Source organism: Malaclemys terrapin, chromosome 8 (assembly GCF_027887155.1).
Source record: "Malaclemys terrapin pileata isolate rMalTer1 chromosome 8, rMalTer1.hap1, whole genome shotgun sequence".
Classification (NCBI taxonomy): Eukaryota; Metazoa; Chordata; order Testudines; family Emydidae; genus Malaclemys; species Malaclemys terrapin.
The window spans coordinates 44798402-45026486 of record NC_071512.1 but is presented as its reverse complement, the minus strand read 5'-3'; the positions used below and the strand labels follow the sequence as shown (position 1 = coordinate 45026486).

The following is a 228085-nucleotide window of genomic DNA, read 5'->3' as shown; positions in this document are numbered from 1 at the left end:
GGGGCCAGGAACACCTCCAGCCTTGGCCCCAGCCCCTGGATGTGGGACTGTAAAAGGGGCAGCTGCCTCCCAAGCAACCCTTCCTGGCCTGGGGTCACTATAGAGCAGCCTTGCCTCAGTTTACCCTCTGCAGGGCTCCTTACATACACTCCAGGCCTCAGCCCTTAATACATTCCCCTCTGGGTCTAATTGGTTTATATAGAATTCACACCACTACTCAGTGCTGGGGCTTCCCAACCTTCCAGCTGTACCCTAGTTCTTCCCTGCATTTGGCAGGCCCCTACTTGGCTGGAGTCTGACGTCACACACGTTCCTGCAGTCTTCTGCTCTCTGCAGCTTCCTTTTCTGCTGCTGGCTGCTGTATACGTCAAGTTCCTTGTCTTAAGCCCAGTTGGACAGCAGGTAATCAGTCACAGGTGCACTGGACACCACCCCCACACCCTCTTAAAGGGACCAGTCAGCCAGTGATAAGGATTCAGCCACCAGTCCAAAACTGGAACAGATGCTTTGCTGGACTGACCTGCCATCCTTTGCAACACCTCTGCCCATGCCATTGCTGAGCTATAGTTTGGTTCAGACACTCTGTAAGTCAGACTCCTGTGCCAGTTTTCTTCAAAAGTGGTTTACAGCTGGAGATCTGGTTGAGATTTAAAAACCAAGCCCTGTTTGAAGTCTAGGTGAGGCTGGCTAGAAGTGCTTGTTCATATTACAACCTGAGCTGGAGCAAGAGCCCCAGTTAAGATAACAGGATTCTAATAGAAACAGTTTCTATTTGCATGTCTTTGTGCTTTTTGCAATGCTCATGTTTTGGGGCTGAAATATTCTAGATTTGATCTCAGGGCCAGGCTGACTGTAGGAGACTAACCTACATCTCTCCAGCCATATTCAAGTTAAGAAGGGGGGAGTTGGCAGAGGTGAAAGTAAGCCGGTCTGGTACGGCATACCAGCAAGAGCCAGTAACGCCATGCCGGACCGGACCGGCTTCCCCAGACTGGTGATTTAAAGGGCCCGGGGCTCCCTGCAGCGGCTGGAGCCCTGGACCCTTTAAATCGCCCTGTCGCTCCCAGCCACCTCTGCAGCTGGGAGCTCTAGGGGTGATTGAAAGGGCCCGGGTATTTAAAGGCCACGCGTCTTCTGTTTGAAGCCACATCTCTTCCAGTTGAGGCCACGCCCCCTGCTCAGGACTCCAGCGTACTGGTAAGTCCTTTAAGTTACTGTCACCCCGGGAGTTGGAAAAAAGTTTTGCCTGTTTTTAACATGGTGAGAGGGCCTTGGCACCTCCTCTCTCTCTCCCCCCAAGAGAGATGGCGCAGAAACAGCTGGCCCTTTCCATAACAAATTTGTTACACAGCTCTTTCATGTCAAGCCCACGCTTTGCTGGATTTTAGCATATTCTACTGTAAAATGAGAGTTTGGACCATTAGAAAACCTAGCAAGTGCATAGACTGCAGAACACATGCAGAAAGTGACCTGTAAGAGCAGCTGAGCCCTCTTTTTCTGGCTCTACAGAGAAGGCCTGAAAGTGTTTCTGCCTCTCCCATCCCTAAAAAGGGGGGGCGGGGGGAATTCTGCAGAGGTACACTTTTTGTGTATTAGACTGCAAGGAGGAGCAAGCCTGCACAAGCCCTAGAGTTTAAGCTGTCTAACACCTTCCGTTATACCTCTTGTTTTCATTTGTTTATAACATCATCAAACTAACCCCTCAGGCTGAAGTTTCCGCAACTGGTCACTGCCATTGGTAAATTTTTTGAGAAAAAATTATGTCATCCTTTCAGAATTAGGTTTAAAAATCTTCCCATTTCCTCTTAATATATGTATAAGTTTTAAATCCCCTTGAGCATCACCATCCCTTGGTGGAGGAGCATGACAGTTGGGCCAGGGGCTAATCATGCGCTCAGAGGTGCTGTTTCATATCCTCATGAACAGCTGTGATCAAGTTAGAGGCTGCAGAAATTTACCATTTGCACATGCTCAGTAGAACTCGCTAGACACTTGCTCTTAGTTTCCTGGGCATTCTAAGTGCACTGAGCTGGCTCCCAAGCCCCACTGAGCCTCCTGCATCATTACCAATCTGCTGCACAGATAGTGCAGCATTATTTTTCCACCATCAACATATCCTTTGGCTGAGGGAAAGGTGGGCAGGGCTGTAAGCCTGGAGAAGACTGAGTTCTAATCGCAGCTCTTCCAGTGACTGGAATGAGTTGTGTGCACTGCACAGCCCAGCCCTGATTACAGAGCAAGATCTCCTAGTGCTAGCTGAAGTGATAGGGCAGGAACATTCTCCTCCATACCCATTTTGCAAGACTGGAAAATTCAGATCTCAAATATGGCAGATCCCAGAATCCTTCACGTAGCTATATAGCCTCTCAGAATGAATGTGCCAAATCTATGTGCTGGACTGTGAGGTCTACAATGGGACAGACTCCTGCATAGCCAACATCATAAAATGCTGGAGGATGCAATAATGAATGGACACCATATAAATGCAAAGAATAGTTAAACACAGCACTTAGACACTCTAACCACTAGGCCACCCTCCCCTTCCAGAGCCAGGAATAGAAGACAGGAGTTCTGCTTCCCAGCATTCTACTGTTTAGCATACAGCCATGCAGCCCACTGGTCCAGCATGTTGCCTCCCCTTTAGGGGCTCACACACACAACCTGAGACTCCACAGCACTGTCTGAAGAACAGACTTACCAGCAGGACCAGAGGATCATTGCACCACCTGGTGGCAGCAATGCTGTCACGCCCTCCACACAGACATGGGCCTCTCATTTAATTGCAGCCTATAGGTTTCCCTTCGTAGTGTGATATCACTGTGTTTGTCCCCGCTATTCATAATGGCTTTATTTCTGTATGCAGTATAAAAGCATGTGGAATACAAAGTAGTACAGCACTACGCACAGTGACATCATCTGAGCCATTCTTCATAGGCCAGTTCAGCCAAAGGACAGCTAGCCCCACCTATGGAGGGAGGAGCTAAGGGCCCGCAGGGGAAATCCCTGAAGAAACAAAGAACAAAAAAAATCTATTGAATTTTAAACCATCCTAGAGGAGAATTTCAAACAAAACCTACTGACAGGCTCTGGCTCTGTTCAACCTATATCAGTGTTGCTCTGAAGGCTTATGGAATTTATTTCAATAGCACCCTGTGGTTTGATCCCCATTGAGTTCTATTGGAGCTGGCCAAAGGGGAGGGGGTGATCCTCACACACCCAGGTTATCACCCTGCCGCCGCAGAAATGTACTCCTCCAGCAAAGGGGTGCCAAAGGGGAGGGATGGAATGAGCGCCTGGCATCAGAGAACGTCCTAAACCGGGCACCGACACGGCGAATGGTGTGAGGCTCTCAGGCAGGCACACAGGGCTGCATTATCTCTACGGGGCCCTTCAGCCAAGTGTGCAGTCCCTGGGAAGAGTGACAGGTCTTTCCGTTTGCAATAATGGAGCCAGGGTGTTTGCAGCTGGTGCAGTGGGAGCCTGCGGGCTCTCCATTGGTGGTTCGGCCATTGCCTTGGGATCTGCTCTGATGAGGCTGGGCAGGTCTACAGGGGCAGAGCAAGAAGAGTGGATTCATTTGATGTCTCTCTCCCACCCCTGACGGTAGCTCGCAGTCTTGGTACAGACCCCATCTCCCCACCTGGGACACCAGCCCAATAACTGCAGCCTGGGGGGGGCACTCTTTCCTCCTTCAGAAACCGCCCAACTGCAGCCACTTTAACAGATGGGAGCTGGCCCCCACTCTGGAAACTTGCCAGTTTGCTCCCCCCTCTGGGGAAGGAGCTAGCCCCTCCCACGGCTCACAGTGCACGGCTACAGTCTGTTTGTAGCACACTCGCTCCAGGAGAGCTAGCGCAGGTCTGTCTCCTCCAGCTGAGAATCACCCCCAGCTCCAAGTGCAGATAGGCATGCAGCATGTGCAGGTAGAAGGATGAGAGTCCTGCTGCCCCAAAGTGCCAGCTAAGCCCCTCCTCCAGGGTCCGCCAGCCCCACCTAACTGCTAAGCACCACCCTCAGGGTCCACCAGCCCCACCTAGCTGCTAAGCCCCTCCCTCTGAACTGTTCTGTTGAGTCTTGGCACTGAGTCCTACCATCCTAGTGCTGGTTGGGAATTTGTATGCATGACTTTCCAATGGAAAATAGAGTTCTGGGAACTTTTCAGTTTTCCCTTGTGAAAATCTAAGCAAAATATTTCATTTCAGGTCAGTTGGAATCGAATTAGAATATTTCAGTTTTGAACTGACCCAAAATGTTTAGTTCTGTAGCAGTTCAATAAAACAAAAAAACTATATTTACATATCGTGGCACATTGCCTTACGGGAGTGGTAGTTCTGGCCCCTTTCTCTCCCATGGGCTGGGCCCCCGGAGCACTACATCTTCCATAAGGCATGAATTTCACACTGACCAAGCTGCGTGGTGGCTCATGGGAGTCACATGACTGGGTGCATTATGGGAGATGTAATCTGACTAGGGAGCCTAGCCCCCAGTGAGGACAGGTGACCCCCCCACAAGGCAATGTGCCACTGTAAGGAAATATATTTTAATGTTGAAATGACTCAGAATGAAGCATTTTGCTGTGGGGAATGTTCAAAAGTTTTGCTTTGTTCAATAACGCTGAAACGCAATGTTTAGAGCTTGCTGTTCCATGGGAAATTCCAACCTTTTGTCCCATTTCAGAACCAAATCAAAGGTAGAGATGTCAAATTGGAAATTCCCAACTTCGCTCAGCTCCCCTCTGTGAGCCCCTCTCTCCAAGGGCATCTTCCCCATGCTAAGTCCTCCCCAGATTTAGGACAGTGTTGCATGTTGCTGAGTGAGAAACTCAGGCTCTATGCTGGCAGCAGCTGCTGGGTCACTAGCACTGAGTAAGGCAGCAGGTGGAGCTGCCCTCAAAAAGACAGAGAGGTGTTAAGACACGTGCAAGGAACCTGTGAAATGAGCAAGAAGAACTAGAAGAGCCCAGACTGACCAACGGCCAGTCCCTTTCTGCATCTTGCCAAGGATTTCACAGGACTCAAAGAGGGACTAGACCTTTATCTGGCTATCAGGGGTATCCAGACGTATCATCAGCAATGACAAACATGTGGGAAGGGAGACCAAACCTCCTGCCTCAGTAAGCCAGTCTCCAACTGCTAGAGACCAAGATGAGACCCAGTATGGTGGGGAGATTACATCACCTCTGCCTGTTGTGAGGTTCTTACACATTCCTCCGAAGCAACTGGCTCTGGCCACTAATGTTCTGATGAGCACCCAGCTGCTGGGTGGTCCCAGACCTTCCCTGTTTCCACTGGAACCATCCTTGCCTTGTGGAAATCTCCAGAGTTCCTGTTCTTCCCATGTCCCAGGAGAAATGGACTCAGAAAGGACATCCCTCCAAGTACTGCCTTGATCCCTTGTTCCTCCACCCCACTCACCCATCTCCCCATCTTCCTTTGCTTGCCTTGTGATTACCAGGCCCCCAAGGAGGATTTAGAGTCACCTGGCAGCCTGTCCCCGCTAGAGTGGCCTCCTGGCATACTGCCGGCGATGTTTGTCATCAACTCGCTCCAGGTACCAGGTGCCAGGGAACAGGTCGTCTTTAGACCCCTGGGGAGTGTGGTTCACTGCAGAGAGAGAAACAGGATTGAAGCATGGGTGCTGCAGCTGTGGGGCAGGATCCCCTCATGCTGGGGCTGTAAGCAACCTGGCAGCATTGCCATGGGGAGAGGGACAGCTGCTGGAAGTGTGAACCTGAGGTCTGGATCTCCCTGCAGGCTCCCAGCACAGCCCTGGCTGGGATGAGGTGATCTGAAAGCTACAACTGGGAACAGCCGCCAGGTCTCCTGACTTCCAGGCCTGGGCTCCAGCTGCTGGCCCTCGTTGCCTGAAAATGCACTACGGGGGAGCTGGAAGGTGCTCTTGCCTGGCCAGACTGGCTCCAGAAAGCTCCAGCCAGCCAGCTTTCCAGCACAGACACTAGGTGATGGACACAGCACATCTGAGCTCAGTGGGGCTCCCAGCAGGTGAGGGCCCCAAATGATCCTCCAGAGCCTTGGCCAGCACCTCCACTCAGTGGCTGTGGGAGAAGTGGGAGTCCCATGCTCCCCCAGCAGGGAAGAAGGGTAGCTAGGGCAGAAGAGACCTTGTTTCCCTGGACTTAGTTTGTACAGAGTCAAAAGAAGAAGGAGGGCCAGTGGTAAGGGAGCGTTGCCAGGTAGTTAATGAGGGGATGTGTGTGTCCAGCTGTTCACGGTGGTTTAACAAGGGGGCCAATGTCTATTGCTGAATTAGGATGTCAGTAGGAATTTCTCCAGCGTGCCTGGGACACTGAATCAGAGGCCAGGCTGGGCGAAGAGACATCTGCCCTTTTCCTGGTACCCCAAGGGTTTTCAGGCATGTTCCTAGAGGGGTTCCATGTGTATTGTGTGCCAGTGACTTCCAGCTGCCCCAGCTCACTAACGTGCAGTGTTGTTTCCTGGCTGGCCACCATGCAGACTCCACTTGAATTCACCCCCCAAGCAGCAGCAAGGGCTTCCCAGTAATAGTTGCCATGGGCAGGGGTGGTGGGCCCAATCCTGCACCCTCCTCCACTCCCACCCACCCTTTGAGAGGAGCTGGAGGTGCTCAGCGTGATTGAAAATCAGGCCCCTTCCTGAGGTGCCTACACGCGGATTTAGGGACCCAACATTAGGAAGTCCAGCCCCACTGAGGTGTCAGCACCAGAGTGCTGGCTGCAGCTGGCCGCTGGGCCCTCTGACTGTGCTCCCTCACCCAGGTGATGGCTTTCCTCTCTCTTCTTCATGATCTCTGCAAACTCCTCCGGGGGGACACGCTTCCGGGCATCCAGGCGAGTCTGCAGGTCAGAGAGGCTGGAGACCAGCTTATCCAGGGGAGAACCTGGCAAAGAGAGAGTCTGGTGAGAGAGAGAGCCAGTCAGGGCCAGGGAAGCCGAGGGTGCCCAAGGGATCCATAACCAATGAACACTGCCCCATCAAGTCGCAGCTCCTCTGCAGGGAACGGGTGTCCAGGTAATTCCCCCTGCAGGCCAAGGGTGTCCCCACAGGCCCTGTACACCATCTGCCTCCTTCCCCAGGTGGGCAAAGCCATTCAGAAGCCGATAAAGCATCCCTAATCTCTCCTCACCCCATTGTGTGGTGGCCTGAGCTCCGATCCCAGCACCCAGCGCGGGATGGGTGTGGGAGCCCAGCGGGGACAGTGTCCCTAGGGCTTTCTGCAGTCACACTGTGAGTCGGGTCACATTCCAATCTCAGCCAGCCGCTGAGGGGCTCAGAATAAACACACACACCCATGGGCAAACAACCCCCTAACTGCCTCCCCTCACCCCAGGATCGTGCACCTGCCTCTTGAGCAGTGGGTGCTGGCCGCTGTCATAGTCAAGACTGGCTGGATCCTTGGTACTTTGCTGTGGCAGTTCCAGGGTCCCCATTTACTACCGCCCACTGTAAGGTAACCCCCCAAAACCTGTTCAACATGGAACCTCTAAGCAACGACCCTCAGACTCCCTCTGCTAACCCCAGCAGCAGCAGAGTATGGTCTTTGCGGCCAGAACACAGCTCCATGGGGGGTCGTCCAGGCCCACTCTCCACCCTGCACTGTCTGCTCCTGCACTCAGGGTATTTACAACAATGCCCGGGCTGGGGGCTCAGGAGCTCCCCAGGATGAGGGCTGGGCTGGGAACAGAACCCTCATCCCCAGGCCAGAGCAGGAAGGATGACCCTCCACAGCCATCACTGCCACCTAAGGTGTCCGATGGCTGACGAGCGAGGTGAGTGAATAGGAAGGGACTCACCCGGGGCAGTATCCTGCGAGACGCGCATGGAAAACAAGCTTGCAGCCAATCCCGAGCCATAGGAGAAAGCCCCAATCCTGGAGCCAGCCAGCTGCTGAGCAGAGTATCTGTGGCAATTCAAACCAAGCTGTCAGTGGCGAACGTCCATGCTAAAGGCCAGACACCCCAAATCCTGGGAGCTACCCACACGGCCTGGCAAGCTGATGCCCCAGGGGGCAGTGTGTGGGCTGTAGGTGAGCTACTCTGACCTGGGACATGCTGGAAATCAGATTTTATTTTAAATCAGTGGGGGGCAACCAGAAATGGCCCCCGGGCTGAACCTAGGCTGTACCTTCCTAAAATAGAAACGATCCCCCTGCGTGACAGCAGGCAACCCCAGGAAGCGGGCAGAGAAGGGCAGGAGAGTTTTGCCTCCTGCTCCTGTCGCTGGCGTTAAGGTCTGTGGGATCCAGACGAGGAACAGAAGCAGGGTTTGGAGTTGCAAGTGGGCACCACTGCGGGCTTATTTGGTGATGACTAGTGAGGTAAGGGAGCATCACCTGCATCTGAGCAGCCAGGAAATCAGATCTCTAGCTACTGCGGGGAGAAACTGTCTCCAGGCTTTCCATACCAGCAGGCTCCCTGAAGTGGAGCCTAGAAGGATCAAGTTCAGACATGCCTCAAGACAGCAGCTAGGAGAGCATGCACCAGGAGCCAAGATACGCTGGTGATGGGCGTGATAGAAAAACCAGAGGCTAGATGAGCTGCACACAGGGAGCATTAGTATGCATGGCAGTCCCTGCTGAGAGCAGGGAGACCAGGGGACGTTGCTGTGTCTTGGGCAGAACTAGGAGTTGTGGGGGAGAGCGTGCACTAAGGGCCAGGCACAGGCAGGCTCTGCAAAGCACAGTTAGCACCGTCATCCTTAGAGTGCATGAGTGCCCACCTGCAGGAGCAGGGTCTACCCCACCCTGAGAGCGGCTGAGTCTTTTCTTTCCCCTCTGCCTCTGACACACACTGGGTTTGGTTAAACAGCAACACTATGCACGGAACGAAATAAAAAGACTTTTAAAGTTGCAAAGTGAAGCACTGAAAGGGAAAAACCCACAGACAGGTCATGGCAGAGAAACGGTCACTGTGCAACCTGGAATGTGCCCCCTTCTCAGGCCGAGCCCTCCTGCTGGGGAGTAACTGCGGGTCAGGAGAATTGTAAGAACAAATAGTCTATAATGGCAAAGGCTACATCCCCCTCATACACACACAGACCCATTCGCGCACACACAAGCATGTGCCCGCGCACACACATGCACGACTGAGCATACACACACACACACACACACACCCCGCTGCTCCCAAACACACACACATGCAGCCACCTGCTTATGTGCACACGCACACATGCTCATGCGCACACACACACACCACACAAATGTCCACAAATACACTCACGTGCACACACACACACACTTGTGTGCACACACAAGCCCAACCACTCCGACATGCACGCGCACACACTTGCACAGAGCTTTGGTACTCAAGTCGCTGAGTCATTTTTGATCAATAAGCTTTCGTGGGTAAGAACCTCACTTCTTCAGATGCCACAGGACCCTCTGTTGCTTTTTACAGATTCAGACTAACACGGCTCCCCCTCTGATACTTGATTTTTGATCCAGTTTTTTTTTAAAAATGGAACCTCAGGCAGAGACTAGTCCTGGAAAAATCACAGCTCTTCTGTCAGACTCCCCCCATTGTGGCTCAGTAACTGAGAAAGGTCCTTTAGATGAGGAGTAACTGCTGCTCAGCACAAAGGCTGCAGGCTCAGATCCCAACTGGAAGTCAGCTTTGTGCCCACCCCCTGACTTGTTCTCTGCCAAGGCCTGGGCACGCAGGGGTGGGGCAGGGCTTGGCGGAAAGGGGTGCTTGGAGCTGGCACTCACTGTGCGAGGAGGGAGGCGAGGCAGCCATACATGGACGGGGTGTACATGTTGCCATTGCGAGAGGAGAGGAGCAGCGAGGGCTTGGTTTTCTGGCTGAACATTTCCAGGCTAGCTTTCTGAAAGGCCTTCTCCACGTCCTTGTCAGAGTAGGTGTCTTCCAGCTTCACCCCCCTGGGAAGAGGGAGGAGGAGGTTCACTTGTGGGTTAACCAGCCAGGAGGACCAACTGCGCTGGGAAAACGCACCAGCTGCCCAGCACGAATTCCCTCTGGCAATCCGTCTCCCCACAGCGGGCCATATGGATAGCAGCAAGGGTCAATGGCTGGCAGCTCTGCAAATATCTGCTAGGGAAGTGCTGCCGGCCTGAAGTCCTGCAGCCCTGTCTACTTACATTGCACCCTGCTTGAATTTGCACAGTCCCTACTGGGGAATTGCTCGCCTTCCTGGACAGTTACAGCCCCCGGAAGAGAATCTCACCTGCCTGATGGACCATGACTCCCGCTAGGGAAATCTTACACTCCCCGGAGCCCAGCTAGAAAGTCTTGAGCCCCTCGAACAGCTGCTGCTCCCACACCCGCTTTGCGTTTTCATTTTTAACAATCGAGCTGGGTGACATGACGCTCATCATGCCTTTGCTGACAAGGACCTGCTGTGTTCAGCCTCATGCCAGTCACTCAGTAGGGATGCAGAGCAGCAAGGAGCACTCGGTGTTATCTGGGGAGACCTTGCCTGCAGCTGGCATTAGAGAAACCTCACTACCCCGGACACAGAACTGTCATTCACCAAACAGCTAACATCCCCCCATGGAAATCTGAGCCACTGCAAACGCCTGCAGGCCCTCTAGGGACACCTCTGTGCCCCAGGTGGTCATGGCACCCTGGGAAATCTCACCCTGACGTAGTACTAGTACAGCTCCCAGACAGCAAACAATTCCATCAAGGCTGGGAGTGCAGACCTGTCACTTGGGGTGAAATGCAATTGGGATGGTGGCGTTCTCCCAAACCCAGGAAATTCAGAGGGAAGGGTAAAGTCAAACAAATCCAAACACATTATGGTCTGGAAATGCAGCTAGGCACCCAAACAGCCTGAACTCTGCCCCATCTTGGCCTCTCCCCAGACAGTGATCTCTTGGACAGACTGCACTTGAATGTGTTTTTTAACAGTAGAACTAAATCTCTCTGTGTCAGCAAAAACCTTAACTTTGCCCCATGCTGACAATACAAGAACCGTAGGTAACAGATGTGGCAATTACCTACATATCCTAGCCAAGCTTGACTGAATTGCATTGAAGAATTTTAGGAGTTCACTGTATTAAAAATGCAAATGTTCATGTATTCCTGGAGGATTGTCTGGAACATCTCTAGGAGGGAGCCAGGACTAATGCAAACCCTGGCAGTGTTCTGATCTTCAAGGGACTCTTTGAAACAATGGGCCAGACAAGGCTGAACTTTTAGTTGAGTGGATTTCCCAGGAAATACTTGGGGGGAGGGGGGGGCAACTTCTCATCTCTGGCCCCTCTCTTAACTGTGCCCTCAGGAGTAACCCACTGTCTGCAGATAACCTGTTATAGGAGGACAAGATGAGAGGCCCCAGTTGGATAAAAGAGGCACTCACCGGTGGGCTTATTCTCAGCCAAGGTGGTTATGGACTTATAACCACAGAAAAGCCACTTGGAGGGGCCTGAATGACTGTTCGCCTGCTAGAGCCCTTGCTAGAGACAGGGGGTGATCTCTGGTGAGCTTATTAGCTTGAGTGTAGGTTCCTTTATTGTTTGCAATATTTTCTCTGTAACACTTTTATCTTAAGAATAAATGTGCTTGCTTAGAAAAAGCTAGGCGGTAACTCAGCTGTGAACAATTACACTGTTCAGAGCCTCTGAGAAGAAAAACAAAGCAGGTGTGCTTAGGCCGTCTGGCTTGCTTGGGGATTCACAGTGTAGGCGGGGAACGGTGCAGCCAGAAAAGACTCCGGTCAGGAGGGAGAGAAACACGTGTCTCTGCCCCGGAGAGGTGACGGCTGGGGAGCAAGAAGCCTGATAGTTGGTGTCCTGGCTGGACCACAGAAGGGGAATACAGGTGCAATTGCCCTGAACTGTGAGATCACACAAGTATGATTGAGGCTTTTTCATGTTTATTGACTCAGATAAGATTAAACTGATTTTAAAAGGCATGTAGTGTCCTTGTAGCTGTGTCGGTCCCGGGATATTAGAGAGACAAGGTGGGTGAAGTCATATCTTTTATTGGACCAGCTTCCAAAAGATATTATATCCCCCACCTTGTCTCTTTAAAAGCCCTATTGTTGTTTTTTTTCCATTTTTGGCATCCCTTATGTGGGATTGGGGTGGTCTCAGCTGCATATACACATATCCTGCATAAACACACAAACACCCTAGTTCACGCCCCCAAAATCTGACCTCTCTGTTGAGCAGAGCTGGTGCAATGGGCAGTTGTTGAAAGCTATTTAGATTGATGGCCATGTTTTGCCCCCATTTTTCATAACTGAAAGACTGTCACAAAGAATTTGCCCCATTTCAAAATGGCTCCCACCTCCTGTTGTTCTCAATAGGACTGAAACTATAGCAGCACTCAGGGAAGATGGCACTCCTCCAGGATGTGAGGAGGTGGAGGCACTTCAGTCCTACTGAGGACAGTAGGAGATAGCAGCCATTTTGAAAAAGGGCAGTTCATGGACTTCTCTAGTAGGCCTCTAACCTTCAACTAAGGTGACCAGATATCCCAATTTTATAGGGACAGTTCGGATATTTGGGGCTTTGTCTTATATAGTTGCCTATTTCCCATCCCCCATCCTGATTTTTCACACTTGCTACCTGGTCACCCTACCTTCAGCCTCTGCGGAAGGAGAAACCTTCAGTTATGAAGAATGATGGGGAGAAATGATCATGAATCCAATTATTCGCCTTCCTCTGCAGCATGGGTCACGGGTCTCTTGCAGGTTTAAACTAGTGTAAATGGTGGATTCCCTGTAACCTGAAGTCTTTAAACCATGATTTGAGAACTTCAGTAACTCAGCAAGAGGTTAGGGGTCTGTTACATGAGCGGGTGGACAAGGTTCTGTGGCCTGCCATGTGTAGGAGATCAGACTAAAGGATCACCATGGTCCCTCCTGGCCTTAAAGTCTATACGCTGGAGCCTGTGCACAAGATTCCAGGGCGTTTTAACTCCACAGGAAATTTGAAGAGTCGGTGTTCTTCTGTTACTGAGATTATTAGCGGCAAAAAAGTCTGGTATAAAATTAAAAATACCTCCTTTAAGAAATGTGATTCTTAAACTAATAGATTGCCTTGTAAATTCTCTGAAAGTTCATTCTGCTCTGAGAGAGCAGCTGCTCCAGGGATGGGAGGAACTGCTGTATTTTCATACATAACATACATTTGAATCCATGCTTTCAGTGCACAGCTCCGCTCAGGCTTCATTACTGAGTTGCTACCGATGCTTCCCCGGCAAACAAAAATCCTTAGCTCTTCGATAACAATCCTCAACTCTCAGTAGAAAAGCACCTCCCAAAGAATCATTAGCCCTGCTCGCGATCCAGCCAGGATAGCCAATTTGCCACAATGCCTGCAAAACACCTGACATGGCTAGGCTGTTGGAGTGCTGAGACCCCTGCTGCCACACTGGCCAGCACTGTCTCACTGTTTCCTTCCACTCCCCTGACTGTATCTGCCTCTTGTCCTTTGTCTCATACTTAGACTGGAAACTCTTTGGAACAGCTCTTTGTTCCGTGTCCGTGCGGCACCTAGCACAGTGGGGTCCTGGTCCATGACTGGGGATCTCTCAGTGCTGCTGCTACATTCCTGTCCACTGACTCTGGCTCTGTGGTCACACCCATAATGCACTCAGCGCTCCCCAAAAACCTCGACACAGCAAATAGAGAGCCACGTCCCGCCTGACCACAGGCATCCCCTGCTAGAGGGCTTACACCCCTCTGTATGCCTGCAGCTCCCATGCGAGCCTTGCCCCAGCCCCACTGGTACATGGAGATGTACCAGTCTCCGCAGCTTACAGAGGCAAGTGCCCGCAGACCATCATGCCGAAATGCTGCCTGCCATAATGCATCAGCCCCTGCCAGAGGGGTAACACGTACCCTGATGCGCACCACCCTGCCAGGGCACCCTTCGCCTCCCTGTCACCTAGCGCCCTCGCTAAGGAAATCACACACTCACCCCAAACATCCTCCCACAATAACCTCTCCCCTAAGCATCCACAGCGCCTCAAGGAAAAAACAGTCCCCACCAAGACACTCCTAATGTGGCCTAGAGGCTGGAGCATGAGACTGGAACTCAGGGGATCCGGTTCTATTCCTGGCTCTGCTACTGGCCTGCTGGTTAAGTCACTTTCCCTTTTGGAGCCTCAGTTTTCCCATCTGTAAAATTGGGAGAATGCCACTGAACTGCTCTGCAGATGACAGATGCTAACTAAAAGCTGGGTATCGTTATCAACAGACATTGAAAAAGCATCTGTCCCTGCACAGTCCCTATGAGGGATGTGCCACAGATGTGTGGACCCTGCTCCAATTTCCTGCAGCCCCACTAGCAGAATTGCCTCTCCATGGATGTTGGCAGCCCAGGGACTCTCACACCCCTGGCAGAGGCCACTCCTGCTCCGTAGCGCTCACCCACCTGAAGGCCTGCAGCCCTTTGTAGAGGCCGCTCTGCGTGTCAGGGTTGGGAGCTGCTAGGAAGTCGTTGAGCATCATTCGCCCCACAGACTTTTGCACCAGTTTGCAGAAGGGCGTGTGGAAGATCATGAACTGGAAGTCTTCCAGGGTAAAAGGTTTGTCCACCCCCACTGCAGCAGAACGGAGACGGAAGCCACCCATTAGAGACCCATCAACCCCACTCTGCACAGAAAGCCGCAGCACTTGCAGCAGGCACTGGAGGCAAAGACCCATAGACCTACCCCACACAGGGCAATGGGATGGGTGGGTGGGGAAGAGACCCACAGCCTTCCCATGCTGCATAAGGAGACACCGACAACCCCACGGATGCCAGAAATGGGGACAATATGGGGAGATTTATTCACCCTCATACTAAACTAGGGCAGGAGAGTCCCTCACAGCTCTCTGGCACAGAGTCTCACCCTTCCTGCACAGGAGCTACTTTGAAAAGGGACTGGCCCCTGGAGCTGGAAGGGCTCTCTCGATCCAGCAAACCACGAGTACTGCAGACCCGGCTGCCACTGCCTGGGCTCAGTCTGGGGGGCCTGTTCTGGGGCAGCGGGTTGGTTACAATGGCTATTCAGCACGTGCCCACACAGGCAGGCGCTCACGCCTTCGTCCAATGGGGAACGACCTCATGGCTCTGGCATGCTGCCGCCAGCGAGCTCCCCAGGCACAGAGCCCTGGATGAGTCACAGTAGGGAAACATGGGTTTTTAAAGGATTTAAACTCTCTTCAGATGGAGGAAACAGCACCCACCATTTCAACATGTGCTGTCTGTCTTATCACCCAGCCAGGCCTGGCCCCTGACCCCACATTAACCAGCCTCTTTCCAACGGCTCTCCCACCACTTTGTCTATCAGCCAGGTCAGAGGCTAACAAATTACAGGTTCATGGACTTCTGGTGTCTCCACCTCCTATCCCCACCCCTGTGTTCCCACCACTCTTGGCCCCTCCAGTCCATGGCCCCTCTGTCCTCTTACCCAGAAATCCACAGGCCCTACAACATGGGGTGGGGTGGGTGAGACAGACACAACAAGGGGGGCAGAGAGAGAGACTGTGAGCCCCCCAGAAGCAGAGGAGCAGGTACCCCAGCTGACACAGAATAATAGAAATGTCCAGCTGGAAGGGACCATCTAGTCCAACCCCCTGCACTGAGACAGGACCAAGGAAACCTAGACCATCCCTGACAGGTGTTTGTCTAACCTATGGCACTCACAAGATTTCCCGCTTCACTCGTAGGCTCTGTACCTTTCTGCCACTGGCTCTGGATTTTCTTGCGGTAGACAGAATAGCATTGATCCAGGGCCCGGAAATAGCACTGGATAGAGAGTTTCCCATCCACCATGGGATACTCTGAAGCCATGTCTGGTTTGTAGAAATCATATACATGTTCCATGTGGGTTCCCCGAACACCTTGGAGGAGAGAAAACAGACTCACCATTGTGTATCGGAGACAGCAGGGGAACAGAACCTCAAACCCTCACCATACCAGCCCCCCACCTGCAATGAACCTCTTAGCCAAAACCCACCACAGCTCTTTAAAAAAAAAATTCACCCCATAAAATTCACAAAATTCATTGATTTCATGAGCCACTTTTCCACCTCCTCTTCCTGCTCTGACCTCATCCTATATCCTTCATATCTGAGATCTTTTCTATTAAGAGAACCTTCTCTGGATACACTGGAAAGGTAGGTAGATTCTTGTACTACCTCTGTCTGTGTAGTATCTAAGCACCTTCCAGTTGTGCATAACGCAACATGACTAACATCCGGCGTGTGTGGTCCACTTTCTCTCAGCCTCCCTCTAGAGGGGAAATTCTGTGTGACGGAGTGCTTGGAGTGCTTTTATATAAATATGTATGTGCTGCTCTGTGCTTATAACAGAGAAGACAGATCAAAGAAATGTGCTGGGCTCAGGGAAGGGAAGGTGGGGAAGATTGGGATGGTCCTGCATTCCTAGGGGAGTTCATTCCAGCCCAGACCTCAAGAAAGCTCAGTCTCCCAAGCACACACGAGCTTTTCCCTTATAGTAGAGAGGACCATTGTGCCTGAGGCGCAAAGTTGTCGAGTCCTTATCCTGGAGCTATAGTCCCTCTTAGATGACCTGGGCCAAGGCAGAGATTGAGCACCTGGAAGGTAAGGACTGAGGCAGTGAACTCGATATTCTATGGGAAGCTGGCATAGGGGGCAGAGGATGGTTTTGTTGGGCCCATGGCATCCCATGTTGCTGAGGAGATGTGCTGTCCCATTCTATATTAGCTCAAGTTTCCTAAGTGCTGCCAGTTTCATGGCCAGGTATACTACACTGCTGCAGCCCAGCCGAGAGGTGACGAAGGTGTGTACAACTGAGGCCAGGTCGTCGTCTGCCAGGGTGGGGCAGAGTCCCCCAGCCAGCCAGAGATAGCAGAAAGCGTTACTCATGGACACTGCCACACGAGAGCTCAGCGTCAAGAGCTCAGCATCAGCGAGGAATTCAGGAGCCTCCTAAGCTATGGACTGAACTGATCAGCTGACCAGTTGTGCCACCATGGCTGCAAACTCCTCAAAGTGCTTCCTCTGGCCGCCAGCACTGGCCATCCTAGTGATAGTGGTGTGATTGTATGTGGTGAAGGAGAGGTAGAGAGGTGTGTCATCTGCATATCGCTGCACTTGAGTCTATGTCTTCTGACCAGTTCCCCTAGGGGCTGCATGTAGATGCTGACTAGGACCAGGGACTCCACCAGCGATGAGTTCAGAGGCAGCAGTGCAGTTTTCTATCACTGCCCCTTGAGCGTGTCCCTACCAGATGGATTTAAACCATTTTAGTGCACTCCCTGGACCCATCACCTCGCATAGGCAGGACTGCTGTATCTCATGGCTGGCCGCTGCAGCGAGACCCAGGAGGCTGAGACTGGATGTCTGCCCTGTATCCACTGACAGCAGGAGTTCATCCAGCAGTGCCACTGAAGCAGTTTCAGGTCCATATCCTGCCCCGAATCCAGCTTGTGCCAGGTCTGGAATATTAGCTTCAGTTAGATGGGCATGTAGTTGGCCTTTGGCTAGCGACTGCGAGCTTGCTCAGGAGTGTTAGATTGATACTAGACAGTGCCCAGCTAGAACCGATGTGTCCAGGGCAGGTTTCTTCGGTGCTGGTTGGATAGTTGCGTGTTTGAAGGGGGAAGGGAAGATTCCTTCCCTGAATGAGGCTGTTTGCTCAGGACTCTCCTGCACTAGCCAGGAAAAGCCTGGGTGGATTCAAGCTGCTGTAGGGTTTCCAGTCTTCCCTAAGGAGTGAATGTGCTGAACTCCAGGAATGGGCTGCTGGTGGCTGGGTACAGGCAGAGAGGGCCCTGTTTTGAAGCCTTCCTGAACAGACATTAACCTTTCAGCACAGCAGGATGATGGTTCCTTGCAGCCCTTGGTGCTGGGCTCTGGTGCAGGCTGTAGGCCCTCAGGATTGGGAAAGCTGTTTACCACCCTGGACAGCTCCTTAGGGCAGCTACTATGGAGGCAGATAGGACAGTTCAGGGCATGTAATACAGCCTCAGCTTAGGCCTGGAGCAGTTGTGTGTTTCAATATGCTTCAGCCTTCATTTTCTGCCATCCACACTTGAGTTTCTGACCCCCCATCCAGCTCAGAGTCGAGAACAGCTGGGTGATGGAGATGGAGGGGACACAGGGGTGGGGGGACAGCATAGATGACAACTTTCCCCAGAGCTGGTGGGTGCTTGTGCGAGTCGCGCCCCTCCCGCCTCGCCCCGACTCCACCCTTTCCCCGCCCCTGCCCTGCCCCCATTCCAACCCCTTCCCCAAAGTCCCCGCCCCAACTCCACCCCCTCCCTGTCCCTATTGGATCCCTTCCCCAAATCCCTGCCCCGGACCCGCTTCTTCCCTGAGCGCACTGCGTTCCCCCTCCTCTCCCCTCCCTCCCAGCCACGTGAAACAGCTGTTTCTCGGTACAAGCGCTGAGAGCTAGGGGGGAAAAGCGGGCACGCAGCGCACTCAGGGGAGGAGGTGGAGGCAGAGGTGAGCTGGGCGGGGGGGCAGGGAGCTGCCAGATCAACATCAGTCTGAGTTCATATAGCATTGCACTGCCTGCTTCAGGCCTGAGGCTAGGAACCTTCCTGAGCTGTGCACAGGCAGCAGGAGTCTGATATCCATACTCTTAGATTGCTCTGTTTTGTTGTATGATTCATCATGGTTTGGACAGTAACAGGTAAGACAGAGGGCTTTGTAGTGCCTGCTCCATTTGCTAAACGTCAGGGAAAAGGTGTGTTAGATCCATAACACAGTTGAATCCTGGGAATGGGCACAGCTAAAGTAGCCTGTTCCTGGATCAGTCATGTTGGCCAGATTATGGAAAAATCTCAGCTTCTCTGGATCTTTTTATTTATTTATTGTATATCTCTTGTATACTTCCAGTCCTTTGTTGTTAATTAGGTCAAGCCACATGTGTACTGAGCCTGGGACAGTTGTGTCCACAGTCTGTAATTTGTCAAGATCTTCCAAAAAACCCTTTATTTGTTTTTGCAAATTTAGTGCCTCTTAGTAAAATCCTTTGTTGCCTAAACCATGTGCTCTGTTTCCAGCAAAGTCCTTGTGCTTATCGCAAGTTTCACCACACTTACGCTAGCTGGATGGAAATGCACAGACACAGGGCCAGAGTCTCAGCTGGTGAAAGGCGACATAGCTACACTGCCCTCAGTGCAGCCAGGCCGATTCACACTTAACGCATAGTTTGGCTGAGTGCCACCACATATTACTGAAGCAGGGACATCAATCATTCTGTCTTTATTTAGCCAACCACGAGGCTGACGGCGGCTGTGGAAATTCAGCAATTCTTCTCAATGAGTTTTAAGACCATGTTAGATGTGGTGTCATGTCATGGGGCGTGTAGACCCCATGTGGACCTGGCAGCCAAGGAGTTACTGGAGGAACTGCTGGTCATCCTTGATTGGCAGCCTCACAGCAGCTGGGAGAATAACAGAGCTAAGAAGCAGAGGGGTTGGTGGCTGCCAGAGGAGCAAGCAGGCCAGGGACAGAGGGTCCTGCCAGGAAGCTAGTGAGAGGCTGCCCCAGAATGACAATGACCCAGAGACAAAATGGCCAGAGCCACAGGCTGCAGAAACAGACAGACCCAGGGGAGGTAGGAAGAAGCTCAGGGCACAACAGGAGAATTGTGGAGGACTTATTCTGCCTGCCTGGGTTCAGGGCCCTGAGCTGGACCCAGCGGAGTGGGTGGGCCCAGCTTCCCCCACCTACCCCTTAACAGCCAAAGGGGGTTCTCGGCCCCTTGAGGACAAGGCCCAGCTAACCCCCGCCAAGCATAAGTCCATAAACCCCAGTGGGACAGAAATTAATGTCCTTGATCCCGGAACAGGACTACAGAAAGTCAGAGAAGAAGAGCGGACTGACCGTCCCGCTGATCCAAGCAGACTTTGTGCAATGCCCTGTCTGGCCAAAGGGAGGCACTGACGCATTGGGGATCACTCCAAATGTCTCTTTCCATGAGGTTTAAATAGTGCTGAGCAGCCAGACATCAGGCACATAAGATGACTGCACCTGAGACGTTCTTTCCTCTTTTACATTTTATTTTCATGAAGGCCTCCTTTGCACACTTCGCCTCTGCATGGAGGAGACTGCAGCAGCTTGGACTTGGTACTCCACAGTTTTCTTTTCATACACAGACTTAGTGGCCAACATTTTGAAAAACAGGAGCCTAGAATTAGGCTCTTAGGTGCCTACTTATGAATTAACCCAAGTGAGTGGGGTGCTAGGCACACAGCAGCTCCCACTGACTTCAGACCAAAAACACAGCCCTGACTCATTACTGATCATCTCATTAAGAGCCATGAAGTGCCCCGTGTCCCTCCCCCATCCTGAAACATGAATTCCACAGGAGACCAATTGCTACAAGGCTCAGGAAGGATTGATGTCCAGAGACACACAACCTGGGATCATGCGTCTCCAGGGCTAAGCTGCCCCACAGACAGTGGCCTATTGCTAGAATCTGGCCAGCTCTGGCCAAGCACCAAACACTCCTAGGAAAGACAAAGTCATTGTATTAACGGTACCAACCTCTCTCTAGCACCAGAGGGGCCTCTGGTCCAACCAGCATCGCTACAGCTCCTGCCCCTCCTGTGGGACGGGCATTGCCAGTGGCATAGACTGCAATGTCACCACAGACCACCATTGCATAGCGCCCTAGGACGGGACAAGAACATAGACTTGGTTAGGCATAAACATGAACAAAATCACATACAAGTCTAAATCTCTGTTTATCCCTGTGCCAAAAAGTAGAAAAATCCCTTGAGACTTGTGACCTGCAAGGGAAACAAAATTGAGCATGTGCCCTTTTCACCACCACCGCCTTGCTTTGAGGGGTAGATGCTTTGATGGATAAAGGGGGCCTGACACGTTTAAATTTTTTTAAAGGTTTCTTCCTCCTTGTTTGTCCTCCTTGTTAGAAATTCAAAGTGGTCTAGCCAGGAAGCCTGGGATGCTGCCAGACAACTCATGCAGTCAGGACATTACAAGAGTCAAGAAAGTGGCACCCAAGGTGAGATGAAGGGTTTAGTCTGTGTTTGCTTTTGTTAGCATTTACTTCACTTCAGTGAGTCACATGTTGGGGGAAGGAAGCCTTTGCTAAATATGCAACATCCCTGTGAGAAAAAACAATAGACCCTCTGAAATAGCCAAGAGGTCCTACAGCCAAACCAGGGAAGCCCAGAGCCGGCACTTTCCAGCCCTCTTTACATCCTAAAAATCAAGAAAAGGGTACAAGTGCAATTTGGGGGGGGGGGGGGGAAGAAAGCTTTGAAAGTCACCTTTAAAGTCCCAGACAATCTGCCAAGCAGACGTTTACGGGGGCCACGGTGCAGAAAGGGGCATGGCCAAACTGCCATGGTGACATGGTTTCAGATGTTGCCTGCTGCCATACTGTCACAGATGTACATCTATCCCACACAGAGGGGGCAGTGAGTAGGATATGGAGACAGGATTGTGGAGTTCTGGGACTGCAGAGGCCGGGCTGCTTGCCTGGGGCTTGGCCACATTCCTCATTATGGGAGACAACAGGGCTCAACTGTTTCAGTCTGAGGGCTGAACATACTTAAAAAACATCAAGTGGCCCCAACCAGCGCAGAGCGGCCCATCCCCTGCTATTGCACTGCTCGGGATGTGTGCTCTACATTAAAGCAACCAGAATGTGTACTGAACAACCCTGCTTCCATCTGACGCCGATTTAATGGCAACAGAAGCCAGAGCCTAGTGTTCCCTACAGCACAATCCTATTCAACTTATAAATGATCTGGAGAAAGGGGTAAACAGTGAGGTGGCAAAGTTTGCAGATGATACTAAACTACTCAAGATAGTTAAGACCAAAGCAGACTGTGAAGAACTTCAGAAAGATCTCACAAAACTAAGTGATTGGGCAACAAAATGGCAAATGAAATTGAATGTGGATAAATGTAAAGTAATGCACATTGGAAAAATAACCCAAACTATACATACAATATGATGGGGGCTAATTTAGCTACAACTAATCAGGAAAGAGATCTTGGATAGTTCTCTGAAGATGTCCATGCAGTGTGCAGCGGCAGTCAAAAATGCAAACAGGATGTTAGGAATCATTAAAAAGGGGATAGAGAATAAGACGGAGAATATCTTATTGCCCTTATATAAATCCATGGTACACCCCCATCTTGAATACTGCGTACAGATGTGGTCTCCTCATCTCCAAAAAGATATACTGGCATTAGAAAAAGTTCAGAAAAGGGCAACTAAAATGATTAGGGGGTTGGAATGGGTCCCATCTGAGGAGAGATTAAAGAGGCTAGGACTTTTCAGCTTGGAAAAGAGGAGACTAAGGGGGGATATGACTGAGGTATATAAAATCATGAGTGGTGTGAAGAAAGTGAATAAGGAAAAGTTATTTACTTGTTCCCAAAATATAAGAACTAGGGGCCACCAAATGAAATTAATGGGCAGCAGGTTTAAAACAAATAAAAGGAAGTTCTTCTTCACACAGCACACAGTCAACCTGTGGAACTCGTTGCCTGAGGAGGTTGTGAAGGCTAGGAATATAATAGGGTTTAAAAGAGAACTACATAAATTCATGGAGGTTAAGTCCATTAATGGCTATTAGCCAGGATGAGTAAGGGATGGTGTTCCTAGCCTCTGTTTGTCAGAGGGTGGAGAAGGATGGCAGGAGATAGATCACTTGATGATTACCTGTTAGGTTCACTCACTCTGGGGCACCTGGCATTGGCCACTGTCGGTAGACAGGATACTGGGCTGGATGGACCTTTGGTCTGACCCAGTATGGCCATTCTTATGTTCTTACGTTATGTTCACCCTCTGAGGCTGCAGGCTGGGCTGGCATCCCCTCCGCAAGACGGAGTTGGACCTTTGATCTCTGCAGACACTCCCCAAGTCCTTACATAATAGTAGCTGCTCCACACCCAGGGAGCAGAAACCCCTGGCAAGCACCCTGCTGGGGATTCCCTGACCATGAGGACGATTCCCCAGTGAGTGTAACTAGCTCCTGTGTCTCCCTCCTCACAGCTCCTGGTGCAGCCAAGCTCCGAGCCTGCTCTCCCTGTGGCTCCAATGCAGCAATGGAATAGTCAGAGCTGCTTTCCTCCCTCCTGTGATACTGCACGTAGCCAGCGAGGGAGCTGCTGAGCAGCTGCACCAGATAAGGCCCAGCGGCCGCTCAGGTGGCTCCCAGCAGAGCTACTGTAGGGAAAGCCATAGGGAGGCAGACAGAGAGGCCAGGCACAACAGCAAGTCTGATTCGGACACTTCAGTTCCAGCATAGAGGGTCCGGCCCAGAGAGCACACTGCCAATTTGTAACCAAACTAGGGTTGCCAACTTTCCGATTGCAGAAAACAGAATACCCTTGCCCCGCCCCTTCCCTGAGGCCCTGCCCCTGCCCTGCCCCTTCTCTAAGGACCCGCCCCCACTCACTCATTACCCCTCCCTCCATCACTCGCTTTCCTCCACCCTTGTTCACGTGGTCATTTTCACTGGGTTGGGGCAGGGCGTTAGGGTGCGGGAGGGGGTGAGGGCTCTGGCTGGGAGTGTGGGCTCTGGGTGGAGCCAGGGACAAAGGGGTTGGGGTTCAGGAGGGGCTCAGGGCTGGGGAGGAGGTTGGGGTGTGGGAGGGGGTGAGGATCTGGCTGGGGATATGGGCTCTGGGGTGGGGCCAGAAATGAGGGGTTCAGGGTGCGGGAGAAGGCTCCAGGCTGAGGTAGGGGTTGGGGGGTGAGGGCTCTGGCTCAGGGTGCGAGTTTTGCAGTGGGGCCAGGGATGAGCAGTTTGGGGTGCAGGAGGGGGTGTGGGCTATGGGCTATGGCCGGGCAGCGCTTACCTCAGGCGGCTCCCGGAAGCAGCGGCATGTCCAGCCTCTGTGGAGCCGGTGCTTGGGAGGGGGGCAGCGTGCAGAGCCTCCCTCACCGCCCCTGTGCCTAGGGGCCAGACATGCCACCGCTTCCGGGAGCCGCAAGGAGCCTGCTTTAGCCCTGCTGTGCTGCCGACCGGACTTTTAACATTCCGGTCAAAAATCAGATGCCTGGCAACCCTAAACCAAATCCTCATTATCTTCTTAACACTGTCGCCCTCGAGGCCTCAGTTCAGAGCCTGGAAGACCACCAGTTTGGGGTATCAACCACTGTGAAGCTGGGGCAGCCATTATCCCTGAGAACCTACCCTACTGCCGCTGGCCATCTCTCACTGGCAGCCCTGGCTGGGCCCCGGATGGCAGAGCAGTGGCACCTACACCCATGCTAGCTGGATGTCACTCACCATCCCAGGAGCTGGATTCCACCCAGTCAACAGAGTTGAAGAGGGAGGCTGTGCCTCCATAGCAGGCGTTGGTGGTGTCGATGCCTTCGACGTCCGTGTTCCCGGAGTCCTGGAAGAGCTGCATTAGGACTGTCTTGACAGCCTTGGACTTGTCAATGATGGTCTCCGTGCCGACCTCCAGCCGGCCAATGGAGTCCCAGGAGAGACGGCTGCGTTCCACAAGACGCTGCACCACGGTCAGGCATAGGGAGTTAATGTCCTCGTGAGCTGAGCAGAAGCCCATCTGCTTCTGGCCCAGGCCCAGGGTGTACTTCCCGGCTTCCACTCCATCGTACTTCTCCAGCTCCACTTGTTCTACGTACTGCGAAGGGAAGTAAACCTCCAGCGCAAGAATGCCCACGTCCTTCGGCCATGAGTCCGACCAAGACAAGTGCTCCACAGAGGTGGTGGAGAAACTGAAAGACAAGGAGAATGCTGAGTGTCCTCTGACATGTGGTGGGAGGAGATCGCAGACCCCTCAGGGGCACAGCCAGCTGCATGCATGCATGCACAGACCTAGTGCGGGCCACGGAGGCCATACCAGACACCTGAGATTGTGACAGCATATAACACACGCTGCCCCAATACAAACCCCAGAGGAGACAGCAGAACCCTCGCGAGCGGGGATATCTGGCTGCATACCATCACCCAACACAGGCTGGAGAGCCAAGAGAGGGCACAGCAGCCTCCTCATGGGCAGCAATCTGTTAACTACACAGCCCGTCTCAGAGATGTCCCCATTTGCAGATGTCTGCAAAGCAGCAGCAGGGGCCCCTCTCCACACATGCACAGAGCTGCTTTGATTCATGCTCCAGAAGGGAATCTGCACGTTATAGAACTTGTCCCCACGACTGCCAAGGCAGTGTTTGTTTTATTCTAAATCACCCCTTGTTTTCAGATACAGCTAACCAGGGTTCCCAACCCTCCAGGATTGGCCTAGAGTTTCCAGGAATTAAAGATTATGTCATGTGATGAAATCTCCAGGAATACAGGCCACCAAAATTGGCATCCCTATTACTAACAGCTCTGTTTGTTACTCTGCTTCAGAGGTGGCCAACCTGAGCCTGAGAAGGAGCCAGAATTTACCAATGTACATTGCCGAAGAGCCATAGTAATACGTCAGCAGCCCCCCATCAGCTCCTGCACCCACTCCCAGTGCCTCCCACCCACCGGCTGCCAATCAGCACCTCCCCCTCCCTTGCTGCACCTCCAGATCAGCTGTTTTGTGGCGTGCAGGAGGCTCTGGAGGGAGGGGGAGGAGTGAGGGCATGGCAGACTCAGGGGAGGGGGCGGGAAGGGGTGGAGTAGGAGCAGGGCCTGTGGCAGAGCCAGGGGTTGAGCAGTGAGCACCTCCGCCCCCCCGGCACACTGGAAAGTTGGCGCCCGTAACTCCAGCCCTGGAGTTGGTGCCTATGCAAGGAGCCGCATATTAACCTCTGAGGAGCCACATGTGACTCCGGAGCCCCGGGTTGGCCACCCCTGCTCTACTTGGAGAAGAACGAGCCTTTCTGCAGCTCTGAGTAGTCCGTTCCCCCAGCTGGTGAGGGATTGTTCCCCCCGGTCCCCTTGCCAGTCGTGTGTTAAATGGCCAAACTCAGGGGACTCCCTTCTACTCCTGGGGGTGTTATTCCACAGCCTAACGGATCTCCTGATACTCCATTACATTGCCTTTGCCTACATTCCCTACCACTACTCCTAGCTCTCCAGTCCTCTCCTGCTCTGTTGTTTACACCCTAATTAGTTCATGTATAAAAGGGATCAATTCATAGGCCACGGTCAATGGAGAAGCTCCCATTGTCTTCACTGGCTTGGCATCAGGCCCAAAATCCTCTGTACAGTGAGTGCTCCATGTTACTATTCAAATCACGTCACCCCGGAGCCAAGCTGTACACAATCTGCTCTTCGTAGCTTTCCCTCAACTCCAGCCTGTTGCTGCCCTTCTCTAAAATGCTTCCAAAAATTGTCATCCTTCTCTGTCCGGTGCAGAGAGGCGTCCAGCTGGAGCCCGTACTCCAGATGTAGCTGCACCACAGCTGCAGAGGCACTCTCCCCTCTCTGATGTGGGACAGGGTGGCTTTGCATGTGCAGCCTAATCAGATTGCAAACTTGGGTCTAGTTAGCTGCCACCCTCCCCCACAGGTCTTCCACCCTTACTGGGTCCCAGCGCTCTCCCTCCCCCTGCATACCTGCCTTTGGAATTATGTTCCTTCACTCCGTTATTGTCAAACTCCGGGCCCTTTGTATTCCTGCTCTGTCCTCACGCTGCTCACATCCCCTCCTAATGCAGTACCAGCTTTGCAGTGCACTCCCTTCTCCCAGATCACAAAGCCGCCTCGGTGTGGCTCCCAATGGCTGTTGTGTCAGATCCCCATTCCCGGGCAGTGCCAAAGCCTCCCTCACGCTGGAGTGCAGAGTATAGCCGGACAGGTCACTCCCCAGCAGAGAGCTATTCAAACACATTCCTAACTGAGCTGCCAGGATTCCCAGAGCATCCCAGCAGGGGCGAAGGAGAGTGCCCCATGTCCCGACCCTCAGGCCTAGCTCCCCAATCTGCCCCTCACCTGGCCTGCTGTGCGGCAGCTGTGAGGTGGGCTGGCCGAAGGGGCCACTCCTGTCTCTGCAGCGCTCGCTTCACTTGCAAACAGCACCTGGTTTGACTGAAGAGGCGGAACATTTTCCCCAGGCTGATGGGCAAGGAGCAGCAGCGAGGTCTCTTCCCCAGCCCCACCAGCACTTATATAGATTCCCTGCAGCAGGGCCAGGCAAAGTCCCTCCCTGCACTTATCAAGGGAGCTAACTGTGTGTGCTTCACTCATTGCTCAACCAAAGGTCACAACACACCGGCCAACACGACAAAACAGGAGCACCCTTTCCCCACAGCCCCTAGGGCCTCCCTTGCCACTGCCTCCCGCAGGGCCCTGCTCTCCTACTCACCTCCTTCCCCTGTGCTGCATCTCCCTGCAGGCCTCGTCTCATGCCTCGTGGGGCCTGACCTCGCCATAACTCCCTCCTCACCACCCCTGCCCACCCCACACTCGGGGGGGGGGGGGGCTGCTGAAGGTTCCAGTCTGCACCTGTTACCCTTCCCCTCCCCCCAAAAAAAGCCCCTCCAGCACCTGGAAGTGGGTCAGGTACCTCAGGGGGTGGGACACACCAGTGAAAGCTGCACGCTCCATGGTGCCCAACTCGAACTCGTCCAGCTGAATGTTTGCCAGAGGGGCTCTTTCCCCAGCGTGTTCTCTGGCACATTGGGAGGTCCAGGGGCAGCAGCTGGGGAATTGTCAGTGGAGAAAGACAAAGCTAGACACTTTTCCAGAAGGAAAAAACCTGTCCGGTTTCTCCATCCCAGCTCTGAGAACCAGCTTGTCGAGTCTCCCCAGCCTGCAGCTAAGCAGGGGCCTGCTACGCAAGAAGGCAGCGCCTGTGTCTCTTGGTTGTGTCTGAAACACTGTGGGTCTTAGCATGGAAACAGCCTTAGGTCTCCAGACCCCGACAGCTGAGTCACGGTCGCAGCTTGGCTCCCCTTTGTACTGTACATGGCACCCTACCTATGGCCCAGCCCCACAGAAGGATTCAGGCTCCTAATTGCCACCAATTCCAATGGGAGTTAGGAACCTGTGTCCCCAACCGAACTGAACCCGTCCCGTCCAGGGCCCTGCGTGGAGTGTAACTGTGCAGCCACCAAGATTGTCACATCATTCCCGCCTCTTTGGAATTCCTGGTCCACCACACCAGGCTTGTGTTCTGTGCCCTCCCACTCCAGCACCCTCTCGCCCTCCAGCTGCCCAGGATCTCTCTGCCCAGGGACTGGCTAAGGTGGGTGGGAGGCAAGGAGGTGTAAGAGATGAGGAGTTGCTTGATCCAGGGTTTTCCCCTAGACCCCTCGGGCGGGTGGCCAGTCATGGAGGCTGGGCAACCCAAGGGGCTAAGTGCGAAGTAGTAGCTGGGGTGACGTGCAGGTGGGGGCAGCTGGCCCTGTGGAGATCTGGGCCTGCGGAGGGATGAGGGCTGGCCTGGGGTTTAGCCACATTCCTCATTTATTGTCTGTTATGGCAGTACCCTCCAGCCTCCCCCGGCCCCGAGATCAGGGCCCCCCTTAGGACATTTGTTTTATGATCCAGCAAGGGAGCACCACCTGCAGGGGGAGAAGCAGCCAGAGGGAGAGGGCAACAGATGGGCCAGCAGAGCGACCCGTCTGAGCGCTAGCAATCACTGTAAACATGGAGTGACCGCTGCTTATGTCAGGGTGGGTGTGATATTGTTAAACCACCCCGTCTATGCTGGGATGAGGGGAGGGGAGTTGCTTTTAGAATCTCAGCCTGTTTCAATTATCCAGGTTAACATGCTTCCTCCCTTCCCTCCCCTGCACCCTTCCAGATCTCTGCCTGGGCCATTTCCAAGACTTTGGCCCAGGTATGGCCTGATCTAGAGCCCACTGAAGTCCAGGTGAGCCTTTCCATTGCCTTACGGGTGCGGGGGCCTCAGGGCACAGGACTAAGCTCCCCTCTTCACTGCAGCGGGAGCCAGGGCGTAGCTGCACTCCCCCATCATGGTTGTAATTCTAGCTCACACCGTGCATTAATCCATAGCCACACTAGCTGCTCTCCCAGCTCTTGTGCCCAGGTGATGACCCTTCCCATCACGGCAGCTTGTCTTCCTGCTACTTCTAGGCTTGGGAGCTCCTGAGACATTGACCACTCATCTTCACTCCCTGGTTGGGTGGTTGGCAAGGAGGGGGCTGTGGGCACATGCAGCACGGGGCAGTGGTGCCCCACAGGCCAGTCTGTGAGGGAAGCCTGAACACCTCCACGGCAGTGCTGACCGGCTCTGGGAGGGGAGGGTTGTTTTGCTGCCGGGGATTCTGTGGCCAGCAGAGTTCAGGCCAAAGGTCTCCTTTTGTTGTCTCACAGTCCCCGGGGTGGATGTTTACAAGAAGCAGCCTCAGTGCTGGCATTTCCGAACTTCTGAGGGCACGGCTTTGCCACCGGCATGTTTCCTACCTCGGGTTGGTGGCTATAATGCATTCACATGCACATATCACAGCTGAAGAACCACGTTATTAGGTTTGCAAAGTCAAGCATGCAAAAGTTAGGAAATGCCAGTTACAGATACTCGTGCAACCTTAATTCAGCTCCTTTGTGCATATACATTATGACACAGTCTTTAATTACATGACCGCATACTGTCTTCCCCACAGTCAGTGGATGGGCAGTTATTCAGTATTTCTTTATTCTCTCCTCAGGCTTTATTTGTCAAATACCATCCAAACCTTGCTCACACAGAATTATTAATTTCCTTCCCAATGCTCTCCCCACAGCATCTGAGTGCTGCAGAGACAGCACTGGAGCTATCCTCAGAACAGCCCTGTGAAGAGTGGGGGTGATATTACCCCACTGTACAACATTTTGGTTTAAGTGACTTGCCCAGCATCACACAGGAACTCTGTGGCAGATGCAGGGATAGAATCCAATTCTCCAGGGCAGAATTTGAATGCCTACCCATGAGACAACTTGCAACACCCTGCCTTGTGCATGACACCCCTGCCAAATTCTGCAACAAATGAGGCAGGAGTGCTGCAGACAATAGCCCCCTTCACGACACAGCCCTGATTCATCCCCAAAGCAGGTCCATCCTCTGCACTGAACAAGGCAGGGTTCTCTGGAAAAAGATAGTATGTGATCCTGTAATTACAGACTGTATCAATATGCATATGTACAAGAGGTCAAATTAAGGTCACATGGGCAACCTTGATACTGGCATTCTCTGACTTTTGAGTGCTTGGGCTTTGCAACAGTAATAGTTTTTAATGTAGTCGCCTAACTTTAAAAGCCTGAAATTCCAATATGTCAAACTAGATTGACCCCCAGCTTAGGTCATCAGAGGAGTTCGGCCCTTTGGATCCATAGCACAGATTTCTACCACTTGATCGAATGGAGTAATCAGCAGCAGTGGTAGACTGTTATCCTCTCTAGGCATCAGGCAGTATAGGGGGATGACACACACTTTGCCAGGGGTTTCACAAAGTAGTGTAGAGACTCAGAGTTCCCAGGTTCTGGAAGGGAGTGTGCTCTAGCAGTTAGACTCCCCTGCCCCTATTCTTCCCCAGACCTCGCCCTTTGCCCTGCTATCCTCCCGCAATGTTCTCCTGCTCCATCCCTCTGCTCCTGTACTCCCCCTATCTGCCTATGTAGCCCCCAGATGCTGACTCCTCTCTCGGCTCCTATCCAATCCCTTGTCTCCTGCCCCTCTCCCGCCCCACCAGCTCCTGCTTCCCGCTGTTCTCCCCCAGCCTTCCAGCCAGTGCCCCCCAGCCCCCTCTGGTTTTGGCAACCTCCTCTCCCCAGGTCATTCCCCTCATTTCTCATCCCACTGCATTCTAAGTGAGGCTATACCTTCCCCATCCTCACTGCTTGGGCACCAGGAGAGAGTCTCCCTGCTCTCAGTTCTGCCAGCACCACAGCAGCTCACAGCAGCAACTGCAGAGAAAGTCCTGCTCAGCCCATGCAACCCTGCGCTGGAGCGTACTCAGTCACTCTGTGGGGATAGCACCTGCACACCCTGGTCATACGTAGGAGCCATGACGGGCTGAAGCCTGCTCAGTGCAGATGGAACCTTCAGAGACTTCAGCTCCCAAACCCTAACCAATCTCTGCTGAGCATGTGACTGAGATCTTGCTGATGTTCGCAAGTTGGCCACATTTGGGCGGCTTTTCATGGGAACTCCAGATGGCACCTTCCAGACACACAGGCCACACCCTGCCAAGAAAAAATCTCACTACAACATATTCTCACCTCCTCTACCCCTTGAAAATGGCTGAACCTTCCCCAAACTATTCTGCTCGAGGCAGGCACCTGGCACAGGAAATATCACTTTAAAGTTTGGCAAAGTTACAAGCCACTGAAAACCGAGGGTTATAATGGGAAGTGTTGGGCAAACGTAAATCCAGGCACGGGGACCCGTTCTTACATTAACACTTCCTTGGGCCTGACAAATGGGCTGTAGAGCCTTGAACACGTAGGTGATCAGTTTGGATCCAGTCAGGAGGGTTGGTGGCTCTCAGCTCCAGGAGCTCCCACATCACCAATTCACTGCCATGCTTGGCACTCATTGGCAGACCCAGCAGAGTGGCCAAGAACTGCACGGCCCATGGAGACTGAACTACCCCATTCCCAGAGCAGCTGCTCAGACCAGGGACCACGCCTGCTGGCAGGGCAGCATGTGGGGGATGGATGCTTGCTCTGTAGCTAAATCTCAGCTAGCTCCATCAGTACAAACCTCTCTGCATGTCCTTGTTTATGCTCAGGAGTCAGCACCAGTACAGCTACACAGATCGCTGACTTTGGGCTAATCTCCTGCCTAGGCGAGGCCACAGCCGCAGACAGGAATATCAGCATTCCATTCCCCAGACTGCTCATCAGCAAGTGCTAGCAGAGCTGCTGAGAAATAAACTGGCTTCACAGCACACACCACTGCACTCCGGTTTCCTGACACAATTCCAAAACTCTAGGCTCACATTGTTATTGGCAGCACTAGAAACCCATTTTCAAAAGACATGCCCTGCTAGAAGGTGGGAGTATTTGGGATTCCTGAATACCACAGCTATCCAGAGAGCAGATTTTACTGGAACTGAACAAAAGCAAATCAATTCTAGAGATATCTTACAGTTTGCTCCATTAAAAGTGTGGTTCAGGCACACCTCAAGAAAGCAATGGCTCATGGTGCCATTCCTTTTTACAAAACATTTGTGATATTAAAGATGTCCACAGCTATTACATATTGTGTTGTATTGAAAAGTGTGTTAAAATTATATGCTATAACTTTGGGGTTTCCTGGTCATGCTTGCTGGTGAGGGGGCTTTGTAGGGAAGCGAGCCACCTGGGTCTTCAGCAGATATTCTGCAAAGATTTCCAGGAAGGGCATGTTTGTAACCCCGTTGGGCAAAAGGACAGCGGCCTGTGAAAGGGTACTGTGACAGGGTACAGGAAACCACTCCCACCATCCCACCCTCCAGTCCCAGCTGCTAATGTTTCACTTCCCAGCGAACCTGGAGAAATGTTACTTTCACAGGGAGCTGTTTTCCCGAGGTCACAGAAGCAGGCCGGCCCATGACTGTACAAGGGGAAAACACAAGGGCTCACTCTCTCGCCAGTGAGCCAACGAGTCACCATAGAAACCCAGGCAGGGCTCTGACGAAAGGCCACGCTGGCATGGCCTTGGAACCTTAGAAAGGTTCTTGTCTGGTTTGGAGCACTGCCGAGTTCCCTGAGAGGGAGTGCCCACTTTGCTGCTCACCCTCATGCACGGCCCCTGAGCCTTAGAACCACACTTACGCTAGGGTTACCATACGTCCGGATTTTCCCGGACATGTCCGGCTTTTGGGGGCTCAAATCCCCGTCCGGGGGGAAATCCCCAAAAGCCGGGCATGTCCGGGAAAATCGGGAGGGCTGGGTGGTGCTCGGCCGGGGCCGGGGCCGGCGGTGCGGGGCCGGGGGCATGGTGCCGGGCCGGGAACCAGGGGCGCAGTGCCGGGCCGGGCGCGGGGCCGGGCCGGGGTCCGGGCTGGGAGCCGGTCAGCCGGGCCCGCGGGGAGCCGGGTCGGCGGGGAGCCGGTCAGCCGGGCCGGCGGGCCCGCGGGGAGCCCGGGGGTGCGCCGGGCCGCCGGGGGCCGGCAGTGCTGGGCGGGCCGGGGGTGGTCGGCCGGGGGCCGGGGCCGGCACCCCAGGGCCCGAGCCGACCCAGGCTGGAGCCGCCGGGGGGCCAGCCTGGGCCGCGCCTCCTCCCCCCCCCACCCCGCTTACCTGCTTCAGGCTTCCCGCGAATCAAATGTTCGCGGGAAGCAGGGGAGGGGGCGGAGACTTTGGGGAAGGGGCGGGGTTGGGGAGGGGGTATGGGCGGGGCTGGGGGCGGGGCCGGGGGCCGTGGAGTGTCCTCCATTTGGAGGCACAGAATATGGTAACCCTATACTAGGGACAAAGGGTCTCAGGCTTCTCACCTGGTGGGAGGAACCAATTCCAAGCTCCGTGGCTGTGCTGGGATAATGCTGGAGAACGTGGTAGCAAACACTTTGAGTAGCTTTTCCTGGGCAAATGCTGCCTGCGAGGCTTGCAGGAATATGCGCCCCATTTCCAAAGTGCCAGGCACAGCAGCATGCATCAGCTGACATCTGCACATGCCTGGCTTCGCACCGGGGAGGACCAAGGCCAGCACTGTTCCAGGTGTGGTGCAGTAGTCACGCATTGCTTCCTTGTCCAGGCACATGCCTATAATCTAGCTCCTGTTCACTGGCTGCACCCAGCGTTTATGGGCCTGGCTTCTCCGTGGTTGTTGAGCTCTTTCAAGTTAAGCCAGGTGGCGAAATGCAACTCTGGGAGCCTTCCAGCCCCATTTCAATCCAGGTGAGAAACACACTGGGGAAAAGGACATGATGGGAGACACATACACACCTGCATCTGCTCTGAAAGCCCCAGCATTCCTGGGGCTGACTTTTTCACCCTTACAACAACAGCACCAACACAACCATGGCAAAGGAATCTAATGAGGCTGCAAAATAGAGAGAAATTGAACTAGAAAGGGCAGGTGCAGTCCCCGCAAGAGTCCCATGGCCCATACCTCACAGGCTTAGGGTACATCTACACTACAGCGGGGAGTCGATTTAAGATACGCAAATTCAGCTACGTGAATAGCGTAGCTGAATTCGACGTATTGCAGCCGACTTACCCCGTTGTGAGGACGGCGGCAAAATCGACTTCTGCGGCTTTCTGTCGGCGGCGCTTACTACCACCTCCGCTGGTGGAGTTAGAGCGCCGATTCGGGGATCGATTGTCGCGTCCCAACAGGACGCGATAAATCGATCCCCGAGAGGTCAATTTCTACCCGCCGATTCAGGCGGGTAGTATAGACCAGATCTTAGATGCAAGCTCTAAGTGTCTGTGTGTTGATGCTGGTGTGGCCCAGAGGGTTGATCTGCAGGGCAAGGAGGAGCCAGTCTGCGCAGCTCTGAGCCCTGTTTCAATGTAGGTGAGAGGCCACAGAGAAATGTGGGCAAAAGGGCAAGGCCTGAGGGAAAGACTAATTGAAAGCCTTGGAATGAAACTAAGCTGGGGCCTGGAGGGTTCAGGGACTTGGAAGGCGGGCAGGCTGCTGTAGGCACGGCATTATGGAATTGCACCCCAGCTCCAGCATGCAGACCCTGGATCGACCGAAAGCAGGGAGAAAAGGCTGGAGTTAAGGTTTTCCTAGGAACATTGACTGAGTCATGTTGCACATCTGGAGGATTTTCCAGCCCCCTCTATCTTGTTACGTGCAATTTAATATATTTCTGTGTCTGTTACATAGGCACCACATCTGACGTACACCTGCCAGGCAGGCATGCTAATATTGCTACAAAACGCTGCACTTTTGCATCCTTTCCATTGAATGCACTGTTGCCATTGCACAGTTAAAATGCAACAGGACCGGCCTGGAGACCCATATCTGAACCCCATACACGCCATTTGGCTGAGTTCATCTTCACAGGCCACCCCCATCTCCAGCACAATTACAGATCATTGGGAGGGGGAAGGGGTTGCTCACATGTAAAGCGTTATACCATCGTTCCAGTTACACTTCAGTGAATGGGGTTAGGGACACAGGGTTTCCCACGTTGCCCTCATGCCAACCAATAGCAGCAGTGGTTTACTGCAAAGCAGGATTAGCAGCACATTGGTTTTTGCTGTGAGGTTGTCAATGATCTGTTTACAAGCCATGTGCTATTCAGCCACTAGAGCCCTATGCACTGTAGAGTTTCTTGCAGGACATGGTTCTTGATAAACAAAAGGAAACAAAGCAGGAACTCAAGCTGTGTGGAAGCCTGTTTGTTTGCAGCTGTAGTAATTTTTCTCTAACTTCATCCTGTATAAGATGAGGCTTTGTCCACACACACTTCTTTAACTATAGTGTGGACTCAGGCTATGCCACCTTACCTCTGTCAGGTTGTCCCTTCCAACTCTGCCACCTAAGCTCTGTCATAGCTTAGCTATGTTGGCATAGCCCCCCACATTGGCACAGCCTTCACCGCCAGGAGTTTTTCTGATGATGTAGGAACCCTACTGCCCCGAACGATATTAGCTATGTTTATAGAAGCACTCTTCTGCTAACATAGCTGCATCTACACTGGGGCTTTTGCCAGCATACCTGTGTCACTAAAGGATGTGTTTTTTCACCCCCTGACCAACAGAGTTATGCCAGTATCAGTTTTATAGTGTAGACCAAGCCTCAGTTATATCAGTATAGGGGTGCTTTATAGCAGTATTGCTATTCCTGTACAGAAAAGCAAATGAGCAAGCGTGGTATAATTGTGTCCACATTAGGGCTGTTACTAGCGTAGTTCAGGGGAGAGACGGTGTTAGCCAAATGGGCTCGTTTCCCCCTGGAGCTGCCCAATTACCCCAAGGAGGCACGGGAGTCTAGAAGACGGCTTCAAGTTCTTTATTGATCAGTCAGCTGAGCGGGTGTCCCCCTCGACTCATGCCAGAGGGAGGAACACACCTTACAAGCGTAGAGCAAGCCTTTTTATATCCAGTAACAAATGACTTAACGTGCATACATTTTGCTGACCTATGGAATTTTAAATTCCTTTCTAGGGGTAAATAGGATACATCTGTTGGGTCCCCTTGATTGATTGCCTTTCCAGGGTCCAGGGGTAGGGGTAATGGGATACATCTGCTGGGCCTCCTTGCTGTTGGGCCTCTTTGATTGATTGTCTTGCTATACCTTTATATATGGGAAAAACAGCTGGGATAATAGGCAAGTATTTGGCCTTTATTCTAACAAGGTTCTCCCCCCTTAAAAGCATTTTGAGAGCCCTATGGCCTCCAATCCTCAACTTTAACTGGTTGATATAGTGCCATCATGCGTTGGCGTACAATTTGATTAGCCATTCGTCGGACTAATGCAATTACACAGGGAGCCACTCTTGAGCCCCCCCCCCACTTTTGGGAGCTTCCAGCAATTAATGCGGAATCAACGGACCGCCTTCCCCTAATTAAGTCGTCATATACTCATAGACTCATAGACTCATAGACATTAAGGTCAGAAGGGACCATTATGATCATCTGGTCTGACCCCCTGCATGCTGCAGGCCGCAAGACCCTTCCCTGGACTCTACCGTTGAAGTCCCCAATCCTGTGTTTTAGTGACTTCAATCGGCTGAGACCCTCCTGCTAGTGATCCCTGCCCCATGCTGCGGAGGAAGGCGAAAAACCTCCAGAGGCTCAGCCAATCTACCCTGGAGGAAAATTCCTTCCCGACCCCAAATATGGCGATCAGTAATACCCCGAGCATATAGGCAAGAGTCTCTAGCCTGACCCTTGTTGGCCATTATGCTGTTCATGTACCATTGCTTGGTTTTTCTTGGCTACTATGTTTTATCATTAAACCATTCCCTCCATAAACTTATCCAACTTAATCTTAAAACCAGACAGGTCCGTCGCCCCCACCGTTTCCCTCGGAAGGCCGTTCCAATATTTCACCCCTCTGATGGTCAGAAACCTTCGTCTAATTTCAAGCCTAAACTTCCCCCCGGCCAGTTTGTATCCATTCGTTCTCGTGTCCACATTAGTACTAAACTGGAATAATTCCTCTCCCTCCCTTGTATTAACCCCTCTGATATATTTAAAGATAGCAATCATATCCCCCCTCAGCCTTCGCTTTGTCAGACTAAACAACCCAAGCTCCTCTAATCTCTTTTCATACGACAGGTTTTCCATTCCTCTGATCATCTTAGTCGCCCTTCTCTGCACCCGTTCCAGTTTGAGTTCATCTTTTTTAAACATTGGAGACCAGAACTGCACACAGTACTCCAAATGAGGTCTCACCAGCGCCTTATACAACGGAAGCAGGACCTCCCTATCTCTACTAGATATACCTCGCCTAATACATCCCAAGACCGCATTGGCTTTTTTCACCGCCACGTCACATTGCCGACTCATAGTCATCCTGCGGTCCACAAGGACCCCTAGGTCCTTCTCCTCTTCCGTTACTTCTAACCAATGCGTCCCCATCTTGTAACTAAAATTGTTATTATTCGTCCCCAAGTGCATCACCTTACACTTTTTACTATTAAATTTCATCCTATTTCTGATACTCCAATTCACAAGCTCATTCAAGTCTCCCTGCAGAGTATCCCTATCCTCCTCCGAGTTTGCAACTCCTCCCACCTTCGTATCATCCGCAAACTTTATCAGCCCACTCTTGCAATCGGTCCCGAGGTCAGTTATAAATAGATTAAATAAGATGGGTCCCAAAACCGAACCTTGAGGCACTCCACTAGTAACCTCCCTCCAACCCGACAATTCACCCTTTAATACGACCCGCTGCATTCTCCCCTTTAACCAATTCCCTATCCACCTCTGGATTTTCATATCGATCCCCATGTTTTTCATTTTAACCAATAGTTCCTCATGGGGTACTGTATCAAACGCTTTACTGAAATCCAGGTATATTAGGTCCACCGCATTTCCCTTATCTAATAAGTCCGTTACTTTCTCAAAGAAGGAGATCAGATTCGTTTGGCACGATCTGCCCTTCGTAAAACCATGCTGTAATTTATCGCATTTGCCATTAACTTCAAGGTCCTCAACTAGTTTCTCTTTCAGAATCTTCTCCAGCACCTTGCACACTACTGATGTTAAACTAACAGGCCTATAGTTACCCGGGTCACTTTTTTTCCCTTTCTTGAAAATAGGAACCACATTGGCTATTCTCCAGTCTAACGGGACTACCCCCGAGTTTACAGATTCATTAAATATAGTCGCTAATGGGCCTGCTATTTCCCGCGCCAATTCCTTCAATATTCTCGGATGAAGATCGTCCGGTCCACCCGACTTAGTCCCATTAAGGCGTTCTAGTTTTGTTTCTACCTCGGATGCGGTAATCCCCCATCCCGTATGCCCCTCTGTAACGGTGCTAGTATCCCTAATACCTTCATTGGCCTCATTAAACACCGATGCAAAATATTCATTGAGATATTGCGCCATGCCTAGATTATCTTTAATCTCCTCTCCAGCTATAGTCTTCAGCGGTCCCACTTCTTCTTTCTTTGCTTTCTTCCTATTTATATGGCTGTAAAACTTCTTACTATTACTTTTAATTCCCCTCGCTAAGTCCAACTCTTCCCGGCCTTTGGCCTTTCTCACTCTATCTCTACATTCTCTGACTTCACTAAGGTAAGTTTCCTTACTGATCCCTCCCCTCTTCCACTCTTTGTACGCTTTCTGTTTTTTCCTAATCGCCCCTTTCAGCCGGTCGCTCATCCAGCTCGGTCTAAGTCTCTTGCTTAGTAATCTTTTTCCCTTTTTGGGGATACAGGCCTCTGACAGCTCTTGCATCTTTAATTTAAAGTAATCCCAGGCTTCTTCTGCCTTTAGGTCCCTTAATACGTTTGCCCAATCCACTTCCCTTACCAGTCCCCTTAATTTGTTAAAATTGGCCTTTTTAAAATTATAAACCCTAGTCTTTGACTTAATTCTGGTACTCTTTCCATTTAGTTTAAAGCGAATTAGCTCATGATCACTGGAGCCCAAGTTGTCCCCCACTACCACTTCCTCAACAAGGTCCTCACTACTTACCAGAATCAAATCTAAAATGGCCTCCCCCCTCGTCGGCTCAGCTACCACTTGATAAAGGAATTGATCCGCAAGCACATCTAGGAACATCTGAGCCCTATTATTGCTACTAGCGTTTGTTCCCCAATCTATATCCGGGAAGTTAAAGTCCCCCATAATTACACAGTTTCTATTAGTATTTACCTCCCTTAATACATTAAACAATTCCTTATCCATATCCTGGGTCGATCCCGGCGGTCTATAGCACACCCCAAGCACTATCCCCGGAGAGGCTCTAGTAGTACTTTTACCCAGCTTGAGTATCGCCCAGACGGACTCCGTGTTATCTATTCCATCCACTATTATTTCTTTACAGCTTATTTCACTATTGACATACATATACCTTAATTCCTAATTTATTTCCCTGGATTTGGGGTAGTAGAAAGAATAAGGGCCTAATGTACCCAACATAACAAATTCCTGACCAATTTGGAGGCAATCTTCGATAAGCGTATTGCCCACATATCCAGTAATGGCCTTTTAGGGCCCATTGTCCATTCGCAAAGGGGCCATCCCAGGCTTCGGGGTAGTCCTCGGGGCCCGGTTCTTCGTAATACAAAGAGTTACCCATCTCCAGGGGTCCCCCTAATACAATAGATGTACCGTCAGGATTACAATAGTCACATTTCCAAGCCCCAGCCCCTTCCCTCCAAGCGCAATTACAACCAAATTTAGGGCTATTGGTAGTAGACCAAAAATGATTAAAATGGGTTACCCGAGTTCCATTAGAATGTTGCCATGCCCACTGATACCAGCGTACCACATGATCCTTACTGTCGGTATTATCTCGCTGGCAACTTAGAAAGAGGGCATCAAAGAATCCATCTTGTCCAACTGCCTTACAGCCCTCGCCGGTATGCTGTTGGTAGGAACAACTTACCCAGCTATGATTAGTGAGTTTTATGTGGGTTTGGTTTCACCGTCCTTGATATTTAGAACAGTCATACGTATGGCAACTAGAGTGATCATAGCAGTCAGAGATAGAGTCCAATCACATCGGCTTTGGCCCACATACACCCCTTCTGGTTTTGTTCGGTTGAGACAAAGGATCCCCATCTCAGAGGAATAGAGTCACCAAGGGCTACTATCCTCATCCCAAACTTCTGTTCCTTTGTGGACTATACTTAAATTACTGATCCACCATTTAGCTTGCACTGGCTGGGCTACCCAAGGCCATTCATTCCAATCCCCTGGACCTCCACAAACCCAGCAGCTACTAAGATTGAAGGAACTCGCTATTGTTTCTCCCAGTTGTATAAACCTATTCTCCCAACCATAGCCGTGATAGACACCTATGAACAGAAATATCAATAATGAGTTCATTATTGCTTTTTCCTAAACAGTCCTTTTAGCCCATCGAGTCCTTGATACTCCCAGACAGTGTCTTCGCCCGTGCCACCCCGGGCGTCCGGAGCCGGGGCGGGCAGAGGGCCGGTGTCCTCTTCTGCTAGTTCAGTCTCCGAGCTAGGGCTCAGAAATCGCTTTACCCGTGTATGGTGTGTCCATTTGTCGCTCCCGAGAACTTTGACCGCAGTTTGGCTGATGAGCGAGACAGTGTGCGGGCCGTCCCACCATGGTGTAAGGGGGTCGCGTTTCCACTTCTTGACAAGGACCTGGTCACCGATCCAAGGGGAGAGCCTGGAATGGCGCCGCGTCGATGCAGCTGTAACAAAACAGATTGCAACCCGGAAACCTGTTTCCATAAGGAGTCCTTCCCCATTTCCCAGTTTACATCCTCCCGGAACCCCGGGATCAGGATTCGGGGAGGGAACCCAAAGACCAGTTCAAATGGTGAAAGCTTAAGACCCTTACGTGGGGCCCTTCGAATGCAGTTAAGGGCGAGTGGTAACGCATCAAGCCACTTTAAACTAGACTCTGTGCATAGTTTAGTGAGGGTATCCTTGAGAGTTCTATTCACTCTTTCCACCTGACCCAAGCTCTGCGGCCTCCAGGGGGTATGCAACCTCCATTGTATACCGAGTGCCTGGGACACCTGTTGGACCACTTGTGAGGTAAAGTGGCTTCCCTGATCAGATTCAATCGTTTCGGGGAGATGGAATCGGGGAAGTATTTCATGCAACAGGGCCTTAGTAACCGCCCGAGCCTGGCAATGCCGGGTGGGGTAACACTCTACCCATCCCGTAAGCTGATCCACAAATACAAGCAGGTACTTATAGCCCCTGCAAGGGGGCATTTCTGCAAAGTCAACCTGCCATCTCTGAAAAGGGTACATGGCCCAGGGCCGGCCTCCCATTGGGGCGGGAGGGCCACACCCCTTTTGGTTAGTTCGTTGACAGACGGGGCAATTACTAACTATTCTCTGGGCTTCCATGTGCATACCCAGCCCCTTAAGGGATCGGGTGGCCAAATCAACCATTGCTCCTGACCCCAAATGCCCTTCTTTATGCATGTGCTGGAGAATTTCCTGAAGTATCGGCCGGGGGACAAAAATCTCCCCCCCTGGTAATTTCCACCATCCTGGGGGAACCTGCCGGGCCCCCGCAGCCTGTGCGTGGCATGCCTCCTCGGCTGTATATCGGGGAGGGGGGTTCTTAGCTTCTGTATCTTGGACCATGAGGACCCATGAGGCCCCTTCCTGTGCGGCCTCCTTTGCGGCCTGATCGACCAATTGATTATATTTACGTTGCTCGGCCTCCGGGGCCCTTCCTGTTGCAAAACTTCAATACAGTCATGAGTGGGGCTAGTCTCATGGGAAACCTCAGGATCGGGCAGCAAGGTAGCTGGGTTTATGGAGCTAACTGTCCTAAAGGTTAAGTTAGGGGCTAGCAAGGGCCCTACCTCATATCTGGTATGTCGACTGGGATTTAGATGCTTTTCCCCAGCGCCTGTCCCCAGTATTTGAGGCACCCCGTGGGGAACCACAACCTCAGTGTCCCCTCCCAGGGTCAATTTTTCAGCCTCCTGTACGAGGAGAGCGGTCGCTGCAACGGCCCGTAAACAGGCAGGCCACCCTTTGGCGACAGGGTCCAACACCTTTGAGTAGTATCCAATGGGTCGCCAGGTTGGTCCCGACCTTTGGCATAGAACTCCAGCAGCCACCCCTCCCCTCTTGTGAACGTATAGAGTGAACGGCCTCCGAGGGTCGGGGAGGGCTAGAGCGGGAGGCTGAACCAAGGCTTCTTTTAGCTCTCAAAATGCTTTTTCCATCTCTTTGGTCCATGTCCAATGAAGCAGACCCTCTTTAGTTAAGGATTCATACAGTGGTTTGGCTCTTCCCCCGTAGTCAGGGATCCAGAGTCGACAAAATCCAGTTAACCCCAGGAAAGCCCTCAACTCTCGGGGGTTTTGAGGTCGAGGGTTATTGAGTATCACCTGGATTCTTTCTTTACCCAGACTACGACTTCCCTGGCACAAATGATACCCAAGAAAAGTGACCTGTCGCCTAACCAATTGTGCTTTTTCCTTGGAAACCTTATACCCCTGTGCCCCAAGATAATTAAGGAGCTTTACAGTCTGCTCTTTACAAGCTGCCTCTGTTTCAGTACTTAAGAGCAAATCATCGCAATACTGGACTATGTTACATGAGGGGTGTCTAGCCAGGAATGGGGCAAGGTCCCTTCTCAACTGGCTGCCAAAAATCTCGGGTGCACAGGTAAGTCCCTGTGGGACAACGGTCCAAAGATATTGGGCCCTGTAATGGGTGTCCGGATCCTCCCATTCAAAGGCAAACAGTCTCTGCTATTAACTTGTTAATTTGTCTTAGATCCTGGATCAACCAATACTGCCCATTAGGCTTAGGCACCCCCATTATTGGAGTATTGTATGGGGACGTGTCTTCCTTTAACCACCCGCACTGCAAGAACTTTTGAATCAGGGGTTTTAACCCGATCCGAGTGGTTAGATTAAGGGGGTATTGTCGAATTCGGACTGGGCTGCTTCCCTCCTTAAGGGAAATATGCACTGGTGTAGCATTCCTGGCTCGGGCCACGCCTCCTTCCTCCGCCCAGACCTTGGGATTTACCCCCCCATCCCACGGCAGCTGGCTTCCATCACTTTCCTTACATTCCAGGGAGTGATCTCTAGCATTTATGAAAGCCATCTGGTAATTAGAGGCTTGTTGCTTAGGGATTCTGACTTCCATTGTCCCGTTATCGAATGAGATCTCCGCCTGTAATTTAGTGAGGATATCTCGTCCGAGCAGCACTATGGGGCAGGAGGGACTGCAAACAAACTGATGGGAAATTTGACGGTCCCCTATTTTTTACTAGGAGAGGCAAAGTTTTTTTTTTTTTTTTTTTCCCAAAGCTGTAGTTTGTCCCTCTATCCCCTGGACTATGGCACGTCCCCGAGCTCTATCTCGGGGGGCCTTATTAAGGGGGAGCAAACTAAGAGTGGCCCCAGTATCAATAAGGGCTTCAATTGGGCGGCCCTCCACTTTAATTTTTACCGTGGGATCCAGGCTGGCAGCTTGTGCTGTCGGGAGGGGCCGCTGGGTCCCTCGGCTTCTCTATGGGGAAGATCCCTCCCCTGAACGTCCCGTGTTGTTGTAAAGGATGGGAAGGGACGGGGTTTTATCTTTACGTTCCTTTCCCATGGCCTGTCACCGGGGGCATTCATTCTTCCAGTGCCCCTCTTTCCTACAGATAGCGCCCTGATTTCGACCCAGGCGGGGGCCCCGTCCCCTCCCAAGTGGCCCTGGCTTCTCCTTAACCTTGTCCCCCCTTTCTGCATATCCTTCTCTCAGGGCCATGGCCAAAACACGGGCCCCCTTCTTTTGCTCCTCATCATCCCTCCGATCATAAACCTTCATGGCTATTTCTAAAAGTTCCTCTATATTCTTGCCCGAAGCCCCTTCCAATTATATAGCTCACTAGTGGTAAAGGGGACATATATCATAGTGAGATTGCCACCGGGGGCTACAGCCTCCCGCAGTGGACACAAATATTTCTGCTGCAAGGGCATTTCGTGTACCTCACCCCTATGGCCTGGGGAACCAATAAGGGTAAATCTAGTGTCCCCAGGGTTATAATCAGTCGACATCCTCCACTGCGTCTCGGAGTTTTGATTTGTTACGGGGCCAGTCTTGCTCCTGGTGCGGTCAGACACTGAGGAGCTCAGAGGAGTTGAAGGGGACTCTTGTTTGGAAAGGCCCTCGCGATTCGGCTCACCCCTTTCAGCTGAGGCATTATCCTCAGAGATGTGGGGGGGGATTTCAAGTGAGGATGCCAGAACGGGGAGGCCAGGATACAAAGGGGGAGGGGGCATAGGATCAGGGGCAGAGGGAATCACAGCCCGCAGACAAGATTTCTTAACAGGGAAACAGGGTTTCCTAACAGGGGCACGGGCCATTAAGGTTTTAATAGTTTGTGATCTACATTTTTGCAACCATGGGGGATGATTGGCCACAAGGTCCTGCCAAATATCTATATAGGGATATTGGTCCCAATGCCCATCCCAGGTCACAATGCTATGTACTGCTTGTACAACCCCTGGTTTGAAGAAGAACAGGAGTACTTGTGGCACCTTAGAGACTAACAAATTTATTAGAGCATAAGCTTTCGTGGACTACAGCCCACTTCTTCGGATGCATATAGAATGGAACATATAATGAGGAGATATATATACACACATACAGAGAGCATAAACAGGTGGGAGTTGTCTTACCAACTCTGAGAGGCCAATTAATTAAGAAAAAAAAAAAAAAAAAAAAAACTTTTGAAGTGATAATCAAGATAGCCCAGTACAGACAGTTTGATAAGAAGTGTGAGAGTACTTACAAGGGGAGATAGTCAACGTTTGTAATGGCTCAGCCATTCCCAGTCCTTATTCAAACCGGAGTTGATTGTGTCTAGTTTGCATATCAATTCTAGCTCTGCAGTCTCTCTTTGGAGTCTGTTTTTGAAGTTTTTCTGTTGTAATATAGCCACCCACAGGTCTGTCACTGAATGACCAGACAGGTTAAAGTGTTCTCCCACTGGTTTTTGAGTATTTTGATTCCTGATGTCAGATTTGTGTCCATTAATTCTTTTGCGTAGAGACTGTCCGGTTTGGCCAATGTACATGGCAGAGGGGCATTGCTGGCACATGATGGCATATATCACATTGGTAGATGTGCAGGTGAACGAGCCCCTGATGGTATGGCTGATGTGATTAGGTCCTATGATGATGTCACTTGAATAGATATGTGGACAGAGTTGGCATCGGGGTTTGTTACAAGGATAGGTTCCTGGGTTAGTGGTTTTGTTCAGTGATGTGTGGTTGCTGGAGCGTCCCTCCCTCGGGCCATTCCACCCCGAATGTCATCCATTCAAGAGTACAGAATTTTACAAGCTTGTCTTTACATAATACAATTCCATAATTAGCCTGGCGTCTAAACGCCTTCCAGTTATCCAGCATACATCCCAGGGGTGTCCAGGAGAAGGTGCTTTGTCCGGACCCCATTATGCTTTACCCAGAGTTTTCCGAGACAGAGATATCAAGAGGGTTTTTAGGGATCTAGTTTTAACTCAGATATCCGCTGGGTCACGAGGTTCGGCTGACCCCCCTTGCAATCAAGATATCCTGGTCATCGGGTTTCCCCTTGCAGGAGTCTTGGGGCGGCTGAAGTCAGCTTAAGCCTCAGACCTGTCAGCAGCACTCATTCATCTTTCACACAGATCCTTTAATCAGTTACAATCTCGGTTTCCAACACACCATTAAGAGGAGAAACAAGATTACCCTTCCTATAAACAAGAGTAATCCCTGAGGTTGCTCCAAGTCCCAATAATTGTTAAAAATGGCCCACGGACTTGTGGAGTTAGTTACGTTACTCATTGGCCTTTATTTGCTTACCCTTTAACCAAAAACACAACAACAAGACATTTACAAAGCTACAATAATGTTAACATACCTTCCCGTATACAGGCTGCCTAGGGGATTTCCACTGTCCAACCCACACCTCGGGGGCGTTATTCCTCAAACCCAGGAGGTAAACGCACTTACCGCCCGAAGTGGCCGCGTCCGGCAGTCAGACTTCCCCTTCTTCTGAAGCCGTCTTGCTTCCGTGTCCTTCAGAGTTCTCTTTAGAGAGGACACAGCCGCCCCGGCCGATTGTGACGATCCGAGGCCCGAGCAAAGCAACAACTCGAGGTGGCCACTCCTCGGAATCGCCCTCGGCCGTCGGTCAGTGCCCTCTACAGGGAGAGAAGTCCCGGCGGAGTCGCCATTTGTTAGCCAAATGGGCTCGTTTCCCCCTGGACCTGCCCAATTACCCCAAGGAGGCACGGGAGTCTAGAAGACGGCTTCAAGTTCTTTATTGATCAGTCAGCTGAGCGGGTGTCCCCCTCGACTCATGCCAGAGGGAGGAACACACCTTACAAGCGTAGAGCAAGCCTTTTTATATCCAGTAACAAATGACTTAACGTGCATACATTTTGCTGACCTATGGAATTTTAAATTCCTTTCTAGGGGTAAATAGGATACATCTGTTGGGTCCCCTTGATTGATTGCCTTTCCAGGGTCCAGGGGTAGGGGTAATGGGATACATCTGCTGGGCCTCCTTGCTGTTGGGCCTCTTTGATTGATTGTCTTGCTATACCTTTATATATGGGAAAAACAGCTGGGATAATAGGCAAGTATTTGGCCTTTATTCTAACAACGGGGAATCACCCTTCTAACGCCCTTCAACAGACTGATCCCAGCTGTCACAATGAGGGCTGTATCTTTGCAACCCTTTTTTGTTTTTTTAAATAAGACTTCAGAATTTGCGAGCGCCATTAAAATTGCAGACATTGTGATTTTTTTGTAATTCCTCCAATTCTCTCTCCCCCTGCTGCTATTTTGTTGCTATTTTGTTCCCCGCCTGTGTTTCAATGTGACATTGACAATCTCCTCTCAGCAGCAGCTCACACAGGGAATATGTAGGGACGGGGGAATATGTGGGGGTGTGACTGAAAGATCCAGAGCAAAAGCCTCTAAGTAAAGAGGACTGACCCCTGGGAACAAAGCCAGGGTGTACAGAAAACCAATCACCAGCTTGGCCCTGGCCAATCCAGCTCACACCTCAGAGGGGGAGGAGGGTGGTGAAACACTGGAATGCGTTACCTAGGGAGGTGGTGGAGTCTCCTTCCTTGGAGGTTTTTAAGGCCTGGCTTGACAAAGCCCTGGCTGGGATGATTTAGCTGGGAATTGGTCCTGCTTTGAGCAGGGGGTTGGACTAGATGACCTCTTGAGGTCCCTTCCAACGCTGATATTCTATGAGGGTGGATTGAAATGGTTGGAGATGATGAAAACATTTCCAGTGGAATATTGTTCCAGTGGAAATGCTGTTCTGTGTATTTGTCTTGGGAACGCATCAGTTTCATTTAGCTAAAATGAAAAGAGCATTCCGATCGGGGCAAAACTTCCCATTTCGAAGGTTTGGAAACAGAATGGTTTGACTTTTTATTTCAAAAAGACTGCTCATTTTGCAATTGATTTTGTATTATAAAATATTTCTTTGATGTGGAAATCAAATCCAAATATGAAATGAATCTTAAACACCATTTTGGGGAAATTTTATTTCAGAAGAAATTTTGAAATTCTTTGGTTTCGTTCCAGATTTGGAACTAAACATATTTTAAAATCCTTGAATTGCCCATAAAACGGAAATTCCAGTTCCTGCCCTGCTCTATTTCTCTATTTACCCAGAAGAGAAAATTCCAGGTGCAGCAAAGGTTTACTGCTTAAAATCCATTGTTCCCAGAGCTGCAGGGGAAGAACAACCCTGTGGTCTGGCAGTCAGGAGGAACATGGGAGCTTGTATCCCGGAGGCAGACGCATGGGGCGCTGGTCACCCAAGTCAACTCTGCAGTGATGACACAGCCTTCAAACATTTCCTCAAAGAGCCCCACCTGGACCTCTGCAGCAATGATGGGCTCATGCTTACCTTTTCCAAGCTACTCTACGTACCACCCAGCAGGAGTCGCTGGGCCCTATCCCTCTGCAATGCCCAGGCTCTTTGGTCTCAGCCACACGGTGCCTCCCACAGCCCACCCCAGATAAATCTGGTCCTAACAGTTATTAAGCCTGCCATCAGGGCCAGCGCAACCCATTAGGCGACCTAGGTGGTCGCCTAGGGCATTAACATTTGGGGGGCAGCGGCCGGATCTTCGGCCGCCCCGGTCATCAGCAGTATTTTAGCGGCAGGACCTTCCGCCGCCTCTGTCGGGGGCGGCATTTCAGGGGTGGGACCTTCTGCCGCCCAGGGCGGCAAAAAAGCTGGCGGCGCTCCTGCCTGCCATGCGCGTCCAACCGTTGGTGAAAGCCAAGTTCCCCCTCTGCTACCTGACCACTGCACCCCGACACCAGACCCAAAGCAGTCTGCCTCCTAGCTAGTCCTGACATTGGCTGACCCACAACTCCTCCCTGACTCTGATCCACCTCAGATGCCAGAAGGGCTCCCCACCTCCCCCAGCTTCAGAAACCCTCTGAAGCAGGGACTGGCACATTTGCCGGACCAGCTACCAGCTGATTTCAGACCTAGCACCCCCAGCTGCAGAAAGTGTCCCCACCTTCCGGAGCCCAGGGTCCCAACACTCACAGCCGCAGTCACACCCAAGAGGACTCAGAGCTCGCTCTCATGTTGCTGGCAGCATGTGGCTCTCAAACTCTTCAGGGTTCTGCGTGGAGCTCTGCCTTTTATAAGCCCAAGCTGCCCAGCGCCTGCCTCTCGGCAGCTGCTGTGCCCGGGCACCCGCCCATGTGCAGAAGGGAGTCTGCTGTCACCTCGTGGGCACCCTCATGATTTCATGGGATATTACTTCTAGGACAAGCCAGCCTGGGGGCCAGGGGAGGTCAATGGGAGGAGGGTGCAGACACCCAACACTTCTGCAGCATCCTGCCCATGGCGCGTCATGTTCGGGGAACATCTCTGGCACAGTGTCATGCAGAAGGTCAGCCGAGATAGCCCAGTGGTCCCTTCTGGCCTTGGAATCTAGGAATCGGTAAGTTTGGTCTCAAGTTTTGGCTACCTATGAAAATCAGTGGCCACTTTTGGAAACCTGGCTTTTAAGAAAGATCTTGGTGAGTGTCTATTCCACATCCTTCCTCGCAGAACCAAGAGCACAAAAGTTGCTCCCTCCCAGTTCTTCTGGCTGTGGACTGGCTGGGCCTTTATATTCAAAACTGACAAGGGCTGAGCTCTGTGAAAACTCAGCTCTCCCCACCCTTCTCCACAGCAGCTGTGCCCTGCAGGGAGACAATGGCTGGGGGAGCCCAGCCACCATGAGAGGGATGGCAAAGGGCATTGTTTGTGGCTTGCACCATGCTGTGGAAAGAATTACCATCCAAGGACATGCATAGTAAGTCCGTACTGCGGGGCAGGATTAGACTCTATTGGGCGACATTCCTTTAACAGGAAGTGGGAAAGATTCTGCAACCTGCCTCCTGGGCAGTAGGGTTTATGTGGTGTATTCCAGGACACTCTGCTTAGAAGCATGGGGAAGGGAGCAGGAGTTTGAACACGAGCTCTCCACTGCAAGACTGTTGTGGTTCTTTGTCACACCTTGCTCTAGTTGAGGGCCCCCGGAATGTGCAATAACCCAATTCAATGATGTGATCTCCTATTGCCTATAATGACCAGGAATGTTCTCCTGAGTACCCCATTAAGGAGGCACTCCATGAATTTTGCATAGTTCCTTTTCCAGGAAATACCGAGCTGTGTGATAACTCAAATCACTCATTAACTGTAAGGCTTGGAGCAGATCTCCAAATATTTTAATATTAACTCTGTGTCTTGTTACTCTGGTTTGGAGTAATTCCCATTTCTCCTCTAGATGTACTAGCCCATTTTCCTAGATGAACCCTGACCAGTAAATGATTATTGACAAGATCGGGTTCCATGGGGTTCCATCGAGTACCTCAAGCTTCCTCCCCTAATTCAGAGTTTTGCCATGAGGGGGAACTCGCTGACAAGGCCAACTCCTGCCCCCAAGTGGAACGGGTCAGAGTGCTGGAGTGCTCTGCATGAGGCTAAGGGAAGGACTCTTCTGCTCTGAACCATGGTTCCATCTGTGACTGTTGCAGCCTGGGCCAGCAGTATTCCCTACAGCTGCCGCACTCTGCAGGGTATCCTTGTGTATTCACCAGCCCAGGACCACTCCTACCCCATCCCAAATCCACCCTCTGACTGCAGGCAGACACCCTCCTATCCCCGCACTGTGGTCTTCAGGGTCTCATTCCCCTTCAGATCACGGAGCTTTATCCTCTCCCAGGCCTATTCTCTCTCCACTACTCAAACCCCCATCCCCTCCCATGGGTCACACAGCTCAGATCTTCTCTTGCTCTAGAGGAATGTGCAGGAAGCAGCTTGTTCTCGTTGGGGGGACCTCACCACTCTGAGGCCAAGTCTGCACTAAAGAGCCTATGCCACAAGAGCCCTCTGGTGGAGGGGGGATTCAGAGGGCGAGGAATGCGGGCTGCCCAACAAGAGACTGAGACCCAGGCCCCAGAAGCTGTGGAGCAGCCCCACCAGGTACCAGTGGGAAGTAGCCCAGGGAAAAGAGACACTGGTCCTGTTGTGTTGCTGGGAGCCGAGGCAGAGACCCCACATTTCTCTGCCAAGCCTGTGATGGGATCACGTCATGTCTAGGGCCCCGGGCTGGGACTCAGTGGAGCAGGGTGGGCCCAGGTCCTCCTGCTCCCGGCCCTGCACGCAGGGCTGGATGAGTGCTAACCCCTTAGGCCAGAAGGCCTGGGCCACTGACAATTTCTTTGCTCAGCCCTCAGCCAAGAGGCCTGAGCTACTATTTGTTCAGTTGTTCAGCCACAAGCCAGGACGCTCGATAAAATAACCCAGCGCTGCGAAAGGGGGAGCCCCTGACTCTATGACACTGGAACTTTACAGAGATCTGAACCGATCAGGGGACCAACATCTGTCAAAACTGATGAAGGAGCTATAGACCTTAAAGACATCATTCTATCACCCTCAGACAGACAGGCTAGTGGAGCGCTTCAATAAAACCTTAAAAGGGATGCTGCAGAGGTTTGATGCTGAGGACCCGTGGCATTGGGATCGGTTGCTCCCACCCCTCCTTTCTTATCTGCGAGGTGCTGCAAGCCCCTTCGGGGTTCTCACCATTTGAGCTTCTGCACAGTGGAAAACCCTGGGGGTGCTAGATATCCTCTGGGAGATGTGGGAAGAGCAGCCACCCCTTAAGCCCAATGTGGTCCAGTATGTAATCCATCTGTGAGAGGATGTGGAGAGGCTAGGGACATTTGCCCAGGAAAACTTGCTGCAAGACTAACAGAACCAAGAACGAACCTACAACAGAGGGGCCCAGATGAGAGAATTCAGGCCTGGGGATAGGGTCCTGCAGCTTCTTCCGACCTTGGAGTTGAAAGTGATGGCTTGATGGCAAGGCACATTTGAGATAGTGAGGAAGGTAGGGGCAGTCAATTATGAGCTACACCAATCGTAAAATGAAGGAAGACACAAATGTATCACTTCAACCTGCTAAAAGCCTAGTGTGAGCAGGAGGGACTCCTCACATCTCTGCCTGAGTCAGAACTTGGCCCACCACCCCAGGACAGGACCCCTGACCAGTTCCAATGGGAGGAGACCCCCAGCCGGAGAAAGAGCGCCAGTTGCAGCTATTGCCAGAAGTCTACCCCTGGGCGTTCACCGCACTACCGGGGAAAACGCCTAGCCCAGTGGTTCTCAAACTTTTGTACTGGTGACCCCTTTCACACAGCAAATCTCTGGGTGCGACCAGGGCCGGCTTTATGACCCGCGGGTAGGGTGACCAGACAGCAAGTGTGAAAAATCGGGATGAGGGTGTAGCGTAATAGGAACCTATATAAGAAAAAGACCCCAAAATTGGGACTGTCCCTATAAAATCGGGACATCTGGTCACCCTACCCGCGGGGCCCGATTCCAATACCTGGCGGCAGTCCGGAGCTTCAGCAGCACTTCGCGGCAGGGGGTCCGCTCCGGGTCTTCCGCGGCACCGAAGGACCCCCCGCCACCAAAATGCCGCCAAAGACCCCCGGAGCGGAGCCCTCTTAACCGCGGGGCCCGATTCCGGGGAATCGGGTGAATCGGCTTAAAGCTGGCCCTGAGTGCGACCCCCCCCTTATAAATTTGAAGGGCCATAATCCATTTAATGTGGATGTAAGATCTTAACTGCAGTTTCTGCTAAGAACTTTTCATATAGGCCCGGAGTCCACAGCTTGGCCTAGGCCATGGGGGCTGGCTAACAGGGAACAATACATAGCTAAGAGAAAGCTGGGGTAAACAGCTAACATTTGCATCCGAAGAAGTGGGCTGTAGTCCACGAAAGCTTATGCTCTAATAAATTTGTTAGTCTCTAAGGTGCCACAAGTACTCCTGTTCTTCTTTTTGCGGATACAGACTAACAAAGCTAACATTGTGTTTCAAGTCAGTGAGCAAAGTCAGCATAACTCCGAATGTAATTGGGCATCCTTATCGTAAGTTATAGACACATGAAGCGCTGAGAAAGGCCTCACGGTTACTTCCTAATGCAAGGAGGAGATAGTAGTACAATACCTCTCAGATCCCAGACAGAGTTCAGGGAAAGGCCTAATATGATTGACATGAGTTATGACACCCTCCCCTCACAAAGGTATGCCAATTCTAGCCCACAAAAATGCAAGGGTAAACTTATAAACTATTATGTACTAATTACTGCTTTTTTGCTTTAAATCTCCAGAAATGTACCTGTTGGTCAACTGGGAGAGCCGCTACCTCATTCCCCTGGACCCCAAAATTAGGATTTAATCTATACATTTTAATAAATATAGTTTGGGGGTAATTATCTGGGTGTCAGCAATATGTTAATTTAAGCCTTGGGCGGAGCCATTATGTAATCTTTTAGACCATCGGCTTATTGTGTTTATCTTGTCTTGGTGCTAGAACCTATCCAGGGGCTTGGGAAAACTCATTCCTGTTGCTTCTCTCCGCCCAATAAGCACCCCATATAATCTATTATAATTAATTGTTCTGCAGTGTCTCTGAGCCTAATAAGCAAGGTAACACTCCACCAGCGCTGTGCGTAATAAACGCCTGTGCTTAACTCTACACGTGTGAATTTATGTTCCTTCAAAATTAAAAACACTTTTTAATATATTTAACACCATTATAAATGCTGGAGGCAAAGGGGTTTGGGGTGGAGGCTGACAGCTTGCGACCCCCCCCATGTAATAACCTCGTGACCCCCTGAGGGGTCCTGACACCCAGTTTGAGAACCCCTGGCCTACCCCCTGCTGAGGAAGATGTGGGAGGTGGTCCGCCAGGAACTACAGACTATGTTGAAGATGGGGGTCATCAAGGAGTCCCGTAGTGAGTGGTCAATCCGCTTCTGCATTGATTTCTGGAGGGTGAACACTATATCAAAGTTTGACATGTACACTATGCTCCAGGTCAATGAGGGACTAGCCAGACTGGGGGTCGCCAAGTATATATCTACCCTTGACCTAACAAAAAGTTACTAGCAGATTCCCCTAACTGCCAAGACACAAGAAAAGACTCTTCTCCATGGCATTTGGGTTATACCAATTTAAGACCATGCCCTTCGGCCTACACGGGGCTATGGCCACCTTTCAGTGCTTAATGGATAAAGTGTTCCACCTGCATGGGCAGTACACTACCACATACACTGACAATATCATCATTTACAGTCGGGACTGGAATGATCATCTAAGCCACATGATGGTGATATTGCAGGCCGTCCAGGAGGCAGGGCTAATGCCTAACCTGACCAAATGCAAGCTGGCCAGCTGGGAGGTGACACACATAGGCTACCGAGTGGGGGGCGGACATCAAAGACTGCTAGTCAGCGAAGTACAGGCCCTAAAGCAACGTGCCATATGAGCCGCAAAAATGCAGGTGCATCACTTGTAGGCCTTGCCAGGTACTACAGATGCTTTGTGCCCAATTTTGCCACCATTGCAGCACCCCTGACTGATGTAATAAAGGACACCAGCCCAAAACAGATCAGGTGGTCCACAGTCTGTGATAAGGCATTCTGGGTGCTAAAAGAGCATCCTGACCTCATCAAGAGGTTCACTCTACAAATGGAAGCCTCTGATATAGGGCTGGGAGTGGTGCTTTCCCAGGACATCGGCGGAGAAGAGCACCCTGCACTGTACATCAGTCGGAAGCTGTTCCCATGAGAAACATCCTATTCAGTCACTGAGAAGGAGGCCCTGCCAGTAAAATAGGCTGTGGATGCCTTAAGATATTATTTGTGAGGGAACCCCTTTCTCTTAGTGGCAGACAATGCGCCATTACAGTGGTTACATTCTATGAAGGATACCAACCCCAGGATCATGCATTGGTACCTCTGCTTGCCACCTTACAGCTTCCAAACATGTCACAGGGCTGGGAAGAACCATAAAAACATTTTTTTGAGAGCCGGGGGTGGTGGTGGTGCAAGGACCACAAGGCAATGCCCTGCCATCTGATCTGAGGAAGAGGGTCTTTGATGGGGTGTATAAACTCCTCTCTGGATAGCAGAGGGTTAAAGAGCAGCTCTGGGCTCAGGAGGCCCTTCCCCTCCGAACCTTGCTGAGCATGCTCCAGTTGGAGGCAAGGTTTAAAAGGGAGCTGGCCAACTCAGTTTGGGGTGGACAGAACATGGAGAAGAACCTGCTCTGAGAGCTCCGGAGGGGGACGTAGACAGATCCAGACCAGAAGAAGGAGCACCGGTGAGCAGCAGCTCTCACAGGTCAGAGACAGGTAGTCCACTTGCAAGGTAGTGCTTGCAGGGACAAATTGCAACACACTGTGGGGAAGAGGGAGATAGGAAGTGGCCCAGGGAGACACTGCAAGGTGAAAGATGCTGGACAGGCCTCACAGGGTGCAAGGTCTGAACCCGGTGGAGTGGGAGGACCCAGGTTCCCTAGCCCTCCTAGGCGACCCTTAGGCAGGGTGACCGCCAGCAGCGGCAACCACTAAGCGGCAGACAGCAGATTCGTTCACATGGCCCTTTAACGATCTGGTGGCAATCACTTTGGTGTATATTTCACACTTTAGCTTCCTTTCAGAGCTAAAGAGTCAATAGACCCCTCCCAACAGGTGAGACATCTTGTCTGGTGAGCATTTATTAAGCTAAGGCTAAACCACATCATTCCCAGGAAGGAACAGCTCTAATGCTTGATAAGGAAAATTTCCAACTATTGTTAGTTTCTCAATCCAAACTCCCATAATTCATGGATGAGCCTACAACTAAAGAGAGCCCCTGCCTGGTGGCAGACTAGAGTAACTCCACCCCCTTGCCCTTTGGTCTCCTATATGCTAATTAAGAGCCAGAGGAGAGGGAAAACAAAATGTGGGTTTAAAGCAGTTCGGAATAACTTGCTGGTGACCCAAGAACCTGAAACTTCCAGAGGTCAAACGTCCAGATACCTCAGGAATCCTAAATATATAAAATCTGTCACCCCAGCTTAGAAACTGTACATTTGTTTGCTGTGTGACTCAGATCTACATCCCTCTGTGAAAAATCTCTCATGTTCCTCTAATGTAATGTCTCATATCCGATGCTAAGCCTTGAAAGATGTGGAGTGAAAAGTGTTCGATATAATCAAACAACGTATGCACCATGTCCACTAGATTTACAAGACTATAAGGGGGTTTACTTGTTTTCCTTGTAAATGACTTTGGCACCCTAGAAATGATACAAATTGTATTGCATAAATAGGAAGGTTGAAAGATATAATCACCTCACCAGTATACAACTTTTGGATATTAAGAAAATTGCTTAGAAAGGGGGATCCAATTGATAGTCAGGGCTAATAATGAAATGCAATCCATGAAATGAATCAACCCCTCCAACTAATGAAGAAATTTGTTATACACTGATGCCATCTACTGTATATTGCTAGAAACAGCAGAGGAAGTAAGGAAGCTGAAAGACAAGAGCCATTTGGTTAATGGCCAATAGGAATTAAAGGGTTGGCCCTAGCAAGCCCTGAAATCAAGGAATATACAGCTGTGGTCAACTTGTGGAACCCCAGAGCCTGCTGAGCTCCCATGTGGGAAAGACTCGCCCTCTTCCAGGGTCACAGAACTAAGCAGAGCTTGCTGAACCCTGTGTGGAAAGGACTCTCCCCCATTCCAGGGTTACAGGACAAGAAGTGCTGAGATTTCATTTCAGACTGTACTTCTCCTGCTGTTCTTTAATATAAATAAGTGAAGTTACCTGTTTAGTCTACACTCTTTAGTGAGACATCATGTAGCCGTACAGTATTTTAGATTGTAACTAATGCTGTATGCACATTTTCCTTTATAAGTCCAAGCAAATTGGCCCAACAGAGATGTGTGAATTGGGAGTGCTTTGTTCCAGGTGGGCCTTGAGTGGGCCTGACTGGTATATAAGGGCAGTCAGCAGCGAACCAGCTGAGTGGTGAACAGCAGAGGCTAACAGAGGGAGTTTGCCTGGGAGCTGTCCGAGAGGAGGTACGCTAAGTGCTGCATTAGGGGGGCTGTGTTGGTGAGAATCTGAGTGTCTGCTGCTGGGACAGTTGGTCAGTTTGACCGTGTGCTTGCTTGCTTGCTTGTTTGTTTGTTTGAAAAGTGTGAATTGGGGAGAGCTCACTGAGGCTTTCATCTGCAGGGTTTCTCTGAGTAGTTCCTGCAACAGTTGAGGAAGCTCTTAAGAGGACGGTGATATGGAAGGTGAGCAATCAGCTGTTGTAACCTGCACAGGTTGTGCCATGTTTGTCTTTCTTCCACAGGACAGAAGCGACTTTGTCTGTACAAAGTGCAAGCTGGTCTCCATATTGGAAGAGAAGGTTCGAGGGCTGGAGAAACGAGTATCGACTCTGCGTTGCATAAGGGAAAATGAAGATTTCCTGGACAGACGTCAGGAGATGCTTCTACGGCCACAATGTTCTGAAGATTCAGAGCAGGCGCAGCAGGGACAGAAGGATTGTGAAGAGGTTTGGCAGCATGTGACCTCCAGAAGGAGAAAGAGGAGCGTCCATGCACCAGCAATGGAGATACAGGTGAGCAATCGTTTCCATGTTCTCTCTACAGGTACTAATGTGGTGAGTGGACTAGATGACCCATCTGAGGGAAGGGAGCAGAAGGAGACTCCACCGATTGGAAGGCAAAAGATGCACTGTCCTAGGGATGGGGGTTCCACGACCACCACTCCCAAGAGGAGGAGGAGGGTGGTGGTGGTTGGGGACTCTCTCCTCAGGGGGACTGAGTCATCTATCTGCCACCCCGACCGGGAAAATCAAGAGGTCTGCTGCTTGCCAGGAGCTAGGATACACGATGTGACGGAGAGACTGCCGAGACTCATCAAGCCCTCGGATCGCTACCCCTTCCTGCTTCTCCACGTGGGCACCAATGATACTGCCAAGAATGACCTTGAGCGGATCACTGCAGACTACGTGGCTCTGGGAAGAAGGATAAAGGAGTTTGAGGCGCAAGTGGTGTTCTCGTCCATCCTCCCTGTGCAAGGAAAAGGCCTGGGTAGAGACCGTCGAATCGTGGAAGTCAACAAATGGCTACGCAGGTGGTGTCAGAGAGAAGGCTTTGGATTCTTCGACCATGGGGTGGTGTTCCAAGAAGGAGGAGTGCTAGGCAGAGACGGGCTCCACCTAACGAAGAGAGGGAAGAGCATCTTCGCCAGCAGGCTGGCTAACCTAGTGAGGAGGGCTTTAAACTAGGTTCACAGGGGGAAGGAGACCAAAGCCCTGAGGTAAGTGGGGAAATGGGATCCTGGGAGGAAGCACAAGCAGGAGAGTGCAAGAGGGGAGGACTCCTGTCTCATACTGAGAAAGAGGGACGATTGATGAATTATCTTAAGTGCCTATACACAAATGCAAGAAGCCTGGGAAACAAGCAGGGAGAACTGGAAGTCCTGGCACAATCAGGGAACTATGATGCGATTGGAACAACAGAGACTTGGTGGGATAACTCACATGACTGGAGTACTGTCATGGATGGATATAAACTGTTCAGGAAGGACAGGCAGGGCAGAAAAGGTGGGGGAGTTGCGTTGTATGTAAGAGAGGAGTATGACTGCTCAGAGCTCCGCTATGAAACTGCAGAAAAACCTGAGAGTCTCTGGATAAAGTTGAGAAGTGTGAGCAACAAGGGTGATGTCATGGTTGGAGTCTGCTATAGACCACCAGACCAGGGGGATGAGGTGGACGAGGCTTTCTTCTGGCAACTAGCAGAAGTTGCTAGATCGCAGGCCCTGGTTCTCATGGGAGACTTTAATCACCCTGATATCTGCTGGGAGAGCAATACAGCGGTGCACAGACAATCCAGGATGTTTTTGGAAAGTGTAGGGGACAATTTCCTGGTGCAAGTGCTGGAGGAACCAACTAGGGGCAGAGCTTTTCTTGACCTGCTACTCACAAACAGGGAAGAATTAGTAGGGGAAGCAAAAGTGGATGGGAACCTGGGAGACAGTGACCATGAGATGGTCGAGTTCAGTATCCTGACACAAGGAAGAAAGGAGAGCAGCAGAATACGGACCCTGGACTTCAGAAAAGCAGACTTTGACTCCCTCAGGGAACAGATGGACAGGATCCCCTGGGAGAATAACATGAAGGGCAAAGAGGTCCAGGAGAGCTGGCTGTATTTTAAAGAATCCTTATTGCAGGTGCAGGAACAAACCATCCCAATGTGTAGAAAGAATAGAAAATATGGCAGGCGACCAGCTTGGCTAAACAGTGAAATCCTTGCTGATATTAAACGCAAAAAAGAAGCTAACAAGAAGTGGAAGATTGGACAAATGACCAGGGAGCAGTATAAAAATATAGCTCAGGCATGCAGGAGTGAAATCAGGAAGGCCAAATCACACTTGGAGTTGCAGCTAGCAAGAGATGTTAAGAGTAACAAGAAGGGTTTCTTCAGGTATGTTAGCAACATGAAGAAAGTCAAGGAAAGTGTGGGCCCCTTACTGAATGAAGGAGGCAACCTAGTGACCGAGGATGTGGAAAAAGCTAATGTACTCAATGCTTTTTTTGCCTCTGTCTTCACGAACAAGGTCAGCTCCCAAACTGCTGCACTGGGCAGCACAAATTTGGGGAGAAGGTGACCAGCCCTCTGTGGAGAAAGAAGTGGTTCGGGACTATTTAGAAAAACTGGACATGCACAAGTCCATGGGGCCGGATGCGCTGCATCCGAGGGTGCTAAAGGAGTTGGCGGATGAGATTGCAGAGCCATTAGCCATTATTTTTGAAAACTCATGGCAATCGGGGGAGGTCCCGGATGACTGGAAAAAGGCTAATGTAGTGCCCATCTTTAAAAAAGGGAAGGCGGAGGATCCGGGGAACTACAGGCCAGTCAGCCTCACCTCAGTCCCTGGAAAAATCATGGAGCAGGGAATCAAGGAATTCCTCAAGGAATCAATTCTGAAATACTTAGAGGAGAGGAAAGTGATCAGGAACAGTCAGCATGGATTCACCAAGGGGAAGTCGTGCCTGACTAACCTAATTGCCTTCTATGATGAGATAACTGGCTCTGTGGATGAGGGGAAAGCAGTGGATGTGTTATTCCTTGACTTTAGCAAAGCTTTTGATACAGTCTCCCACAGTATTCTTGCCGCCAAGTTAAAGAAGTATGGGCTGGATGAATGGACTGTAAGGTGGATAGAAAGCTGGCTAGATCGTCGGGCTCAACGGGTAGTGATCAATGGCTCCATGTCTAGTTGGCAGCTGGTTTCAAGCGGAGTGCCCCAAGGGTCGGTCCTAGGGCCGGTTTTGTTTAATATCTTTCTTAATGATCTGGAGGATGGTGTGGACTGCAGTCTCAGCAAGTTTGCAGATGATACTAAACTAGGGGGCGTGGTAGATACACTAGAAGGTAGGGATTGGATACAGAGGGACCTAGACAAATTAGAGGATTGGGCCAAAAAAAAACCTGATGAGGTTCAACAAGGACAAGTGCAGAGTCCTGCACTTAGGACGGAAGAATCCCCTGCACTGCTACAGACTAGGGACTAGCAGTTCTGCAGAGAAGGACCTACGGGTCACAGTGGACGAGAAGCTGGATATGAGTCAACAGTGTGCTCTTGTTACCAAGAAGGCTAACGGCATTTTGGGCTGTATAAGTAGGGGCATTGCCAGCAGATCGAAGAACGTGATCGTTCCCCTTTATTCGACATTGGTGAGGCCTCATCTAGAATAGTGTGTCCAGTTTTGGGCCCCACACTACAAGAAGGATGTGGAAAAATTGGAAAGAGTCCAGCGGAGGGCAACAAAAATGATTAGGGGTCTGGAGCACATGACTTATGAGGAGAGGCTGAGGGAACTGGGATTGTTTAGTCTCCAGAAGAGAAGAATGAGGGGGGATTTGATAGGAGCCTTCAACTACCTGAAGGGGGGTTCCAAAGAGGATGGAGCTCGGCTGTTCTCAATGGTGGCAGATGACAGAACAAGGAGCAATGGTCTCAAGTTGCAGTGGGGGAGGTCCAGGTTGGATATTAGGAAACACTATTTCACTAGGAGGCTGGTGAAGCACTGGAATGTGTTACCTAGGGAGATGGTGGAGTCTCCTTCCTTGGAGATTTTTAAGGCCCGGGTTGACAAAGCCCTGGCTGGGATGATTTAGTTGGGAATTGGTCCTGCTTTGAGCAGGGGGTTGGACTAGATGACCTCTTGAGGTCCCTTCCAACCCTGACATTCTATGATTCTATGATCTGAACCAAAACTTTAACCAATTTGTCCCTTTCAGAGCAAACCATTAACATGTTGCACTGTCTCCGAGCTTCAACAACAAAGCTGCTGGTGTCTTTTTTTGTAGCATCTGTGCTTTCCAACACCAGTCTGTCAACAGAGTGACATTAGCAGAGGGGGCAGAAGACAAAAGCCAAGTATGGGTAAAATCAGAACCATGTTTTCAAATTATAGATGAGCACAGTGTACAGGATGGAATCATATTTTGAGGACACAGAGCTGTTGTCCCCGCCTCACTACATAGGGTTATTATGCAAACAGCACATGCCTCACACTTGGGCATTGACACAAGCTCTAGAGTAGGTTTACTGTCCAGGAATGAATACACAGCTCCGCCCTTTGGTAGACACCTGCAGGTAGTGTGATAACCACCAGCAGAAAGAGACTGTTACCACAAGAGCTGCACCCCCGACCATGGGAAAAGATGGGAGCCAACTTATTTACCTTCAAGGAAAAGCAGTCCTTGATTACAGTGGATTACAGTTCTGATTTTGGGGAGGATGATGCCTTGTCTGATACAAGAAGTAAGTCAGTGACTAGCAAATGGAAGGCCTGCTTTGCAAGATGACTGTATTCACTGACAACAGACCCCAGTTTGCCTCAGAAGCAGTCAGGGAAATTGGACTCAAAGGGGTGTTTGACACCACACCTTATCCCTCCCCAACTACCTATGGAGTAATGGTAAGGTGGAATCTTCTGTGAAAATAGCCATGAGACTGTTTGTTACACAAGGCTGTTTCTTTTGGTTCAGTCTTCTGGCTAGCATTGTTGGCACACAGGAATACCCCATCATAGGGTGCCAATACAGTCCAGAGCCAGGCACGGATGGGTCAATGGACCAAAACCCTGCTACTAATGAGGGGAGACCTGTTGTAGCGAGAAGGATGAGGATACTGCTGAGAGGAGATGGCCAATAATCAGAGCATGCAGGTGCTAGAGTCTGACAAGTCAGCCAAGGACCTACCGGCCCTGGAGACAGGCACTCCTGTGAGGATCCAACCATTAGAGACACCAGAAGGAGAAGCCTGAAGGAGCTGTGAGGGATGCAGTGGCACGCAGGTCATACGAGGGGACTACACCAGAAGAAGTCATCTGAAGGAAGGGGAGACATGAGCCAGCAGATACAATACCCAGAGACCATCCCAGAATGGAGACCCAGTACCCTCTGGATGCCAGCCATGCAGGGAGGGAGGAGACTCCACAGAAACAAAGTTTGCTAGACTTGGAGACAGGAGACAGAGACAGGTCACTGCTGGTGTGGTCGCCGGTTGAGGAGCTCACATTCTCTGAAAGACTATGTAACCAACTGAGTCTGTGGCAAAGATGAGACTCCAACTCGGCTCTGTGTTAGGAACCTCTGGCTAAAGGCACATGGGGGGTGGGCATCAGTTATTTGTGTTTAATGTTTATATTAAAATGGTTGTAAAGTAGGGATGATGTATTGCTATCAGTGAAATGGAGTCAGAGGGCCTGTGTTCCCTGGAAGGGCTGTTACTGACAGGACACCAGTGGAACAGGGAAGCAATTCAGCCACATGGATGGAGCAGGGCATGGGTTTAATAAAGTTTCATTTGCTCAACTTAACCTGCATTCAGCGTTCAGCATTCAGCTTCAGCTCTGCGAATTCCCATACGGACTTCCCCTTCCTGCAGAGAGCTTTGAAGGGCTAGGACTGGCTCCCTGGTCTCCTTTTCAGGGACAGCAGCCTGCTCAGGGCACGGCCAATACTTGATGACACAGGACAAACACCAATGAATTGTTTGATGCACTCACAAGCCCAACCAGGAAGCGGGGCTGACAATTCAACACATTCACACCTTTTATTGGGGTGGCTGGAGGGAGAAGAGGCAAGGTAAGGAAGGGCTGGGAATTCATCCACTTGTGCAGCACTACTGCAGCCCTTTGAGAGAGAGCCAGGAGTGGCCCATGGAACAAAGACCCACTATGTGTGATACAACACCACGACATTAGCAGAGATTAAGAACAGTCAGAACAGCAGCTCTGTTTAACACGGGAGTCACTTTAAGGGGACTGGACTTGGACACCTAGCATCTTCTTACAGTTGGAAGAATCAATGCAGCTGAGGTTCTCTGGGGCAGCCTTCAGAAGCCTGTAGGCTGGGGCCCTGTGACAGAAGCTGACCCGTCTATCCATTGTGTGTTTGTACAACGCCTAGTACTAGGGTTACCATCTGTCCGTATTTCCCCAGACATGTCCGACTTTTGTGTCTTTAAATAGCTGTCTGGGAGGAATTGGTAACAAGGTTAAAAGGTCCGGGATTTTTCTCCCTCCCCTCCCTTCCTTCCATGCAGAGTGCGGCGTGGTGATTGGGTGGCTGGGCCTGATTGAGCTGTTCCCATTGGCCTCCAGCAGCCAGAGCCCCTCCCCTGCTCCCCCCCTGCTGCCTGCAGCCCAGTGTAACGACAAAAACAGCCCCACCGGCAGCGTGTTTTGCCTATATGTGGAGCCAGCATCTGACCGGCATGGGCATGGTAAGGGGAGCCTGGGGGGCAGTCAGGGAGCTGGGGGAAGGTTGGATGGGCCTGTCTGGGTGTGGGGGTGTGAATATGGGGTGTGGGGGCGGTGGGTTATATTATTTTGTGGTGCCCGGGCTCCAGCAATATCCAGGGCCGGGGGCCCTGCTCCAGCAATATTTGGAGCTGGGTCTCTCCCACGGCCCTGCCTGGAGCGGGCCCTGGCCTCCACCTGCCACCCCTCCCCGCGTCCTCCCCCCGTGTCCCTGGCTGAAAGAAGGCAGCGTGCCCCTCTCCCCTACCTGCTTGTGCTGCCTGCTCCTGGCAGCAACTGCTGTCTGCTGCCCCAGGGTCCTAGTGCCCCCCATCCACTAATGGCAAGGCAGGCTGCCCTTATCCTGCCCTTCCACCCTAGCCCTGAGCCTCTCCAATGCCCCAAACTCCTCATCCCCAGCCCTCATTCCCCTGCACCCTAATCCTCTACCTCAGCCCTGAGCCCCCTCCTGCATCATGAAACCCTTATCCTCAGCCCTAACCCTCATCCCCCTGCACCCTAATCCTCTGCTCCATCCCTGAGCCCCCTCCTGCATCATGAACCCCTAATCCTCAGACCCAACCCTCATCCCCCTGCACCCTAATCCTCTGCTCCATCCCTGAGCCCCCTCCTGCATCATGAACCCCTCATCCTCAGACCCACAGCCCTCACCCTTGCAGCCCCTCTTATCCCCAAACTCTGTCCCAACCCCCCTCCCCCTTCCCAGACACCTCCTCCTGCCCTCAAACTTCCTCCCAAAGCCTGCACCCCCTCCCTTTGCGCCGCCTCCCACCCCCAAACTCCATCCCAGAGCCTGCACCCCTCACCCCCTCCTTCACACCTACCCCCTGCCCCAGCCCGGAGCCTGCACCCAGCACCCAAACTCTATCCCAGAGCCTGCACCCTGCACCTTTCCTGCACCCTAATCCCCAGCCCATGACCTGCACCCCAGACCTCCTCCCCCCACCCAACCCCCCTCCCAGAGCCTTAGGCAGGTGTGGGGGTGGGTTCTGGGCACCACCAACATTTCTACAAACCTGCCACTCATGGGTCAGGGGACAGGTAGGGTCCTGGGGGGCAATTAGGGTGGGGGGTTCTCAGGAGGGGGCAGTCAGGGGACAAGAAGCAGGGGGGGTTGGGGATTCTGAGGGGGCAGTCAGGGGGTGGGAAGTGGGAGGGAGTGGATGGGGGCGGGGCGGGGGTGGGGCTAGGGCACCCCAGTGTCCTCTTTTTTGATTGTGGAAATATGGTAACCCTACTAGTACAGTGTGATCCTGGCCCATGGTGGGGCTCCAAGGCACTGCCATAGGCGCCAACTTCCCCTCTTTTCCGTGGGTGCTCAACCCACCCTCTGCCCCTGGCCCCGCCCCCACTTTACCCCTTCCACGAGGCCCCGCCCCTTCCCCACCCCCATTCCAATCCCTTCCCCAAAACCTGCAGCCTCTCCACTCATAAAACCAGTCGAGGTGTTACAGAATGTCTCTGATTTCTCAGCAGCTGGTTGCTGCAGAGCATACTGCAGAAGCTCACTGGAGAGTGAACAGTCCAGAGTCCATCTGGATGGCCAAAATATGGGACACATGAGTAATGGAAAAACTGACACCTGAAGAAAAGGAGCCTTCCTTGAAATGTTCCCCCCTTTCTTAGAATACTCTGCAAAGGAATTCTCACTTACCTCCAGGCCACAGAGACTGTGCTACAACATATAGAAACCAAATGGGGGAAATGGCTGTTAGTAAAATAAGCATTAACAGTGAGTTCATCTTTTCAAGTGGGCTGTCCTCAGGATTTGTCTCCACAAATGCTGAACGGCTGCAATTCGCTAGCACAGGAGCTGCAGATGCTGTGTCTTGTCTCAGCATTTGGCCCAGGTACAACTGAACAGGCCGAGACCCTGTAACAGCCTTCATAGAAAAACAATGTGAGTCTAGCATCAGGGCCGGCTCTGAGAGAACAAAACATCTGCCTGGAGGAGAGGTATGTCTCCTTTAGGTTACTGCCTGGGTGGGACCAGAGCTTGCGTTGACTCTGTTCCATTTCCTAGCAGACCACACAGACTAGGCCATGTGTGCGCATATTGTGGGGCTGCAGGAGTGCTGGACAAATGGATGAATTCCCAGCCCTTCCTTACCTTGCCTCTTCTCCCTCCTTTGTCTATCTCTGAGGAGGAAAGGAAGTAGTATGGGAAAAAGGGGATGTGTTGTCTTGGGTCACTAATTCTAAGTCCCAGGAGATTTCTCTGCAGCTCTAAGTTGCAGGGAGCCAGCTAAACTCAAGATTCAGCTTCCAGGGAAGGAAAAGGAAGATGGCTTCCATACTTTGCTTAGAGGCAGAGAATTCCAAGAAAGTCCAAGTTCCAGAGCCCAGAACTGGTTCTGCATCCCAAGGGGGAAGAGAACCGACTGCAGAGAGTCCTGGACACCCAAAGATCTAGCGCAAACAGCAAGTTACTCTTTCTTTAAAGGGGTCTGCTTCATCGACTGCTTGTGGCTGGAATACTAAGGCTTATTGTATTTAAGTTAAAAAAAAAATCTAAATTCTCCATGTGTTGAGCCCCCACAGAATTACTAATGCAGTGGGGAACTTGCCAGGGTTTAGGATTTGAAGAGTCAGACATTGTATTAGTATTAAAAGGCCTCTCAGGAAGCAAAGCGAGGAGGCTGCTTCCGAGTCCACCAAAGAGCCTTCCACCCATGAACCAAGAGGACTAACAAATACAACGAGGGGAACGCAGAGGCACTTTTGAAAACACTAGGGTTACCATATTTCAGCAAGAAAAAAAGAGGACGGGAGGAGCCCCGCCCTAGCCCCGCCCCTGCCCCTCCCACTTCCCGCCCCCCCAGAAACCCCAACCCTCCCCCCGTTCCTTGTCCCCTGACTGCCCCCTCCTGGGACCCCTGCCCCTAACTGCCCCCCAGGACTCCACTCCCTATCTAAGCCTCCCTGCCTCTTGTCCCCTGACTGCCCCAACCCTTATCCACACCCCCACCCCCAGACAGACCCCTGGGACTCCCACGCCCCATCCAACCACTCCCCACCCCCTGACAGCCCCCCCCCCCAGAACTCCCAACCCATCTAAACCCCTCTGCTCCCTGTCCCCTGACTGCTCCGATCCATCTCCCCACCCCTGCCACCTGACAGCCCCCCCCAGAACTCCCAAACACTCCCCCCCTGCTCCTTGTCCCCTGACTGCCCCCTCCTGGGACCCCTGCTCCTAACTGCCCTCCAGAACCCCACCCCCTACCTAAGACTCCCTGTTCCTTGTCCCCTAACTGCCCCCTCCTAAGACCCCCCCCAACTGCCCCCCAGGACCCTACCCCCTACCTGTACCCTGACTGCCCAAAACTTTCTCCACTCCCCCAAAAAAGCCCCCCCCGTTTCTTGACTGCCACCTCCAGAACCTTCCTGCCCCCTGACCTCCTTACCCTGCTGCTCAGAACAGAGTGTTGGGCTCTGTGCAGCCGAGCCGGACACGTGGCTGAGCTCCCCAGCACAACAAAACCCGGTCCCTGGCCCTGCACAACAAAACCCGGTCTGGCCCTGCACAGTGCTGCCGGACTGGGCTGCAAGGGAGCTGCCGGCTCAGAATGCAGGGCGGATCTGGCTCCTCTACAGCTGCTCCTGAGTCCAGCCCGGGACTTCCCAGCAGCCCTCCCAGCCGCTCGCTCTGCTCTGCGGGGGGGGAATCCCGGACATTGTGAGTGCTTTACAAATTCCCCCCGGGCGCTATTTTTAGCACAAAAAGGAGGACATGTCCGGGTAAATCCGGACGAATGGTAACCCTAGAAAACACACCAATGTTCGAAAACAAAATGAAACCTTTGGGTTTGTGTTTGCTGCAAAAGAAGTGTGTGAAATCCTAGTGGAGACCAGCAGAGGGAGCTCTTACCTTTACTGGGGATGAAGGAGTAGTACTCACTCAGACATGAGGTTCTCAGTGAGGAAGCAGGGGAGGCAGCACAGCAGGAAGCAGTCATTGCTATGGGCCAAGTCCCTGCTCTGTTGAACTTATTGGGGCCACTCATACGTGTTCACCAAGGTGAGGGAGGGTCACGCAACCTGGCTTTGTACCATTGGATTCAAGACAGGAAATGGCTCAGAGAAAAGGAAACCATGAAACCCTGGGTGGTTATACTGAAGAAGATGGTCTACAGTGGAAAACTGATTACTTCCAGGAATTTCATAGGTGAAATATGGGGGAAATACAGCACCTGGAGGATTCCTGGAAACCTCTCAGAGAAATGGTTGGTTAGTTGTCTCTTCTAGAAGATAACACTGCTGTTTTGTTTGACTGTTAAACCCTGACCACGACTCCTATCCCCCTTATCACCGCGGGGTGATATTATGTGGTTACTAGGGTTACCATACGTCTGGATTTTCCCAGACATCTGGCTTTTTGGGCCTCAAATCCCCGTCCAGGAGGAAATCCCCAAAAGCTGGACATGTCTGGGAAAATAGGGAGGGAGGGCCCGGCGGTGCGGGGGCCGGGGCCAGCAGTGTTCGGCCAGGGCCAGGGCTAGCGGTGTTCGGCCGGGGCCAGGGCCGGGGCTGGGGCCAGCGGTGTTCAGCCGGACCAGGGCCGGGGCCGGCGGTGTTCGGCTGGGGCCGGGGCCGGCGGTGTTTGGCCGGCGTGGGCCGGGGCCGGCGGTGTTTGGCCGGGGCAGGCCGGGGCTGGCGGTGTTTGGCCGGGGCAGGCCGGGGCCGGCGGTGTTTGGATGAGGCCGGGACGGGGCCGGGGGTGTTCGGCCTGGGGCGGCGGTGTTCAGCTGGGGCCGGGGCTGGCGGTGTTCGGCTGGGGCCGGGGCTGGCGGTTTTCGGCTGGGGCCGGGAGTGCTGGCCGGGGCCAGGATGGGGCCGAGCCGGGCGGGAGATGCCGGGGCCAGAGCCTCTTGGCCTGGGCCAGCCGGCCGCCGAAGGGAGCCGCTCGGCCAGGGGGGCCGGATTGGGCCGCGCCGCACCCAGCCCCAGCTTACCTGTTGCCTGCCTGTTTCAGGCTTCCCGCGAACATTTGATTCACGGGAAGCAGGGGAGGGGGAGGAGCAGGGGGTGGAGCGTTCAGGGGAGGGGGCAGAGTTGGGACGGGGACTTTGGGGAAGGGGCAGAGTTGGGGCAGGGCTGGGGGCGGGGAAGGGGCGGAGTTGGGGTGGGGCCAGGGCCCCATGGAGTGTCCTTTTTTAAAACTAAAATATGGTAACCCTAGTGGTTACCAGTTTCAGCATGTCCTGATAAAGGACACAAATTGCAAGCTGTTTGTTAGATTGAGGTGCCAACCCCACCCGACTGCAAACAGCAGATGAACATTGGAATGATACCCTGGCGTGTCATTTGGTTTGGTAAGAGTGAGATACAGAATTCTTCTGAAGAGTCTGTGTTTGCATAATGGGGCTGATGAGCAAGTACGCAGAGTGCAGTCGGACTCCGCAGCAACCAGAGTAACAGCGTAAAGCAGGGGGTTATACAGAGTTTTACAATAAAAACATAACGCTGATAAAAGCGGGTACGTGCAGAAGTTCTCATAGCCTGTCATCTCACCAGTGATGTACTTGGCTTTAGCGGCTCTGAGAGAGGCCACCTCAGGGTAAAGCCTCCAAGGGAAGGGGTCTGAGGAATCACAACTGCAAAGTCTCCAGGAGAAGGAGGAAACTTTAAGGCAGAAAGCAGGGCCAAGCAAAGAGGAACTTCCTTACAGTTGTGCACAAATGCGGTGGGAGAGAAGGATCTAGAAAGACCACATTAAACTCCCCAGATCTCCTGGCTGTGGAAGCAGCCATCAAGAGTCGTGCTCCAGTACACAAGCCTCAGCACAGGACTGCAAAGGCTCCCACATGAAACAAGCAAGATCCCAGGAGAGGGATGTGTGACCTTCTGATTGACAGCAGTCAACGTATCCCTGTCCTCACCCTTCCCATAACTGCTCAGCAAAAGCCTGACTCTTCCCTCAGCTACCGGTTTCCTCCTGTTAACCTCAAGTGACCTAAGACATCTTCCTTGAATGCACCCCAAGTAGGCCCCAGCGAGAAGGAACTGGTGAGTGGCCTACTTGGGGTGCCCTAAACAGCCCGATGCTGGTACGAGTTTGCCAGGTATCAACGCTGCTGATCAGACCATGTGCTGGGCCTGTGTTTTTCCAGCAGTGAGGTTGCAAGTGCGAGTCAACAACAGAGACAGAAGCTGCATTTTCTCTCTTTCCTTTTCTTTACTCTTCCTTTTTGTGTGTTTGTGTCTTGTTTTGTCTTCTACGAAATGGGATCAGATTGAACAGCAGCACCATGAATGACTGCTCTGTGATAAATGAGAGGGAGGGTAGCTCCCTTTGTGGACACCCAGCCAGCCAGTATAGAATCTCTCTTGGTAGCTGTTCTCTACTTGCTTTACCTGTAAAGGGTTAAAAAGTTTGACTGCATGCATAGGTAAAGGGAAGTGAGTGGGCACCTGACCAAAAAAGCCAATGGGAGAGCTAGAACTTTTTAAAATTGGAAAAAAACTTTCCCTTTTTCTGTCTGTTATTGTTCTCCGGAGACAGAGCAGAGACAGGGCTGAGACTGTGCTGTAAAAAGCTTTTTGTCAGGTAAGGGAATCATCAGATCATACCTAAAACTCCTCATTTGAAACCCCAGCTATGTAAATAAATCAAAAAGTGTCTAGAAAGACGTGATTAGGTTTATCTCTGTTTATTTCTTATTGGCGTGTGGACTCCTCTGTGCTAACCCCAGGTGCTTTTGTTTTGCTTGTAACCTTTAAGCTGGACCTCAAGAAGGTTATTCTTGATGGTTTTTTTTTTTGTAAGTGTGTTTTTTTTTAAATCTAGCAAGAGCCTAAGTTGCAGATGTATTTCTTTCTTTTTGTTTTTAATAAAATTTACCTTTTTTAAGAACAGTATTGGATTTTTGGTGTCCTGAGAGGTTTTCTTTCTCAGCTCTTCCCGGGGGGGGGGGGGGGAGGGGGGGGAATTGTGTGTGTGTGTGTGTGTGTGTGTGTGTGTGTGTGAGAGAGAGAGAGAGAGAGATTGAAAGTACCCCACAGAAAGGAATTCCCAAGTGTGCCTTCCTGGGTTCTCAAAGGGGTTTTGCCCCTGGGTGGTGGCAGCATCTACCAATCCAAGGTCAGAGAAAAGCTGTAACCTTGGGAGTTTAATACAAGCCTGGAGTGGCCAGTATTAATTTTTAGAGTCCTTGCGGGCCCCCACCTTCTGCACCTTTGGCCCAGATAGTCCATCTAAATTAATACAACAGTAGCAATTAATACGAGTAGACTCATCAACATCTGTGATTATACTCAGGATAAGGCGCTACCCAACAGGAGTAAGGCTGGCAAAACTAGGCTTCAAATATCAATATATCCTTCAATTTTCTGGTCTTCATTTCAGTTTACTTGCTCTTGAATGGAAAAGGAACACAAATTTTTTTGAAGAGCACAAGACACACCAGGATAAAACATGATCCCAGAGGTGAACAAAATGGTACTGTAGGAGGCAGATGGCCTGCTGGTGACGGCACAGGCATGGGCATCACTGGACTCACAGAACCCCTATTTTATAAACTGATTGAGGAGTTAATAAAATTGAAAAATTCATAAAATCCAACATCTCAAAACAGTAGTTATGTTGCATAAAGTGCAGAACAGTGCACTGCATCGCTTTCTTCTTGTTCTCCAAACCACTGCAAAGCAACTTGCAATGCACTGAGGCACCAGAATGCAAAGGAACATTGGCTTGCTCCTTATCGACGTCACTTTTGTTATGTGATTGCCCCCATCCCCCGGGAATAACTTCTTCATATAACTGGTTGTTGGTGAGATCAAGCTTTTCCTGCACTATCCTCTCTGCCACAGGCTTCTTCTGAACCAGGGCAAGTTAGTTCGCCACTCACTGCCTCAGTTTCCTCACCTGTAAGGTGGGAATGATCATTCTTGCCTCTCACCTGGGGATGAGATACTTTGATATTCTCGACTGGAAGGAGCTGTCTAAAGTGCAAAGCATTATGGGCCCAGATGTACCTCCTACATCCATGCATGCAATCCCTTCTACACTACACTTTCCCTTGTGAAGATTGCACTGGGCTGGCTGGTGGATGCACATCATCTCCTCACCATCCCCACAGTCTTTTTCATCTGTGTTTGTACAGCGCCTAGCACAATGGGCTCCTGGTCTGTAACTAGGGCTCCTATGCACTATAGTAATGCAAATAAGAACACTACTACAGCTACCTGGGTAAAAGGTATTACAACATCGGAAGGTGTGACCCAAGGACCTCTGGATGCCAATTGGCAGAGAGCATGGGATACACAGACCCTCTGGGTCTCCCAAAAGAATACCATGTAAGGTCTCTAATGAAAGTGTGCATCACACTGATCATCGTAATCATTGCGAGATGGCTGGAAAATGGGAGTTATGATATATACTGAAAACTATGGTCTCGAGGCCTTGTAATTAAAGGCAGGTCACTCAAAGGTAGTGTGCCCAGTGACAAACTTCTCCAGACAGAAGATGGGAGAGGCTTACCTCCCCTGTGCACTATTGTGTCTTACAAGAAGTCTATTAGCATAGTAAGTTATATGCTAATGGGAGCTGGCAGGAAGAGGTAAACAACGGAGGGAGGTACCCTTTTTGCAGGTGAAGCTCAAAGGTCTGGTATATCTGGGTAAATCAAGTCACACCCTGGCATCCTTCTCTCTGCAAAGACAGGCTGCCAGTGAGCTTAATCTTATGAAAGGGAGATCTCAGCCATCCTGGTTGAAAATGCTGGGAAAAGGAGGTGGGGTCCTGCCAGAGACAGGAATGTTTTGAGAGTTAAGTTCAGACTCTAGAAAGCATATTATAATCTTGTTTTATATGTAACCATTTGTTTCCAATATTCTTACCCACTATCACTTGACTCTCAGTTGATGATAAACTGATTCTTGTTTTCACTATATAGATATATATATATAAAAAGAGGCAGTGTGGGTATCCGGAGTTGAATCTAGTAAGCTGGTGTGTGTTGTTCCTTTGTTCGGAGAGAATCAGAGCTCTGTGAGTGTTCAGTGAGTCCGGGGCTAGGCACTGCACAGGGATGCTTGGGGCCTGCATGTACCGATTGTTAACCTGTACAGAGAGCGAAGCCTGCAGAGGCCTGGCAGGCAGTGCTTGTGCTGTCAGAGGCTGGCTTTTTCAGGGAGCTGATCCACAGTAGGCACAGACAAGATGCCCTCATGCCAAGGGCAGGTGGTGATGAGGTGCCTCACAACCCTGGGTGCCCCTGAGAAGTGTCACAGGACACCCCATCCAGGACAGAAGCCCTTTTTTAAGGGGGATCCCGAGTGCAGCTGACACCAGGGTGGTTGGGAATGGATGGGCCTAGTTTCCTGCCAATCCCTGGCTGGGGATCTGTGGGGTTTGGCTACTGGCCCCAGGGCCTGTTGTGCAGTGGTGGTGGTGCCCTTCCTAACACCAATCTGGGATAAGTCTGACGGGAACCTTGGAGATTTCCTCCCCCTTAGGAGGGGGATAAGGGTTTCATCAGGAGAGGGGTGAACACTGAATAATGTGTGGGCTCTTTGTGCCCTGGCTCGAGATGGAGGTGCAGGGGACACCATGCAGAATTGGCCAAGCGAGACCATGTATAAGTTCAGGCAGAGTGGCAGCTCGCAGCTATGGCAACGAGTGAAAACACCGGTGCATAGACACTGGACGTATACTCTTTATTTTGGGGATAAAAAATGCTTATACATTTTGTAGCAATTATTTTCATAATAAACTTTTTTTTAAATGTAAAAATAAGCACATATTTTCCTGTTATTACTGTAGGAAAATGCTGCTGTGTGAATGGTTACTGCTTACGAGATAAAATACCACCTTAACGAGATCTCAGCATTACCAGAAGTATAAAAGAGGCAGAAAGGGACATCGTTCAAACACACCAGATGCAAAGAACATACCTGCCTTGCAATGGCTGCCAAAGATTAAAAGGCACTTGGGGTTATTTAGGGCTAAAAAGCAAAAGCCCTTGGTTTCTTTGGCATGTATTTAAGCAATCCTTGATTATTTCAGTCCCAAGCCCCCAAAAGGCTGAGCTGTATCTCTTTCACAGTACACACCTCAGTGTGGGCGGGGAAGAGAGGCTGTGTGCATCAGAAAGCATTAAACAAAACAATCAACAACTTCAGCCCAGAAAGGTGGCCCATGGAATGATTCCTGCCAAGGCCCTGCCTTCATGTACCTTTGAGTCAAAAATCAAAAGAAAATGCATTGTGCTCCTAACTTTACTAGGATAAAAGTATCACTCGAAATACTGGACCTGGTAAAATGTGCAGTAACTGCTGCTCAGAGAGGAGCAGACTCTCTGTCTTTTGTTGGCAGCAAAATAGTGCTCAAAAATTTCTTTGGAATGTTCATTTGCAGGGATCGCCTGAAGAGGTAGAATTAATGCAACTTCTAGGAATTTACACTTCTATCCTTGAGTTGTCCAGAGCTCTTCAGGGAAGTGTTCTCACAGGGCAGTGCAGAGATCTGGACAAGAGGAGAAGCAGCTCTATTGTCCAGTTAAGGCTTGATGAAAACTGGGTTCTGTAAACCCACTACAAATTTAGAGGAAGCTGCAATATAATTCCTACTTGTCTTGTGGGATCATACGGGTAACAGCATCACAAGTGTGCAGTTTTGGTATCTGCTGAAGCATAAAGCAGAATCAATTAATCCATCTGCTCAGATGTTTCAGATGATGGTTTCTGAACTATTTCGTCTCCAACTTAACCAACTTCCCATTTTAGATGAGGTGCAACTAACTAAAGGCTAGAAAGAAGAAGCTAGCATTCTTGCCTTTTAGTGGACAGCACTGTATTAGGCTGTTCCGATCACCTCCTAAGGGCATAAAAGGGGCAATTATGCCCTATCCCCAGGATTGAGGGTCACATTAAACACAGGTGAATGGTACAAAAGGACAAAAATGCTGCATATACATGATTACAACCTAGCCACATCATGATACAGCACAGAGAGACAACACCCAACCTGCAGGACTCGAGAGCACCAGTGTCAAACACATTTGACTCTTAGCTGTGATACTGTGTAATGGGATCAGGAATTTGTGGTGTGAGGTCAGGAAACTTCCTCATGCTTAAACTGAGGGTTTTCCTAAACTACTGCTTCTTTTCCAGGCAGTCTCCTCTTTGAGACAAGGTGCCTCTGTGGGCTGGCCCTGAGCCCTGGAATTCACTGCAGAGTAGTGTGAAGGAGGGGTCTGACCTGTCTGTGGAAGACAGTAGCTTCGGGGGTAGAAGCTGAGGTAGAAGTCTGACCAGGTATTCTGAGGAGGAGAATGCCATGTAGACTTGTTTGAGGATAATTCGGGGCTGGCAGCTGGAAGAGTCAACACTCTGGAGTACACACACTCATGTAGGCGAGGGTTCAGGAGGGCCTGGGCACTGCGTTAGGGAAGAGCTAGGCAGTGCAGGGGAGGTGGCTCTAGACAGTTGTCCTCATGTCTATGGGGGCGTTTTGGTTAACGGGCAGGGGGAGTTCAGGACATTGGTCTAGGAGAGCCAGGGGAGGGTGATAGCTCAGATCACAGTCAGGACCAGTAATTGTGGGGAAAAGGGAGGAATTTGGAATGGTAACAAGGAAGTGTCAGAAGAGCAATAGGGTAAAATTACTGTTATTTGAGGCTGAATATGAGAAAGCTCTAACCAGAAGAAGCATTAAGCTGAGCAACAGTCTCTCAAAGAAAGTGGTGGAATAAGTTTAAAAGCAGACTGGACAAAGTCTAGAGAATCTCATGTAGAGAGCAAAAACACACTAGTCCCTGGGGAACTGGCTAGAGGTGGCCCAACAGGTCTTCCCCATTCCCAGCTTCTCTGATTCGGGAAGCGTAAAACCTACAGCAATCACAGCGGACGGTGGGTGGGTGCATTCAGACTTTGGAACACTAAAATGGTTCTTCATTTCCATCCTGGGTGACTGTCATGAGAACTGCAGCCAGCTCAGCTTCAGCAGCCATTAGAACCTCTTTAGGCATAAACCTGCATGTTGCTCCGCTGCTGCTCTGACATATGTGCTGCAGGCCCTCGCTGGTTGCTGCCGAGGCTGGGGCTGGTGGCCACATCAGACCAATCTGAGGCAGAGTGCGGAGACGAGCTTGACCATTGATCAGGTGACTCAGGTGATGGAGTCAGATATGGGTGTTCCCCTGGCAAGTGCCTGGTATGGCTGGGAGTCCTCTCTGTGGCAGAGGAGGAGTAGCTGTGCTGTGATGGCGGAGTGGGGTACTTTCCCACTGAGCTCTGAAACTGGTGATAGGCTGGGAGGTTTGTCTGAGCTACTTGTCCATCCTGCTGAGGGATCACTGCCATGGGAAAGGAGGCACTTGGCAACTGAGCTAGATCTGGTACCTGGTACATGGAACTAAGAGGACCAGCTATATTCTGAGCACAGTTTGCCTGTGCCTGCTGAGGCATTGCCTGCTGGTTTATGCCACCTTTGGGAACCAGTTGGAAAGTCATAATAGGTGGCAGTGACACTCTGGAGACTCCGCCGTGCTTCACATCGGTTTGAATCATGCCACTCTGCTGAGGCATGCTGGGGTGAGAATGCACTACCTGGGGGACCATGCCAAACATCTCATTATACTGGGATTCATTCATTTCCATACGACTCATCCATTCAGCAGAAATGTTAACTGGCCTGAGTCGATCAAGCCCACAGTTTGGAGGGGTGATTCTGTGCTGTGAAAGCAGCTGGCTGACAGAAGGAAGCACAGTGCTGGATCCACATCCCAGGGGCTGCAGCTCATGGAGGTTGGAGAAGGACATGGTGTGCGCAGCCTGTACTGATGTGGCAGTGTGCTGTGTGTGTGGGGATGAAGGTAAAACCCCTGGTGATGACATCACTGGAGACGATATTGGTTCAGATACAAAAGCATGGGGGGATTCCAGGGAATCAACTGGTGAGAGGGTTACTGAGCTCTCAGAAAACTGCCCCTTGCTTTCACTCACAGATTTCTTCCCCTTCCTCTTTGCATCCTTGGCACTTGGTTTTCTTGGCTTCTTGCTTAAGGAAGCATGTTTCAAATTGAGGAAGGACCTATTTGGGCCACAGATCACTGGCGAGAGGGCTGAGCTCAGCATGGTGCCAGGGTGCCCAGAAGGGCTATGGGTCAGGTTGTACTCATTCAGAAGGTGCACAATGTCATGGTGCATCCGGTCCTGTGCCACATCTCGGGGGAGGCGATCCATGTGATCTGTGATGTCTCGATTGGCAAAATGGTCCAACAGGATTTTAGCTGCTTCAAAACTCCCTTCCCGCGCTGCCAAGAACAGCGGTGTCTCCTCCTGAAAGCACAAAGAGGAGACATCTCAACAGTTTTGGGGTTACTGTGGATCTAGGGGAAACAATGTTGACTGAGCGAGGGGCAATAGGAGGAACTGCAATCTGTGAGTGTGGAACAGAGCCGGAATATACCACACACAAAATTCACTACAATTCCACTGAGAGAGAATCCAAGGGACAGGAACTAGCCAGCACGGCTTCAGGAGGGACTGCTCAGTGAGCTAAGGGAGAAAAACTCCCTGCGTTGGAAATGGGGGAGTGGGAAGGGAACCAAACAAGAATACAGTCAGCAAAGGCTTGTATGGGAAAGAACTGAGACCCCAGCTGAAAGAACGGCCTGTAGTTAGACACTGGACTGGAATGTGGGAGACCTAGGTTCACCTGTGAACCAATCTGAGCCATGGCTAAGAGGGAGTGAGAAGTGGGATTTGAGGTCAATAGGAGCTGCTGGGTACCTGGCACTTTTGAAGAGTCAGGTCACTTAATTCCCTAAGTGTAGATTTAGAAGCCTCACTTCAAGCACCTAGTTTTGAAAAATCTTGGCCTAGATCATTTCCAACAGCAACGGCCCAACTGCAAAGCATGGAGTTAGTGGGAGAGAAACGCGGCTGAGTGACCAGCAGTGCAGACCATGTGTGAAGGGACAGCCCTATTGAGCATATACAAACTGTACCTTGTTGTCCTGCATGTCTCTGTTGGCTCCGTTTTTCAGCAGCACTAATGTTGCCTCCACATTGTTAACAGCAGCAGCCCAGTGAAGAGCAGATTTACCTGTGGGGAAATTCAGTCCCTTCAGCAACAAACCAATGAGCAAAGTGGGAGAGGTGTAATACAGCATCCCCTTGGAACTGCCAAGCCTGGCAACCTACAACTCTTTCCAGTACAGTAATCAGCCCTGCAGCCTCTGTGATGAGCTACACCTTGGTATGACCACCTGTGATACACCCATCTGTCCCCACAAAGCTGCAGAAAGTCCTGGCAGGCTCCCTCCATGACAACCAGAACCGCAAGGCACGTTGCAGAAAGTCTCAGTCCAACCTCCCACGAGACTCCATCTCACTACGTGCAATGGGACAGCCTCTCCAGGAGTCTCATGTTCTGTACGCTTGTGAGATGCTGCAGAAAGTCTCAGCACAACCGTCACCACTGTGTCCCCCCAGCTCTCCTCCATACATTTCAGGCATCTCCAAACAACCCACCCTATGATGGCCAGTCATTCTGCAGTGTGCTACACTTAATCACCACAGAAGCCACCTGTATAGAATACCCTCTACCCTATTTATTCTGCTAGCTCCAGTGTTATTAATAGCTCATGCTACAGTGCAGGTTTTAGCTCCTCATTCCCATTCTACACCCTGAGAAATGGTGCTGAACACAGAAGCCCTCAACCCCCAAGCCCCGCAATACCATGATCGTCCACTGCATTGACATCAGCCTGGCAGTTGATCAGCTCGGCCACCATTCCTTCCACAGCCAATCGGGCAGCCAGAATTAGTGGGGTTGTGCCATCATTCATCCGCACATCCAGGTCCGTCACTCTGTTACGGATCAGGATCTGAGGCACAGGGGAAGAGTGATTTTTCAATTCCATTAAGAAATAAGACTGAGAATTAACAAGAAACTTCAGAGAAATTTTGTATTCATGTAGCAATATCAGGGCCGAAATTCGAGGACTCAGAATATGCAAGATATTAACAAAAAAGCAAGTGAAAATTGAATTACTACATGTAACAGAGCGTGTGTGTGTGGAATCCTTTGAGTTACTAATATCTGAAGAAACCAGACCTACAAAGAACCTTCATCCTTTCACCCTTGAGCCAATGCATTGCTCACAGTCTGAGAGCAGGATAGCCAAGGACACAGTACATGCCCAGATACATCCTTCTGGGTCGGCAGGCAGATGATGCCATGCATTGCAGTTGCCTAATGCCACTATCTCAGCCAGTGTCCTAAAAGGGATTCCCTTAATGGATTACCTGGAAGACACCCTGTGCATCAGCTGCCACGGCTGCATGAAGGGGAGACCGGCCCATGTTGTCTCGTGCATTAGCATCAGCACCAGCATCTAGTAAGCGTTTTGCCGCATCTGCTCTTGAATAGCGGGCTGCTAAGTGCAGTGCCATCTCCCCAGTACGGTCCGTTTGGGCCTGCAGGTTGGCACCTTGATAAATCAAGTCTGTTATTATATTTGCTGAAGAATCTTCCATTTCTTCATCTTCATCACTAATCTCGGAGCTGCCCACACGGAGAGATGCCAACATGAGTGGGGTACACCCATCTGTAACAGAAGAGAAGTTTGAATGGTAACACCTGCATAACAGCAAAGGAAAGCAGATTGTGCCTGTTCCCAGTGCCATATATCCTCTCCTTTTGTGCACTTGCACTGGGCCAGTGACAATCCCTTCCTTCCACGTCAGCACATGCAGCTCCATTTTACCTATTCGCGCTGTGTTACACTGTTCACATTTGGAAGGCTTTCTTCCCAACCATAGGACTAGGAACTTAGTTCAAATGAAAGCTTAGAGCCTGCAGAAGCTGATTGTTTAGGCCCCATACTCACCAAGGAAACTTTCCTGCTCATAACCGTTTCCCACTTAGTAGCTATCACAGGGGTCAGAAAGCAAATATGATGATGTTACAACAGCACTAAAAGAAGGGGGATCCAATAATCATTAAAATTGGTGGAAAGACTCCCATACATTTGGATGAGAACTGGACCAGGCCCAGAGTATGAACGTTCCAGAACATGCCCCAGATATTAGTATACAAACGAAAATCATCTTTACTGCTGTACTAGCCAGGATAAAAGTCACAGCCAATTCTCTTGCTCCCAGGAATCACTTCCGCATAGAACAGATCACACAGGGCCATGCAAGCTGATGAGAGAGCTTCAACTAACCACTTCAAAGGCCAGCAGAACACTCTCAATGCATCTAGTCAACTGGGAAATACTAGAGCATAAGGGGAAAGTTTCTTCCTAAACTTAGGTGATCACTTGATGTTCTAGTTAGGAGACTGCCAGTAACAGAAAAGATGAAAGTCACAAGGGCTGTCTGAGTTATGGTGACCAAAACTGATCTTGGTACTAAAGGTGAGGACATATCAGAGAACATAAGACCACTACAGTATCTGCTGTAATATTATTCCTCTGTCCCTAGGAGACAGCAGAATGTCATATACACACAGCTGACCAAGGCTGCTTGTTAAGTAGATGTCTTCTTGTTTGTGCAGATTAATGGTATAAACTCATTCTCTAATGTCAGAAGGAAATCCTCCCCCGCCTCCACCACTTTTATGCAGACTACATGCTCTTGCGGAGTATAACCCTGCTCAATTGCCTCTCAGCAATTGCTGGCACAGATCAGTGCAGTAACACCGCTACCAGATTAGATGAGCTCTTGGGAATAGGCGCAGGAACTAGGGGTTCGGGGGATGCTGCAGCACCCCCAGGTGTTACGTAGGGCCGGTGGCCCCTACCCAGGCCTCCACTCCCCAGCCCGGGGCTTGGGTCCCGGCTGCCAGCCTCACTTCCCAGCCGCTGGCCCTGTGCCTGGGGCCCCACTCCCAGGGCTCTGCTCTTGGGGTGCTGGCCCTGCTCCCTGGCCCCGTGCACCTGGCTCCCCACTCCCAGGGCTCTGCTCCTGGGGTCCCGGCCGCTGGCTCCGTGGCTGGGGCTCTGCTATTGGCCCCACATGCGGGTCCCAGCTGTGGGCCCTGTGCCCGGGGCTCTGCTACTGGCCCTGTGCCCACTCCCAGCCGTACCCCTTGTCCAGGTCCCCCCCTCCTGGAGACACAGCACTGCTCCCGGCCCCAGCTGGGGGGGAGCGCGGACAGAGGCAAGGGGGTTGGCTTTCAGCACCCCCACTATTTAAAGGGTTCCAGCACCACTGCTCTTGGTTATTTCCAGTACAGCAATTCATCCTTCATCTCTGCTGCGATGGTACCTTGACCACCTCCTCTGGGAGTTTTATTGCCTTAACGGACTTCCTAGACTGTCTGTATTTATTGTTCGTTGTCCTACCATTTTCTGATACTGTGAATTTCCTTCCTTTATTTCACGCTATATTCCAAGCAGTGCAGACCACAAGTCTGTCTCCCCAGAGTCTTTTTTCTAGACTGCATGGTAGGTCTCTCTCTCTCTTGCCTTAGCTCTTGGTCAGACATTGTGTAATTTTGCTGGTGTCTCTGCATGTTCTGCATCTTTACCCTGCATGAGGACTACAAGTTCTCACTGTTTTAGGTGCAATTGTTCTAATGTTGGGAGCTGTATGTAGTGCAACAGTTTACCTCAGACACAGTGTACTGACCTGGCCCTCTGACATTGACATCCAGCCCATCCACTTCCTGATCCTCCTGTGGTGGTGTAAGGGCTAGAGATGGGGTCCCACAGATGTCAGCTGCCTCTAGGTGTTGCTGTGTCCACTGGCGCTGATCTACCTGCTCCTCTCCGTCTGACAGCAAAGCTTGGTCTTCAGCCTGCACAGGGAAAATAAAAGTTAACTTGAAAAACAAGTCAAATAGCAGCAGACACTTTCAAAACTGGTTTTTAAAACAAGTGTCTCCATTTGCTCAGCGTGGCATTCTTGAAGTTGAAGTTCCCACTGTGCAAGAACTGACCTGGATTTACAAAGAGGTTAGCATTGGCAAAGCTTCTCTTTCCTCCTTTACAGTCTGGAGGTCTGTACGGGAAGGGGCTCTGGCATGAAGTGACTTTGTTCCTGTTCTGCACCGGAGCGGTTGCCCTGAATTTAATATTTGCGATTTGGACAGTGTTAACTTTTAGAAGGTTTTCAGACGTTCAGGATTAGGGTATATTTTGAGGGAGGGGCATGTTACAGAAGTACCAAACCTTATCCTAGGTAGAACAAGAAGAGTCTCAGTGGTTAGAAGGCAGTGCTCAATGCCTAGCACCTCTTACCTTTGCTCTCTTAGGCGGAGGTCCTCCACTGCTGGTCCAGTGCTCGCTCAGACTGCAGTCAGTCAAATTACCCTCTGTAGTTTGAACTGACAGATTCCTAAATAAATGGAAGAACACATGTCACATTGCAGACTGACAAAGTGAGAGTGGAATCACTAACACTCTAAGTTTAACTTGTTGTGTGTATGTGTGATGGGGCGTCTGCCCCACACTGGCTGGTAAGGGTTTAATGGAGCCCTAGGGAGGCTGCGCAGAAAGCAGCCAATAGGAGAGGGACTGCGTGGAAAGCAGCCAATCAGGGCTGGGCAGGCCCATATAAGAAGAGCTGCAGGGTACAGCAGGTTCAGTGGCACCCTGGAGCTCAAGGAGGGAGGACTGGTTGCCTTGCAAGAGGAAAAAAAGCTAGCACCTTGGACAGAGCAGTGCTGGGCAGGATAAGGGGAGTGAGAGCAAGCTCCCGGCTGACTGCTAGCATGCTGAGGCCCTAAGATAAGGGTGGAGATAGTGCTGCGGCTGTGGGGAAGTGGCCCAGGGAAGTAGACTGAGACGTTGGCGGGGACACAGCATGTGGCTGCCATCTACAGAGTCCCTGGGCCGGGACTTGGAATAGTGGGTCCCTCCCCCACTCGCCACTGAGGAAGTGGCTGGACAGTCAAACTGTGGTACTGTCCCCCAGAAGGGGGAGCACAGTGTGTGGCACAACCGGAGGGCTGTGTCCTGAAGAGGATGCTGTGGTCCTTGGAGCAACCTGGGTCCAGGAGCAGAAGTGACAGTGGGTGAGGTATCACCGAAAGAGGGTGCACTGGCTAGCAGTGCTGATCCCTGGGACGGCCAGCAGGTGGTGTCAGACTGGTGAGTCACACCCTGTCACACATGGTGGAGAATGTGGGCACACGGTCACCCCTGATATAAGGAAAGGATAGAGACTGCGGGGACAATTGCCTGTCACAGAGATTGCAGAGACTATCTGAGAGACAGTGGAAACACAATATGTGGAAGCATGTTTTGCTGAGGGCTTATATACCCGCCCAGACTGGACTTCAAAGTCAGTGCCCCTGCGTAAAGGGGCCGACAAGCAGCAAGGGCAGCTTCAGGTTCTGCTGCTCCAGGTACTGGAAACCCAAGAGAGACAATGGGAGGCACAAGAGTACCTACAGGCCTATATGACCCGACTAGCAGAACAGCAGCTGAATCTATTCAAGTTGCTCCAAAGGGGAGTCCATAGAAATTGCACGGAGCAAGAGGGAATGAGAGGCACCTGGAACAGGAAGCTGGGAGGATGCTATGCCTGTGGGCAACAAGGACATTAGAAGGCAGAGTGCCCCTGCAGGGATAGGCGACAGAAACCACACCCAGAGAACAGGAGGAAGGTAGAGCCCAGGAGAGCCCCACTTGTGGGGAGAACAGGGAAGGGATGGGCATGTTGGGCCTGTGAGCAACAGGAGCACCTGCGAAGGGAATGTCCGGACCTCAGTTCTGGGGTCAAGACTGGCCCCGGGGAAGTGGCTAAGCAAGGGAAGGAACATGGGAGGCCCATGGCCAAAAGGAGGCAAAGGGCTTCTTGTTGATGCCAAGAGGAGGGCCGTGTAAGAAGATATTACCCCCTTAGGAGAAGGCCAATTGAAAAGGGGTACCCGGGAGCAAGACTGTCAGAGACTACCCAGATGGATGTGGCTGTGATAACCATGGACCTGGTGGGGAGACAGCTCCCACAGCCAGCAGGGAGTAGTAGGGAGAATAACATGACTGGGACAGAGGGAGCCGGACCTGCTAAGGGGGAAATACTGTCCTAGATACACTTTAAGCACTCTTAACATCTGATTTAATCACCCTTGCAAAGGTGGCATTCATAGCCTTGTATAACAGACTTCCATTGAACCTGAGACGTAAAGGCTTTTTGCCATCTAGCCTGGGATGAGATCTCAGAAACTGTCCTGCAGCAAGCAGGCTGGAGACTTGGTGGAATCCAGAGTGGCCCTTATGAGGGATAGGATGTAAAATGTGATGAAAGAAGATTTAACTTCAGATCTGAAGGTGGTGCAGATCTCCTGCAGCAGTGTGAACTACCCTGCTGTCCGACTGAGCTCTTATGAGCCATTTGCCCAGATATGGACACTCCTCCAACAGATGAATCGCAATCATTTCCACACACTATGTCAATACCCAGTGTGCAGGGAAGGACGTTACACTGGTCATTTCTTGCCCACCAAGAACCTGACATGGTTCTTCCATATTGGGAGGCAAAAGCAAGCACTTTTAAGGCCGAGGGCCTAAAACCCACATGGGGCTTGTAAGCAGGGATTATTGTGCACAGAGAAGCCATGCAGAATGAGACTATCCTCAGTTATTCATTCCATTTGGAGAAGGCCAGAATAGGGGCTAGGCTATGATTTTTTTTGTTGATGAGAGAATCCCAGGAATAAAATCCTGTCCTTCTGTAAAGCTCTGGCATCGGTTCTGTGACTCCTATTTCCATTAGAGCCATGTCTGCCTCTTGCAAATATTCTCCATATGAGGGAGCCCTAGAAAAGGAAGGAGGGTTGGATATTGGCCTGGCTTCACACTGCATGAGTACTCCAGCGTGATAAACTCCAAAACCCAAACAAATGGCACTCAGTTCGTCAGCTGGGACAAATGGTCTCCAAAGCTGGGGTAGAAGAGAAAGGAAAAGGATCTGAGTACTGCAGTACTGGCTCTGGGTCCATCAGTGCATCCTCAAGTTTGTTGCCAAAGTGCACCCCACCAGCAGCTGGGGAAGGTCTTTGTATTCTCCAAGGAGTGTCCTCTGATGGTAGCTAACTCCCAATAGGATTACTGTGACCTGCCCCAAAGTATCAAAACAAACATTGCCTGAAACAGGCTGAATGAAGCCCAGAGTCCTGGCCATACACTTAGTAGCTTTCAGTTTTTACAAGACTTCAACCTTCTTGGAAGTGAAGAGGTCTGCGCCTTCAAAGGCAAGTTCATAACCCTTTCCTGGCCACAAAGACCAGAATTCAGGAACATTTCAAGTTGGCTGTAGCCAGAGACCTGGCAGCAACATCAGATATCAAATGCAGTCCTGAGAGAATGTTTGAACATCTCCTGGATTTTAGCCTTGAAAATGCCTGTGTCTTGGCCTCAGATGCACTGGGCTTTAGAGGCAGCTTTTGACCAGAGCCAAGTGTTTTATCTGGCCTGATAACTGACAGCACAAAGTTTTGGACACTGAGGAATAAGCCTTTCTTTCAAACATGTCCAATGGCTACATTTCTCTGTCCCTGGGGTCAAAGAACTTCCCAGCGTTAGTGTTCCCTCTTGCCTGGGAAACCACAAGCAAGCAGGTTTGGAATCTGGCAAACATTCATAGCCTTCCATAAGGAATCAGCTTTTCCCAACACAAGTAGCAGAGGCAGGAACAATCTCTGTAGCCAGCACCAATGAGCGAGGAGCCTTCTCCCACCTAGCACACCTGCCAATGCAAGGCAGCCACTGCTCCCATACTCAGGAGATTGGCCTGCAGAGATAGCTAGGCATGCCAGGGAAGCGACCGAAGGGACGGTGCAGTTAGCACGCTGCCTTGTGAACTGAAGGATTGTGAAGTGAACTGTTTGGCAATCTTAACTGAAATGTGCTATGTGGCTGCTACAGTAGAGTGGACACAAGAGAGCCTAGCGACAGCTGCCTTGGTAACCACAGCTCTGAACTTCCTTAGCTTTTACTTGTAAATTCTTAACCCCAACATTCTATTGAGATAATTTTTGGTACCGAAGTCCTTGCTTTCTGAAAAGGTGCAGCTTCAGTAAATGGGCACATGTGACGTGTTCATGCAGGAGCATGAGGCGGGCACTCCAAATATCCAGTAGACATATGCTCATTTGCACGTTTCTGAATTTGGAGCTGTTTACATGGCCCCACATTGAAATAAATGTGTAAATGCAGCAAAGTCCCCTGCTGGGTTATCTGCCAGGACTGAACCCAGACCTCTGGCTCTAAAAGCACTTGCCTGTACTGCATTAGTTATAGGACTGGTCCATTAGCTTGGAGACAGTAAACCTTTCTAGCCACTAGAGGGGGACCAAAGTCACACTCCTGGCATGTATCAGTAAGTTAGAGAGACATGTTTTCAGCATCTTTAATCCTTCATTAAAACACACACACTGGACCATTTATTGACTTTTGACTTCTATAGGAGTTTCATCATGGATGAATATGGCCCATTATCTGCACTTATTTCAACAAGCCAGTGATAACAGGGTACATCCAGAGCTCTGCACTTGGTTAATTTCAGTGGAAAGTCAAGTAAAGTGAATGAAGAGCATGTGATTTTCAGACGTTTTGTAATTTCTGCACAATCACACTTCATGATTTCAAATTCACAGAGTCAGACACCAACCCTGTTAGGTAACATCTAGTCCATCCCCTAGAGGGTAGTGCAAGACTGTTACCTACAATGGGTTTTCTGGTGCTTTATGCAATCTAGTTTTAAATTTATCCATGGGCTGGGGCTTCCATCTGTAACATTAAATGAGATATCAAATGAAAGATCATCTAAACTGAACATCTGAACAGAGAAAAAGCTTGAGAAATTTTAGCCTGATGTGTAAATTTACCTCACCCCCACAAAGTTGTAAGTACCTTTAATTAGGGATTTATGCACTACATGGTGGTTTGGTTGGCTCCCAAAAACCTAGCACGCATAAAGGCGTTCAATGACCCAATACAGACTTACTTCAATCCAACTGCATCTTCCCCAACTGGCTCTCTGCGCTTGTGGTTACTGGGGTCCCGGCGTAGAACAAAGCCTTCTGGAAGCCAGAGAGAGCCATGCTTGCGCTTTCTCTTTGCCACAAGCACACTCAACAACAGGATGAAAAGGATGATCACAGCTGCCACAGCAAGTAGGTAAACCAACTGGGTCTTCTTTGGTAGCCAAGGTTCACCTAAAAATTCCAATTAAAATACAGAAAAGTAAGTGCTTTTTTGGACAGCAGCCTTCAATCCTCCTTCCTTGTACATAGGGTTTCCTTCTTCATGAAGACAGTGATTTTTCTCTACTTCATGGTGGGTTTAGAACAAAGGATGCCAAGGCCTTAGGAAGTTCAGACTCTGGCTATGCACTGTAGGTTCTGACAAGCCAGTATAACTGTACAATGAACACAGCACTTTCATTCTATTGTCTAGCCTTTGTTGCATGTTTTTCAGAGTGTGTGTTTTAAAAGGTTGCAGGGCTGCAGAAAGCAAATTTTGAAGAAGTGCATAGCTTGTTCATACATCATCATGTGTAAATGTAACACTTGTGGAGATCTTGAATAAGCTGCACACGGCTTCATGAACAAGATCTTCAATGGTGCACTCAATTGCTTTGACGAAGATCCTGTTCTTTTTAAAAAGATCCTGTTCTTTGCTCAGCTGGCTCAAGATATCCATTCCCAAATTCACAACACTACTAGGTATAAAGTAGTTGTTTCTGGTCAAGTGCTGAATTTTGTAACTAGGGCTCAGGTTCTGGTGGCATCTAAGGAAATTCTGTATTGAAGAAGAGGATATTTCTGGCAGGCTGAATTTTTATTAAAGGCGCCTATTTAAATCTGCTCAGGGAGTTTGGAATGTTTGAATGAGTTCTAGCAGACATGTGATGGTCAAAGGTGTGTGATAAATTTCTCACATGGCTCTGCAACTTATCACCTCCACATATGTATTTTACAACTCGTTTTACACTCCACACTATAAAAGTTAAAAAAATGAATTACATGAAGTGTACCACATATGCACACAATGGCCACACATACTTGTAATACTGTAGGGGATCAGTAAATTAGCCCGCAACATGATTAAGTTTCTTGCAGGATTCAAGAAGCTGCATTTGAACAAGGTGCAGACAGGTGTTGAAATGCTGATCAACAATTAAAACACGCTATTTCATACATTAAATCAAGCATTTATTTCTTTCATGCGCCAGACATATCCCCCCGTCTCTCTTCCAACGTTACTTACTTTGGACAGACACAAAGGGGTAGGGCAGCATGTCCTGCATGGCCTGAGCTGCTAAGAGAGCTGCAGCAGCTTCTGTGCTTTTAAAGCACTGGTCTGAATCTTCACTACATTGGCGGTTGTCAATTTCCAGGAACACCTTCGTGCTGCAGGAACAGAATTGAAGTGCAGAGGAGTAAGCAAAGGAAGAGAGAATTGGTCCTTCTAAATGGTGCTTCCCTAAATTAAAATTTAGTCTCCCGGGTTAATTCTTCTAGCCTAGCATTGTATTTAGCAATCTTCATAGTTTTATACTCCTCCCGTGGCAGAACAGAGACGTATTTTAGGCCACAAATACTGCATACATTTGAACCCACCTCACACCCACAGTATCTAACGATATAGTCTCACTAGTGATGCACAAAGGAATTCACTCACCCAATGACCTCCTGTTCAAGTTCTCTGGGCTTGCGATTGCCTGAGAGTGATCGCCGACTCCGTGATGACGGCCTCTCCCCATAGTATGGGAACACCATGGGGTTTCCCTGTGAGTCCAGTTTTATTCTCAGGTTGGTATGAAGAAGGGATCCTAAAGTCCGCAAGAAACTGCGGGCATCACTGAGCAGCTCATCAGGGGGCATCAGTACCACAATCATAAGGGTCCCTTCTGCCAGTTTCTCAGCTTTGTCACCAGCACAGTCCAGGCCATCCCAGCCACACTCCTCACTGTTACAGCCCTGGTCACAGCGCCCGTCCGCATAATGATCTGCACAGTACTTATCATACCTAGGAGAGGGGCACAGGGTTACAAACAGCAGCACACTGGTGTTTCATTGTACCTCTAGTCTGGGGCCTGCAGAACAGGATTCAAACCTTTCCCTGCTAATCAGCTCCAGTCTGGGTTCAGGTTGAGGAGGAGACTGGAGGGGCTGCAGCGTATTGGGTGAGGTATTTCACCTCTAGTGTACTGCTTGCAAGCTGGTCCCAACTCTGGGTCTGAATGGGTGCAGGAGACCTAATACCTGTAGGTCATCTGGTTTCGTTAAGGAGAGAGAATTGCTCAGTCCAGTAAATGGTCCTGCACCAAGCACTGGGATCAAGTGACCAGTTACCATGCCGAAGCTGCAGCACCTGCTGCCTGCTAGTGATTAGAAAGGCGCACCCCAGGAATTCAGCTGTAGGTCTCACTCCTGTACTACGTTTGTGTGGGGTGGGATCCAGAACACGGAAAGACACCTAGAAGTTCATTTTCCCCAGGACCTCAAGAAACACTCTACTCTGGTTGGAGGGGTTTGCTCTAATTGGAGTTTCTTTGGGAAGTAGGAGAGAGGTGCAGACTGTGCAATATGTTCAGTAAGCAGCTTAGCATGTGGTGTCACTGAGCAGACTATGTAACTTTGCCCGTAAGCACACATCTTCCAAAAGTTATTTCCAAAGAAAGCTGAAAACCAGATGAGAGAGGGAAAGTTCCTTGATGTGGGGGTCCTAGCGAGAGTGCAGAGAGCATGCACCCTTCACAGGGCTGGGGGGGGGGGGGGGGGGGGGGGGGGGGGAGAGGCAGCACAGGCCAAGCATTCAAGCTGTTAGAAGCACTAGCGAGAGCCTTGTGTTAGTTACAGAGATCCCAGCAGTCAGGAGCAGGCCTTACTTGCATTGCTTGCTATTTTGCTGACACTTGAAGTTGTCGAAGAGGCACTCGGGCGTGTTACAGACCTCGTCACACTTGCCATCGAAGTGCTTCCAGCAGTGCAGCAAGGAAGAGCAGTTGGCCCAAGGATCCTCCCCTGTCAGGGAACAGTCACCTCCATCCCACTGGCAGCTGTGCATGTTACAGTCCTTGTCACAGTAGCCATCTTTTGCTCTTTCTGCACAGCGTTGGTCCGGACAGCCCAGTGGCTGTTGGCTGGGGCGCACTGAGTGTTCACACTGACTCCCTTCAGACTGATCAGGACACTGGCAATAGTAGTAAGGTGGCTGAGTCCTGGGAATGCAGCTTCCACCATTCTGGCATGGTGCACTGGCACAGCCTGTACCAGTCTGGCACGCCGTGCCAGCTGAGAGCTTTGGGCAGTAACATTGGGGCCCAGAGGATGTCTGGATGCACTGCTCTCCTTTCTTGCATTTCACTTGCCCACAGACACTGTGGCTGCCAAACTCGCATTTAAACCCAGAATAACCCTATGAGAAAAGTGCGGAGATCAGACCGATTAATGTTCTTAGGGCTGGAGAAGAGATTTTGGTTATGTCACGCACAAGGGTGCACAAATATCAGTTTATCTATTTCCCAGACCCAACCCCCACGTCAACTCCTGTATCCCTACCCCAGGAACTTGTGGGGCTTTCCTAGATCTAACCACAGACACACTGGTTCCTGGAACCTACAGGACTTTGAGCAGAAAGCCCACCAAGGACTGGTCCCTACACCAAGAAGCTTATCTATCTGGCCTTGCCTTACAAGTCCATAGTGCACCATTGAAGTGTGTGCACTATAGTTAAGGTTGCAAGACAATCTCCATCATAATCTTATTTTCTCACAAGATAATTGTCAAGAATTTTCACACCTTTGGGGCTGATATTTCCCAGAATTGATCACTGCATGAAGTTGTGTGTGCACCTGGCTTTCACAAGCTGGAACACATTTTCTTTTGTTTTTTATTCATGAAAAGGGCTCAGTGGAGTTCTGTGCAAACAAGTACTCAACGGAGTAGCAAAAAACCTAATACTAAATATCTAAAACTATCTTTAGGACAGAGAAACTTTCTCAGAAGGGTACTGCTAGGCTTGGCAATGGCAAATCTCAGCTTACCACCTGTGGCATTCAGAAGGAACTGACTGGTAGGTGGGGCTGTACTATGCTCAGGTGGGAGGCACATGGATGCTAGTGCAGTTCCAATGGACACAGCTTCCCACAAAGTTCAGAGGGTGCACACTTTCTCTACAGCAGGGATCAGTGCCGGCAATACTCAAAGAATAAGCAGTTTGATGGAGGCTTTGAGGATCTCTGCACTGCTCATGAGCAGACACTAACTGACGGGGCTTACTACCTGCTGCCACTGGGACTTATTGTACAATAAAGCCAGAAAACATGGGGATGTCTGGGCTAAAACATGCAGTGTAAGGGCATGACACTTACTGGAGGACACTGGCAGATGAACCCAAAAGGCAAATGACTGGCAACAACACAAGTACCGCCATTCTGACAAGGCTGCTGGGGACACACATCTGTTAGGGTCTCACAGTGACGACCTACGAAGCAGACACACAAGGAAAGGAGAGCACACAAAGTTAAAATCAAATGGCTGCTCAACGCTCCCTTTATTTTTCAATAAGAGACACTGACAATAGATCCTCCATCAGTCTGTAAGCCTCCTTCACTCTGTAACTCTAAGTGTCCCTGAACCCTGGCAACTGGGGTGGAGCTGCAGAACGCCCTTTGGATGGTACCTAGCGGTACAACATAGCTCATGTTCCACATTCAATTCTGACCATATTACCAAAATGGTATCAAAGAATTGGCAGCAGTTAAGAAAAGGGCAAAAAAATTGATTATGGATTTGGATGGAGCGATTTATGGAGAAAGTTAAATATGTATGGCTTGCTTAAGTGTGCAGGGAAGTAGAAATGAGAGTTGTGCACCCTTCAGATAATTGTAAACATTAAGGAGGAAAAGGATTTAGGGTAATGAATTGGGAAAAACTAGGAATATGAGATTAGGACAGATGAGATGAATAACAGGAAAGAACTTCCTGGCAGTGAAGTGTATCAGGCTGTGGAGTTCTCTCCAGCGGTATTTATGGAAGTCCCATTGTGCTAAGATCTTAAAACCAGACTGGTTAAAACAACAGAAGTCTGTGGGGGGGAACAATCATGAACTATCACGGAAATGGACTGGATAACCTAACAACTCCTAGAGAAGGGCAGGACAATAAGGATAATGTTTTGATCAAGTCAATGGGAAACTGGGATAGCATTTCCAGGTACTCACCGGTGAAGGCACTGCGACAGATGCATGTATAATCATTGACCAGCTGAATGCAGTCTAGGCTACCATGAGGGCTACAAGGGTTGGAGAGGCACTCATTAATATCCCCCTCACAGCGCTCGCCTGCAAAGCCTGGGAGACAGTGGCAGCTGTAGCCCCCAATTTGGTCAATGCACTGTCCTCCATTAAAGCAACGGGGTCCTCCCAGATCTGAAGCACAGTCATCAATGTTCTCCTCACAAAGATGGCCTGTTAAAACAAGTGAGAGAAACCAGAGCCTCAGGCGTCGCGGCCTCATTTCTTATAGTTCATCAAGTTACCAAAGTCGACCTTCCATTTAATCCAGGCTCATCCGGGTTAGGATCCCTGCCCAATTCATTTACTTCAGCCTCAGATTATCCCCAATGAACGTGTGGGTTAGATTGAGCCTGGTCTCAGTGGTACTTCATTTGAGCATTTCCAGTGGTTTTCATTTTTGTTTAATTTATGGTATATATATATATATATATAGGAATTATCTCTCGGAGCGATTGTTTGCTGAACACTGCCAGACAGTTCTGCATTGTCACTTGAAAGGCTACAAACAGCAATTTTAATTTAGTTTGGTGGTAACCCTGAAACCTAATGACAAGAGTTTGGATCAACATACTTCAAATAATCAGCAATGGAACAAGTTGACAGAAGTGTCTGTGGGTAGAATACAGGCTCACGACTGGCAGGGCACCACTGCTGGGCATCTAGGACAAGCTTTGGACATTGCTAGGGATGGTAGTTCCACAAGTTCCCCTTGGCAGCTTGTTCTGTTTAACCTATTCTTCGGTCAGAAACTGTAGGGAAAGTGTCCTAAATCCATCACTGGTTCTGCCTCAGATAATAAGATATAGGATCCAGCTGAAGAACCAACCCATAACTGATCCAGTTGAATCATATTTTCCTCATTCTTTACACAGAATACTCCAATTCTGGTTTGACACGATGTATTCGTACCTGTTGCCAGGGCCGGCTCTAGGTTTTTTGCTGCCCCAGCCCTGGGCTCTCTCTCTTCTCCCCCCACCCACCTCCCCAACTGCACCATCCTGCCGGCCCAGCCCTGGGTCACTGGTAACTCGCTCCCAGGGTGGATCATTCAGCAGGAATTTTGGATGTGCACAGAACACAGACAGGACTGGTTCCCATATAGTTACAGAACTGCAGTAAAGTGGAACAATTTTTAGCTTGTGTGATTGAAGGATATCTGGATGCATATTATAAGACTGTCCTACATAAATCAGGAAAAGCTGAGGTGCCTTTATTATTCTTTTGTTCCATTCTTTGTTTCTATGGGGAATTTGCCAATGCAATATCACTGTCTTCCTTTTAAACAAATAAAACTTAAAAAAAAATTAAAAAAAAAGCAATGGCTGTTGAAAATAGCAATTCCAGTCCTAATAACCACTGCGAAGCATTGCTTGCTCAATTTATTCTACTTTTTCTACAGCAAGTTACAGTGGACCAGTATATTTGATTTGGGAGAAATGAAGTAACAGCTGCCCAAATTGAGCTTGAGTACTCCTGAATTTTGAGGGTGTTCAAATCTAGAAGGCAGGTGCTAGATTCTCTTTCTGAATATTAGCTAAATCTGGAAAAGAAAAGTCAATTTCTTTTTCCATGGCTCAGAAGTATAAATCCTCCTATGTGTCTGGTACTGTATCTAAAGCTGCCCAGGTCCTAGTAGAGCCTCCCCTTGCTTACTTTTCATTTTAAATTCTAGTGGGATCTCCCTTGCTAGGCTTCAGATAGAGAGGTGCACTGTTCATTTAGTCCACCCAATTCTTTCTTTGGGGGAGAGCCCAGGGCTGGGGCGGCAGGAGGGTGTAAGTGGGGGCCAGAGCTGGGGTGACAGGGGGTGTGGGTACGGGGGGGGAGAGCCCAGGGCTGGGGCGGCAGGAGGTGCGGGTGGGGGGAGAGCCCAGGGCTGGGGCAGCAGGGGGTGTGAGCGGGGGAGAGTCCAGAGCTGGGGCAACACGGGGGTGTGAGGGGGAGCCCAGGGCTGGGGTGGGGCCAACAAAAAACCTAGAGCTGGCTCTGTTCCTACCATTCACAGCAAGCTGCAGCATGAGGTTTCAGTTCCACGCTCCTTCCCCCTCCCTTTCCTGTTAATTGCGGCCGAGGGAATGCTGGGAAATGTAGTTCTTTCCCTGCTCCAGGGCCGGCTCTATAGGCAGGGAGCTAACCAAGGAACTACAGCTCCCAGGGCCCCCTGTTGGTTCTCAGCTCCCAGGCCAGATTCGTGCGCCCCTGCAAATTTGCCTCCCCAAGCAACTGCTTGCTTTGCTGGTGCCTAGAGCCGGCCCTGCCTGTTGCAAGAGGCACAAAAGAATGAGAGAACAAACAGTGGTTATGAAGGAAGCCAAAGGCCCTAGGTGAAAGAAACTGTGATAGGAACACGAACAAACAGAATCCACAATAATTCTTTCCTCCCTAGCTCTTCAGCAGTGTACTTAGTGCTGCATAACCTTCAGAGGAGAAAAAGTTAACAGGGCAAGAAATGTCTGCTCTCATTGGCTCTAAAATGCAAGCTTGTATTGAAAGCTATGTTTTGAAAAACAGGTGACAAACAAGAAGACAGAATGGAAGTAGTATGTTGTTAAACCTTAACCCTACAGTAATGCAATTTTGTTTAAGAATTTCCTTTAGGGAAGTTTAATATATGAAGACAAAAAAAAAAAAAAAAAAAAAAAAAAAAAAAAAGAGAGAGAGAGAGAATTCTACCATGTAATCTTTAATGGGTTCAGTAGTAGCAACCTTATGTTTTTTCCATTTAACTTTTGGGGATAGATTTAGTTACAGCCGCTGATTTGAGCTGCTTTGGAGCAGTGCAAAGTAGCTGAAGTGTATTGGTCAGATAACAAAAAACAGCTGCAAATCTGACTTATCAGAACAGCACAAAGAAGCCAGAGTGCACTGCTGCACTGGGCCCTTAATTTGCTATTGAATTATTTGTTTCCAGAGAGGGTACTATAACATTTAAATTGAACGATTTCTAGGCAAACATACCAAAGTAAACTTCCAAGATATGAAATTGTGGCATTTGTAGGTAAAGTAGAGCTTCAATTTTATAAATTCTGGTTATCTACGAAAGTATGGAGGCAGACTGTGCCACAGAAAAGGATAGGGGGAGTGACAGAGGCTGTTTGGGGCGTCAGCAGGGGGGTGATAAGATAAGATAGTCAGTGGGAAGACAGCATAATATGTCCATATAATACATATGGATAAAACTAAGCCATATGTTGTTGCATGTGATATCTAATTTAAATATTGGGTTTTGTGTGCACATATGCATTTTAGTTTTCTTTTGGTTTCAGACTCTTCTAATAAGCCAAAACTTATTTTTCAATATTTTATTTCAATTAGCAGTAAAACCACTATATAATGATTACAAATGCAGCAATCAAGAGTATAATGTAAACTGTCTAATGTAAAAAGTCACAAGAGCCATATTATGTCACTCATTGTTTTCTTAGGGCATGTTTACACTTAAAACACTATAACGTAGCAGCTGTAGCGCTTCAGTGGAGACACTACCTATCCTAACGGGAGGGCTTCTCCCATCGAAAGAAATCTTCCATTGACCTAGCGCTGTCTACACCGGGTGTAAGATCAGTATAGCTGTCTCTCAAGGGGGTGGATTTTTCACACCCCTGAGAGACACTGCTATTCCAATGTAAGTTCCTAGTTTAGACCTTATAAGTATGGATGCATTGGAAACTCAGCAGATTTTGATCTCCAACCAAAATACATGAGCACAGTTTGCGAATGGTCAAGACTCAGACACACTGGGTTATGAATAAGTGACCAATTGGAAAATAGTCTTGCCAGTTGAACAGACAATGCCAGAAGTTGCCAGCTCCTTTTGTTTGGCCACTCCCAATATGTGCATGGCAACAGCTATCTTCATCAAGGATCTCAAACACTATTTTTTTTATTTAGAGATAATACAGCTCTTTGGGGTCTAATTTACACAGAACTTATCTACCTAGTGGCTCAGTTAAATTTTCTGCCTCTAGGATGCAAGATTTTAATCAAATTTTCTGCCTCTAGGACCGGGGTGGGCAAACTTTTTGGCCCAAAGACCACATCTGAGTGGGGATATTGCATGCAGGGCCATGAATGTAGGGCTGGGGGTTGGGTTGTGGGAGGGAGTGTGGGGTGTGGGAGGGGGTGTGGTGTGCAGGAAGGGGCTCAAGGCAAGAGGTTGGGGTGCAGGGTGCGGCAGGGGGCTCAGGGCAGGGGGTTGGGGGGAGGGGTGCAGGGTCCAGCCTGGCACCGCTTACCTTGAGCGGCTCCAGGAAGCACCCGGTACCACGTCCCTGAGGCCCCTGGGGGGAGGGAGGAGGGTGCAAAGGGTTCTGTGTGCTGCCTTTGCCAGCAGGTACCTCCCCCGAAGCTCCCATTGGCCACGGTTCCCCAATGAGGGCTGCGGGGGGCTGTGCCTGCAGGCGAGGGCAGCGCTCGGAGCCCTCTGCCCCTTCCTTCTCCCCCAGGGGCCGCAAGAACATGGTGCCGGCCGCTTCCAGGAGCGGTACGGCCACAAGGGTGGCAATCCCACAGGCCAGATCCAAAGACCTGATGGACCGGATCCGGCCCTTGGGCCATGGTTTGCCCACCCCTGCTCTAGGACACTCATTTATCAGTTTCTTCATTCCTTTGAACTCAAAACTCATTTTTCTTTGGACATTTTCCTCAGGATTAGCAACTCAGCAGCACTTGCAAGTTAAAGAACTCCAAGAGAATGTATATGAACTCAGACACACCATGCCCAAAAAGCAAGGCTTGAAAACAGCTGGCATCCATCTGAGCCATCTATTCAGCTCTACCTGGCACAAATTTGGCCTTACCTGGAGATCCTGACAGAACAAGGAGCAATGGTCTCAAGTTGCAGTTGGGGAGGTCCAGGTTGGATATTAGGAAACACTATTTCACTAGGAGGGTGGTGAAGCACTGGAATGCGTTACCTAGGGAGGTGGTGGAGTCTCCTTCCTTGGAGGATTTAAGGCCCGGCTTGACAAAGCCCTGGCTGGGATGATTTAGTTGGGAATTGGTCCTGCTTTGAGCAGGGGGTTAGATTAGATGACCTTTTGAGGTCCCTTCCAACCCTGATATTCTATGATTCTAACTGTGCTCCAGTGAGGGCGTCACATTTCAGAAAAGAAACTGAAGAAGATTCAGAGGAAGATAAAAAGTTTATAACTGGTTTGGGAAACAAAATCTATGCAGAAAAGCTGAACGAAGTAGGCATGTTTCATTTGGAAAATGACTAAGGGGAGATAAGTATTTGCTGACTAGTGAAAACATTTGATCCCATGTGCACTTTATAACACCTTTCTCTATATCTACTATGGCAAAACCAACAGTAATAGCTTAATGTACAGCAGGGAAAATGGAGGTTAAATTGAGCAAACGTTATATCAAACACGCTATCAAAGGAGGTTATGGAATCACCATCATTGAAATATACAAGCTTGCCAACTGTTAGATGACTATGGGGTAATCAAAATCAGTTTAGCTGCCGTGGAACAGGTTAGACCAGATTTGTTCAAACTTCCTTCCCACAAAAGGATTCCGTGACTGAGGTTAAGTGGAGACTGAAATCTTAAGAACTTGAAGAACAAAGGACACTGGAGTTATGCAAGCACTAAACACACTTTTTACACAGCTAATACCATCCTGGCTAAAGTAATTCCTGATGTTATAATTTATCCAGTTCCTTTTTTAAAGGTAACGGAAGATATTTGTTTCTCTCAGGCACTCAGAGTGCTTGACTCAACAGCCCTCTTCATGAGGAAGTACAATAAGCCCTGGGAACTCTATGGCATTAAAGCCAGTCCACCAAAACAGAAAGTGCCTCTTGTAGTTTTTACATAATTGCTGAGTTTCCTACCCCGAGTTCCTGGTGGACAGGAGCACATGAAATGATTGACAAGATCAATGCAGGTTCCTCCATTCTGGCAGGGCTGGAACTGGCACTCATCCATTTCGTATTCACAGTTGACTCCTTGGTACCCTGGCACACACTATCAGTATAAAAACCAAACAAGTGTAAATAATCTTCACTTAGCATGAACACAGTAGCATACTCTGAGACTGACACACCCTAGGCTAAAACAGGACAAAATACTCTGCGGGCCAAATGCTGCCCTCATTTGTTGCTGTGCAACATCAGTAATTTCAATGGGACAGCATAGGTAACCAAGCACAGAATGTGACCAAGGAACTATTGAATGTCTGAAGGCGAACGATCTTGTTCCGGTGGACAGCTTACAGGATGCACATGAGAGAGACAAGTTGGGTGAGATCTTTTATTGGAAGAGCTTCCGTTGGTGAGAGAGAGAAGCTTTCAAGAGCTCTTCTTCAGGTCCAATAAAAGATTATCTCCCACACCATGTCTCTCTAATATCCAGGGACTGACACGGCTACAACTACATTGCATAGTAGAATCTCACATGACACCCATGGAACTCCTGATTAGATTCAGCTGCTGTAGAAGTTGACTTGTGTTTTAAGTGTTATGTAAATGCAACCCCCACAGGAAATGTGCCTCCAAGATCCTGCATGTACCACCATTCTCAAGGGCCTGGGAATGAGGGTTGGCCACAATAACCTTTGGAGTCAATCCACACAGCCCTGTACATCAGCCATAGGGATCAGGGAGAGGACTTGGAGGCACTTCCCAACCTGGGAGGCCAGTGGACCCCACTTCCCTAGCAAGATGAGTATAGGAAATTTTGTAATATGTTCTAGTTTATTTTCATGTAATCACAGAAGTCAGGGATGGGAGAGGTGAAGAAATCCATCCCCCTGGGGGCATAACATTTTAGTAACTAGCTACCGTATCACCTTATGCGGAATACTGTCCACTATCAGCCGGAAGGTCCTTCTGGAGTGCTGCCTCCCTCCTTGCCAGTATCCAAGTTTCAACTTATTTTCAGGTGTATTAGCTGCGTTTTTCGCCACATGAAACCTTGTTTTGCTGTTTGACCACATTTCTAATAGCTTTAGAGCTCTTTGGACTATGACTAACTGGTACATAGAACTCTTCTCATTAAATATAATTGGAAAATGTCATTAACATGGCACTTATTCTCCTCTAGAAGGAGAAAGGACCCAACACCTTCCTCTACCCCAGGGGTTCTCAACCTGAAGGTCGGGACCCCTCAGGGGGTCACGAGGTTATTATATGGGGGGAGGTGTCACGGTCAGCCTCCACATTTATAATGGTGTTAAATATATTTAAAAAAGTGTTTTTAAATTTATAGGGGGGTTGCACTCAGAGGCTTGCTATGTGAAAGGAGTCACCAGCACAAAAGTTTGAGAACGACTGCTCTACCCTACGAGGGGACACACATTGCTCTTTAATTGTCACTCTTTGTTTACAGTTCAGGTACACTAATTGTCTTGGGTACGTCTTGTGCATACCAAACACAACTTGAGTAAGGGTATGTCTACACTTGCAAAGTTTTTGCACCGTAAGTTTCACCGGTGATAGGGAATCGGTGAAAGTAAAGGGCTGGTTTGTGTATTCACTTAATTCCTCAGGGGTCAGAGAGTGTTTACGTTAGCAGCACTTTCATCACAGATGAGAGCAGCGCTCTAGGGCAGCTATCCCACAGTGCAGCTCTCTCCAGTTTGATGATGGGTCTTGTGGGAAGGGGGATGGGGGGTGATCACGGGCATCCTGGGTCCCTGCACAGCCTCCTCCTCCCCAAATACTGATAAGCTCCAGTAGCTCAGCATTGCTCCATGCAGGGGATCACTTGCTCGGTGGAGCAGGCATTGTCACCTGGCCAGATACGTGAGCACTTGCCAAGAAAACAGAAAACAGAGTTTCAAAGTTCCCGGGGCTTTACAGGGGGAGGGGTGGATGTCTGTTTACCTGGCAGCAGAGCTGCTGGCTAGAGTGGTCGCCTAGGCACTGTGGGACATCCTCTGGAGGCTAAAAGCTGTGTAAACAGGAAGAATGTGTCTTCACTTGCATATCACCACAAAAGCATTACTGATAAGAGCTGTATGCCTCTCGTGGAGGTGGTTTTCTTTTTGCAGTGAAACTTCTGAGTTTCGCTGCAAAAAGTCATTGGCAAGTGTAGATGCTCCCATGGTTTTTGAGCAAAAAAGGGACTTTTTCTGCTTTAAACGGCAAGTGTAGACATGCCCCAGGTCTCAGTGTTGTTTGGGAAATGATCAGATATACTTGCAAAGGACCTGGTAACCATTATGGGAAACAGATCACAGTAAAAATGATAGGATTTGAGTGAAGATTTGTACAATGAAAATGGAGGTCAGTAAGAGCTAAGCATCTTCCTTTTGTCCCTTATGTATCATCCAGCTTTACCTCACACTGATATCCCCTGAGATAGTCATGGCAGGTGGCACCGTTCCGGCATGGATTGGAGGTGCATTCGTCCAACTGCTCTTCACAGTAGCTGCCAGTGTAGCCCATGTGGCATCGGCAGCGATGACTGTTTCCCACATCAAAGCAAATGCCAGAATGCTGACACAATTGGTCTACGTGGACTCCTACAATAAAAATTAATTAAGCAAAGTAAGCAGCCATCTCAAAGCAACATTTCGGAGAAAATGCTCCCAACTGCCCTCATAGTCACGAGTTCACCTGGGAATACTTACGGCTAGACCCAACCCACACAAAACTTCTACCCTAGGAACTATTCTTTAAAACAAGACTGTTCACCCTGACAAAGAATCACCCAGATTCTGGACAGGCCACTGCCACTAGCCCCATGGCAGACAATGACTGGCAGTGCCAGCTTGGATACTTTTATTCATATCACTAGATATTTTGCCACTTGGTGAGTCTCTGCGTCTAAAATGTACATAAAACGAAGTGTGCAAAGACTGGTTTCCACCCCATCCTCATCACCTGCCGGAGAAGCCCTTTTCACCCCTTGTATTGAGAATACCTCTTCCAGACATTCTTGGAAACAGAATTGGATTTGTTCCAAGATGACTCTTCTAGGAAGACTCTGCAGCACATTCCATTAGCATCAGGTTTTTTCCATCTGCGTTATTTGAATTCGGTAATGGAGTACGGGCCCAAAAGTTGTAGGCAGATGAAGCAACTACTGACCAATATCCCTCAACCACATATTTAAGGCATCAGTTGTGTAACAGACCTCTTTCACCTACAAGGAGGGCAGGGTTTCAACTTGGTCTTTTGGGGATTCACCAGAAGGGCATAAAAACAAATTAGTCCAACAGCATTTTCAAAGGGGCAGCCCTTATGGAACAGAGATTACTGAAACCCTGAACACTGAAAAAAAGAAATCTGATGAGGTTCAACAAGGACAAGTGCAGAGTCTTGCACTTAGGAAGGAAGAATCCCATGCATCGCTACAGGCTGGGGACCGACTGGCTAAGCAGCAGTTCTGCAGAAAAGGACCTGGGGATTATAGTGGACAAGAAGCTGGATATGAGTCAGCAGTGTGCCCTTGTTGCCAAGAAGGCCAACGGTATATTGGGCTGTATTAGTAGGAGCTTTGCCAGCAGATTGAGGGAAGTGATTATTCCCCTCTATTTGGCACTGGTGAGGCCACACCTGGAGTACCGAGTCCAGTTTTGGTTCCCCCACTACAGAAGGGATATGGACAAATTGGAGAGAGTCCAGCGGAGGGCAATACAAATGGGTAGGGGGCTGAGGCACATGACTTATGAGGAGAGGCTGATGGAACAGGGGTTATTTAGTCTGCAGAAGAGAAGAGTGAGCGGGGATTTGATAGCAGCCTTCAACTACCTGAAGGGGGGTTCCGAAGAGGATGAAGCTCGGCTATTCTTGGTGGTGTCAGATGACAGAACAAGGAGCAATGGTCTCAAGTTGCAGTGGGGGAGGTCTAGGTTTGATATTAGGAAACACTATTTCACTAGGAGGGTGGTGAAGCACTGGAACGGTTACCTAGGAAGGTGGTGGAATCTCCATCCGTAGAGGTTTTTAAGGCCTGGCTTGACAAAGCCCTAGCTGGGATGATTTAGTTGGTCCTGCTTTGAGCAGGGGATTGGACTAGATGACCTCCTGAGGTCTCTTCTAACCCTAATATTCTATGATTCTATGAACACAGACTTAGGGGAGTGTGAGCTGTTGCTAGCTTTCCCTGAGAACTAGTCCCTAACTAGGGAGAAGAAAAGTGTTCAATAAACAAACTGAAGGAATCAGAGGGAGTTTGGACTTAATGCTTCAATGGGTGGAAGGTACAGAGAGTGTCTGGGGGCCATATCTCCTTTTAAAACCTCACCTAAGCCTTCCACAGCTTAATACTGCTTCTCTGTGGCCCCATAAGGGCAAACATCTCCCAGATTCCAAATGCATCTCAGGAGGGGAGATCCGCAATGACAATACTTTGAGAACTACTGTTTGCTACAAGCACAGAAGAGCACTACTTACCCCTCTGTGAAGCAGCCACCTGACAGGAGACGTTGGGCACGTCACAATAGGCGCCAGTCCAACCAGGTGGACAGATGCATTGAGACTGGGTTTTCCTCTGGACGCACGTGCCTTTGTTCTTACAGGGAGACTTGCTGCACAGATCCATGAGTGTCTGAAAAAACAGATCAAACAACTGAGAAGTAGAAAAACAGTATTCAAAGCAGTAGGTTGGAGAAGGCACTGCAAAAGGAAATTCCCCAGCCAGCTAGCCAGCCAACTCCTTGATAGGACCTGTCTCTAAGTCCCTGAATCCAAACAGCGCATGCAATGTCAGTTTTTCACCTTTGCCCCTCTATGCCAGACTGGGACAATGCCACCTGCCTGAATCTTCCTCTCGATGAAACCAGAGAGATACCTGGCCCCAAGAGGGTACTCTGATCTCAGCTACATGCTTCCTTTGTCCAGGCAAACTCAGCAGAACTGGACTGATGGTCCAGGCACTGAGAAAGGAAGCATGCTGCCCACTTTTGAGCTCTCACCTGGGACCCTCCCTGACAGAACTAAGGTGATTCGTGCCATCAGCAAAGTGAGCAGGTGGACAGAGAAGTAATATTACCAATGGAAGCATGAAGATTTAATTTCAATGCTGATTTGTTAAAATGTTTCTCACATCTAAGCCCTTGGAGAATCATTTTTGCCTCTTCCCAGGCTCCCACCTTCACATTATCAGGAAGCCTCAGTAAGTCAACAATCCCAGAATCCACATTTTTCACTGAATCCCTGCACCCCAATTTCTTCCTTTTCCAGGAAGGGAGTGAGATGTCGAAGTCATTTATGCTCTTTGCCTCCATCACCTGCCTCATTAGCTTCCCCTGCCTATTTACTCCCCCCTTTGCAAGAGCTCATTCTTTCTGAAGTCTCCTGCTTTCCTGCAAAAAGAAGAACAGGAGTACTTGTGGCACCTTAGAGACTAACAAATTTATTAGAGCATAAGCTTTCGTGGACTACAGCCCACTTCTTCGGATGCATATGCATATGCATCCGAAGAAGTGGGCTGTAGTCCACGAAAGCTTATGCTCTAATAAATTTGTTAGTCTCTAAGGTGCCACAAGTACTCCTGTTCTTCTTTTTGCGGATACAGACTAACACGGCTGTTACTCTGAAACTTGCTTTCCTGCAGTTCAGTTTAAATTTCCCCAACATTCCTCACTCTTGGTAAAGGGATAAAAGAATACTGGGCCTATTGATTTCTTAAACATAAACAAGGAATGCATTGTTCAAAATAAAGAATTTCCAATTCTGTACAAAAGACACAAAACAACTGAATTCCCACTCAACTAATTAGGCTTGCCACTCCAACAGATCTGTCCTGAGATAACAACAGAGATAACGTGGGTGAGGTAATATCTTTTATTGGACCAACTTCTACTCGTGAAAGAGACACGCTTTGGAGCTACACAGAGCTCTGCTGGGACCGACCAGCTACACCATCACTCCAAACAACAATTTGAGATGACAATACACCTTTACCAGTTTATTTGCTTTCTCAGCACCTAGATGTGAATTATGTCAGCCTCCTTCTCAGACAGATTTGGAAGAGAAATCTGGATTGTCAAGTATGAAAGGAATGAACTCATCCATGTTTCAGTCCTTTCTTTTCTGGGCTTAATCTGTGACCTTTGCACTTGAAATGAGTTATTGGTTACTTAACATACAGGTTTCTATAGCTTCTCATTCATTTTATTTAGTCCTTGTTGTTCCAGCTCTTCATTAATTATATCAAGCCTACGTTCTACAGAGACAAACTATAATGTCTGCATCCTGTAGTCTGTTAAATCCCGCCAATGGTGTTAGTAAATTCAGGGAGTCTAGAGATCCTTGTCATAAACAATGCATGTTATGATATGATCAAACTCCTTCTTGTGTTCATTTTGAAAAAAGACGGTTACTCACCGTTGTAACTGTTGTTCTTCGAGATGTGTTGCTCATATCCATTCCATTAGGTGTGTGCGCGCCGCGTGCACGATCGTCGGAAGATTTTCTACCCTAGCAACACCGGCGGGTCGGCTGTGGAGCCCCCTAGAGTGGCGCCTTCATGGCGCTGAATATATACCCCAGCCGACCCGGCGCCCCCTCAGTTCCTTCTTGCCGGCTACTCCGACAGTGGGGACGGGGGGCGGGTTTGGAATGGATATGAGCAACACATCTCGAAGAACAACAGTTACAACGGTGAGTAACCGTCTTTTCTTCTTCGAGTGCTTGCTCATATCCATTCCATTAGGTGACTCCCAAGCCCAACTTAGGTGGTGGGGTCGGAGTGAGACATTGCTGTGTGCAAAACCGCTGACCCGAATGCAGCATCGTCTCTGGACTGCTGCACTAGTGCATAGTGAGCTGTAAACGTATGGACTGATGACCAAACCGCCGCTCTACAAATGTCCTGTATCGGAACATGTGCCAGGAAAGCAGTCGAGGAGGCTTGGGCCCTCGTGGAGTGAGCGGTGAGGTGCGGTGCTGAGACGCCTGCCAGGTCATAGCAAGTCCGGATGCAAGACGTAATCCAGGAGGATAGGCGTTGTGAGGAGACCGGTGAGCCTTTCATTCGGTCGGCCACTGCAACGAAGAGTTGCGTCGTCTTTCTAAAGTGCTTTGTGCGGTCAATATAGAAGGCCAGGGCCCTTCGTACGTCCAGGGAATGCAAACGTTGATCCTGGCGAGTGGCATGTGGTTTGGGATAAAAGACCGGGAGAAATATATCCTGGTTGATATGAAATGGAGAAACCACCTTAGGGAGAAAGGCAGGATGTGGACGAAGCTGCACTTTATCCTTATGGAAAACTGTATAAGGGGGCTCGGATGTAAGCGCCCTGAGTTCAGAAACGCGCCTTGCTGAGGTAATGGCTACGAGGAAGGCTGTCTTCCAGGATAGATACAAAAGTGAACAGGTGGCTAGTGGTTCAAATGGAGGACCTGTGAGTCTGGAGAGAACCAGATTAAGGTCCCACGTCGGGACGGGCTGACGCTGTTGTGGGTACGTCCGGTCTAAGCCCTTGAGGAACCTAACAACCATCGGGTTAGAGAATACCGAGGATGCGAATTCCCCTGGGTGAAAGGCTGATATAGCAGCCAGGTAAACTTTGACTGAAGATATCGCCAACCCTTGCTGTTTTAGGGAGAGGAGATATTCCAAAATGAGAGGAATAGGTGCCTGCAACGGGGGCGTGGCTCGTTGTTCGCACCAACATGAGAACCGTTTCCACTTGGCCAGGTACGTAGTCCGTGTTGAGGGCTTTCTACTGCTCAGCAGAATCTGTTGGACAGAGTGCGAGCATTGCCGCTCTGCCTGGGTGAACCATGGAGCAGCCACGCTGTGAGGTGGAGTGATTGCAGGTCGGGGTGACGCAGCCGACCGTGGTCCTGAGAAATGAGATCCGGACATAATGGAAGCGGGATCGGTGTTTGAACCGAGAGTTCCAACAGTGTGGTGTACCAATGTTGTCTCGGCCACGCTGGAGCGATCAGAATTACCTGTGCCTGGTCTCTGCGCAATTTGAGCAGTACCTTGTGGACCAGAGGAAACGGAGGGAAGGCATAAAACAGGTGGTCTTTCCAGGGAAGGAGAAACGCATCCGAGAGGGAGCCCGGAGCTCGACCTTGTAGGGAGCAGAACACGTGGCACTTCCTGTTGTCTCGAGATGCAAACAGGTCTATCTGGGGAAACCCCCACCTCCGGAAGATGGAATGTATGATGTCCGGACGGATAGACCACTCGTGTGTCTGGAAGGACCTGCTGAGTCGGTCCGCTAGAGTGTTCTGGACTCCAGGGAGGAACGATGCCGTGAGATGGATTGAGTGGGCGATGCAGAAGTCCCACAGGCGAATGGCCTCTTGGCATAGAACTGACGAACGTGCTCCTCCTTGCTTGTTGATGTAAAACATGGCCGTGGTGTTGTCGATGAGAACTAACACACAACGGCCACGTAGTTGATTGAGAAATGCCTGGCACGCCAGGCGCACCGCCATCAGCTCCCGAACATTGATGTGCAGGGCTAACTGGGGTGCAGTCCACAGGCCCTGGGTATGGTGTTCGTTGAGATGGGCGCCCCAACCCAGAGATGAAGCGTCTGTGACCAGATGCAGAGAGGGTTGTGGGGCGTGAAATGGCATCCCTTCGCAGACCACATTGTGATCTAGCCACCAGGTGAGGGAGGTCAGGACCGAGTTCGGGACCGTGACCACCATGTTCAGGCTGTCCCGATGTGGACGGTATATTGATGACACCCAGGTCTGGAGTGGGCGAAGCCGAAGTCTGGCATGCCTGGTTACGTACGTGCAGGAAGCCATGTGACCCAGCAGGGTAAGGCACGACCTCACCGTGGTAGTTGGGAAGGCCTGTAGCCCTTGAATGAGGCTCGTGATGGTGCCAAAGCGGTTGTCTGGCAGGATGGCTTGTGCACGTCTGGAGTCTAGAACTGCGCCGATGAAATCTATTCTCTGGGTAGGTTCTAGAGTGGATTTGTCCTTGTTGAGTAGGATGCCCAACTCGTTGAATGTGTGCACTATTCTGTGGACGTGAGCTTGAACTTGCTCTTTGGTGCGACCGCGTACCAGCCAGTCGTCTAGGTACGGGAACACCTGTATCTCCTGCCGACGAAGGTACGCTGCCACGACAGCCATACATTTCGTGAACACTCTTGGGGCCGAGGATAGGCCGAAGGAAGGACTGCAAATTGGTAGTGCACCGTGTTTACCACGAATCGCAGGAAGCGTCTGTGAGGTGGGTAAATTGAGATGTGAAAGTATGCGTCTTTCATGTCGAGGGCGGCGAACCAGTCTCCAGGATCGAGGGAAGGGATAATGGCCCCCAAAGAGATCATGCGGAACTTCAACTTTACTACGAATTTGTTGAGTCCGCGCAAGTCCAAGATGGGCCACAGACCTCCTTTGGACTTGGGGATCAGGAAGTAACGGGAATAAAATCCCCTGCCCCTTAACTCTATCGGAACCTCCTCTATGGCCCCCATGGCCAGGAGCGTAGAAACCTCCTGTATAAGAAGTTGCTCGTGAGAAGGGTCCCTGAAGAGGGACGGGGAAGGGGGGTGGGAGGGGGGGATAGAAGAAAACTGGATAGCGTATCCCTTCTCCACCGTGCGGAGGACCCAGCGGTCCGAAGTTATAAGGGACCAAGCACGGTGGAAGTGGGAGAGGCGATCCCGGAAGGAGGGGGCTGGATCCTGGGGGATGACTGGGGCGCCGTCCTCGACCGCACCTTCAAAAGTTCTGTCTGGGGCCTGAAGGTGGTCTAGGTGGCCCTTGGTTTTGGCCGGGTTGAGGGCCGGTCCACCTTCTTCTACCACCTCGCCCTCGCCTCCGGGTCGAGTCCTGTCTCTGACGAGGCGGGGGGGGGGGGGGGTAGAAGCGCTGAGGCTGCGGCCTAAATGGTCTGCGCTGAGGGCCCACAACATGCATCCCCAGGGAGCGCATGATTGTTCTCGAGTCCTTGAGGCTCTGCAGGCAAGAGTCCGTCTTGTCCGAGAACAATCCATGTCCCTCAAAGGGCAGATCCTGTAGGGTTTGCTGCAGCTCCGGAGGCAAACCCGAAACTTGAAGCCAGGAGATCCTCCGCATAGCGATACCCGAAGCCAGGGTCCTCGCAGCTGAGTCTGCTATGTCCAAGGAGGCCTGCAAGGAGGTCCGAGCCACCTTCTTACCCTCCTCTACCATGGCTCCAAACTCCTCCCTGGACTCTTGGGGAATCAACTCCTTAAACTTCCCCATAGAGTTCCAGGAGTTAAAATTATAACGGCTCAGTAGCGCCTGTTGGTTCGCCGCTCTAAGTTGCAGCCCTCCGGCTGAGTAAACCTTACGGCCAAACAAATCGAGCCGCTTAGCCTCTTTTGATTTAGGCGCTGCAGCCTGCTGGCCGTGGCGCTCTCGTGCGTTCACTGATGCCACCACCAGTGAACACGGTTGGGGGTGGGTATACAAGTACCCGTAGTCCTTAGACGGGACAAAGTACTTCCTTTCCACCCCTCTCGCTGTGGGTGGGATAGAGGCAGGAGTTTGCCATATCGTATCCGCATTGGTTTGTATCGTGCGGATCAGGGGTAGCGCCACCCTCGATGGGGCATCCGCTCCGAGGATGTTCACGATAGGGTCCTGTACTTCCACTATCTCCTCCGCCTGCAGGTCCATATTACGGGCCATCCTACGCAGGAGATCCTGGTGAGCCCGAAGATCTATCGGAGGGGGACCCGTACATGAAGTGCCCGCCACTGCCTCATCCGGAGAGGAGGAGGAAGATGCCTCCGGTGGTACTGGATCCAAGGGGGGGGTCCTGATCCCCCTGCTCTTGGGCCGGAGCATCACCTGTACTTGGGTTTATGGTGTCGGGTGGCGTGGACACGGAAGCCTCCATGCCCCCTGGCGGAGGCCGAGAGATGGTGGATTCTGGGGCCCTTCTAACCGAGTGACCCGAGCGAGAGGTCGATGGTATTGGAGCCCCTTGCTCCTGGTGGTACGCCCACGGGGTCCAAAATGACCAGTGAGATGGACCATGAGAGTGGTCCTCTGCCATCTCCTGCCAATGGCCCAAGTTCCGTTCCTCGGCTTGCCCTTGAGGGGGGTATGCCGATCTCGACAGGTCCTCCGAGGAGCGAGACACCGATCTTGATGGCCATGGCGGTGCCGAGAGAGATGAAACGATCCCCGTGGGCTGCGGTGCCGCACGGTGCCGGGCCGGAGATGATCTATCTCTGCGCGGTGCCGGCGAACGGTGCCGGGACCGCGATCGGTGCCGATGACCTCGTCGGTGCCGGGAGCCGGATCTGGACCTCGACGAGGACCTGGAGTATGCCCGGTGCCGGGAGCGGCCTCTCGACGTCGAGCGTCGACCGTAGCGGTGCCGAGAACTACGTCTCGACGTTGATCGGTGCCGACGATCATAGCGGTGCCGAGACGTAGAGCGGTGCCGCGACGAAGATCTTGGCCGCGAGTACGACCGGTGCCGAGGTGATATTCGGTGCCGGGACTGCGAGCGGCGTGGGGACCTGCTTCTGGACCTGGACCTGGACCGGTGCCGAGGTTCCAGCCCTTGTGATGGAGGGCGCATCAAGGCAGGTTTCCCCCTTGACTGGACCGGGCGGGTCAACGGTGCCGTCGGTGCCAGTGGTTGAGGCGGTGCCGGCTCCGTGAGAGCTATCAAGTCTCTCGCCGCCACGAAGGTCTCTGGAGTCGACGGGAGTTGTATTACCGCCGGTCTCGGTGGAGACGCTATCTGCACCGGACTCAACGGCCTCGGTGCCGGAGTCGACAGTGCTGGAGGCACCTGTTTCCGGTGCTCCACCGGCGCACTCGGCTCTACCCCCGGCACTGGGGGAGCCGGCGTCTTCGGCACAGAGGTCCCCATCTTATGGGCTTTTTTATGCCCCAGGGATAATGACCGGCGTCGAGGTGCCTGCTGCGGTGCCGACGAGGTCCGGTGCCGGGGAGGTTTGTCTGACACCGCCCGCGTTATCGGCATTGCCGGTGCTGCTGTGGCACTGCGCACCGAGGCGCTAGGTGCCGGGGCCTGGCTCGTAGAAGGAGTGTCCGGGCTAAGTGCCGCCTCCATCAGGAGTTGCCGGAGCCGAAAGTCCCGCTCTTTCTTGGTCCTTGGTCTGAAGGCCTTACAGATCTTGCACTTATCTGTTTGGTGGGACTCTCCCAGGCACTTCAGACAGGAGTCGTGCGGGTCGCTCGTGGGCATAGGTTTAGCGCAGGAGGCGCACTGCTTGAAGCCGGGAGCTCTGGGCATGAGCCCGGGCCCGCGGCCGGGGGAGAAAGGGGGCGACGACCCCCTTAGTCCCCTGGACTATTATAACAAATCTAACAACTTTAAAACTATTTAACTATTAAACTACAAACACTAGAACTATAACTATAACTACAACTGCGAATAACTAACAAAGCTAGGGAGAGTGGAGGACAGCTATGCCGCGCTCCACAGTTCCAACGACCGTCAGGGGCGGTAAGAAGGAACTGAGGGGGCGCCGGGTCGGCTGGGGTATATATTCAGCGCCATGAAGGCGCCACTCTAGGGGGCTCCACAGCCGACCCGCCGGTGTTGCTAGGGTAGAAAATCTTCCAACGATCGTGCACGCGGCGCGCACACACCTAATGGAATGGATATGAGCAAGCACTCGAAGAAGAACAGAAATTTCCTCAGAGGTCTACCCAGTAACATTAGGAAGCAGGAACATTAAGTATTTTTTCCACCAATCACAAGGTACATGATGGCAGCAGAGGAACTACTGAACTTTACAGTATTTTGGGACTATCTTTAATGCTAGGTTTCTTGGTGAGGTTTTAAGTAGTGTGCAGAGACTCCATAGGCCAGGTGTTCAGACTGAGAAGTTCTCGTCTTCTACATTTTATTTTCATGGCCTTTGTAAATGGCAAAGGCATTATTGTCATACTTCTCTGCATTCTTGGACACCATGTTGTGTTTTCTTTTTCAAAAAACGATAGTATTGAGTATTTTCCTGTGAGGGTGCTTGTAGCCATCATTGGGTTATTTCTCATGTCTGACTAAATATCTTGCATTAATCAGTTGTTGTTGGGTTTGTTTGTTTTTTTTAATTAATTGGCAGCATCTAGCAGCCAACCTGCTAGGTTAAGTGTCAAGCAGTGTACCTACTATAAAGTGTTCCAAAAATTGCTCATGGTGTTACAAAGCCATGTAAGCATAAAGGAAAGTTGCAAAATTCTCATGAAGTTGCAATCTTTGCCTGACAGTTTTTATGACACTCCCAGATTGTCCATAAATGACAGAAACAACAAGGAGTCTACGAAAAGAATAAATGGACACAAATCGGACACCAGGAGTGGTAATATACAAAAGCCAGTAGGAGAACACTTCAATCTTCCTGGACATTCTATAACAGATTTAAAAGTAGCCATCCTTGGACAAAAAAAATTCAGAAACAGACTTCAAAGAGAAACTGTAGAACTAAAATTCATTTGCAAATTTAACACCATTAATTTGGGCTTAAATAGGGGCTGGGAGTGGCTGGCTCACTACAAAAGCAGCTTTGCCTCTCCTGGAATTGACACCCCCTCATCTATTATTGGGAGTGGACTACATCCACCCTGATCGAATTGGCCCTGTCAACACTGGTTCTCCACTTGTGAGGTAACTCCCTTCTCTTCATGTGTCAGTATATAATGCCTGCATCTGTAATTTTCACTCCATGCACCTGAAGAAGTGGGGTTTTTTACCCACGAAAGCTTATGCCCAAATAAATCTGTTAGTCTTTAAGGTGCCACCGGACTCCTTGTTGTTTTTGTGGATACAGACCAACACGGCTACCCCCTGATACTTGACACCGTATAAATGACAGAGCTCATCAGCCTGCTCGTGAATGAAGTCAATGCTGAAGCTCACTGTTGCAAGGCTGGAACAGAGACCTAAAGCATCATGGCTATGTTTCAATTACAGTAGCATCACAAATGTCTTACTGGCAGAATGAAACTTAGTGCTTTATGTCCACATCAATAAGCCAAGTTTCATTTAATGACACATTTTATTTTGAATTAATACAAATAAATTTTCTGCAGTTAAAAGAACTGAGTGGCAAGACTGAGATAAGCACGAATCCTTTCGGAAGTAAAATTCGAACACTGTTTGAATGTTATCAGCGTTATCAGTTTTGATTAACTCAGTTCAGTTGCTTGCTTCCTACCACTTCCTTAAACTTCAGTCATGTTATGTCAAATTCATGCAGAGATGTTTGATAATCACTGCTGAATCTTTTGCAGAACAGAGCAGCAGCTTTGACGTTTATTCCAGGTATACTGTACGATGGGAAACCCCACTTACTGAATTCAAAACCGCTTCATTGTGCTATTTTAGTTTTACTGAATCTAATGCACTGGATGATCAGGTCAGTTATTCCCATACAAGAGTTCCTTTGATTGTCTGTGATCCAGACAGGATGTTTGTTCCGGTTACCTTGACTGGTTCTTTGTGGAAAACTTTAGTTTGAGAACACACAGCTGAATCTATCATAGGGCTTGTCTACACTTATAGTACTGCAGCGGCGCAGCTGCCAGTGAAAATGCTACCTACGGCGACTGGAGAGCGTACGTAATCTACCTCTCCGAGAAGAAGTAGCTGTGTCGAAGTGAGAAGCCCTCCCATTGACATAGTGCTGTCTACACCAAGGGTTAGGTTGGTATACGTCGCTCTGGGGTGTGGAAAATCCATACCCCAAGCAACATAGTTATACCAGTATAAGTTTGCAGTGTAGATTAGGGCATAGTTACTAGGAAAGTTACTATATAGTTACTACAGCTAATTGTGGGCTTTGTTACCCAGATCTGTGTGTTTCCATCCAAGTGGGGCCTACCTCATTTAAACACAGACTCTGACCTCAAGCAAGGCAAGTTTACACATAGAATGAGACCCAGCCACCGCTATATTCAGAGCTAATACCCCTTCTGGTTTGAGTAGAGAACTAACCTGGAAAAGTTTTGATGCGGTCTTCTCTACAAACCATGTGCCTCATTTGTTAACAGATATGGCTTCCTCCCTCCCAAATTGTGGCTGAACGTGGTGTGACTGCTAAAGTGGACAGACCCAAGCTGTGTGGAATACCCAATGTTGGAAGCATAAGAAGCCCCTGTTAGAACAATGGGTTTAGCAGGGTCAGAGGCTTTATTACAGAAAGTACTAGACACGGTGAGCCATGTCTACACCAGCTGTACACTGTTTCTGCTGTGTAACAGTTCAAATGAAAATGTTAAGTGAGAACGGACCAGACAAAATAATTGCTGTAACAGTCTGAACTCAATGCCACTTACTTGGCAGTCTTTCCCAGTGTAACCCAAGGGACAGATGCACTGGTAGGTCCCCAGGCTATCCACACAAGTCCCTTTGTTCAAACAAGGATGGGAATCGCATTCATTAATTTCCATCACGCAGAAGGCCCCAGTGAATCCCACTGGGCACTGGCAAGAAAAGGAGTTGATCCCATCCACACAAGTGGCTCCATTGAAACAAGAACTGGAAAACAAATAAACATGAAAACAAAACTCAGCTACGACAAACTGCAAGTTAACTGACAGCCAAAGATTTTGTGTAGGACATACAGACAATAGAGAGATAAACAGCTGTATTGGATCATCTGCTCTGTCCCTTGGCTGGCCTACAGCATACTTACTATGGCTTTGTCAGTCCACTCCATTGTTTGCCATACTGTGAATTTTGTGCTGTGATAGAGCCACTAGCCTAGTTCTCCAGAGACTAGCGTACAGCATGGGCAGAGGCATTCCATACCAATGTGTAACCATGTGACCGAAATGCAGAGGAACTAGTGTTATTTTGGCAGAGGAGAGTTCTCATGGTGGTGGGGTTAGAGTTGGTGAAATTCTATGGCCTGTGTTACACAGCAGGTCAGACTAGATGATTATAATGGTCTCTTCTGGTCTTAATCTCTGCATCTTTGACCAAGTTGATTCCTGCATCAAGCCCATGACTTCTGGTTGAGCTAGAAGCATTTCTCTGGAGAGACACCCAATCTCAATTTAAAGACAAAGTGATGGAGAATCCACCATATCCCTGGATAAATTGTTCCTAGTTAATTACCCTCACTTTAAAAGGTGCATCTTATTTCCAGTTTGAATTTATCTAGCTTCTGCTTCCAGCAACTGGCTCTTGTTCGCCCTTTGTTCGAATTCTCCCCTCCATGTAGATCACAGTGTATAAGTACCAAGCCACCATTTAGACTGAAGCTCAGTCTATGTTGCTGATCAAAGACAAGTTTGTGAGGCAGATTTCTCAGACCAGAGAGTACCATGTGTGCTTTGGGGAGCGGGCACACCAAACCATTTTTTGTTCCCTGAGTCTGCTATATCTGGCTATGCACCCCAGAACACACAGGAGTGACCCCTACTTTACATTTGCAGAACAAAGCCCTGGCCTTTGAAGCTTTAAATAACCCAAGCAAAGAGGATTCCATTGCTTGTCTAGAGAGACTATTCAAGAAGGTTAAATCTCTTATTAGCCTAAATTTTCCTCATCTATATTTGATTCTATTACTCCTCAATAATACCTCTGCTTCCCAGGTGTAAACAGCTTTTGGTTGTGTTTTGTAGACAGTCACTTTTATTGCACCTAGCCAAGTTTTACATATGTCATTCCTTTAAACTTTCCTCAAATCTATCCTACTACTAGTTTTGCTGCTTTTCTCTAAATTCCCTCCAATGCCTACAACCTTTTTCTATTGAATCATGTTTCAATCAAACTCCAGTAAAAGAATTCTTGTTTTGTGACTCTCTAGCAAGATGTTCATTGGTAGAAGAAATTTAACAAACTGAATGAGTTTATCATAGCAAATGGTGTAGAGTGGCAAAATTGCATTTCTGTGCTCTGAGAGACCTAGAGTCCTGACTGGGAAATTTGGTGGTGTTTTGGCAAAAATTCAACTGGCACCTAATGCCAAGTTCACTTGCTGCTGTATTCATTGTGAGGCACTACTTGCTAAAAATGCCTGTCAATCTGATAGTGATTCTGGATCAGGCTTTAAAGGTTCTATTAAAATCTGGGTGCTGAACTCATGCTTATTTTCACTTAGGAGAAATGAATTGGGAAGCAATCATCAAAAACTTCTCCACAAAATTCATCCTGACCTCACTACTGAGATCAGAGAAAAATGCCTGAATTTGGTCATCTAGTTTAATGAAAACCCTCCCACCAGTGTAACAAGCGAGAAATGGATCTGGGACCATTTTCAAGACAAGACAATACCCTGCCAGGTGGCTTCTCAGCAAAGGGAAAGGAGGAGGTGATTGTCATGTGACGGTGCATTCAAACTCAAATTCAACAAAGTGCAGCTCTGTGACTTTTGGCTGAGAAAGAGGGTATGTCTACATTGCACAGTTGTCACCAAAACTTTTGTTTTTCGCGGGTACTTAAAAAAGCCCCCCCGCGAAAGACAAAATATTGCCGACGCAAGCGGCAGCGTAAATGCAGCTTTGTCGGCAGGAGTGCTCTCCTGCCGACAAAGCTTATACCGCTTGCGGGGCTCGAAGTATTTTGTCGGCAAAAGTGTCCACAAAATACTGCAAAAGAGCATTCACACGCTGACATTTAGCGACAAGGCTGTGTCAATACAGTCTTGTCACTAAAAGCTGCGTAGTGTAGACAAGCTCGGAGAGAGGTGCTTTGCTCTGGCAGAGCTATGAAATTTTGTTATGCCCTTCAGCACTATGTATCTATGTGAGACTTTTTTCTATCTTTATCACCGTTAACAACAAATATAGGATGAACCTCAATGTAGCACCAGACCTTCGGCTAAAGCTCACAATTCTCCTCTGACAAAGCAGCTATGTTCCATAAGGCAAGCACATCCTTTACTTTTTTGTCTTCTCTGAGAACTACTCATCATATTTTGTAATTTTTCTTGATTTAAATTTTGTAAAAGGGAAGCAAAATGAATTTTGCCCCATGTCCAACAATAATCCATATAAGCTTCCAACTTAAATTATGCAAATTAAAAAATCAAGCCATTGACATAGTTCAGTGGCACACCAAAATATTTCAATATGACAAATATATATTAATTGTTTCTTGCAATTTCAGTAACACAAGAGAAATAATAATCATGGCTGATTGTAATAATAATGGCTGCTTCGTGGCGTTTCTTTTTGATTCGCTGTCTAACTACCTGAAGGGCTTGAAAATTATGTCATAATATAACATTTTAGGCTTCTCTAGGTATTTATTTTACTATACAGTCTAGAAATACTTAAGTTACACTTATTAAGAGCTAAAATAAATGTCCACAAAATGGAAAAATTTGCATGTGGTACTTCAAAGATAAGTTTGTTTGTTTTTAAAAAAGATGGCATTGTGACACTCTGTACCTCAGGGAAACACCCAGCACCCCCATGTTCATCCTTGTAAAATGATTGTGTGGTATCTAATGCAAAGTTTGTCATGTCGGCTGTCTTCAGAAGGCTCATGATGCACTGAGCATTGTTGTTACAGTAATGTTATAGTAAGTTTATAGGTTATAATTTCATGTATGTAGTTGTGAGGCCGAAAATGTATTCTCATGGCTTAAAATAAGCCCAGGCACAAAAACTCCAAGAGCAGAGAGGCAGTTCACACCTCATCAGGGCAGGTATGGGACAAACCCAGCCCAGCCTCAAAGGAACAAAGGACGCTGGCCTAGGCAGCAACAAAAGGATCTGTTGGACTCTCGAGTGAGTCACCCCCCTTCCTTTGGCCAGTTTGGGACTGCGATGAGGTAATGCTCACCTGACTCGGGGGGTGGGGGGGGCCAAAGCCAAGAGTGAACAAAGAACATGATAAAAGGGAGAGACATTTGCCATGCTCTCTCTCTCTTCCACCTACATCTAAAGACACCATACCACCAAGCGACTGAAGCGCCGATCAAAGGGGAGAGCCTGGCTGAAAGGCAACCAACCAGCCTGTGGCGAGAAGCATCTAAGTTGGTAAGGGCATTGAAAGTGTTAAGATCAGCTAAGTTTTGCTTTTATTTCATTTGACCAAATCCAACTTGTTATGCTTTGACTTATAATCACTTAAAATCTATCTTTCATAGTTAATAAATTTGTTTATTCTACCTGAAGCAGTGCATTTGGTTTGAAGCATATCAGAGACTCCTCTTGGGATAACAAGTCTGGTACATATCAATTTCTTTGTTAAACTGACAAATTCATATAAGCTTGCAGCATCCAGCGAGCATAACTGGACACTGCAAGACGGAGGTTCCTAGGGTTGTGTCTGGGGCTGGAGATATTGGCTAGTGTCATTCGGTTGCACAATCCAAGGAACAGCTTACATGCCAGAGGCTGTGCATGAACAGACCAGGAGTGGGAGATTATCACAGCAGAGCAGGGTAAGGCTGGCTCCCAGACTCAAGGATTGGAGTGACCTAGCAGATCACCGGTCCAGATAACAACACATGTATATGAACCAATAAAGTTTGGAAACTGCTTACTAATACATCTCTCAGGAAGATTTCCACCCCAATTTAAGTTCTCTTAATTTTGGTCCCATTACTCCAAGTTAGTTCTACTCAGTTCCTCTCCTTGATGCTTACACCGTTCCAGATGCAACATTTGAGGAGTTATGTCCCAAGCCTCCTAGTTGCCTCTTCATAAGCTTTTAATGGTTCCTGTTTTTAATTAGATTCCACTATTTTCAGACCGTAATCCTGAGTTCTCTAGCTCAATCTGTATTTTCTCTGTCCTCCTCAGTATTGACAACTCCTTTTTAGCTCCATCTGCACATTTCAATAGAGATCAATTCCTTCCTCACAATCACTCACAAACACGTTAAATAACATCAGGCCCATCCCCCATGCCTGTATTTACCCCACCAGAAATCCTCCCCTCCCTCCAGCTTGGTACAGGGTTAATCAATCCCGTTTGTTTAGTCTTAACTTTTCAATCCATATAATAGTGATCCTATCCAAGACAATTTGAATTAATTTTTCAAGTTACACTGAGACAGTGGCAAATACTTTATTTTACATCTGACATTACTTTTACCCACTAATTTAGTAATTCTACCCAAAAAAGCAATCCTAACCAAAAAAACCCAGTCACATATGGCAATCTTATGCATAAACCTCTATTGTAAATGTAAACTCATTTGCTTTCCAGACTGATAGTACCTTCCCAGTAGTCCATTATATTTCAAAAATATGAAGTGGATGGTTCAACAAATTTTAGCCAATTCCCTTAATATACTAGGATGCATGCTTCTTAACTGAGTACATGAGAGACAAAATTAACTAAATGTGGAACCGGGTCACCAACCGAAGCTCCTTTGTTAAGCGGAATCAAGGAGGAACTCATCACAAAATGGAAGGGGGCGGTATTCACACCCACATGCACAAGGCGCACAACCTACTGGTAACTGGTTACAGTGGGCCCAAACTTCTGAACTATGGGATTTGCCACCTGGACTTGCACAATGAGCACAGACCCAGACGTGTAGTTCTATCTGAGCTGGTACCTTTGGAGAGCACAAGCTAGGCAAGCATCCCCGATCTCTGAGGCTCAAGCATGTCCCAACAACACCAGGCAGGAAAACAGCAGTCCCCAGGGTTGTTCCTGAACATGACTGCCTTAAGCCACTGGACAGTGTTCTGTCTCTATTCTCCCCCTCCCTCCATATTTAAACATATACTTACGTCTCGGTACACTCATCAATGTTGTTCTCACAGTGGGTCCCCTCAAACCCTGCCTGACACTTGCAGGTGTAGCTGTTGACATAGTCCGTGCAGATGCCTCCATTCTTGCAAGGTTCACTCAGACATTCATTTATATCGGTCTGACACTTATCTCCCTGGAACCCAGGCAGACAAGTGCATAAGAAAGAGTTCACCCCATCCACACATGAAGCTCCATTCTGGCAGGGATCTGCAATAACAACACACTATGTATTACAATGGATATATAGATACCGTGGCAGGGCCAGGTTCAGCTGCACTTATGCAAAAGGGCTACACAATTTCAAAAATAAGTGCCTTTTTACACACTTTTTTGACTCAATCTATATCAGGGATATAATTTGAATTCTATAGGATTATCCCATAAAGGACAAAACTTTACAAGAGGCTCTGATCAAGAAAATACTTCTGGAAATTTAGGTTTATTTTACAAGGTTCTCATTCACCCAAAACAAAACCAACTGCCCAAGCTCTGGTCCCATTCCCTTCATGAACCCTAAATCTCAACCCTTCCCTCTCACAACCCAAACCTCTATAAACAGACAACACAACCGAAGTTAGCTCCTCTGTCCTGAGAGCGCCCTGTCCAGACTTCTAGACAACAAAACCCCTTCCCCAGACATTGTTTAAGGCACCCAGTATAGAAAACCACTTACCCCTGGGTTGACGTGCTTTGCTGAAGTGAGCAGACACTTTGCTAGGAAGGCTCAGCTGCACACTGATTCAGCTGGGGATCTCCCCGGCTGTGATTCTGAATACACCTCTGCTGAGATTTGATCCAGCATCACCCATGCTGCTGTCTGGTGTGGTAAGGTTGCCCTCAGGAGGCAAGGTGCTCCCTAAAGGGGCACTGAAAGACCCACACACTTCCCTGTCACTCAGACCCATAACCTAGGTGTGTTCTTCAACTCAGCCCTTTCCTATCCATCAGAACAGCTAAAACTCTTGTCCAGGTACTTGTTCCCTGCAACCTTCTCTTCTCTGGCCTGGACAATTGCCGTCTTGCCCCCCTTCTGTCCATTCACAGTGCTGCTGCTGCAAAGACCATTTTCCTAGCTCAGTTGCTCTGACCTTTTCATCCCTCTATTTGTCTCCCTCCCACTGGCTCAACCTTTTCCATCGCAAGCAAACTGCTCATCATCACTTTCCAGGCCTAGCCCCGGCCAACCTTTCATCTCTCATGCTATCGAGATGTCGGCTCCCACCTTCACTCTGCCAGTGATGCCAGCCTTCAGCATCACTTCTTACATTTTCAATCAAGCACCTTCATTCTTCCTCCCATGCAGCCCCTGACATATGGGAGTAGCTTCCCATAGCCTGCAAAGCTACTTCATCATCCTTCAAGTCCCTCCTTTGCCATTATTCCTAAGAAAAAATTTAATGGCTAGGCAGCTGTTGTGCTGAGACCACAACCTGTCATGCTCACTGATTCCTTGTGCTCCCCTGCCTGCATCCACCTGTTGTCTTATATTTAGATTGTAAGATCTTTGGGACAAGGAACATCTTTGTTACATTTGGAGAGCACAATAGGGAGTTGATCTATGCTGCCACAATACTCATTTCAAAAATGAAAAGCAAAATTAAGGCTGCAGAGTTAGAAACTCTAGTGAAGCAATACTAAACTTCAGTACAACTTGTATTCTGTCCTCTTTTGCAGGTGCATTAAGACACAGGTTTTAATTATGAATTAAAGATTACACAAATGTGCATCCAAGGATGCACCATTTGAGAAATATCTTCATATCTTTAAAGTCTGCAGTGTAAGAGGGAACACCTGCACCCATGTAAAGCTCATCTGACTATTGCAGAGACAAGGACATAAAAGCCAGATCCTTGGCAGCTATAAAAGACTGTGCCTATGGCAGCCAGCCCTTTATGACTGCAGCTGAAAGCTGGACATTTCAGTTGTCTGCCCAGCATATCTACAAACAAGTTAAGGGAACTCAGCTCATCACTTTGGCTCCATTATTGGATGGGGTATTTAGTTTGGAGGTTAAAGACACTCTTGGCCCCACAGGAGGAAAGTTTTCATTACTACCACAGCCCACTTCATTTGGAGAAGTTCGCAAAGTCTCTTAATTCCTTGCTGGGTTTGTTTTAATTAATAGGGATACGTGTTAGACAAATCTCCTGACTTTACCATGAGATAGGGAAAAACACTTAAGAATTGAGAGAAATTTTATAACTATCAAAATGGGCAAGACAAATACATTTTTAAACGTAGCATATACAAGTGTCATTTTACATTGGAGTCCAGGACAGGGATAGAGTTAACCATCTAAAGCCATCATTCCAGCAGACAAGTCTACAAGATCTGTACATCAAATCAAAATGACATATTATTAATACTGACTCTCTTTTCTATCTCTTTGTTCAGAAGAAGGCATTCAAAAGAAGAGGCTGAACCAGAGATGCTAAATCTGTCTCTGCAACAGCATTTGAAAGATGGATCTGGAGAATCAGTAATCTCCCTTGGGTGGCTATTACTACCATACATACATAGAACCCTATCTGCAAACTTCATGCATTTAAATCATTTCCCCCAAAGCTTAGCTCTTTGCTATTTGTCTGAACTATTCCTGAAAAAAAATGAAACTTTCTTAAAAGGAAATTTTAAATTTTTAAAATACTTCACTAATTTAAGAAAATTCAGTTTATGATACAGCTCTGTAAAGCTGTAAAACCTGAACTTTTAAACACATATCTTCCCGAAAAACATTAAGTGTTTTTCTGTTCCTCTGTCGTTTATAAAGGATGGGTTTAGCAAGAGAAAAATCTAACGGTATAGTTAGTTTCTTTACTTCTGACTATCTAAGACGTTACTTTCATTCAGTAGGCACAACGTTTTCAGACAGATGTGATTCTCAATTTGATGGTGTCCCTTAGGAGTGTGTGTAGAACATTTTTACCCTTGTAAATTCAGAACTTGAGCATAAACTCCTACTGTTTAAATACTACAGCCAGCTTCCATCAGAGAGCCAGCAAAGGTCATTTCAGCCCCCAAAATGGAAGTTTCACAAAGTTGAACATGTTTGAAATAAAGGATAACAACAGAAACTGTTCCGTGCATCTACCAATAGCAGTCATCAATACCACAGCAAAGTTGTTTCTAGGGCAAATAGGAAATTGCCTGTTTCAGAGAACTAGCCATTTTGCACTCACTTGAAAGGCAGTCATCAATGTTGCTCTCACAGTCTCCTCCAGTGAAACCTGGGCGGCATTCACACAAGTAACTGCCTTGAGTGTTATGGCACACAGCATGATTCTTGCACGGCTTTGACACACACTCATCTATATCCACTGTACATCTCTGGCCTGAAACAAGAAAGGTTTGAGAACAAGACCTTGGAGGTTAAGATTCCAATGATGTAACCGCCGCCATGCTGCTGCTTAAACTCAGAATGGAAGAGTGTCCCTCCCCATCCCATTACCTTCCCAGCCAGCAGCACACTGGCAGGTGTAGCCCTCCGAGTCAGGAGATTCTTGGCAGATTCCAGAGTTCTCACATGGATCAGGAGAGCAGGGAGACAGCACGAGCTGGCAGTTCACTCCTACAAGAGGAAACCAGAGGGGCAAATTGTTAAGGGCTTGGTATACCTAAGAAGGAAGAAGGAAGAGATTATAAACCAAAGGATTATCCAAGGAGAAGTGGTCTGTAATCCATGCTGGAAGAGGGGAAGATCACTACTGTTCTACATGGTGTTGGATAGAAGAGGTGGTTAAATCACTGTGACCCAACTAGTCTGGGGTACTTTGGGAAGAGGAGAGAGGACAGGAAGCTATGGCACTCAGTCACACAGGGGGATGGGTCTGGAGCAGATAGCAGGTTTAGAGAGGAACCTCTGGTTGACCTAGACAGGCTGTGAACAGCTTAGTAGTGGAGAGATGGCAGCATTTAATAGATTCAGTCAGGGATAAAAAATCCTAGTCATGGAATATCCACACTTAGAGGAGTTAGGATCTCCCACCACACATCCTTGTTTTCTACAAAAGCAAACTTTGAATTGGTGCTGACAAATTAATATGACAGTGTAAATGAATGTATCTGAAGAGCACCCATTTAAGTTGGTGTGCAGATCCAGCAGCCAGGGATGGAAAAATAAAGTCCCAACTACAGGACTCTTCACATCTTTCCTCAGGACTTGCTTTATTTAAAGAAAGAAAAAAATCTCCATTCAAACTACTGGCTAACCACCCCCCAAGGCTTCCCAGCCTTCAGCCACGTGGGAGGGTAGAAGACACATAATTCCACCAAGGCACCAGCTTCCTCTTTCCTTTTATAACCCTGCCCAGATGGCAGGAATCCAAAAGAGTAAACATCTTAACAGCCAAGCCAACATGCTGTATCCATGAATAGCTCCAAATCCATCACAACCAGTTTCACCAGCGTTAACTACATAAACTAAATTCATTAGTGATTTGCCCCACAGTGCCTTTACAATTGTCAGGGTCCATATTTAACTGGCTTGCTTATTAGGATGTTTACTATAGCTCTGTATTGTGTTAACTCAATAGAGTACTGTTAGGGAAAAACTTAGCAGGAAGGAAAAGACACCCGGCACACACTTTGGAGTGGTTAAGGGACAATGCCAGAGCTATGAGCGTTGATGATTTTGACCTTCCAGCTAACCTGAAGGACTCATTTGACCAGACAGGTCAAAGTGTGGGAACACAGAAGAAAAAAGAATATTGGCTGTTTTTAAAAGGGTTTCTCCCCCAAGAGAGAGGTAGAGGTTGTTCAGGGGAACCAGCCTGAGACACACAGGCCTCACTCAGGGTGTCTAAAGACATTGAGATGGCAAGCCTTTGGGTAGGATAGGTGTATGCAGACTGTTTATTGTTTTAAAATCCTTTTCTTTAAATGTTTTGTTTCTATGGCTAAAAATAAACAATACTTTGGTTTTAAGAAGACTGTCTGATCACTGTACAGTGCTGGGCACAGACTCCTGACCAGTGCCCAAACTGCAGCGTAATAACAGCTGATACACAGGGGGCTGTAGCTCAGAGCCCAGTCTAAAAGAGGGGGAAATGGCAAAATTCCCCCCAAGGTAGGTAAAGGGGAGGACTCCTGTCTCATGCTGAGAAAGGGACGATCAATGAGTTATCTTAAGTGCCTATACACAAATGCAAGAAGCCTGGGAAACAAGCAGGGAGAACTGGTAGTCCTGGCACAGTCAGGGAACTATGATGTGATTGGAATAACAGAGACTTGGTGGGATAACTCACATGACTGGAGTACTGTCATGGATGGATATAAACTGTTCAGGAAGGACAGGCAGGGCAGAAAAGGTGGGGGAGTTGCGTTGTATGTAAGAGAGGAGTATGTCTGCTCAGAGCTCCGGTATGAAACTGCAGAAAAACCTGAGAGTCTCTGGATAAAGTTGAGAAGTGTGAGCAACAAGGGTGATGTCGTAGTTGGAGTCTGCTATAGACCACCAGACCAGGGGGATGAGGTGGACGAGGCTTTCTTCTGGCAACTAGCAGAAGTTGCTAGATCGCAGGCCCTGGTTCTCATGGGAGACTTTAATCACCCTGATATCTGCTGGGAGAGCAATACAGCGGTGCACAGACAATCCAGGAAATTTTTGGAAAGTGTAGGGGACAATTTCCTGGTGCAAGTGCTGGAGGAACCAACTAGGGGCAGAGCTTTTCTTGACCTGCTACTCACAAACAGGGAAGAATTAGTAGGGGAAGCAAAAGTGGATGGGAACCTGGGAGGCAGTGACCATGAGATGGTTGAGTTCAGGATCCTGATACAAGGAAGAAAGGAGAGCAGCAGAATACGGACCCTGGACTTCAGAAAAGCAGACTTTGACTCCCTCAGGGAACAGATGGGCAGGATCCCCTGGGAGAATAACATGAAGGGCAAAGGGGTCCAGGAGAGCTGGCTGTATTTTAAAGAATCCTTATTGAGGTTGCAGGAACAAACCATCCCGATGTGTAGAAAGAATAGTAAATATGGCAGGCGACCAGCTTGGCTAAACAGTGAAATCCTTGCTGATCTTAAACGCAAAAAAGAAGCTAACAAGAAGTGGAAGATTGGACAAATGACCAGGGAGGAGTATAAAAATATTGCTCAGGCATGCAGGAGTGAAATCAGGAAGGCCAAATCACACTTGGAGTTGCAGTTAGCAAGAGATGTTAAGAGTAACAAGAAGGGTTTCTTCAGGTATGTTAGCAACAAGAAGAAAACCAAGGAAAGTGTGGGCCCCTTACTGAATGAGGGAGGCAACCTAGTGACCGAGGATGTGGAAGAAGCTAATGTACTCAATGATTTTTTTGCCTCTGTCTTCACGAACAAGGTCAGCTCCCAGATTGCCGCACTGGGCAGTACAATATGGGGAGAAGGTGACCAGCCCTCTGTGGAGAAAGAAGTGGTTCGGGACTATTTAGAAAAACTGGACGTGCACAAGTCCATGGGGCCGGATGCTAAAGGAGTTGGCGGGTGAGATTGCAAAGCCATTAGCCATTATTTTTGAAAACTCATGGCGATCGGGGGAGGTCCCGGATGACTGGAAAAAGGCTAATGTAGTGCCCATCTTTAAAAAAAAGGGAAGAAGGAGGATCCGGGGAACTACAGGCCAGTCAGCCTCACCTCAGTCCCTGGAAAAATCATGGAGCAGGTCCTCAAGGAATCAATTATGAAATACTTAGAGGAGAGGAAAGTGATCAGGAACAGTCAGCATGGATTCACCAAGGGGAAGTCGTGCCTGACTAATCTAATTGCCTTCTATGATGAGATAACTGGCTCTGTGGATGAGGGGAAAGCAGTGGATGTGTTATTTCTTGACTTTAGCAAAGCTTTTGATACAGTCTCCCACAGTATTCTTGCCGCCAAGTTAAAGAAGTATGGGCTGGATGAATGGACTGTAAGGTGGATAGAAAGCTGGCTAGATCGTCGGGCTCAACGGGTAGTGATCAATGGCTCCATGTCTAGTTGGCAGCCGGTTTCAAGCAGAGTGCCCCAAGGGTCGGTCCTGGGTCCGGTTTTGTTTAATATCTTTATTAATGATCTGGAGGATGGTGTGGACTGCACTCTCAGCAAGTTTGCAGATGACACTAAACTAGGAAGCGTGGTAGATACACTAGAGGGTAGGGATCGGATACAGAGGGACCTACACAAATTAGAGGATTGGGCCAAAAAAAACCTGATGAGGTTCAACAAGGACAAGTGCAGAGTCCTGCACTTAGGACGGAAGAATCCCCTGCACTGCTACAGACTAGGGACCGAATGGCTAGGTAGCAGTTCTGCAGAAAAGGACCTGGGGTCACAGTGGACGAGAAGCTGGATATGAGTCAACAGTGTGCTCTTGTTGCCAAGAAAGCTAACGGCATTTTGGGCTGTATAAGTAGGGGCATTGCCAGCAGATCGAGGAACATGATCGTTCCCCTTTATTCGACATTGGTGAGGCCTCATCTGGAATACTGTGTCCAGTTTTGGGCCCCACACTACAAGGAGGATGTGGAAAAATTGGAAAGAGTCCAACGGAGGGCAACAAAAATGATTAGGGGTCTGGAGCACATGACTTATGAGGAGAGGCTGAGGGAACTGGGATTGTTTAGTCTCCAGAAGAGAAGAATGAGGAGGGATTTGATAGCAGCCTTCAACTACCTGAAGAGGGGTTCCAAAGAGGATGGAGCTCGGCTGTTCTCAATGGTGGCAGATGACAGAACAAGGAGCAATGGTCTCAAGTTGCAGTGGGGCAGGTCCAGGTTGGATATTAGGAAAAACTATTTCACTAGGAGGGTGGTGAAACACTGGAACGCGTTACCTAGGGAGGTGCAGTCTCCTTCCTTGGAGGTTTTTAAGTCCCGGCTTGACAAAGCCCTGGCTGGATGATTTAGTTGGGAATTGGTCCTGCTTTGAGCAGGGGGTTGGACTAGATGACCTCTTGAGGTCCCTTCCAACCCTGATATTCTATGATTCTATGAAAGGCATGAGGCATGGCACCTGAGGGGATTCACTCAGACAGACAGATCCCATACCCGTGACACTAGGGGTTAGGCAAAGTTTTAGTATTTTGCTCTCCTGCTAATATTCCCTTACTCCCCATCCTTTTATTTCCTCCTCTGCTAGTGTTATGTTCCTGCTACACTTTTCAGTACTGACATTTTACATGTTCCTCTTTTCCCATCCTTTTGATGTTTGGCCAGGTCTGTGTATGTGACGTGATTGTCAGAAGAAACTAACCAAGCCAAGCCACAGAAAGACTCTTAAAAGCTGTTCATTTTTGTGTGCAACACACTGAACGTTTAAGTGAAAGTTTAGCTTTCACAGCAAGGAATGGGTTTCTGTGGCAAATGCCACCGCTGCAGAATGGCAAAAACATCTGTTGCTCAGCGTACAAGCTCCTGTGATTGATAGAGTCTGCTCACCATATTCAGAGAAATGTGGGGCTGGAAGGGACTCCAATAGGTCAGCTAGTCCAGCCCTCTATGGTGAGGCTACTTCTGACTCTGGTTGAATCTACAGCTGCCCCTTGATAGCACAAGTGGTCACAGGGTGATCAGAAAGCAAGTGTAAAACATCGGGACACTTTTGTTTTTTAGGTTTCAGAGGGGTAGCCGTGTTAGTCTGTATCAGCAAAAACAACGAGGAGTACTTGTGGCACCTTAGAGACTAACACATTTATTTGGGCATAAGCTTTTGTGGGCTAAAACCCACTTCATCAGATGCATGGAGTGGAAAATACAATAGGAAGATATATATAACAGTACATGAAAAGATGGGAGTTGCCTTACCAAGTGGAGGGTCAGTTCTAACGAGACAATTCAATTAAAGTGGGCTATTATCAACAGGATGAAAAATCACTTTTGTAGTGGTAATCAGGGTGACTCATTTCAAACATTTGACAAGAAGGTGAGAGTAACAGTAGGGGGAAATTAGCATGGGGAAATTAGTTTTTAGTTTTTGCAAAAAGAACGATTTTTGCTGATACAGACTGTAGCAGGGTGGTCACCCCGCTCTGGTTCAGAGGGGTTAAAAACAGCCCTGGGAGGGGGCTGTGGCTGAAGAAAGCAGCTCTTAGGCTGAAGTGATTGGGGGAAGTGGCTGCAGCTGGGGCCACGGCCCAAACAGCTCAGCTGGCCCTATAAAGGCAGGGAAGCCAGGGGCAGACAAAACAGTCTCTCTCTGCATTTAGAGAGAGAAGGGCCTGGCTGCAGGAGCTAGAGACTAGGTACCTGAGTGGAGCAGGGCTGAGGAAAGGCTAGAGGAGCTGGGGAGCTCCAGCCTGGGGAACCCCCAGGCTGCGGCCTAGCATAAGGCCAACAGGTACTGGGGGTTACAAGGGCAGCCCAGGGGTAGGCAAAGGCAGCAGGTCCAAGCCCAACCTTGCCAGTGATGAGTAGGCTGAGACTGCAGTCTGCTCCAGGGCGCAGGGGCTAGACAATGACTGGCAGTAACCGTACACTGAGGCGAGGTGGGGATAGTGGGTGGGGGTTCCCCTGGGAGGGGGAGACCCAGAATTGTGGGGGTATTGTTGGGGGGCAGCACCCAGTTAAAGGGGCACCAGGGTCCTGAGAGAGACACGGGGGGCCAGAAGTGACAAGGCGGATCACTGGCCTGCAGAGGGCGCTCCAAGGCTGGAAATGAGCTAATTCCCACACACGACCAGCAGGAGGCGCCGCAGGGGTGAGTACGAACGCTTACACAGACTAACACAGCTACCACTCAAACCTTTTTAGTTTTTGTAGTTTTAAATTGCCATGCTAATTTCCCCCTACTGTTACTCACACCTTCTTGTCAATTGTTTGAAATGAGCCACCCTGATTGCCACTAAGAAAGTGATTAAAACTTCATAGGATACAGAATGAGACCATCTGCTTACTGAGTGGGAGCATAAGCCACAGAGCACAGAACATGTGCTCTGTAGTCTGCATTAAATTTCTATTCATTTCCAGATTGTGGTTAAAGTGTTTTTGACATAGTCCTAAATTATTTGGGCTTTGGTTACCTTCAAAGTCAACTGTCTGACAGGCCATTTTTATGTTCCTAATTCACCAGTCACATACTCTGGTTCAAAAACCAGTCCAGTGCGCTAAACCTTGTCAAGACCTTTTCAATTAAGTTAATTAGCCACTTTTAAGATAAGAGGTGTGGAAGTAGTTAATAGGTATTAATGTGGTGAAAATTCTTATGAGTCCCATTGCTCAAGAATTAATTGTGTAAACCATCTCCAATGTGGGAGAAATGCCTGAGGAGGCCATAGGTCAGACCTCTAAAATCTGCAGTGGAAAGGGATTTAATTTAGAGGGAGTGCCAAAATTGGTGCTCTAATAGAGAACAAGTGAACCATAATTACGGAGGAACTCCCTGCTCTTTGTAATAGACTTACAAGCACTATTTTTCTACAGGAATTACACCTATAATCATTGTATCATGCCTATATTATCAGATTGTTTTCAATTCAAATATCACTCGAATTTTAAATTTCAGAGGATGGTATTGAGATTATCCCTTGTTTCATTTACTTTAGTAAGAAGATTGTTGTCTTCCATTTTATTGCATCTTAGTGCAACAGAGCTCAAAAACTCGTCCTTCAAGCTCACCTTTGAATCCTTTCCTGCAGATACATCTGTATCCATTCACCAGACTGTCACAAATTCCCCCATTCTGGCACGGGTTTGACAGACATGCGTTCTCTTCCACTTCACAGTCTGTTCCAACCCAACCAGGGTCACAGAGACACATGTATCTGAAAGAAAATAGCATGTTTCAGTACTATTCTGAAGCAGCTGTTCTATCCACAAGTCTAGGCAGATAGATAAGCTGAAAGGGGAGGGACATGGAGATGATTTGCCCTTAGAAAGGTTCATCATTTTTACCTTAGTCACACCAGCTATACAATTTTCCTAATATTAAAACCAACCCAATCTTTAAAGCTACATGTCCAGTACTAGTTATCTTAATAAAATACAGTTTTATTCTGCATCATGCTTTTCTTGGCAAGCCATCTCAAAATGTTTAGTAGACGCTAAAGAAATGACAAGGTACAAGCAAGGAAGAAAGATGGCTTTCAAATCCAAATAGAGAGAGCTGATGAAGTGAAGGGATTCCAGATGAAAGCAGCCAAGAGAAGCGGCAATCCACTCCATCAAATTCCAAAGCTTAATAAAGGACAGCACCACTCCATTCACAGGACAAGTAATCAAGGATCTGGTGAATCATTATCTGTCCACTCTAGCCTCAACCACTGATACACACCCCAAATGCCCCACCCTTCATATCACCCACACAGATCATCTTGGCTTTCTGGCATCCTGTGCCAAATGAAGAGGGGGAGAAACTCAAGTGATGATGGCAGAAAATGGAAGGTTGATACAAAGAATTTTTCCAAGCCTAGGCTGAGGCTGCATTACAGACCAAGAGAATCTTCCAATCAGCTTCCATAGTAGCTGCCCTAAGGAGCTATCCAGGGTGGTAAAAAGTTTACTTAATCCTGAGTGCTTACAGCCCACATCAGAGCCCAGAACCAAGTGCTGCAAAGAACCATCATCCTGCTGCGCTGAAAAGATAACTCACATTTGAACGGTTTCTCAAACAACATGGACCCTCTCTACCTGTACCCAACCACCAACAGGCTGCTTGCATTCCGGGAGTGCAGCACATTCACTCCTTAAGGAAGCTGGAAACCCTAAAGGAGCTTATGAAAGAGTCATGGCACCACTCCTGACCAAAATACCCAATGTCTCAGTCAGAAAAGGAATCTTCCCTTCCCCCTTCAAGCATGCAATAGTGTGACCAGCTCCGAAGAAACCTGCCCTGGACACATCGGTTCTAGTATCAATCTAACACTCCTGAGCAAGCTTGCAGTCGCTAGCCAAAGGCCAACTACATGCTCATCTAACTGAAGCTAATATTCCAGGCACAATCTGGATTCGGGGCAGGATATGGGCCTGAAATTGCTTCAGTGGCACTGCTGTATGAACTCCTGCTGTCAGTGGATACCGGGCAGACATCCAATCTCAGCCTCCTGGGTCTCGCTGCAGCATTCCCCATGGCCAGCCATGAGATACAGCAGTCCTGCCTAAGAGACATGATGGGTTCAGGGGAGCTCACTAAAATGGTTTAAATCAATCCGGTAGGGACAACTAGTAATAGGAAACTGCACTGCTGCATCTATAGAAGTTCCAAAAGGATCAATTCACTCTCCAATCTTATTCAACACCTATACGGATCCATCTGAACAGATAAGAGGACATAGATTCTTGTGCCAGTAATATTCAGACAACACAGTTCTATTTATCCTTCACCTTATACCACTAAAATGGTCCAGGGCTTGGATGATATCAGCTCATGGATGAAGAACAGCTGGCTGAAACTGAACCCGAGTGTGATAAATAAAGTGTGGGGGGGTTAGGTCCCTTTGATGGACACCCAGCCAGCCAGTTAGCTATAAAATCCCTCTTGGTAGCTGTTCTTTATTTGCTTTACCTGTAAAGGGTTAAAAAGTCCCCCAGGTAAAGAGGAAAAAAAAGCAGGCACCTGACCAAAAGAGCCAATGGGAAGGTAGAACTTCTTAAAATGGGGAAAGAAACTTTCCCTTTGTGGGTGCTCTCTGGGCTGGAGGGACAGAGCAGCCATGCTATAAGCAGCTAAGCCAGGTATGATCATACATCATCAGATCATGCCTAGAACTACTTATCTGAACTCCACATGTGTAAGTAGATCAGAATGTTTAGCTAGACGCAATCACGTTTATTTCTGTTTGTTTTTTAAGGCTTGTGGATCTCCTCTGTGCTAACCCCAGATGCTTTTGTTTGCTTGTAACCTTTAAGCTGAACCCCCAAGAAAGCGGTTTTGGGTGCTTAATTTTTGTAATTGTTTCTTTTAAGATCTAGCAAAAAGCCTAAGTTCCAGATGTATTTTTTCCCTTTTTGTTTTTTAATAAAATTTACCTTTTTTAAGATCAGTATTGGATTTTTGGTGTCCTAAAAGGTTTGTGCATGTTGTTTGATTAGCTGATAGCCACAGCTAATTTCCTTTGTTTCATTCTCAGCTCTTCCCTGGAGGGGGTGTGTGAAAGGGTACCCCACAGGGAGGAATTCCCAAGTGCTCCTTCCTGGATTCAAAGGGGTTTTTTTGCATTTGGGTGGTGGCAGCGTTAACCAAGCCAAGGTCAGAGAAAATCTGTAACCTTGGGGGTTTAATACAAGCCTGGAGTGGCATGTATTAATTTTTAGAATCCTTGCACACCCCCTCGGAGTGAGAGAGTGGGGATTCAGCCTGAACTCATGAATGAACACTCCAATAATTGGGACCTAGTGTTGCAGCAGTTGCTTTTTGCCTACAGGGCTGTACCACATCCCAGTTTGGGATTTTCACCTTTTGAACTCGTTTATAGCCACAAAGTTAAGGAGCCATTACAGTTGGTGAAGCAGCAATGGGAGGGGGTTACATCTTCTCCAGGAACTAACATTTTGGACTTTGTAACGAACCTGCAAAACACTCTCAAGGACTCTCTAGCCCTTGCTCGAAAAAACCTACAGGATGCTCAACAAAAGCAAAAGGCTTGGTATGATAAACATGCCAGAATGTGTTCCTTCAAAGTAGGTGACCAAGTTATGGTCCTGAAAATGCTCCAGGCCAATAAGATGGAAGCATCGTGGGAGGAGCCATTTATGGTCCAAGAGTGCCTGGGAGCTGTTAATTACCTCCTAGCGTTCCCAGACCCTACCCTAAAACCTAAAGTATACCATGTTAATTCTCTAAAGCCCTTTTATTCCAGAGAAATCAAGGTTCTCCAGTTTACAGCCCAGGAGAGAGACAACGCTGAGTGATCTGAAAGAGTCTACTATGAAGGAAAAAGCAATGGTGGCGTGGAAGTGGTGAGCCTTTCCATGACCCTTATCCCCCTTGGGCATAAGCAGCGACAGCAAATCCAGGAGCTGTGCATCGCTTTGCACCAATGTTTTCAGCTACCCCAGGATGGACAGAACGGGCGTACCACTCCATTGACACAGGTGATGCTCACCCAATTAGAGCCCAACCTTACCGGATGGCTCCTCAAGCCAAAACCGCAATAGAAAGGGAGATCAAGGACATGTTACAGATGGGTGTAATCTGCCCCTCTGAAAGTGCATGGGCCTCTCCAGTGGTTCTGGTTCCCAAACCAGATGGAGAAATCCGCCTTTGTGTGGACTACCGTAAGCTAAATGGCATAACTCGCCCAGAAAACTATCCAAGGCCGTGCACAGATAGGCTTATTGGAGAAACTGGGATGTGCCCAGTTCATCTCCACCTTAAACTTAACTAAGGGGTACTGGCAAGTGCTGCTAGATGACCTTGTCAAGGAAAGGTCAACCTTCATCATCCATGTAGGGTTGTATGAATTTAATGTGCTCCCTTTCAGACTGCGAAATGCACCCGCCACCTTCCAGAGACTGGTAGATAACCTTCTGGTGGATTTGGGGAATTTGCAGTTGCCTACCTTGACGATGTGGCTATATTCTCAGATTCCTGGGAGAACACCTGGGGCACCTCCAAGCTCTCTTCCAGCACATAAGGGAGGCAGGATTAACCATAAAGGCCAAAAAGTGTCAAATAGGCCTAAATAGGGTAATGTACCTTGGACACAAGGTGGGTCAAGGTACTATCAACCCCCTACAGGCTAAGGTAAATGCTATCCAAAATTGGCCTGTACCTAAGTCAAAGAAGCAGGTCCAATCCTTCTTGGGCTCGGCCGGGTATTATCGACAATTTGTACCACACTACAGCCAAATTGCCACCCCACTGACAGACCTGACCAGAGAAAAGCAGCCAAATGCCGTTCAGTGGACTGAAAAGTATCTTGGCGGATAATGACCTGGCCCCTGTTGTACATACTTTCACCACCTCTTGGCTGGACTACAACAATGTGATATATCTGGGCATGAAGCTCTCAGCCCCTATGAAACTCTAGCTAGTACAAAACACTGCAGTGCCTCTCAACAATATAGGATACCGCAAGCCTACCAGATCTGTCCTGTGCTCTCTATGCTGACTTCCCCTAGAATATCCAGTTCTCAGTCCTGATCTTAAAGGTGCACAAGGGCCCAGACCCAGAATATCGACGAGACGACCTAAAGATGTGGATGTAAACCGGGGTCAACAACTCTACTCCTCAGGCACAACGAAACTCTTTACAGTAGAGGTAAAGCTTTTGTGTGTGCCAGGCAGAACTTTCTCAAGGGACAGTGCAAGAGTTTGGAAAGAAATCCTAGAGGAACTAAGGACCATCCCATACCACTCCAAGGGCGAGGCACACTTTACCTGTATTCTCTAATACCAAACACACAGCCAAATATACATTTAAAACCCTACCAAAACTAAGCACTGCTCTGCACACACAATTTTTCTCCGGGGGAGAGATGAGAGAACAAAGCACATATGAGGCACAACACTTAATGCTACTAGAAGGTGCTCAGATACTATGATGATAAGCATGGCATAAGAATCTATAAAGAACGGCAAGGGTAAGATTGTATGACCAGGCAGAGGCCCTATGTTAGAATAGCACAGAAAACTACCTGGGGTGAGCTGCAGCTAGCCCATGGGGACTGTAAAGTGGCCATGATAAGCTGCAATATAAACAAGTTTGGATAGTTGTCTAAATAAGAAATAAACTGGGGAGAACCAGAATCTTCACAGCAGATGATATTTAGGGCATTTATTGAAAAACTGTAATTCAAAGGTGTTTAGAGTAGCTGGGTCGGCTCATTAACAATAAGCCCAATGGGCAACCAAACAATGAGAGAACCAAGCAGGAACAAAAAGGTCATTGCAAATGACACATTTAGCATATGGCACTCCAGATGCAAGGAAGAAATCCCATCAAAACCAACTACTTTCAAGCACTGAAACACTCCATGTGCTTCAGCGCCTTCCTAAACACTCAACAGTGGTCAAGGCCCAATGCAGACTTTTCCATACAAAATACTGGAAAGAAGTGTTTAGAAACTGGTCTTAACACAATGGTAGAACTCACCCACTGACATCATTTGTGCAGTTTCCATGTACACAAGGGTTACTAAGACATTCATCAGCTTGCGAGTGACAGCTGGGTTGATGGAAACCTTCAGGACACAGACACCGAAATCCATTCATTTCATTTACACATGTTCCACCATTATGACAGGGACTGGAGATGCATTCATCAATATCAATATTACACCTTGGACCTGAAAAGAATATTACTTGTTAATTAGTATTTCTCACACACAAGTTTACCCCGCATGTATGCAGGAACATTTATCAAGATTCAGTGACGCATCATCAATACAAAGTCAACATAAAGTGACTGATCCTGGAAGGTATGACAGCTTTGACTCAGATTTAAGCCTATGGGAGTTTAAAGCATTCAACGTTTTTGAAAGATGGGGGTGTTCGTATCAGGAGCAGAGCATCTACATCTCATAAGCCTTCTGGAACTGTTAAAAAGCTACAACAGAATTGCAATGGGAACAGAATTATATACATTCTTTAGGAGAATTGAAAATTATGTAATTGTAGTATACCTGGTGCAACCTTCCTGGGTTTATCAGCTAGGCACCTATCCTTTCCACATTTAAGTACCTCTTGAATACCCATTCCTGCCATAACGCCTACAGTGCATCTAGATCTTGTGCATTTTAAATACAAGAGTATATTGCTTCTTATTTTCCCTAACCTCTGCCTACTTGCCAGCTATGCTTAGACTGCAAGTTCCTCAAGGGTCTGTTCCTTCCTGTGAATCTGCAAAGTACCTGGCATAGATTGGGCACTACTATAAGTTTAAAAAATATATATATATATTCCAGGCCTTAAAAAGTGAATCATCTATTTCACACTCTAGCTCGAGCCCTTGACCTGAAGGAAGTTGCAGGTCCTGAATACTGGAACATTCTGATTCACAAGTGTGATGAAGTATTTTAACAGCACAAAAGCAGGAAGGTCAATGGTGGCTAACATGGCGCCCAAAGCTACAGGAGGCCCAAAGGCAAGAGTGGTCAGGAACATACCTCGTTCCATTTGGGCTTAGTTATACCTCCATGTTTTTTTAAAGTGAATTTCCTTCCTTCAGGTGGAAGTTTTAAAAGATTAGTCAATAGAAATGCATAAAATGAGTACTATCTCTTTGGGGCTATTTCTGAGAAGAGATTTTGGATCAGTTCTGATTGGAATCTTTCAGTAACAATAGTGACATATTAGCTAAGGGATTGTTATAACAAGACATTCAGCATGTTCTCTCATGTGCATTAATTTTATGAATTCATTATGTAGTCTGGCTCACAGCAGGCAAAGCATGTTTTGACCTTTTAGACAAAGGACACAGGACCTGAAGAAGTGCTCTTTGTAAGCTCAAAAGCTTCTCTCTTACCAACAGAAGCTGGTCCAATAAAAGATGTTACATCACCCACCTTGCCTCTCTAATATCGTGGGACTGACCCAGCTACAATATTGCATAAGACATTGGAAACATTGGGGCTGGTCTGTGTGATATTTAGTTCAGATCACTAACACAATGGGCCAATAATGTTTCTTTCAATTAGCACATCTGCAGGATACAAATGATTTTAATACAAACAGAACAATTTAAATCAATGAATAAACTCCATGCAAGGAGCAGTAGGTTGGCTGATGGTGACTTTTGTACCATAGTAGCTGTGCACTTGTGCACATTATAAAACTAACTGAATGCTTTATATTTGCAGAAGGAAAGGGAAACATTTAATTTGTATACAAGTTGGCCCAATTCTCCAAGTTCTGTACAGAGACCCCTTGCTATGATGTACAACTTTCTTGTTCCAATAAAGAAGCTGTAAGTAAACCCATTGGGATTTTGGATCATTATTTCTTATGAAGCTGAGTCATGTGAATTGGACTAAATAACCCTAAAAGAATTACAATTCATGGCACCAAGCTAAGACATTTCTTTAGTCGATGGGCAGAACGTGCGTTGAAATTAAGAGATACTGAGACTCATTAAGAATACGAATTATTTCTTGAGACACTGAATAGGCCACTTGCTATCAATGAACAAAGAACTCCTCCCAAGGGAGAGATGATTATCTTCAAGGCAAAGCTGAGGACAATATCTGTTAAATGAAAGTACATGGTACCTGTAACTCCAGGCTTGCAGACACAATCGTAGCGATTAATGCCATCGAGACAGACTCCATAAATGCAAGGGTTACTTGCACAGTCATCCAAGTTATTCTCACAGTTCACTCCTGCAAATAAATGTAATGAAATTCAAGTTAAAACCAGACCAACCCTAACGTACAAACAACGCTATAAGTTTCCTGAAAATAACCAAGTTCAAATTGCAGTACTCAAACTGCTTAGGCATGACAAGGGGATGTGTATGATTAGATATCAGCACATGGTGCTCCGAGTCCTCTTCTGTTAGTGTAGTGCAACTCCATAAAAGTCAATAGAGTCAGTGAGTAACAGGAGAATTTGTTTCCTTGTATCTAATCATCCTTCCAGCAGAAGAATCAGCCATTTTGGACATAAGAAAAATATTTTTGCTGTTTTCCCTATGTACAGTCTGAGAGGGACTGCCTGAATTCTGAGGATGAGGAAGAGAGAATACTACCCAAATGAAGCAAACAGAGTACAACACACACTACTTGTATTGTTACAGCAAAAACTGTAGCAAGAACAGTGGAGAGAAAAGTGTAGGTATAACTAAATGCGCAAGTAAAGCTTTCAACAGCATCAAGTCTGATGCTGCAATATCTTGGATGTGTTATGGTGTACATTTTATGACAAACAGCAACCTCTCAACCAAAAAAGTTTAATCTTGTAAAATAAAGGATGCTGAAAGAAACCAAAAAACTTCTGAAACAAGTGCAAGGTGATTAGAATCTCCAGAGTCTAACTATTGATCTAGTGTTGCAAGCATAGTAAGATCTGAAATCTTTACTACTTTTGGTATGTGTAGATTTCTGCATTCCACAGCAAAATTGGTGATCAACACAGTGAAGTTCACATATACACCTGGCCCACTCATATATACAGCTGTGTTGATCATAGTTGAGTGTGTAACAACTAGTTTTGTTTAATAATGGAGTTTTCATTCATTCCATGGTAAATCATCTGGCTAAATGACTTTCTCCCTCCGAGTTTGGGAAGTGCCTAGTACACTCTGGCAGCTACTACAATCCAAATAAGTAATAGTTAGGGCTGCCAGTGTGTCACAGTGGAGAAAGTTAGATACTGTGATTTCTCGTTCTGTCCATGACATCCTGCAGGAAGACTGTAGGCCCTGGACATGGGGTGGCTGGATGGGGTGTTGGAGAGTGCTCTCACCCTGCACTGACACCACAGCAGCAGCTGCTGTATCCCATGGGACTGGGTTCAGCTCCCCACTCTGGGTGTTGCAACCTGGCGCACGGGGTTGCAACACCACTCACTCAAATTTTGCCTTGTTGCCCCTCTGTCAGGACAGAGAGGGATAGGGGGGAGCTGGGTCAAATCTTGGCTGAGTGGTATTGTGATGCCATGTGTCCAGCCATGCAAGACACAGGAGCTGCTGCTGCCTGTGCCCGAGGTGAGTGCGGGATAGGCTCGCTCTCAACCCCCTGGGCTCATGTCAAGGGGTCACTATCAATCCCTGGGCCCAGCCCCAGTGGTCAGATACCACGGCTGCCTGTGCCTGGGGCAAGTTTGCTCTCCAGCCTCCCCAATTGCCCCCTGCTCACCGGAACAGGGTTAGGATGTGGTGCTGGGGCAGAGAGTGCTACTATGGGTGGCCGGTGCCCCCTTATTTGTCAGGGCATTTTTTAATTGAAAATCACACAGCAGTGACTAGACCCATGACTTTTACTAAATTTACCATGACTGCTCTGTGATTTTTGATAAAAAAATGCCCTGACACATGTGCAGCCCTAGTAATAGTTCTGTCCTAGGTAGGAGCTCACCAGAAGAGGGATGCAGAAGGAAAAGAGTGATAAATTGTCTTGGCTACAATAGTAACACAGTTCCAAATAGCCATAAGACCTCTCCTCCCCCCCAGAATTACCTGTGCACTAACTCATGCAGAATCTATTTACAATTGGAATAGTAAGCACAATCACTTGGGTAGGTATCTAGACCAGGGCACTGAGGTCTGGTGTGTCCTTAAGTCAATAAGACTTTTTCCTTAATTCCACAATCACTAAAAGTTAAGTTTTTCAAAAGGGACCAGTAACTTTGGGTGCCCAACTTGACACCTTAAAGGGTTATGATTTTCATTGGGTCAGTGTTCAGCACTTCTGAAAACCAGTCTTCTTTAAAATGGCTCAAGTTGGGAGCCCTAAAGCTGAGGGACTCATAAACAGTCAGTAAATCTTGGGCCACAATCTTGCTTCAGGCCTCAAGAGTAACTGCCAGGAGGTGATAAGGCTTATCTTCTGAATGAAGCTGGTATCACTGACAGCTTCAGCAAGAAGAGAGTGAGGGCTGAAATAATGGGTGAGGATCTCTCCAAGGAGAAGATCAGAACAACTATGTCTAGCACCTGCATAATATTGAGAAAATAAGCTTATTTAGGCCCACTCCTGCAAATACTTACCAATGTCCATAATTTAAAACATATGATTAAAGTCAATGAGACTACTCATTAGCTTAAAGGTAAGCATGTGTTTCCTAACTGGAAGGCGTTTTCTGTTTGTAGTAACCATGTCCTAAGCTTAACCTGCACATTCTGTTCCTCTCCTCATAAAACCAACCAATTCTCCAGCAGATGATTCATTTGGTTCATGAGCACTGGGGCTAGATAGCGCAGTCGGGACTGTGTGGAGCATGAGAGATAGTGATGGGAAGGTTCATCTCCCAAGAGAGAAAGACAGGGCTGTTCCAGTAGTTTGCAGGATCACACAGGATGAGGCCAGGACTGCTTAGGTGGCCCAACTCAGATACTTTCCAAGAACAGCAAAGCAAGGTTAGGACAATGCTCAAAAGTGAGGCTTGGTTCCAGAGAGCAACCAAGCTGAAGCAGGCCTGGGGTGATCTAGAGAAGAAGTCAGGCCAGAACAATAGCTAGGCTCCCAATTCAGATTGCAGGGAGGTGTCTGCTGCCAGAGCAGAGGGGGCAGTTGTGGAATGTTACTTGAAGCACTACTGTCAGAAGGATGACACAAGATATATGGTTTGTTGCTTGCCACACCATATTTCTGCTTCCAAGCATTGTGTTTTATTTTGGGGTCTGTTAACTTCAATATTCATTTGAAAAAGAAGCCAATATTATTTGACACAAGCCAAAATGGTTCTGATAAATGTTTTGTCCTTTAAAGAAGAACACTAGGACACTAGCCATGCTCTGACACATGGCTCTTATGGAATAACATTTTACAAGACAGAACAATTAAAAATCGAGGCAATTTAAGCAATTTTTAAATAGAGTGATTTAAATCACTCAAGTCAGGTTGATGCTTTGTAAAGCTAATTTGAGAGTTGTACTATTGCAACTTAAATTAATATTAAATTTTAATCTAAATAAACAATTATAAATATAATTTTTAATCTAAGTATTAGTAAGGGTATTCTGTTTGGGAAAATTGCTATAGGGAAAAAATAAAATATTGAGAATGAAAGGGCCCTGATCCTGCAAACACTTAGGCAGTAATATAATGTCACTCTCACGAATGATGCTATTGAAGTCAATGGGACTACATTGCTGAAGTTCTTTTCTTTTTTTTATTACAAACTTTAGTGGCATGAAGTCTGCCACTTTGAAACAATTTTTATTTCAGTGTTAAGAGTTTAACTTTTCATACATTAACAAAGTTAATGCTCTTTTACATACCGGTCAAATTTTTCCAAAGTATGAGATTATAGCTAGGCTCCTAAACCTATATTTAGACACCCAAGTGTGGAATTTTCCAAACTACTTCAGTCATTTAGGAGCACAAGTCCCATGGACTTCAAACCCACTAAGGAGCACAGATGAGTCGAAGCCTTGTAGCTTCCTTGGCTCAGATGTTCAATCCATTAGAAGGTGGTGCTGATTGCAAACACAGCATGTGCTATTTGTTTATCAATTTTATGTTTGTGTTCTCACTGTAAGGATGCTAATGAGGCCCTGGACTTGCACTTTGCAGCACAGATGAGCATTTTAAGTGGGACATTTCTTAGAATTTCATATTTTACACTGATACTTCCTGCTAACAATTATCTAACTAAAGTACAGAAGACCCACTTTAGAAATTTAAGATTATAAAAAGGGAAGTAAATGATTAGCTACATGTAGATAAAAAATTATCATTTCTGGTAAGATTGTGACTTTTTTTAAAGTCTTGATTTTTGTCTGCCCTGCCATCTTATGCTTTATGTACCTGAAGTGCCCAGGAGACAGTTGCACTGATAGCCATTCACCAAGTCAATGCAGCGTCCTTCATTGAGGCAGGGGTTACTCTGGCATTCATCTACCTGCTCACTGCATATGGCACCCATGTACCCAGAATTGCAAACACAGGTGTACGAATCAATTCCATCCTGGCATTCACCATGGTGGCAAGGGTCAGGGTCACAGTTGTTGATATTCTCTTCACACAAAGTGCCAGTAAAACCTAAGAGAAAAATGAAGAGGCATGATTAAGAGGCTTAGAGATATATTATATGATGTCCTCTGCATTGAATATCAAACACAATAATACAGTGTTCATCATAACAAATCAGCAAAATGGTATTCAGAATATACAGAACGGTTTGGGCACCTAACCTGTAACCCATCTCCCAAACCCAGAGAAGCCAACAGACCCTGTATGGTGCACAAAGCACAGTGTGCCACAGAAAAAGCTACATAGATAATCTTTGCAACAGAGACTGATACCTGGAATGCATTCAAATCTGAGCAATTATGGAAGAAAATATTCAAATTACTATCAGAACTGTTTATTGACATCAATATGAAACAAACTGAAGACAATCCCTTCCCTTACTAGACTATTAGTAATAATACTAGATATTTCCACTATCCAGCAGCCCAGAGGACTTAACTTTTGTCAATACAAGGAATTTTAATGCACAGGCCTTGAAAAAATTGACTTTCCCACTGAAGCTTTCCTGGAGGTCTGCAGAAAAGGTAAGCTTTTGTTAAAAAATCTTTTAGTCCTCATGACTGGCAAGAGCCTTTAAACGCTCCACCCATGAGCCAACTGTAAAGTGATACACTGCTGTCTGCTAAAGGGTGCAGACATGCACCTCCTGTGCCTCGGCAGCAGTAGAGAGTTCTCCATATTTAAATTTATTAATTAGAAAGTTGATTGACAATATTATTACAATACTACAGCTATTAAACTTAATTACTATAGAGTGTCATACATCACTGATCCATTCCTTTAAACTGAAGGAAGCAGGACAAGCATTTTTCACCCTGGCTTAGAACGATTTAGTCCTAGGTCTAGGAATTGCCAGGTACATTTTTCAGGCCCTGTTAATGCACTATTATAATGTGGGTGCCCTATAACTTGAGACATTTGGAGTTACAGCAGACAAAGCTTTGGAGAACATAGTTGGGGATGATCCTTCACAGGGAACAGAATAGAGGAGTCCTGGTACAATATCTTTTTTCCCCATCTGTAATATATGATTCCATGCAAGACACTCGCTCTCAGTGTCCCCACCGCAGAAATGGAGGGAAAAAGGAAGCCAGAGACCTAGCAGTTCTTTAAACAGACACTAGTATTTCAACTGCATGGCCATTCACAGTTGCTTTCAATCCCATTTCCTCAAAGCTGCCCATGTTCAGTGTGCCCCAAATCTTTTTTCCTTTTCTGGGAAATCCAAAGTCTCTGTAGGGAAACAGGCCCCAGCCTGTGTGCCCAAAATCAGCACCTGCTTTTCGTGTGTCCTCAATCTAGTTAGCACTCTGATTTGGTGCTGTATTTTCCTGGCACCACTTAAGCAGCTCACCCTTCTCATATTGCCACTCCTCCTGGCATCTCTCGAGTGAGGGAGCCCTGTATTATATATGGCTGCAAACCCCTCTCTCCCCTCCAAGCAGGTTTTGCTAAAGATTAATAACTAAGGCTCCCCACCCCACTGAGTGAAAATCAGATGGACCATGCCCTAGCTTGAGCTAGGCACAGACTTTCCACAGCTGCTTCCAAGTCCAGAAAGCGTTTGGGTTTTTCCTTTTCCTAGTGACATTTATTCTGTCATAATGAATAATCAAAGGAGAATCCTGGTAGTAACAACTCCTCTTCTCTGGCCTAGAGCCATTCCATTCTGATATTTCTGAAACTTGCCCTCTTGTATCTACCGCATTCCCTGGGGAATTAGCTATTAAGAGGAATCAGGTTGCTTTAAAAATTCATGCCATCGTAGAGGCACACAGTTTAAAAGTTGCTACTATGTCCATTCATGATGTTCTGACTAGAGTCTCGAAGAGGGTTTCTTAATCCCTGGAATTACACACAAAATAAATGCTACTTCCAGAATTTTCACAGAAATGCTTTATACAGTCAAAAGATGGAATAAGAGAGATTTATGGAGGCAGTGATACAGTCTAGTCTCAGGAACCTGATACATCATTCTCTTACTGGGATGACGAGATCTATGTGTGCCAGGTTCATTTTACAGGAATAGTATCTAAGACACATCCTCCTGCATATTCTTTCAAACTCATTAAACAGAGAAAACTGATTTTTTCTTTACCAGGAACCACAAGCTCTAGAGCTCCTATTTCTAGTGGTTGTTCTATAGCAATTCTGTCTTCGTTTGAGATACTGATGTCCGAACAAAATTTGGAGTAAAACTATGGCATAGTCTGCAGCGTGATATCTTGTCATATCATATGTTGCAGAACCATTTCTCCTGGAGAATAAAGAGAGATGCTTCCCAGTCAGCCATTGGCTTGTGTTGGATTTATAGATCTTAAGGCCAGAATGACTTTTCATGATCATTTGCCCTGAATTCCTATGTAACAAGCCATGCAATTTCACCCAGCAATTCCCACATCAAGTCCAGTAACTTGGTTGAACTAGAGCAAGTCTTTTAGAATAACAGCTAGTCTTGATATAAGGATTTCATGCGATGGTAAATTTACCACAGCCCTTGATAATTTGTTCCACTCTTTGAGGACTGTTCTGCTGTCTCTTGCATAGTCTTCCTCTTCCGAAACTATTGTGAACCTGTCCCGATAAAGCCAAATGCCATTTTGGTAAATTCTGTTGTGTCTAATAGAGCCAACGTGTTAGGTGCTGTAAAAACACACAAGGCTCCTGCCCCAAACAGCTTAGTGTCTACTCATTCCCTGTGTAGCATTATTAGACTATTCCTGGCACCCTCTGCCACTTCCCTTCTTTAGGGAAGAGGACTTGCCCGACATAAAATCAGGACCAAAGGAAGGAACGTTTTATTTAAGTCTGATCTAAAGTTAGGGGTTCCGTTCTCTGGTATTTTTAGGACATCTCAGGGCAAGTCTCTCTCTCTGGATTCTGTACAGAGCAGAGTAAGTTATTGCTGCTAAACAACTTATGTTGCCTTAGCCACTTTTTAAATAGAATTTGACTCTGACTGGATTCACTGACAATAAGACAAATCTCACATGAATCCATCCAGACTAAGAATGCCTATCTGAGAGAGTAGCAGGTGCAGGGGCTAATCCTGCCTCTTTCTCATACCACAGAGTTTCTAGAGCCTCAAGAGCCCCTGGTGATGTGGGTTAATACCATCAGATGTTACAAAGTGGGAAACTGAGGCATGGGGTAGGCAACTTGTTCAACACCTATGGAAATAAGTGGCCAGGCTCACCCCAGAATAAGAGTCTAATTGACCCAGTCCTAAACTAAGCCTCACCCAGCAGTTTCTGCTCAGAGCTGAAGAGTTAAGGCTGGTCTTAGACAACTCTGTTTTATCCTTGGCTCTGCCATTGAGTTCCTATGTGACCCTGGGCAAATCACTTAAATCAGACTTTTTGGCAGGTGGCCACTAACTGTGTACCACATTTGCTGGGTGTTCAACTTTTAAGGCACCATGTACACTTATTGCACTTAGATCCTCATAGCCCATTCCTCACAGTTATATTAAGTAGTTTGGAAGCAAACAAGCAGGAAGCAATACAGTCTAGCATTGCTCTACCCATCTCTCTTGGTCTCAGGCTGCCAGTTTTCACTTGGGCCCATCCTGAAGTCCCAGAGAAAGCATTGCATGCTGGGGAATCCCAGAATGGAAAAACACCAGTAAATAGGGACTCTTTGCAGGGGAAAAGCGATGACACTGAAAGAGTGAAGCTAGACTTCCTTCCACGCAACTGTGAATCCTTTGGTGTCACAAACCATGGGGCTTCTGTCCCTAAGAGATTCTCAGTGCTGCCCGCTTCTGCAGAGAGGTAGGCAGCAAAGATTCATGGAAAAAAGACTTTCAGAGATAGCACAGCCCCAGTGCTTTGCTGCCTGCCTCTGCTCACTACATATGCTGCACAAACTAGTTTCTATTCAAGGGGCTATAGCCATTGCACTGAATGTGAGAAGATGTGATGAGGCTAACCTGTGGCACACTGGCATTCGTAGCCATTTGGATAATCAATGCACTTGGCTCCATTTAGACAAGGTGTGCTGGAGCAATCATCAATGTCGATCTGGCACACTGCTCCAGTGAAACCTGAAAGGCAAGAGGAAAGTGAGAATCCTGAAACTATTCAGAGTAGGAATATCCATCCCCTGTCCCTTCCTGCTCCTCAAAACAGGCTCAGGTGTTGAACTGGCCAATTTGCAGCTTTTCAACCAGCCAGTTTTTCTCCTTGTGACTGCCATCTTGGCTCCATAATTTAAGCTCTCATTTGTTTGATCTTTAGATTTTATGGTTAAGAAGAAGAGTGTTGAATGTTAACAAAGAAATGGATACTGGCTGCCTGCCACAGCCTGCAGACAGCCTGAAACTGATTCTGGAGAAGTGTGAACTCTTCTTATTAACCGCAATGAATCGTTAACTCTGGATCCTAATGACACGTTCAATGTCAACAATGTTAGCTACTTGCCTAAAATCACTCAAGGTAAAAGGGACAATCATTATGATTAGGCTTGGAAGAATTCGATTTTTTTTATAATTTCAACAGATAATATTGATGTTCATTTTTAAGCATTTTTTCTATTTTTAAGGATATAAATTTTCAAAGTTGCAGGAAATTGTGTGTGGGGGGGTGTCAGACAATAATTATTTAGTGAAAGTAGACATTGAGAGTCAAAAAGCTAAAGCTTTAGAAACATTAAAACATTGTAAACATCACATGTCAAAATATACAAAGTAAATATCCTTAAATAAGATTCTAAGAAGTTTTCAGGCAATATAGGAAAATGCTGCTTATCTGTGAATTTTGATCATCAATGGAAATATTTTTGTCCGTGAAATCAACGTTTACCTACATTTACCGACAAAAATCAAATCCTTCAATGCCTAAACATGATCTCTAAAGCATCTCATTTTGAAATGAACAAGCTTGAACTTGAGTGGAGCTTTAGAGTACCACCACTTTTCTCCCCATTAAACCTCTGAACACAGCGTCAATTGCATCAAAGAGTAGGCAGACTTTGGCAGATGTATTGCTCAGGATTAATTCTTAGCAAATCTTTAAAACTGCCCACATGTAGTGTGGTAGATCCAAACCAGGTTTCATCACTAGCCCTCATCCTCCCTGGATTAGTTGGTTCCTGGTCCAGCAAATCACCCTGCCAAGAGGTAGCTTCCATCCTCCAGGTCAAAAGGGAAGGAACAATCTCCGTGATGCTCAGGGTATGCCACACTGCAAGTCAAAGTATGCTTGCAGTGTTCATGACTGGCACGGGTAACAAAGGCAATGAGAACATGTTGACACAGGTTAGCTGGCCCAGTCTCAGCTCACCTGAGATTCTGGGTATGTATTTGGGTTGCTGGCCTATGCCACAGGCAATGCCTCCACATCTTCACTGCTATTGTTATCCACCCTAGCTAGATTAAAGCAAGCATGGGCTTGCCTATCTGTATTGTAGTCATACTGTCACTTGCAAAGCAATACATCTTCATTTGCGGTGCAGACATGTCAGAATAGGGCTGGCGTGGGGCAACAAGAAAAAAGCAAAGGGAGGACCTTCCACAGTGGTATGCTTGGGAAACTGAAACAAAACAACAAACAGAGGAGACTTTGGGCAGTCAAAGTGAGGAACTCCACATGAAGAAATAATTCATCTATTACTAAAGCATCCCCTTACCCACAATTATAGCTAAGGGTAGCACAGCAGTATGGGATGCACTGTACAGCACAGGACAAGATGTCCTGTACCTTGCAACACTTTGTTATTGATAAACAAGATACTGGATTGTGTCAGTTATGGTGATGGAGCCAGACATCCTGGCACCAGGAGAAGGGAAGAGAGGACTCAAGTACTGCTTCTGGGGAGAAGGGACTGAGGGAAAGTAGAGATCTCCCTGGGCAGGCCCAGGAAAAAAAGCATTTACTTCTCCCCCAGTTGGCTTACAAGATTTTGGACCTTAACTTGGTGACCTTGAACCTGGTGCTGGTCCTTTGGATTAGCAGCAGCCCCTTTCTGCAGAGAAGAATGCTGGCTCCCTGCACTGTGCTAGCGACTTAACCAAGTTGAGTTGCTGAGGAAAGGCTCTCACCTAAAACCTTGAGGAAGCCAAAAAAAATTATGTGGAGGATGAAAACTGTCTCAAATTAAAATAGATTTAAAGATAATTTCTACAGACATTGGTCTGTAATTCATCATGACATTCTTTAACAAGTGAAGTCATAGCTGCCAGCCACTATGTAAAACTACGTGTTCAGTCTTAACATTTGTCCAGTAAAACGCACAGTGTTAATGTTGTATCAGGATAGTTGCATATGAAACTTATTTAGCAAGTATTACAGCTAATCATTTCTGTTCTCCTTTAAAGGAATTCTAATTTGGGCATGAGTACTCTGCAGGGAAGGCACATCCTGAGCAGGTTTGCTTTCGCTCCACTCCAACAGTCTGTTGTGCCCTTTGTAGGGAGAAGAGAGGTGGTGCTGGAGAGGAACACTTACCAGGTGGGCAGACACACTGGAAGCGATTGACTTTATCCAGACATTCTCCATTGTTCACACAGGGATTACTCTGGCATTCGTTAATCTCCAGTTCACAGTGCATACCTTTAAACCCTGGAAAGGATAACAAGGAATGGCAGAAAGGCTTTAGAAAGTGCCCAAGGTGTTGGCTACACCTTATTCCAGGACTGAAAATCAAAGCTAGATTTAACTGAAATAGAAATTCCAGTTTGTATTGACATTTTTGATATAAAGAGACCACATTTTAAAGGCATAAATACAAGTGTTAAAGTGGAGTTTTCAACTTGAACATTATCAGAGGGGTAGCCGTGTTGGTCTGTAGCCACAAAAAACAAGGAGTCAAAAATACTGTATGTGGGTTTTGGAAAGGGTGGAGCAACGCCTTCATTTGTTGCTAGGCTTACTAAGACTGGGTAAATTCACTTTATGCTTCATTGTGTCAGCTCATCACAGAGTGGAGTCAGGAAGGAATGCTTCCTCTATATTTGCATAACACTGCACAATTGGCCAAAGGCATGCTGTTTTTTCCCCCTTCCCTGAAGCACTTGGTATTGGTCACTACTAGAGGGAAGTTAATAGATTGGACAGAGCATTGGTGTACTTGATGTGGTAACCACTATAGAGTAAAGATTTCAAACATGTCAAAATATTTTTAATAGTGACATCTATCAGTCTATAGCAGGGTTGAGCAAGCTACGGCTTGGGGGCTGCATCCAGCCCTTCAGACGTTTTAATCCGACTCTTGAATTCCCGCCAGGCAGTGGGGTTGGAGGCTTGCCCCACTCCGTATGTGCCATGGCTCCCGGAAGCAGCGGCATGTAGCTCCCTCCGGCTCCTATCCGTAGGGGCAGTCAGGGGGCTCTGCATGCTGCCCCCGCCCCAAGTGCTGCCTCTGAGCTCCCATTGGCTGGGAACCGCAACCAATGGGAGCTGCAGGGGCAGTACCTGCGGAGAGGGCAGCGCGCAGAGTCACCTGGACTAGGGTTACCATATTTTAAAAAAACAAAAAGAGAACACTCCACAGGGCCACGGCCCCGCCCCAACTCTGCCCCTTCCCTGCCCCAGCCCCGCCCCAACTTGACCCCTTACCCGCCCCCACCCAACTCTGTCCCTTCCCCAAAGTCCCCACCCCAACTCCACCCCCTCCCACGAACGCTCCACCCCCTGCTCCTCCCCCTCCCCTGCTTCCCGCGAATCAAATGATCGCGGGAAGCCTGAAACAGGCAGGCAGCAGGTAAGCTAGGGCTGGAGCTGGGGCGGTGGCAGGCGCGAGGAGGAGGCGCGGCCCAGTCCGGCCTCCCCAGCCGAGCGGCTCTGGCCCTAGCGTCTCCGTCCCAGCTCGGCTCGGGCCCTGGGGTGCCGGCCCCAGTTCCGGCCGAGCGGCTCCGGGCCGCCCCGGCCCCGGCGGCTCCAGCCCCGGTGACTCCGGCCCCGGCAACTCCAGCTCGGCTTGGGCCCTGGGGTACCGGCCCCGGCCGAGCACCCCCAGCCCTGGTCCCAGTGGCTCTGGCCCGGCTCAGCTCAGGGCCCGGTTCCGGCTGAGCGGCGGCCCCAGCCCCAGAGGCTCCAGCCCGGATCCAAGCCCCGCGACCCCTCCCTATTTTCCCGGACATGCCCGGCTTTTTGGAATTTCCTCCCGAATGGGGATTTGAGGACCAAAAAGCCAGACATGTCCGGGAAAATCCGGACATATGGTAACCCTAGCCTGGACCCCTGACCTCTTCCTGTGCCCCAACTCCCTATACCAGCCCTGATCCCCCTCCCACCCTCCGAACCCCTCAGTCCCAGCCAGGAGCACCCTCCTGCACCCCCAACCCCTCATCCCCAGCTCCACCCCAGAGCCCTCTCCCCCCACACACCTCAACCTCCTGCCCTAGCCTGAAGCCCCCCTCCCACACCCTGATGTCCTCATTTCTGGCCCCACCCCAGAGCCCACCCCCCAGCCAGAGCCCTCACCCCAACCCCCAATTTCGTGAGCATTCATGGCCCACCATACTATTTCCATACCCAGATGTGGTCCTCGGGCCAAAAAATTTGCCCACCCCTGGTCTATAGAATAGCTTCCCAATCTACTGGGAACCGCATCACTTGCGACATTGAAAACCTAGATTTGAGAAAGCCCTGGAAGTTATCCAAAACCAAAAGTTAAGATACAAAAGAAGGTTAAGCAGTAACCAATTTGTGTGCTTGTATTTAATTTAACAAGCTAGATCTTGCTCACTAACAAATTACAGACTACTTTTTCTTCCTTCTTCACACCACCCCTATTGCCTGCTTTCTCCTCTCCTCACACACCAGCAAGCCTTCACAACCCGTCTGCCCATAGCAAATGATCTCCAGTGACCTCATTCAGCACAGCTCTTGGGCACTCCCATCACACTGGTCTCCGGCACAGTGGGCAATCCTTCCCTTCCTCACACTTCTGAGCTTTTTATCTTTGCCAGAAGATCCCATCCCAGCTTGGAAAGTGTCCCCTTACCTGGCATGCAGAGACATGTGAACCCTCCAATTTTATCCAGGCAAGTGGCATCATTCTGACATGGTTCGGAAAGACATTCATTAATGTCCAGTTCACAGCGAGGCCCTGTGTACCCCTTCAGACATTCACAGTGGAAGGAGCCTTCTGTATTCACACATTTCCCGGCATGCTCACATGGGTTGCTGTTTGCTGCAAGAGACACACATTTATATATCAGAATCTGCTTTTCTGGTCATGATAGTCTCAGCACCATCTCCAGTCAGGCCCTTCTCATGCCATTCCCTCCTGACAAGAAGCGTAGGACAGAAAGGACTCTTCTTTCTACTGTGAGGTGCCTGCTGCCTTTTACGTGCCCGAGGAAAGATTCAACGGCCACCTGTTTGCAGACAGAAAGAGAAGTTTCCAAGCCTTATCAATGGATCAAGAAGAGCATTCTGGCCTGTACCACTGCTCCTCTCCTCACTCCCATGGAGCTGAAGATGGCATTGACAGAGGCACCCAACAGGGGATCAAGGCACTCAAACCTCTTTGAAGGCCTCATATCGAAATCACCTATTCAACTTGCCCACCCACTTCAGGACTGAGGCCTTCAGGATGCTTCTGAGCTCATGTGACAGCCAGGCCTTTGCTACCAATCTCAGTCAGACTAGCCTGTAGGGCCTTCTCCTAGAGAAGCTTCATGCAGCATTCTTGTCTAAGGTGGGGTAGAGGAGTAAAACTCATTCAAGGAGTGGCCGTCTCTAGAAGACACCAGCACCAGGTATGCTGGTTAGTGACTGGCTTCAAGTGGTACAATGGGCAGTGGGCACACACAAAAATCTCAGTGTCAAGTTGAAAATGTTAGACAAGCCCCAAAAGATTAGTTTTGCAAAAATTGCAACTTCTAAACCCAAATGGTAAGAAGTCTGGAAATGTAATTAAAGGATCTAGCTGCTTCCTTGCTGTTTGACATGACATCATCAACCTCTACCTCATGAAAGACAGAAACAGCTGCCATATAAACTCTGAGGCATTATTCTCAAAATAGATTTGACACACAGGTGGTCCAAAACAACCAAAACAGGCAAAAACAGGATCTCGTATAAATGGAAAGGTTATATCTGTTTAATAAGGAAACAGGTACAATGATCCTAAAAAGAAGAACAGGAGTACTTGTGGCACCTTAGAGACTAACAAATTTATTAGAGCATAAGCTTTCGTGGACTACAGCCCACTTCGGAGTTGATAGTGTCTAGTTTGCATATCAATTCTAGCTCAGCAGTCTCTCGTTGGAGTCTGTTTTTGAAGTTTTTCTGTTGTAATATAGCCACCCGCAGGTCTGTCACTGAATGACCAGACAGGTTAAAGTGTTCTCCCACTGGTTTTTGAGTATTTTGATTCCTGATGTCAGATTTGTGTCCGCAAAAGAATTAATGGACACAATCAACTCCGGTTTGAATAAGGACTGGGAATGGCTGAGCCATTACAAACATTGATTCTATCTCCCCTTGTAAGTATTCTCACACTTCTTATCAAACTGTCTGTACTGGGCTAGCTTGATTATCACTTCAAAAGTTTTTTTTCTCTTAATTAATTGGCCTCTCAGAGTTGGTATGACAACTCCCACCTGTTTATGCTCTTTGTATGTGTGTATATATATCTCCTCAATATATGTTCCATTCTATATGCATCCGAAGAAGTGGGCTGTAGTCCACGAAAGCTTATGCTCTAATAAATTTGTTAGTCTCTAAGGTGCCACAAGTACTCCTGTTCTTCTTTTTGCGGATACAGACTAACACGGCTGTTACTCTGAAAAATGATCCTAAAGTGCAACAGCCATGATCTGAACTGGATGGAGAATCAGACGTCTGAGATTTAAAAAAAAAGAAGAGAAAAGCGGTTCTTGAGAGAGCACTAAGTGGTCTAAGCACCCCAAGCATCAACATAACTGATAAGCCCAAGTGACCAAGAGCCACCAGGAGCAAGTGGGCCTTTGCCAAGGTCATTCTTCTGCACACTGGGAACTGCAATGAAAAAGCTGCTTCTGTTATCTAGTCCATCCCTCCATGTCCTGGTGCAGACTCAGTGGCTGATGACTTCATTGGCATGTAGACCCAACTTTGGGGTACACTTTGGAAAGAACAAACACCACACGTCTTGGTCCCATGCTGGGTGAATAAGCCAATCAGCAATCCATTTTACTTCTCCTGTCAGGTAAATGAACTTAATCCCAGAGAGCAGTTGCTGCTGGGGCAGAGGTAACTGGATCACTGCCTTTCCTTATTTCTACCAGCAGCAAAATGAGAATGTTATCACAAACAGTCCACTGGCATCTGAACTGCCAGGAATGAACTGGAGAGGCGGCAACAACACTATAAAGACTGCAGATTAGGCTATATTGGGAGAAGCTGCGATTGCCAGTAAGAACATAAAAACGGCTATACTGGGTCAGACCAAAGGTCCATCTACCTCAGTACAGTATTCTGTCTTCCGACAGTGGCCAATGCCAGGTGCCCCAGAGGGAATGAACAAAACAGGTAATCACCAAACGATCCATCCCGTCACCCATTCCCAGATTCCGGCAAACAGAGGCTAGGGACACCATCCCTGTCCATCCTGGTTAATAGCCATTGCTGGACCTATCCTCCATGAACTTATCTAGTTCTTTTTTGAACCGTTGTGTGCGTTGTGTGAAAAAATACTTCCTTTTGTTTGTTTTAAACTTGCTGCCTATTAATTTCATTTGGTGACCCCTAGTTCTTGTGTTATGAGGAGGAGTAAATAACACTTCCTTATTTACTTTCTCTACACCAGTCATGATTTTATAGACCTCTATCATATCCCCCCTTAGTCGTCTCTTTTCCAAGCTGAAAAGTCCCTGTCTTTTTAATCTCTCCTCATATAGCAGCTGTTCCATACCCCTAATAACTTTTGTTGCCCTTTTCTGAACCTTTTCCAATTCCAATATTTCTTTTTTCAGATGGGGCGACCACATCTGCAAGCAGTATTCAAGATGTGGGCGTGCCAGGGATTTATATAGAGGCAATATGATATTTTCTGTCTTATTATCTATCCCTTTCTTAATGATTCCAACATTCTGTTTGCTTTTTTGACTGCTGCTGCACAGTGAGTGGATGTTTTCAGAGAACTATCCACAATGACTCCAAGATCTCTTTCTTGAGTGGTAACAGCTAACTTAGACCCCGTCATTTTATATGTATAGTTGGGATTATGTTTTCCAATGTGGATTACTTTATATTTATCAACATTGACTTTCATCTGCCATTTTGTTGCTCACTCACCCAGTTTTGAGAAAAAGAACAGGAGTACTTGTGGCTCTGATACCAGTTTTGAGAGATCCTTATGTAGTTCTTCCCAGTCTGCCTGGGACTTAACTGTCTTGAGCAATTTTGTATCATCAAATTTTGCCACCTCACTATTTAGTCCTTTTTCCAGATCATTTAGGAATATGTTGAATAGGACTGGGCCCGTTACACACCACTCTTTACCTCTCTCCATTCTGAAAACTGACCATTTATTCCTTCCCTTTGTTTCCTATCTTTTAACCACTTACCAATCCATGAGAGGATCTTCCCTCTTATCCCATGACAGTTTACTTTGCTTAAGAGGCTTCGGTGAGGGACCTTGTCAAAGGTCTTTCTGAAAATCTAAGTACACTATATCCACTGGATCCCCCTTTGTCCACATGCTTTTTGACCCCCTCAAAGAATTCTAGTAGGTTGGTGAGGCATGATTTCCCTTTACAAAAACCATGTTGACTCTTCCCCAACAAATTACGTTCATCTATGTGTCTGACAATTTTGTTCTTTACTATAGTTTCAACCAGTTTGCCCGGTACTGAAATCAGGCTTGCTGGCCTGTAATTGCCGGGATCACCTCTGGAGCCCTTTTTAAAAATTGGTGTCACATTAGCTATCCTCTAGTCATTTGGTACAGAAGCGGATTTAAATGATAGGTTACAGACTACAGTCAGTTCTGCAATTTCACATTTGAGTTCCTTCAAAATTCTTGGGTGAATATCATCTAGTCCTGGTGACTTATTACTGTTGAGTTTATAAATTTGTTCCAAAACCTTCTCTAATGACACCTCAATCATAGAATATCAGGGTTGGAAGGTCATCTAGTCCAACCCCCTGCTCAAAGCAGGACCAATCCCCAGACAGATTTTTGCCCCAGATCCCTAAATAGCCCCCTCAAGGATTGAACTCACAACCCTGGGTTTAGCAGGCCAATGCTCAAACCACTGTGAAGTATTACTGATCACCCCTACTTCAGAAAGAATTGTAAGGGGTTCTGAGATGGATAAGAATGATTAGGGACATGGAAAAACTTGTATGAAGACAATGGCTTAAGAGCAGACAGATAAGAGGGGACATGATGAATATATACAAAATAAATAAATACATGAATACAAAATATATGGAGAAGATTCATTGGAATCTTAACCCTGTCTCATAACACAAAACCAGGGTCATTCAGTGATATTTAAAGGTGGTATATACAAAATGGTTAAGAGAAAACATTTTCCAATTACAATAACTCCTCACTCAACGTTGTAGTTATGTTCCTGAAAAATGAGACTTTAAGCGAAACGATGTTAAGCTAATCCAATTTTCCCATAAGAATGAATGCAAATGTGGGGGTTAGGTTCCAGGGAAAAACTTTTTTGCATACAGTACAGTACAATAATTGGGTGGTGCCTCCGCCTTACCCCACACAGGCACAGCCCACTGGCACTGGAGACAATGAGGCAGGCAAGGAGGCTGAAGGTGCTCTAGGCTAGGAGAAGCATGTTGCACAGCAGCAGCGGCAACTTCCCCTACTCTGCAAGCACCAGGGGTGGAGAGCTCAACCCTAGGCCCGCCCACACCACCCCTTCCCCCAAACCCCCACCCGTAACCCGCCTCTTCTTCCCCCTCCTCCCCCTTTACGCCGCACGCCGTGTCCTCACTCCTCCCCTTTCCCTCCCCTGCCTCCTGGCCGCGGCAATCAGCTGGCTTGCAGGAGGGAGGGGGGAGGAGCGAGGACATGGCACGCAGGCTCCCCCTACCTCCTGAACGCCGCAAGCCAGCTGATTGCCCCGGGCAGGAGGCAGGGGAGGAAGGGGGGAGGTATGCTGCATCCTCGCCCCTCACCCCTCCCTCCTGCCCGCGGCAATCAGCTGGCTTGCGATGTTCAGGGGGCAGGAGGGAGGGGGGAGGAGCGAGGACTTGGTGCACAGGCTCTCCCCTCCCTCCCCTGCTTCCTGCCGCGGCAATCAGCTGGTTTGCGGCATTTGGGAGGCAGGGGAGGGAGAGGGAGCCTGTGCACCTCCCCCCTCCCTCCTGAACGCTGCAAGCCAGCTGATTGCCATGGGCAGGAGGAGGAGGAGGAAGGCGCTGATCTGCGGGGTCTGCCAGTGGGCGGGAGGCACTGGGGGGAGGCTTAGGGGAGCTGATGGGGGGGCTGCCACCTGTGGACAAAGCAGGCAGCCAAATGAGGTTATAGTGAAGCATTGCACAACTTTAAATGGAGCAGGGACGTAAGAGTGAAACAATGTTAAGCGAGAGGACGTTAAGTGGAGAGTTACTGTAACATAATTAGCACATGGAACTCATTTCCACAAGATGTACTTGAGGCCATAAACTTATCAGGTTTAATCAGGATTAGCGATATTATATGGATGACATGAATATCCAGAGCTATAGCAGTAAGTATGAGAAGAGTTATGGAAGTAATGCAAGCTCTCTTGCTTCAACCTGTAAGTATTGGGGATTAATTAGAAACTTCCGTGGGGCAAGTATCCCATAACTGACTACGCAGGACTTCTTGCACCTTTCCCTGAAGCAGCCAATACTACCCACTTTCAGAGACCGGCTTCTGACTAGATGGATCTTAAAGTCTGGTACCTCTGAGTTTTGATCCTCAATGACAGACTTCATCACCTGGGCAGTCATTTAATCTCTATTTCAGCTTCCCTTACAGAAGAGGTCATTCTAGCCTACCTTTCAGAGCTGGGGAGAGGTTATAGTGTTTGTAAAGTGCTCTGGGAATCAGAAGTACAACACAAGTCTTAAATTGTTGATGGAACAAAGAAAGACTGTATCCTCGGCCTTTGTATCCTCACATAGGTCACATACTTCCACAAGCTGTTCCTATTCCTCCCTCCATCAGTTTCTCAAGTAGAACATCCACAAACCTACCTATTAGCAGATGGGAACTTACCCATAGCACACTCATCCACGTCATCAGTACAGTCTGCTCCTTTATAGCCTTGAGGACAGGTGCAGATGTAGTGTCCATTCAATGGGTTGGTATCACATAGAGCTCCCATCAGGCATGGGTTGCTAACACATGCATCATCCAAGTGGCACAGGAGACCTACAGAAGCAAAGAAGGTCACACTAAGCAGTTCATTGAGAAGAATAAAATCTGTTCATCAGGCTGCACCACTCATTTAGCATTCTCCACACTGATTTTGTTAATCTAGGCCCCATTTCCCATGCCAAGAGGCAACTGGAACCATGACAGAAGAAGATGTCACGTGAAGACATTTGCTATTGGAATCTGACCATGTACTGTACAGCATAATACAATGGCATGTCATATTGCTGTGGTTTCAAAGCATTTATCAGTACTCCTTGTATGCTATAATGGTTTAGTGTTTAAAGCATCAGCTGGGAGCAGCTCTTCCTAGCTAGTTTTTCTCTCCCCTTCACCAGCTAGCACGGTGCATCTTCTGGTGAAGACACAAATGCAGCTCCCTTCCTTAGTCCTCAACATGGTCAGGAACTATTGCATAGCCTCCAGGCTGCCAGTGCAGCTCCCTTGGTGTGTCAATGCTCTTAGCTTCTTATCTACACCTGCAGGGGATTCCCCACCAGGCCAGATAAGGCAGCTTTAAAGCAACATTCCTCCTGTATGCAGCCATGTCCCAGTTCCCCACTTTAGTCATACGGGTGTGTTATCTCAGAGGCACAGGAGCTCCAAAATCCAGTCCCCCATCTCCTGGGCTCAGGTTTTATATACAAGCTGTATTCCAGTACTTGCACAGGGCCTCAGCCAACCACACCTTCTCGGGGTAGTATAGCCCTCACAGGGTCTGCAAGTAATTCTTCCTCCCTTGAATAAGGGATCACAACGGTCTTTCCCCTCAGTGTGTGCAGAGTGGCCAGCTTGTCCTGCCCTTTGTCACAGAGGAGTCCTTTACCACCCACAGGGTGACATCAGAGAGCATTTGGGCCCCATTTGCCTGCCCTGAAGTCCAAACTGCCCCAGTTTCTCCTTCTCCAAGGCCACTTCCTTTGCACTGCCTGAATGGTACCAGGGGGCCTGGGTGTGGGCCAGGATCTATCCCTGTGTCATGTGCACACATAGGGACAGTTAGGGTTGTCCCGTTAGCCTTCATTTATGCTTTTAAGCATTTCTATTGGAAGCCTCCATGTTAAACAATTTTAATCTTACTGTTCACAATTTACCCTGTGACAGGCCAGATGCTGGCTGGTCCTTGCACAGGTGAGGAGGGTGCAGAGGGTATAAGAAACCTTCCCTTTCACTTTATCTCCTGCATGCATGGCTAGAAACTTTCCCAAAAGAGGGTCCTCTTCCACACAAGTGGTGGCTGGCCACAAAGAGGAGGGCACATTGCACCCTCTCACCGGATGGGGAAGTTGCTCCTGTGGTGTGAGCTCCCTGAGCCAGAAATGAGTAGCACTTTTTAAAGTTTTTTAAAAGGCACATTTTAGTTTACTTTAGAAATGGTATCCTACACCTCTAGCTGTCCGTCGGCAGCACAGAGCAGCAATCCCAGAGCTATGTGCATTTCTGATCCTTACCTGTCTTTCCTTCTGGACAAATACATGTAAATGAGGCCACACGATCAATGCAAGTAGACCCGACAGCACAGGGAGTATTGAAACAGTCGTCAATGTTCTTACTGCAGTCCTCCCCGCTCCAGCCATTGACACAGACACAGCTGTGGCCTCCATTGTGGTTGGTGCAGGTCCCTCCATTCTGACAGGCGTTGGGCTGGAGCTGACATTCATCCACATCTTCAGTACAAAACTGACCTGGCAAGTCAAGAGGGACGAGTTTAACAGAATTCCAGGGAAGCCTTGCACAAGATGCCATTCCACTAACTGAAGAAGAGTCAGAAATCCTGAATACGGGACAGTTTGTGGAATAGAAAATGACTGTCCTGGGAGTACTTCTAAGAAAAACATAATTAAATACACCAGGTACCCACTATTGCTTTAATCTGCAAATGGAGGTGACCCATGCATTGCCAAGTGAAGATAGAAATACTTGCAACAAATAAGCCCCTTGGGCTAACCAAGGGCTAACAGACAATTTCATCATCTTACCAGTGCCCTATCTGAATAGTCAGTGTCCCAATCCAGTCCTTAGCAGGCATAGCTATTAACACAACTGACTACCATGTTCACAGCCTCAGGAGAAAGGCTCCTGGCCATTTAGTTATTGTGACAATGAATTTTCCCTCAGCCCTAGAAGGGGACACACACTGCCTTGGAAGAACATATACATGGGTATATGAGCAAGGAATAGTATTGCAGATACCTATCCTTGGAATATCTGCATCATGTCTCTGGACATACCCAGTATAAACTAGATGTTGGTAAAGGCCTGAGCAGACTCATAGTATGTCTACACAGCAAAAGCTGCGCACGACTAGCTTACTCAAGCTAGCTTGAATCCAGCTAACATGAGTACCAGTAGTAGGGGTGACAGCAGTGTGGGCTTCGCAGCAGGCTAGCAAACCGAGTACATACCCAAGTCTGTGCTGGGCCTATATTACCTGCTCCAAACCCCCGTGGTGCAGGTCTTCACTGCTATTGTTATTTGCGCAGGCTGGATTCAAAATAGCTCAAGTAGGCTAACCTGTGCAGAACTTTTCCTGTGTAAACATACCTTCAGTCTAAAGTGGATGCTCCTGGAATTAAAGATGCTGTATTTCTCTTGCCTTCTGAGTGTTAACTTATTTCCAGTCAAAGATCGATTGATTATTTTCTCCTCTAAGTCCACTGAATTTGCAAAGAAAAGTCTCAAGAAAATGGCATCAGCTTTAGCCACACTTTGCGGCCTGCAGTGAAAGCACTAAAAGTGCAGATGGACTTTTTTGTCTGATAGGCCTAGCATCAATCCAGGTGTGTATAATGCTTGTCGTGACACCATGCAGTAACAATACAGTAGGAATGAAGGTACTGACTGTGGTCCTGGAGTAGATTAAACTGATTTTTAAACATCTATATCTAATGTATATACATATTTTTCCCCTCACATGGACAGTACATGGCAGAGTTAAGGTTGTTTGGGTGATTTAACTGTGCATTTCCAGACTTACATGCCTGCTAGTTTAACCTTCACTCTGAATTTCCTGGATTCATAATGCTCATTTGGGGGAATAACTACAGTCCACTAATAGGACACTAGGAAAAAGTTCCTAACTGTCAGGGTGGTTAAACACTGGAATAAATTGCCTAGGGAGGTTGTGGAATCTCCATCTCTGGAGATATTTAAGAGTAGGTTAGATAAATGTCTATCAGGGATGGTCTAGACAGTATTTGGTCCTGCCATGCGGGCAGGGGACTGGACTCGATGACCTCTCGAGGTCCCTTCCAGTCCTAGAATCTATGAATCTATGCTCTAAATTATTGACATGTGCTCAACAGTTACTCCATGTTAATTGTTTGTCTCAGCATTTCCATATTTAAATTATAAATATGAGCCATAAACAAGAAACCAAGAGAACGCTACCATGTTTTATGGCAGAACAATTTAACAATTTCAAGATATGTAGTGTTCCCCTGAATTTTTTTTTTCAAATTATAACTTTCAGTTCCAGATTCAGTTAGGTTATGGCCACTTCACACTGATTTAGAGCAACACAAGGCAACTGGAGTACACTGCCCAGTTAAGCTGGGTTTACAGCTGCTTTGCATCACCTGAGCCGAGCACAGCCCTAGAGTATAAACCCCGTTTTCTCTCTCTCTCCTGCTCCCCACATTTCCCTCCCCCCAACATGCAAAATTCCCTTTCCCTCCTGCACCCACTTGTATCTTCCTGCACATCTTTCCATCGTTTCCCCTCCTGGCTGAATAATGCATCAGGCAGTTTTTGAGGAGATAGCTCAAATTAATCACTGTTGCCAACTCTTGGAATTTTATCTTATCTTGCGATATTTAGTGTTTCTTAAAGCCCCAACTCCTGGACTTGTGTGAATACATAAGAATTTCAGTTCTCATTTTAAAAGTTTCCAACCCTCCTAGTTAAGGAGGAAAAGCTTGAAATCGTGCCCCAAGCATAACCCTAGAGGTTCAAAAACCAGACGGTAAATCACAACCCAACACATATTTTTAAAAGCCTTATGGTTTTTAAATGCTTGGTTTTGGCACTACGGGATTAGTGGTCATTTTTCTAGTTATTCTTCATGACTGGAAGCTATTCTCTCAGAAGTTGGCATGTCTTCAGAGAAACTCAAGGACTACCCTCTTTCAAAGTGGCAATCATCATCTATTGTTCTTAATGGGACTCAGGCCACGGGTTGCCCTTAGAAAAGATGGTGCAGAACATGGTTCCAGGTCATATGACATCACTACACGCTCAGAGTGTCTCATGGGGGCTTTGCCAATTGGATCAGATAGAAAGTCCAATGCAGGAGACCGATCCCATCAGCCCAGGTCTGGAGGCCCTATTCTCTAGGGATGATCTGGGGAATTACAAATCAGTAAAACTCACCTCTGTCTCTAGTGAATTGGTTGAATGGATCCTTTAAACTAGAACAAAAACATCTGAAAGATATGATAGGGTTTAACCACCATGATTTAGGGAAAGGAAAGTTGTCTTTTTCCAATTAGACTTGCATGCATGTAAAGCAGGGGACAAATGAGAACCAGGTGATGTAACTTACATTTTCAAAAAGCCTTTCACAAGATCTCTCAACAAGAGGCTGTTAAAGAAACTAAGTAGCCATGGGGTGAGAGGCAAAGTCCTGTCACAGCTCAAAAACTGGCAGAGACAAGAAAATAGTAAGAATAAGTGGTCAATTTTCATCATGATAAAAGGTTAACAGCACAATGTCTCAAGGATCTCCATGAGGTCCAGTGTTTAATACAGCTTGTTAATGATCTGGAAAGGTGAGCGGAGCAGTGAGGTAACAAACTTTGCATATGAAAAAGTTATTTATGTTAGAGAAACCAAGTTAGGTGAACAGACAACACAATGGCAAGTGAAATTCAATGTTGATAAATGCAAGGTAATGTACATTGGAGGGGAAAGTCAATGAAGACCTCTACTCAGTGGGCAAGTGCAGATGAAAAAGCTAATAAGATAGTATAATGCAGAAAATATTATGCTATTATATAAATAAATGATATAGCCTCATCTGGAACACTATGTACAGTACTGGCCTTCCAACCTCAAAAAGGGTATTGAAATAGAGAGGTTTCAGGCACTGATATCAAGACTGATTGGAGCATGGAAAATTCCTGTGGCAATAGTTTGAAGAAATGTATTGATTAGCATTGAAAGGAGATAAAGAAGGGACATGATAAAATCATCTAACATAATGGATGGTCTAGTGAAGGTAGATCAAGACATTCTGTTCTCCCTACCTCATAACACAAGAACAAGGGGACATTCAATGAAATTGATAGGTGGGAAATTCAAAATGTGTAAGAGAAAATACTCCAGCACATGCATAATTAAACTCTGGAATTTATTGCCATAGAATGTCACTGAAGTCAAGAATTTTGAATCTTGCTAAGAGGGATGGGTAAGAATACCCAAAGTTAACACAGTTAATGCTAATAAAGCAATGAAGGGAGATGAAGTCCCATCCTCCAAGGTTTAAAGCAATCTCCGTTAGGGACTGAGAGCTTCATGGTGGTGCAGATTATCCCACATCTGCCTACTGTGGGGCTTTTTGCCCCTTCGTTGGAAGCACCCAGTGTCTGCCACCATCAGAGAATAAATAATGGGGCTGATGGACCACGGGTCTGTTCCAACATGGCAATTCCTGTGTTTCAATGTCAGAGTCTTTTCTCTGACCCTCCTAGGGCTCAGGATCAGATCTCATGGATCCAATACTTTGGATGAACGCTGATTCTGAGCCCCTAGAACTCATTTCAATAATTCTCCACAAGGCACTATGACCACAACTACCCCTCTCAGCTTGGAGGGAGGCTTAGTGGGCACATTATTCATGTCTGGGGAGGCTTTTCAGGAAGAGGTCTCCTTAATTCATGCACCACCACAACACCTTGCTGGACCCATGTCTTTTGGTCCGTTTGGTGTCTTTCTGAAGAATTTGTAGGCATCACAGGCACAGCCACTGGCAGCAGAATGGCTCTTCCCCAAGGCATAAAAGGCACCTTTTGGGCCCATCTGAAACAGAGAATTTACCCAGGTGATTAGGAATAGCTCCTAAATGCAAGGGTTTTTGATGATCTGCCATCTTGGGCAAAGCTGGAGGCAACCCAAGATAGCAAAAACTACCAGTATTTATCTATTATCAAACATAAATCCTGAATCTGAATTAAAAGTAGATTAGATATAAACTACAATCATTTTAAGATAACATGATGGAAAACAAGGATAATTTCATGATCACTCCAGGAGGCAGACACTGGAACCGAGGTACTGTTAGAAGGGATTTTAAGCATTATGACTTAAAATGTTGGGCTTTAGTGAATTGTACATGCCCCTAACCGCCAACTATTGCCCGAAAACAGTTCCATGATCTAGTGGTTGCACATGCAGCTCCTACTGGGGGGCTCTGTGGAGGCACTATTATAAATGAGAAAAATGAATGATGTGGAAAGTCACTGGTGGTATGGAATGATTGGGTGCTCTGACAGGGTGCTGGCTGGTGAAGTGCTTTGGGATGGGATGGTGATGGAGAAGTGGTGGAAAGAAGATACATCACCACATTAAACCACTCTTCATCTCGTCCATCCCTCTCTCTTCACCTCCTCTAGAAAACACAGTAAACTTGGGAAAGACCTAATAAGTGAAAAGATCTGTAAGACAAAATATAAAAGTCACAAAAATGCTCCATGTTCTCAAGCTAATACAGCAATGTATTTTTAGTAATTACCTAAAGACCTATAAGGTCTGGTCTTCACTTGAAGGGATTTGCTGGTATAGCTGTACCAGCAACCTGCCCCCAGTGGAGAGACAGCTTATACCAGTTCCCCAAAAAGACTACATTATATGAACAAAACAACATTTTTGCTGGTATAACAACATCTAAGTAGGGCTTCTGCATAGCTATGTTGGGGGCGGGGGGGAGGGAGAGAATGGGGATTCACTGGTCAACACAACTATGCCAGCCAAACTTATAAGTGTAGACCAGGTCTTAGTAGGAGAAAGTAACCAAAGATGATAGCAGGAGTTAGAACAATTGTCTTATCTGTTAGTCTCATCTCACCCACTAATCCAGACTCAGTATCAGGCAGTCCAGCCCTCTTCATCTTGGAGACAAGTTTATGCAAATGTCTTTGAGTGCCACTGTACAAGCCCCTCAAGAGACTGCTTGGCACATTCAAAGAGTACTTCCAAAGCTGGAAGATCACTACAAACATGAGGGAACAAGAGGAACATGTGTTCTGGATTGGCAGATGTTCATTCTCCCAGAGATCATTTAACATATTAAAGTTGCACTGTTTCCTTAGTGGTCATCTGCTAATCCAGACTCATTATTGGGAATTAGCAAGCAGCGCAGAATGATATTGAAGGTCTGGTTTATATTTCATAATTCATACTCAATGCAATCCTAGCTAAAGCAGGAGTTTAAATTCTGTTGAACATGAATCCTCACACTGTGGATGAAGCTGAATTTGCATGGCAGATTCCAGAATGAATTGTGGTCAAGTACGTTGGATTTTTTTCTGGGGTCTCCCAGGATTTGCATCCCTCAGCTGCAGCTCTGCCACCTTTGCAGGGTGCCCTCCCCCCACAGTGGCTAGCTCTGCCAATTTATGCAGGGGGTAGAAGGGAGAAAAGGGATCATAATCCAACGTTTCCCCCTACCCTCCCTGACCCCTTTCGAACAGCTAATCCCCAATCGAGATGCTATAGGGAACAGGACTGCACTCTCCCATAGCTTCTGACCAGCCTCTGTACATTTTAGTGCAAGGGTGCTCCTTGCTCCTTGCACTCCCATGGAAGGGCCTGCCAGCATCACAAACATTATATCACTCACTGTTGGGTAAGGATTTAAAATTTCTGAAAAGTAAGAAGCAAATATATTCAGTAGTTTAGGGCTCAGAGAGCTGATTACTTTGAGATTTCAGAGCCAGTATCGCCTTTCTAACCTGGTTAATTTAAAGCCTTTGTTTGATCACTTGAAATGTTATGGAGAAGTACTTTGGAGCTGAAAATTATCCTGTGCATCGCCCATTTTTTGCCCCCACAAAATTAATATTACTTGTTATTGTATCTATTTCTGCAACAGAAGCTAAGGAAATTGGTTTCTGTCAAAAGAGAAAATTTAAACACAAGAAATGAGAGCACAAGATCTTATAGCAATGTTTTCACTCTAGCTCTTTGATATTGGTCAGCCTTCTTGGCAGAGAAAAGTCACGCCACCTCAGGCTGACTTGACCAAAATTCCTCCCAGAGGCTGCCAGCCACACTGTGGCACTTTCATCCACCAGTACACAGGGCAGGCTCATGCTCACAGGGATTAAAAGGTGCCCAAATCCCACTGTAATTAAATGGGAGCTGAGGTGCTTAATCCCTGTAGGTTCCTTTGAAAATTCCTGCCTAAAGCTCTGCTCCCTGGTGCAACAGATGAGAAGCACAGGACAGTCACAACAATTGAAGTAAGAAAGCATCCACCCCCATGCCTGAAGAGAAGCTTAAAGTAAGAGCAGTTTGTTAGAGACAAATCCACTTCTTGAGTACAATCCCAAAATGAAGTTAACTGGTGGATTCAGCTGCCCTAGCCCCATATGCTTGTACATACACTTTATCTAAGAGACATCTACATTCAGGTGAACAGATGCACTCTCCATCTTAAAGACCATGGATTGCTTTGTCCATGAACAAATGGCTATGGTAAAGCCCTGATGACATCTAAAAGCAACTGCCACTGTGGTTGTCTACTAGCCTTTTATACTTCCTCTTCCTGCCCCACCCCTCTGCTTCCGGCATATGGGGCCTGGCCCTCCTGGCTCCACCCACCAGGTGGCTTGCGGCGTTCTCTCTGTGTCTGCCACGTCTCCTTGCTACAGAAACCTAGAGATGATTTTGGAGGAGCTTCACCAAGAACCACCTGAGAAGGTGTGCCAATGACAAATGCAGGAAGTTGCCTGACATCAGGGTCTACCCGCAATGCCAGGTGGACCACAGTTGAGCTTCTTGAAGGTGAGAGCAGCTGATCATTACTGACAACAACAGTTTCTGGCCATTGCACGATGAAAGCAGGATTGAATCCTCAGAGAAGAAGAGTAAAGGAGAGGAAAAACCAAGCGCATTCCCCAGCAAAGTGGGGAGTCTCCACAGATTGTTAGCTTTGCTGCAGGGGCAGGAAGACTAGGCTGAAAGCACCAAACAGCCTCCAAGGGCTGAATTTGGACACCAACAGAGAAATTCATGTTTGCAATGTGAAGTGGGCCAGACTACAAAGAATCAAGCCTGGCAGATGGCTTCTTCAACAAAAAGGGGCTTAGAGACTACACAGTACTGTTCTTCACAAGATGCAGCACAGATTACATTAGGTATCCACAATACTGTTCCACACAGGACGTAACAGAGATTAAGAGTGATTTGCTATAAAGGAGAAATTCAAATTGCAAACGGTTTAAATTGGTCTCAGTTTGATAACCAAGCTCTACAAGAGGAGGCTTTAGAAGAACACTACTAAAGCTTAGCACTTACATTCTCCAACCATTTCACAAAATGTAACATCTATATAGGCTAAGCATAGTAATAAGCTTGCTTACACATACATAAATTGTGACCACACTTTTTTCCAAAAAAATACATAAATAAAAAAATAAATAAATAAAAAAGCAATAAGTGGAGTAGCACTGTATCAATTCAAGATCACCCCACAGGATTTTGGCTTCCAAAGCAGTGGCTGCCTTTACTAAATCATAAGAGACCAGCAGTATGAGCTGTCACTTTCAAAAGACTCCAAGAAACAGATTTTGCTTCCCAGCCCATCTCAGTTAAAAATTAGCAAAGCTCCACTATACAGCCGTAAACAGTTGAAAATTAGTTTGGCTACATAAGAGAGGCTCCATGCTTCACCAAAACACTCATGCAAGACATGTAAAGATCTGTTCCTGCAGCTCCATATCTGGTTATTTTAAGAAATCCCAACCACAGAAGTATCCAAACCCTGCAGGGTTGATAGCAATAATCCTTGCATTTACCCAACATTACTCACTTGGATTTAAGGCAGAATTTAATTCTGAGGATGCCTCAGTGGGCTAGTAATAGTAGCATCCCCTCTGAATGTTTATGTGATAACCCTACTAGATTATGGTGGAGTAGTAGTAACAAAGGCTGACTCCCAGCTGTGCTGGATGGACATGGAATATTGAGAACCTGTCACATTACCATGCAAAGATTCAACATAGAAAGAATCAGAGGGGTAGCCGTGTTAGTCTGGATCTGTAAAAAGCAACAGAGAGTCCTGTGGCACCTTTAAGACTACCAGATATATTGGAGATTAAGCTTTCGTGGGTGACCCACTTCGTCGGATGCATGTAATGGAAATTTCCAGGGGCAGCTATAAATATGCTGGCAAGAATCAGTCTGGAGATAACGAGGTTAGTTCAATCAGGGAGGGTGAGGTCCTCTGCTAGCAGTTGAAGTGTGAACACCAAGGGAGGAGAAACTGTTTCTGTAGTTGGCTAGCCATTCACACTCTTTGTTTAATCCTGATCTGATGGTGTCAAATTTGCAAATGAACTGAAGCTCAGCAGTTTCTCTTTGGAGTCTGGTCCTGAAGTTTTTTTGCTGTAAGATGACTACCTTTACATCTGCTATTGTGTGGCCAGGGAGGTTGAAGTGTTCTCCTACAGGTTTTTGTATATTGCCATTCCTGATATCTGACTTGTGTCCATTTATCCTTTTGCATACTGACTGTCCAGTTTGGCCAATGTACATAGTAGAGGGGCATTACTGGCACATGATGGCATATATAACATTGGTGGATGTGCAGGTGGATGAACCGGTGATGATGTAGCTGATCTGGCTAGGTCCTGTGATGGTGTTGTTGGTGTAGATATGTGGGCAGAGTTGACATCGAGGTTTGTTGCATGGATTGGTTCCTGAGTTAGGGTTGTTATGGTGCGGTGTGTGGTTGCTGGTGAGAATATGCTTAAGATTGGCAGGTTGTCTGTGGGCGAGGACTGGCATGCCTCCCAAGGTCTGTGAAAGAGAGGGATCATTGTCCAGGATGGGTTGTAGATCACTGATGATGCGTTGGAGAGGTTTAAGTTGAGGACTGTAGGTGATGGCCAGTGGAGTTCTGTTGGTTTCTTTCTTGGGCTTGTCTTGTAGCAGGCGGCTTCTGGGTACACGTCTGACTCTGTTGATTTGTTTCCTTATTTCCTTGTGCGGGTATCGTAGTTTTGAGAATGCTTGGTGAAGATCTTGTAGGTGTTGATCTCTGTTTGAGGGGTTGGAGCAGATGCGGTTGTACCTCAGTGCTTGGCTGTAGACGATGGATCGTGTGGTGAGTCCGGGGTGGAAGCTGGAGGCATGAAGGTAGGCATAGCGGTCGGTGGGTTTTCGGTATAGGGTGGTGTTAACGTGGCCATCACTTATTTGTACTGTGGTGTCTAGGAAGTGGACCTCCCGTGTAGATTGGTCCAGGCTGAGGTTGATGGTGGGATGGAAGCTGTTGAAATCGTGGTGGAATTCTTCCAGAGTCTCCTTCCCATGGGTCCAGATGATGAAGATGTCATCAATGTAGCGTAGGCAGAGGAGGGGCGTGAGTGGACGAGAGCTGAGGAAGCGTTGTTCCAGATCAGCCATAAAAATGTTGGCATATTGTGGGGCCATGCGGGTGCCCATGGCGGTGCCACTGGTCTGGAGGTATATATTGTCACCAAATTTGAAATAGTTGTGCGTGAGGATAAAGATAGAAAGATACATCCTGGTGGGAAACTCATGCTACACCATTTAGATGAATCTCTAAAGAGTAGCAACCATGTCTTTTGCCTGAGGTGCCCAGTGCATTTTGGACACAATATAAAATAATATTTATCTAATTTAATTTGACATGGGAGAATGACATGGATATAAAAAGTGAAGGTTCCCTTAGCATGAAAAGTAATTTCCTACATTCATGGGAGATGCCAGGTAAAGACTAACATTTCCAAACATATTTTTTTGTGAAAACGAAGCTAAGGTTGCAGGAAAGTATCATTGGATTGAATGTATATTGCTTTAAATGAACATTATGAGTTAAAGATTAGAAACGCAAAAGTTCAAAGTCAAGGTTAACCTAAAAGAAATCCAAATCACTGAAAGCGTGAACAATCAATGTTAAAGCAACCAAACAGCTGTAACTCTGCCCTCATAGGTCAGCCTCCCGTCTTAAAAATTTGTGCACCATAAAGTATTGAAAATGTGTGCCAGAGAACATTAATCTTTTTTTTTGTACGCATGCTCCTCCAATATCACCTATGCTGTTTGATCACCATATTAACCTTTGCTCTTTCAATGGAAGTACTACAGTTACAAGATCTGGGCACATTTTAGCTGTTGTCCAGTGACACCAATAACTGATCACTACATGTCATATGACCTGTTTCAGTGAGGTGCCAATCTCTCAGGGGGAGGGATAGCTTAGTGATTTGAGCACTGGCCCTCTAAACCCAGGGTAGTGAGTTCAATCCTTGAGGGGGCCATTTAGGGATCTGGGGCAAAAAAATTGGTCCTGCTAGTGAAGGCAGGGGACTAGACTTGATGACCTTTCAAGATCTCTTCCAGCTCTATGAGATAGGTATATCTCTCTATATTATACTTAATGTCCTCAGCAGTTCACAGAATCGAGCCTTCAGAGCAGAGATAGCAGTGAAAATGCTGAGGTATTGCTGAAGATAGAACTGCTAGTTATTGATAAAGTAGTTTAGGTTGTATACATTCATATACAATCAGCTTTAATTCTGAATTTTCATGGCATCTAAAGTCTGCGTGGTCTAAAATGCCAGTGTTCTTGAAAGGTAACATATACAAAGTTCTGATGTGCCCGCAACCTTAACTTTACCTTAAAATGAAGGTAATTCCCACACAAACCTTTTCTGTAAAAATTTAGCCTGGTTCTAGAGAGCAAAGGGGACAAGGGATGCAGCACTCCTTCCCTTCCCCTTGCTTTTGCAGAAGGGGAGCCTTGTTAATGCACATGTAAGATCCTCCAGAGAACACCCATCTCCTGCAGACCTTAGGATGTACACAGGAGGAGGGCTCTGCCCGGGTAAACACTTCTGCCCCTTAAGGGCCTTCGAAGCTTATGACAAACTTCCTGAGCCTAGCAGCCCTCAGCTCACTGTGGGGAACTCCAGCCTTTGCCTTTGAAAACCTTGAGAATTTAACTACAGCCCCTACCTCCCCACAAGCCTTAGCAAGCTCAATACCTATCACCAACCAATCACATGAGCCACAGAATGGGCTAGTCGGCAGTCCCTGCCAACAAACCTATATGCCTAGCTAGGCTCATGATGGCCCAACAAGGCAGAATGGCCTCCTCAGGGGACTATTTAAGGGTCATGAGAGGGGTCAAAAGGGTACCCCATAAATCTAAGGCTCAGGAGGACCCCCAAATCAGCCTAAAGCTTGCAAAAGCTGCAGGTCACAACAAATCTTTTACGGTCTGCAGTGTGGGGCAAGCATGAGAGCTCAAAAGATTCATTGGGGTTCTCGCACTGAGTGCCTCCCTCATGCCGTCCAAGGCCCCTGCTCTCTTCAGTTCCACGCTCTGCAGGTCTCCTGCAGGTTAGGGCTAGGAGAGGCAGCAACTCTTCAAACATGGATTATTTTCCTCCACTCTTTTCCCAAGCTCAGACATAGAGAAAAGTGTTACAAGTCAAGCTCTGGGACACCTCACCCGCTGATGTGTTTTCACTTAAAAACAAATTGTCTGATTAAGTTTCAATTTTGGTGGAGAGTTATTTTGCATTGACAGGCCTCCTTTATGGCTGGTTTACAATGAGGATGATTATCTGTACCAGGAAAAAAGCTAGAAAGATTTTATGAAACCTTCAGTCTCCAGTAGCCAAATTCCCTACCTTAAGCTTGCCTGAGCTGCTGATCCATAGAGATGTTCATATTTAAAAAAAACTTTAATATCGCCTAATCTAGCGTACAGCTCTGAAGACTACTAGATCTCAGAGGAAAGTCCAATTAAGCTTTGGTCGTTTGTTATACAAGGAGAAAAGCGCATTAGAGGTCCACAAGAGTACAAGAAGCCTGTGTTTAGGGTCAGAATTCATGAACAATTTGTCCATTTCACTTTACATTTGTAGGAAAAATTCTACATTGGCTCCAGATGTTGTCTATTAGTTTTGAAGCTGTTTCTTTACTGGTGGATTTTGAAGTGGGGGCAAAATTACATTAAACTAAAAGTCAGTTGCAAACTAAGGAGTGGCTCGTACCGCACCATAATCACACTGATGCATTCACTTAGTTTTGCTCTTTATGAGGGCCAGAATCATCTCACCATTCAACAAGACAGTGTGTCCTGTAGGCTGCTCCGTTACATCTTGTACAATATTTTCCTGAACACCACACAACATTTTACACAGTACAGTTGCATTTTTATGCAGCTGTGGAATGTGTGCTATAGCTGTAAGGTGACAGCATCCTGCAGTAGTCACACGGGCACAATCCAAGTGAAGATTCAGTCATATGTATTTGGTGCAATTATTTTTTTGTTTTATATTTATTTAATGCTTGTGAAAGTCTCAATGGTTGTCAAGCCATAGAAAAGAAATGGCACAGCAGGCGTAACATATGATTCCCATATATTCTCTCTCTCTTTCCCCTACCAATATGCCTTATCCCAGATTTGTTGGGACCACCACCCAATGCTAAAATGGGAATTTATCCTCCACTGTTGGGGTGGCTTTGACGTGGTCACCATCTGCTAAGAATTTCACTGACACTCACCATCACAGGTTACTCAGCAGGTGTTAACAGCTTTCAGACACGCCCACCCTAAACTAGATTTAAACTGGTGAGTAAAAGCTTTTGCATCCCAGTCCTATGAGCCACTGAGCCCCAACAGAAATGTGTTACACAGTACCTACCTGTCCACTGCGGGAGGCAGTGGCAGTTGTAAGTGTTCACACCATCCACACACACCCCGCCGTTCTGGCAATTATGATTTGGGCAGTCATCAATATTCTGCTCGCAGGTGCTTCCTTCAAAGCCTGGCCAAATTAGAAACACATGAGACAAATTATTTTCAGGGGTCCGTTAAAGAGGATTACCTGTCTGTGTGAAATGGTGTTTAACATGCTTTTCCTGTTGATCTAGCTCCCTGCTGCACAATGGAGCAGCAGTCTGACCCAAGACTTGTCAGTAACAATATTCTGCCATTACCGAGCCCAAAGTGCTTGGACAGGTAGGTTGGCTTGTACAAGTAAAACAATTTTACTCCAGTCAGCTAAAGACTTAAGTCGCTTTACTGATCCTGCCCCTACCCAGCTTGGGGGGAAAAGGACCAGACCAAGCAACAAGAACATATTCCAGGAGTTGTGAACATCAGCAGTTTGACTGGCCCCATTCTGGGCAGTACCTGGTGGCTGGTCCCCTACTACCTTACTCTGTTCTCTTTATAGACTTCCCTGTTGCCTTAATGAACTAACATGCTGCAGCAGTTATTAGTGCCTCTTGATAATACCCGGCTCCCAGGTGTGTCTACTTGGGTTAGCTTCATCTCACCCAGCCTATAAACTAAATCCTGAAGGAAGAAGAAGAACTCTCGTTCCTTTTGGCCAGTTTGGCTCATTCTTCCTCCCTTCCCCTATATTTAGTTCCTTTTATGTTCCAGGCCAGTGCAGAATACCCTTCCTGCTTGGGGACTCTTTCTTGCTTGTCTTCTCTCCCCATTCTTATCTATCTGTACCCTCCTCAATTTGATTTTCATGCCCTGACCACTTAGGGTGCCTGAAGGACCCAGGGCACTTCTCACAGGAAGCTATCCTTGTACCCAGGCCAAACTCCAACTCCTTAAAATCACCCTGCAGTTTCTGTTGAATAAGGCATTCTTCACTTCTTGTACTAAAGGAGGCTGCATTTCAATGTGGCTCGAGTGAACGATTCCAAATATATAGCTTGTAAATCAGATTAGTTTCTGGGGATTTTTGGGTTATTACGACAACCCCTTCATCCAGAGAGTGCACTCTTCCCCTCGAGTGTCAGTGTTCTGTTGTGAACACCTCAGAGCTAGATTAGAGAGGTGTAGCTCTGATGCCAGCTCTGGAACAGTGATTCAGGCTCCCAAGAAGTTATGGTCATGGGCTCCCCCACCTCACAGACTTCAGAGCATGGTGAACATTAGATCAAGTAAGTCCCAAACTGAACAGGTTTCACAAGCATACTCACAGGACCAGGCATCTAAGACACATTGGAGAGTCAGGCCAACCTGCTTTTGAGTTCAAGGTCGCACAGAAATTAGGCTGTTTGGGAAAGTTTTCCGATCCCTGATTTTTCCAGTTGTCTCATCTCATGAATGCTGTGTGCACCCCCAAACTTCCCCAGATAAACTTATTTTGTAAGAAGACCAGATCATTGTTCACATGCTGCATTCATGCAACCAACATGAGCAGCAAACACATCCAGGACCATCAGCTCCAAGAGCTTAAGTGCCTGCCCCCAGAGCTAATGAGGAATTTTCATTGGCTTTGGTGACATTAGGACTTTCCCTGTTCTCTAACAGGTAATGCCCAGAGAAGAACTGCATATTTAGCTATTCTACTGTACCTCATATGAATTTCAGGTGCTTTGATATGTGTGTAAAATTAAAGAGTAAAAAACACAGAGACGGAAGAAAGCTATTAAATCATGGAGCACTTCCCATGCTTGAATTCTACACTAACATTTACTGTTTAGTCCTCTGGGAAATCTTGTGAGGGGAATAAATCACTATTCCCATTATACAGATAGGCAAAATGAAACCAAGGTTGAGAGTTGTATTGTAATCCAGGGTTTCTCAATCCGTGGGTCAGACTCAAAACAGGATCAACAGAATGTTTCAAAGGGTCGCATGGGGCTGGCTGGGCTCACCTTCCTGCTCTAGGCACTGCAACCGCTGGGGTCTCAGTGACACTCTGGTTTGGCCCAGCCGTCATGACAACGGGAGACCGGGTAGGTCAGATTTGAGTGAGTGGCACCGCACCCCTATGAACAAGGTCACAACTCCCCTCAGACAAATTTGGTCTTGCCAGGGGGGTGGGGCCAAACATGAGCAGTGCTGCAACCCCAGACGTTGCAACGCCTGGAGCAGAGAGCCAAACCCAGCCAGCCCCACAGCACAGGAGCTGCAGGAGCTGCCACTGTGGGGTTAGTGCCAGGCAGGACCCAACTCCTCCAGGGGACAGGATACGACCAAAACCACGCCAGGGCCTCCACCACCAGACTATTTACTGGGTTGTGACAGGCCATAAACATTTACAAATGGATCCTGAGCCCAAAAAGGTGAGAACCACTGTTCTAGCAGATTAGCTATCTATCTAGCAAATAGATAGCAGCTGCAGAAGCAATTTAAGCAGGTACTGCTACACTCGGGTAAAATGGGGCCCAACGAAGTCCCATTCAACCCAGCACTTTCCAGGCCAAACCTATGCAGGTGAGACCCTGCCTTTGGGGCACTAGGACAATGTGGTGACTCCTCTCCCCAGGGCCACATGGCTGCAGGGAAGAACGTGCAGGGAGGAGCCAGCCACAGACCAAAGCCAGTAAAGCAGCTTCAGAAGCAGGGGACGTCAGACACTGATGTCTATTTTCTACAGGGTTGACTGGACATTGTTGTGCTGACTGGCTGTTCGCTCCAATCCCCTCTTCCTTAATCTTTTTCATCTCAGCTTGTCTCCATTCCTGCTCTTCATACCTTCCCACCTCTTTTTGTTTAGCAAATCCCCTCACTAAACCCCAACCCCAAAAAAGTTAAAAGAAAAACTGTGGCAGTAACAGGATGTTTGTAGGCCACCACACTGATCACTATGCTTGTAAGTTATCCCTTACACCTACCCTTTGTCTGGTCTATGGAAATGGTAAATGCTTCAGGGAAGAGACTGTGTACTACTTAGGGTTACCATATGTCCGGTTTTTCCCGGACATGTCCGGCTTTTTGGTAATCAAACCCCCTTCCGGGGGGAATTGCCAAAAAGCCAAACATGTCCAGGAAAAATACCGGCCGGGCACTTCCCCTCCCGTGCTCCAGCTGCTCTGCTCCTCCCCTGACTCTTTGGCTCTGTTTAAGAGCCAAGCTGCCCAAGCGCTCTGGCTTCGGGCAGCCCCCTTGCCTCTGGACCCTGAGCCGCCGGCCGGGCACTTCCCCTCCTGGGCTCCAGCTGCTCTGCTCCGGCGGCGCAGGGTCAGGAGGCAAGGGGGCTGCCCGAAGCCGGTAGCGCTTGGGCAGCTTGGCTCTTAAACAGAGCCGAAAAGTCAGGGGAGCTGCGCTGGGGAAGCGCCGGCCAGGGGCACAGGGTCTGGAGGCTGCCCAGCAAACCGTGAAGCCGGTAGCGCTTGGGCAGCCCTTTTCGCGTGGCTGGGAGGGAGGAGGGGGAGTTAGGGCAGGGACTATGGGGAAGGGGCGGGGCTGGAGGTGGGGAAGGGGTGGGGCCAGGGCCCGTGGAGTGTCCCCTTTTTTAATTTTTTAAATGGTAACCCTAGTACTACTGCTGTCTGTACAGTGCCTAGTACAATGGGGCCCTGTCCTTGTCTGGTCCCTAGGCACTACCACAATAAATAGTGACCTGAGTTCTCATAGTTGTCTTGCCAAAGGCAATGCCACAAGTGACTTCTGTGCTTCAGTTTCTTCATAGGAAAATACTGATATCCACATCTGCCTGCCTTGCAGAGGGTTTGTGAGGTCTAAGTAAATAAGACCTGCAGAATACTAGTAAAGGCAGCCAGTGGAAGAGGCAAGAGAATAATTTACCAATTACTGGGTCCTGTCCTTGCATTTATTTGTTGATGCCACCGACACAGGATGACAATCATTAGGGAAGCTGCATGTCAGTTAGATCAATACAGCAACTCAGCATGAAGTGAAAGTACTGTGTGCACTTTACGAAGCTTGTGCCAACTTCAAACAGGCATTACAAGCAGTGCATAGCATCTTAAATATTTTGAAAGCACACATCTCCTGGTGCATATTTCCTATAGCATGGACATGTCAGGTACTGTTTTGAGCAATGCAGTGCTTAAAACGTGTTTGGAAATGGCTTTGAATAGAAACCACCAGCCCCATCCAGCAAGCTTATTCAAAAGCCCCAGGTACCTTACCAAGGACAGCAGATCAAGATGAATTTGAAGCATCAAGGGCCACACTGTTTTGAAGTTACAGCTCCAAAAATGCAAGTGGTCAAGTTTTTTGTAACTTCTGATCTCCCAAATGCCCCATCCAATTTACTTTATTTCAATCCTTATAAAATACAGCTCAAACTTTAGAGGTGTGATTTTTATGCCTATTTCAGGTTGTGTACACTCTGCAATACTGTGGCTGAATTTGTAGTGGAACTCACCTCTTGCTGCAGAATTGTCCTAAAGTTCAGCTTTAATTGTTAAAAGTTTGATTTCTAGTCCTTCTGGTCAAAGTGCGTATTTGAAGTTCTTAGCATGCAAAACAACGCATTTATGCCTGCCTGAGTCTGTCACAAGCCTGAAATAATGCAGAGGAGCAAACTGCCCCCATTCATGTCAATCAGGGCCCCATGAACTGACACTGCAGCTACAACACTTAGCATTTTTCCCAAGATGCCACAGAATTAATTATTTTGCTGCATCCAGACACCTGATGCTGTTTTGTGTCTCCCTGCCCTGTTGGGACCAGACTGTAGCTGGGTACATACTCAGGTGGCTAGCCCAAGCCACTTCCCATGCTGCTGCTGCCACACTGCTATCTTTAGCATGCTAGCTTCAATGGAGCTAGCATGTCTGTCTACTCTCATTGGGAAGCACGCTCCCAATGGCTATGTAGACATATTTTTAGAGAGATTAGGGTCTCCCAATACCACAAGAAAAGCCCTGCATCACACCAGGCAGGATAGACCATTCTATTTAATATGCCTTTTGTGTCACATTTCTAGGATGTTCTGCTTTAAATAAAGAGCAGTTTGAGGCCACAGTTGTATGACATGGTATCAAGTACTATCGAACACATGAAGTTATTTCCTCTTTCTACGAGGTATTCCAGTTCTCACACACAGTCTGTTCTGGTCTGACAGATTCTTTCCTGGACAAGCTCTTAGAATTCCCTAGGGTTCTTATCTTAGTAAATGGGTAATTATTGTGATGGATAACAATGAATAGTCACTTTCCCAGCCACGAACTTCCTCTATTGACTTGTTTAACATTCTGTTGCCAAGTCAACTCCTTATTTGTCAGATATTTACAGCTATAAAACTCATTCTCACCACAATTAAAAGGAGTTTAAAATGCTGCAAGTTAAACATCTATCTCATAAGTGTCATTTACTAAAACTGACTAACCTGAGAAACTTTCCATCTGTTTAGAATTAGGAATGGTCTACAGTTTTTGTACCAACTTGTCTAAAACTGGAGAAAAACTAAGTTAAACTGGTACAACCTCTAGTGTGGATGAAATTATACCAGTATAAGAAGGGTTTACACTGCCATGGCTTTTGGTAAATTTACCTCTAAAATGCTGAAATTTCCCCTGATTTCAACTAAGTGACTTAAGTTATTGCGACATTTGGATTATATAAACACACACAAATGAGTTGGGAAACTAAAAGTTTTACAATCAACTATACTGTGCATTCAGAGTAGCTGCATCATAGAATCATAGAATGTCAGGGTTGGAAGGGACCTCAAGAGGTCATCTAGTCCAACCCCCTGCTCAAAGCAGGACCAATTCCCAACTAAATCATCCCAGCCAGGGCTTTGTCAAGCCGGGCCTTAAAAACCTCCAAGGAAGGAGACTCCACCACCTCCCTAGGTAATGCATTCCAGTGCTTCACCACCCTCCTAGTGAAATAGCGTTTCCTAATATCCAACCTGGACCTCCCACACTGCAACTTGAGACCATTGCTCCTTGTTCTGTCATCTGCCACACTGAGAACAGCCGAGCTCCATCCTCTTTGGAACCCCGCTTCAGGTAGTTGAAGGCTGCTATCAAATCCCCCCTCATTCTTCTCTTCTGGAGACTAAACAATCCCAGTTCCCTCAGCCTCTCCTCATAAGTCATGTGCTCCAGACCCCTAATCATTTTTGTTGCCCTCCGTTGGACTCTTTCCAATTTTTCCACATCCTTCTTGTAGTGTGGGGCCCAAAACTGGACACAGTATTCTAGATGAGGCCTCACCAATGTCGAATAAAGGGGAACGATCACGTTCCTCGATCTGCTGGCAATGCCCCTACTTATACAGCCCAAAATGCCGTTAGCCTTCTTGGCAACAAGAGCACACTGTTGACTCATATCCAGCTTCTCGTCCACTGTGACCCGTAGGTCCTTTTCTGCAGAACTGCTACCTAGCCATTCGGTCCCTAGTCTGTAGCAGTGCAGGGGATTCTTCCGTCCTAAGTGCAGGACTCTGCACTTGTCCTTGTTGAACCTCATCAGGTTTTTTTTGGCCCAATCCTCTAATTTGTCTAGATCCCTCTGTTTCCGATTCCTACCCTCTAGTGTATTTACCACGCCTCCTAGTTTAGTGTCATCTGCAAACTTGCTGAAAGTGCAGTCCACACCATCCTCCAGATCATTAAGAAAGATATTAAACAAAACTGGCCCCAGGACCGACCCTGGGGGCACTCCGCTTGAAACCAGCTGCCAACTACACATGGAGCCATTGATCACTACCCGTTGAGCCCGACGATCTAGCCAGCTTTCTATCCACCTTACAGTCCATTCATCCAGCCCATACTTCTTTAACTTGGCGGCAAGAATACTGTGGGAGACCGTATCAAAAGCTTTGCTAAAGTCAAGGAATAACACATCCACTGCTTTCCCCTCATCCACAGAGCCAGTTATCTCATCATAGAAGGCAATTAGGTTAGTCAGGCACAACTTCCCCTTGGTGAATCCATGCTGACTGTTCCTGATCACTTTCCTCTCCTCTAAATGCTTCATTATTGATTCCTTGAGGACCTGCTCCATGATTTTTCCAGGGACTGAGGTGAGGCTGACTGGCCTGTAGTTCCCCGGATCCTCCTTCTTCCCTTTTTTAAAGATGGGCACTACATTAGCCTTTTTCCAGGCATCTGGGACCTCCCCCGATCTCATCACTGAAGAGAATACTATAACTGCAAAGCCATTACTCCTAGCTTCTCCCTCAACTCTCCATTGGTTTCTTACACCCTTCTGCTGGCCCCTTTCTCTCCCACTGGAAGGGGTCAGAATTCAGTCCACCAGGAATCATCTCCCAAAACATCAGGATGTTTCTTGGTGCCTTAGTTGCACTGGGGCGAGGAATGCTGGGATGCCTTTGCCTTCACCTGGGCAGTCAGTGGAAGTACCCTGGCTCACCAACTTTTTTTCCTTTTGATTTTTTTTAAATGGAAAGTTTTGTAAACCAAGTTACAACTATACAACACTGCCAATTTAGACATGAATGTCAGTCAGGACATACAAAGGAAAGGCTGTCAGAGCAACAAGAACTCACCCACACTGTACATGTTGTGTAATAAGACGAGGGCCGGCTCTAGGATTTTTGCCACCCAAAGCAAAAACAATTTTGGCCGCTCCCCCCCCTCCTTATTTAATTACCCCACCCCCGGCCCCGCCTCAACTCCGCCCCTTCCCCAAATCCCCAGCCCTGCCTCCACCCCCCAGGCTCTCAAGCCTAGGAGGGAGGGAGGGGGAGAAGCGGCGCCCGCGCCGCGGCCACTCGGAGTCTCCCCCTCCCTCCCAGGCTCTCAAACCTGGGAGGGAGAGGGAGACTCCGAGTGGCCGCGGCACGGGCGCCGCTTCTCCCCCTCCCTCCCAGGCTCTCAAGTCTGGGAGGGAGGGGGAGCAGCGGCGCGCGAAATGGCTGTTTCGCACGCTGCGGCGGCTTGGGATCTCCCCCTCCCTCCCAGGTTTGAGAGCCTGGGAGGGAGGGGGAGACTCCGAGTGGCCGCGGCGCGGGCGCTGCTTCTCCCCCTCCCTCCCAGGCTCTCAAACCTGGGACGGAGGGGGAGCAGCAGCGCGCGAAACGGCCACTCGGGATCTCCCCCTCCCTCCCAGGTTTGAAAGCCTGGGAGGGAGGGGGAGACCCCAAGCCGCCGCGGCGCGCGAAACACCTGATTCGCACGCCGCTGCTCCCCCTCCCTCACAGGTTTGAGAGCCTGGGAGGGAGGGCGAGTAGCGGCGCGCGAATCAGCTGTTTCGCGCGCCGTGGCAGCAGCAGCGGAGGTGAGCTAGGGTGGCCGGGGCACATTTTTAGGGGCGGCATTCTGGCGCTGGCCATGCCGCCCCTAAAAATGTGCCGCCCCAAGCACCAGCTTGTTTTGCTGGTGCCTAGAGCCGGCCCTGAATAAGACATATTAACAGTAACTATTAAAATGATATATGGGTGCGTTACTGTGGTAACTTTGTCTTCATTTCCTGACTATATTTAAGGTCCAGATTTTAACCAGATCACACTGGTCTGCAGGGAAAGGTGCAAGGTCCTCCCATACAACCTTGTGTCCCTGCAAGAAAGGGTAATTTCACTCATGTGAGCAGTCCAATTGGTTTTGCAGGATCAGACCCTTAGTACTTGTTGTTCTCTGTTTTCCTCTGCAATGCTTCTAGCACAAGGCATGACAAAACCTTGGGCACCTCAGAGGTCAAATAACTCCAGTTCAAGGAACTCAAGCTTCACTGATGAAGCCTGCAGAGCCTGCTAGCCATAAACCAAGTCTTTCTTTAGAAAAAAAGAGAGAAATTAAAGGCAATAGGTTAACATGAAAGCAACACTAGGTTGAGAAATCAAGCTGTCTCAGAAGTCAGTAAATTTGAGCAAATTTGTTTCTTCAATAATATTAACTGACATATTCAGCTTTTTCACCTGGGCCCGAGAACCCACCCATGGTTTTCTTATCATGACCCTTCCAGTCCTTTGATCTTTAACCCCTTTCTCCTTCCCTATCACTAGGAGACTCCTCCCCATATTATGAAACAGCGAGCCCACCGCAACTAAGCCTTCATCTCAGCTCCCTTCCTTGTACAAACTTATGTTCCTTTTCTCCTGGCCCCCGCATCACTTCAATATTGTGGGGGGACCATACATCAGAAATAACCAAAACTTAAGTGTTTGATTTCCCAGCTTCACCATTGCATTCCATCTTGGTTTTGGGAAGGACTAAGTATTTACCTGGCAGACAGTTGCACTCATAGGTAAAGTCACTGGTTTGATGACATGTCCCTCCATTCATACATGGCGATGGTGAACATGGCACATATGTGTTCTCACAGCGATGTCCTCTAAAGCCTGGCTTGCACTGGCATTGGTAAGAACCAGGCAAATTGTGACAAGTTCCACCGTTTTGGCATTGTCCTGATGTGGCACATTCATTTACATCAATCTCGCACTTTGGGCCAGTATTGCCTGCTGGGCAGGTGCAGGAGAACCCACTTCCAGATGTGATACACGTACTTCCATTGGCACATGGCTGAGACACACAAGCATCAATCCACTGGCAGTCCTTTCCTGTAAAACCAAGACATGTGTGAGCTTCTGTCAATCAGAAATTGTTTGGATGGAAGATACAGACTTCTCTCCCTCCATCCCCATGACATCCCAAAGCTGAGATGTCTTTCTGCATACACCAACTGTGTACTCTACAATGGATCTAAAACACAAGCATTTCCCATTGCAACCACCAATTTGATTTAGTTCTAACCTGTTTAGGTGGGAGCTGCAAGATAGAGAACCCTGTGATTTATGCGAAGTACCGGTAATCAATGAACTGGAATAATACTGCACTGCTGACATTTACTCTACTCTCCAACTTGGTCTTCAAGGAGAAAGGCAGGTTTCTGAATTTCCCCTTGACATAGAAGTAAGCTTCCCTACAGAAAGCTGTTGCGGGCAAAATTTGCTCAGTTAGCTGTTCTAGGAGCTTGTCTACTTGGGGCAGTTATTCTGGAATAAGACAGACCATTTAAAGGCCACGTCTACACTACCTGCTGGATCAGCGGGTAGTAATCGATCTATCGGGGATCGATTTATCACATCTTGTCTAGACGCGATAAATCAATCCTCGAATCAATGCCCGTACTCCACCTCGGCAGGAGGAGTAAGCGGAGTCAACGGGGGAGCCACGGCAGTTGCCTTGCCGCCGTGAGGACGGCCAGGTAAGTCGAACTAAGATACTTCGACTTCAGCTACGCGAATAGCGTAGCTGAAGTTGCGTATCTTAGATCAATTTCCCCCCCACCCCCTCCCAGTGTAGACCAGCCCAAAGTGCAATAGCTATTCTGGAATAACTCCTGATGTAGACAATCTCTTCCAGAATAGCTATTGAGGTCAGTTTCCCCACTCGACAAGCCCTAAGAGATTAAAATATATACCTCATGAAGGGTGAGAGGCCCAAAATTTGGCTTAAAACCCCCCCAAACTTTCCATGCTATATCTCTTAGCTCTCATTTGCAGTGCTGAAGCTATTAGTTTGACAGCATATTAGGGCAAAACTAGAACATTTTTAAGAGGGTACATCCAGCTTAAAGGTACTTCAAATGGGAGGAGACGACGACTAAGGACACAATTATGAAGTCCCACCTGTGTAACCTGGTGGACAGACACACTCATATGTGTCCTGGAGAAGCAGTTGGCAGGTCCCTCCATTTAAACAGGGGTGAGATACAAAGCAGATGTGCGATTCAGAGTATCTGCAGTCCTCGCCTGTGAATCCTAAAGCACATTTACAAGTGGCTTTTCCGACCACAGATGTAGTTTCACATGTTCCTCCATTCTGACAGGTATGGCTTTCACAAGGGTTTCTGTACTGACAGTAGTCTCCAAGAAAACCCTCTGGACACCTACAAGAAAATGGAAATCATGACTAGCAGTATTCACTCTGATCCTCACAATGCAAGCTACTACTGTGAAAGGTAAAGGTCCCAGTACTGACACCATTAACACCCAGAGTCTTTCCTACCTAGACAGCAACATTACATATCCTAATGCACAGACCATACTCAGGAAAGCCCTTATGTTATTTATGACTGTCCAAAGTGAGAATCCTGAAAGTATAAGGTCATAACATTAATTCATATATAAAACTTAATGAAACTCCAATTACATTTAATTAGGGGCAAAAACATTCTGTCCCACCCTCCCCGCCCCCCCATATGACTGACAGACAGATACTGTCTTCCCATCCCTTCAATATTTTTAAAGTTGAGTATTAGTTAATTCCACTTTGCTATAACTAATAATGTCCTCTGCAGAAGTAAGCAACCAATCTGAATAACAGATGCGATCCATCTCAAAACCTTTAGTGTACTTTTCCCCTCACAACACCACTATGAAGTAGGGAAGTGCTGTTAACCCCACTATATAGATAGGGAACTGAGGCTGTGACTTGTCAAAGATTGAACACGAAGCCTCTAGCAACACAGGAACTGAACCCGGGTCTCCCAAGTCTCAGGCCATAGGCACAGGCTTCCTCCTTTCCCCGGGGGTGCTCAACCCCCACTCAGCCTCAGGCCCCGCCCCACTCCACCCCACCCCTCTTCCCTCAAGACTTCACCCCATCCTGTCTCTTCCCGCCCAGTTCCACCCCCTCCCCTGAGCACACCTCCTCCCCACCCCTCCCACTGGCTACCAGTGGGTGCTAAGTGCACCCACGGAGTCAGCACCTATGTCCCAGGCTAACACTTTAACCACTAGACCAAATTGGGGTTGGGACCCCTCAGGGGGTCACAAGGTTATTACATGGGGGGGGGGGTCACGAGGTGTCAGCCTCCATCCCAAACCCTGCTTTGCCTCCAACATTTATAATGATATTATAAATTAAAAACACTTTTTAAGAAGCGGGGAGGGATCACACTCAGGGGCTTGCTATGTGAAAGGGGTCACCAGTACAAAAAAGTTTGAGAACCACTGCACTAGACCATCTTTCTTCCATCTCTAAGAAATACAAAAATGAACTGCAAAAAGAAGAACAGGAGTACTTGTGGCACCTTAGAGACTAACAAATTTATTAGAGCATAAGCTTTCGTGGACTGTAGTCCACGAAAGCTTATGCTCTAATAAATTTGTTAGTCTCTAAGGTGCCACAAGTACTCCTGTTCTTCTTTTTGCGGATACAGACTAACACGGCTGCTACTCTGAAAAATGAACTGGTACATTTATTGATAACACTGGTCAATTTTTGAGAAGTCGTCTGCTTCAGAGATAAAATGTGCTATTTATTATGTATTTTGATGTGCTGAATTCAAATATGACAATTAAAACAACTGATTGGCTACTGTTTCTAAGATATTTAAGTTTTTACATTTTATGTCTATGTATAGTGTGTAGATAGTAGAGTTTTAATCATAAATTGTAAACCTACGTCTTTTCATGTGTTTATGGTTGCTTTACATGATAATATTTCACCTGTCCTGTTTATGTAACACTTTAAAAATCAGCAAAAGGGTTATATAAATAAAATTTATTATGAAACAAAAGGCAAAAAACTATTATGTACATAGTTTAGTCCTATTCAGTGTCTACTCGGCGCTTCTTGCCTTGTCTCTTGTATTCATTAAATGGAGCATCTCTTGTCACTGTCCAGCAATAGTCTGCAAGCATTAATGGGCTCCATTTGCCCTGATAGCGTTTCTCCATTGTTGCAATGTCCTGGTGAAATCGCTCGCCGTGTTCGTCGCTCACTGCTCCGCAGTTCGGTGGAAAAAAAATCTAGATGAGAGTATAAAAAATTTATCTTTAGTGACATGTTGTAACCAAGGCTTTTGTATGCCTTGAGGAGGTTTTCCACCAACAACCTGCAGTTGTCTGCCTTGTTGTTTCCGAGAAAATTTATTGCCACTAACTGGAAGGCTTTCCATGCCGTCTTTTCCTTGCCACGCAGTGCATGATCAAATGCATCATCTCGAAGAAGTTCACGAATCTGAGGACCAACAAAGACACCTTCCTTTATCTTAGGGCTTGTCTATACTTACACGCTGGTTCGGCGGCAGGCAATCGAACTTCTGGGTTCGATTTATCGTGTCTTGTCTGGACGCGATAAATCGAACCCAGAAGTGCTCACCGTCGACTCCAGTAATCCTGCTCAGCGCGAAGAGTACACGGAGTCGACGGGGGAGCCTGCCTGCCATGTCTGGACCGCAGTAAGTTCGAACTAAGGTACGTCGACTTCAGCTACTTTATTCACGTAGCTGAAGTTGCGTACCTTAGTTCGAATTGGGGGGTTAGTGTAGACCAGGCCTTAGCTTCACTTAACCTTGGAAATTTTCCACGGAGGTACTTGAAAGCTGCTTGTGTTTTGTCAATAGCCTTGACAAAGTTCTTCATCAGACCCAGCTTGATGTGTAAGGGTGGTAACAAAAAATCTTCCTTGATTCAACAAGTGGCAGATGCAGAACACTTTTCCTCTCAGGCTCCAATGACTGTCAGAGTGGCCAACCTTTCTTGATGTAGTGGGCATCTCTTGCACAACTATCCCATTCGCAGAGAAAACAGCAGTACTTTGTGTACCCAGTCTGCAGACCAGGCAAAAGAGCAACAACCTTCAAATCGCCACAAAGCTGCCACTGATGTTGGTCATAGTTTATGCACCTCAAAAGTTGTTTCATGTTGTCATAGGTTTCCTTCATATGGACTGCATGACTAACTGGAATTGATGGCAAAACATTGCCATTATGCAGTAAAACAGCTTTAAGACTCGTCTTCGATGAATCAATGAACAGTCTCCACTCATCTGGATCATGAACGATGTTGAGGGCTGCCATCACACCATCAATGTTGTTGCAGGCTACAAGATCACCTTCCATGAAGAAGAATGGGACAAGATCCTTTTGACGGTCATGGAACATGGAAACCCTAACATCACCTGCCAGGAGATTCCACTGTTGTAGTCTGGAGCCCAACAGCTCTGCCTTACTCTTGGGTAGTTTCAAATCCCTGACAAGGTCATTCAGTTCACCTTGGGTTATGAAGTGTGGTTCAGAGGAGGAGGATGGGAGAAAATGTGGGTCCTGTGACATTGATGGTTCAGGACCAGAAGTTTCATCCTCTTCCTCATCTGACTCAAGTGAGAATGATTCTGGTGCATCAGGAACCGACAGTCCTTCTCCGTGGGGTACTGGGCGTATAGCTGATGGAATGTTTGGATAATGCACAGTCCACTTTTTCTTCTTTGACACAACTTTCCCAACTGGAGGCACCATGCAGAAGTAACAATTGCTGGTATGATCTGTTGGCTCTTTCCAAATCATTGGCACTGCAAAAGACATAGATTTCCTTTTCCTGTTCAACCACTGGCAAAGATTTGTTGCACAAGTGTTGCAGCATATGTGTGGGGCCCACCTCTTGTCCTGATCTCCAATTTTGCAGCCAAAATAAAGGTGATAGGCTCTCTTAACCATAGTGGTTATACTGCGCTTTTGTGATGCAAAAGTCACTTCACCACAAACATAGCAGAAGTTATTTGCGCTGTTCACACACGTACGAGGCATCTCTGCTCACTTTGGCTAAACAGAAATGTGTCCTTTTGCAAAATCAAACACTGACAAATAAGACAGCACGACACTGTATGATTTCTAGAGCTGATATAGGGCAATTTGTTCAGCAGAGTGATGTAAGCTTCGTTATGATTGCATCATCCATGACTTCTAGGAATAACATGATGCAATTCATATCATGTATGAGCAATACTAACTTCAGATTGCATCATTCATTGTTTTGTCTAAAAAGCAAGTACTGTCCAAACTCAGTCATAGATTTATTCATCGATCCAGTCAAAGATGTATTTTAGTCATTTCTGGTTTAAATTGAGATCCCTTCCCTTTAATAGAATCATAGAATATCAGGGTTGGAAGGGACCTCAAGAGGTCATCTAGTCCAACCCCCTGCTCAAAGCAGGACCAATTCCCAACTAAATCATCCCAGCCAGGGCTTTGTCAAGCCGGGCCTTAAAAACCTCCAAGGAAGGAGACTCCACCACCTCCCTAGGTAATGCATTCCAGTGCTTCACCACCCTCCTAGTGAAATAGTGTTTCCTAATATCCAACCTAGATCTCCCACACTGCAACTTGAGACCATTGCTCCTTGTTCTGTCATCTGCCACCACTGAGAACAGCCGAGCTCCATCCTCTTTGGAACCCCGCTTCAGGTAGTTGAAGGCTGCTATCAAATCCCCCCTCATTCTTCTCTTCTGGAGACTAAACAATCCCAGTTCCCTCAGCCTCTCCTCATAAGTCATGTGCTCCAGACCCCTAATCATTTTTGTTGCCCTCCGCTGGACTCTTTCCAATTTTTCACATCCTTCTTGTAGTGTGGGGCCCAAAACTGGACACAGTATTCCAGATGAGGCCTCACCAAGGTCGAATAAAAGGGGAACGATCGCGTTCCTTGATCTACTGGCAATGCCCCTACTTATACAGCCCAAAATGCCGTTAGCCTTCTTGGCAACAAGAGCACACTGTTGACTCATATCCAGCTTCTCGTCCACTGTGACCCCTAGGTCCTTTTCTGCAGAACTGCTACCTAGCCATTCGGTCCCTAGTCTGTAGCAGTGCAGGGGATTCTTCCGTCCTAAGTGCAGGACTCTGCACTTGTCCTTGTTGAACCTCATCAGGTTTTTTTTGGCCCAATCCTCTAATTTGTCTAGGTCCCTCTGTATCCGATCCCTACCCTCTAGTGTATCTACCACGTCTCCTAGTTTAGTGTCATCTGCAAACTTGCTGAGAGTGCAGTCCACACCATCTTCCAGATCATTAATAAAGATATTAAACAAAACCGGCCCCAAGACCGACCCTTGGGGCACTCCACTTGAAACCGGCTGCCAACTACACATGGAGCCATTGATCACTACCCGTTGAGCCCGACGATCTAGCCAGCTTTCTATCCACCTTACAGTCCATTCATCCAGCCCATACTTCTTTAACTTGGCGGCAAGAATACTGTGGGAGACCGTATCAAAAGCTTTGCTAAAGTCAAGGAATAACACATCCACTGCTTTCCCCTCATCCACAGAGCCAGTTATCTCATCATAGAAGGCAATTAGGTTAGTCAGGCACGACTTCCCCTTTGTGAATCCATGCTGACTGTTCCTGATCACTTTCCTCTCCTCTAAGTGTTTCAGAATTGATTCCTTGAGGACCTGCTCCATGATTTTTCCAGGGACTGAGGTGAGGCTGACTGGCCTGTAGTTTCCCGGATCCTCCTTCTTCCCTTTTTTAAAGATGGGCACTACAGTAGCTTTTTTCCAGTCATCCGGGACCTCCCCCGATCGCCATGAGTTTTCAAAAATAATGGTCAATGGCTCTGCAATCTCATCTGTCAACTCCTTTAGCACCCTCGGATGCAGCGCATCTGGCCCCATGGACTTGTGCACGTCCAGTTTTTCTAAATAATCCCAAACCACTTCTTTCTCCACAGAGGGCTTGTCACTTTCTCCCCATATTGTGCTGCCCAGTGCAGCAGTCTGGGAGCTGACCTTGTTCGTGAAGACTGAGGCAAAAAACTCACTTATCCTCCGCCATTCCCAAGTCAAGGGTCGTATATACTGACCCAATAGCATATCTTGAAAACTAGAGCCAATCAACAATTTTAAGCATTATTTTCGTTCTCAGTGACCCAGAATTAGTAAAGTTTGACTACATTTATTTCAGAAGCATTTTGGCTGTAGAGCAGTGTAATCGGGGCAATATTATAAAGATTTATATGTGCAGAATCACTATTTCTCACTAAGCAAGACTTGTGTAAACACAGTGCTGTAATCCATCTGCTGACTGGCCTTTGGACTAGGAATTTTCAATCCCTTTTGAAGCAATGAGCGGAAACTGCCATTTGTTTCCTTCAGCTAAAGGAGCAACCTGCAAAATGTACATCAAATAAGCCAAAATATCAAAAACGCTGAGAAAAATGGACTGTGTCGATCTGCAGATTTTTCTACATTCTAGATGGCTTGATGAGGAATCAAAATATGTACATCTTGTCTAAGAGGCAACTAGGAGCATCAGACATGACACACACTACAAATATTTTAGCGATGAACTCCAGATGCTCCGTTTTCCCTACTCCAGGATATGAGTAATTCCAAATTAAGTCAGTGATAGTTACTCAGATCCAGGGAAGGGAGATTCTGACCAAGAAGAGTGATTAGTTCTCTCGTGAGGTCCAAGGCAAAGTATCTAGTGGCAACAGAACTGAAATCAACTGTTTACTAATTTGTTTAAAATGCACACATCTGATGGATTAAAAACTGTCTGGTTTCCGAATGCAACAGTAACCAGGGAGTCATCTTCAAGCAGGTATGTTTCTAGTGTGGCGCCACATGGATCCCAGTGGCTGAAAGTTGAAGCTAGACAAATTCTGACTAGAAATAAGGGCAAATTTTTAAAAATGAGAGTAATTAGCCATTGGAACAATTTACCACGGGTCATGGTGGATTCTCCATCGCCAACCATTTTTAAATTAAGATTGATGTTTTTCTGAAAGTTCTGCTTCAATTCAAACAGGAATTAATTCAGGGTTATCCTGTGGCCTGTGTTATACAGGAGGTCAGACTTAATGACCACAATGGTCTCTTCTTGTCTTATCATCGGTGAAAAAGTTTTGGATACATGTACAAAGAGTAACAATTTCATGGACTATAAATAAGCAACATTGTCCTAAACTGAAGAAGATCTTCTCCATCCATCCCCTCCATGCCTCCAAACTAGAATTCTCCCATAACCCTCTTTAATCTACTCCTACCCTTCCACACCAGAAAAAGTCTGGGAGAACACAAAAGATCTGCAGGGTGACCCAAGGTTAACAAGTTTGGGGAAGCAAATTCTGAAATTGAAGCTTCTTATCTGAAAATACTCTGCCTCCTTTGGGGCTGATGGCTCAAGCTCCTCAGCTGATCTGAACTGCTGTAGATGCCTAGACTTTAAGGTCTGAAGGGACTATCACGATCATCTAGTATGCTCTGCATATCACAGGCCACAGAACTCACTCCTGTAATAGACCCATAACCTCTGGCTAAGTCACTGAAGTACTCAAACCTTGATTTAAAAACTTCAAGTTACAAAGAATCCACGATTTACTCTAATTCAAACCAGCAAGTGACTTGTGCACCATGCTGCATAGGAAGGCAAAAAAAATAATATGGTTTACTCTCTGCCAATTTGACTTGGGGGAAATTTCGTTCCTGACCCCAAAGATGGTGATCAGTTAGACCTAAGCAAGTGGGTGAGACCCATCAGCCAGACACCTGGGCAAAAATTCTCTGTAGCAACTCAGAGCCCTCCCTCATTTGGGTCCCATCTCTAGCTGTTGGGGATATTTGCTAATAACAGTTGCAGATGGGCTATATGCCATTGTAGGAAACTTCATCATACTATACCCTCCATAAACTCAGTTTTGAATTAAGTTCGTTTTTTTGCCCCGATTACTACCCTTGGCAGGCTGTTTCAGAACTTCAGTCCTCATTCAAGAGGCAGTCTCAGGTATCCAGGGCCCAAACCATTTGTAGTTTTATAGATTACATTTAACATCCAAGATTGTCCACAAAAGTGAATTGAAAACCAGTATGTCTGAGAATGCACTCCCTGCGGGGCTACATCTTAGGCTAATGGTGGGATAACATCCGAAAAGGCTAATATCCCATAGACAGCAACGAGAGTGCTAGCGTAGCCCAAGCAGATTTACACCAATGTAGTGTCTAACCCTACTCAGTACAGGACTGCAACCAGACTAGGTATAAATAAGTATGGAAGTAAGGAAGGTATAGATAACGCTGATTTACTGCATAAGCATTATGAGACAATATACCCTGAGAAACAGAAGACCCTCCACACATGCCCCATCATGTCACCAGAAACGTGCATCAGTTTATACCTGGCAACTTTGAGAATTGCAGTAAAGCAATTTGAATGCTTCTAATCCACCAGCCACTGCTATAAACTTGTATCAGTTTCCCTAGTAATGAGGCACAGAAAGATTTGCTCTTTCAAGTTCTTTACATAAAAAGCCATTTGTCTAGAGAGCAGCTTAAAATTACAGCAGATTGTGTCAGCTCCAAAATGACAGGCTCAGAACAGGAAATAATACCCTTTCTAAACAAAAGCCACTGTTTCTCCAGTTTTCCATCTAATCCTCAGGAACAGTATTGGGAGCATGAAGTTTGTCCGGGCACTTTCTAGAAGCACGTGGGCTTTCTTTGTCTACTTCAGCAAGAATTTAATCATTTATTTAAGAACAAGTTTCACACATAGGCTATTTCCAATTATGATTTTTGAAAGCTACAAAGAATTTTGAGTGGAAAAATGTCTTATGGGCTGCATCAGCCCAGCAGCTGTTTATAATTAAAGCTTCTCCTTTACTCCCTCTGGGCTACTTTCCAGCACAAATACTTTAGTCAGAACTTAGTCCAACCCGCTTTTTTCCTTCACAGCTCCCAGCTCCAGTCTGCAATTGCCTACAGTGCCTTAGTGCAGGCTCTCAAAAAGTTTCACAATAGATGTGTGACGTTGTGCAGTCTATATGGTTTTATAAAAACTTGATAATAAGTCAATATAATGTAACTGAGCTGGTTTTAGAGAAAATACGGTAATAAGTGAATGTAACGTAACTGGGATATGCTTCATGCAAAAGGTCTCTTGTAAGGTATCATTACAAAGCTTATAATCTACTGAGTATGATCATCTGATTTGTATAAATGTACCACTCTTGTATCTAAAACTAGAAATATAAAATGTAACTCTGAGGGCCTATTGTAATTGTGTAAAGTGTGGACCATTAATGATGGTTTGGAATCTTGATGACTCCCATTGTCTGCAGATGGCTGTATTTACCTGTGAGTCTTCCTGTATATGTGTGTGCTGGCAAGTGAGTAATGAAGTCTTGCAGTGACATGTGATCATGTCACCTGAACTGGAATCCATCTTTAACCTTGTGCTTTTCCAGTGAGGGGGGGTGGAAACCCAGAGAGACAAAGAGTTCCCGCCTTATGCAAAAGATATATAAAGGGGGGAAGAGAACAGAGAGGGAGAGGAGCCATCATGAAGAATCCCCTAGCTACCACCTGAGCTGCAACAAGAGCTGTATCAGGGGAAAGGATTGTGCCCAGGCCTGGAAGATGTCCAGTCTGAGAAAAACTTACTGAAGCCTCTCTGAGGGTGAGATTATCTGTATTTAGTTTGATTAGGCATAGATTTGCGCATTTTATTTTATTTTGCTTGGTGACTTACTTTGTTCTGTCTGTTACTACTTTGAACCACTTAAATCCTACTGTCTGTATTTAACAAAATCACTTTTTATTTAGTAATTTACTCAGAGTATGTATTAATACCTGGGGGAGCAAACAACTGTGCATATCTCTCTATCAGTGTTATAGAGGGCGAACAATTTATGAGTTTGCCCTGCATAAGCTTTATGCAGGGTAAAACGGATTTATCTGGGTTTAGACCCCATTGGGAGTTGGGCATCTGGGTGCTAAAGACAAGCACGCTACTGCGAGCTGTTTTCAGGTAAACTTGCAGCTTTGGGACAAGTGATTCGGACCCTGGGTCTGTGTGTGGAGCCAAATGGGAGTGTCTGGCTCAGCAAGACAGGGTGCTGGAGTCCTGAGCTGGCAGGGAAAGCAGGAGCAGGGGTAGTCTTTGCACATCGGGTGGCAGCTCCCAAGGGGGTTTCTGTGATCCAACCCGTCACAAGATGTTCTCCTCGCTAAACACACTAAAGATAGTTATTCAAATAAAAAAAAAAAACAGCTGGAAATCCAAGGAGTTGGATTCACACAATGCTGCCAATGCCAAAGAAACAGAACCAGCAGAACACATGGAGGCTGTTGATGCAGTTGTGCTGCCAAAGTTGCAGTTTCTCCTCAATGTTGCATTTACCCCCTTTTTGTGGGGTCCTTTGAAAGAAATGCCCTTTCAGTTTGAATGGTTGATCTTCACCAGGCAGTACTACATCCATTTTGAGTACTTTCACCAGCTCAGTCTACCTGACTGCAGATTACTTTAGCCAATCTTTCCAGATGTTTGGTTTTCATGCGAGTTTCCCATTCAGGCCTAGGGATATCATCTGGGGCTGCACAGAAGGAAGCATATAGCTTTAATTTGGTATGTGAAGGGAGGAATTTCCTAGAATGCTTGCTCCCACTTGACGCCCCCTTTGTTTTGATTGGAGGATCATCGGAGGGAAAACGTAGGCCCCACAACAAAGTTGAGACAGTTTGCAAATATTTTGGGACAGGTTTTAATCAGTCTTTTCCTTCTGACTCCCACACAGACTCAGGAGGAAGAACAGGATTCTCTGGCTAGCTTATCCCTTTCTTCTTACTATTTATCTTGTAAGCACTTTGGGGCAGGGACTGTCTTTTTGTTGTGTGTCTGTACGACGTCTAGCACAGTGGGGTCCTGGTGCATGACTTGGACTCCTAGGTGCTACGGTAATACCAATAAACGAACAACAAAAGGACCAGAAGTCTCTACGGTGAAACTCAGCTTTGTGTTTCCTGCCCGCCTGGGCCATGGGCAGCTTTTTGTCCCCAAAGCCCACCTCCAACAGAGAATTTTGGGGGACTAGGGAATATAGTGCCAGCTTCTCCCCCTGGATTCTAGATGGAAAGAGTCAGCACTTCTCCCTTTGAGGGGCTCCTCCCTTTCCTTTTGCTTCAGCCTTTAGGATTTCCTTCCCAATCCCTAAAGAGAGGGGGAAGGGGGTAGATCAACAAGTCTCATCCTGAGAGGGAAAGGCCTCCCTCTATTCTGAATTCAGGTTTCAAGTGGATGTTTTCCACTGATTAATCTGGGACTGACCCTGACCCCTGAAAGCAGGCCCTGTGAAGACATCCGTCTCAGCTCATGGAGCTCCTCTTTGTAGGCTGGGCCCTGCAGGCAGTCTGGGGCACTAGTGCTCAACCCAGGTGGTCCCTGCAGCTGGAATCTGATTGGGAAGAGCCAGCTAAGAATGGCCTACGTGAAATAAGGGTTGGCCAAAGTCCTGGAGAAGAGGATGGGCTAAATGAATTCAGATGGGCCTGGAAACCCCTTACCACCATCCTGTTGCTCCACAGGACCCAGACTGCTTTTAAGTCCTTCCACTGACCTTGAAGGCAGGAAGCAGTGCAGCTTCTATCCAAGTTTTTGATTTGCACATAACCACAGAATTTAGCTTATGGTCAACATACCACCCCGCCCCAAGCAGAGGCAGGGGTAGGACATGGCATTGCACAAAACTTGGCAGCTGTGCTGGGGGTAGCTGGTGTTTGCTCAGCGCCTGGGGCTGCTGGGGAGGTTACTGTGGTAAACAGTGTGATGGCGAGCCTGGGGCTATTATTGCATTTTTGATCTCATGGGTTTGGCGAAAGTCAGAATTCAAAAGAGAGAGAGAGAGAGAAATGGGCTAAAAGTCTTTAAAAGTTTTTTTTGGTCTATCCTCTGGTTTATGAGCACGCACACCCCAACCCTCTGCCTACCCCTAAGTGCCTACAAAGTGTGCAAAAATGCAGGCCATTGCATGAGGCCCTGTACAAATTTAGCAAGATACCCCCTTCTTCCACAGCACTTCTAACAGCTTCCTTCATTTCACTGTCTGTTCTGAAAACTCAGGTCAGTGACACCCAGAAAAATACTGTATAATTTAGGCTGCAGGCCTGGTTAGTGGAGCTCTTTGCTGTCTAGGCAAGTGCATTACTACTTTTTACAGCTTCTTTGACTTCTAATTGTGTCTATAAAATCCATTTCAGAAAAGTATTTTGTATCTACTGTCTGAAGAGACTCAATGAGACACCTCAGAAAGAAAACTAATTCTGACCTCAGGATAGACAGAAACAGGAGTGAGGAATTTGCCTAACTACAAAGTCAAGGATAAAGGAGATTAGAAGCACCATCAAACAGTCCCATAAGAAAACTGGCAGAGCGGGAACAGAGTTACCCAATGCATATATAAACCAGTCACACGAGCAGTGTGCTTTAATAGAATATACAGCTTTATCATCAGGCTTAAGATCTCCGTCCACACCCTGGAAGAATTAACCACCAGAAGTTGGTCACGTTAGAGGAGGCTTTTTCTAGCCTAGATCCAGGTCTCTCTTTAAGCAGGACATGGACAGTACAGAATTACCACTCTGATGACAGTGGTTTCAGTACTAAGCTGTCATTTTCTAACGGCTTTGCCAAGTATTTACACTAGTTATTTTGCTTATTAACATTCTAGTCTAACCAAATTCTTATTCAGTGTATATCTGCCTATGATGTACTGGGCTTCCACTTCATCTGTCCATTTGTTCCTCATGGATAGTAATTTAAAGCTGTGGTTGTTTGCAATACGTCTGGCTGGTGGTGGCTTTAACCATTTATTTTGAAAAAAAAAAGTATGATTTAAAGCTGTATATAACTCTTGCTATTATTGCCTTTCTCCTTTCTGGGAAAAGTCTACTGCAGGCCCTAAATCTTCCCCTACTCCCAGCCTTAACAAGTTAGTCTTATAACACACGGGAACAAACAACTCTGTGGAGAGAAGAAAGAGGAAGAGAGCCTCTCATTAACTTCTTGCCAAACAGAGGAAGTAAAGCAGCAAACTCAGAAAACACAATCAAGTGGGAGGGGTAGGGATTTAGCTAACTAGTGAGTGATACTGGAGAGCTCTGAGTCGGCTCACTTGCCCTGGTCTGAAAGCTCAGCTTCCTGAACACAATGTTTCTACTCTTGCAGCTATAAAAATATTTCAGAAAATAGTTTAGGTTGCCCCAGCAGATGGGAAGTTCCTCTATTAAAAGTTCCCTATAATCATTGCAAAGGAAAACAGGATGCTAACAGCCAACATGGAAATTCCACCTTAAAGGACTAAGTTTGAGTTTTCTGCTACATTTCCTTCCTCTCTACAAAAAAGAAACCATTAAACCAGAACTGGAAATTTGGTGCAAGATCATGCAGGTGTCAGAACTTGCACTGCATGTCTTCAGTTTTCATTGGCACCTGCAGAAGGACTGAGCTGTGAGACTGGAAGTAGGGGACGATTGGGCCTGCATTAGACTTTTACCAGAAAGGAGGAAGGCAGCAGCAAGAGTTACAAACACCTCTAAATCATACATTTTTGTCAAAAAATTAAAGCCACCACCAGCCAGAAGTATTACCAGCAATCATGGCTTTAAATTACTTGGGTGTCCCTCTTGACACATATGCTTGATATTGAAGTGAGCAACAGTTGAATTTAGTAGAACAACAAACAGCGTCAAAATCTTAAATGAGAAATTCAAAGTAGCTAAGTTACCAAGTGTATTGAAAACTGTCTAAGAGATGGTATATAGTCAAGAACACTGTATCAAGATGGAGATGTTTGTAACGAGCTACAACAGGGACCAGTGTTGGGATCAGTTTTATTTAACACCTTTATTATGATCTGCACACCTAGACAAACACCAGATTAATAAATTTACAAGTGGTGCTGACTGGGAGCAATTGCAACACCAGTCACAAGACAGAAACAGAAAGTTATTTAACAGACAAGGAGAGAAAGCAAGCTTTAGCTATAAAAAATGCCACTCATACATCTGGGGGAAATAATCTAAAGCATGGGAAGGAGAAACCTGGGAAGCAATAAGGGTGAAAAACCTAAGAGGTGATAGAGAACAGCAAGTGTTAGCATGCAGTGCATCATGGCTCCAAAAACCCCATCAATTTGTAACTGAAAAGGCATCCCAGTATAGGGAGATTATGATTTTCTATCTACACATCTCAGGTGCGATTTCACAAAATACTGCTTTCAGTTTTGGGCACCCTATCAGCAGAAAGATACTGACAAGTTGAAGGGCCTTTAGAGACGTACAAACATTCAGGGGCAGGAGGGACTGATTTATGAAGGAAATGTTGAAAAGAGCTAGATATGAATAGCTGGTTACTTAGCCAGCTTAAGTAGGTGGGAAGAAATCTACAAATATTTGAAGAATGTAAGCACCAAGAAGAGAGGATTTCAGCGTGCTACAAAATGGTACTACTAGCATTAACGAAGTAAACAAGGCTTGAAAAATCCAGTCACCACAGGCAAGAGGGAAGCTGACTTTAGCAAGTGAGGATGACCAACACCATCAACTGTTGCAGAGGTGAAGCTTGCTTTTAAAAAATGTCCATCCTTGTAGTTGCAAAGTTAACCTACCAAAAGTGAGTTGTGTTCAAACAGGTACAATGTCATTTTCCAGAAACTACAGACTGCTCCAGTACACCCGTTGCAGTTTAGAGACTTTCCATACAGCAGCAAAAAGCAAAGTCACATTTATAACAAGACTGCAAGAATTTGCCAGGAAACCAACCCTATGAGCTGGGAAATAATAGGTGGGTTCCTGTGACACAGTGCTGAATGGGGCTTGTTACCCCCCCAGAGACAAAGAGGTGACAGAACCTATGGTGGGGGTACCAGAGTTCAGAGGAACCCTGCAAATACACCTCTACCCCGATATAATGCTGTCCTCGGGAGCCAAAAAATCTTACCACGTTATAGGTGAAACTGCGTTATATCAAACTTGCTTTGAGCCGCCGGAGTGCGCAGCCCCGCCCCATCAGAACACTGCTTTACCGCCTTATATCCGAATTCGTGTTATATCGGGTTGCGTTATATCGGGGTAGAGGTGTAGCTAAGTTTGGCCTGGATTTTGAGTTTCGAATTCCTTTTGTAAATAAAGCCAAGCCTCTGGAAGAGGAGTGAGTTCTCACCTGCTACAAGTTACAGACATTTTGGAGCAGGATGGGGAAATCTGCCTATAAGATTCAACACTTTCACAGTCTCTATTCCTAACTTAATGTAAAGAAGTCAAACTATCAAGGCCCAATCTAAGAACCTGGACGAAAACTAACAGGTTTTTAAGTTGAACCTTAAGTTAAGGGTAAACTGCTAGCCAGGAAGTCCCAAGCTATGCTTTAGAGCAGTGGTTCCCAAACAGTGGGGCACGCCCTGGAGGAACGTTCAGGAGCATGCACGGCAGGGCTCGGGCAAGCTCCCATGGGGGGGCGTGGAGGGAGCGCCACTCAGTCCTGCTCTGCCCCAGCCCAGCTCTGCCCCCAGCCACAGCTCCTCTCCGCCCCCAGGCCAGATCTGCCTTTATTCCCCAGTTCTGCCCCCAGCCCAACCTCCTCTGCTGAGCCAACTGTGGAGTAATGGGGAAGAGAGGCACGGCCAGATTCATTACTGGTAAGAGGGCGGGGGGGAGATAGGAAAAGTTTGGACACCGTGGCTTTAGAGACATGCATCACCCAAGTACGATGACACATTCAGACAATGCTCAAAGGAGAACCAGAGTAATGTAAGGAACTATTTTCAAGGGCTTGGTAACAAGTCTTTACATCTCTATTTTTCTGTTCTTCCACAGGTATGCAGCCTACAATCCAAAGGCAGCCATGGCTTAAAGATTCTTCATGTCAATCAAAAATTCACACTAAGCCTGAACCTGACCACAGCCCTTGGGTTGTTTTCTTTACGTGTAAGATCTGGGTTGAAAAGCAGAGGAGAGGACAGGATTAAAGTAAAGCTTACTTACTTGCAATATCCTGTGCCATTGCGATAGGAGATGCATTTTCCCTCGTTGATACAAGGCTTAAAAGCATCTAGGCACTGTAAAGCTGAAAGAAAAGCAATGGAGAGTTAAGCCAGTAACCATCATATGTCATAGCAGTATTAAAACACTTAAGTGTTTAATATTTAAAACTTCAAAAGTAGCCCAAGGGATTGCAAAAGGAACCAAATTCACAATGCTTGTGTAGTGGAGCAACATGGGGGCACTAAAAACATCTAGTTTCTTCTAACAGACAGACTTTCAAAACAAAGCACAGTAACTCTAGCAAACAATGAAGATGTTAGTGGCATTGCTCCAATGTATAGGACACAATGGTTTCAAACTTTACACCTTGGCTAGGAGCCACCCTTAAATAAAAGAAGCTCCTGATGAACTTTCTACTTAGAACATCCTGCACCACACTCTTTTTCCATCCCTTCTTTCCAAACTCTTGGGACATATGCATTAAAAGAGAGGCTCTTTTCCTCAATATCTCACATGCATTTGCTGCTTATTCTCCAAATTAATCCAGAAATTGCTATGACATCACAGTTAATGTGACAATTATGACTGATCAGAAGATTATGGCTGGGAGATAAACATGAGCAAATTAACTTTTAAGAAACAAAGATTTGTATAACAGAGAAGGAAAGACATTCTGTAGACTGAATATAGAGACTTTTTAGCGAGACATCAAGCATGGTCTAGTGCAGAGGTTCCCAAACTTATTTGGCCTACCGCCCCCTTTTCAGAAAAAAAATTACTCAGCGCCCCCCTTTTCAGAAAAAAAATTACTCAGCCCCCCCCAGAAATCTACCTTCCTTAAGCGAACAAACAGAAAGATGCAGTGACAAATTTGCGTTCTTTTATGTATCTATATTTCTACCTACGTCTTACAATATAGTAAAGAAAGATGTGTTGTTAGAATATCGCCCACGACATCAGGTATACAGTGGTTTTTGCGTAAGACGGCAAAAGACAACCAAACTAAATACTAATGAAACTAATAAACTGGGTTTTGTTCTTTGCTCAGCATTAGATATATATATTTGATATTAAATTGTCAAATATCAAACTAAATTTATCAAGAAATAATTAATTTAAAAAATAATCAATATACAATTAAAAATCAGTTATAGTTTTAATTTAGTTTGCCCTTATTTAAATAATTGTTCCTTATTAACACACGCCTTATTTACCAATTAACACAGATGATTCGATAGATATAAATAAATGTTAATAGTTAACAGTTTTTTTCGATTTCATTCCCCTGTTTTCATTAATATTGTAATAAAAAATATGACAAATATATTGACTGTACACTTCAAATAGTACTGTACCAACACAAGCCTGCTACGATTTTATTATCAGTAAGCACTAGAGACACAGAAACATACGGTAGATATGTAAGAAAATTTATAAAAATACTGACGTGTAAATTGCTGTTTTATTAAAACAACAATAATACAATTTGCTTTGTATATGATCCATAATCCGTAAAGATCGAAGGTATCGAATGTGAATACAAATTTTTAAATACTTATTGCACTATTGTTAACTGCTTTTTACACAATTCAGAAACAATCTAAATTAGATTTCATACGTCGCCTTTTTATAGTATCGTATTGTAAACAAGTCATTACACGCACATATTCCTGCCGATGCATGCTGGACTTCCCGACAATGCGCGACATGCTCGCCTGCCAACACTTGCTTGTTAAGAGCTGTTGGCGGACTTGACACCTGATCGGTTATAATTTGTGAATTTATTTGGAAAATAAAGTAATCACTACAACTTTAACTCTATGTTACATAACAGATGAAACATGTACGAACGGTTTTTCAAAATTTTCTTATATTCTCTTCTTTCTTTATGCTTCCACCGCCCCCTTATTTTTATTCAATGCCCCCCAATTGCACCTGAGGCTACTACTGCCCCCCTGGATCGTTCCAGCGCCCCCCAGGGGGCAGTATCGCCCACTTTGGGAACCTCTGGTCTAGTGGATAAGACACTAACGGAATAAGGAGACCTAGGTTCTACTTCTGGTTTTGCCACTTGCCTGCTGGATGATCTTGAGCAAGTCACTCCACCTCTGTGCCTCTGTTTTACCCCCACTTAGCCCCCCAGGCCTTTGTCTATTTAGACCAGGGGTGGGCAAACTGGGGCCCCCGGGCGGGGGGGGCGGGGGAGAGGCAGAGGGCTCCATGCGTTGCCCTTGCCTCCAGGCACCGCCCCCCACAGTTCCCATTGGCCGGGAATGGGGAACCGTGGCCAATGGGAGCTTTGGGGGAGGTACCTGGAGGCTCAGCAAGGGCAGTGCACGCCTAGCCCTGCACGCCCCCCTCCCCAGGGGCCACAGTGCTTCCTGGAGTGGCGTGGGGCTGGGGACAGGGCAGGCAGGCACGGAGCCTGCCCTGGCCCTGGTGCGCACCACTGCCACCTTGGAGCCGCTTCAGGTAAGAGGTGCAGAGCTGGAGCCTGAACCCCTCCTGTACCCCACCCCCCAACTCCCTGCCCTAAACCTCCTGCCTGCACCTTGCACCTCTTCTGTACCCCAAACCTCCTGTCCTGAGACCCCTCGTATACCCTGCACCTCTCCTGTACCCCAACCCCTGCCCTGAGCTCCCTGACGCACTCCGCACCCCTCCTGCACCACAACCCCCTGCTCTGAGCCCCCTCCCACAGTCCGTACCCCTCCTGCACCTCAACCCCCTTCCCTGAGCCCTCTCATACACTCCCCGCACCCCTCCTCTGCCCCAATCCCTTGCCCTGAGCCCCTTCCTGCACACCGCACCCCCTCCCACACTCCGCACTCCCTCCCGCACCCCAACCCCCTGCCCTGGCTCTGCATACAATTTCCCCACCCAGATGTGGCCCTCGGCCCAAAAAGTTTGCCCACCCCTGATTTAGACTGTCAGCTTAAAGATGCTGTGTGTTTGTAAAGCACTAAACACCACTGATCTTGGTTAAGGCCTCTAGGAGCTTCAGTAATATACTGCCCCCTCTTGCACTGCTATTCTAATCTACAGACCCATGTGTTCCACATGCTGCAGAACAGGCAGCCTCTTGTTTCAGTTTTGCTTTATTTGATTTGCATCAAATCCTGAACATTTAACTTCAGCTTCTGTATTTGGATTACTTGTATTTGAGTGAAGCAGACACCTATATCCAGGAGTAATCTGATAAAACAGAGGTGGAGTGGGACTCCTTGTCCAACCAGCACTTAGGGTCTAAATTGTGGACATGAATTTCTCCAACAAGGAACAGAGCTGGTGGGAGGCCCCAGACACAAAGCAACAGAGGCAGAGTTATCAGGCCTACTAAAGTTTCTCGGCATCCAATTATGTCTGCAAACCAGACAACTCAGAAAGGATTGCAGTTACTATATCAGGCTTGAAATGTTATTGCTCAACAATCCTTGAGAATGTAAATAATTCATATACCCTATGAGGTGTGTAGGAAAACGCTGTAAACTCACAACCCAAGCAAAATAAAATAAATTAAGTCCAATATCTAAAGCTACAGCAATTCTATTCCTCACAAAATGTGAATGCCTGTTTCTTATTAACTTGATTTCAGAAAATGGGGCACTTAGAGACAGTACAGCCTCTGCTCAGTAGTCAGGAAATGAACAAAATTCCTCTCTGAGCCCCTTACGATAACCTATTAGGTCAGGGTTACTAGGCAACAAGAGCTTTAACACAGATTTACAACAGTTATTTTCCAGCAACTGTCAAAAAGTTCAGTCTGATTACACTTTGCACCCATGGCCTACTCTTTCTCCACATAACCCACACCCCATAGTTATATTTACAACTGTATCCCCAACATTACTGGTGCAGCAGCCTAATTGCTCCCACAGCAAATGTTAAATTTGGGCCAGTATCCCATCCCATCCCATCTCCTAGAACTGGAGGGGACCTTGAAAGGTCATCGAGTCCAGCCCCCTGCCTTCACTAGCAGGACCAAGTACTGATTTTTGCCCTAGATCCCTAAGTGGCCCCCTCAAGGATTGAACTCACAACCCTGGGTTTAGCAGGCCAATGCTCAAACCACTGAGCTATCCCTCCCCCCATGGTTTTTAATTGTAAAGTGTCTGGGCATTTAAGATTTAGCAACTTCACCCTCTATGGTCCTCTATTATCCTCGAAGTAGGACAAGAAATAAAGTGGCTATTAGCAAATTTTAATGGACTGGCCCAGGAAGACAGAGGTGTGTGTTCATATGTCTCTACCTCAGAGTGACTGAATTTTCAATCTACCCACACTGATAAGGCCAATACAATGACAACCAGAAGATTTGGTTTATTTCCTCTTCACCAGTACTTGCAAACAGATTTCCATATTAGCTTTGAAGCCTTGTGTCACGGAGTGTGGGGGAGTCAGGGCCCTGCAACCCCCACTTCCTGCGATTCACCATGACTCTCAGCCAGGCAGTAAAACAGAAGGTTTATTAGATGACAGGAACATAGTCTAAAACAGAGCTTGTGGGTACAGAAAACAGGACCCGTCAGTCAGGTCCATCTTGGGAGGGTGGGAAGTTCAGACCCAGGTTCTGGGCCTCCCCCCATCTCCCCAGGAAGCTCCAAAACTGAAACTCCCTCCAGCCCCTCCTTTGGTCTTTGTCTCTTTCCTAGGTCAGGAAGCCACCTGATCTCTTTGTTCTCTGTAACGGGGTGGTCACCGGCTCCTGCCCTGAAGGGTTTGAAATCAGCCCTGGGAGAGGGCTGCTGCTAGGAAAGCAGGGAGCCTCGGGGGATTGGGGAAACAGCCACAGCTGTGGCCACGCCCCAATCAAGCCACAGCTGGCCTGTATAAAAAGGCCAGTGGGCCAGAAGCACAGACAGACTCTCTCTGCCTTCAGAAAGAGAGGGGCCTGGCTGCTGGGAAGCTCAGGGTGCCTAGAGTGAGGTAGGGCTGGGGAAAGGCTAGAGGGGCTGGGGAGCTCCAGGATGCAGGGCCTTGTCCAAGGCCCCAGAGAGGCACTGTGTTGCAGAGAGAGGCAGCAGGTCCAGACCCAACCTTGCCTACGAGGAGTGGCTTTTCCACTGCAGTCTGCCCCAGGGAGCGGGGGCTTGATGATGACTGGCAGTAGCCCAGACTGAGGCAAGGTGGGGATTAGAGGGTTGGGGGTTCCCCAGAGAGGGGAGACCCAGAGGCAGAGTGTGGGGGTATTGCCAGGGGGCAGCACCCCAGATAAAAGGGCACCAGGGTCCAGGAGGGACACGGGGCCGGCGGCAAGCGGGACACCGGCCTGCAGAGGGTGCTCTGGAGGCTGGCAAGCTAATTCCCTGAGACGACCAGCAGGAGGCGCCGCAGGGGTGAGTCCCACATTCTACATTCTCCAACACCTTCAGTTGGCACCTTGCAGGGGATCACTTGAGAGGAGACAGGGTGTCGGCCATGCTCTGTACAGACAGCATCACACCTGCCTAGGGCTCTGCAACAATCACACACCCTTATCCCACCACCTAGATACTTAAGAAATGCATAGAGGAAACTGAGACACCCACACAGTATTCAGAGGAAACCTTAACAACATTCCCACTTTGTCACTACAATGAAAACTTATTGTTTGACTTTTTGTAACCCAGTCAAAAGTGTAACTAGCATTTTGCCACCAATATAGACTTAACTTTCAATAGCATCTTGGCATGGCCAAGAATAAGGAAATAAGAGGGTGACTGCATTCAGTTTTTCTATAAAGATCCTGCAGTGCAGTGAATCAAAGTAGAGCAGCACAGGCAAAGAAGAGTAGATTCTTACAGTAGCAAGAAATGTGTGCAGCCTCTGTCCCAGTTTATCAGCCCAAAGACTAGAACAGAAGAGCAAAGATTAAGTCCCTCTGTTTTTCCAACAAAATAGCATTACCTTGAACTGCTGCCTAGCAGATCATTAAGGCACTGAGGGTTACGTTGTCAGTTTCAATAGCTGTACAAATTGGACAGTACAAATCAAGCATTTAACTGTAGTGCATAATAGGGCATGATAATCCAATACTGACTAAACAGAAGTGGAAGCGACTACTTTGTGTACTTCCTTCAGCTTGGACAATTAAAATAGACTAAACAAAAACAATCAAATATAAATAAGATTAAAATTGTTCCAATTACATTACAAATATTTAAAATTACTGAAAGAGGTACTCAAAAAGCTAAAATAGTTTAACCTGAAAACATTCTTTTATATACACAAGGGAAATTAGAGTCTATGGCTCCCATAGCAAAATTAGCTTCTTCTCTGTGCAAGAAGCACTGCTAAAATTATCATGAAATGCAGGAAGACAATTTAATAATGAACGCAAAGAAATAAGCAACTTCAGTTACTTCGTTTACATCAAAAAACATGTCTAGGCTACCTTACCAAGCTACGCACAAGAGTCAGAAAATAAAAGTAAAGCTTCCAATATCATTAACTCACCCACAATAAACAGTATATTAAGGTTATGCTAAACATAGAGTTACCTGAAAATGTACTGTATGCTCAACATGAAGGAAGAGGGTATTATCTGGAAAGACAAAATAGACTGACCAGATCTTTCTTCTAAAGTTGCACACGGACCAAGTGGATCAAACAGGTTTTTGAGTCATGTTGTCACTGATTCTTACCCCTTCTCTCAAAAGATCCCTCCTGCCTTCATTAATCATTAGGTTAGCGTATAACTAATCTGCCTCTTCAACCTGAAAGAGCTTGCAACATATCCAAGCAGGCTGCTATGACTTTGTCTCCTTTTCTTTTGTCAGAAAATTCGTTTTCTTAGAGTACATCTTCACGACAGCATTCACTCGGGTGATTGGCAACTGGGTGCCTAGGCCGGGTGTGAGCAGCCACAGTACAAAGCCACACCTGAATTACTGTGTCCTCACTGGTGCTGTGCTCACCCCTGTGTGCCTCGCTAGGACTGCCAAGCACATCCCACTGTTCTTTGTGCGGCAGTAAACTGAGCTGCTCCATGATTCTTTCTGAGTGAAGTGTGAGAGAATTTGTCTGTCTTCTAGGCACATGGGGAAAATTGTGGGAAGGCACTGGAGGACTATCAGTACTCTAGTGGTTTAGCCTGCATCCTCACTGCTAAGTGTGTGGATTACCAGACCAAGTGAAAACAACACTCAGGCTCTATCCCTAGCAAGGCCAACTAGCCCAGGCTGAAAGAACCAAACTCACATGAGGGTCGTGTAGGTGAACAGAAGGGTTTTTTGTGGCAACACCCAAGCAAAAAACCTAAATTAATTCTGCAGTGAAGACATACACTGAGTAGATCCAAATCCTCAGCCAGTAGGTCTACTTTAGCCTGCACATCAGGCCATATCTCCAAGGATATTATAGTGAAAGAGTTGGCAGCCACAGATATGACAGCATCAGATGCATTGAATGACGTTCCCAAGGAACTGACTCTTACAACATCCTAAGCATCTTGCCCGAAAGATGTTCATGCAAATGTGACAATTTATCCCAGATTTAACTTCACTGGCAAAGGAACCTCTTAATGAGTGATGTGCAAGGTTAACGAGAGAGAGAGAGAGAGAGAAAAAAAAGTAAGCTCGTGCCCCTTCTTGATTCTTTATGATGTAAATAGCAACCTGAAAGCTGTGATTTTTTTTTATACGTCTGCTTTTTTTTTACCTTAGAGATTCAGGCCCAATCTAGGCTTGAAAGTTGAAAAGAAATAGTGAAGTTTTATCCCAAGAATTAAGGCCTTGTCTACACTACAGGAGAAATTTGATCTAAGCTACGCAATTTGAGTTACGTGAATAGCGTAACTCAAATCGATGTAGCTTAGATCTACTTACCACAGGGTCCACACTACGTGATGTCAACTGGAGATGCTCTCCCGTCGACTCCCCCTACACTTCTCGATCCAGTGGAGTACAGGAGTTGATGGGAGAGCGATCTGCGGTCAATTTAGCGGGTCTTCTTCACTAGACCCACTAAATTGACCGTCGATGCATTGATTGCCATTCGTGGATCCCCCAGTAAGTGTAAACAAGCCCTATGAGAGTTAGAGTTCAGCTATTAAGAGAAGGCTTTCAGGGGGCATCTAAATGCCATACTTGGAGACAACTGAAAAGGCCCTCATATCTGGCTGAAACAGAGATATCATGATGGGGTAATAAGGTTAATAAACTCATAAGAACAGCCATACTGGGTCAGACCAATGGTCCACCTTGCCCAGTATCCTGTCTTCCTACAGTGGTCAATGCCAGGTGCTTCAGAGGGAATGAACAGAATAGGTAATCATTAAGCGATCCATCCCCTATTGCCCATTCCCAACTTCTGGTAAACAGAGGCCAGGGACACTTGAGAGCCTGCAAGCCCTTGCATCCCTGCCCATCCTGGCTAATAGCCATTGATGGACCTAGTCTCCATGAACTTATCTAGCTCTTTTTCGAACCCTGTTATACTCTTGGCCTTCGTAACATCCTCTGGCAAAGAGCTGCACAGGTTGAATATAGATTAAAAAGGGACGAGTGAAATACAAATGTAAAATGTAAAAGAGCAGTAAAATATAAAATTGTTAAAGATTGTTGAATTCAGGCAATCACAAATCTTTATGCCTCCAACTATAAGGCGTCTTGGGGGAAATTATGGAATATGTTGAGGCTATCATGCCAAGGTTAACTCAGGAATAGTTGATAGACTTAGAAAGACCAATAAAGAAAGGTGGTCACATAAGCTATTACAATCAAAGCCAACACAAAAATCCCAGGACAAAGTGGTTTTCAGTAGAGTTTTATACAATGACAGATATTAGATATCACTACAGGTAAGACAACCATGCTAATGATTTCTTAGAGTAAGGAAACTCCCACTATAATGAAAGATGGTATAACAAATAAAGCTGCAAAGACAAACTACTACACATGACTCATTTAAACCAATTTTGCTTGTTAATGTAGAAAATATTTTCAAAGACTGGCCAGAATAGAAACAGTCCTGCCTCAATTAATACACACTGATCAAACAGATTTCATCCAGAACATACAACTGAGTGATAACAGACAAGTCATAAGAGTAATTCATGATAGGCAGAACAGAACAACCCAAATAAAGGTCTGCTGTTATCCTTAGATGCTGAGGTGGCCTTTGATAAAGTAGAGTGGTCTTTCCTACAAACACTGCTATCAAGGATGAGTTTTGGAGGCAATATGAAGACATGGATAAATATGACTCCCCTTCTACTAGGACAAAAGTTAATAAGATACACTCCCAAGAACTCTAACTACAAACAGGAACCAGACAACGCTATCCTCCTTTATTGAACTCCTGGCACAAAATATATGGCAAAATAGCAGCATAACAGGGGTTAACAATTAATAAAACAGAACATAAAATTGTGCTGCATACAGACAATGTAATACTAATGGTTTCCAAGTTAGTGAAATCTAAGGCTTCTGAAAAATGAATGAATTCAGGGATATATCAGGCTATACAATTATCACACGCACACAGAGAGAGCTAGAGGAATCTATGATAAGAAAGCTGCAAGATGTATTTGAGTTTGTCATCTAAACTAAACATTTAATAGTCAATCTCTCTCCTATCCTCAATCAGCATATGAATTTTTCCTCCCATTATTTCAATCTGAAAAAAATGCACTGGTCTTGGATGCATACCAGCCATTACAATTAATTATCTGCCATAATGAAATTTCCCATTTAAGGCTCTAACCAATATGGATACCAAAAAGAACTTGAGTAATGATAATAAATAATATCGCACTCTTGTCTAGTGTCTTTCATCAGCAGACCTCTAAGCACTTTACAAAGGAGATCAGTATCATTATTCCATTTTACAGATAGGGAAACTAAGGCACAGAGAGAAGAAGTGACCTGCCCAAGGTTGCCCAGCAGGCAGAGCCAAAAATAGATCCTAGGTCTCCTGAGTCCCAGTCCAGTGCTCTACCCATTAGGCTACACTGCTGCTTTGTACGATCCAATAAGTTACCCAGAAAAAAACAAGAAAACTCTATAGACCCACTCGAAGAGGGACTGGCAGTACCAAATTTACTAATATATCACTGAACAGCTCAACTAAAGTTACCATCAGCCTTGTACCATGGTGACCCCAGTAAACGCGTGGTGGAAATCAAACAGGACTTTAAAAATAAATGTAGTGCATTGATTTTTTACCTAAGAAATAGAGACTAACACAAAAAGAAAAATATCCATGTCCCATGGTGACACTGTGGATACGGAATTTGATATAAACAGGTAGACCCTGCAGTCCCCACTTACACCCATCAGAAACAATCTAGAATTTCAAGGATTATGTAATCCAATAGATAATAAATAGGAGGAAAAAGGGTACACACAACCAGCAGAGAGCTATTCTATAATAAACTTATGGATATTAATACCATCAAAGAATTCATGGGGAATATTATTATACCAGTCTGGGCTTATTTATTACTAAGGCATTATAGATTCATAGATTCTAGGACTGGAAGGGACCTCGAGAGGTCATCGAGTCCAGTCCCCTGCCCGCATGGCAGGACCAAATACTGTCTAGACCATCCCTGATAGACATTTATCTAACCTACCCTTAAATATCTCCAGAGATGGAGATTCCACAACCTCCCTAGGCAATTTACTCCAGTGTTTAACCACCCTGACAGTTAGGAACTTTTTCCTAATGTCCAACCTAGACCTCCCTTGCTGCAGTTTAAACCCATTGCTTCTGGTTCTATCCTTAGAGGCTAAGGTGAACTAGTTTTCTCCCTCCTCCTTATGACACCCTTTTAAATACCTGAAAACTGCTATCATGTCCCCTCTCAGTCTTCTCTTTTCCAAACTAAACAAACCCAATTCTTTCAGCCTTCCTTCATATGTTATGTTCTCAAGACCTTTAATCATTCTTGTTGCTCTTCTCTGGACCCTTTCCAATTTCTCCACATCTTTTTTAAAATGCGGTGCCCAGAACTGGACACAATACTCCAGCTGAGGCCTAACCAGAGCAGAGTAGAGAAGAAGAATGACTTCTCGTGTCTTGCTCACAACACACCTGTTAATACATCCCAGAATCATGTTTGCTTTTCTTGCAACAGCATCACACTGTTGACTCATATTTAGCTTGTGGTCCACTATAACCCCTAGATCCCTTTCTGCCATACTCCTTCCTAGACAGTCTCTTCCCATTCTGTATGTGTGAAACTGATTTTTCCTTCCTAAGTGGAGCACTTTGCATTTATCTTTGTTAAACTTCATCCTGTTTACCTCAGCCCATTTCTCCAATTTGTCCAGATCATTTTGAATTATGACCCTGTCCTCCAAAGCAGTTGCAATCCCTCCCAGTTTGGTATCATCCGCAAACTTAATAAGCATACTTTCTATGCCAATATCTAAGTCGTTGATAAAGATATTGAACAGCACCGGTCCCAAAACAGACCCCTGCAGTACCCCACTCGTTATGCCTTTCTAGCAGGATTGGGAGCCATTAATAACAACTCTCGGAGTACGGTTATCCAGCCAGTTATGCACCCACATTATAGTAGCCCCATCTAAATTGTATTTGCCTAGTTTATCAATAAGAATATCATGCGAGACTGTATCAAATGCCTTACTAAAGTCTAGGTATACCACATCCACAGCTTCACCCTTATCCACAAGGCTCGTTATCCTATCAAAGAAAGCTATCAGATTGGTTTGACATGATTTGTTCTTCACAAATCCATGCTGGCTGTTCCCTATCACCTTCCACCTTCCAAGTGTTTGCAGATGATTTTCTTAATTACTTGCTCCATTATCTTCCCTGGCACAGAAGTTAAACTAACTGGTCTGTAGTTTCCTGGGTTGTTTTTATTTCCCTTTTTATAGATGGGCACTATATTTGCCCTTTTCCAGTCTTCTGGAATCTCTCCCGTCTCCCATGATTTTCCAAAGATAATAGCTAGAGGCTCAGATACCTCCTCTATTAGCTCCTTGAGTATTCTAGGATGCATTTCATCAGGCCCTGGTGACTTGCAGGCATCTAACTTTTCTAAGTGATTTTTAACGTGTTTTTTTTATTTTATCTGCTAAACCTACCCCCTTCCCATTAGCATTCACTATGTTAGGCATTCCTTCAGACTTCTCGGTGAAGACCGAAACAAAGAAGTCATTAAGCATCTCTGCCATTTCCAAGTTTCCTGTTACTGTTTCTCCCTCTTCACTAAGCAGTGGGCCTACCCGGTCTTTGGTCTTCCTCTTGCTTCTAATGTATTGATAAAAAGTCTTCTTGTTTCCCTTTATTCCCGTAGCTAGTTTGAGCTCATTTTGTGCCTTTGCCTTTCTAATCTTGCCCCTGCATTCCTGTGTTGTTTGCCTATATTCATCCTTTGTAATCTGTCCTAGTTTCCATTTTTTATATGACTCCTTTTTATTTTTTAGATCATGCAAGATCTCGTGGTTAAGCCAAAGTGGTCTTTTGCCACATTTTCTATCTTTCCTAACCAGCGGAATAGCTTGCTTTTGGGCCCTTAATAGTGTCCCTTTGAAAAACTGCCAACTCTCCTCAGTTGTTTTTCCCCTCAGTCTTGATTCCCATGGGACCTTACCTATCAGCTCTCTGAGCTTACCAAAATCTGCCTTCCTGAAATCCATTGTCTCTATTTTGCTGTTCTCCCTTCTACCCTTCCTTAGAATTTCAAACTCTGATTTCATGATCACTTTCACCCAAGCTGCCTTCTACTTTCAAATTCTCAACGAGTTCCTCCCTATTTGTTAAAATCAAGTCTAGAACAGCTTCTCCCCCTAGTAGCTTTTTCAACCTTCTGAAATAAAAAGTTGTCTGCAATGCAGTCCAAGAATTTGTTGGATAGTCTGTACCCCGCTGTGTTATTTTCCCAACATATATCCGGATAGTTGAAGTCCCCCAACACCACCAAACCTTGGGCTTTGGATGATTTTGTTAGTTGTTTAAAAAAAGCTTCATCAACCACTTCCATCTGGTTAGGTGGCCTGTAGTAGACTCCTAGCATGACATCACCCTTGTTTTTTACCCCTTTTAGCCTAACCCAGAGACTCTCAACACTTCCATCTCCTATGTCCATCTCTACCTCAGTCCAAGTGTATACATTTTTAATATATAAGGTATAACACTGGTTATCTCCACATGGTATAATGAAAGATTACTGATGGACCTAGAACAGTGGTTTTCAACCTTTGGTCCATGGACCCCTGGGAGTTCACAGAATGTCTCTAGGATTTCCAAAGGGGTCCACGCCTCCATTTGAAATTTCTTAGGGGTTTGCAAATGAAAAAAGGTTGAAAACCTCTGATCTAGAAGATAAGACTACCTCTACAGAAAAATGGAAAGAGCATCTAAAATAAATATCACTTTGGAACAAAGGGAAAATATCTGGAGAAAGGATCAATACCTCATTTATTTATGTATCCATTAAGGAAAACTACAAAATATTTTACCAATGGTACGTTGCTCCATTTCAGCTAAGGAAAATATATAGAGGAGTCAAATCGTGGAAAAGATATGAAGGAATAGGGACCTCTCTGCATAAAGAGTGGGAATGCCCTAAAATTTAGGGGCGGGGGGAGACAGAAATAGAATTTAAGCTAACTAGTTAGGCTACCCAGAAAACCTATGGTAAATCTATCAGATTACAGTACAAAAAAAAGAGTATTGACTCTAGGAAGGACCCATCAATAAACATAATTATTACTAGCAGCCAGATGGTGAGATAGTTCACTTTTGGAAAAGGACAGTTCTTCCAACAGTAGTGGCATGGAGAAATAAAGTAGAGAAAATCCTTTCAATGAAAAAATGATAGCCTTATATCAGGATGAAGTCAATTTTATAAATTACTAGTTACCATTTTGGGAATCTGAATAAGCGAAATACAGATAAGGTGTTGCTAAAATGCAAATGAGTCTTTAAAGGTAGCAGATATTGGTTATGAATAAGGTTTGTTAATACTTGTATGAAAAATTAATGTTTGTTAATAATGACAAATTTTTTGAAGAGGGAAAGGCCTTTTAAATCAAACTGATTAAACTTTGTTTTGTTTCTGTAGAGATCTATTCTGTAGAGAGAGAGAGGGATAGCTCAGTGGTTTGAGCATTAGCCTTCTAAACCCAGGGTTGTGAGTTCAGTCCTTGAGGGGGCCATTTAGGGATCTAGGGCAAAATCAGTACTTGGTCTGGCTAATGAAGGCGGGGGCTGGACTTGATGACCTTTCAAGGTCCCTTCCAGTTCTAGGAGATAGGCTATCTCCATTTAACCTCCGTGACTAACAAAGGATTAATTCACTCAAAAGGTTAAATATTAATATAATATATAATACCACATCTTCAAATGAGATATTAAGAGCTCACAACATCCTCTAGACCTCCAACAAAACCAGGAAGATTAGACTTTATATTCCTGATAGTTCTATGGAAAAACAAGCAGAATGCTTATTAAAAAGCCATTCCAGGCATTTTTATACCCTAAAGCAATAAAAAGAGCACAAGCCCGGTATTTTCAAATCTTTTGATCTCACTTAATATAGCAGACTGCAACTTCCTTCCACTGTGTTGATCTTCCTGGTTTCTTATGGTACTGTGGGTGTAAGGCAGGGGTCTCAAACTCAATTTACCTTAGTGCCAGTGCCAGTCCTCAAATCCTCCCAGTGGGCCAACGTCACTCATGCCACCCAGAACCCGCCTCCCAAAAACTCTGCCTCCCACCTGCCTAAGGCTCTGGGAAAGAGTTTGGGTGGGGGAGGAGGTCTGCGGTAGGGGACTGGGGTGCAGGCTCTGGGAGGGAGTTTGGGTGCAGAAGGGGTGAGACGTTGTCCTCTGAGAGGGAGTTTGGGTGGGAGAGGGGGTCGGGGTGCAGGTTCTGAGATGCATTTGGGGGCTGGGGGAGTGTGGAGATGGGGTGCAGGCTCTGGGAGGGAGTTTGGCGGTAGGAGGAAGGGTGTGGGGAGGGATGGGGGTGCAGGCTCTGGGAGGGGGTTGGGGGTGAAGCATTTACCTGGAGCTCCAAGGCAGGGCAGTGCGGGGGGCCTCTACGCGCTTCTGCCCCCAGGCACCGCCCCCCCAGTGTCCCATTGGCCGCATGGGCACTCAGGGCGGGGGCAGCGTGCAGAGGCACAGCCCCACCCCGCCCCTGGGCTGCAGGGAGGGGCCGGCAGCCACTGCAGCGAGCAGGCAGATGCTGTTCAGCTCCGCTGCACTGCCAGGGCCCCTGAGCAGGGAGATCCTGGGGACGGCAGGTGGGGCCAAGGGAGAGACCCGGCCCCAAAACTGCTAGAGCCCCACAGGCCACATTGGGGAGGCTCACAGGCCGCAGATGGCCCATGGGCTGGGAGTTTGAGACCCCTGTAAGGTTTAACACCTTTAGAGATAGCTCAGAGGTTTGAGCATTGGCCTGCTAAACCCAGGGTTGTGAGTTCAATCCTTGAGGGGGCCATTTGGGGATGGCCATAGTTGGGGATTGGTCGTGCTTTGAGCAGGGGGCTGGGCTAGATGACCTTCTGAGGTCCCTTCCAACCCTGATATTCTATGATAGCCACAGCTTATCTAGCTAAGACCAAAAGGAAACATGAATCATGTGAGGAAAAGTACTCAGATCCTTGCATGGAAATTGGTAAAGCCCAGCAACTTTCTTCACTACAAGTGGTTTGAACAGAAGGATAAACTAAAGATCCTCAGCAGGGCACTAAGTCCTCATTTCTAGAGAAAGCTACTATGGTGAGATTCTGTACACAGAAAACAAAGCTTGCAATGCAACACACTCCCAAGGTATGAGCTTCTACAACAGTGGAGAAAACTCCATGAAACTAATTGTTATCAGATACATTGAAACCACTGCCCATGAGCAATATCTCACAGTGAAATTTCTTCTACACTGTTCATCCCCTTGATCACTATCAAGCTTCAGAGAGTTCATCTGAAGGTCCTTACAAAGGGCAATACTATTCCCCCACCCACACCAACATTACATGAGACTGATCAGTAAAGAAGGGGCGTAGCTACAGGTGGGCTGGAATTAGCACCGAGGCCCACTCAATCCAAGCCTGAGGTATGTCAGAGGCATACTCATGTTAGCTCAATGAAAAAAAAAAAACAGAATAAAGCCATGGAAGTGGTAGGAGGAACTGGTCACCATAAGTCCATGCCATTTGAGACGCTGGGTACATACTTGGGGTGGCTAGCCCCTCATGATGCTCTGGCTACGACTTCTGTTTTTAGGCACTAGCCCAAGCAAAGCTAGTGCAGTTACATCTATGCAAGCTCGGAATCAAACCCCCAACTTGAATGTAACCAGACTTTACGGGTATGTCGACACCACGTTCATGCTTCCAACTGCAATAGACAGACTTGTGCTAGCTCTGCTTGAACTAGCAAGCTAAAAATAGCTGGCCCTGAGATGGCATGGGCAGTGGCTCGTGCTAGCCACCTGAGTATGCACCAGGGAGTCCAGGTAGGTTTGTACTTGGTGGCTAGTTAAAGTATAGCTAGTGGGTGTCCGTTTAGTTCAGCTGGTAAGCAGCAGCACGCTCCCAGCTGCAGCACAGACATACCCCAGGGCTCCCTCCCCATCCCAGGACTCTCCCTTGGTAGACATGCCTGGCTGGGCTGAGGGATGCTCCACAGTGCGACTTGCAGAGAAGGTGCAGAGCCAGGGCAGGAAGGAGCCTCTATCTGACTTCAGGGACCAGGACAGATGGGCAGTTCCTGCCCAGAGGCATGGGGGTGATGGGGAGGGGCACAGCATCCATTTATCAGCAAAGTGCGGGTCACAGCATGGCTGGGGCTGCGGTCTCCAACCCCCCAACAGGGCAGGGATTTATGGCGGGGCAAGCGTTTCCCAGCTGCCTACAGGCACAGCAACACAGCCCAGGGCACTTCCCTTCCCCATGCTCTTTCTGCCTGCCTTTCTCTCCCCCAACCCTGGCCACCTTCCCAGACCCACCCATAGCTACACCCAGGGAGGGAGGGAAGGACAAATGGACAGACGCGCACGCACACACACACCCATGAAGGAAAGTGGAAGTTCAGTCTCCAAACCTGCAGGCTTGCCCTGAGGACAGATTATTGTCCAGCCACCGTAAATTGAGCCCACCCTATCCACACCCTTGCAGTAAGGTACTGAAAGACCATGAGTCCAATGTAAATACACTGATGACATTCAGTTGTGTGTTTTCTTCATCAATGCAGCCCATGCCATCACCACAATTTTTCCAAGTACTAGGAATGTCAGTGAAGAGTAGCTGGCTCATACGGAACATGGGAAAGACAGATGTTACCAGAGAGAGGCAAGAAATTTGAGGCACGAGAGAACAATAATTCTTCCTTGAATCGAAGAATCGGAACAGTGCTCCTCAAGGTAGCCCTGGAACCCTGCTGGATTTCCCTCTGCTCTGAGGCACTCATTGCATTAGAGACAAGGAACACTTTTTACCATCTGGAGTATGCTGAGCAGCAAAACTGCAGCTGCAGAACACCTTACTAGCAGAGATCAGACAGAGACCAGCCTTGCCCAAGTTCTAGTAAAAAGCAACGTTTACCTCTTTGATAAAGAAGGCAGTTGTGACGTTGCACTCCATATGTTTATGGAAATATGCTTATGAGTGTAAATATAATGTAACTGGAATATGCTTTATGCAAAAGGTCTCTTGTAAGGTATCATTACAAAGCTTATAATCTACTGACTGTGTTCATCCTATTTGTATGAATGTACCATTCTTGTATTTAAAACTAGAAATATGAAGTATTACTCTGAGGTGCTATTGTAATTCTACAAATTGTGGGCCATTAATGGTGGCTTAAAATCTTGATGGCTCCCATTAACTAGAACAACTGGTTGTAAATGTCTCTGTTTACATGTAAGCCTTCCTGTGTTCGTGTGAGTCTGGCCGGAAAGAATGGAGGCTTGGGGTCTCACACGACATGTGACCATGTCAGCTGGTACTGGAATCTATCTTAAACCTGAGGCTTTTCCATTTAGATGGCGGGATGGTGACCCAGGGAGACAAAAGATTCCCGCCTTGTGCCAAAGCCATAAAAGGGGGTGGAACAGAACAAAGGGGACTGCAATCATGAGAAATCCCCTAGTTACCACCTGAGCTGGAACTAACAAGAACTGTACCAGGGGAAAGGATTGGACCCAGACTAAGGAGGACTCTGGTCTATGAAAGAAGCTTATTGGAACAACTCTGAGGGTGAGATTTACCTCTATTCAGTTTCTTAAATGTATTAGGCTTAGACTTGCCTGTTTTGTTTTATTTTGCTTGGTAACTTACTTTGTTCTGTCTGTTATTATTTGAAACCACTTAAATCCTACTTTTTATACTTAATAAAATCACTTTTGTTTATTAATAAACCCAGAGTAAGTGATTAATACTTGGGGGAGCAAACAGCTGTGCATATATCTCTATCGGTGTTATAGAGGGCTGACAATTTATGAGTTTACCCTATATAAGCTTTATACAGAGTAAAACGGATTTATTTGGGGTTTGGATCCCATTGGGAACTGGGTATCTGGGTGATGGAGATAGGTGACTTGCTGAGCAATTTTTGGTTAAAGTCTGCAGCTTTGGGGGCATGGACCAGACCTGGGTCTGTGCTGCAGAAGACTAGCGTGTCTGGATCAACAAGGCAGGGTTCTGGAGTCCTAAGCTGGCAATGGAAAATGGGCTCAGAGGTAATTCCAGCACATCAGGTGACAGTCCCAAGGGGGTCTCTGTGACGAAACCCGTCACAACATTCTTGCAGTAACAGTAGCTTCCCAGGGTGACAAACTGGGGAGAATGAAGAAGAAAACAATAAAAGAAAAATCATGCATCCCAGGAACACGGGAAGTTGAGAGAAAATTGCCCTTTCTCCAATGTACAGTTACCAATGATAGTAGGTATCTTACAAAAGGCTAAAATAGATTACATAAAGATTTGCCAACTGAAAGGTTGAAAGAACTTCAGAGGGATGGAACAGTACAGACAGGGATGGTGGAAGGATGTTTCGTGCCCTAGGCGAAACTTCCACCTTGCACCCCCGTCCCTCCGCCCTGAGGCGCCCCCCCCCCCGCGGCAGCTCCCCACCCTGAGGCACCCCTCCCCGCGGCAGCTCACCCCTGCCCCGCCTCCTCCCCAAGCTCACCATGGCTCCTTCACTTCTCCCGCCTCCCAGGCTGGCGGCACCAATCAGCTTAGGCGCCGCCAGCCTGGGAGGCAGGAAAAGTGAAGCAGCCACGGCGTGCTCAGGGAGGAGGCGGGGCAGGGGTGAGCTGGGGCGGGGAGTTCCCCTGCGTGCTGCCCCCCCCCCTTGCTGCAGGCGGCCCTCCCCGCACTCGACTGCCCCAGCTCCCTCCGCCTAAATGCCGGCGGTGACCGGGGCGGCCGAAGGTCCGGCCGCCGCAGTCGCTGGCGACGAAAATGGCGCCCCCCAAATCCTAGCGCCCTAGGCGGTCGCCTAAATGGTTGCACCGGCCCTGGGTACAGAGCTGATGCCACAGGCTTTCTAAGAGAAGAGAGATAATCTGGAATTTTCAGCTGTCCTCTTAAATAACAATTCTTGACTTCATAGGAAAAAAGCAACAACACTATGGACCTTGCTTATAGTGCATCAAAGGCCAAATTGCTAAAGGACCTTTAAAAAAACCATATTGAGAGAAGAAAAGAACTTGCAGGGGCAGAAATCCTGTTTAGACCTCACAGGATTTAAGAGTCTAAGGGATGAACCTCTGACTACATCTAATGAAGCAAAGGCTTGTCCCACAAGCTCTCAGACCCAAGACCTTACGTCCTGCAATCGTCCCTCTTCAGCCTTCCTCTCAGTCACAGCCTGGATAATCGGGCGCTGGTGAAGACCTATGTTTTTGCCTTCCCATTTCTTCTGATCTGAGTTGGATCTTCATGAGTTTCTCATGAGGCATTGGGTACTCTGATTAGTAATGAAGAATATCTGATTTGAGCTTGAACTGGAGACTGCTGCCCAAATTCCAGAACTGAAATTAAGGAATTCTTCTCCCCAATGCAGACACTTCAGTCACTGCCCATGGCCTCACTTTAATGATCAAGCTAGACCAATCCACACAAGTGGTCCATTTACTAGACACTACTGTGCTAATAAGCGATGGTCACATAAACATCACCCTATACCAGAAACTTACTGACCACTATACTTACCTACATGCCTCCAGCTTCTATCCAGGACACACCACACAATCCATTGTCTACAGCCAACCTCAAAGATACAACTGTATTTGCTCCAATCCCTCAGACAGAGACAAACACCTACAAGATCTCTATCAAGCATTCTTAAAACTACAATACCCACCTGCTGAAGTGAAAAAACAGATTGACAGAGCCAGAAGAGTACCCAGAAGTCACCTACTATAGGACAGGCCCAACAAAGAAAATAACAGAACGCCACTAGCCATCACCTTCAGCCCCCAACTAAAACCTCTCCAGCGCATCATCAAAGATCTACAACCTATCCTGAAAGATGATCCCTCACTCTCACAGATCTTGGGAGACAGACCAGTCCTCGCTTACAGACAGCCCCCCAACCTGAAGCAAATACTCACCAGCAAATACTCACCATACAACATAAACACTAACCCAGGAACCTATCCTTGCAACAAAGCCTGATGCCAACTCTGCCCACATATCTATTCAAGCAACACCATCATAGGACCTAATCACATCAGCCATGCCATCAGGGGCTCATTCACCTGCACATCTACCAACGTGCTATATGCCATCATGTGCCAGCAATGCCCCTCTGCCATATACATTGGCCAAACCGGACAGCCTCTACGCAAAAGAATAAATGGACACAAATCTGACATCAGGAATCATAAAATTCAAAAACCAGTAGGAGAACACTTCAACCTCTCTAACCACTCAGTGACAGACTTGAAGGTGGCAATTGTGCAACAAAAAAGCTTCAAAAACGGACTCCAAAGAGAGACTGCTGAACTTGAATTAATATGCAAATTAGATACTGTTAACTTAGCTTTGAACAGAGACTGGGAATGGTTGGGTCATTACACTAATTGAATCTATTTCCCAATGTTAAGTATCCTCACACCTTCTATGGGCCATCTTGATTATCACTTCAAAGGTTTTTTTCTCTCTCCTGCTGATGATAGCTCATCTCAATTGATTGGACTCTTACAGTTGGTAGGCTACTTCCACTTTTTCATGTTCTCTGTATGTATAAATATCTTCTTGCTGTATGTTCCACTCTATGCATCCGATGAAAGCTTATGCTCAAATAAATTTATTAGTCTCTAAGGTGCCAGAAGTACTCCTGTTTTTTAAGCTCAAATCAGATATTCTTCATTACTAATCAGAGTATCCAACGCCTCATGAGAAACTCAAAGATTCAACTCAGATCAGAAGAAACGTGATTTGGACCCAACCAGTCTCTCCCTCAGTTGTATGAATGGCAAACCCCAGAAAGAGCCCCTCACATGCAGGGCTGGCTCCAGGCACCAGCCCAGCAAGCAGGTGCTTGGGGCGGCCAAGGGGAAGGGGCAGCACGTCGGGCTCTTCGGAGGCAGGTCTCTCGGTCCCTCTCGGAGGGAAGGACCTGCCGCCGAATTGCAGCCGAAGAAGAAAGCGATCGCGGCTTTTTTTTTTTTTTTCCCCCCGCCGCTTGGGGCAGCAAAAACCCTGGAGCCGGCCCTGCTCCCAAGCCCCTTTTCCCTGTAGCAACAAACACAGTTGTCCTAAAAAAACACCATCCCTACCATCAGATGTAGAACTTCACAAATGTCCTGCCTGGACCAGACTGAAACTAGGGGCCTAGAGCTGAGGCGCTCCATATCCAGATACCAATTCCATCATTCAGTCATCCTTAGATATTTTATAATTTATATACCATTACTGAACTGTTAGGACAAGATTTGTTTTTATCTTGATGACTGCTTCCCTGAATGGTTTATTTTGTTAAAGGGATTGCTGTAGGTTACATTCTTATTAGTTGGAAAGAATTAACTATAAAGGTAAAGTTAGAATACACAATGAACTAGGGACTGAGTTATATGACTAGTTTTTTTTAATCAGTAGATCCTGTCCTATTGCTATATCACCCTTATAGCCATTGCTTCCTGCATTCCCATAATTTTCAGACAAAGTGTTCTTCTAATACACAAAGCCAAAACACCACTTAAAAACTTAACAACCAAGTTACAACACAATGTATTTGGTTAAAACAGAAAAGCTGTAATAAAGTACTCTCATTCAGTGCCTAACATTTTAGATAATACAATTAAAGATCTAAAGAGAAACTGACGTCTCTATGAAAACTTTGAAAAACATTTGATGTAGAAATAATTATGCTTATGTTGTTCTCTCTAAAATTTTCTGTCATTCTTTAGTGCTAATGTTAAAAAGGATTTATAAGAGTTTCTACCACTCCAGAAAGCATAATCCAATGCTTGTCATCAGCATTATTTCCATAGCAACTACCAGTGATGTCACAGATATAGGACTAAGATATCCCGCAGGGAAGAAATAGCAGAAGCTAATATACTATTGAGATATAAAGCTCCATTTTCATCCTTATACTCTTAGAGGGCATATGCTCTAGAAATAGAATATTTTCCAAATAGAATGTTTGATTTTTTTCTGGAGATCTCAGAAGACTGACTGTGTGTTAAGTCTGACACAGGCATTGTTCCTTCCAGAGGAGCTTTGACAAGATGCTGCCCTCATGTTGACTTGACTCTTGTTGGCAAGATGACCTTTGAATGAGCTCATAGAAACTAAGAATATGTAACTACAAAGGGCTTTTTAACATAGATGCTTTGAAAAGTAGGCTCCCGTTTTCCAGCCTGGGTGACATGCCCTGAGGAGGAGTATGCAATGCCTCCAAGTTTATGGTCATCACTCCCAACATTCCTTAGATCCATGGATCCTAGCCAACAAGACAAACTTGAAATACAAGGGACTGAAGTGACATTCATCTAAAAATGATGTCCACTGGATATTTTAGATAAAATTTCCTATTCTAAAAGAAACAAGTATTCTAAACTCTACTGTTGTCCTTTCACTGCCTCATAACTTGATAAACAATGTACATCCAAATTCCAGCTCTCTCAAGATCAATATAACCATGACAACATGGGTTACAGTGCAACACCTTTTAACAAGCAAATTCAGCAAGACCATTCGCAAGACACATCTGTACTTCTCCCTTTCACAATATGAACATTGTTGCTGAAAATAGGATGTTCCAATCCTATGCAGCATCTATGAAAGAAAAGTGCCAGTTGATTTATAGTGTTAGTGATTTAAAGACAGCACAAATAAACAACAAACTGATTAAGTTGACAAGAACTCCCTTATCCAACTAAAGAGACTCAAAAGCCAAAGGCCATCTCCCAAAACCAAGCATAACTTACCTCTTTAGCCTTCCCATACCCCCTCCAAACTTATCTCAAGAGTTCAAGTCTTAGGATTGTTAGCAAGAACATCCCAGCTGATATTAAATGCATAGATGATGCATAATGAGAGAAAGGTATAAGGTAGCTATGCTCAAATAATAAAGGGTTTTGTAAATCTAAATTACACTTTGAATTGCATCATGAAACAAATGGATAGCTAATGAAGTCTACAAAAGTGCAAGGATACTACTTAGGCACTCCACTCCTAAGTAAGCAGGCCACTAACTCTTGCAATAGCAGAAATTTCCAAGTGTCTTCCAGAGAAGACTGCATTGCAGCAGTTCAATCTAGCAGTAACAAAGGTGTTGAAATCTGTGGCAGGGTCTGCATCCAAGAGATAAGGATGCAATCTCCTACACAGAAAAAATAAAAATGCCTATGTTTGCTTATTACTTGCAGCTGTCTGATCAAAAAAGGCCCCCAAACTGTGAACATCAGTAACAATCATCAGATATATTCTCTCACTAGAAAAGCAGATGTTCCTGACATCACTTCCATCTCCCGGAACCTACCATCACTTAAATCTTTTATAGACTGCGCTTCAGCTCAGCCACTCATTCAAGCAGGAAAAACAAGTCACTACACCACCTGCATTGCATGAAAAGACAGAGCTGAGTAGTCCATATCATAACATCTATTTCATTCTGCATTAAGCAAAAAGGCTGACATCAGAAACTTTTGGTTCCTTGCACAAGAACCCTTAAGGCAATTAAATACCCATCCAAAAATACTCTTTGAGTTGCTCCATTCTTTCCTCATGGTAGTTCCAATCACAACTTCACTCCCAAGGACCACAAGTGGGTCAACATTAGAGCTGGTTGGGAATCTGACAAAAAAGCTGATTTGTCAAAACCAAAACACTATGCAGGAAAAGGTCAGTTTTGACAAAATTTTGTGTCCATTTATTTGAAAATTAAATTTTGAAATTGTCAAGACATTTTGTTTTGACATTTTCAAAAAAAAACAGATTTTTTCAGTTCAAAATAGCTTTTCACTTTGAAGTTTAAACTAATTATAGTAAAAATAAAACACAGAAAACAGTTGACATCAAAGTGACCTGAACCAAAAAAAAAATTCAAATATTCTGTTTGTGAACATTTTTGAAATTTTGACTTTTCAGCCTGAGTCGGGAAAATTTTTACCTAGAAATTTTTCATAGGCTGGGAAAAGTATTTTTTGCCTAACACTGGTGAATATCACCTTATGACCAATGCTATCATTGAGAGATCAGCATCGACAGGGCCGGCTTTAGGCCGATTCAGCCGATTCCGCTGAATCGGGCCCCGCGCCAAGAGGGCCCTGCAGCAGCTGTCCACCCCACCTCACTTCCCCCTCCTCTTCTCCCCTGAACGCTCTGCTCCCCTGCTCCTCCCCGTCCCCTGCTGAAACAGGCAGGCAGCAGGTAAGCTGGGGGGGGGGGGCGAAGAGGCGCGGCCCAGTCCAGCCCCCCCGGCCGAGCGGCTCCCTCTGGCAGCTGGCCCCGGCGGCTCCGGCCCCGCTCGGACCTTAGGGCGTCAGCCCCAGTTCCGGCCGAGAGGCTCCGGCCCTAGAAACTCCAGCTCGGCTCGGGCCCCAGGGCACCGGCCCTGGCCCCGGCCGAGCGGCGCCGGCCGGCAGCCGAGCACCCCCAGCCCCGGTCCCAGCGGCTCCAGCCCGGCTTGGCTTGGCTCGGGCCCCGGTTCCGGCCGAGCAGCTCCAGCCCGGCCCCGGCCGAGCGATGCCGGCTGGCGGCCGAGCACCCCTGGCCCCAGCGGCTCTGGCTCCGGTCCCAGCGGCTCTGGCTCCGGTCCCAGCGGCTCCAACCTGGACTCAAGCCCCACGATCCCAGCCGGAGCTCCGGCCAGAGCGCAGCCCAATTCCTGGGGGCGGGGCTTGCCGGAATCGGGCTCCGCTCTTGCTAAAGCCAGCCCTGAGTATCGACAACTAACCTTTATCTATCACTAGGAAGAGCTTCGACCAATAACGCAAGCTCAGTCTCCATACTATATCCGGATCTAAAACTGACTGAGAAATCAAGAAAGCCAGATGACATCAGATGATGCCAGAGTTATTTTTCCCCTCAGCCTTCTTCAACCTTTTCCAGAGAGTGAGGTCTAGAGACAACAGTAGTTGGAGAAGTTTAGTGTCAAGAGACAGTTTCTCAAGCAAAAGTGGAAGAATCATTAAGAATCACAAAGCCAGCATCTTGCAACCCCACAAGGAGGCATTAGCTATCTCTGCAAATAATGGTCCCAACATCCACCACAGGTTTACAACCAAAGACACTGGTCCTTTCAAGGCTGTAATCTAACCTCTCTAATCACTACTGAGCAAAACTGGCCAAAACATACTTAGGAAATAATTTTTGCCTCCAAACATAGCTCTACCACCATAGAGGAAGATAACCCAGTCAAAGTCAGACTAATCCTATCCACAAAGTACATGGAATATTTCTCCCAGCAAGCAAGCATTGACTGTTTCCAGGCGTGGGCAGTTTACATTAATCAGATTACTCAGGGCCCAAGACTTTGAAGATGCAAACCTTCACTCTTCAACACACCATGGCATAAAATTGCTGAAGTTCTCGCTTTCCATGCCACAACTGGTCAAACCCTAAGCACAATTTCCACGCCCAGTGCTTTAATTTCTTCCGCCCACTTCTTTTGTCACATCAACTGTATAACAAGGTCTTGCTTGCAACACTCCTGCTAATACATCCCAGAATGATGTTTGCTTTTTTGCAACAGTGTTACACTGTTGACGCATATTTAGCTTTGTGATCCACTATGACTCTCAGGTCCCTTTCAGCAGTACTTCTCCCCAGGCAGTCATTTCCCATTTTGTATGAGTGCAATTGATTGTTCCTTCATCAGTGGAGTACTTCACATTTGTCCTTATTGAATTTCATCCTAGTTTCTTCAGAGCATTTCTTCAGTTTGTCCAGATCATTTTGAATTTTAATCCTATCTTCTAAAGTACTTGTAACCATTCCCAGCTTGGTATCGTCCTCAAACTTTATAAGTGTACACTCTATGCCTTTATTGAAATCATTGATGAAGATATTGAACAGAACTGGACCCAGAACTGACCCCTACGGCATAGGCACCGACTCCATGGGTGCTCCGGGGCTGGAGCACCCATGGGGAAAAAATAGTCGGTGCTCTAGCCCCGGGATCAGTGCCTCTTCCTCCCCCACAGTGCCTCTCGCCTGCCAGCGAGCCACACTGATCAGCTCCTCCCCTCCCTCCCAGCACCTCCCACCTGCCGCAATCAGCTGTTCAGAGGTATGCAGGAGGCGCTGGGGATGGAGGGAAGGAGCGGGGACCAGAAGAAGCCGGTGGCAGAACAGGGTGGGAAGGGGGAAAAGGCAGGAAGAGGTAGGTGGGGGTGGCAAATTGGGGGCAGGGGTGGAGTGGGGGCAGGGCAGGGATAGAGCACACACACACACAGTCAGCACCTATGCCCTGAGGGACCCCACTTGACAAGAGCAATGGTCTTAAATTGCAGCAAGGCTGATCTAGGTTGGTCATTAGGAAAACTTAACTGTCAGGGTAAACACTGGAATAAATTGCCTAGGGAGGTTGTGGAAATCTCCATCACTGGAAATTTTTAAGAGCAGGTTAGACATGAGTGCAGGAGTCTGGACTAAATGACCTCTCAAGGTCCCTTTCTGTCCTATGATTCTATGGCAACCTGTGAGGATGGCATAAATGAATGAGAAATTTAGAATTCATTGTATTGATAATAAAGAACAAAAGATTGATTAGTGTACTGCAGGCCATCAACAAATTAATCTACCAAAAAGATTGCTTCTCAGAGAGGTATGAAATCCAACAGCAACTATCACTCTCAAGACATTGTGAGCTATACTCTCCATCTAGACCAGAACACAGGTGCAACCTGACCTCTCCCAATAGTCTCAAGAAAGTAATGGTGCAATGATGAAAAATAATGCGATCTTCAGCTCTACAGACCTGTTCACATTGTTTATACCTTAAATATTTACTAAACACATAGTTAAAAAGATTCAAAGTAATTAAGAAGTCTGTGTGTCTCCAAGTAGCTAGAACTACTGTCTCAATGTGCTGTAATATTTATACTGCTTACTGTATTTCACTCCATGCATCTGATGAAGTGGGTTTTAGCCCATAAAAGCTTATGCCCAAATAAATTTGTTAGTTTCTAAGGTGCCACAAGGACTCCTCGTTGCTTTTGTCTCAATAGGGGTCTTCAATTTAATAACTGAAGAAACGGTACTTCTCAAAGCCTAGTTCTTTTTGTTCTAGTTTTTTCCTTTAGAAAGCAATGGAAATTAAAGCATTTCAGTTGTTTTGTTTTTATTTTGCTAATTTATCAAGTTTTCTTATTTTTAGAGAACCTAACCATTTTCAAGTGATTTTTTCCAATGTTTCCAAATTAAATCTCAACCTTTTAATCATTCCTTTAAACAATATATGTTCAAAAAGCAGGGGCTTCCAATTATTTATTCATTACGTGTTTAAGACACTTACTGAAATGAAATTACTAGTCTTATTACTCAAAAGTTTCCTTTAACCAGTTCAACATTCCCAGTATTGTACACCAAACAATGCTCTTAAATACTTTGGGTTCAACTTTACTGTGACATTGATATGCCCAGGCAGGTATATTACACCTGTGTCTAACCATCTTCTCGATAATTCATCGCAGGAGGTCATGCATGGTCTCTGCCAAAAACTAAGAACTAGCTGATCGCCATAGTTATTGAGAATTGTATGGGAAATATTTTAAGAGAGATGTAAAATGTAGACTATTCTGTTCCAAAACTGTATGAGGTGAAGCATACCACCTGAGGAGGGGTGGGTCTCAGAGCTAAGTCAATCAAGAGTAAGAGCAGTCAACAACTTTCAACCTGACCTAGCACAGCCCTGTATTTACAGGCTGGACCAAATGCAGGCTTGAGCATTTACAAAGACAAAGAACCCCAAGAAGAGACTGAATAAGGGATCCTCAGGGCTCTGCTGATGTTATTGAAACACCCTGAAGCTGAAATGGCACAAAAGTCTGGAACCGTATCAAAGACAAAGAAAAGGCAGAGGCGACACTCTGCCAGCGTTACTGTTTCATAAAAAGTAGATCCCAGCTCTCTAGATTGGACAAGTGCTGCAAGGACTGAACACCGGGAAGAAATACCTTATTAGACTGGAACAGAACTTGTTAAAAATGATAGGCTCTAGATTTGCATTTCATGTAATCTCGTGTTTCCAATACTTTTACTTGTATCTATTTTGGATCTTTATTTTAGCGTTGTTAAATGAATTCTATTTGGATTTACTATAGACATGACTTGCCTTACACTAAAGCAAGTGTTGAACTGAGGTGAAGCTAGTGAACTGGGGGGCACTGCTTCCATGGAGGCAGTGGAATAGCGTACATTGTGTGGGTATCCGGAAGTTAAGGGACTGGGCCCTTGAGGGTATCAAGGTGGGGCACGCTAATTATCAGCCACTAGAGCAAAAGAGTGGGGTTCATGGAACCTTGAGCAGAGCACTTGTCCTCCTAGTGGTTGGCAGATTTGAGACAATTTTCTCCCTATTGGGCACAAACAAGGTTGTCTTATGCTGTAAGCAGATGGTAGTGATTCATCCTGCTTACACCCTTGGTTACCCCAATAGCATCACAACTACAACATGCTAAAAACACTAAAGTAAATGAGAACTGAGGGTGCTCAGCACCTCCCAGGACAAACCCTGCCAGAACTGGTTATCTATGGCCCTCAATTGGTACTCTGCTCTTCTTCAAGGGGCACCTTAAAGTCAAAACTATTATTTTAATTTCCTGTGTTGCTACCATGAACACCTTACATTAACAATGGATTAAATTTACAGATCTCATGGAGCTTTCATTATTTACTCTGCGCTTCCTTAGCCAAAATAAGAGACTAGAGTTTTTCCACTTTAATTTCTAGTCAGATATCCTGCCTGGCTCTCATGCACTGGCACCACCGACTTGTGTTTGCTTAGCAAACACTGCAGGGAACCCAACATAGCATCCCAACACAAAGCTGCCCCTATTGATTTTTAGAGTTTCATTAACACAACCCTATTTGTATTGAGGCAGGCTGGCAGTCTCCCCCCCTCGTCTTCCTGTCTGAGGGGCTGGCAATGGGCGCTCTCCTCTTAACATGAGCATCCCCGCAGGCAGGATGTGGGGGCTAGCCTGGGGAGTTTCAGGGGTGTTGATGAAGCCCTATCAGACACTTTCCAGGCCTGCCAGCAACCCCTGGGGCAGAGAGGAGCAGAGGCCAGATTCCAAGGACACAAAGCAGGGGAGCTAGGATGATGGGGGAGGAGTGAGCTTCCCAGAGACCCCCAAAGCGGAGACCGCAAAGCAATGGAGCAAGAGCGAGCCCCCTAAAGACGGCCCCATAGCAGGGGGACTACAAAACACATGGCGGCGATGGACCCTAGAGACCCCTACACCAAAGGGATCCAAAGGCAATGGGGAAGAGCAGAAACCCCACACTGAGGGGACCCCAGGACACGAGTGCAGGGCAGAGAGACGCCCGCGCCGCGGAGCCCGACATGGCACAGGCTCCGCCCCCACCACCAGAAACCCCCGGCCCCGGGCAGGGCAGCCACCCCATCCCCTCGGCGCGCCCCCTAGCGGAGGCAGCCCCCGACCCGCACTCACCCGCCGCCGGCTCCCCGCGGCTCAAAAGCAGCAGCAGGAGCGCCCCGAGTGCCGGGCCAGGCCCCCGCATCGCCCCCCGAGCCCGCGCCGGAGCCAGCCCGGCAGCGAAGCGGCAGCTCGGGGCCGCGCGGAGGGATCTTCCGGCAGCGCCGCGCGGAGAGACTCGGCTTCGGCTTCGTACGGACTGGCGTCTCGCCCTCCCCCGCTTCCTGCGCGGTCGGGCGGCTCCGCCAGTGGGGACCGCGGCACAGCCCGCCGAGAACGGCCGCTAGAGGGCGCCGGGCCGGGAGGCGCAGAGCCCGCGGGCACCCGGCCAGGACGCCCTGTGAGGAGAACTAGACGCCCCCCGCCAGGAGCCCTATGGGGGAGCGCGGAGGAGGAACTAGACAGCCCTCCCCCCAAGACAGGGAGCCCTATTGGGGGAGCTCGGTCAGAAGGGAACTAGACATCCCCCCCCCCAACAGGGACCCTATGGAGCGGTGGGGGGAACCAGCTGGGCCTCCCCCCTAAGTCAGGGAGCCTTGGGGGGGGGGGTCAGGGGAACCCGACACGTCAGCTGGACAGGGAACATCATGCTTCCCAGGCTGTGAGGCACCTCACTATCTGCCATGGTTCCCCTCCACCTGCCATGCCATGGCAACACAAGCCTTGCCCTCTAGGCCGCATCAGCACCGCTGCCTCTGCAGATTAGCGTGCATGCTCCAACCCCTGCATCCTCCAAGCATCTCCCTGGAGGGTCCAGTCCCTGGTCTCTCACAGGATTCCTAGCTCCACTGTTCCCAAAGGAACTATATTCTCCAGCTTAGTCCAACTCCCACCTCAGATCAGCACTTGGCTTCACACACAGCACTTAGACATGTTTACGGTGAAAGTAAGTACAAGTTTATTTAGCAATGAGTAGAGATTCAAGTGAAAGCAAGTAGTAGTATTGGAAACACATGGCTACATATAAAATAACACATTCTAGAGCCTAGACCAGGGGGT

General features: G+C 47.4%; 2 protein-coding genes across 5 annotated transcripts; both read right to left on the bottom strand.

The window, feature by feature from the left end:
* Nucleotides 1-2833: 2833 nt before the first annotated feature.
* HMGCS2 (3-hydroxy-3-methylglutaryl-CoA synthase 2) lies at nt 2834-26970 on the bottom strand. Of its 3 annotated transcripts, none has more exons than XR_008445864.1 (10): nt 26772-26970; nt 24172-24626; nt 20442-20567; nt 15633-15797; nt 14344-14512; nt 9706-9876; nt 7790-7896; nt 6751-6876; nt 5441-5603; nt 2834-3003 (listed from the first exon to the last, which is right to left on the bottom strand). XR_008445864.1 is itself a non-coding variant. In XM_054036557.1 (10 exons), exons 1-9 carry the CDS (start codon nt 26882-26884, stop codon nt 5497-5499), a joined length of 1539 nt encoding a protein of 512 aa, XP_053892532.1. In that variant the 5' UTR covers nt 26885-26969; the 3' UTR covers nt 2834-3003; nt 5480-5496. The 3 variants fall into 3 exon arrangements, 2 of the variants coding, with proteins under 2 accessions (XP_053892532.1, XP_053892533.1); XM_054036557.1 differs by having other exon boundaries at nt 5480-5603; nt 26772-26969; XM_054036558.1 differs by lacking the exon at nt 2834-3003 and adding an exon at nt 3119-3545 and having other exon boundaries at nt 5480-5603.
* Nucleotides 26971-72655: 45685 nt separating this feature from the next.
* Nucleotides 72656-227366, bottom strand: NOTCH2 (notch receptor 2). 2 transcript variants are annotated; one of them, XM_054036931.1, is made up of 33 exons: nt 227102-227323; nt 197063-197144; nt 181147-181406; nt 179740-180075; nt 170525-170647; nt 157073-157306; nt 155463-155618; nt 149259-149447; nt 146759-146872; nt 144244-144357; nt 140088-140321; nt 135888-135998; nt 133775-133967; nt 128358-128503; nt 121238-121357; nt 120969-121121; nt 117768-117996; nt 112402-112603; nt 101578-101731; nt 99517-99701; nt 97069-97201; nt 91152-91397; nt 90300-90412; nt 88815-89344; nt 87605-87952; nt 87191-87333; nt 85926-86136; nt 81215-81311; nt 80604-80772; nt 78273-78574; nt 77704-77851; nt 76970-77067; nt 72656-76298 (listed from the first exon to the last, which is right to left on the bottom strand). In XM_054036931.1, exons 1-33 carry the CDS (start codon nt 227169-227171, stop codon nt 74979-74981), a joined length of 7263 nt encoding a protein of 2420 aa, XP_053892906.1. In that variant the 5' UTR covers nt 227172-227323; the 3' UTR covers nt 72656-74978. The 2 variants fall into 2 exon arrangements, with proteins under 2 accessions (XP_053892906.1, XP_053892907.1); XM_054036932.1 differs by lacking the exons at nt 72656-76298; nt 76970-77067; nt 77704-77851; ... (23 more) ...; nt 155463-155618; nt 157073-157306 and adding an exon at nt 161965-162274 and having other exon boundaries at nt 227102-227366.
* Between the last annotated feature and the right edge of the window lie 719 nt (nt 227367-228085).

What these genes read in the sequence shown, in the direction of transcription:
- HMGCS2 (XM_054036558.1), bottom strand. Translation starts at nt 26,884, where the DNA reads ATGTTCCGCCTCTTCAGTCAAACCAGGTGCTGTTTGCAAGTGAAGCGA. An exon ending in CTCGCAGGATACTGCCCCGG is followed by an intron (nt 6,877 to 7,789) that starts GTGAGTCCCTTC and finishes TCTCTTTGCCAG; the next exon opens with GTTCTCCCCTGGATAAGCTG. An exon ending in AGAGGAAAGCCATCACCTGG is followed by an intron (nt 5,604 to 6,750) that starts GTGAGGGAGCAC and finishes CTCTCTCTGCAG; the next exon opens with TGAACCACACTCCCCAGGGG.
- NOTCH2 (XM_054036931.1), bottom strand. Translation starts at nt 227,171, where the DNA reads ATGCGGGGGCCTGGCCCGGCACTCGGGGCGCTCCTGCTGCTGCTTTTG. An exon ending in CTGCAGGAAAGGATTCAAAG is followed by an intron (nt 121,358 to 128,357) that starts GTGAGCTTGAAG and finishes TTCCTCTTGTAG; the next exon opens with GAGTGAACTGCCAGCTCGTG. An exon ending in GGTGGCTGCTTCACAGAGGG is followed by an intron (nt 99,702 to 101,577) that starts GTAAGTAGTGCT and finishes TTTTTATTGTAG; the next exon opens with GAGTCCACGTAGACCAATTG.